This window comes from Saccopteryx leptura, chromosome 11, assembly GCF_036850995.1.
Source record: "Saccopteryx leptura isolate mSacLep1 chromosome 11, mSacLep1_pri_phased_curated, whole genome shotgun sequence".
Taxonomy (NCBI): Eukaryota; Metazoa; Chordata; class Mammalia; order Chiroptera; family Emballonuridae; genus Saccopteryx; species Saccopteryx leptura.
The window spans coordinates 57,435,994-57,724,351 of NC_089513.1; the positions used below are offsets into that span (position 1 = coordinate 57,435,994).

The window sequence follows — 288,358 nt, forward strand, 5'->3', positions numbered from 1 at the left end:
GCAGCCCCTCCCCCGCCCCCATCAAGGCACATACGTATGAGAAAGCAATCAATGAACAACTGAGGAGACTAAGGAGCTGCAACAAAAAACTGATGCTTCTCATCTCTCTCCCTTTCTGTCTGTCTGTCTCTATCTGTTCCTCTCTCTGTCTCTGTCACACACACACACACACACACACACACACACACACACACACACACACACAAGTTGACCAAATATCCGGGTGCTATGGTATAGCTAAGTTGACACATAAAATTAAACATCACAAGTTTTATTGTCAGGTAAGAACTCTAGAGCATAAAGAATAATACAGTTGGCCCTGGCCGGGTAGCTCTTTTGGTTAGAGCAGCATACTGATACACCAAGGTTGTGGGTTTGATCCCCCATCAGGGCACATACAAGAATCAACCAAGGAATGCATTAATAAGTGGAACAATAAATCCATGTTTCTCTCTCTCTTTCACTCTAAAATTGATAAATAAATATAAAAAATTTTAAAAAGAATAATGTGTTTCGAAGACATGATCTCATATGTTCCACAAATATCTGTTACTTTTAGTCTCTGGGAGAGAGTCTTTGGCCCTGTGCAGGATCCCTAAACGTCCAGGATATGGTCCTGCATGCCTGGAAGCTTGCAGTCAATAGGGAGAAATAGGTTCTATATGAATGATGCCATCCAGCACTGACTCTCTCCTCTTCATAGCTAACTCCCAATTCTCTACATCTAGCTTTGATATTTTATTTTCCACTTCTCATTTCTGCATATTATCATTGTCAGCACCTCAAATTAAAAACCCAGTACAGCTAATCATACCATGCAATTAAATTGCTCACTGCATAGTTACAGTGTCCGGGCCCAAATCCTGGCTGCGGTCCAGAAATACAAACCTTTACAGAGACCTCTATGCCTCAGTTTCAAGAACAATAGCACCTTCCTCTAAGCAGGAGGACAGTGACATAATTGATAAAAGATACTTGCCAGGATGTAACCTGGTATCTAGCTAGCAATTAATAGTCCTTCTTCTCCCTTCCAGATTACATGTTGAAGAAAGGAGAGTATCACCAGTTATTGAGACCTCAACCTCCCAGGTTCCTTTCTTCCTGTCCTTATCCTCTATGTGAAAATAGTATATTCAGCAATGAGCAAAGGAATTTCAGATGAGTTATTCCCCAATTCCACCAGAACTTAAAGCTAAGCTTGGTGAGAGGATAAATGTGCTCCTGGAGAGTAAAACAGGAATTAAACAAATATTGCGCCAGAGAAAGATGTGTGAAGGCACCCCGTGACACAATGGTTGTGAGGACATTAACACACATTTCTAAAGAAAGACTGTGACTCAAAAATGGTCAAACCGGTTACAGTTGGGCCAGCTTGAGCAGCCCCATTTTTACCTTGCTCACAGCAGCACAGGGCTTCAGGTTTTATAAGATTTTGCTAACTTAAAAATAGAAAAAATTATTTTTTGATATTTTAACCTGTATTTTTACTTATTTGTGAAACTGATACCTTCTTCATGCATTGGTTTCCTACTTGTGAAATGCCTCATTGTGTCTGTTCGTTTTATAAAAAAAGACTTTATTTTCTAGAGCCATTGTAGATTCACAGCTAAATTGAGTCACCAAGATACAGAGATTTCCCGTATACTCCAGCCCCCACACATGCACAGCTTCTCCCATGATAAAATGTACACCAGAGTGTACATTTGTTACAGTTGATACCCTACAGTAACATCATAATCACCTGAAGTCCATAGTTTACATTAGGGTTTAGTCTTTATATTGTGCAATCTATGGGTTTGGATAAATGTATAGTGACAGGTATACATCATTATAATATTACACAAAATATTTTCACTGCCCTAAAAATCTTCTGTGGTTCACCTATTTATCCTTTCTTCCTAACCCCTAACCTTTTGAAACCAATGATCTTTTTATAGTCTCCATAGTTTTGCCTTTTCTAGAATGTCATATAGTTGGAATCATACAGTATGCGTCTTTTCAGATCGGCTTCTTCTATTTGGTAATGTGCATTTAAAGTTCCTCCTCATCTTTCATGGCTTAATACCTCATTTCTCTTGCCTGACATGTAGTGGTGCAGAGGATAGAGTGTCGTCGACCTGGAACCCTGAGGTCCCAGGTTCGAAACCCAGAGGTCTCCAGCTTGAGTGTGGAATCACTGGCTTGAATGCAGTATCATTGACATGATTCCAAAATCACTGGCCTGAGCTGAAAGGTTCCTGGCTTGAGTAAAGGTCACTGGCTTGGGTTGAGCACTCCTCCACACCACCCCCTGTCAAGGCACATACGATAAGCAATCAGTGAACAACTAGAGTGAAGCAACTACAAGTTGATGCTTCTCCTTCCTTCTTCTCTCTCTCTCTCACTCTCTCTGTCTTTCTCAAAATCAATTAAAAAATAACTTTTTTTTTTTTACAGGGACAGAGAGAGAGAGTCAGAGAGAGGGATAGATAGACACAGACGGGAACAAAGAGAGATGAGAAGCATCAATCAGCAGTTTCTCATTGTGACACCTTAGTTGTTCATTGATTGCTTTCTCATATGTGCCTTGACCGCGGGCCTTCAGCAGATGGAGTAACCCCTTGCTGGAGCCAGCGACCTTGGGTCCAAGCTGATGATCTTTTTGCTCAAACCAGATGAGCCTGCGCTCAAGTTGGCGACCTTGGGGTCTCGAACCTGGGTCTTCAGCATACCAGTCCGACGCTCTATCCACTGTGCCACTGCCTGGTCAGGCCATAACTCATTTCTTGTTAGCACAAAATAATGTTTCATTGTCTGGAATGTACTAAAGCTTATTTATGTATTTTCTCAGTGAAGGACATCTTGGTTGCTTCCAAGTTTTGGCTATTATTATTTTTTAATATACCAATTATAGTTGACACTCAACATTATTTTAAGTTCGGCGATTATAAATAAAGCTGATAGAAATATCCATGTGCAGGTTATGTGTAAACACAAATTTTCAGCTCTTTTGGGTAAAAACTAGAAGCTTGATTTTGGACTGTATGGTAAGAGTACTTTCAGTTTTATAAGAAACTCTCAAATTGTCATCTAAAGTGACTGTACAATTTTATATTCTCACCAGCAATGAATTAGAATTCTGTTGTTTTATATCTTCATCAGCATTCGGCGTTGTCAGCATTCCAGATTTGGGCCATTCTGGTAAGTATGAGTAGTACTATACAATCCAGCAATCATGCTGCTTGGTATTTTTCCTTCTTCTTCACTATTGTGTTGGCTATTCTGTGTCTTTTGCCTCTACATATGAACATACATATAAAGTTAGTTTGTCAATATCCAAAAAAAAATAGCTTGTGGGATTTTTATTGGAATTGTGTTGAATCTATAGCTCAAGTTAGAAAGAACTAATATCTTGACATATGGAGTCTTTCTATTCATAAACATAAAATATTCCTTTATTTACTTAGTTTTTGATTTTGGTCATTAGAGTTTTGTAGCCTTCCTCATATAGATCTTACTTATTTTGATAGATTTACACCTAAATATTACACTTTTTTGGAGTACTAACATAAGTAATATAGCGTTTTTAATTTCAAATTTCACTTGTTCATTGCTGATAGATAGGAAAGTGATTTACCTTATATACTTCAACCTTGCTATTATCGCTCATTATTTTCAGGTTTTATTTTTGTCAATTCTTTAAGATTTTCTACATAGACAATCATAAGTGTACCACCAAAGACAGTTTTATTCTTTCTTCTTAATCTATATACCTTTTTATTTCCTTTTCTTGTTTTATCGCAGGGGTAGTCAACCTTTTCATACCTACCGCCCACTTTTGTATCTCTGTTAGTAGTAAAATTTTCTAACCACCCACCGATTCCACAGTAATGATGATTTATAAAGTAGGGAAGTAACTTTACTTTATAAAATTTATAAAGCAGAGTTACAGCAAGTTAAAGCATATAATAATAATTACCAAGTAGTTTATGTTGGATTTTTGCTGTTTGACAGAATAAATCTTTATAAAACAACTTATTATAGTTAAATCTATCTTTTTATTTATACTCTTGTTGCTCCGCTACCACCCACCATGAAAGCTGAAACACCCACTAGTGGGCGGTAGGGACCAGGTTGACTACCACTGGTCTAAGAAATGAAAATGGATTGGATTAACTTAGGTCTGCATCACTACAAATTTTATTTCCTAATTAGACTGACTTGGTTACATGTTGTTTATGGCTTATGGGAAGGGGGTCTCCCATTCATTTTCATTTTGTGTGAGATAGTAACATATATCCTAATATATATATTCTTTTAACTCAATCTTTCCAGTTAAACCAAGGATTGGAAAAACTGTAGAGGCTGATAGGCAGGAATGTCCATGAAGGAGCTCATTAGATAAGGATGCTGGCATGGTGCCAATATTGAGACTCTAGAAAATTATCATCTGACACCAATCCTTTGTGAGAGCCCAACAGATGCTTCCCTTGTTTTCAGAGAGGGCGATCTGCTTGTTCTCCAACACCTCTGAATATTCTCATTCGGGTGGTGATGGAGAAAACGGGAAGGTAGGTCTTACCCTCCCCTGCTCCTATTAGTCTGTCCTGAGTGCTGACAACTCACCCACTTTTCTGGCTACTGCTCCTAAGCTTCTAAAAGATGTCAATGTCCTTTCCACATGAAGATGAAGACAACCCAAGTGGCCAATGGAGGACAGAGGTTTACAAAGGGATTTGTAGCCACTGACTTCCCACACCCTCTACCACATTGCTCCATTCACTGCTGCCTGGGGACCATCTACTCCCCACAGGTGAAGGCTTTTTTTGTTCTCAGGCCTTCCTAGTGACAAGAGAAAAATTCTGAGATGCTCTAAATTAAATTATAGCAGCCTGGAGAGGGAAAGATAGAATAACCTGGTAATAGCTGGGGGTCGCTAACAAGACTACTCACATTCCTGAGTGTGTGTGGGAACTCTGACCTCCATGTGCAGGTGGCTATACCCCAGATTATCTAAAGGAGAGAACAGCAAGTGCCACGGAACTCGGGAGCCTGCAGTTCTTGTTTACACAGAACCTTTCCAGGGTGTTGCTCACAACCAGTGCACAGGAGCCAACCCTTCCTCCTTAGGGACTCTGTGTGGATCCCAGGATTAGTCCCACTTCATGTTTTCCTGCCCCTTCATCTACAGCCAGTGTAAATTCCTTTAAAACAACTTACATCTGTCTTCCCTCCATTTGATGTACTTACGAGAAAAGCCCATCAACCCCAGAACAACGGACATGTTGCCTTCTCCTTCTGGTGATGCTGCTGGAGGTTTAGACTTCACACTCAGGACCTGGTCTTTTTTTCTTGCTAGAAATGGCCCAATAATCCCTTTCTTTTAAAAAGATTTTCAGCCGTAGCCGTGAAGTTTCTTGTTTCACACCAGCAACTCAGAATCTGCCAGGCCACTTTCTCCTTCTTCATGTCTGGGGTGAACTGTGGGATCCTCTGACCTCTGCTTTCCTAAGTCCCTCAGATACCTCTCTGAACCCGGCATGTCCCAAGTCCAGCTCCTCAAAGGAGTGTTTAAAAGGTCTGAGTTACAAATAAGAGATGGCAGCATATGCTAGTTTGAAAGAGTATGAAATTTAGGGATGAGAGGAAGGGAAAAAAGAAGTTGTTTAGAAAATGAGAAATATTAAAAGACCATTTAACTAATATTGCCATTAAACTGATATTTAGCTAAATTTCCATAGAAAAGATGTAATTATTACAAACAAAGCTTATAAACATGTTAATGTTTTCTTAATTGGATCTTGAGCCGACCAGATGACTCATCACTGGTCTTCAGAGATCAGCTTGCAGTCTGTGTCATATTATTTCCACAGAAACTTATTTACTACACATTTCTCTATAAATCTACAAACCATGCATATTTAACACCCGACATACATCATTGAACACCATTAAATGTAACTTTGTGAAGACACCACCATTTGCTTAATCATTCCCCAAATGTTAAACAATTTCATTTGTTTTTCTCCTATAATGTTGCCATTAATGCATACACAGGCAGGCTTTACAATTGTTTACTTTTTAATGTTTATTTCTATGTTATTGTCCACAGAAGGATTTACTGGATCAAAAAACAGGATAAGTTTTATGGGGTGGTTTTTCCAAACACTTTGCAGTCACTTGGTAGACTTATTATTTTCTTTTAAAGACATTCCCTTTCAGAACCTTCTTTTTCAGAAGTCCCATCCTATGAAGGGGATAGCCCTTGAATCCTGGGGCCGTATCATGAAGATGATTCTGTGGCCTCCCAGACATAGACGCCCACAATATTGTAGGCTTGTTTAATTTATTCATTTTAGAGAGGAGAGGGAGAGACAGAGAGAGAGAGAGAAAGGAGAGACAGAGAGAGAGAAGGGGGGGGAGGAGCTGGAAGCATCAACTTCCATATGTGCCTTGACCAGGCAAGCCAGGGTTTCAAACCGGCGACCTCAGCATTTCCAGGTCAATGCTTTATCCACTGCACCACCACAGGTCAGACCTAGGCTTGTTTAAATAGCATATGAAGCCAATGATTTTTCCAGAAAAAAGTCCTAGGTAGCCTGAAAAAGATTCATTTCTAGTCACTTTTCTTGTTTTACTTTTTTTTGGTCATTTGAAAAGCCCTGGTGATACAGATGATCTTTGCTTAATCTAGGAGTACCTCACATATAGACAAGTATATGTGTGTATCTGTTTAGACTCTAACTTCTTGTAAAAGGAATTACTGCTAATTTATTTATGTTCAGTAAATGCTAAGAAAAGTGTGAACAGAGTATAGGCAAACTCAGGGATACTTTCCTAAGGAGATGAGATTTGAGGTCTTTAAAAAATGATGGGGGCCCTGGCCGGTTGGCTCAGCGGTAGAGCATTGGCCTGGCGTGCGGGGGACCCGGGTTCGATTCCTGGCCAGGGCACACAGGAGAAGCGCCCATTTGCTTCTCCACCCCCACCCCCTCCTTCCTCTCTGTCTCTCTCTTCCCCTCCCGCAGCCGAGGCTCCATTGGAGCAAAGATGGCCCGGGCGCTGGGGATGGCTCCTTGGCCTCTGCCCCAGGCGCTAGAGTGGCTCTGGTCGCGGCAGAGCGACGCCCCGGAGGGGCAGAGCATCGCCCCCTGGTTGGCAGAGCGTCGCCCCTGGTGGGTGTGCCGGGTGAATCCCGGTTGGGCGCATGCAAGAGTCTGTCTGTCTCTCCCCGTTTCCAGCTTCAGAAAAGTACAAAAAAAAAAAAAAAAGATGGGGTTTCACAAGATGGGCAGAAAAGATATACTGAAAAGGTTGGATTTCTTCTTTTATGGTACCAGTGAATACTTTCAAGCAGCAGAAAAGCAGAAGTCTTTAGTATAATGACCTTTTACTTTGCAAAGGCCTCACAAGAAAGACTTGTATGTTCAATTATTTTGATACATTCTGTTATGTACCACTGAATTTTTATCCCTGCGTAAGTTATTTTGGAACTTCTTCATATTTTCAGAAACTTCCAGAGATACCAGGATAGGCCCTTATTAATTATATAGCATAATAATAGCATTAATAGAGAACATTATGCCCTTACAAAGTGGAGTGCTACCCAAGACCTGTCACTTCCAAATGTCTCATAGCAGTCCTCATCCCTGCCTCCTAGTGAGGGCCAATGTGTTACTGCGGGTGGATCATGCAGAGCAGGGTTTTTTTTTTTGTTTTGTTTTTAAAGAGGAGAGTGAAACAGAGAGGGAAGAGAGAAGAGAGAGGAGAGAGAGAGAAGGGGGGAGGAGCAGGAAGCATCAACTCCCATATGTGCCTTGACCAGGCAAGCCCAGGGTTTTGAACTGGAGACCTCAGCATTTCCAGGTCGACGCTTTATCCACTGCGCCACCACAGGTCAGGCAGAGCAGGTTTTACATGAGGTACGTTTTCAAGTCCCCAAGGGTGATCTGGCTGAGGAGGGAGTATGAACTCACGAAGGTGGTCTGGTTGACAGACTAGGATTGCCCTTGGTAGAGCAGAGCACTCAGCCTGATCAGAATGAGACACAAATGAGGTAATTTTTTAATAGGGTTGAGAGTAGGGAGAAGGACAAACAGACTAGGGTGCTTTTCTGGGGTAGGGGGGAAGCCTGAATAAGAGACTATTTTGGGAAATCCTAGAAATCATACAAGCATCCCAGATACCTAGACTAATGTTGAAGAGAGTAAAATGAGAAGAATCTGGAAGAAGAGTAAAGGAATGGAAAAGAAATTTTGTCAGCTCATTTTAGTCTGGGGATGGTCCTGTCCTCAGCAACATATTGCAATTCTATGAATTCTCACTTACTCCATAGCGTGTAGATAATGGAAAAGTGTATCTTTTCTGCCCATCTGGTTTGACCAGCTTTTGGGAAGTGAGAAGAAAGGCCAAAGGGAAGCACTTCTATATAGAGAGTCAAGTCATACTGCAGTCATACATGACCTCCATGCTAGAGAAGGCTGTTGAAGGCCTTGGTCAAGGAGTTGCCTTACCAGGATGTTTCCACAACTGTGTAGCCCTTGTCTCCGCAGCAAATCCGAGGACAGTGAGGTATTGTTACCAGGGCTTGGGAGTTCTGGGTAGGCCTCTCTGCCCACATAGACTGCCCTTACTTTGAACACTAAATCAAGGACAGATACTGATCCATTATCTCCATGTTGAATAGGTCCTGTGTCTTGTCCATGGCTACTCTTTGAACAATTTAGTCCAGATTTGTGCAAGTGAGCCTGAACTTATAAGGGGAGGCCCCTGCTGCGCTGGAGAATTTAATTGCCAATTGTCTGTTTTGTGGCCTTATTTCACTCCAGCTTTTAGGATTTTTTTTCCTCTCTGGAGGCCTGGATTCAGAAGTCCTCTTGTATGGGGCTCCTTGGGTGCTCCTCAACTGCAATCTGGCTTCCATGGGAACAAAGCCAGAGAATCAAGGTGGGCAAGGTGGGTGGTCTGCTGGGGGAATGGAAATGCTCTTGATCAAAACTGACAAGTCAGAAGAGATGCCTGAGAGTTTGGGATAGGGCATGAAGTTTGTTTTTTATTTTTTTTTAACATATTGTTTCCAATCGGAAATGCCAGTGAATTGCTAGATATGTCCAAAGGGCTGATATTTCTACAGCAGCAACAAATAAAGTTGTCTGAGTGGATGAGGTACACTGATTGGGCCATGTATGGAGAAGAAAAGAGGGTAGTTCCCACAAAGCTTCTTTGACTTTCTCCAGCCGGAATCTATTTCCAGGTTAAGGAAGAACGAACAAGGTCTGCCCAGAGCCACATATTTCCAGCTAGCATTCTGAGGGCTGGGTGTGTGTCTATCCAGGCAAATTATGGCATTTTTCTATACCGAGCAAGGCAGTTTCCTCCCTAGAACGCGTGTTTCCTTTCCAGACACTGCCACGCCTGTTTTGGAGTGAGGAATAGAACATTGCTTCTACAACCATTTTCAACTACGCATAGAAAACTGAACTCAGGGCTGAGGGCAAAGAGCTACATGGGGGTAAACTGAGCCCTAGTATTAGGAGCTGCAGAAGGTGGGCTGCAAAGTGAACCCCTCCTAATCTTCACAATTATCTCTTGCTTGGCTTCATTTCTGTCGGGAACCTATAAATTCATTTAACGATGGGACGGAAACACAGACTCCCAAGTGCTCCCATATAAGTGGCCTCGGCTGACAGCACCCACTTTTCAGATGAGTGGAATAGTCAGTGACGCCGCCAGTCGTGAGGTCAGGTCTGCCCACGGCAGGCCCTGCCCTCCTTCCACCCCCGGGCTTCACAGCGGGTCCGGGCTGGAGAGGCAGCTCTCAGAGCGCCGTAGTACCGGGTCTAAGTTGCTGAGCTAGTCTGACCGAGAAGCACTACCAGCACCGCCGCGGGCCGCGGGGGCGGCTTTGGCGCCGTCCGGGGGCGTTCCTGGGAGCGGGGGGCCGGAGGTCAGACCCCAAGCCCCGGGAGGAGCCGGCCGGCGGCCACGTGACCGACCGCGGCAGGGCTGGAGGCCCAGAAATAGCAGCGGTGGCGGTTCCGCCAGCGGGCGCCGCGAGGGAAAGGCGGAGACTGAAGGACGCTGGCTCGGACCGGGCCCCGGAGGATGCTGAGCCCCTGCTCGGACCGGCCCCGAGCACATGATGGCTATACGGGAGCTCAAAGTGTGTCTTCTCGGGGTGAGTCCTGCGCCACCATCCGCCGGGGACACTCTTCTTCCGCGCGCACCCCCACGGTCCCTGAACCCCTCTCGTCCCCTGCGCCCGTCAGTCCGTGCGCCCCCTTTTGTCCCCGGGAGCCCCTGGTTCCACTTGGTCCGTGCGTCCTCCTGTTCTCTCGCGTTCATCGACCCCCGCCCCACTCGTCCCTGCGCCTCCCGGGCTCCCCTAGTCCATGCGCCCCTGTAGTCTCCGCGCCCCTGGGTCCCCGCACGCCCTTGTCCCCAACCTCCTGCCCCTGCGCCCCCTTGTCCCTGTGCCCCTGGGTCCTCCCCTTTGCCCCAAGCTTGCCGCCCCCCGCGTCTCAGCCCTTCTTGGTACGGGGCGAGCCTGCTCCGGAGCTTTCCGACTCGTCCCACCCCCGGCCGGGCCGTTTCCCGTGATCCGCTTGGGCCTCGCCGCGATGTGGGCAGGGGCCTGGCCAGGGCCGGATCCGAGAGCCAGGACCCTCCGCTGGAACTAGAGGAGCGGCGGCGGTCCTGGTCACGGCCGTGGCCCCGCCGACCGTGGAGGGCTTTCTCCTCCGCCTTTGATAATTTCCTTCCGGCGGAAACTTTAAGTTACACGGCCAAGGCTTAGAGTCCTCTTTTACCTCCCGGGGTAATTGCTTTATTCACTTAAAAAAGAAAAAAAAGAGGCGAGGCCAGCTAAGGGTGGGAAAGCACCAAGGGTGCACCGGGTTGCGTGGTGAAGAAGGAAAGTACTGTTAGCGTCGAACCTAGAAAACTTTTGTTCTCAGGATAAAAGCAGGATGAGAAAGTCCTCCTCTATCACCAGTTCCCCTTCCAAATTGGGTCTTTCTGAGCTCTAAGAAACGTGAAAGAAGCCAGAAATAAAGACAAAAACAAACACCCAAGCAGTGGTTTCTGGCAGACCTGTTGGATGACAGGGCAGCCCTTTGAAAACTGCCCTAGGGAGTTCAGGGAATGTTAAGAGTCATTTCTTTTTAGGGGGACCAACATCAAATTCCAGAATTACTTCTTTTGAAAGACGTGGTTTTAAGCCGTGTTTTTAGCAGCCTTGGCATCGATACTTAGTTATACTACCCTTGGCAAATCTGGTCCCAAGAAAACCATTTCCTAAAAACAGCAGTGGTGAGGATAGACCCGTTCTTACTTGTCTCAAACGCTAACTGGTCTGTCAAGATGGATGTACAGGAAGTGTGTAAAGAGGAAATGATTCTAGGCTAGGGTTGAATTGTAGCAGATCAACAGAGTGCCCAGGCTCCATCCATCAAGGACACTCTTCTGGAACCTTTGACAAGACAGGGTTTTTGACTGTCTCCCATCACTGTCCTTTGCCAGAACTGTCATTTCCACTGGACTGTCCTGTTCTCCTAGAATTCCAGGGCATCTGGCAAACTCCTTGTGACTCTTGCACAAACTTCCCAGTGTTCCTGCCCCCCGGCCACCTCGTCCACAGTTGGGCTCTTAATAGGATGCTGCTCTGGCTCTTCCTCTGTTGACCTTTATCAGTGTTGTTCTGGTGGGTTTCACAAACTGACAAGCTCTGCAATGTAGTTCAGACATCAATTCCAGGAATCCCAGGTTTTCCTTGTGAGGAGTCATTTCAGATTCTTAGAAGAACTTCCAAGACTTAGAAGGAATGTTGTGTCCCAAGGAATCAAGAGACAACTTTTATGTGTGTTGTGTGTGTCAGAATTGGCCTTGGGAATAAATGAAGTAGGAAATATTTTGTCTTCCCTGCAACGCCTCCATGTTTTCTCCCTTGTCATCTATATACTTAGGTGGCACAGGCCCCCTCACATGAATTGTTTTCAACTTCACTGTTTGATAAGTCTCTATATCCTTCTACAAGGAAACAGATCAGGTGGGAAGAGCCCCTGCACAGGAGGCAGCAAACCTGGGTTCTCATTCTTTCCCATTCGCTAGCTGTGCAGTTTTGGGCAGATATCTCAGTCATTTCATCTATAAAATGGGTATAATAACATCTTTCCTTTTAAGGCAGATGACTGTATCAGTTGATCTTAGATATATGGTACCATTTTCTGCTAACCTACAATTCCAGGGTGACAATTAGCAAGCCTGGGAGATGAGAAAGCTGGAGGAAAACCCCTTTACTTCTTTTTCTCTTATCTCTGAGAATGAAGCGCACTCTTAGTGGCTTTCTGGACACAGTGCCTCACCTCTGTTTGCTAATTCTTTGCAGTGACTCTGTTGGTTTAGGACAGTGGTTCTCAAAGTGTGCGAAGATTTCCAAATGTGCCCTATGGTATTCCAGAGAAATATGTGCCTGTTGGGGACCAAAAAACCAACAGGGTTTTTGGAGTTTAGATTTTTGGGGGACAGAGGTGTGGGGAATTGGCTGTAAGCTGACAGTCTGCCAAACCCCCCACCTCACTTGCCTGATTAGGTTGCAAAAGGCTGTTAAGCTGTGGTGCTGGATTGTTCACACTACCCCCCATGTTCCCCGGGAAGACTGCAGGCAAATTTCTTCTATCCTTTGTTTGGTGTAAAGTTAAGATGATATGTATGGTGGGGGTTTGGGATTGATGATGAAATATAAGGAATTGTCTTTTGAAGCCTTTTAGATTTCTATAAAAGAAGAATATGTGGCAATATTTTAAAAAGCTTTGAACATTTTAACTACAATTTTCAACATCCTATTTATGTGAATTAGGATTTTCTACCCTCAACACAATTAAGAGTAAAAAGAGAGTAATTCTTCAATGTATTGATGAGGAAATGAGAATTTGCCTTTCAAATACATGCCCAAACATCGAAGAAATCACTAGGACACATCAGGCTCATGTTTCTCATAAACACAAGAATGAAAAAACTTAACACATTCGTGCCAGGACCTGCTGAATTTACTAAATCTTACTAAGAATGTATGTATATATATTAAAAGATAACTTTTTGCTGTTTTTTAATTTTTTAATTTTTTTTTTTTGTATTTTTCTGAAGCTGGAAACAGGGAGAGACAGTCAGACAGACTCCTGCATGCGCCCGACTGGGATCCACCCGGCACGCCCACCAGGGCGACGCTCTGCCCACCAGGGGGCGATGCTCTGCCCCTCCAGGGCGTTGCTCTGTTGCGACCAGAGCCACTCTAGTGCCTGGGGCAGAGGCCAAGGAGCCATCCCCAGTGCCCGGACCATCTTTGCTCCAATGGAGCCTCGGCTGCAGGAGGGGAAGAGAGAGACAGAGAGGAAGGAGAGGGGGAGGGGTGGAGAAGCGATGGGCGCTTCTCCTGTGTGCCCTGGCCGGGAATCGAACCCAGGACTTCTGCATGCCAGGACGATGCTCTACCACTGAGCCAACCGGCCAGGGCCTGTTTTTAAATTTTTTAACCCCTCTTTTTTACGAATTCTAAAAAGCATAACTCAAAAAATGTTTTTATGTAACATAAAAATGTTTTTCAATGTCAGAATAAATTGAATTTTGTTGTATGTATTTTGTTTAATTACCATAAAAGCACGCTTGCACTTTATATATTTTTTAACATTTGACTTAACTATTATAACATATTTCTCGGAAATTTGTATATAGTGCATCTACAATTACTTGTAGGGTTTTAAATGCGCTCCGACTTCAAAAAATTTGAGAACCACTGGTCTAGGAGTTTGAGCTTAGAAAAGGAGACAGCGCCAAAGTAGAGCAGGAAGGTATTCTGGGAAAACAGAGGCTTTGAAGTGCCAATCATATCACATCACCGGCATGGCCTTATAACATTTTTTTAAGAATGGCTCCAGAATCTCATCTTATTTAGGTCAGAAGATACCTTACCTGAAAAGTCTATGACCTTATTATCTATACCGAGTAATAATTGTTATTTCCCTCGATTTCACTGGTCCTCTCCTGGGCAAGATGTGTGACAGGCTGTATTTTCAACTGCTCACCCAAATAAGGTGATTTTTGGGTGAGAGAGCATTTGGGTGAGGTCCAAGCCATTGTAACTGCGTTGGGTTTGTTCTCTTGATTTGAGGGAGAACTCTGTGGGTCACTGGCTAGACTTTTGAAAGCCCAAAAGTTCTTTCAAACATTTGACAGGAATCCTGAGCTCCTTTGCTCTTTGCGTCAGGAGGTCTGTGAAGTCTTGCATGAGGCTAGCGCCAAGCTTCCTGTTTTTCAGCCACTGACACACTTCCCTGGCGTCTCAGTATGACCAAGACCCTAGCAACCATACCCTCTGCTGGGATCACTTTCTCTGGGCCCCTTTGAGAAGGTGATGGAAAATGTGAGCCTCCTCACTGGACTCTTGCTGTCTCACTGGAGAGGCTGAGGGGCTTTTTGTGCCTGATCTTTGGCCCCGATTGCTTAGTGATTACTTGGGGATGTGCTTCCCAAGGATGTTTTAGGCATCGGCAGGACAGACTCCTATCCCTCTTAGCTGTAGTCTTCTGCTTCCACAGTGGTGTTGTTGGGGGCTTCGGAGGTTCCTGATAGAGGGTCATTTGCAGCAGGTGGAAGAGAGAAGAGAGTGAGCCAGATGGCATGTCTTCTGTACCTGTACCTGTGCCTGGCAGAGCCCTGGCGGTAGAGTATGTCTGGTCTTACTTCTTTTGGTGTGTGCTCTCAGACAAAATTAACAGTAGTCTATGGAACATTCTCTGAATGCTTTGTGTTGTTGGAAAAACCAAAGATTCAAACACCCTGGGTTTCTTTAGGCTCACTGTTATAAATTCTTGACTCTCATTTTTCTTAAGGGTGTACTTCCTTGCGTTTACCCCAAAGTCCTTGTCAGTGGCCTTTCTTGGGATAGGTTGGGCCATCCATGTTTGGCTGGTCCTTGCTGAACATCTAGGACCCCATGAGTCTTGTTGCCAATAGAGTGCCAGTGGTCCTGCTCTGTAATCTCGACTAGTAGTGTGAAATATGTAGCCTGAAAACAGCTGCCTTAAAGACAGCGAATTATGTTTAAAAAAAAAACTAACAGGAAGAATATTGAGGTAGCAACTCTTTCAATCCCAAATGTGGGAAGCTTCCCAGCATGCATTTTAGCACACGTTAGCCTGTGTCAAAAAGCAAGAGGAGAGCGAAGAGACAGGAGGAGGAGAGGATCTTCTTTTATTATTTCCTCTGGGTGTGTATGTGCGTGTACTTAAAACTGCTTCTGAGTGGAATCCCAAAGAGATTTATATGTGGACTTTGGTTGTCTTGATAACATTTTAGAGATTTCTGCCACTTCCTTAACAGCTGAGTGGCCTGGTTAAAAGGCAGCTGAAGACATTCTTGTGTCTGATGAGGAGCTTGGTGCTGCCTCTTTTTGGTCTTGTCGGAATCTGTATGATGGTCCATGACTGGGAAGTCAAATACCTGGGATGTGGTGTGCCATCTGGGCAGTGCGAGCTTTAGATACACGTGTACAGGGCCTTCACATGTAAGGGCCGTGCGGTTCTCGAGGGCACGAGGACTCGAGTGGAGCAGATGTCTGCTCACAGTAGGCAGATCAGTCAGGGCTGTGGAACCTCAAATGTACTGCTTTGAGCAATAACGAATTCTTCCTTACGGTAAGTGTTTGATAAGGTTACACAAAGTTGTTAGGGTCATTGTGGAAGGAATGAATGTATAGTGTGGGGAGGACTGGGCTAGACAACTACCACATTTGCTTTCCAAGTCTGAGGTTCTATTAATATACACGTTTGTGTTTTTTTTCTTTCCAAGAAACTAACATTTCTCTTGGGGTGAGAGGGTGTGCAGAGGCCCTGGCAATATAAAGTTTTGGGTTTTTTTAACCACACCCGATTCCTCTATTAGATTGAATCCCTTGTAGATAGTGTGGTTCACATTGGCAGTGTGGATAAAGAATAAGTGTAAATGATCTAAGCCCCACGCCACTGTCCCGTCCCAGGATGGTGGCCATCAGGAAGCAGGCGGCTACAGAAGATGTCAATGTTACTTTTGAAAATCAATAAGAGATAAACAGGCCTGACCTGTGATGGCACAGGGATAAAGTGTCGACCTGGAAATGCTGAGGTCGCTGGTTCGAAACCCTGGGCTTGCCTGGTCAAGGCACATATGGGAGTTGATGCTTCCAGCTCCTCCCCCTGTCTCTCTCTCCTCTCTCTCCCCCTCTCTCCTCTCTAAAATGAATAAATAAATTAAAAAAAGAGAGATAAACAGATCTGCACAGAATACACGTACAATAGAATCACAGAGCAGAAGGAAGAAATAGGTGTAATAAAGAAACAACACCAAAATTTAGATGCTTGTGAGGAAATCATGCTTGTAGATGATGACTACTTAATGATACCTTATCAAATTGGTGGTGTTTTCATTAACCATTCTCTATTTTTCTTTTTTTCTTTTCCAAGTGAGAGGAAGGAAGATTGAGAGACAGACACCTGCATGTGCCCCAACTGAGATCCACCCAGCAACCCTATCTGGGGCTGGTACTCTGCCCATCTGGGGCCATGCTTGCAACTGAACTATTTTTAGTGCCTGAGGCAGAGGCTCCACTAAGCTGTCCTCAGTTCTTGAGGCCAATGTGCTCAAACCAGTCAAGCCATGGCTGCGGGAAGGGAAGAGAGAGAGAGATAGAGAAGGGGAAGCAGGTGGTCACTTCTCCTGTGTGCCCTGACTGGGAATCAAACTTGGGGTATCCACAAACCAGGATGATGCTCTAGCACTGAGCTAACCAGCCAGGGCCTCATTAGCCATTCTCAAGAGGAAAAACAAGAAATGTTAGAAGAAGCAAAAAATTTGCAAGGAGAAATTGACATCTTAGAATCCATAGTGGAATCAATTTGGCAAGTGTTAGCAAATTTGAAAATTCAGTTACATATAAAATTTGAGAGCAACATAAATCTTAAAGCTGTTGAAAGTTAAACATTTTATTACACTTTTTTTTTTAAGTGAGAGGAGAGATAGTGAGACAGATTCCCACGTGTGCTTCAACTGGGATCCACTTGGCAACCGTGTCTGGGGCCAGTGCTTGTATCAGTTGAGCTATCTTCAGTGCCTTGGGTTGATGCACCAACCAGTCAAGCCACTGGCGGCAGGAAGAGAAGAGAGAGAAGGGGGAGAGGGAAGGGATAGAAGCAGATGGTTGCTTCTCAAGTGTGCTCTGACCGGGAATTGAACCTGGGATGTCCATATACTGGGCCGACACTCTATCCACTGAACCAGCCAGACAGGGCCTTTATTATACTTTTAAAAATTTGTTTAATAAACTCAACTATTGTTAAATAATAATTTTCTTTCAAAGATATGGAAAGCAAAATTTTCTTTAAAAAAATTCATTTATATGCCTTGGCCAGTTGGCTCAGCAGTACAGCTTGCCTCTGTCTCACATCTTGCTTATTTATTTTACATTTTTAAAAGACAGTATTTACATATTTTGCATAACAGGTATATCAAGTATAGGTTTTTTGGTGTGTTTTTTTTACAGAGACAGAGAGTGAGTCAGAGAGAGGGGTAGACAGGGACAGACAGACAGGAACGGAGAGAGATGAGAAGCATCAATCATTAGTTTTTCATTGCGCATTGCAACACCTTAGTTGTTCATTGATTGCTTTCTCATATGTGCCTTGACCGTGGGCCTTCAGCAGACCGAGTAACCCCTTGCTCAAGCCAGCAACCTTGGGTTCAAGCTGGTGGGCTTTTTCTCGAACCAGATGAGCCCGCACTCAAGCTGGCGACCTCAGGGTCTCGAACCTGGGTCCTTTGCATCCCAGTCCGACGCTCTATCCACTGCGCCACCACCTGGTCAGGCTAGTATAGGGTTTTATTTCATGTCATTAAAATTACTTAAGCAAAAAATAAAAAAAGGCTATAATGAGATGTCTTCCCAGCCCTCCCGGCATGTAGTAATGCTGAGCCAGGCTGATGGAATGCACCAGGGTCCCTTTGTTCTCTTTTGTTCAAGACCAGTCAATGCAGCTCTCCCTCCGATTTCGGAGCGCAGAGCATCTTTGCGGTGTGTGTGAGAATCATTTGTGGAGCATTTTCCAAGTCCTGTGGTCCCTTCCCTGTTCCTTTGTCCATAGTTCTCAGGTCTGTGGCCCTGGTTCAGCGTCACTGTTTCAGGGAGTGGGTGCTATTCCTTAGGTCTGCTTCAAGGCAGCAGCCACTGGAAATTAAAAAACTGGATTATTTTGGCCCTGGCCGGTTGGCTCAGTGGTAGAGCGTTGGCCTGGCGTGCAGAAGTCCCGGGTTCGATTCCCGGCCAGGGCACACAGGAGAAGCGCCCATCTGCTTCTCCACCCCCCCCCCTCCTTCCTCTCTGTCTCTCTCTTCCCCTCCCGCAACGAGGCTCCATTGGAGCAAAGATGGCCCGGGCACTGGGGATGGCTCCTTGGCCTCTGCCCCAGGTGCTAGAGTGGCCCTGGTTGCAACAGAGCGACGCCCCGGAGGGGCAGAGTATCGCCCCCTGGTGGGCAGAGCGTCGCCCCCTGGTGGGCGTGCCGGGCGGATCCCGGTCGGGCGCATGCAGGAGTCCGTCTGACTGTCTCTCCCCGTTTCCAACTTCAGAAAAATACCAAAAAAACCCCAACAACAACAACAAAAAAAACTGGGTTATTTTAAGGCTCTAGGACACAAAAAGATTTTGAGTCCATGCATTAGGAAAGATCTTCAAATTTAATTGTCCAACAGGTTAAGCTAATGGTGCTTGCTAGTGTGCAGCTGTTACACTTCCATTTGTCTTAGTTTTTATAATTTATAATATGTGTTTGAAAATGGAATAGGCATTCATTCACTCAGCCATTCACTATGTATTGAGTGCTTCTTTCATGCGGGAGCTGTGGGTGGTTGAAGTAAAAGCAGGACAGCTGCAATGCCCCCTCTTCAAAGAGTGCTCTACTTCTCCCAGGATGTGGACACACTAGCAATGAGCTAAACTACGTGGCCTGTGTTCTTGTGACAACACTGACTACAGAGCCATGCACAATAGAAGCAACAGAGTATGAGGATGATAACCATTGACCATCTTCCATCTTATTAGACATGAGGACAAGTGAGGGACAGAAAGTTTAAATCAAGGTCTGTTTTGAGTACTTGCTATGGATAAAGTGTTTTGCCAGCTCCGCTGGAGACTGTACTAGGGAGGGTGGGATTCTGGTCCCGCTGGTGATAGAGAAGCTCCTGGTCGGGCAGGAAGGACAGGCACGAGCACAGGAACTCGTATCCGTGGCATTTGTGCTGTGTGGGGTGCTGGCGGGGCAGTAGGAGATGGGAGAGTTTAAATGAAATACAGTGGGTGCTGGGAAGGAGCAATCGGGAGGTTTCTTGGAGTGGGAAGGATCTGGACGTGCCTCAAAGGAGGGAAGAAGGGTGTGGACCGCGGGCACGGAGAGCAGGTGGGGCTCCGGACCTCAGGTATTTTCTGGAGGGCTGATGTGGTTGGAGAGTGTGGGGAGGCCAGAGCACAGCCCTCCACTCCCCGACAAACCGCTCTCTCGTTGATCCCAGTATGTTATTTTCAACTTCCTTTTCCCCCTGTTTTATTTTGAAAAACTTCAGACTTACAAAACTGTTGAAAGAGCAGCACAGTGAACGGCTAGGCCTCCCACCTAACTAGTCATTAGGGATAACATTTTGATAATTTTGCTTTCTTTACTCTATCTAAATAATACTAATCTTAACCATCTGAAAGAAAATTGTACACAATATAACATCTCACTCATAAATACTTCGGTATGTATCTTTTAGGAAAAAGGACATTTCCCTGCACAACTGCATAGCATGATCACAGTGTGTCCGTAAAGTCATGGTGCACTTTTGACCAGTCACAGGAAAGCAACAAAAGACGATAGAAATGTGAAATCTGCACCAAATAAAAGGAAAACCCTCCTAGTTTCATACCTATTCAGTGCAGTTCGATGTGTGCTCACGCACAGATTTTTTTAGGACTCCTTAGGTAGCTATCCCGTATAGCCTCTACAGACTCATCACTGACTGATGGCCTACCAGAACGGGGTTTCTCCACCAAACTGCTGGTTTCCTTCAATTGCTTATCCCACCGAGTAATGTTATTTCTATGTGGTGGAGCTTTGTTATAAATGCGCCGATATTCATGTTGCACTTTGGTCATGGATTCGAATTTAGTGAGCCACAGAACACACTGAACTTTCCTCTGTACCGTCCACATCTCAACTGGCATGGCTGTGGGCTGCTTCGCTGTATACACGGTGTTACGTCATCATCTGCGCATGCGCACATGTTGCCACATCATCCTACAGAAACTGGGAGGGTTTTCCTTTTATTTGGTGCAGAATTCACATTTCTATCGTATTTTGTTGCTTTCCTGTGACTGGTCAAAAGGGCACCATGACTTTATGGACACACTGTAATATGGAACATGGAGTCCATACTCAGATTTCTCAGTTGTCCCCAAATGTCCTTAACAAGTGTTTAAAATATCCAGATTCCAGACAGAGATCATGTATTACCTTGGCTTGTCATGTCTCTCATCTAAAACAATTTCTCTCCTTTTTTCTCACCATGACATTGGTCTTTTTTGCAAAATTGTTGTTTTGTAGAAAGTCCCAACATCTTAGTCTGATTGCTTCCTTGTCGCTTCTTCAGGTTAAGCGTTTTGGGGAAAAGACAACATAAGTGATTTGAATGGTCTTATATTTTATGTGCTCATGATTAATATTACGATATTCTTTTCCATTTACTTCTGTGGCACTCATTGAGAAAATAGTTCTTCTCTCCTACAAGTGCCAGGCAGTGGTGTGTCTGAACAAAACAGACAAAGGGATTTGATGTTGTAGAACTTACATTTTATCAGGAAGCTAGGAAAAATAAATTATATAGCCTGTTAGACGGTCTAAATAAAAAAATGACATGGTAGAGCTGAGTGACGGTACAGGACCTTTGGGAAGGGGAGAGCAGGTTGGTTGGGTGGTGGGTGGTCAAGTGTGTTCAGTGTCTGTCAGGGACCAGATGAGAGCATCACAGTAGTGGGATTCAGCTGGTTCATACCAGACTGGCAGAACGGATACCTAATTTTTTGTTGAGTTCGGTGAACCAGCTGTTAAAAGGGCACTTGTAATCAGGGTTCTCTCTAAGGTGGTCACCTGGGCAGCTGTCCAATGTGGAAAGCACAAATTTACATTTCTTTTTTTTTGTGACAGAGACAGAGAGACAGAGAGAGGGACAGATAGGGACAGACAGACAGGAAGAGAGAGAGATAAGAAGCATCAATTCTTCGTTATAGCACCTTAGTTGTTCATTGATTGCTTTCTTATATGTGCCTTGACCAGGGGGCTACAACAGACTGAGTGACCTCTTACTCAAGCCAGCAACCTTGGGCTCAAGCTGGTGAGTCTTGCTCAAACCAGATGAGCCAGCATTCAAGCCGGCGACCTCGGGGTTTCAAATCTGGAGCCTCTGTGTCCCAGTCTGACACTCTATCCATTGTACCACCGCAGAGAACTGGTTGTTAAATTATTTGAATCAGGCCTGACCTGTGGTGGCGCAGTGGATAAAACGTCGACCTGGAAATACTGAGGTCGCCGGTTCGAAACCCTGGGCTTGCCTGGTCAAGGCACATATGGAAGTTGATGCTTCCAGCTCCTCCCCCCTTCTCTTTCTCTCTGTCTCTCTCTCTCCCTCTCTCTGTCCTCTCTAAAAATGAATAAATAAATAAATAATTTAAAAAAATTATTTAAAAAAAATATTATTTGAATCCCATCGCTGAGGCATTGTCTCTCATTGCCCTGGGGGTTGACTCTGATTCTGCTTCTTCAGTTCCATAGCATGGTCCCTGAGCTGTGAGAGTCACGTCTGTTCTAAGGAGCCAGAGTTGTCTTTCTTGTTGCCTAACTTTGCCCGAAGAAATTAGGAAAAGGAAACTCACTGAATGAGTTTCTCACTGTGGAATCTTCTGCTTTGATAAGTCTTTTTCTTATATATTTTCTTCCTCAGACCTGCTTTGATTTCATTGGAGGTCATGAAGTTGGCTTCTGCTTGCTCAAAATTTAATCCAGAAGGTAGCCTAGGCTTCTGTCGGCTCCCCTAGATGCTCCTAGAAGACTTGGGGTTGTAAGAAGACTGAATGGGCCCTGCAGGAGAGCAAGCAGGACCTAGGGGAAATAATTTTGCTTTCATTTTCTCTTCTTGAACAAGATACCGGAGAGCTGGATCCCTTTGTATTAACAGTATTTGTTTATCGAGAAGAAAAATATTTCTGAATTCTCCAATATTACTTCCTTTCTATTCTTATGGAATCACTGTTCTAAAGGGGGGTCTGTAAATCAATTGTGTGGTCTTTAAAAAGTTCCTCCATCAAAGACTCCTCTGGAAGGAGGGAGAAGGAGGAGAGCTAGAGACAGAGAGGGAGAGAGAAGGGGAAAGAGAGAGAGAAGAGAGGAGAGGAGAAGAGAAGAGAAGGGGGCAAACAGAACAGAAGGAAAGAATGGGAAGGCAGAGAGAAGGAAGACACACACAGACACACACAGGGCATCACATAAAACTTGCCCTTTGCTGGAGCGGGGAAAGAGCAGACTGTCCTGTATTTTGTTGTTGTTGTTGTTTTTCCTGGTTCGACTATTAGCCAGGGCATGTACATTTATGGCAAGCTTAATAGTAATTAAGAAAGATTTTTTAAAAAAAGAACATCTCATAGTACTATACTTCATATTTCATAGACGTGTTTCATTTTAGGAGCTATAATATTTTCTAAACATTTTCATAACCAACTTCTAGAAAGCATTTTTTTCATAAAGTAATTCATGTTAGTCTTAATTCAATTTTTTTTTTTTTTGTGACAGAGAGAGAGAAAGACAGAGAGAGGGACAGATAGGGACAGACAGGGACAGATAGACAGGAAGGGAGAGAGCTGAGAAGCATCAGTTCTTCGTTGCGGCTCCTTAATTGTTCATTGATTGCTTTTTCATATGTGCCTTGACCAGGGAGCTACAGCAGACTGAGTTACCCCTTGCTCAAGCCAGCAACCTGGAGTTCAAGCTGGTGAGCTGTGCTCAAATCAGATGAACCCGCGCTCAAGCTGGAGACCTTGGGGTTTCGAACCTGGGTCGTCTACATCCCAGTCCTACACTCTATCCACTGCGCCACCGCCTGGTCGGACTTAATACAATTTTGAATCTAATTATGATGTAGGGGAAGTGATTATTAGTAAACTGATAAATGTTGATTTTTGTTTGAGATTACAAAGATGAGGGGTACAGGGTGATGCCTTTAACATCCCTTCTTTATGATTACATGAGATTGCACCAGCTTGCTGGTGTCTTGTTTTCCCTGGTTGGTTTGAAATCCTGCAGGCGCGAAGAAACATCCCGCTGGCCTCCTTTTCCCCGTGGCTCCCCTGCGCGTACTCTTCTTCCTTCCCTGTATTTTTTTTTAAAAGATTTTATTTATTCATTTTAGAGAGGAGAGGGGAGGGAGGGGGGAGGAGCAGGAAGCATCAACTCCCATATGTGCCCTGACCAGGCAAGCCCAGGGTTTCGGGCTGGAGAACTCAGCGTTCCAGGTCGACGCTTTATCCACTGCGCCACCACAGGCTAGGCTCCTTCCCTGTATTTTGTTTTACACTCAGACGACTCCTTTTTTTGTCTCGTGGTCAACATCAAGCTCACCATCCTGTGCGTTTCCTGTGATAGGTCTTTGTAATTTTCTGCCCCGACAGGATCCTTTTCTCCCACCATAACTTGTTTTCTTATTCTCTCTACTTCTCATCGGTGAATTATCAGCCTGTCCTCCTGTTAGAGAGGCATCCAGGGCTTAATTCTAAGAGGAAAACGTTTCTGACTCTGCCGCTTGCTCCCCTCATTGAGCAGGGACCGTGCAATGCTCTGTCCGAGGACTGTTCCTGCTGCTGCCATCTATCTGGCCAGCTTACCCTTTGGAGAGCAACAAAGGCATTCTCCGTTCTAAAAACAACAAAATGAGTCTATGTAAAGTAGATGAAGTTTTAACTCATGGGTCTGCTGCGAGGGATGACTAGAGATATGTGGCTCCCAAGTGCCGAGGCTCCCAGATCAATTCTGTAGAGGGGTGTGGCCTCTGTCCTGGACTGTGCCTGCTCTGCTGGGCATGAGTGGGGAAGGGAGAGTAACAGCGCCTCACAACGGTGGGATGCTGCATGACAGTGGCCAGTGTTCCCAAGATAAGGGCTGATGGAATTTGGAAGTGGCTAGGGAGGGCTTGCAAGAACCTCCTGAGAATGCCTAATGTTAGTTTGGTTGCAGAAGAGGGGGACTGTTTGGGAGGGAACAGGAGTGGCTCTATTTAAATTATGCACAAATGAACAGGAAAGGTTCTGAAAAGACTCAAATGTCAACGTGATTATTCAAGCGGCACAGGGGTTGATTTGTGTTTATAAATAACTTACTCTTTCTCTTTTGCTTTTCAGTGTTGGTTTATTTAGTGTGCATGCATTACTGGGATAATTAATATAAACCCATAAACAATTCCTGGAGGGCCCAAGGAGTTAGTTGTTTGATGGGTAGAGCTGTTTGGTTGTCAGTGGAAATAATTGATCATGAACGTGTAACATAAACTTGGATCAGACTGTAAAAGGACCTTGAAATGTGAAAGTTTATACCCTCTGGTGGTGAATTGACAGGTGTCCTCAGTGGGACATAGGTTTTGAGTGGCTTATCGGGTAGTGCTGTGTTTTTACTTCAGCAGGTCAGTACTTGGGCTCTATTCCACTGTGAGATGGCGCTGCCTCTGTTTGGGGCATGGTCTGTGACCTCTTCCTTGGTGGAGACTAAGGCTTTCTCACTGTTCCCTAATCTAGTATTTTTCAAAATAGGGTCTAGGAAAGTTATGGGTCTGCCTATCGATACAGTAAGGTCTGAAGGGTTTTTGTGATTGTTCATTTCAGTGCTGTTCTTTTTTTTATTATTGACTTTTGAGAAAGTGAGAAAAACAGGAAGGGAGAGAGAGAGAGGAAAGATATGAGAAGTATCAACTCATAGTTTCTTTACTTTAGTAGTTCATTGATTGCATCTCATACATGTCTTGACTAGGCGGCTCAAGCCAAACCAGTGACCCCTTACTCAAGCCCCTTTGGGCTCAAGCCAATGACCTTGGATCGTGTCAATGATCCCGTGCTCAAGCCAGCAATCCTGCACTCAAGCTGACAAGCCCACGCTCAAGATGGCAACCTTGAACTGGGGACCTCAGCATTCCAGGTTGAGGCTCTATGTACTGTACCACCACTAGTCAGGCCAATGCTGTTCTTTAAAAAAAAAACCAACAACCTGTATTTTCCGGGTGAACATCTTATAAAAAAACTGTGCCCCTGACCTGTGGTGGCACAGTGGATAAAGCGTCAACCTGGAAACACTGAGGTTGCCGGTTTAAAACCCTGGGCTTGCCTGGTCAAGGCACATATGGGAGTTGATGCTTTCTGCTCCTCCCCTCTTCTCTCTCTCTCTCTCTCTCTCTCTCTCTCCTCTCTCTCTTTCCCCTCTCTATAATGAATAAAAAAAAATCTTTAAAAAAAACAACAAAAAAAAACTGTGCCATAACTTTAATGCCCATTAAAACTGACTCATGAGAAAGCAACTGAGGCAGAGTTGGTATAGGAATAATGCTTTGGGACCATGTTAACACCAGGTGATTCCATAGCTCCTGCCACAGATCCCAGGCACCTTGAGGGTAGGGCATACAGCAGGTGACAGAACAGATCCCTAACCCCTGGCCTCATGGAACTGACATTCTCGTAGAGGCAACAGACATAAATACCTAGTATGACAGATGGTGACAAGGGCTATGCAAAAGGAAAGCAGAAAGGGGCCTAGGAGTGTTGGTTGGGAGGTTGTGGCTTTAAGTAGAGGCTTCAGAAAGGCCTCACTGAGAAAGCCTTTGAGCAAAGACAAAGAGACAATATTTCTGTTCAGGCCCTCTTAACAGAGGAGACTCCAAGACTGGGGTGGGAGGAGCTTGCCTGGTGAATTTGAGGACCTACAGACAGGTCCGTATGGCTGGAGCAGAGTGACCACTGGGAAGAGAACGGGAGATTTGAGGGCCTGATTGTGTGGGGTCTTGTGATCCATTGTGAAAACTGAGACATATGGGAATCCAGTGTAGAAGCCATCGAAGGTTTTCATGAAGAGCAGTCTGACTTAACCGTTGTGAGGTTCTCTGTAGCAGCCATGTGAAGGGCGGACCGTGATCACAGGAGGACGCATACAGGGGAAGTCAGGTCATGGTGACTTTGGAGTCAGCAGCTTGGGTCGCGAGTGGGGTTCCACTTTGGCTGTTGAAAGTGGAACTAAAAACTTGACCCATAGATTGTGAATGGTGCACAAGGGGATGAAAGCATCATGTCACATGGTGACAATGTGCTGACCTCAGCATCCAGTACAGCCCTGAGCTGTTTCACTTTAGCAGAGCAACATTGTCCATCATATTAGACTAATGCTAATTTGAATGTGAAGGGATTTATGGTTTAATTTGTATTTAATGAATACATTTATTTTAATTTTGTTGTTTTATAATAACATAAACAGTTCATGTAATTTGTATTATTTACATATTTACATAGTAATTGAAGTCTACATTGGGGTCCATGGATTGCTTTTCCCCTGTAACAACCTGTAGAGTCTTCAAAAGGTTTGAGAAACACTGCTGTAACCACGCCGCTTGGCCACGGCCGGTGGAGGCTTTCATTCCCTAATGGAGTGTCAGTGTTGGCCGGACTCTGAGAATGGAAGGCTGAGTCTGCTTCTTGGTCCCTGGGCACCACCAGGTGGAACTGAGCTATGCCCAGTGTTGACCTGGGATGCTCTTCCTAGAGCTACAGGCCCCAACTCTGCAGTCTTGCTGTTTTTTCCTGGTGCAACACAACTAATGGACAACCTTGAAAATCTTAGTTATTATTCCCATAGTTGTACATAGATTCTGTTGAAACTCCTATGTGACGAAGTAAAGCAAATTATGCATTTAATTTTTAAAAATGCTCTTCTAGTGAAGACATTATTTATAGAAGCATGTGAGTTGTGAAGACAGTCATTTCAAGATCTCCCAACACAATTCAATTTAAAGGGAACTATGAATAAATATGGTATATCAAAAATTTTTTAAAGAAAGACCTTTATTTAAAAAGATGAGTTGTATTATTTATAGACCTCCACCTCATAGATTAATCTTAGTAAGATAACCTGGTATATTATACAACAAAAATATAAATATTTAAAAATATTATTACAATTATAATTGATATAATTTACTGATTTGAATATATTGCTGCTATCAACATGAATTGTATTATTACACATTTCACTTCCAGCAGCCCTATGCTTTTAATTCATTCATTGTAACTATTGTGTCACAACCAAATAGGCACATCTTTGTTTTTGCTTATGAGTGGAGTGTGAGGGAATTGTGTCTTCTTCTTATGTTTTTTGACATCCTCCTTATTAAAAAAATATCCATGGGTGAAAGAAAAATAGTAATTAAAAACACACAAGCACTATAATAATTTGTAATTGCCCCTACCCTAATCACAGTGACATTAGTAGTAGTTGAGAAGGATTGCTGTATGTACAGTCCTGGAATTGAAGCAAAAACTTACTGTGTTCTTTTCCAATCAAGAAAACATTTCCGAATGCCTATGCTTAAGAAGGATGTTGCTATGTAGGTGAGCTTGAAATCATTCTAGTTTATGAGTATCACTGTAGTTGGTAACGGTTAACTTGTACTGGCTGTAATTCATGTGCCAGACAATATACTGAGTCTTTTAGTTGTCCTTTGCTGTGTAACAAACCACTGCAGACTTAGTGGTTTAAGATAAGAATTTATTATTCTTTTTTTTTCTTTATCAAGAGAGACCAAGACAGAAAGAGGGACAAATAAGGACAGACAGACATGAAAGGAGAGAGATGAGAAGCATCAACTTATAGTTGTGGCACCTTAGTTGTTCATTGATTCCTTTGTCATATGTGCCTTGACTGGAGGTGGGGGTGGGGCTCCAGTTGAGCCAGTGCCTCCTTGCTCAAGCCAGCAACCTTTTGGACTCAGGTCAGTGACCATGGTGTCATGTCTATGATCCCACACTCAAGCCAGTCATCCTGCGCTCAAGCTGGAGACCTTGGGGTTTCATATCTGGGTTCTCAGTGTCCCAGGCAGACACTCTATCCACTGCACCACTGCCTGGTCAGGCTTATTATTATTTTTCACAGTGCTGTGGGTTGGCTGAGCTCAGATAGCCAATTTTTGCTTGGGCTTTTGTTGGGCAAGTAAGATATATTATGCTCACTTTGGTAAAGATGGAGCTGCCCACATGGATGTCCATCGCGTAGGTCTGTAATGGCAGATCTTTTTATAAAAACCGCCAACTTTTGCAGTGCTGGTCAACCTGGTCCCTCCCGCCCACTAGTGGGCATTCCAGCTTTTATGGTGGGCCAATCGTAGTGCCATTTGGTTGCTCTGCTACCTCTCTTTCAGTACTTTAAATATTGTGATCCAGCCCTGGCCGGTTGGCTCAGCGGTAGAGCGTCGGCCTAGCGTGCGGAGGACCCGGGTTCGATTCCCGGCCAGGGCACACAGGAGAAGCGCCCATTTGCTTCTCCACCCCTCCGCCGCGCTTTCCTCTCTGTCTCTCTCTTCCCCTCCTGCAGCCAAGGCTCCATTGGAGCAAACATGGCCCGGGCGCTGGGGATGGCTCTGTGGCCTCTGCCCCAGGCGCTAGAGTGGCTCTGGTCGCAACATGGCGACACCCAGGATGGGCAGAGCATCGCCCCCTGGTGGGCAGAGCGTCGCCCCATGGTGGGCGTGCCGGGTGGATCCCGGTCGGGCGCATGCGGGAGTCTGTCTGACTGTCTCTCCCTGTTTCCAGCTTCAGAAAAAAAAAAAAAATGGAAAGAAAAAAAAAAAATATTGTGATCCACTCTTTTCTGGTTTGTAGAGTTTCTGCTGAGAAATCTGATGATTACCTAGTTGGCCTTTCTTTATATGTTGGATTCTTCTTTTCCCTGGCTGCCTTAAGGATTTTTTCTTTGTCATTGGTTTGTGATAAGTTCATTACGATATGCCTTGGAGTAGGTCTGTTTGGGTTAAGGTAACTCGGTATTCTATTTGCTTCTTGGATTTGAGGCTCTAATTCTTTTTTTTTTTTTTTAATGTGCCTTGACCACGGGCCTTCAGCAGACCAAGTAACCCCTTGCTTGAGCCAGTGACGTTGGGCTCAAGCTGGTGAGCTTTTTGCTCAAACCAGATGAGCCCTCACTCAAGCTGGTGACCTCGGGGTCTCGAACCTGGGTCTTCCACATTCCAGTCCAACACTCTATCCATTGCGCCACCGCCTGGTCAGGCGAAGCTCTAATTCTTTCCACAGCCTTGGGAAATTCTCATCAATTATTTGTTTGAATATGTTCTCAATTCCTTTTTCTCTTTCTTCTCCTTCTGACATACTTATTATTCTTATGTTGCTCTTTCTGATGGAGTCAGAGAATTCCTGTGGGCTTTCTCATATTTTTTTAATTCATGAGTCTCTCTTCTTTTTGTAGTATCTCTGGTTATCTGTCTTCTATGTCATTAATTCTCTCCTCTATCTGGCCTGCTCTATTAGCTAAGCTTGTTACTTCATTTTTCAGTTCATGTATTGAGTTTTTCATCTCTGTTTGGTTCCTTTTTAGAGTTTCAATTTCCTTTGTGAAGTATTCTTTTTGTTCATTGAATTGTTTTTTGAGCTGTTCAAATTGCCTTTCTGAGATTTCTTGTATTTCCCTGAGTATTTTTAGGACTTCAATTTTTAATTCTCTGTCATTTAACTATAAGGTTTCTAAGTTATTGAAATTTTTTTCTAGAGATTTTTCATCATCTATCTGAGCTACATCTCTGTCTTTTGTATCCATGATATTTGATTTCTTTTTCCTTAATGGCATTTGAGAGTGAAATTGTTAATAACACTAATAAGAGATAATTAAAAAAATAAAAAGTAAAAAAGATACAGTGAAAAAATGAAAATTCTATAATGATAAGTGGAACAAAAACTAAAGAGAACAAGAAGCAGGAACTGAAGAAAAATGACAAAAGAGATAAAAAAATGAAGTAAAAAAACACACAAAATGCCACAAGGAAAAATATGAATTGAAAATATAATAATTTGATGATAAATGATGATGCAATGAGAGAAAAATAAAAAGGAAAAAAGAAAGTGAGCTTGACCAGGTGGTGGCACAGTGGATAGAGTGTCGGACTGGGATGCAGAGGACCCAGATTCAAGACCCCGAGGTTGCCAGTGGGCTCATCTGGTTTGAGCAAAGGCCCACCAGCTTGAACCCAAGGTCACTGACTCCAGCAAGGGGTTACTCAGTCTGCTGAAGGCCCACGGTCAAGGCACATATGAGAAAGCAATCAATGAACAACTAAGGTGTTGCAACGTGCAATGAAAAACTAATGATTTATGCTTCTCATCTCTCTCTGTTCCTGTCTGTCTGTCCCTGTCTGTCCCTCTCTCCCTGACTCACTCTCTGTCTGTAAAAATAAAATAAAATAAAATAAATAAATACATTTAAAAAAAAAGAAAAAAAAGAAAGTGAAGGTTTCTGAATTAAACCCTCATAAAAAAAGAATGAAAAATGTAACAACTATGGATAGTGAAATTCAAAAGGAAAAGGAAAGAATAAAAAGGAAAGAAGATAAAATGACCAAAATGGAAAAAAAAGTTATAAAAATGTAATTTTTTCCTGGTTTTGAGAGGTAGCTTGTTCCTTTTTTTCAACAGGTAGTACTGTACTACAGGTTTTGCTTCTATGGGACTCTTGGGCAGAGGTTTGCTGGTGTGTCGCTGTGGCAATGATGTAGGCTGGGCCTCAGTCTTGTTGGTAGGCAGGGCTTGTTAGGCTCTGACAATAGGAGTGTCAGTTTTCCATGTGCCTCTTTCCATGTCTTTCCCGCCTGAGCTAGCAGCCCGGGGACTTAGCAGTGAGGTTTGCCCCAGCCCCTGTTTGTAGAGCAAGAGGCTCTAAGAGCAACCAGGTCTTATCTCTAGTACCGCTGAAAGCACAGTTCTGGGTAAGGTTGTGCCAACCGGAGCTGCCAGCAAGAGCAGGCAGGTCTGGGAGTGCCGAGGGTCTAATCTCCACAGGCTTCTCCCTCGTGCACTGTTTGGTAGCCCGCAGCAAGTCATGTGCGCGCTTAGCCCCCACGACTCCAGCAGTGCACACAGAGGCCAGCACCTGCCCACTCAGGTACACAGCACCTGTGATCTCAGTCAGAGCTGGAAATGCACAAAGACTCAGGCAACAGTCCACACAGGTGCCTGTCGCTGATAATCTTGGGCCCATGTGTGCGTGCACGTGCCCATGCCAGTGGTGCCAAGTGGAGCCACTCACACACTACTGGTAACCGCAGAGCCAGGAATGCACAAAGCTGCTGGTGCCAGCACTGGCTCACACGGACACCCAGCACCAGTAACCTTAGGTGGAGCCTGCTGCCCATGCGCACCCCGCATCCAGATCTCAGGCAGAGCTAGTGTGTTCTTTCTTCTGCTTGAACATCTACCCTAACCCAGCTCCTTCTCTCTGCCTCTGACCCTCCGCTTTGTTCAGCTCCAAACAAAAGCATTCCTTCCTCAGATCAGTGAGGAAAGCGAAATACCCGGTTCTCTGTCTTATTTCCTTCAGAGTGGATTATATATTTAGCCAACTTTTCGCCCAATCATACCTTTGTCTGGTGTGTGTATATTTTAGGTGCTCCTGAGATTTTTTCTCTGTGTTTAGTTGTTGATTTTGTTGAAATTTCAAGGGAAGAGATTGGGAACACCCCTAACGGTGCCATTTCTCTTACCTCATTTATTTTAAAAGTCACATAATACTCTCACAACAATATATCATGACTTACTTAATTGGTGGCCTAATTATAAAAGTTTAGATGATTTCTAGTTTTGGCGATTACAAACAATTCTGCAATAAAATGCCCTGTGCATGTGAAGATTATCTGTAGGATAATTTCTAGAAGTAAAATGTTGGGTCAGAGATATGTGAAATTTTTTTTTTAAAAAGATAATGAAAAATTAACCTGCAATATTCTATTAGTTTACATCCCCTTTCAGCGTTTGAGGTTATACTTTTTTATACCTTTACAAACTGAATATTGTCAAACATTTATCTTCACTAAGATTATAGGTTAAAAATGATAAACTGGTATGATTTGCTTATCTTTAATTATGAGTGACTAAGCATCTTTGCATATATTTATTGACTAAATATATTTTTTTGTTACATACCTATTTACATTATGTTTTTATAATTGGGTTGCTTTTCCTTACTGATTTGTGAGGACTGTATATTAAGAAACCAAACCATTTCTCATTTGTGTTTCATATATTTTCCCTCTTTGTTTTTTCTGTTATGTTTTGTTTATTGTAGTTTTAAAATCTTACCAATATTTAAAAATTCTTATTTAGTCAAACATATCTTTTCTTTTTCTAGGTGATTTTAGTGTTTTGTGTTTTGCTTTGAAAGTACTTCCACATTCTAATATTTAAAAAATTTGCCTGTATTTTTATTTTCCTCCAGTACTTTCACAAAGTCTTTTCAAAAAAAATTTTAAATTATTTGATCATGTGGAACTTATTTTGGCATAAAGAGCAGGAAGGAATTCCATTTTTCTTTTTTTTTTTTTTTTAACTCCAAATGCCTTGGTAGTTGTTTTAATGCCATCTGTTGATTCTTTATTATTTACAGATCTGATATGCTATTTTTGTCATAAATGAAATCTGTTAAAAGTTTCATTGATTGCTGAATCAATCAGCAGCAGGCAGAAATAGAAATCGCATAAAGGAATTGGCTTGCTGAGCTAAACAGTATAGGTGTCTTGAATGCCAGGGGCTGCAAGTCAGAGCTAGTTAACTGGTTTGCTCATTCAACAATATTTATTGAGCCACTGTTAACATGCAAGAGTTTTGCTAGATGCTGAGCATATAGTGAGTTTTGATCTGCTATGACAATGCTCGTCTTATTCAGAATAATAATCTGGAACATTGTCTATATTAAATTAATTCAGTCATTACTGGAAGACACTTTAATGAGTAAAAAATCCAAGGGTCGCTAAAGGGAAAGAAGGGTGTTGTGAACTGAGCTGGGTGGTGCCTTGGTCTGAAGTGTGATGGCTTATGACGGCTTATGTGTTTGGATCTGCGCTAGAAAAACAAGCAAGTGGAGTGATTAGTTAGTTTCCACCATCTGTAGCACTTGGGTATTTTCCATGCTGTAAAGCGTTATTTGCCTGACCTGTGGTGGCGCAGTGGATAAAATGTCAACCTGGAACACTGAAGTCGCCAGTTCAAAACCCTAGCTTCCCTGGTCAAGAAACATATGGGAGTTAATGCTTCCTGCTCCTCTTCCCCTCCTCTCTCTCTCTTTCTCCTCTCTAAAATGAATAAGTAAAATCTTTTTTTTAGAAAAAAAGCTTTATATTTTTCCACTTCAGTATGTGTGGGATCACTTCCATTGTAGTTAGTCCAGCAATTGCTATGTCAGTAGGAATTGTGAGTCTGAAAGTTAGGAATAAATCGAGTTTAGCATGTAACCCAGTCCATTTAAAGCGATTCTAGAGCATACGTTCATCTTCCCAAATAAGGAGCAGTGCTGGAGTCACTCTTCACACAGGTGAAGCTTTCTACTGCATATTGTATATGACTGACCACAGGACATTTGTTCCGGTGGGTGAAACGATGGCCTGCACTGCAGTGCTTGGTCTGTCACTGCTATTGACAGTCAGACTGGGGCCTGGTCACTTCCAGGAAGATGGTGCTTCCTGTGCCAGAGCTGTCCCGTTCTTCAGTATCAGTAGTGTTTTTAGAGGCAAGATTCTCCTCCTCCTTTCTGATTAATTGCTCAGCTTAGAATCCTGACTTCTCCTCTCTGTCTGGTGCCCAACCCCAACCCCAAGTGCCATCCTGTTTTCCTGGGTCTTTATTACCTCCAGGCGTTGGCCCAGGGTGGGTGTGGATAGAGCTCCTGGGACCAGGGGCTGCTGCCTGTCTCCCAGCTCTCTGTCTCTGTTCCCTGAGCCATTGGTCAGATCCTTGTGCCCGTAGTCCCAATTCCTAGACCTTCTGCAGCTGGCCTCCCCAGCATTCTTAGATCCTGGCCTATGGTCACTCATAGCCTGAGAGAGCCTCATGCCATACCCTTCTGGAGTCCTCTAGATAAATTAGGGCCCTGGAGTTTGAGGTGGCAGCTATTAAAAAGAAGAGCCTAGAGAAGAATATTTTTTGAGGTGTGGGAGGGGAGCTTAGTGAAGTGAAATTATTATTTTAAAAATATAGGCATTATTAAAAAATAAAGTTTTGTTTCTTATACTTTTGTTGACAAAATATAAGTGAATTTTGCTGCTATGGGTCTCATTCTCCTTAATTGAAAGGAGAAAAATGTCTAAAAATGTGGAGGGGAAGCAGTGAGCTCTATCTTATGGGAGAGGATTGCTATTTAGTGATGGACCTGTGAGACTAAAGCTGAAGGAAGGAAGAAAGGAAGGGAGGGAGGGAAGGAGGGAGGGAGGGAGGGAAGGAGGGAGGGAGGAAGGAAGGAAGGAAGGAAGGAAGGAAGGAAGGAAGGAAGGAAGGAAGGAAGGAAGGAAGGGGAAGGGGAAGGGGAAGGAAAGGAGGGAGGGAGGGAGGGAGGAAGGAAGGAAGGAAGGAAGGATAAGAAGGATAAGAAGGATAAGAGAGGGTGAAGAACTCGGGTCTCTCCAGCCAAACGCAGAGAGTAAATAATATCCCTGGCTGGGAAGCTCTATTGGTTAAACATCATCCCAATAACGCCAAGGTCGAGGATTTGATCCTCTGTCAGGGCACATACAAGAATCAGTTAATCCATGGGTGGAGCAATGAAATGATGTTTCTTTTTCTCTAAGATCAGTAAGTTTAAAAAAAGAGTAAAAGAGAAAGTACAGTGGTCCCTCATCTATTGTGGGGGGTAGGTTCCAGGACCTCCCATGATATGGTGAAAATCCGTCAAGTAGCGACCTTATATTGATTTTATTATTTATATATATTGTAGGCTTTATAGACCTTCCTCCCACTCTTATAAACTTTTCCCACAGTTATTACCTTTCCCACACTCTTATAAACACTTCCTATGCCGTTTCCATACGTGCGGGTCTTTGTCTACTCATCTGCTGTATGCTACATATTTTATTTCGATTTAGTATTATTTTATTTTCCTTTTTTTTTCCTGAAGCTGGAAACGGGGAGAGACAGTCAGACAGACTCCCGCATGCGCCCGACCAGGATCCACCCTGCACGCCCACCAGGGGCGATGCTCTGCCCCTCTGGGGCGTCGCTCTGTGGCGACCAGAGCCACTCTAGCGCCTGGGGCAGAGGCCAAGGAGCCATCCCCAGCGCCCGGGCCATCTTTGCTCCAATGGAGCCTTGGCTGCGGGAGGGGAAGAGAGAGACAGAGAAGAAGGGGGGGGGGTGGAGAAGCAAATGGGCTCTTCTCCTATGTGCTCTGGCCGGGAATCGAACCCGGGCCCCCCCACACGCCAGGCCGACGCTCTACCGCTGAGCCAACTGGCCAGGGCCCGATTTAGTATTATTTTAATATGTCTTATGTCTTTTTTTTTTTTTAACATAGGAGCTCTCTATTTTTTTTTTTTAATTTTTATTTATTTTTTATTTATTCAATTTTTTAGAGAGGAGAGGGAGAGAGAGAGAGAGAGAGAGAGAGAGAGAGGAGAGACAGAGAGAGAGAAGGGGGAGGAGCTGGAAGCATCAACTCCCATATGTGCCTTGACCAGGCAAGCCCAGGGTTTCAAACCGGCGACCTCAACATTTCCAGGTCGACGCTTTATCCACTGGGCCACCACAGGTCAGGCTATTTTAATATGTCTTAATTACTATTTTAAAATATTTTTTTGTTTTCAATTTTTAGGCTAGAAAGTGCTTATTTTACTGCAAAAATAATTAAAATAATAAATATATAAAAATACCTATATATTGCAAAATCCCGTGATACAGCAAAAAAAAATCTGTGATACAAAATTAGATACATACAATTTTAAAATCCGCAATACATGAGACCGTGAAAAGTGAACTGCGGTATGGCGAGGGACGACTGTAAATAATAGTATCTATCAAACTCTGTCCATGTTGGACTCTGGGCAGACTGTCTCTCTCTATTAGCTTACCCAATCCAATGAGGTACACTGCTCTTAACATCATCACTGTCCAGTGGGAAGGGAAGCCTTGAGAAGTCAAAACTTGCTCAGGACCCTGCAGCTGCATCAGTGGCAGAACCAGTGTCTTTACCTCCAGGCCCATGGATTCCGCTGACTTTGTGTTCGACCACCACGGCAACTGCCTCCTGCACAGGGACAGGATGAGGAGGTGTGTCTAACCAGGGAGTGTGGTCAGAGCTTGGTACTTCCATTGTGAGCAAGCTCAGTGTAAGCCTTGAAGATAACAGTGTCCAGGGTCACTCTGCTCTCAGGTTCGGTTACTGGAAGCTGGCCTGTATCCCTGAGCCACCAGTTTTACTTGGGGCATTGTGCCCACTCCTGAGGCTGCTCTGTTCTGCAGGATGGAGCCCATCTGGACAAGGGCGACTTCAGTGGTGACGTTTCAAGACCAGCTGAAGGAATTTAGAGGATAATTTTGGAATTGTTTGTCACAGGAGATGTTTAAACAGCTGGGTTTACAAGCTGTCAGGGCGCACGGTGCTCACGGCCTATTTTCTGAAGCCCAGGATAGCATTTTGCATTGGCAGGTTTAGATTAGTGGTGGAGAGAGATTAAGGGCCATGTTTCTGTGCTGAGAGACATTTGCCAGGCACCATCTAGGAGCCGCAGAGGAGGAAGCAGCTCTGGCCCTCAACTGCCTTTTCAGCTTGAACTAGAAGTCATTGCTGTCTTTCCCATGTTAACTGCTTTGAGAAGTTAGGCCAAATGAAATGAAGTGTTGAAATTTTGAAGCATTCTTTTTTGGAGGGTACACTTAAACTGCGTGCATGTGTTCAGAGAGTTGTGAGTTGACATCGAAGTGTTTGAAATTGGAACGACAGACCGGGAAGGATATGACCTACATGTACTCTTACAGCAGTTCCACAGCTCAGGCCTGTCAGAGTTCTAAGTTTCGGGTTGAGGTCTTCTCCTTCAACTTTAGTTGCCTGTTATTCATTGAGATGGTGACTTTATTTTTTGCTATGAACCTCTCTTCTGTAAAGTGGCAGAGAAATGATCATAGTGAGCTTGTATGTGTCTTACTTAGCTCTAAAGTAGAATCTGACAGCCGTTCAGTTTCACCAATCACGCATGTGAATTCACGCTGGTCAATGGTGAATTTTTACATATATGAAATTTGTCATTGCTCTCAGAATGGTCAGAGCTTATTTTAGTTGGAAGGTTAATATTTTTATTGCCTATAATCCTAAAAAATTCTGCGATGGGAGATTCCCTTAGCTTAGTTTCCAGATGAAATGCAGAGAATCTTTTCTCAGAGAACCTGACACATGTCCAAGGAAGGAGCAGCTTTTCCTGGGAACTAAACTGAGTTTTGTCTTCAGTTGGGTGCAATACCAGGTCTGAGTTGAACAAACCACACAATTATTATTATTATTTAAAATTTTTTCCATTGATTTGAGAGAGAGAGAGAGAGCATGCGCGAGAGAGAAGCATCAACTCGTTTCACTTAGTTGTTCCATTTAGTTATGCACTCATTGATTGCTTCTTGTATGTGCCTTGACTGGGGGTTGAACCCGAGACCTCTGGTGCACCAGGTTGATGCTGTATCCACTGAGCCACCTGGCCAGGGCCCAAACCATAAAATTAGATGAAAAAAATTTCTAGATATTTGTCTCTTATTTTAGGAAATTCCTTTTAGCATTAATTTAGGATAGAAACAGATCTTGGCTTCTGAAGAAGCTAAAAAGGCCTAATACTTCTTTGGCAGCTTGGTTCCAGGCACAGGATCCACATGGTCAGAGGCACACACCATGGACTTTGTCTAGGAGCTGGGCCCTGAGTAGCTGGGATGCCCCTGGCCCACATTGTGTGGGACATGCCTGTGGCAAGCAGGCATGGGTGAGCAGTGCCAAGCAGACTTACAGCATCTTAGTGTGATTTTGGCTATGGTCACTTGCCGGGGTCCTGCCCTGGGGTGGATCCAGGGGTCCCACAGGAAGAGACGGTGTAGGCGAGAAACGAGTGAGAGAGCCGAATTCTTTAGCATTCACTGCCAGGCATCTCTGCCAATGGCTAGTATAGCTTTATTTATTTTTATACACTAAGTTATAATCACATGGTATGCAGAATACATTGAAGTTATAATTACATGGTATGCGGAATATATTGATTAACAGTTATTTTTGCTTTAATATGAGTAAATATTCCAGGAAAGGGTTAGTACATTTCTTTAAGCTATGAATCAGGTGGTAAGTCATTAAGTACAGTTATGCAATAACTTGAGCAGCAGCAACAACAATATTGGCACAAGCTTCTGAAAAGACTCTATTGATTCTATCTTACTAGGCAGCCCATTGTCTAGTAAAAATTATATTTGTCTACTATTTTCATCTACTAGTCAAGTTCTAACTATTTTTCCCAGAACGCCCCACTACCTGAAGGCTAGGTATGTGAGAGGCTATGGGAGAGGAACGGAAAGTTTTTCTAGTCTTCTATAATGTGAAAAGGCTAGGGGGGTAAAGCAGTAGAATGGGTAAAGGCTGAAAGGTGCTTTTGTGTTTAGTTTCTGTTTCCTACCTATTCATAAGTCACAATCTCTATTTTCCTAATGTGATTTTTAAGAGAGAGTTTTCCTATAGATTTAGCCCCTTTTGAGGGATATCATAGTCAGCCTCCTAGGTCTATAGGTCTGGCAAAGGTGTTTATAGGCTTTTCTGGGCCTGACCTGTGGTGGCGCAGTGGATAAAGCATTGACCTGGAAATGCTGAGGTTGCCGGTTCGAAACCCTGGGCTTGCCTGGTCAAGGCACATATGGGAGTTGATGCTTCCAGCTCCTCCCCCCTTCTCTCTCTCTGTCTCTCTCTCTTCTCTCTCTCTCTCTCTCTCTCTCTCTCTCTCTCTCCCCCTCTCTCTCTCCTCTCTAAAATAAAAAAATAAATAAATAAAATATAGGCTTTTCTGTGGAATTCACACCCTCTATTTCATTTCCAGAGAAATTACTGCAAATCTTCAGGGAAAGTACGGTGCTATTATCCCTGTGCCATAAATGATAGCACACACACCCCAGAGAAAAGGGGGAAAAGAAAAACCGATTGAATCCAAGAAGTTAAAAGGGGGAAGTATCGCTCCGTCTCTTCTTCTTTGCTGTGACTGTGTCAATCAGCAGCTGTTGTCCTTTCTTGCTGTGACTATGTCAACTATCAGCTGTTGATCAGCTTCCAACAGTCACTGTTTAGATTGCCAGCTCAGCTCCACAGATTTTCTGAAAATCTTGTGAGTTACCCAGAGTTAAGGTTGTACCCACCCCACATTTGTGTTCTTCAGGCACGGAGAGTGAAATGAATCACACTCCCCCGTTCATGCCACATTGTCACCCCAGGTCCACAGACATCCTCTCTCTTAGTTTTTAGCTTTGATGAATTCAGCTTTATCTCTTTACTCCACTCCTGGCCACTACTCAGCTCTGACCATTCTGTTGTGTCCATTGTGTGTCTTTTTTGTTACCCTGCTAATATCTTCTGAATAAGTTCCTTTCAGCTTAAATGTATCGCTTTAACCCCAGCTTGAACTTCAGGGTATTATGGTGAGGCTGTGGGGCCAGGTGAGCAGTGTGGCAGTGGGTTTGCCTACTTGGGTAGGCAGACTGCGTGAGTGGAGCAATAAGTCATATTAAGTGAAGGTCATGAGCACAGGAAAGGAGAGGCGGAGGGCAGAGAAAGGACCACAGATAAGATGTACAAAAGAGACCTAGAAAAGTCCCTGTGGGGGAGGAAGCATTTGTGAAGAACCTGACCTGGTTCTTGGCCTGGTTCCTTGGCCTGGTCTTGGCTCCAGTTGACTCTGTGGACTTAGCCAGTCCATGGAGATTTAAGGGACCACCAAGGTGAAGATGTTCAGGGCTCAGGGCCAGAGCCATGTGGCCCTCTGCAAACCTGGCTTCAGTGTGACCAATGCAGAAAAGACGGTGGGCACAGCCATGGAATAACAGGCCTTAAGTCACAATTGCTGAACTGCCTGCCTTGGTTTTGGCAGCGGACAGCTCCCGGGGGTGGCAACTGCTTTGCACTGCTTGGTTATAGGATCAGGTCTCTGTGTCCGTAAGCTGCACGCAGGGAAGGACGCTCTGTGATCGAAGGTTCCTCTCCCTCAGCATCGTGTTTCAGACGTGTTGTGGGGTTTTTTTTTTCTCCCAAAATTTATATCCTTTTTTTCTAAAAGAGGTATTTTCATGGTCTTTACTATGCTTGATATAGAAATAAATATCTTTGCTATTATTAAAAACATTTTACTTTGATTCAAATATCTAGATTTTAAATGAAGAGCTGATGTTCTAGAAATACGCTATCCACTGTTGTTATCGATCTTTCACATGGGTTCTTTCTCCCTGTAAGAACCATACAGGACCAGAGCTGGCCCAGGGCCCCCTTGTAGGTGACAGTGGTGACGTGATGCTGGAGCTGTGAGGGGGAGCCTTCTGTTACTGAAGAGTGGGTGTTCCTGCCCTTTCAGTTCCCTCTTGTTCAGGTGTTGTTCATTTATAAATTCCTTGATGACTCAGTATATCAACAGAATGGCATTTATCCTGGTAATTATTGTTGTAAATATTTGCTGGTTGTGTTAATATATCAGGCATCCAAAGTTAATTTAGTAAATGTTTTTTTTGTGTGTGTGTGTGTGTTTTTTAAATTTTATTTATTCATTTTTAGAGAGGAGAGAGAGAGAGAGGGAGAGAGAGAGACAGAGAGGGAAAGAGAGGAGAGAGAGACAGAGAGAGAGAAGGGGGGAGGAGCAGGAAGCATCAACGCCCATATGTGCCTTGACCAGGCAAGCCCAGGGTTTCGAACCGGCGACCTCAGCATTTCCAGGTCGATGCTTTATCCACTGCGCCACCACAGGTCAGGCTAGTAAATGTTTTTTAATAGTTAGATTATCCAAAGTCAAGAGGAGTCTTAAGAGGGTTGTGCTTTCAGTTTCTAAAAAGCCTTCAGACTATGGTGGTAATACATTTGCTTTGAAAATTGTGTATAATTTTGTAAGAATACACTAATTTATTTAGAAAACACAGTACTCCTTTATGGTGAATTTCCAAATTTTCCCCTAATACTAAAAAAGTTTTGGTGGCAGTGTTTTGAGATATTTTTAGATGACAAGGGCAAGGACTTATTATTTTTGTTCTTAAATCTATGTTATTTCTACTTTACTCTTTCAAATATCTATTATAATTTATTAGTTATTTGCACTTGTAACTGATTTGTATACCAATTGTAAAGAATGGATCAATAGCCTGACCAGGTGGTGGTGAAGTGGATAGAACATCAGCTAGAACACTGAGGACCCAGGTTCAGAACCCTGAGGTTGCTGTTTGAGCACGGGTTCAGCAGCTTGAGCTCGTAAATCATAGACATGACCCCATAGTTGCTGGCTTAAAGCCTAATGTTGCTGGCTTGAGTAAGGGGTCACTGGTTCATCTGTAGTTTCCTGGTCAAGTCAAGCATGAGAAAGCAATCAGTGAACAACTAAAGTGATGAAAATACGAGTTGATGCTTCTCATCTCTTTCCCTTCTTGTCTGTCTGTCCCTCTCTCTCTTTTTCTTCCTCTCTCACTAAAAAGAAAAGAAAAGAAAAGAGTGAATCAATAGATTTATGTGTCTGGCAGAGGACCGGTTGATAATTTCAGAATAGTGTGCCAAGGTGACACTCTCAGTTTTATGATTTTTCATAGATAATGGATTCTGCTCCTGCAACATGGTCAAGCCTATAAAAATTCCAATCAAATGCTGTAAAAAGCACAGTTCCATATGTCAATTTAATTTTGTAGCAATCTTTTTGTCAACATAGTTGGTGATTTAATCTCTTTTGATTTAAATTTAGCTCTAGTCATGCCTCTGTAATAGGTGATCTCTCTCTCTCTCTCTCTCTCTCTCTCTCTCTCTCCCTCACACACACACACACACACAGTTGCCTTATATAACATACAATATAATATATAGTCTATAATATATAAATGTATAGCTATATAATATCAAAATATATTTATTTATATTGTAGTAGAGGCTGCATGGAGGTAGAGTACTGCATTTGGGATTCAATATATAGAGGATGATGCTGGTTTCTCTTTGTGAAAAGTGTTTCCATTACACTGATTGTTATTGGGTAAATGAATAATGCTGTTGATTATGTGCTAATACTAATGAGCAGGCATTTATTTCCTACTGCAGCTCTTTACTGGAAATTTTGTGGCCAAAGAATTGCTTGTGCTTATTATTCTGGTCATGGATAGCAGCAGATAGATAGCAGCTAATCAATCTTGGGTTGATAATAGGTTATTGGGAAGGTAGAAAATGGCAGGCTAGAACAAATTGACCTACAGTTGTTATATAATCTCAGGTAATGATGGTAGGTCACATCCAGAGGGGCTGAAATACTACATTGCGTAAGAGACTCAAGCCAAGGTCTCTAAATAGGCCAAAGAGTTCCAACAGATACCCCACTCCCTTCTGCTTTTTTAAAAAGCTCCTGTTTCTGAATGGTCATAAGAAGTGTTTTGTCTGCCTTAACGCTAACCAACAAGACAGGATTACCAACAACTTGGCCTGGCAGGCAGCCATCCTGCCAGCATTTAAATGGTGCTCGCTACCGTGGCAACCACACTGGCCACATGTGTGAAACTAGATGCAGCTGCTAAAGGACAGTGCAACCTGACAGGACAGTGAGTACAGCCTCAGTTCAAGCCTCAGTTCAAGCGAGGTGATGCCGGGCCACGGCCAATGGCAGACTGACCACCTGCCCAATAGCTAAATATGGGTGGGTGACATTTTCCAAATAAGACCATTGGGAAAAATATGGGTTTAAAGAAATGGATTGTGATATCTCATATAGAGTCATACTATACAAATAAATCTTGTAAAGTGGGATTTAGAATTTGTAAGAATTCAGACACAGGGCCCAGGAGGAATGCACATTATGTACTCCTTCTGAAGTGGTGTACTAGGCAAGTAAGTAGGCTACAAGGATAATTCTGAATCTAGTTAGAGAGGAACATAGCTTTTGGAGTTTCTTAGATGCTGCATTCATTAGGATGCATGCTTAACTACTGAAACAAGAAATCCCAAAGAATAGTGACTCTAAAAAGATAGAACTAATTTCTTTCTCTTTTATTAGTCTTGGTTGTTGGTTCAGGGCTGGTTTGGGGTCTTATGAGGTCAACATACTACCTATGCATCTCTCCTGTTTGCCAGAACTGAGTCCCATGGCCACCTGTACCAGCTAAATTTAGGGTTCTTTTCTAATGGATGAAGGGGAGACTGGATATCGTAGACCTGCAATAGCTTCTTCCATAAACATCTTTTATGTTCCACAAAGTCACTGCCAGGCCAGCAATGCCTTGACAGTAGCTTTGAATTGACTTCTCTTAGACTCTGGACTCTGAGAGAAGCAAGCTTTTGGGTCATAGAAGAGCATGATGATTCTAATTAGACCAATCAAATGACTGAATCCTGACTGTCACTTGTATTCATGTGTCCTTAAGTTGGGTTGCTGAGCCTGAGACTCAGATCCTTCACTTGTAAAATGTTGATACCAATATCAATGTCACAGAGTTATTGCTATAGTTAAATAGCACACGTAACATGAGAACATCCAGGATCATGCCTGTAGTGTGACAAGTTCTCAATAGAGGTTAGTTTGTTTTTCCTTTCTAAGAAGAACTGTAGAAGTCATCTACTTCCCTAACACTTCTAGAAAAACAAGTTGATTTTCTGAGCAACTTGGCTTAATTTGCATTATTGCACCAGGAACATACCACTTTACAGTAAAACTATTTTTACTTCTTCAAATGCAAATTTTAAAATTCTGTTGATGGGCTGATGTTCACCCAGGCAGAGGTGACTCACTGTGATCACACATCTTCTGGCTCCATCATACCAACACTAGAATGAAGGGGGTAAACAAAAGTGAGGTTTTCTTGGGAACCGACACATGCAACATGCAGGCTGCCTTACAGGGGGCTGTAGTGGCAGCATGCGGCCTCAGGGAGGCTTTGAGGGGGTGGACAGGAGCACAGCCTTCCATGCGGTGCAGAGATGGGCCTCCTGGCCTGTACTGTGAGATGCTGGACTTGGCCATGCCCCTGGCAGGCACTGCCTCTTTTTAATTTTATTTTCTTAACCTTTTAAAAAATGTCGCCCTGGCCGGTTGGCTCAGTGGTAGAGCGTTAGCCTGGCGTGCGGAAGTCCCGGGTTCGATTCCCAGCCAGGGCACACAGGAGAGGCGCCCATCTGCTTCTCCACCCCTCCCCCTCTCCTTCCTCTCTGTCTCTCTCTTCCCCTCCCGCAGTGAGGCTCCATTGGAGCAGAGATGGCCCAGGCGCTGGGGATGGCTCCTTGGCCTCTGCCTCAGGCGCTGGAGTGGCTCTGGTCGCAACAGAGTGATGCCCCGGAGGGGCAGAGCATCGCCCCCTGGTGGGCAGAGCGTTGCCCCATGGTGGGCGTGCCGGGTGGATCCCGGTCGGGCGCATGCGGGAGTCTGTCTGACTGTCTCTCCCAGTTTCCAGCTTCAGAAAAATACAAAAAAATAAAAATAAAAAATAAAAAAAAATAAAAAAAAAATGTAATTAAGTTACTAAGTTAAAGAGGTATCTGACAATTTAGAAAAAATTTCAACAAACATATAGTATGAACCAGGGCATTATTATTTATTTGTTTGTAGATTTCTCTCAGTGGTTTTATTTTTTTTAAAATTTTTTATTGTATTTATTGGGGTGACATTAGTTAATAAAATTATACAGGTTTCAGTTAGACAACGAACAAAATAAACTAACAAACAAAATAGGAACAGACTCAGATGCAGAGGACAGACTGATGGCTGTCAGAAGGGATGGGGGTTCGGGCACTGGGTGAAGGAGATGAAGGATTAAGCAAAGGAAAAAAGCCTGATAGACACAGACAACAGGGTGGGAATGACAGGAGAGAAGGGGTGGGAGAAGGTAGGAGAGGGCAGAGCGGGGCGAGACGGTGACGGAGGGAGACTTGACTTGGGATGGCGAACACACGATGCAAAGTACAGATGATGGGTTGTGGAGCTGGCAGCTACTGCTCTGAGGTCGGTGTCTACTGCTGGGGACTTGTGTGGCTGACGTTGGGCAGGTGGTCAGTGGCACCGCTGGGTTGTGGCAAATGGAGTCCTCAGTGAAGCAGCTCCAGACCTGGGTGCCAGCACTGTGTCAAAGGGGAAAGACAAGGTCTGAAGAGGTGGTGTGTAAGGCTAGTGGCTGTCGCTGCGGGCAAGCTCATGCAGGTTCTTATTGGATTCAGGCAGACAGTAAAGGAACAGTGGAGCCAAAATGTGGTGGGCTGTTCTGTCCATTAAAGTCTCGTAATGGCACACAAGCAAACAGGGAAGACCACTTCCTTTTCTCCCTACGGAGTCACAGGCCTCCACAAGCAAAACATTATACCCTAGCAAAACAGGCCAGGCCAGAAATCTCAACCCCTCAGCACATTCTCTCTCTCTGAGCTCTCCAGCCAAAATGGACTGGCGGGGGGACCCCTCTACCTGCAAACAATGGCCTCTCCCAAGCAGAAAGGCAATCCACAATTTGCAATCTGCCGCCCTGAGGGCAAGCACCTGCAGCCTTTCACAGACTATACAGACAGCGCTGCCCCAATGCCAGCAAGCCAACCTAAAAACAAACAAACACTTGTTTACCCAGCATGGGGTGTAAGGCCAGTAGTTGCAGGTGCCACCATCACTGCCATGCAGGGGCAGGTTCCCATTAGATTCAGGCAGACCGTAAAGAAACAGTGGAGCCAAAAACTTGTGGGCCATTCCTTTATTCTAGCCTCACACCGGCTGGCGAGTAAACACACACAGGGCTCCAAAACCCACGCACACATTCTCCCGTTCCACAACTAGGAGAATCTTCTCTGGTTTTTCCTAGAATCAAAGGCCCCCACCAGTCTCAGTCACCTCTGGTTCCCCATCTGCACGCCTTCTCCCTTCTCTCTGCACAAACTGGCTTCTCCTTCAGCACCCTGCCATCTTGGCTTCTGTAAAGCCAGTAGCCACAGCCACCATCACAGCCGCTTGGCCCATGCAGGTTCGCATAGGCTTCGGACCGACGGTAATGAAACAATGGAACCAAGGACTGGTGGGCCATTAGCTTTAATCTTAGCTTGTACCTGGTGGGCAAGAAATACACACAGTGGGAAAACACTCCCCTAGCCACTGACTTATCCGAGTTTCCTAGAATCAAAGTTTTCTAGCTCACCAGCCTTATGCACCTCTGTTCCCCATCTCCTTCTTTCTGCACAAACTCTGCACAAACTGGCTTCTACTTCAGCACTCTGCCATCTTGGCTGTCTTGCCTCTCCTCCGTGTGGCCTTATTGTGCTCTCCTTTCTCTGCTGTCCTTTAATGCTAATCTCAGGAACCAAGAAAGCAAGCTCCCGGTCTGCCCCCATTTTATAGTATAGAAATCAAAACCTTTAATCCAGTATACAAACAAGGAAGTCTCTAATGCAAAGTCACTTATCTGAGGCATAATGGGATTCCTCATGAGAGTGCACCACCCCACATCATGCAATCAGTCAAGGGTGTGGGGAAAAGCTTAGTCTTAAAACTAAGCCTTAGGCTATAACAACCCGGCCTACTTACAGCCTGTCCCCCACACCCAATACAAACTATAAGCGACCAAACATATATATCATATTTAAAAACTTATTTGACCAACAGCTTCCCCCTTCTCCTTCCCTGCCATCTTGGCTTCTTCTTCTCAGCACACTTCCTTCTCTCTGCACAAACTCTGCAGAAACATGGCTTCCTTCTCTTTCCCCTTCTGCTTCTTAACTTTTTGGTGTGAAAACCCCTCCTTCAGCATACATTAGCATAATAATAGCCCTTCCCAAGCAGGAAGGTAATCACAGAGCACATACCTGGGCAGCGCCATTTTTAACAATAAAAGTGAACAAACTCCAATAACACAAATTTTACAAACTCATTTGCCCAACGTACGGTCAGAGTTGATGAAGCTCTACTGGGAACAGCTTCCAGCACAGAGTCACCTCCCTAGGGCAGGTCACCTGGGAAGTCACATTTCTTCCTTCTATGACTACTACTGTGCACACATGTGTGTGTCAGCACCCTCTCCCCAGCAGAGGCAGATTAAGCACGCCCGGTGTGCCTGCCATTAAATCCACCTCTGCTCCTCAGCCTGGGCTCACACACATGCACACAGGCACCTGGCCAGAGTGCTTTGCTGGCTTTCGAAGGCTGTTAGAAGGAGTAGAGGCCACTGTCTCCTGCCTGGGTTTTCTGCAGCATTCAGACGTGCTTTATTTACCTTACATCAGTGTCACTGCACTTTAGTGGTCCCTCCAGCTGCTCCAGCCTCAGAAAGCTAAGGGGGCCTGCTAGCTGTCTCAGGCGTGGCTACTTTATACGTGAATCCTGAGATTGCCATTTGGGGGGGGGAGTTGCATGTGGAAATTCTCACCTCAGTTTCCACAAAGGCTCCTTTGTCTTTTATGAACTGAACCTCACTCTCATTCAGTGTGCACAGATTTCCTGATGATACAGGGGCCCCGGGGGCAGGCAGGGAAAGTGAATCAGTGGCTCCTCAGAATGGCTTCCAGGCCTATGGAGGGCAGGGGCACAGGCTCGCTGCTTTCTCTCCTGTTCAGAGTGGTCCCCAGACCTCACCAACAGCCTGTGGATAAGTCAGAGTTGAGCTCACTGCTGACCACCTGGCGGAGCCAAAGTATTGGCAACATCTGGGTAAGGGGAGGCAGGCAAGGTCTGATTATTGAGAATTACAAGTTTGGTTCAAGGCGGGCTTTCAGTGCAGGAACTTGTTTGGGATTGGGTAAGGTTCATGACAACCAGTGTAGGATTGGTGGAAACAGAAAGATGAGATTTTAGCATTTCAAAGAATCCTAGGGCATAAACTGTCTGTTGATGCTTCCCACTGAAGAGCTGATGGGCCTCTCTGGGAAGTTCCTGTCATGAACAATCATCCCATTTGTCTGGGCAGGAAGTGTAAAGAAATGCTAATGTGACAGAGGAACAGCCATGTCCTGTTAATAGCAGGAAGGGAGTGTGGGGCCAAGCCTTTGCTTTGCAAGTGTATATGCTTAAGGACTTAATTCAGGGTTTCCTTCACAGCTTTTTGTTTTTCTAATAAAAGATATGTTTTTATTGATAAAACATGCTTGGAGAAGTTGAGGTTGATTGCTAAGGGGTGAGAGGATCCCAGTAGAATATGCATCAACTTTCCAGGTGTGTCTGTTCAGGGCTGTGGTCTCTACTGATTGGTTGGCACTGGCAGGGGGTCATTAGTCATTGCAGCTGGTCCTGCTATCAGTCATGGTGTAGCTTGTCTGGTTTGGCTGCTTTTCTGGGCCTGGAGCTCAAGTGCAACTGAGGCCTAGATGCTATCCCTAGGGGTTGATGCGGAAGAGAGTGATTGTGCAAGGGTGTATGTTGTAAAGTACCCGTACCTCACTTCCGCGGGTTTATGTAGAGACACCAAGTCCAGATGAATTTTGAAGGGTTTTATTAAAAGGAGGAGATTTGTTAAATATGCCAGCCACATATGACTAACACGGGGCATTGCAGACCCAAATAGTGCACGCCTAATACATCTCAGAGGCTGGTTATATACCCCTGATCACACACAGGTTGGGGAGAGCATGACATCATGGCACAATTAATAACAAGCCTATAACATTTGTCTAAGGGATTCACAAAAACATTAAGACTTTCAAAGTAACACAATCAAGGACATTTACAAATCTTTTAGTGTCTATCTCCCATCCTCTGCCTGGAGGTATGTTACTCTCAGGATTCCAGGAATGGAGAAAGAACCAACATCAATGTCGGGTGGTATGTAAATTCTGTCTCTTATTGTAAGAGAAAAGAAGTTCCTCAGACAACCTTTATTCTATAGTTAAATGACCCATTGTCCTTGTAAGTTAGGAAGCTTCCACATTCTTCTCCCTCCCCTCCCCAAGGAAAGGACAGGACAGAAAGCCTGACCTTTCCTCCTAACATATCAATATTAATTTTGCAACTTTTTGGTACCTTACCACAAGGGCTCTCATGGAGTCGCAGGAGGCTGCTCTGGCCACTCTTCAGCCCATTGTTTCTCTTTCAAGGGGGTCTACCATATAACTAATGACATGCCAGGGAGGAAAGGTCAGGGAGGGTCCGAACCACATGACCGGAGATGAGAAAGGTCAGGATGTCTAAACTGTGGGACCAGAAATATGCAAGGGGAAGAAAGGTTACCTTGGGGACCAGGTCCTTCTCTTCCCAATATTCCCCATTGCCAGGCACCTGGGGCTTTCTGCCCTGGTGGCCTTCTGTACCTGGTCCATTCTTGCTCTGCTCATGTCTGTCTAATGGCCTACCACAGACCTACGTTTGATGGAAATATTTGTTTTGCTTGAAAGAATTTATTTTCTTTGAATTTTGTGATTTTTTTTTTTTTTTTTAAAGTTCCGTGTGGTGGCTTTTCCTGTACAGGCATTGCTGGCATATGAGAAGAATGATTACCAGATATACAAATTTCTTTCATATGCTCAAAAACTGTAAAACAATGTTTGTGACCAAAAATAAACAGGATAGGTGTAATATCTGAATTATACTATATATCTCAATTTACTTGAAAATGAAGTGTTACCTTAAGCCAAATAATAAAACCTGAATGTTTATATAATGTCTTATCTGAAAAGTATTGCAAGTTATTTTTTCTAGATTTCTAGAAGGGCTGGTTCACAGGAGGGCTGGCTGGTTAGGAAGGCAGTGCCCAAGCCAGTCCTTTTCTGAGCCCCCAGATAGCTGCCAAGTTGGACCCTGGGTGGGTTTGGGAAAACGCCTGGGTGCTCCCTCCCTGCTCCTGGGCTCCAGGAAGCCTGTCTTCCTAGCCTTCATGCAAAACCGGTCCTGTTAGTCATCCCTGATGTAAAGCCAGTAGCCAGGGCCACTATCACAGCAGCCTGGCCCATGCAGGTTCGCATTGGATTCAGACAGTCGGTAAAGAAACAACGGAGCCAAAAACTGGTGGGCCATCATCTTTAATCCTAGCTTGCACCCGGCGGGCAAGTAAAAACACACACTGGGCTCCAAAACCCACTCACATTCAGTGCTCACAAAGCTACTGACTTATCCGAGTTTCCTAGAATCAAAGGTTTCTAGCTCACCAGGCTTTATTCACCTCTGTTCCCCCTCTCCTTCCTTCTCCCTGCACAAACTCTGCACAAACTGGCTTCTCACTCAACACTCCGCCATCTTGGCTGCTTTTCCTGGCCTCTTCCACGTGGCCTCTCTCTGCTCTCTGCTCTGCTCTCTCCTCTAATGCTCAGGAACCGAGAGAGCAAGCTCCCATTCTGCCCCCATTTTATAGTGTAGGAATCAAAACCTTTAATCCAATATACAAAATAGGGAAGTCTCTAATACAAAGTCACTTATCAGAGACATGATGAGATTGCACCACCCCACATCAAAAAGGGTGGGAAAGGCTTAGTCCTAAAACCAAGCCCCAGGCTACAAGGATCCTGCCTGCCCACAGCCCACCCCCAACACACATTAACATCACCTGGGTAACAGCTTCCACGTGCGCAGCGCCATCTTTAACAAAGTGAGCATAATACATTTTATCTGCCCAACACCTGACATGTCTGCCTTTGGGAAGCAGTGACCAGTGCCAGCATATACCACCTTGCAACTCAGATTGGTTTATTGGTCCTGTGTCCGGTGCCTGTGGGCCCCTTTCTTTTAGGCCTCTGTCTCATTTTGCAGAAAGCTCTGGATGTTAGTTAGACCACAGTTCTACCACTGCAGGTGCTTCCTCCTCCTTCCCCCAGCTGCACTACAGGGGTGGGGCCTTGTGAAGGCAGTAGCCATGGCCACCATCACAGCCGCCAGGCCCATGCAGGTTCGCATTAGATTCGGACAGATGGTAATGAAACAATGGAGCCACGAACTGGTGGGCCATCATCTTTAATCCTAGCTTGCACCCGGTGGGCAAATAAAAACACACACTGGGCTCCAAAACCCACTCATTCAGTGCTCACAAAGCTACTGACTTATCCAAGTTTCCTAGAATCAAAGGTTTCTAGCTCACCAGACTTATTCACCTCTGTTCCCCATCTCCTTCCTTCTCCCTGCACAAACTCTGCACAAACTGGCTTTTCCTTCAGCACTCTGCTATCTTGGCTGCTTCTCCTGGACTCCTCCACATGGCCTTTCTCTGCTCTCCTCTAATGCTAATCTCAGGAATCCAGAGAGAGCAAGCTCCTGGTCTGCCCCACTTTATAGTGCAGAAATCAAAACCTTTAATCCAATATACAAAATAGGGAAGTCTCTAATACAAAGTCACTTATCTGAGGCATGATGGGATTGTACCACCCCAGATCAAAAAGGGTGGGAAAGGCTTAGTCCTAAAACCAAGCCCCAGGCTACAAGGATCCTGCCTGCTCACAGCCCGCCCCCAACACACATTAATATCACCTGGGCGACGGGCTTCCACGTGCGCAGTGCCATCTTTAACAAAGCGTGCATAATATATATATATATATATATATATATATATATATATATATATATACACACACACACACACACACATATATATATATACATATATATATATATTTTTTTTTTAGAGAGGAGAGAGAGAGGGAGAGAGAGAGACAGTGAGAGGAGAGAGAGACAGGGGGGAGGAGCTGGAAGCATCAACTCCCATATGTGCCTTGACCAGGCAAGCCCAGGGTTTCGAACCGGCGACCTCAGCATTTCCAGGTCGACGCTTTATCCACTGCGCCACCACAGGTCAGGCCATAATATATTTTATCTGCCCAACAGGCCTGACGGGGTTAGCGGGCAGGGTCTGCCTAGGGCCAACCAATAATGTGTGGATTCTTGACTTTGTACAGGAAAAATTTCACAACACGAGTCTAGGTGATCCTGAGAGTGAGTTTATTAAAGCTGGGGACAGTGAAACAAGGAAGGGACTAGAGTAGAAGCAGCAGCAGGAGGGAGCCTAGGCGAGGCTACCTTGGCTCTCTACAAACCTTAAGGAAAGAAATGAGCAGAGAAAAGGGAGCCTTGGAGACAGGTTCAGGGGGTTAGTCCAGGACAAGCTGCCGTTGCCCACTGCTCCCCAGGACACAAGTCTCATGAGAGGAACCTTAGAGTTTAGGTGATGCACCCCTGTGGGTGGAGGAGGGAGAGAAGGAAGGGAAGGCACAAGGTGCTCCCTGGTTGCAGAGTGGGTCCTTTGTTTTGAGGGTTTTTAAAGACTGGGAGTTTAGGGGAGGATTTCAATAGAATATTCATCCACTTTTCCAGGCGTGCCCTGGTCTCTACTGATTGGCCAGCCCCAGGGCAGGGGGCCATCAGCCACCCACCGTAATCGTAGCCTCTCTGGGGGAGTGTTGTTGTCCACCTGGGCCAGGAGCCTAAACACAGTTGAGGCCTAGATACCTTCTCTGAGGTGGTGACACTTCGCGTCTGGCCACAGATTGCTTGGCCAGTTTTCATTCAGCCACCTGTCTCAGCTTCCCAATTCTTTCTCTGTGCCAAGGAATTTTCCTAGCTCCTTACTGTCCTGTCTCAGTGGTACCTGGAAGCCCATTCATCTCCTCCCATTTTAGTCCTCAGTTTTATTTAGTGGTGGAGTTACCACTGCTAATTCCTTTTCTCATCCACACCTTTAGCTTTTTAAAAAATTTCTATGTCGTGTTGTGAGGAAATTTGGGATAAATGGAAAAGATTACTGGTTGTATCCAATAAGAAACTATGCCTCATGTACAGAATATCCTTCCAAGGTACTGGTTCTAGTCTTTTCACGTCTGTTTACATCTCTTAATTGTAGATAACTGGTAGCAATGCGACATAGTTACTGTCTATAGATATGGAGAAAAAAATCTATCTTTGGTTAGAACGCCTGGAGAAAAATTCTGAGACCTTCTCTAAATTAAATTAGAGTGGATCTGAGAGACTGACAGCTGTTAACAGCTGGGGTTGCTCACAGCCAGTGCACAGGAGTCAGCCCTTCCTCCTTAGGGACTCCGCGCAGATCCCAGAACCAGTCCCACTCCACCTTTTCCTGCCCCTCCATCTACAGCCAGTGTAAATTCTTCCAGCACAACTTACATCTGTCTTCCCTCTACTTGATGTGCAAGAAAAGCATGTCAACCCCAGGACAGCGGATATGTTGCCTTCTTCCTCTGGTGCTGCTGCTGGTGGTTTAAGACTTCACATCCAGGACCTGGGTTGTTTTTTTTCTTGATAGCGATGGCCCAATAATCCCTTTCTTTTAAAGACTTTCAGCCATGGAAGTTAAATTTGTTTTTAAGACAGTGATTTTTTTATTTTTAAAGATTTAATTTATTGATTTTAGAAAGTGGAGAGAAAGAGAGAGAGAAAGAGAAGGGGAGGAGAGGAATGGGAAGCATCAACACATAGTGGTTGCTTTTCATATGTGCCTTGATCGGGCAAGCCCAGGGTTTTGAACTGGTGACCTCAGCGTTCCAGGTCATGCTTTATCCACTACACCACCACAGGTCAGGCAGAAGCTGACTATTTTAACACTCCTGTTATAGTAATATAAGGTTATAGTAATTAAATATATAGAGAAATAGAAAAGATATATAGAAATAAGTTAGGATATAATACTATTAAAAGCCATTAAGGCAAGTGAATAAAGATGTGCCCTCTGGGTGGGAACTAATCTAGTGTGTACAGATATGATAGGCAGACTGCCTTTCGCACAGGGCCCAGTTAGTGTGTGAGTGAAGTTATATGTAGATAAAAAGTGGTTTTAATGTGATAATCCTGTAGATTAACACCTGTTAGAAGGCATATTCCAGAAAAGGTACTAAAGCTGAGGGGGCCCCCCTGCTGTGGTAGTCGCCCAGACTCCAACGTCGACCGGCGACTGTCTCCACACCGCTCTGATCAAGGACAGCTGAGGGCAGCATGCCGAGGGGGCCCCCTTAAGCTGTACCTAGGCACGCCAAAAGGATTTGTGAATAACAAACTGCATGTGTGATTCTTGCAACTAACGTGTGTTGGTCGTGTCTTTCCTCTGGTGGCAATTTGTCTCGTTACCAATAAGTAGAATTCCTTGTAGCTACCTCAAGATTAGTCTCGAAGAGGCCGCCAGTCCTGCTGTTAAGCAGGGGTGTCCCACTGCACAAGAAAGTTGTGTCGGGGATACCTGATTGATGTAGAGCTTGGGCTCTAATGGGACAACTCCCCACCTTTGCTTTGTCTACTGGTGGCGCAGTAGACAAAGCATTGACCCATAACACTGAGGTCACTGGTTCGAAACCCCCAAGGTCGCGGACTCTTAAGTGTAGGTTGTTCAGTGGCGGGGAAGGTGGGGGGGGGGGAGTGTCTCTGGCTTGAGCAGCGCAATTGTCCAGATGATTCTAAAGTTCGCCAGCTTGAACCCAAAGGTTGCTGGTATGAAAGTCCAAGGTCACTGGCTTGAGCACGTGGACACTGGCATGGCCCCGGTCAAGGCACATACCAAAACAGTCCTAAGAGGAAATAAATAAAAAATCTGAATAGACCTATAACAAATAAAGAGATTGAGTTAGTTATAAAAACTTTCTTTTTTTTGTATTTTTCTGAAGCTGGAAACGGGGAGGCAGTCAGACAGACTCCCGCATGCGCCCAACTGGGATCCACCCGGCACGCCCACCAGGGGGCAATGCTCTGCCCATCTGGGGTGTCGCTCTGGTCATGACCAGAGCCACTCTAGTGCCTGGGGCAGAGGCCAAGGAGCCATCCCCAGTGCCCGGGCCATCCTCCGCTCCAATGGAGCCTCAGCCGCGGTAGGGGAAGAGAGAGACAGAGAGGAAGGAGAGGGGAGGGGTGGAGAAGCAGATGGGCACCTCTCCTGTGTGCCCTGGCCGGAAATCGAACCCGGGACTTCCGCACGCCAGGCCGACGCTCTACCACTGAGCCAACCGGCCAGGGCCTATAAAAACTTTCTAATAAAGAAAAGTTCAGGATCCTGGCCCTGGCTGGTTGACTCAAAGATAGAGCGTTGGTCTGGGGTGTGGATGTCTCGTGTTTGATTCTTGATCAGGGCACACAGGAAGAGCAATCATCTGCTTCTCCACTCCCTCCCCTCTTCGTTCTCTCTCTCTTTCTTTTTCTCTCCTGCAGCCATGACTTGCCCTGTTTTGTTGAGATATAATCAATATACATCATTGTATAAGTTTAATATGTATAGCATAATGGTTTCACTTATATATTTTATGAAATGAATACTGTGATAAGTTTAGTTGGCATTCATTATCTCATAAAGGTACAATATAAGGAGAAAGCAAAAAAAAAAATTTTTTTTTCTTGCAATGAGAATTCTTAAGATTCACTCTGTTAACAACTTTCCTATGTATCATATAGTAGTGTTAATGGTGATCATGTCCTACATTATATCCCTAGTAATTATTTGTCTTATAACTGGAAGTTTGTACCTTTTGACCTTCTTCCAGTTCTCCCCCCATGCCCTGCCTCAGTAACTAAAATCTGATTTCTTTTGCTATGACTTTTGTTTTTTCAGATTCTACATATAAATGAGATTATACTGTATTTATCTTCATCTGCTTGACTTACCTTACTTAACATAATGCCATCGAAGACTGTCCATGTTGTCATAAATAGCAGGATATCTTCATTTTTTATGATCAAATAATATTCTATCATATGTGTATATATATGTATGTATGTCTATATATATATACATATGTATTTATATATGTATTTGTGTCTATACATATACATATAGACACACATACATACACACAACTTATTTATCCATTAATGGCCACTTTGTTTGTATTCATCTTTTGCCAGTTGTATATCATGCTGACATGAACTGGACCAGATGGCTTTACTGGTAAAATCTACCATTAAACATTTAAAGAAGAATAACATAAATCTTTATCAAATTTTTCTAAAATATATATGAGGAGGAAACAATTCCTAGCTTATTTTATTAATCTATCATTAATACCAAATAAGACAAAGACACCACAAGAGAAAAAACCAAAAACTAAGATGCCTTATGATATTGATTTAAAAATCCTAAACAAAATAGTAGCAAACTGAATTCAGCAGCATGTTAAAAGGATTATTCTTGAAAAAGAACAAAATTGGAGGACCCACACTTCTGATTTTAAAACTTGCTACAAAGCTATAGTAATAAAAAATGTGGTAATAGCATAAGAATAGTCATACAGATCAATAGGATAGAATTGAGATTCCAGAAATAAACCCATTCATCTTTGACCAATTGATTCTTGAACAGAATGCCATAAAAAAAAGTCTCTTCAACAAATGGTGTTGGGATATGTGGGTATCCACATGTTTAAATTGAACCCTTACTTCTTACCATATACAAAAAAATTAACTCAAAATTGCCTGACCAGGTGGTGGCGCAGTGGATAGAGTGCTGGCCTGGGATGCAGAGCACCCAAGTCTGAAACTCTAAGGTTGTCGGCTTGAACATGGGCTCATCCAGCTTGAGCACAGGTTCACCAGCTTGAGCGGGGGTGGATTCCTGGCTTGAGCGTGGGATCATAGACATAACCCCATGGTTGCTGGCTTGAGCCCAGAGGTCACTGGCTTGAAGTCCAAGGTTGCTGGTTTGAGCCCAAGGTCTCTGGCTTGAGCAATGGGTCACTGGCTCAGTTGTAGTTCCCTGGTCATGGCACATATGAGAAAGCAATCAATGAACAACTAAGATGCCACAATGAGCAATTGATGGTTCTATCTCTCTCCCTTCCTGTCTGTCTGTCCCTATCTGTCCATCTCTTTGTGTCTCTCTCTGTCTCTGTCTCTCTTGGTAAAACAAACAAAACAAAAAAACCCCCATAAAAAAAACCCCTTAAAATGGATCAGTGACCTAAATATAAAAGCTAAATCTGTTAAACTCCTAATGGAAAACAGGGTTTTCCATTCTTGATCTTAGATATGGCAATGGTTCTTAGATATTACAACAAAAGGATGAGCAACAAAAGAAAAAATTGTATAAATTGGACTTCATCAAATATGGGTATCAAAGGAGAAGGACATTACAAAAGTAAAAGGACAGCTTACAGAATGGGAGGAAATACAATATTTGCAATCAAATGTCTGGTAACTCGACACCAAAAAGACAGATAACCCAATTAAAAAATTGGCAAAGGATTTGAGTAAACAGTTCTCCAAAGCGAATATACAAATGGCCAAAAGCACTGAAAAACGCTTTAACTATTAGTCATTAGGGAAATACAAATTTAATCCACAACAACATACTACTTCATATCTTCTAGGCAGGTTGTAATAAAGAGGAAAAAGGAAAGTAGTGAGTGTTGGTAAGGATATAGAGAAATTGGAATCCTCACGTAGGGCTAGGAAAAGTGTAAAGTCCTGGAGCCCCTGTGGAAAACAGAAGTTTGGCCGTTCCTCAAAAAGCAAAGATAGAAGTACCATACTAGTGTAGGCAATTAGCTAGTTATTAAGGGAGAAAAAGGTAGTCGGAATAAGGAGTCAAAATATTAAAGTTTAATAAAACTAGGGGGTCTGCTTCAGTAAGAAGCTTCCACATCCCATTTAGCTTAATTTGTGAGCAGGCTAAAGTGTTCATGGGCACATCTGCACATTTCAGGAATCCTTTGTGTCCTCAGAATCCATTGTTCCCTCAGCCCTCCTGACTCAGGTTTGGGAGGAGTTTTCCCAAGGCGCTGCCCATCTGGTGGTGGTGCAAGCAAGGGGGAGATTTTTCCATTTTAGGATATGCAACATGGAAATCATAATTGGACTGGGACATGTACCACTGGGATGTCCGGGAACAAGATTGTTAAGGAGAGGGTCCAACTCAGGCCTGGCAAGAATCAGCATATGGAGGGTAATCTGGAGTCTTGGGGCAGTGCTACTAGGGCCTGCCCGCCTTTCTTGTCACTGAGGGTGTAGTAACTTCCCCTAATAAAGCTTGAACTTCTCTATGTATGTGCCATTGAAATTCTTTTCTCTCGACACCACAAACAAATCCCTTTTCACTGACCACAATATGACCCAGTAGTTTCACTCGTGGGTATATCCTCAAACAATTGAAAATGAGGTACTCAAACAAATATTGTTCATGCATGTTCCCAGTAGTACTATTCACAGTGGTCAAAAGGGGGAAATAACCTAAATGTCCATCAGTGAATGAACTGATAAATTGTGGCATATTCACACAATGAAATGTTATTCAGCTTTAAGAAGGAATGAAGTACAGATGTATGCTACAGTGTGGATGAACTTGAAGACATGATGCTGAATGAAAGAAGCCAGTCACAACAGGTCACATATCATATGATTCTGTTGATGTGATATATCCAGAATAGGTAATAGAGAAAAAGTAAATTTGTGATTGCCAGAGGCTATGGGGAAGGGAAAATGGGAAATAATTGCTTAGTGAGTTGAGTTATATTGAGACGAAGAAAATGTTTTTGGAACGAGAGAGGTGGTGATTGCACAACATTGTGAATATACTAAGTACCATTGAGTTCATTCAAAATGTTTAATTTTTTGTTATGCAAACTGTATCTCAACAAAAACAAATGAGTACGGACAATTCACATTTCATATAGTTTAAATGTGAGTAATTAGTTTCCAGGAGGATAATGGTTTAGATTAGCAGTGTTAATATTTTCCCACCCAAAACACAGGACAGAACACCTTTGGTCAATGACATCCACAGGAAGCACTCAGGAGTTCCCAGGATTGTGTGCAATTTCCAGTGAGTTTCCTGTAATGCCACCTCATTGGCTTTGTTATGCTGACTGATTAAAACAAATGATGAGAGAGGCAAGTATTTAGATGATGATTTAGGTGATGGTCATTTTAAATTTTGATCATATGTAAGTGGAGGTACAAGAATGTAGGGAGAGAATGTTATTAGTATGTTACATTTATATAGAGAAGCTTAAAGAAGAATACAAAGTTTGTACTCTCATCTGTCCACCGAGATCACATCTGTTCATATTTAAAAATAAATATAAGAAATATTTTGTGTAGGATCACAAAATTCAAATGATATGGAAAGGTACAGAATGACAAGTGAAAGCTTCTCTACCTAAGGCACTCATGATTAATATGTTCTTGTGGTTGTTGTTTTTTTAAAAGAAATGTTTCATGCTTGTGCTTGTGTGCTCACACACAGACTTTATTTTAAACTAAAGGAGTCATTACAGATTTGCACATAGCTTTGTCAATCAATATATTTTTGAGCTCTTTCCATATATTTCAGCACCTATAGATACTTTATTTTTTTTCAATGACTGCATAGTTATCATGATGATAACTGGCATTTATTGAATATTTTCAGTGTGGCAGCACTATTCTAAAATCTGTGGCCATATAATCTCACTTAATCTTCACAACATTTCTACATTTTACAGATGGGGGAAGCGAAGCACAGAGACCAGTAAGAAATTTACCAACTTCCTTGTGTTTGATCCCGAACCCACCTTCTGACCACCACGGTGTTGTGCTCCTGGAAGCAGTTAGTCTGTGGGAGAACGGGGGGGGGGGCAGGTGTCCCCAAACTACGGCCCATGGGCCGCATGCGGCCCCCTGAGGCCATTTATCCAGCCCCCCACCGCACTTCCGGAAGGGGCACCTCTTTCATTGGTGGTCAGTGAGAGGAGCACTGTATGTGGTGGCCCTCCAACGGTCTGAGGGACAGTGAACTGGCCCCTTGTGTAAAAAGTTTGGGGACCCCTGTTACAGTGTCCATTCAATCTACTCCTTGACTGGCTTTCAGTTTTCATTTTGTTAATGTCTCTAAAATGTGTGTGTTGTGCCTGTCATATTCTAGGCCGTGACCTCTTCAAGGGTCTGTTTTCTGGAGTTCTTTTATATTGTTCTCCCCCAAATAAAAGAGATAGGGAGTAACTAAGAAAAGAAAACAATTGTGGTTAAGGTTTTTAGAATTCTTCCCAAGTATGGCTATCAGATATTGATCTGTTTATCTGGAAAACAGAGTGTCTATAATTTTTATAGCTTGGTGTGTGTATACAAAAAGAAATCATTAGAGACTATTATTCTCTGTAGGGAAGGCAAATCCCAAATCCTGGTTGTTCCTTTGAGATGTCACATGGAAAAGACACACAGAGACTCTCTAGGTCTTCTCTGTCCCCCTTCCTCCCACAGTGACTGGGTCCCAGAAAAAAAGGCTAAGCCAGAGAATCTCTTGATCCTTGAGCTAGTGGGCCCTTTGCTGTTTCTTTCTTTTTTTTTTCTTCACAGTAGGTCATTGCTTCCCCACAAAATGAGCTCCAGATTGAAATGTAGCTGGTCACCCAGGTAACAATCCAGTGTGGTATGAACAGGTCAGAGGGTAGGGGGGTTGGGAGACTTTGTGAACCTGTGACATCTTATCAAAGGCGGGCGGGGGAGATGTTTTGAAGATGTGTGTGAGAACAGTTATATACCCGAGATGTATGTTTTGGCTTTTGTGGAGAAGGAATGAAGTGCCAGCCAGCTTTGTTGCTGCTGTTTTGAGGGAGCATAAACAACTAGCTATTTTGGAGTCAAGATTAAACGTCATAGCAAACGCAAGCTCTATGTTTTTTCCTTCAGTCAGCAGAACGTCAGGATGCTGCTGCCGTCTGTGTGTTCTGGCTGACTGTGTTCCTGGCCGCCACAAACACAGTTTGTCATTAGATCCACTTAACAGAAAAAGATTCTGTTTTGTGGTGAGAATGCAAGTTTGGCCTGCTGGGACTCTGGGAATGCGTTCTTAAATATACTAGTTGTTTTTTGGGAAAGGGGCAGGCACGCAAAATGGGACTGTAGGCACATTTTACCAGCATGCTTTTATAATAAATACTTGCACCAGAGACTTGGGAAAGTATTTCGTGCCAGTTTGGGGAAACCGCCAGATTTATGGATGGGAAACCAAAGTTTGTAATCAGCAGCTAAGGCTGTGTGGTCAGATCGCAGCAGAACGGAAGTCTGTGCTCTGAGTTCAGAGCAGGTCTGCAATCTCTTCCTCGACCCCTGAAGCTGTCCAAACCCCTAAGTGAAGAAACATACTTCCTTTGGTTCATCTGACCAAATTATTACTTGTAAACCTTTGGGTTGGTTGGCCAATCTAACTGCAATCTTCCTGCCTGCTTGAGACAGAATTTGGTGGGGGTGTGGGGGTGGGGGCTGCCTATCCGGGCTCCCGGGAGTCAAAACCTGAACAGACCGAGGTTCCAAACCGGAATGACGTTTCACTGCTGGAGCAAGTAGTCATCTTTCCTAGCATATTTATTTTATTTTATTTTATTTTTTATAAAATATAGTCAATCAGTTGTATTTTCGTAAAGCTAGAAAACAGAAATGACCAGTCTCTGACAAACCAGAGGACACACATAGCTTTCTGTGACTTAGATCTGTGGCCCGCGACGCCACGAGGTGTGAGCGAGCAGCAAGTGCTCCTGGTGCTGTGGCCAGAGGCAGAAACCAACTTGAGCTAACGAGTGCCTGTGAAGTGTGTGATGGTGTGATGGTGAAGGGAAGAAGCCCAGTGGAAAGGGGCGTGGCGATGGGTAGTTTCACCTGGGCTCATCTATAAAATCCTTCGGGATGTCTCCTCCCAGGGGTCAAGCTGCAGATGGGGCAGCCTGCTGCTGTGCTAATAGTGGACATGCCCTGAGGCGCAATTAAGAAACAAACAAACAAAAATACAGAATGTCCCATGGAGTCCAATGGCAGGAATGTAGCCAGGCCTCGGGAAGATGGGGGTGTGCTGGGCCCACTAGCAGTCCTAAAGTGCTGTCTTTGGGCTGCAGAACTTCATTCTCTGCATGGCTGCTCCCCTGGTGGGGGCTACAGGATGGTTGCCTCCAGTCTCGCTGCACCTGTCACGGTTCTAGCTTCAGGGAGCATCATCTCTGTGTGTTCCCCAGCTCCTGCGTGGAAGGACACCATGAGAGTCCTTTCCCCCAGTGCTTGTGTGTGGTTCCTGTAAGTCCTCCTGTGACACCTGTGCGGCTCTTGGAGAACAGAGATGTAAAATCTGGAGGAAGGGAGGGCAGTTGTAGCTTCCACTAGCTTCAATGTCCAGAAATTTCTTTACTTTTTCTGTATATGTTTTATTTATATATCATATAGTATCTTAGTACAGTCATGCATGAGTACCACTTGTGAGTAAATGTACACATGTTAGAGGCGGCAGGCGAACTTCTGCATCCAGAGATGTGTAATTTAAGCAGTTTGGAGAGCATTACTTTATGGAATGTTTACCCACAATACCTCTGGGAATGTTCAGTGATTCATACAAGGGATGAGTCCAATCGTGAGAAACAAACTATACATTTTCTGTCCTGATCCTAAATAAACTTCTTAAAGAGATTTAGATCCGTAGATCTTGAAGTATCCACAAGCAGAACTCCACAGTGTCAGTATATAAAGTTCAAAGACACACTTACATCATTAGGAGGAAAGTGGCCGGCACTGTGGGATTGTTATCTCATTGTCTATGCTTATTTGCGTAAAATTATTTTTAGTACTAAAGTCAACAAAAATTGTTTCTTTATAAGTTACTGATTGCCTCTTATATTATGGACAGTGTTCCGAAATCTGCGGATCCAACCATAGCTTCATACCAATTGTACTTGAAATAGTCCCATTAAAACATTTTGAAAAATGATCATCATCCGTACTGTAACATCATCAAGAAGCTACTGCAGTGTCAACCTTTTAAGTTGAAGATTGAGAGCCTCACCCTTTCCTTGATGACATGCCCCAGCTAGACACTTCCACATGATTTATCACAATTTTATCAATAATTATCACATTATTTATCATTATACAATTAAAAGTCTCCAAACACTCATACTATTCAGCCCCTGAGCCTTCTTTGGCCAAATCACTAAAGCATACAGCCCCCTGAGAAACAAAATGAACGAAAATCTATTCGCCTCTTTCATTACCCCTACAATAATAGGACTACCTGTTGTTGTTTTAATTATTATTGAGATTTCTTAGCTCTGGACGCTCTCCTCCCTAGTGTTTGAAGGGCCCTCCTGATCCCACATGCAGAGATTCTAGGTTTTGTTGACCTTGAAGGACTCAAGATGCAGAGTGAAGATCCTTTAGTGATGGGGAGAGGAAGTGTTAGGAGCTGGAGGCCTGGAATGGCCCGACCTCATTTCTCTGAGCAATGTGACTGTGAATTGTCCTGGGCTTCAGTTTCTCCCTCTACAAATAGGAATAATGTCTCAGAGTTACTGTGATTATCAAATGCAATCTTGAACAAGAGTGTGCTGTAGAAACCATAAAGTCTTTAGAATGTAGGCTAAAGTAAAGAAAGTCCGTTGTTCTAGTTTTGCATGAAATTTTGACAAAGGGCATGTTCTAGCTCATCATGCAAAAGGGAATCGTGAGGTGCTGAGGAAATCAGCTCTTGGGCCTAGCAGTCTCATCCTAGGTGGGAGAGAGATTGTCCCTGGGTGTGTTGTGTGGCTGTTCTGTTCATCTTTGTGTCATGAAGATGCATTCAAGAACCAAAGTCTACTACTCTGGGCTTTCCAGATTTTGAGGTCTAGCTCTTTATCCTGTTCCTGTGTGTGCGTTTTATGCACTTACAGGAGAAGAAATATCCCTATTGAATCTCCAACACCTAACACAACGCCTGGGACGTGTCAGGCCCACAGGATGTGTTTAGTGAGTGGAAGAGAAATGCATCATCATACCCCATTTGTACTGCACCATCATACCTGTTTGTATTCACCGTCATCACCATTATGAATCACATGACTGGCATCATTAATAGCTCTTTGATGATCGTCATTTGAAACAACACTCAGAAGCTCCCATTTTGCCTTGATGTCTTTTAATGATGGCCTTCTCCTTAATTTTCCCTTCATCACCATTTTTGTTACAAATTCAGCCTAACCGAGCACGTGCATTTATTTATTTATTTTCAGGCCAGATTTGCTTCAATGCCCTTGAGCTTAACTTCTGTCAGTCGGAATTGCTTATTTTCTGGCAAGGTTTCAGGTCAGTTTTATATGCCGAAGGGGTGGCAGGTATTTTTTTTAGACCAGAGTTGTACCTTAGCATTAATGACAGGAGGTTGGCTCTGCAACTCAGTGTCTAGCACAGCAGTGAAGAACACCCCTACGGTCCCTCGCTTCCCTCTCTGAGCTGCAGGTGGTCTGCCTGGGCTGTAGGTGAGGACACCGTCAGGAATCAGAGACTTCTGAATAAGGCAGACTCCCACAGCTTTACTGCTAATGTCAGCTGCGCACTGGTTTAGGAGATTTGTCCGCGTCCACGTCTGCATCCATAGTCCCAGCAGGCGCACTTTCTCTCCTTTGGATGATGAGAGAATGAGGGTGTCTAATCTGTGACTCTGGAGGGCTGGGCTGTGGGCGACTGGGAGCTTCTCTGATCTCTGCCTAGAGCCTGCCATGTGGGGTAGTATCTTCAGCTGGTGGTGATATAAGGCAGCTTTCCTAGTCAGATATCTTAAACTAAGTAAAATATTTTAGCCTTTATTTCCAAAGAGCATAGATAGAAAAGGAGGGTGGTAGTAATTTTCCTTGAGTTGGAAGTTGATTGATCACTTGTATTTTCATTTTGTAAAGTCTCTTCAATACTTGCAGAGGGCTGGATGACCATAGGAACTCCAAGCCGTGAGAAAGTCAGGCCAGCATGGTAGATATGGGATGGTTTCTCTCCCATTCTGTGGCCTAGTCCCCCTTCCTCTGATACCCCTCCGTTTCTTGCAAGTCCCTTTCCTGATACTAATGTGCTGCCAAGTCTAGGCCTTGAAATAGTTGACTTTTGTAAATATAAGATGATTTCTAATATATATTGGGTCAAAAACTTATTACTTAACTGAAACAGTGACAGAGTAAAGAAGGTAGATAAGTTGTGAACAGGCTGTAATATCCCCAGTGTATGGCCAGGGGCTGCTGCTGTGGTGGCTATTCACATGCAGGTTCTCATTGAATTCAGAGAGATGGTAAAGAAACTGTGGAGCCAAAAACTGGTGGGTCATTCCTTTATTAAAGTCTCGCACCGGATGACGAGCAACCAGGCAGGGAAAACACTTCTTTTTTATTAAGAGCTCCCAAAGCGCTGATGCACTTTCTGGTTCTACAACCAGGAGAATCTTCTCTGGTTCCTCCTAGAATCAAAGGCCCCCAACAAGCCTCAGTAGGGCTCCCAAAGCCCTTCAGCTCTGGTTCCCCATCTGCACACCTTCTCTCTCTCTGCAAAACTGGCTTCTTCTTCAGCACTCTGCATTCTCTCTGCTCTCCCTGCAAAAATACCTGGGCCCACAAAGACCCCTCCTCCAGCAAACATTAACAAAGCAATGGCCCCTCCCAAAGCAGGAATGCAATCCGCAATTTGTAATCAACTGCCCTGCTCTGAGAGCAAGCACACAAGTGACTTCCCAGCACCATTTTTTAATAATAAAAGTGAGCAAACTCAAAAAATACGAATTTTACAAACTCATTTGCCCAACACGGACTTTTTGGTACCTTTTTGCAAATGATGGTAAATATGGAATTATAACACTGAGAATAGATATAAAATCGAGAAGCTAAAGAAGAGTTTAAATTATCGTATTTTTTGCTCCATAAGACACACCTGACTATAAGACACACCTAAGGTTTTAAAGAGGAAAATAAGAAAAAAAAATATTATGAACCAAATGGTGTGTTAAAATATTTAATACCATATTTTCGTTCCATAAGATGCACGGGCATTTCCCCTTCCACTTTTGGGGGTAAAAAAGTGCGTCTTATGGAGTGAAAAATATGGTAATGGATATGACATCTGTCACTGTAAGGTGGTCAGCAGTGGGGGAAGGTCACGTGAGGAACCCAGACCTGGGGACTTTGGCTGGAATCGCCCACATCCATGCGCACCAAAAGAAACTTCCCAAGAGTCCCTTGGAAAAGAGCCAGTGAGATTTTATCACATCATATTAGCTCGACCACCCTAGAGACCCTTTAAATTTCCCCCACGCGGGTCACCCCATGCGACTTCCCTGGCCTCTGTCCCCGGGACCAGGGAACATCGTCTGGCGGGAGGCGCTCTGTACTAAATAAAGCTTTTATTATTCCACACTTCGTGGCTATGCCCCTTCCTTCTTCCTCGGTGGCGGGGGAAAAATACCTTACAATCACCACTTCTTAAAATTAAGGAAGTAAAGAGCATTCCATTAATTTTTTCGCGTCAAGAGTCAATGACAATTATCCTGCATCAAACTGTCTGTTATACAATTAATACTAGCTTTGAGAAGAAGAGCAGCATAGTTTTGAAGTGGTGATAGCTCTCTAAACAACCAAAGGAGAGGCTGGTATCCCATTTATCTCAGCTACTAATGCCCCCAAAACATCTTTCCCCTTAACATTAAAGTAGAAGGAAAGAATACTTTCTACCATATCAAACAGAATAGGTAACTAACTACAAAGTCACAACACTTAAGAAACATTCTCTAACTGGTCTGGTGCTCTTCCGCATCTGCCGCCTTAAGGAGAAAGGGGTTCATTTTGTCTGAAACCAAATACTTAGGACCAATAAATAGTAAAGGTGTCAGCTTTTGTCATGGTCCTTATTACTATTTTGCCCATTCCTGTTCCTATGAAAGGTTTGTACTATTGGTAATATTACTGGAATCCAAACCGTAAGACCATTTGTTCCCTCAAGCTCTTACTCTCCTGGGGCACTCTGCTTGTATTAAAGGCTTGAGAGTCTGGTTCCCACTGGCTAAAATCCCCAGTTTGAAATTAGAGTAAGTTTCCTATGGAAACAATGATGTACATGGGTATCGGGTTCTTCCTTGTAAAGTTCAGCATAAGTTTGGAAAGCAATCATTATTTATTTACGTCATTATTTCAATGGAAAATGCATATCTGAATTTCAAATGATGAGCCAACAAATGCACTTTTGGGACACAGCCATTAGCCATCCAGTTGATGTGTTAATGATTACTTATTCAATGATCTCAGTCACCATACCTTAACTTCCTATCTTTTATAAAGTTTAAGTCTGATGTGTAAGTATTTGGATGGCAGGAATCAGGGCTTTATCTTTTTATCTCTTGGCATTGCATATTGCTCACTGCACAGACACTGAATTAATGAATGAATGTGTGGACGGATGTATATTTTCGTTTGACTAGCAAACAATGTTGGGCATAGGGAAAGGGAAGTCAGAATCTTGTTTATGCTTTTACTGGTTTATAGGACTGCAGGCAATTCACATACTCTATAAGACCACAGTTTTCTTAACTGTGAACATGCCATCTGTCTCCTTTACAAGGGTTGCGGTGAGGACTGAGGGAACAAGTGTGTCTCTGTTTCATCTCGGCCGTCTAATCTTCTCTTTCTTGTGCTCTCATGTTCCTCTCTTCTGCTTAGTTCTTTATGTTCTCCTAGGACAATGATTCTCAACCTTTCTAATGCCGTGACCCTGCAATACAGTTCCTCATGTTGCGGTGACCCCAAACCAAAAAATAATTTTGGTGGCTACTTCATAACTGTAATTTTGCTACAGTTATGATTCGGAATGTAAATACCTGATATGCATTATGTATTTTCCGATGGCTTTAGGCGACCCCGCTGGGGTCGCGACCCACAGGTCTTCTGGTCACTTTTGCACCATATTCTTTGTATGTGGACCTTGGATTATTTTTTATATACAGCTTGAGGATTGTGGAATTTCTAAGCTATGTTCACTGATGTCCATGGGCCATTAATTAAATATGTAAATTTATTAATACTACTTAAATACTTAAAATTAGGTCTATAAGCTGTTTTTCGCCCCATGAAGTAGAGAAAACGAAATCTAACGACCCTCAGACATGGGGAAGAACCCATGTTTTTCAGTGAGACAATTCAGTTTTGTTTTTGTCAAATGTGTAGTTAGTTCCCCCTTGAAAATGAATTTAAGACATTTGTTATAATATGCCCCATTGACAGGTTTCAAAATTGCCATGACAAGAGGAACTGCAGAAGTTCCTGGCAGTGGTAAGGAACTTTTTATTTATATTGTGTTCTTGCAAGTAATTTTGTGGAATGGTTTCTTAAATATAAGAAGATGCCTCTAGTTGGATTTTCTTGCATTGTTAGCTCACTATTTCCCAGAACATAGTGTGAAGGCTGAGATTTACTCTGCTTGGACAGAGATTCACCACCACCAGAGGAAATCTGATAAAAATGTGTGGTAATAAAACAAAAATATTAGGGACTTTCATTTAATGATATTTTTGCGTTTATGGCACTTGTTTTTGTTTTAGTTTTAGTTTTGTTTTGTTTTGACAGTGGTTCCTGTGACATAAATATTGAACCCTTTACAGTGCTAAGGAATCTAGTAAAAAGTGTAGGAGATGCATACGAATGATTTTATACCAGCAAGACATTATTTAGGGCTCGGAGACCAACAAGGCCCATTATGTCTATCATTTCAGTATACTCTTAAACAGGCTCCAGGAACCAAGTGCTTCAGTCCTCCTGTGGGAAGGGAGTTGTGGACACAGAATCAGAGTGAGGTATCAGAAATCTCCCGGGGGAGTCATAGGAGCTGTGGCAGTGATGTGATGTGCAGTGTCTGACCTTGAGTCCTCAGTTCGGTCAGCTTAGTTTCCTCAGAAGCAGTGGCCTTTGACTTGTGTAAAGAGTGTGTGTGATTGAGGTTTTCCATAGTTGCTTTGTTATAATTCCAGTGCAGAGAAGTGGAAGGGGGCTGTGTGTCCTTTCCCACCTTGGCCAAAGCTTTAAGAAAGGATTGGTGGATTCGTATGGAATTTGTACTGCACTTCTGTGGGATTTCTTTGAAGCCTCTAAATGCAGACTGCATGTTCCCAGATTGATTCCAGAGCCTACAGAGGCATATTCCTTTGTGTTGACTGCTGTTCTGGGTGGACCTGGGTTTGGGGCTGTGGAAAGGGCTGGTGGTGGTTCCATTGAGGAGCACTGATGTGACTGAACAGAGAGAGTTCGTCCACCAGCACTAGCAGAGACAAACACTAATCACTCAGAATGGCAGTGGAGAGAGATTGGCTGTTTTCTTATGAATGGCATCACCCAGAAGAACAGGAAGCCAATGCTCAGAAACTCAAACTCCTTGATGGTGTGTTGGTTATAGATGACATAGGGAAAAATCATAAGACACTGTACGTTAGGTGGGCAGTGGTTTTTAGCTGCTGGTCCGCCAGAAATTTCATGCCTGTCCGCCAGAGTCTTTCGGGGACTGGCATGAAATTTCTGGTGGACCAGCACCGATCTGTGGACTGGTGGTGGTTGGAAAACACTGGGTTAGAGGGTTTTAGGTTGTGCCAGGAGCTGATTGGTTGGAGGTGAGGTAAAGGTAATGAATTATTTCTTCAGGTCTTGAGGATAGCTCTGAAGTCTGTTCCGGTGTCCGTTTGTCTAGTTTCATGGGAAAGTAGCCAGGAGGGGTCAATCCCTTAGGGCTCAGGAACTGAAACACAACCTTGGTCTAGATCTTGTCTTTAGCCTGCTAAAGGTCCAGACCTTGTGATCATTAGTCAGGTCTGTACTACTGTCTTCTGCTGCCTTGGGGGGTGGTGGGTATCCTGGGGGAAGGCTAGGTATGGGGCAGCTGTGTTAGGCTTGCTCGTGGGGTTATCAGCTGCAAACACTTTGCCTGATTGATATGTGAGTGCATGGCTGCGACACATGTGTATAGCCTATATAAGGCTATGGGTGCTTGCGCTTGACAGTGATCACAGATTGTGGATGCACACATTGTCTGCCCACCACTGTGAGGGGTCATGCTTGCTGTTTGTCTGTCTGAGATGCAGTTTCCCCTGCCTGTGTGCTTGTCTGCCATTGTGAGACTCTATTAAATGGAATGGCCCAACGCTTTTCAGCTCTGCAGTTTTTCTGCCGTTTGCTCGAATTCAATGTGGACCTGCTTGGCCTTGGCCACCGGCATTACACTAGGTCTGAGGGATGTTTATATACAGAGAGGGATATGACTTATAGAGCTAAGATTTAAAGTTAATTTTAATCAAAGTCCTAAGGACCCTATGTTTCACTGCCTGGGTGGCTGGGACCTGCCTCCCGACCCAGGGGTGGTGATGAAGCCCTTGTTGTGAGGAGACAGAAACTCTTTCTTTTCCCTCATCACCTCCTCTCTCCAGCAGCAGTGTACGTTTCCTCCAGGTGTTTCCTCCATCTTCCCCAAAGTGGAAGATGTGCGTGGTCCAGGTGTGCGTGGCCCTTCCCTGATTACCAGATGCTCCTCTCTGGGTCCCCCTCAGCTTGTCTCCACACAGGCTGTTGTGTAGGGGGGGCGGGCGCCCCCAGTGCCACGGATGAGACATTTACTCCCCTGGGACTCTGGGGTGTACTTGGCTTCTCTCACATTTGGAGTCAGAAGGTCAAATTATTTGCCATTCTATGACCTGCCTCTTTCTCTCTGTCTTGTTTTTCTCCCTCCAGAAGTCTGGCTGGCTTTGCAGTCCTCCTAAATTCCCAACTAACTCCTTATCGTGTAAGACACTTGAAACTTTTTGCAGTCTGCAAAGCATAAAGTTTAAACAAATAAATGAGTAACTGAATGAAACAAATAAATGGAAAACTGCTCGCTCCATGGGTCCTCTCTGCTGCCTGGACCAGATGCTGGCTTTGTCATTTCCATGACTCACATTACGAGCAAGTTGTCTTCTGCCTCTTTCCCAGTTTGATAGCCATGAAATGAAAGCATAAAAGATTACCATTTATGCCATAATTTATAGTTTTTTAGGATATTCAAATTTTTATAAATAATACTTCAATGAATTCTTTTGTGCTTAATTTTTTCCTTCTCTTAATTACAAATAAATTCTTGCATCTGTCTGTCTTGTTATGGTTTGTAGTTTCCTTTTCCTAAGAAGCACGTTGATTTCTAATGGTATGAATGACGTCTATTCCTTACTGGTTTCCCTCCAACCCTTACCTCCTATGAAGATGTGCACAACAGCTGTGAGCAGCACCTAGTCAGGTCGGAGTGGAGGAGTCGGCAGGAGGGTGTTGACTGTTGGGAACAGTCAGCGATGGGAGGGGACAGCCATTTGATCTGAGAACCCACCCAGATCTAGTTGTAGTGATTCTCTGCAGAGCTGGATTGAGAAGATTTTGAGGCCTGTTTCAGGTTCAATAAAATAATGTGTCCTGAATTGATTAGTGATATCATCCATCATAGAAGAAAAGGTAGCAGTGATATATCTCCCTAGGATTTACTATTTTTTAAAAATTTAACCCTTCGAGTAGTACGAATGTTCATGTACGTCTTCCTGCCTCCTGGCCAAAGTATGATCGATTTATTTTAAAAATGTGTAAGGCAACATTAAAAAAAAAGCAAATGTATGTTCTTGTTTCCATAAATTGGTTACACTGGGGAACAGAATTTTTGTTGCATCCACAAAAACACTTGTTCTTACCTAATTCGAGTGTGCTGATCATCTCAAATCTGACATTAGTTTTTCTCTGTAAGCTACAGTTTTTTTGCAATTCAAGATTTTAGGTTTTTATCTTATTGTAAAATTTCAACATTTAGCTTAACATAATGAAGTAGAATGTCTTCTTGGGCATCATCTTTGTGAAACTATAATAATTTATATAATGCAGTAAATACATTAATACACTAAAAGATATGATTGCATCAGAATTTGTCTACAATTTCAAAATAGAACATATTAAAATACTTATTTTAATCATAAAATTTGCGCAAAATATTTAAATTCTATCCAGGCAAAAATTTGCGTTTGCAGCTCTTGCATTTGTGTACTTGTTGAGGACAATCTTGTTTGATGCTTCAGCAGTAGTCTGCTCATCACTAACAGCTCCAAGATTTTCGGGAAACTTACCAAGGTGACTGTTCAGGAAGTGAATCTTAACGCTCATGTTCCATCCATTGTCGCGGAAAGCCAACAGCATCCTTGGAACCAGAAGTTCATAGTTTTCTGCTTTTTTGTTGCCAAGAAAGTTCTTTGTAACTGCCACAAAAGACTGCCATGCTGCTTTCTCCTCCTTATTCATCTTCCTGGCAAATTCTTCGTCACATATGAGGGTCCAAATTTGAGGTCCATTGAATACACCTGCTTTTATCTTCTCAAAAAACAAGGCAGGAAAAGCAGAAATAATATGTTGAAAGCATTCACTTTCTCTATTCAAAGCCTGAACAAACTGCTTCATTAAGCCAAGTTTGATGTGAAGTGGGAGAAAAATAATCCTGTCTTGATTAAATAAAGGTTCATTCACAATATTTTGCATCCCTACTTCCAGAGCTTCATGTTTCGGCCACTCCTTCAGTGTCCAGTGTTTCTCTTGAGCTCAGCTGTCCCACAAACCCAGAAAGCAAGGATACTTCGTGAAACCTCTCTGTTGTCCTAGCAGGAAATTTACCACTTTAAGATAGACACAAATTATCCAGTTATGCTCCTTATACTTCAGAAAGTCGAGGACAATTTTTATGTCATTATAATCTTCTCATAGATGAGTTGAATAACCAATTGGAACCACTGCATAAACATTACCGTTGTGTAGGAGAACACATTTCAGACTCTGTTTAGAGCTGTCAAGAAATAGTCACCATTCTGTTGGACTGTATGTGGTGAAACCTAGCTGGCTGAGAAGGCTACTGATATCATGACAGTAAACAAAGTGTTTGTCTTCGGAAAAATCCACAAAAATTTGTTCACGCTTCCTGAAATGGGATACTTTAGCTGACTGGTGAAGTACATTCTTTTCTTGAAGCCTGGAGGCTAATAACTCAGCTGCTTTCTTTGATAGGTCCAAATATCTTACTAAGTCATTCAATTTTGGTTGGCAGAACTGCTGAGGGGTTAATGACTGCTTGGCATTAAAAGAAGACCCTTCAGATTCTACAACCATTTCCTCATACATCTTATCAAAATACACTTGATCATCATGTTCACTTTCTTCGTCCTTGGAAGAAATAAAACCATTGAAAACTGGAACTGGGAGTGTCTCAGAGTGTGGGATAGGTCGTATTGCTGAAGGAATATTAGGATATGCAATCGTATGCCATTTTTTCTTGCCGATGCCCTTTGTATGGATCAGACAGAAATAACAGTCACTGCTGTGGTCCTTAGGTTCACACCAAACCATGGAAATACTAAAAGACATTCCTTTGCATTTTCCTTTTGTCCAGTCATGAAGCATTTCCTCACAAGTATGACACACAATATGAGGAGCCCAATTCTTGTCTTGATCACCAAGGGGAACTTGAAAGTAGGCAATATATGCACGTGTTACAAATGATGAAATATTGTGCCTTTGACGTTGAAGTATGTAACAGCCACATATATAACAGAAGGTGTCAGGACTATTCTTACATTTACGCCTACTCAAAGAAGCCATGATTCAATCTTAAAACAAAATAAGAGGGTGTTTTTATCAGATAATAATTTTTTACATTTAAAAACAGCTATAATTATGTAAAAGTGATGTTTGTAAAACATTAATTGCCTTGTGGTTATGTTCAATCCAAGAGTTGTTGCCCTTTAACTCCAATTTAAAAACCAATGCATGCCATTAACTGTAACAAAAAGAAATTAAAATTGCATAAAAACTAGAGCATGCACCAAAAATGGATTTCAGATTTGGAATCAGCGATGAAGAAATATATAGAAACAGTTCTAAAACCTCATGTAACAGAAAATGAAAAAAAAATTTGTTCCCCAGTGTTATCAAATATACACGATGTTAAGTTAATAAAACTGTAACTGGAACTAATTTTATTATATTTTATTTTTTTGTGACAAGAGACAGAGACAGATAGGGACAGACAGGAAGGGAGAGAGATGAGAAGCATCAATTCTTGGTTGCAGCACCTAGTTGTTCATTGATTGCTTTCTCATATGTGCCTTGCCCGGGGGGCTACAGCAGACCGAGTGACCCCTTGCTCAAGCTGGTGATCCTTGCTCAAACCAGATGGGCCCTCGCTCAAGTTAGCGACCTCAGGGTTTGGAACCTGGGTCCTCCGTGTCCTAGTCCGACACTTTATCCACTGCGCCACCGCTTTGTCAGGCTAATTTTATTTTTTGAAAAAAACAACAACACAAAACCTCACTCCCGGGGTTCAGCGAGCATGAAAAAAACTCACTACTAAAGTATTCTTTATCTTGAGAGGTGGGAACCCCTCCCAGAAGCCTGTTGCAGTAGTCCAGAAGTGAATCAGGTAATGCTTAGAGTTTTACGTGGAAGCAGCCAAAAGCAGAGCAAGTGGTGTTCTCAGAGAATTGTGTTAATAGCACTAAATAATAATGTCTATGGAAGAAATACTTTGAGAGATCCACTTCCCAGGAATTAGATGGGACCAATTGCCAGTCCTCAGTATGTATCTGACATCAACCTTACAGAGGAGAATACAATGAAATACTGGTTATCCTTGAGGGCGAATTTTACTGAACTTTATTCCTGGTTTGTGGACTCAGAATTGGTTCATTCTGCTGCCTTCCCACTAGTTGATAGTGTGCCCTCTGCAGTACAGGGAAAATCCCAGCAGCTATAGAACACATGATGCTAGCAGTAATAAAAGTATTTCTTGTGAGTCCTAGTAAATGGGTGTTTTATTTTGAAGAAACTTGCATTTAGCAAGACGTGATTTAACTTGGTCAGGACCATAAGAGGTTTTCACTAGGACTCAGAAAATGTAGTTCTGACACTACCGGACAGCTGTGTGACCTTGAGGAAGTCACACAGCTTCCTCTTTTGCAAAACTAAAAGGTTGGACAAGATGGCCTATGGTATTCTTGTGGAATGGAAAAATACATGCATAGACGAGTTTCCTTCCATTGCTGTAAGTCCACTACAAATTAAGTGGCCTTTAAAGAATGGGGTGCTGCCACGATCCTCCCTTGTCCTTTCTCTCCCTTCATTCCTTTATTCACCCACTAGGCTTTCTTCTATTTTCTTGCCTTAAGCCTCCATCTATTCCTGTGTGACAGTCCTGACTCACTGGTGTTTTCCTCCTGTGTATGTGTCACTGTCTGAATGAGGTTCCTTCAAGCAAAGGAAATCACAAAGCCGATTGTGACATGTGAAAATTGTCGTGTCCCGGCTCAGGCTGTCCTCAGCAATCCTTGAGCTGGGCCTTCCTCTTGTGGCCAGCAGGGGAACAGCAGCTGTCCTGGGAGAAGGAGCCTCTGGAGGTCATTTCTCGAGCCGTCACAAAGCCACTGGCCAGAGATTATTTGAGGCCGTCCTTTGTTAGATTATTTTCTTGTCTGAAACAAACTAAAACTTTACCTATCCTGTTGTCCTGTTTCCCACCCCCCCTATCAAATGTATAAGTGAGCAAGAGAGAAATGTTGGAAGTTAAATTATAAATAAGGGAAAGAACAGTGAATGTATTTGGCTGAAGAATTAATTGATAAATCCAGATCTAAGCTGGCTTTTTGCTTTAACCATTCAGAAAAGTGGTGTTTCAGCTTAAGTTATCTGTAGAAGATAATGAGTAGAGATGAATAAGATAGTTTTTGAAATTTTTTTTATCTTCATGAGCACTTTAAGGGTCACCTTTGCAGGACTCAGGAGTCCTGAGCTACTTTGGAGATTTGGAGCCAATTGTTTTGAGCAGAGCTGCTGGATAGACTCTAGTACGTGCTTCCTAAAGCGGAGTTCTGACTATAAGGGCCACTTGTATATCAGTGGCCCAGTCACAGGGAGTTAAGTGCCATGTTGCTTACAGGGGGAAGGGCCTCTTGGGCTGGGGATGAACTAGCAGGCATCCCCAAACAACGGCCTGAGTGCGGCCCCCTGAGGCCATTTATCTGGCCCCCTCCGCACTTCCGGAAGGGGCACCTCTTTCATTGGTGGTCAGTGAGAGGAGCACTGTATGTGGCGGCCCTCCAACGGTCTGAGGGACAGTGAACTAGCCCCCTGTGTAAAAAGTTTGGGACCCCTGAACTAGAGGCACTTCAGAGGGGCGTTTTCTCAGCTTGCAAGTTGGGCGAATCTGGTGTAAGCTGAAAGGACACCAAGAAAGGTCAAAAAGAAACAAAGCTGGGGAGATAAGGATTTGTCTCCTGAGCTCTGGGAAGTAGATTGGCCATAGGCAGGGCATCTCTGCCCACCACCGTGTGCAGGCGCCGACCTCTGTCAGGCACCTTTCCTGGCTGTGGAACTCTCTGGACTCTGCACATCGATCTGCACACTGAAGATAAACGGCTCTTGGTGCTGTTGCTTTATTGTGGCTCAGGACCCGTGAAGCCACTCTCACTGGGAGGTGAGACCGGGAAGTGGGGAGGGGCCATGTTATCTCCCATTGGTCAGGGCCTGCCTGCTGTTGGCATGTGGAAGGTAGCACTTGATGATTGCTTGCTGGGCCAGTGAAGAAGAGATGAATAGAAGAGCCCTGAGAAAGCGAATTCCTGGGCTGTAATTGAGAGGTCTGGAGGGGGAACAAGGCAGACCCTTGCTTTCACCTGCCTTCCCATTGTGGGAATGGCTTCAGCGGCTGCTCAGAGGCCAGAGATTCATCACTTAGCATTTCCAGTGGGATAATAAATGTGAAAGCTGTCTATGGCGGGGGTGTGGGGTGATACCCCCATGAGCGATGGTGACAGAACAATAAATATTAATGTGGTCAGTGTTGGGGAGAGGCCCCGACCCTGCCTGATTGGCAGGTTGTAGAAAACAGTTCACTTGATAGAAAAGAGTGCGTTTTCCCTGTCTTCAGGGGAACGGCAGCCCAGTTCTTCAGCTGCTCTGGGATGTGTGGACCAGCGGAAGACCAGGATCTGCTCACTGCGAGAGGGTTTTAAAATGAACCGAGACGAGAAGAACTGAGTTGCGGTTTGGGGGACTCATGAGCCGGAATCCATGCTGAGGTCGCAGCCCAGAAATAGCAGTAGCATTGATTCGGAATCCGAGGAGCTGCAGTTTTGATTCTGTCATCTCCTCTGTGAACTCTGCACATCGATCTCGCGCAGTGCAGATAGATAAACAGCGTCTGGGGCAGCTGTTCCGTTGCGGCCCAGAACCCACGCAGGCTGCGCTCACCGGCCCGGAGACCTTCTGGAAAATGATTTTCTGATGAGTATCGCCAGCCAACGTCTCTCTTCCCCCCAGGTTTTCTGGAATTGTCCCCTAAACACAGGAGCAAGGAGTAAAAAGAATTCAGGTCTCATTTCCATATTTCAGTGTCCACAGAAAAACACATTTCTCTGAGTTTCAACATTTTGATATTTTGACTTTTAAAGTTATATCTTTACGTTAAGAAAGCTAGCTGTGTGGCTGTTTTTCCCTTTTGGGCTAAGTATGTCTCATCTCCCTTTCACAGAAATTTCACACTGTCTCCATGACCCTGTCAGGGAAGCGCGCTCTGGCGAGGGTGTCTGTGTTGGTCACCAGCACGCATCTTCGGGCCTTGCCCCCCTTCTCAGAAGGGTAGTTATTTTTTGGCAACTGCTTTGTTCACTGTCTGGGACAATCTCCCAATTTTATTTTGTAACTCTTCCATTGAAATGTCCATTTCTACCATTATATTTTTAACTTGTGAGAGTAACGTCATTCTTACTCTCTGAATGAGCATTCTGCTCTTTTGTTGCGGGTATAAATGTTTGGTATTTCTTAGCTGACATTTTCGTTTTACAAGATTAAAGTGTGTACCAAAAGCTCTCTTTGTACCAGGGTTTGTTGACTGCTATACACGTGGCCTTCAGTTGGGAGACTCCAAGCATCAGGATCTTTGGAAAATTTTCCTCACCTCTCCTCTCTGGGATTGCACAGGGCAGGGAGTAGCACTTGGAACCACCTAGAGCTGTATCTGAAGTCCACAAGCCCAACCCCCGCCTGGTGCAGGTTTCCTGGAGAGCCAACCTTCCATCTTTTTGGGTGTTAAGTCTTTGCACAAAATCATTTCTCTTTTTACCAAAACAATGTGGTACTTTGCCATACTTCTCTAGACTGCTTTGAAAATTTCCAAATTTCTGGAAATACATGTATTGTGGACCTGCCAATTATAGTTTAATTATTGTATATATGTAAGACATGTTTCTTTTTTCTTTTCTTTTCTAATGAGAGAGAGACAGAGAGAGGGACAGATAGGGACAGACAGACAGGAAGGGAGAGACATGAGAAGCATCAGTTCTTCATTGTGGCACCTTAATTGCCTATTGATTGCTTTTTCATATGTGTCTTGATGAGGAGAGGGGTGCGGTAGAGGTGGCTGCAGCCGAGCCAGTGACTTCTTGCTCAAGCCAGTGACTTTGGGCTCAAGACAGAGACCTTGGGCTTCAAGCGAGTGACCTTTGGGCTCAAGCCATTGACTGTGGGGTCATGTCTATGATCCCACACTCAAGCCAGCAACTCGGCGCTCAAGCTGGTGAGCCTCCGCTCAAGCCATATAAGCCTGTGCTCAAGCTGGCGACCTTGGGGTTTCAAACCTGGGTCCTCTCTGTGCCAGGCTGACACTGTATCCACTGCGCCACTGCCTGGTCAGGCACAGGTTTCTTATTTTTATCCTACTTATTTTCTTTCTATGAAAGCAATACAATTTCATTGTAGAAAGCACTGGTAAGAATAGAAGAAAAAGGCCCTGGCCGGTTGGCTCAGCGGTAGAGCGTCGGCCTGGCATGCGGGGGACCCGGGTTCGATTCCTGGCCAGGGCACATAGGAGAAGCGCCCATTTGCTTCTCCACCCCCACCCCCTCCTTCCTCTCTGTCTCTCTCTTCCCCTCCCGCAGCCAAGGCTCCATTGGAGCAAATATGGCCCGGGTGCTGGGGATGGCTCCTTGGCCTCTGCCCCAGGCGCTAGAGTGGCTCTGGTCGCGGCAGAGTGACCCCCCGGAGGGGCAGAGCATCACCCCCTGGTGGGCAGAGCTTCGCCCCTGGTGGGCGTGCCGGGTGGATCCCGGTCGGGCGCATGCGGGAGTCTGTCTGACTGTCTCTCCCCGTTTCTAGCTTCAGAAAAATACAAAAAAAAAAAAAAAAAAGAATAGAAGAAAATATTCCTCCCCCCAACCAGAAACGACCTCTCCTGCCCTCTGGTTCTATGTTTATCCTAGGTCATAATTGGCACCTTTGGTCTTCATGGTTGTGTCCTTATTCTTTTCCAGGACACCGGCGTTGGGAAATCAAGCATTGTGTGTCGATTTGTCCAGGATCACTTTGACCACAACATCAGCCCAACCATTGGGTAAGTTTCTGTGTGTTCTTCTCGTTCACATTTCTTGCCTTCAGAGCACTCAGAGAGGTCACTTTGTGCCTGAGTCTCCCAGTGATTTCATCTCAGCTGGTGAGAATCAATCCCAGTGGTAAGGAGTTTGACAGTAGTTCAGTCACTTCTAAGTTGTATTTCTGGGCTTACTGTCCTTGTCAATGATTTTTTTTCCTAGCCAACTATTATGCTGCAGCTTAAGTCATTTCTTTGATCTCACAGAGCATTATTTTGAAAATCACGCCAGCTTTCTTTCTAGATGGTAGATGAGGCACAGGACAAATCCCCAAAGGCTCTTCTGTCACTTGCCTGCCAGTAAACCTGGACATGCTGTCCACTCACATGACAGAGCTGTCTGCACAGTCTGTGGGAGAGAGTGGCTTTTCTTTTCTGAGTTAATCGAACGTCAGCATTTCTGTTGGAGAACCTGGGGACAGAGGGGTGGATGTTCACACCCTGACCTTGGAATGTAGGCACATTTTCCTATTCCATATTCCCCTCTCCTATGGATTCTTTTGCCAGATGTGCTTTTGCTGTATGTTTTATAGGTGTTTGATTTTTTTCACTCTCTCAGAGCTTGGCCTCCCTTATTTTTCTCAGTGAAGATAGCATGATTCCTTGGAGAGAGCCAGGTTTCATTTTTTCTCAGAAGGGAAACAATGCATATATATATTTGGGGAATTCTGTATGATTGATGACAGGGATGATTGTCTCTATTAGTTGTAAGTGGAGAAAATTCATGGCAGGCTATAAGCATGTGCTCACGAGCAGTTGGTTGATAGGCCAGTGGTTGGAGCAGTGGAGGTGAGAAAAATCAACACATTTTATAGTTAAAAAGTGCCTTAAAGAAACATGTTACAAAAATACATGTCAAGAACTGAAGGGTCTGCAGGCTAATAAATTAACTGTCCCAGCGGCATGGATGCTGACAGAAGACATAGTACTCCTGGGTCAGAGACAAAAGAAATAACAATAGCTAGAGTATTATTTTGCATTGGTTCCCTAAGTCCAGTTTCCCATAGACAATGTAAATAGGATTGAGTGACACGCCACATGCAGGAACTTCTGTTATAGGAGAGGGACCCTGACTTAGAAAACCTAAATCTTTTATAATGGGCAATAAGCATGCCTGTGCTTTGCTCCAAAGGGAGAATTTATTTCTCCCTTGGAAGGGTATTTGCTACACAGACACTCTTGAAAACAGTCTGGAAAAAAGACAGTACCTCTGCTCGCAAGAGACCCATGAAGAATTGTCTCCTAACACAGTCACTTCTGTAGATTGGACAAAGTTTTCTAGAGGAAATTGTTTTTCCTCTTCTCTGTGATGTGCTTTTTTTCCTCCTTAATTTGCCACTTTATGTTTCCTGTTAATAAAAGTAAGACCTGTAAGAACAATAAACTCTGAAGTGTTTTTAGAAGAGAGACTTTTACTGTCTACTTTTTTTTTCTTGAGAGAGAGAGACAGACAGACAGACAGACAGACAGACAGGAAGGAAGGGAGAGAGATGAGAAGCATCAACTTGTAGTTGCATCACATTAGTTGTTCATTTATTGCTTCTCATATGTGCCTGGACTGGGGGGTCAGGCTGAGCCAGTACCCTCTTCCTCAAGTCGGTGACCTTGGGCTCAAGCCAGTGATGATGCTGTTCCTGTGCTGCAGCTGGGTGACCCGATCTGAGGGTCTCAAACCTGGGTCCTCATTGTCTGGTCGACACTCTATCCACTGCATCACCACCAGTCAGGCCACTGTCTGCTTTTTAAACTTAAAAAAAATTTTTTTAAATAACAAATCTGAATTCCTTTTGTAATGATTTCTTTTAATATAAAAAGACAATGTATGCTCCTACTGCAAATATGATAAATACATAAGTGTTAATCATGACTGTTATGTGTAGATAGAAACATTATTATGCCTACACAGTAGGTATATCGTTTTAGTCACAATCTCTTGGTCAAAGCAAGTCATGATGCCAGCCCAGATTCAAGAAAGGGGAAGTAAACTTCACTTCATGGTGGGAGAGGCAGCATGAGAAGGCCTCCCTCCACCTCTGCCAGTGGATTATTGGTAGCCATTTTGGAGCTACCAATTGGTAGCCAATCAGACACCGTTGACAACATTGTCTAGCAGATGCATTGTAGTTGTTTTGGATTTTTAAAAAATTATGCATTATATGGGAACTCTCTGTGCTTTCTGATCAATTTTTCTGTAAACCTAACACTTCTCTGAAAAAGTCTAGTAACTAAAAACTTACATATCTTTAAATTATAATGCTTATTATGAAAAGTTTAGCTCATACAAAGGAGGTTTTTAGTATCTCTTCAGTTCCATATTCTTCAATTTAGAGTCCAAAGCGCATATTTAACATATTTCTTTTAAGTGTTTGCTATGTATATGCAGGTATACAAATACATAATATCTAAAAACAAAAACAGTATCTATCACACATTTAACTTAATATGTTACAGTGTACAGTATTCATCAATCTAGGTCTTCCTTATTCTGTCTCATGAATTATAGATTTCTTGGAAGATGGCATAAAGAATACTTTAAGTGCTGTCTGTGCATCTTCTAGACAGAGTCAAGATTCAAGTCTAATTTTTCTGATTATAAAAGTTAATGTTCATTCTAAAAACTAAAAAACACATAATTTATAAAACTAGAAGCCATAATTAAATAGTTTTATATCCTGTTTTCTACTTAATATATTATGGATGTGTTTCTCTAATATTACATAATTTTTAAAGGCATGATGAAAATATTTATTCTGATTATAAAAGTATTACATACTCATCATGAAAACTGAAAATGAATAAAATTGTGAGGAAAACTATAAAAATTACCTTTGATCTACCTCCCAGACTAACTACTGTATACATTTGGTATATTTTATTCTAGTGTTTTTTCTATGCATACATTAAATGTTTTTTTCACTCAACATTATGTTGTGAATACTATGCGATTAAATGTTCCTTAAAAACAATGATTGTTTTGATGGCTATATTTCCCACTTTAAGGCATTTAAGTTGTTTAAAATATTTAAAAATATTTTAAATAATCTTATGATGTATATCCTTGGGCATAAATACTAGCATGTACCTCTTTTTATTTCATTGGATTAAATTTGTAGCAATAAAGTAATTTAGTCAAAGAATAAGAACATTTGAAATTATTGATAAATATTGCCAAATTGTTTTTCACCAAGTTTGCCCTTATTTTTCTATATACTCACCAGCTTTAGGTATGATTTAGAAAATTTTTGTATATATGATTTTGAACCTTTTTTTCCCCCCTGTAAACTTGAAACTTAAATATTTCTCACATCTTAAAATTTCTTCATAAACCCAGTTTTAAACATTTGTAGCATTGAATTATGTGCCATTGTGCTTTCCGTCTGTGTCATTCCTCACTTTTTTCTGGAGTCAGATTTAAGCTCAGCCCCACCATTCTTATCTGTTGTCTTTTCCTGATATGATCGTTTATTTTCCCAACTTTAAAATTGCTCAAAATTTCTCCTCTCTTCTGAGATTTTGAGAAAATGTTTCCAAACCACAGTTTTAGAAAAACGAAGCTAGCAGGATTGAGCAGATTTCTCATGAGACGGCCAAAGTGGGCTTCTTTAGAAAGGGTCAGGTGCTTATCCCTCAGCGGGGAGGTTTGGTGGGTTGCAGTCTGGCTTAGGGATGTGTTTTGTTTAGCCTGCTTTAAGTAATTTAAGCCAACAGTGAAGAACTGGGAGATTTTTGCATAATAAACTTGCATTTCTGGCCTCTCTTACCAAGTCAGTAGGCTTGGAGCACATGCTCACATGGCAGTAGCCAGGTGGACCTGAGCCATAGGCGCTCCCTGTGGGGGCGAGCTCTCTGCTCCTGTCATCCTGCTATTATTATTGCTACTATTATTTTTATCGGTATTATTTTTATGCCTAACCCACTTTGTTTATTTACACGTCCTGCCTGGTCCCATTGACACTTCTTGTCCCTGGAGCAGGAGCAGGTTACTTTTTCTGAGTAACCCTGTTTGCCCCAAAGGACAGAGCAGCTCTAGCTAGGCGATTTTTTTAATCTTATTTTTATTAATTTTAATGCAGTGACATTGATAAATCAAGGTACATATGTTCCGAGAAAACATCTCCAGATTATTTTGACCTTTGATTATGCTGCATACCCCTCACTCGAAGTCCAATCGTCCTCCGTCACCTTCTTTGTGCCCCTACCCTCCCCCCACTCCCTCCCTCTCCTTGCTCGCCCCTTCCCCACCCCTCCACCCCACTCCCTGTTACCATCACATTCTTGTCCATGTCTCTGAGTCTCATTTTTATGTCCCATCTATGCATTGGTTCATATAGTTCTTAGGTTTTTTCTGATTTACTTATTTCACTCCATATAATGTTATCAAGGTCCATTTACAATAACATGGATGGACCTTGATAGCTAGGCGATTTTTTAGGTGAGCAGCAAACTTGTGACTCAAACCAGCTTGAGTCCGCTTCTAAAGTCCATTCTTTTTCTTCCCAGTGAGATCACATTCTCATTAGGAAACGGCCATCGGCTGTAAAATGTCCTTGTGTTAGCATTGAAAGTGTTAATTCTTATCATCTCCTGTGACTCACCCTGAAAAATCTTGGCTCTGCTATTCAGGCAGATTGTGTCAACATCTTGAGTGTGTGTGTGTGTGTGTGTGTGTGTGTGTGTGTGTGTGTCTCCCCTTCTATTTTAACTTTTACAAGGAAATTGGGTTACTTCTCTGCCAGAATTTGCTTCCCACAGATACTGAAGTCAGTTCAGCATTGCCAATGCTCTCCCCCCAGTCTGGAAGGAGATCTGTAGAGTAGGGAAGAACCTGATTGAAAGATAGCAAAGAGGCTGAAAACAATCTGCACAACCAAAAGATTAATGATCAATCTTCATTCTTTCTTGCAAGAAGTCAGGAACAGAGGAGGGTATGTGTGTGTGCGTATACATATATGTGTGTATTTGTAGCTATGTATATATGTATGTTTGATATGCAGTTCCTGTTATTGAGCCAGTTCCTCGTGGGCTTACTGTGTATCAAGGGGAGAATTCACAGGTGTCATTTCCTCATTTGATCCTACAATAGCCCTCTAGGTCATGTAGAGTAGATCTTGCTCCTGTTTTCACGGATGAAGAAACTGAGGGACTTCTAAATGCTTATTCCACTCAGACTGGCAGTGAGGGCCTCTGCATTCTTTTCTGACTTTGCCTTTAGATTCTTTGACCAGGGTCAGTGCAGCGTTTTGGGTCTCAGAAGCTCCCACAGCCCCCTGTCTATAAAGTGAAGGGGTTGGCCTGGATATTTGATGTTTTCTTCTGCTCTTAAAAGTTTATGATTTCAATATTTTAAAGACATGAACTTAGATTTCTAAATCTGAGAACTTTTAAAGGGTAGGATTGATGTATCATTTGTCCTGTTGCCCAGAACATACTGAGGAATGCATGAAAATCTACCACAGATCAGAGTAAAAACAAAAACAAAATAAACACAAAAACAAAATACTGATATATCTCCCTACATAGAAGCTTAAAAGGCATTTATGGAAAAATTTTCATAAACAAAGTTAAAGGACAAAGATTAAACTGCAAAAATATATTTTTTATAGTGCATCGTTACAAAGGTTAGTATAAAATACCAAAAACAAGAAGATGAGTACCCCAAATGAAAAGCCTTTTGCTTGCTTTTTATGACATTGACTTATTTGAAACATTCAGACCAGTGACCTTATAGAATGTCCACATTCTAGATTTGCCCAATTGTTTCCTCATGGTTAGATTCAGATCAAACATTGTCTGGCCAGAACCCTGCATAGGAGATGTACGTACTTCTTATTCCGTCACATCAGGAGGCTTCTCATGTCTGGTTGTCCTACCATTGAGGATGCTTGCTGTTTTTTAATGAATGGGAAGCTTTATCTTTTTAAAAATTATTATTATTTTTTTTAGTGAAAGAGAGAGAGAGAGAGCAAGGAAGGGAGAGAGATGAGAAGCATCAACTTATATTGGCGACACTTGAGTTGTTCGCTTCTTATCTGTATCTTGACTGGGAGGCTCCAACTGAGCCAGTGACCTCTTGCCCAAGCCATCTACCTTGGCCTCAAACCAGCGACCATGGGATCATGTCTATGATCCCACGCTCAAGCTGGTGACCCTGCACTTAAGCTGGTGAGCCTGTGCATAAGCCCAGTGAGCCCATGCTCAAGCCTGTGACATCAGGGTTTTGAACCTGGGACCTCAGCATCCCAGGTGGATGCTCTGTCTACTATGCCACCATTGGTCAGGCAGGAAGCTTGATCTTACACAAAAAAAGTCAAGGGTATTAAATATTTTTTTATTTTTTTATTTTTATACAGGGACAGAGATAGAGTTGGAGAGAGTGATAGACAGGGACAGACAGGAATGGAGAGAGATGAGAAGCATCAATCATCAGTTTTTTATTTTGACACCTTAGTTGTTCATTGATTTTTTTCTCATATGTGCCTTGACTGCAGGCCTTCAGCAGACTGAGTCCCTTGCTCGAGCCAGCAACCTTGGGTCCAAGCTGGTGAGCTATTTTTGCTCAAGCCAGATGAGCCTATGCTCAAGCTGGCAACCTCGGGGTCTTGAACCTGGGTCCTCCGCATCCCAGTCCGACACTCTATCCACTGCGTCACTGCCTGGTCGGGCTAAATATTCCTTGTATTAGATTTTTACGTCTTTCATGAGCACAAAGATAAAGCCTATTAAGAAGAAATACACAAAAAGAAAATATATAAAGTGTTTCATTATCTATTAAGAATTTCAAATTCTACCCCTTTGGTTGAGAGAGCATAACTATTTATTAATCTATCAATGTTTATCCGTGCATTTCTGCAAGTAGGATGGGAATTAGATAGTATTCTTTTTGTTGCTGCTAGTGTTGGATTCATAGCCTAGGTAAAGATGTAAGGAAATTTTCTAGTTGTGGCATTGCAAGTCCCAAATGGGAAGATGCCCAAATACCAGCTTTTCTTTCCACTCTTAATTGTTATAATAATAAGTTTTTTAAATCTACAATTTTACTTTCTTTCCTGATGTTGGGTATATTATCTTAGAACAACTGAAGATAAAAAGTTTTTGGAGACAGTATTTTGAATGCATTCTTTGCCTTTTGCCCCTCCTAAACCTCCAGTTGGACTAACAACAGAAAATGCAGAATATTTTCTGTTAGGTGACAGAACTCTTAACAGCTGTTTTTTCCTCTGAGTGGCCTTCCAAGGACAAAGACGATGCTGGGAGCTTTTGGAGTCCTGCTGAGGCATAACATATTTTTTTTTTTTGTATTTTTCTGAAGCTGGAAACGGGGAGAGACAGTCAGACAGACTCCCGCATGCGCCCGACCGGGATCCACCTGGCACGTCCACCAGGGGCAACGCTCTGCCCACCAGGGGGCGATGCTCTGCCCCTCCGGGGCGTCGCTCTGCCGCGACCAGAGCCACTCTAGTGCCTGGGGCAGAGGCCAAGGAGCCATCCCCAGCGCCTGGGCCATCTTTGCTCCAATGGAGCCTTGGCTGCGAGAGGGGAAGAGAGAGACAGAGAGGAAGGAGGGGGGGGGTGGAGAAGCAAATGGGCGCTTCTCCTATGTGCCCTGGCTGGGAATCGAACCCGGGTCCCCCGCACGCCAGGCCGACGCTCTACCGCTGAGCCAACCGGCCAGGGCCAAGGCATAACATTTTAACTTGTTTGAAACAAAAGTCTTTATGAAGGTCGTAGAAGAAGATGATTGGTAATGTGGAGATGTTGGTTTTGTTTTTCAGGGCATCTTTTATGACCAAAACTGTGCCTTGTGGAAATGAGCTTCATAAGTTCCTCATCTGGGATACTGCTGGTCAGGAGCGGGTAAGGCTCTGTTGTTCTGGCTCTCTCTGGAGCAAACTGAGATCACTTTCTGAAGGTTTCTTTGTATTTGGCAAGACTCTAGCGGTTGTAAGTGACAGAAACGCAGCTGAAATGATGAAAGGAAAATGTACTTTTTAGCTATGAGAAAAATGTGAGGGGGGTGCCCATTTTAAGGCAGGGCTGAGTTTAAGTCCTCCAAATGTATTGTCAAAGGCACCCAACTCTATTTCTTTTCTTTGCTTGCTTACCTCTAGATTGGCTTCATTAGGCAGACCTTCTCCTTCTCTTCTCCAAGGGTGGCAAGGATAGCCTCAAAAGCAATTCGAGGCCTACATTCTGCCACCTTGGCAAGCTAATGAAGGAAAGCATTTCTTTCTCTTGAGTTGCACCCTATGTCTTGGCACCTGAGGATTCTCTTTGGTCACTTGGGTCACATGCTCACTCACTCTTGAACTTGATGCCGTACAGAGTTTGTGGGATTTGGCACTCCTATTGGTAGTGCCAGGTGTAGCCCTTACTGCTCCACCTGCATCCCTTCGGCTGGAAGTCAGGTAGTTTCCCAAAGAAAGTCTGAGTTTTCTTACTGGAAAATGGAGAAGTGGACCCTGGGTTAACAGAAACAGTATAAGACTTCTCTCTTATTCTTAATTCTTTTTATTTGCTGAAAATATTTATGGAGAAGATTATTTAAGAAGCTTGTGTCTTTAGATTTTTTTTTTTAATTTTTTAAGTGAGAGGAGGGGAGATAGACATATTCCCACATGTGCCCCAACTGGGATCTACCTGGCAACCCTTGTCTGGGGCTGATACTTGAATCAACCAAGCTATTTTTAGCTCCTGAGGCTGCCCTTCAGACCAACTGAGGTATTCACAGTGCCCAGGGACCTGCTCAGACCATTGAGCCACTGGCTGTAGGAGAGAAGGAGGGAGAGAAGGGAGACAGGAAGGGTGTTGCAAACCAGTATGTTTCAAGTGTGAAACAATTGAGTTAGGTTTACTCGCTTGTGTTTTGCATTGGCGCAGGGCAAGGCCATGTGTGTATAGTCTGTGGAAGGCTGTGTGTTCTTGCCCTCAGGGTGGCAGAATACATGAAGCACAGGGATAACCAATACCTTGTCTTAACTGAGAGCTCTCAGGCTGATTAAAACTTCCATTGTGCAAGTAATTATGGAGTAAGATAGGTTGAACTTTCCCTTGTCTGATCCAAGTACAAAGGTCACCTTCTCTACCTACCCCATTAAAATATCAATACTTCCTCCTTTTCCCTCCCTCTCTAGCTCTTACCACCTTCGAAAGCACTAGTTAATTCACTTATTCCGTTTATTCCTGCACTCCCCCTTGAGGGAAGAGAATCCAAGGTATAGGATAACCCATCATTTTCATCACCAGCTCCTAACAAATCAAGTGCGTGTTTATGTCATTTTCATTTTATATGAAAACTAACTTTTCAGTGTTTGTAGACTAAAACATTTCAAAATTTTTCTTTTTTTTACATAATCAGGACAAATATTTTGGCCTGCAAATTGCTAACCTCATTAGAATGTCTTCTATTTGGCTGCTAAATTAAGAGGACAGACAGTGTACATGAAGTCACTGCCTGAAGCACCCTGAGTGCTTTTTAGAAGCTAGATTTGTGGAGAGAGTGTGAGTAATATTTGCATGGCCTTCGTGGTTATCTGATCCCTAACCCTCGAAAGCCTGTTAGCTGTCCCAGCCTGCCCTTTCCTTGTGTCCTGGGGACAGTCCTGCATCTCTCCAGTGATGGCAGTTTTTCAATCGTTTTTGGCAGCTTATTGCTGGATTTAATTGTGCTTGTAATGACATTGCCTAATGTTTGAGCTAAAAATAAATTCCCTGCTGTTGCTGCTCCTATTGCTGTTTGTTCTGTCTCATTAATTGTTGGAATCCAGTGTGTTTTATTATCCCTCCTTACCCTTGTAGAAATATGTTACTGTTCTTAGTTTTCATAATTTAAACAAATAAGATCTCTTGATCCCTTTGGGTTTATGATTTGACACTATAAAGACATAATCTGTGTCCTCCAAGGAGGCTAATGCTTAGTCCGGTGCTTTGCGGGTGTTAATTAGTCAATATTTGTTTATTTGTGGACTGACAGACCCAGGTTCTGCCTAATGTACATAGCATTCCAGTTAATGCCCTACTTACTGCCCAGTACTAATTCTATAGTATATTAGTGACACAATTCATACCCTTGAAAAGTTATTTTTCCTCCTCAGCACTGAAAATGGAAAAGGTTTCCCCTCCTCTTCCCTTTCTTTGTATAAGAGAGCATTCATTATTTTTTTTGGGGGGGGGAGAGCTTGTAGTTGCATCACTTTAGTTGTTCATTGGTTGCTTCTCATATGTGCCTTGACAGAAGACAGAGGGCTCCGGCTGAACCAATGACCCCTTGCTCAAACCAGTGACCATGGGATCATTTTGATGATCACACACTCAAGCTGGTAACCCTGCGCTCAAACCAGATGAACCTGCACTGAAGCCAGTGACCTTGGGGTTTCGAACTTGGGATCTCAGCATCTCAGGTTGATGCTTTATCCACTGTGCCTCCACAGGTCAGGCAAGAGAGCGTTCATTCTTGATTTGCTGTCTTACTTTTCATTCAACCATATATGATGGGCATCTTTTGACTCTTTCGATGGCAAATGATAATCCATAAAGTGCCTTTGTAAAAATATGTTTGAAAAAATGTAATCATTTTTAGTCTGACCTGTGGTGACATAGTGGATAGAACGCTGATGTGGAATGCTGAGGCTGCTGGTTTGAAACCCTGGGCTTCCCCAGTCAAGGCACATATGACAAACAGCTAATGAATAGCTAGAGTGAAGCAACTACTTGTCTCTCCACTCTTCTCTCTGTAAAGCCAATAAATAAAATCTTTTAAAAAAAAATTCAATCCTTTTCAATTGTTGAATCCAATTTGTTAAAAGCTAAACATTTTCAAGGTTTGTGCAGTTAGTTTCTTGCTACTGAGAAGGGTGTCGAGAAGAGAGTGTGGACTTCTGCAGGTTTTCATCCTGCCCTCTTCAGATGGCGTGTTGTGCTGGATTCAGTTTCTCACCCAGGGTTGGGTCAGAAGGATGTCAGGCACCGCTGCTCAGACAGGTCCCCATGTGAGAGAAAGGAATTGATCTGCCCAGCTCTGTCCTCCCGTCTTCCAAGCAGCAGGATTTGTGTGGGGATATGAGAGAGACTTTTGTCCTAACGTGTCAACACATTATTGTTTCCCATTGAGTTTCCTTTTGACTTCCTTCTTTGTTTTTCTGCTAAATTGGAATTGAGGATATCGTTATTGTAATTAAAAATTTCTCATCACTATAGGAAATACAACCTTCATTTTCTTCCAAATCATTGTTTCTGCTTTAAAACACAATCATAATCCATAGCATAATGCAATTGAAAATGCCATTATCTTGGAAGACTTTCAGGCTTCATTCTCTAGGTTTAATCTATTTCAGCAGTGGTTCTCAAACTTTTTGAAGTTGGGGCACATTTAAAATCCTACAAATAATTGTAGGCGCACTATATACAAATTTCTGAGAAATATGTTATAGTAATTAAGTCAAATATTAAAGAAAAAAATATAAAGTCCAAACGTGCTTTTATGGCAATTAAACAAAATAAATACAACAAAATTCAATTTATTCTGGCATTAAAAAACATTTTTATGTTACATTTTTTGAGTTATGCTTTTTAGAATACATAAAAAAGAGGGGTTAAAAAAATTAAAAAATGACAAAAAAGTTATCTTTTAATATATATAGATACATTCTTAATAAGATTTAGTAAATTCGGCAGGTCCCAGTGCGAATGTGTTAAGTTTTTTCATTCTTGTGTTTATGAGATACATAATAAGCCTGATGTGTCCTAGCAATTTCTTCAATGTTTGGGCATATATTTGAAAGGCAAACTCACATTTCCTCGTCAATACATTGAAGAATTCCTCTCTTTTTACTCTTAATTGTGTTGAGGGTAGAAAATCCTAATTCACATAAATAGGATGTTGAAAATTGTAGTAAAATGTTCAAAGCTTTTTTAGATATTGCCACATATTCTGCTTTTATAGAAATCTAAAAGGCTTTAAGAGACAAGTCCTTATGTTTAATCATCAATCCAAAACCCCCACCATACATATCATCTTAACTTTACACCAAACAAAGGATAGAAGAAACTTGCCTCCAGTCTATCCGGGGAACATGGGGGGTAGTGTAAACAATCCAGCACCACAGCTTAACAGCCTTTTGCAACCTAATCAGGCAAGTGAGGTGGGGGATTCTCAGCTTACAACCAATTCCCCACACTTCTGTCCCCTCAAAATGTAAACTCCAAAAACTCTGTTGGTTTTTTGGTCCCCAACAGGCACATATTTCTCTGGAATACCATAGGGCACACCTGGAAATGCGCCCTGGTGCACACTTTGAGAACCACTTGATTCTATTATTAACATAAAAACTCTTCCCTATTCTACAAATACATCTGAAGTTGAATTAATAGACTTCTGAAATCAAACTTATTATTTTATGCTTTTTAAAGATGAAATTGGAGAACATATATGCAGACTCAAAAATATTCCCCCCAAGCCTGACCAGGGAGTGGCACAGTGAATAGAGTGTCAGACTGGGACGCATAGGAATCAGGTTTAAAACCCAGTGGTCGCTGGCTTGTGTGCGGGCTCACCAGCTTGAGCGGTGGTCACTGGCTTGAGCGTGGGATCATAGACATGACATCATGGTCTCTGGCTTGAGCCCAAAGGTTGCTGGCTTGAAGCCCAAGGTTGCTGGTTTGAACCCAAGGTTGCTGGTTTGAGCAAGGGGTCACTCACTCTGCTGTAGCCCCCCGGTCAAGGCACATATGAGAAAGCAATCAATGAACAACTAAGGAGATAAAGGAACTGCAATGAAGAATTGATGCTTCCCATCTCTCTCTCTTCCTATCTGTCTCTATCTGTCCCTCTCTCTGTCTCTGTCACACAAAAAATTAGCCACTCGCCTGACCAGGCGGTGGCGCAGTGGATAGAGCGTCGGACTGGGATGCAGAGGACCCAGGTTCGAGACCCCAAGGTCGCCAGCTTGAGTGTGGGCTCATCTGATTTGAGGAAAAGCCCACCAGCTTGAACCCAAGGTTACTGGCTCCAGCAAGGGGTTACTCGATCTGCTGAAGGCCTGCAGTCAAGGCACATATGAGAAAGCAATCAATGAACAACTAAGATGTTGCAACGTGCAATGAAAAACTAATAATTGATGCTTCTCATCTCTCTCCGTTCCTGTCTGTCTGTCCCTGTCTATCCCTCTCTCTGACTCACTCTCTGTCTCTGTAAAAAATAAATAAATAAATAAAAATTAAAAAAAATTAGCCACTCAAGTCCTTCAGTCCTAAACTAATTTCAGTCTCTAGATTTGCCTAATCTGAATATTTCATATAAATAGAATTATAATCTGTGTTTTTTTGTGAATAGCTTCTTTCACAAAATATAATGTTATCAGGGCCACTTATATTGTAACATGGGTCAGTGTTTTCTTTTTATGACTGATTAATATTCCATTCAGCAGTGGGATTCAAATAATTTAACAACCGGTTCTCTGCCCTAATGACCTTTTTAAGTACAAAAAAAGATATACCAAGCCAATACAGTAAGGTCGCAGGATACAAAATTAACATACAGAAGTCAATAGCCTTTCTATATGCCAACAATGAAACAACTGAGAAGGAACTCAAAAGAACAATCCCCTTCACGATTGCAACAAAAAAAATAAAATACTTAGGAATAAACATAACAAAGAATGTAAAGGACTTATATAATGAAAACTATAAACCATTGTTAAGGGAAATCGAAAAAGATATAATGAGATGGAAGAATATACCTTGTTCTTGGCTAGGAAGAATAAATATAATCAAGATGGCTATATTACCCAAAGCAATATACAAATTTAATGCAATTCCCATCAAACTTCCAATGACATTTTTTAAAGAAATAGAGCAAAAAATCATCAGATTTATATGGAACTATAAAAAACCCCGAATAGCCAAAGCAATCCTAAAGAAAAAGAATGAAGCTGGGGGCATTTCAATACCTGACTTCAAACTCTATTATAGGGCCACGACAATCAAAACAGCATGGTATTGGCAGAAAGATAGACACTCAGACCAATGGAACAGAATAGAAAGTCCAGAAATAAAACCACATATATATAGTCAAATAATTTTTGATAAAGGGGCCAACAACACACAATGGAGAAAAGAAAGCCTCTTCAATAAATGGTGCTGGGAAAACTGCAAAGCCACATGCAAAAGAATGAAACTGGACTACAGTCTCTCCCCCTGTACAAAAATTAACTCAAAATGGATCAAAGATCTAAACATAAGACCTGAAACAATTAAGTACATAGAAGAAGACATAGGTACTCAACTCAGGGACCTGGGTTTTAAAGAGCATTTTATGAATTTGACTCCAATGGCAAGAGAAGTGAAGGCAAAAATTAATGAATGGGACTACATCAGACTAAGAAGTTTTTGCTCAGCAAGAGAAACTGATAACAAAATAAACAGAAAGCCAACTAAATGGGAAATGATTTTTTCAAACGACAGCTCAGATAAGGGCCTAATATCCAAAATATACAAAGAACTCATAAAACTCAACAACAAACAAACAAACAAACCAATAAAAAAATGGGAAGAGGATATGAATAGACACTTCTCCCAGGAAGAAATACAAATGGCCAACAGATATATGAAAAGATGCTCATCTTCTTTAGCTATTAGAGAAATGCAAATCAAAACGGCAATGAGATACCACCTCACACCTGTTCGATTAGCTGTTTGTTATTAGCAAGTCAGGTAACAGCAAATGTTGGAGAGGCTGTGGAGAAAAAGGAACCCTCATCCACTGTTGGTGGGAATGTAAAGTAGTACAACCATTATGGAAGAAAGTATGGTGGTTCCTCAAAAAACTGAAAATAGAACTACCTTATGACCCAGCAATCCCTCTACTGGGTATATATCCCAAAAACTCAGAAACATTGATACGTAAAGACACATGCAGCCCCATGTTTATTGCAGCATTGTTCACAGTGGCCAGGACATGGAAACAACCAAAAAGCCCGTCAATAGATGACTGGATAAAGAAGATGTGGCACATATACACTATGGAATACTACTCAGCCATAAGAAATGATGACATCGGAACATTTACAGCAAAATGGTGGGATCTTGATAACATGATACGAAGTGAAATAAGTAAATCAGAAAAAAACAGGAACTGTATTATTCCATACGTAGGTGGGACATAATAGTGAAACTAAGAGACATTTATAAGAGTGTGGTGGTTACAGGGGGGGAGGGGGGAATGGGAGAGGGATAGGGGGTGGGGAGGGGCACAAAGAAAACAAGATAGAAGGTGACAGAGGACAATCTGACTTTGGGTGGTGGGTATGCAACATAATTGAACGACAAGATAACCTGGACTTGTTATCTTTGAATATATGTATCCTGATTTATTGATGTCACCCCATTAAAAAAATAAAATTATATAAAAAAAAAAAAAAAAAGATATACCAAAAGGTAGTTTATTATTTCATGCTTTTAATACTTAAATAAGAACAATAAAAGAGAGGTATACAAAACTAGATTTTGTTATAAGAAAGAGTTTTAAAATATTAATGAAAAATATTAAATAATATCTGACAAAAAAACAATAAAGCTATTATTTAAAATATTTTCATATTGCTTTTTTTTGTGACAGAGACAGAGAGAGGGACAGACAGGGACAGACAGAAAGAGAGAGAGATGAGAAGCATCAATTCTTCGCTGCATCACCTTAGTTGCTCATTGATTGCTTTCTCATATGTGCCTTGAACAGGGGGCTACAGCACAGCAAGTGACCCCTTGCTCAAGTCAGCAACCTTGGGCTCAAGCTGATAAGCTTGATAAACATTGCTAAAACCAGATGAGCCTGCGCTCAAGCTTGTGACCTTGGATTTCGAACCTGGGTCCTCTGCATCCCAGTTCCACGCTCTATCCACTGCGCCACTGCTGGTCATGCCATATTGCTTCTTGATTGGTGTCCTCACTTGCAATTTTTTTCACCTGTGGATGGAATGAACATTACTATGGGCGCTTAGAATACGCTGTTTGCGCAGATGAACATTAAAAAAGAGTAAGGAATGTAAATTTGTAATTTCTACTTTGGGTGGCTGCCCAGGTGCTCACCTTAGAGAGAACCCTGATTACAAGTGCTATTTAACAACTGGTTCGCTGAACTCAAGAAAAAATTAGGTATCAGTTCTGCTGAACTGGTGTGAACCGGCTGAACCCCACCATTGATTCCATTGTATGAATGTGTCACATTTTGTTTATCTACTTGCCAGTTAATGAATGTTTGGGTTGTTTTCACTTTTTGGCTGTTGTGAATGATGCTGTTTTATGAACATTCATGTACAAGTTTCTGTACAGATGTATGTTTTAAAAAAAAATCTCTTGGTTACATATCTAGGGATGAAATTGGTGGGTAGTACTAAGTTAAGCATTTGAGAACCTGCCGAAGTGTTTTTCAAAGTGGCAGTCACAGTTTATATTTCTACTGGCAATGTTTGAGGTTCCCGTTTCTCCACATTCTTGTCAACACTTGTCTTTCCCTAACTCAAGAGTACAAAGATTTATTCTTATATGGTCTATATGAATTTTATAGTTTTAGCTCTATGATCCATTTGTTAATTTTTGTTTATGTTATAAAGAAGGGATTCAACTTCATTCTTTGTATGTTAATATTATAGAAAATCAATCATTCCAGTACAATCTGTTGAAGACTATTCTTTGCTCAGTTGATTGTCTTTGTACCTTTGTTGAAAATGAACTGGCCACGAATGTGAGGGTTTAATTCTGGAATCTCAGTTCTATTTCTTTGATCTAAAATTTTGTCTTTATGCCAGTACCACATTGACCTGATTACTGTAACTTTTTAGTAACTTTTGAAATTGAGAAGTGAATCCTCTTTGTTTTTCTTTTTCAAGATGGTTTTGACTATTCTGGGTCCCTTGTGTTTGCACATGAATTTTAGGATCAGCTTGTAAATTTTTACCAAAAAAAAAAAAAAAAAAAATCCAGCTAAGATTTTGATAGGGATTATATTGAATCTGTAAATGAATGAGGTTATTTACACCATATTTAAATTATAAGCAATGAACAAATTCTCTTTGGAGATTATGCGTGGATTGGAAATGCAGGTTTGATCTCAAAGTGATACCTAAAGAAGAATTCTGAATAAAGTATTAAAATTTTTAAATGTTTAAATGTGTTCCTTGTAGTAAACTTATATCAAATCACAAACAAATTAATATTTTCAAAGTTATCACTTAAAATTTACCAAACCATTATTAGACTTAACTAAATTATGTTTTTTAAAAGAAGAAATCTGCCTGACCTGTGGTGGCGCAGTGGATAAAGCCTCGACCTAGAATGCTGAGGTCGCCGGTTCGAAACCCTGGGCTTGCCTGGTCAAGGCACATATGGGAGTTGAAGCTTCCTGCTCCTCCCCCCTTCCCCCCTTCTCTCTCTCTCTCTCCCCCCCCCCTCTAAAATGAATAAATAAATAAAAATAATTTAAAAAAAAAAGAAGAAATCTATCTTCACAATAGTGTAATTTGAAACTGGTTTAGCTTTTTTCAACAATATTATCTAATTTAGGACCAGACTTAATACATACTGCTAAAGATAATATGATAATATTCTGAAACTCATTGATTCAAAGTTTACCTTTATTTATTTACTAAGGGCACACAAACGTTTTGTTTTTTTTTATTCAGTTGTGCGCATCTTCTCATCTCTCTGATTCTCTTGCCTTCCTTTTCCACTTGTAAAAACCTTGAGTTGATGTTGGGCCACCTGTACAATCCAGGATAATCTCCCCATCTCAAGATTAGTCGGGCCCTGACCTGACTGGATGGCTCAGTTGGTTAGAATATCGTCCTGAAGAACAGAGGTTACAGGTATGTGCCTGGTCAGGGCACATACAGGAACAGATGGATGTTCCTCTCTCTCTCACTCTCCAATTCTCTCTTACTAAAACCAAGAAATAAAAATTTAAGGAATACCTAAAAAAAAAAAAAAGAAAAAAGAAAAAAAGATCAATCGGTTAGCAAACTTAGCTCCATCTGCAACCTTAATTCCCCTCTGCTCTATACCGTAATATATTCCTAGGTCCCAGGGATTAGGATGTGGACATCTTTGGAGGCTATCATTCTACTTTCCAACTTTTGTCTCCCCATGGTTGACAGCAGTACCTGTCATGTATCAAGTGTTCAATAGATACTTGTCAAATAAGACTGGGGAACAAAATTTTTGTTGTATCCACAAAAACACTTGTTCTTACCTAATTCGAGTGTGCTGATCTCAAATCTGACATTAGTTTTTCTCTGTAAGCTACAAGTTTTCTTTGCAATTCAATATTTTAGGTTTTCATCTTATTGTAAAATTTTCAACATTTAGTTTAACATAATGAAGTAGAATGTCTTCTTGGGCATCATCATCTTTGTGAAAATATAATAATTTATATAATACAGTAAATACACTAATACACTAAAAGATGATTGCATCAGAATTTGTCTACAATTTCAAAATAGAACATATTAAAACACTTATTTTAATCATAAAATTTCTGCAAAATTTATTTAAATTCTATTCAGGCAAAAATTTCCGTTTGCAGCTCTTGTGTTTATGTACTTGTTGAGGACAATCTCATTTGATGCTCCAGTAGTAGTCTGCTCATCACTAACAGCTCCAAGATTTTCAGGAAACTTCTCAAGGTGACTGTCCAGGAAGTGAATCTTAACGCTCATGTTCCATCCAATGTCGCAGAAAGCCAACAGCATCCTTTGAACCAGAAGTTCATAGTTTTCTGCTTTTTTGTTGCCAAGGAAGTTCTTTGTAACTGCCACAAAAGACTGCCATGCTGCTTTCTCCTCCTTATTCATCTTCCTGGCAAATTCTTCATCACATATGAGGGTTCAAATTTGAAGTCCATCGAATACACCTGCTTTTATTTTTTTTTTGTATTTTTCTTTTTTAAAATTTTATTTATTTATTTATTTATTTATTTATTTTACAGAGACAGAGAGTGAGTCAGAGAGAGGGATAGACAGGGACATAAAGACAGGAACAGAGAGAGATGAGAAGCATCAATCATTAGTTTTTCGTTGCGCATTGTAACACCTTAGTTGTTCATTGATTGCTTTCTCATATGTGCCTTGACCACGGGCCTTCAGCAGACCGAGTAACCCCTTGTTGGACCCAGCGACCTTGGGTTCAAGCTGGTGAGCTTTTGCTCAAACCAGATGAGCCTGCGCTCAAGCTGGCGACCTCGGGGTCTCAAACCTGGGTCCTCTGCATCCCAATCTGACTCTCTATCCACTGCGCCACCGCCTGGTCAGGCTGTATTTTTTTTAAGTTGGAAACGGGGAGGCAGTCAGACAGACTCCCGCATGCGCAGTACTGGGATCCACCCGGCATGCCCACCAGGGGGCGATGCTCTGCCCATCTGGGGCATTGCTCTGTTGCAACCAGAGCCACTCTAGCACCTGAGGCAGAGGCCACAGAGCCATCCTCAGCGCCCGGGCAAACTTTGCTCCAATGGAGCCTTGGCTGCGGGAGGGGAAGAGAGACAGAGAGGAAGGAGAGGGGGAGTGGTGGAGAAACAGATGGGCACTTCTCCTGTGTGTCCTGGCTGGGAATCGAACCCGGGACTCCCGCACGCCAGGCTGACGCTCTACCACTGAGCTAACCGGCCAGGGCCCGAATACACCTGCTTTTATCTTCTTAAAAGACAAGGCAGGAAAAGCAGAAATAATATGTTGAAAGCATTCACTTTCTCTATTCAAAGCCTGAACAAACTGCTTCATTAAGGCAAGTTTGATGTGAAGTGGGGGAAAAATGATCCTGTCTTGATTACTACGGGTTCATTCACAATATTTTGCATCCCAACTTCCAGAGCTTCACATTTCAGCCACTCCTGTGTCCAGTGTTTCTCTTGAGCTTGGCTGTCCCACAAACACAGAAAGCAAGGGTACTTCATGAAACCTCTCTGTTGTCCTAGCAGGAAATTTACCATTTTAAGATCCACACAAATGATCTAGTTATGCTCCTCATACTTCAGAAAGTTGAGGACAATTTTTATGTCATTATAATCTTCTCACAGATGAGTTGAATAACCAATTGGAACCGCTGAAAATAGGCAATATATGCACGTGTCACAAATGATGAAATATTGCACCTTTGACGTTGAAGTGTGTAACAGCCACATATATAACAGAAGGTGTCAGGACTATTCTTACATTTACGCCTACTCGAAGAAGCCATGATTCAATCTCCAAACAAAATAAGAGTGTGTTTTTATCAGATAATAATTTTTTACATTTAGAAACAACTATAATTATGTAAAAGTGATGTTTGTAAAACATTAATTGCCTTGTGGTTATGTTCAATCCAAGAGTCATTGCCCTTTAACTCCAATTTAAACACCAATGCATGCCATTAACTGTAACAAAAAGAAATTAAAATTGCATAAAAACTAGAGCATGCACCAAAAAACGGATTTCAGATTTGGAATCAGCAATGAAGAAATATGTAGAAACAGTTCTAAAACCTTATGCAACAGACCAGGCGGTGGCGCAGTGGATAGAGCGTCCGTCTAGGATGCGGAGGATCCAGATTCAAGACCCCGAGGTTGCCAGCTTGAGCACCGGCTCATCTGGTTTGAGCAAAAGGTTTGGACTCAAAGATCGCTGGCTCAAGCAAAGGGTCACTTGGTCTGCTGTAGCCCCACGTTCAAGACACATATGAGAAAGCAATCAATGAACAATTAAGGTGTCGAAACAAAAAACTGATTGATGCGTCTCATCTCAATGTGTTCCTGTTCCTGTCTGTCCCTGTCTATCTCTCTCTCTGACTCTCTCTCTGTCTGTCTCTGTAAAATAAAAAATAAAAAACCCCTCCTGCAACAGAAAATGAAAAAAAATATTGTTCCCCAGTGAAATAAAATTAGCCTATGCTGTATCTGTATTTCATCAATTTAAGTAATGTTTCATTTCAAAGGAGCAACTGAGAGGTGGACAAAGCATGGATTTTGTAGTCAGAATTCCTTCCTGTGTCCAGGGTCTAGTTCTATCATTTAAGAGCTGTGTGTCTGTGGGCAATGTACATAAGCTTTCTGAGTCTATTTCCTTATCTGTAAAATGAGAACACCCCGCCTTTTATCTGCCTTCACAGGTTATTATCACGTGTTCAGTCGTTAACTACTGGGGTCCCTGTTGTGGCCTAGATAGGGGGTCAGGGAAGGGTTCTAGGAGGAGGTGGCAGTTGAGAAAGATGTGAATAAATTCCCAGCTAGGAGAAAGTATGTGGGAAGGCTTTGGAGTTAGTTCCATGTAGGAGGCCAGGGACTGGAGGTGAGCAGGGGAGGGACTGAGTACCTGGGTGCCTGGGGCTCTGGACACCGGGGTCCAGAGTTTGGATTTTGTGCTTAGCAAGTTCAGGGACTGGAGGTGAGCAGGGCGGGGCTGAGTACCTGAGTGCCTGGGGCTCTGGACACCTGGGTCCAGAGTTTGGATTTTGTGCTTAGCAAGTTCAGGGACTGGAGGTGAGCAGGGCGGGGCTGAGTACCTGGGTGCCTGGGGCTCTGGACACCGGGGCCCAGAGTTTGGATTTTGTGCTTAGCAAGTTCAGGGACTGGAGGTAAGCAGGGCGGGGCTGAGTACCTGAGTGCCTGGGGCTTTGGACACGGGGCCCAGAGTTTGGATTTTGTGCTTAGCAAGTTCAGGGACTGGAGGTGAGCAGGGCGGGGCTGAGTACCTGGGTGCCTGGGGCTTTGGACACCGGGTCCGGAGTTTGGATTTTGTGCTTAGCAAGTTAGAGGATTTTGAACAGGAAAGACACAGTCTGACTTATAGTTAAAGAAAAAAATTACTCTACCCTACAGTTAACACAGTATGATATTAACCCCTTGAGTAGTACGAATGTTCATGTACTTCCTCATGCCTCCTGACCGTCCAGAGTATGATCAATTTATTTTAAAAAATGTGTAAGACGACATTAAAAAAGGCAAATGTATGTTCTTCTTGTTTCCATAAATTGGTTATCAAACAAACATGATTTTAAGTTAATAAAACTGTAACTGGAACTAAGTTCATTTTTTTGAAAAAAAAAAGGAACAAACCTCACTCCCAGGGGTCAGCAAGCATGAAAAAACCTCACTTCTCAAAGGGTTAAGTGTTTGCTACAGGAGACTGCAGGACTGGGTGGGAAGTGAGGAACCATGAACACGCCAGGGGCCGTGTGTTAGGGTGACCTTGAGGCTAGGGGATGCTCTCTTCTTGTGTATATGTTTGAAAATTTCCACAATAAAATGTTAAGAATAGATTTGATGGTTTATGTAAATAAATATCGTAAGTTAGCAGCAGTTAAAAAACCAGGATCCCTCTGGTGGCTGTGTGACCAGCATGGAGGCCACTGCAGTATCTAACTGCTCTGATGGAAACTTCTGGACAAGCAGTTAAGGAAAAATGGCCTGGGCTCAGGAAAGGAGGGAGGAGTGGCTGGGCCCTGCCGTGTGGTGGCTTGCAGACCCTGGGTCTGACCTGTTTGGGCAAGGTCCCCAGTGATGTCGACCTGTTACCCCTTTCTGCAGGGAGCCTTATCGAAGGTGGATATTTATGGGAAACAGGAGGGCTAAGGAATGGAGAGACTAAACCAAGCTGAGCAGAATAGAGAGAGGCACAGACGCAGCCGACCTTTATGGCATTTCCTCTAAATGCGCAATGGCTGTGGGAGGGGGTGGGCCACAGTGCTGCACTTTGAGAAAATTCCATTTGCTTGTCAAGAGAGGAATTAGAGCTGAGGTTCCCTACAGCTGGGTTTTCAGGGGTAGGAAAAATGAATTTCTATAGCATTTCAGAATCTTGACTCTGTCTTATATTTTATTCTAGGCATCAGGCTGTGCCTTGTCTTTTTAAAAAACACTAATGCATGCCCTCCCCTGAAACACCTTCTTTATGAAAGAATGTTTGGATTTGAGTCGAATCGTTTTCTCCTACAGAAATTTTGCACAGTGCCTTGTTCGTCTAGAGTCACACATATCAGGTCACCTTGAAGCCCCACTACGTCCTGTACTTAAATGCTGAGGAAGCTCTTTGACATTAATTGGCATATTAAAAGAAAAAAGTTCTTGTTGCAAGAGTAATATAATATGTCCTGTTAAAATTAAAAAAAAAAACAAAACAGAAATATTTAAACACATGGTGGTCTGCCCATTATGGCATTATTGAGAAATAACCACTGTTAATAGTTTGGTATACTGTAGTCTTCCAGCCCCTTTCTGTTCAACTTTGCATACTATTGGGTGTTAGGACATTTGAGTTGGCATATGAAACAGACCCTCTGCTTCTCTGTGGAGAGAGAGAGGATCTGTGTAGAAGTCAGGGACCTTCTTCTGAATGATACAGAGAGAACATTCAGTAATGTTCTCTCTTGCCAGCTGAGAATGTTGGGAATGTCAGGAATTTTTCTTTACCACTTCCCTCTTTGTTTGAATCCTAATGGATCTTCAGATATATTTTGACTTCTGCTCTTGATGGTCCATGGCACCCCAGTGGTCTGTGGGAAGGTGACAATTTCTGATGGCGCACTGACTCCCAGGCTGCTTTGAAGTCACTCACCAGGGACAGAGCATTCTCTGAAAATCATAATACAGAGCCAATCCCTGCAAGTTCCTGGACCCGATTCCGGAGACTTCTGGCCTAGACAATTCTCATCTGGTCAGGCCAAGCCCAGCTGGAGCCTGTCCTTGTTTGGAAACTTCGTGTATTTTCCACCACCGCTCATTCTTGACATGCCGAGTTTCGCTGCTGTGGAATTTATAAGATGCCACAAACCTGCATTTAAGGAATTTTGTCTGAAGCAGACTGGGTGGTCTGAGATTTCTTGGAATAATACTTTGCACTGTGTGCTGAGTGTGCGCGCGCACACGGTAGCGTGGGACAGGACGAAGGGGGGTTTGCGTTGTAGAGAAGGCTACTCTGAGGAAGCGAGAGCATGGCGGAGGACGGCAGCTCCAGAGCCTGTCCTACCTTGGCCATGAGTGTTGTTACAGAGCTGGGTGAACCTTAGCTATCTCCACCGACCCATCCTCCCCACTGCCTCCATTTTACAGAATATGAGGAACAGTGTAGAGCTAGGCCCAGGGCCCCAGATTCAGCTTGTTTTCTCCAACTGAAAGGAGGGGAGATAGACAGACTCCTGCATGCACCCCAACCAGGATCCTCAGCCAACGGTCGGACCAACCGTGCTATCCTCAGTGCCCAGGGTGATGATTGAACCAATTGAGCCACTGGCTGAGGGTGGAGAAGAGGGAGAAAAGGGGAAAAGAGAGGGGGAGAGAAGCAGTTGCTCGATTCTCGTGTATGCCCTGACTGGGGATCGAACCTGAGACGTCCTTACATCGGGCTGATGCTCTATCCACTGAGCCACCGGCCAGGGTTCAGATTTAGCTTTGAGTCTAGATCTCCATACTGCACCCTGATGGTTGGTCCTAAGCTTGCTGGTTCCCTAGATGTTTATATATACTACTTATAAAAGAAGTTAAGAATCCTGATTTTAAACCAAAACAAATGTGTTTTCTTTTGTTTTTGTTTTTGTTTGTTTGTTTGTTTTTACTATAGGTAATTTTCAGAGTCATTAAGGTACTAATAACACTTTGTAACCTCAGAGAAGCACTGTTATATGTAGTGTTTCTCCACTTATTTGGCTAAGAAAGCTTTTTTCCAAAAGCACCTCAAGGACACAGGGTTCAGAAGACCTTTGAAAAATACCAAACTAAACCGTCTGGCCTCATGTGCCATTTTGTATTCTTCAGAAACTTGAGTTTAACTGCTGCCCAGTAGTCCACTATATCGCTAAGCCAGATTTATGTTTTCAGTTCCCAATGATTAGACATTAAGGTTGGCTCCAGTTTTCAGAATTACTGATCATTCTAGAATGAATTCTGGTTACTTTGTGATCATCTCTGATTATTCCCTTCAGAAACAGAATAGTTGAATCAAAGCATATGACCATTTTCAGTACTCTCAAACTACATTGTCCAGTAGCTTCTGGAAGTGGGGACAGGGTTGTAAGCTTCCATCTGTCAAAACTGAGGAGTCCAAGAAGCTGGAATGCCATTCTGTTCTCTCTTATCCTGCCAACAGTCAGCCATTAAAAAACAAGCATTCACACATACAAAGAGCATAAATGGTCATTTCTTTGGAGGGGACAAATTGACTTTTCACCAGTCCCTGCCCTTCTTCAAAAATTTAAATATTATTTAAGAGTTTCAAAACACTTTAGTATGGTATTACAAATATTCTGTTGGATAGTTAGGTAAGAAAGGATATTGAATTGTTATCTGTTTTGCTAATTTGTCAAATAACATTTCAAGGTAAGATTTAAAAAAAAAAAATGTATCAACTTCCCATGATTGTGAACTTTGTTTCTAGAAGAAATTTTTTATGGGAGTGCTTGGTCAGTCTTCTGACCTCATGGAAATTGAATTATGTCATGTTGAATATTGAGGCTAGTTGTGGTGCTTCTGTTTTATATTTATATAGGGAAAGGATGCACATTGTAGGCTGGAAGTGATTTATCCTTTTGTCCTTCACAAATATTAACCTTTGGTCAATGAATTATTGGGTTTTAGAACTGAGATGTGAACTTTTAACTCATTAAAACTCCCAAGTCCCCAGCAATAAAGTCATTTAAGTGGTTTCACCAAAAGATTTATTTCAAAATGATTCCATTTGGAGGAAGGAAAGAACAAGTAATGCATTATATACAAAGATCTATTCAATAATTCATGAGACCTGTACACCAGGGACCATTTTAGATTCAGTTCATGGTGTTATAGATGAAAATGAACTCTGTCTTAGAAGTTTATTCTTCTTTGTGCTTGAGTCCACAAGTACCTTGATTTTAAAAAAAAATTTATTTAGACAATTTTAACGGGGTGACATTGATTAATTAGATTACATAGATTCAGAGAAAACATCTCCAGATCATTTTGATGTTTGATTATGTTGTATATCCATCACCCAAAGTCAAATTGTCTTCCGTCACCTTCTATTTGGTTTTCTTTATGCCCCTCCCCTCCCCCACACCCTCCCTCTCCTCTCTTCCCCTCCCCCTGGTAACCACCACACTCTTGTCCATGTCCATGAGTCTCAATTTTGTGTCCCACCTATGTATGGGATCATACAGTTTTTAGTTTTTTCTGATTTACTTATTTCACTCAGTATAATGTTATCAAGATCCACCCATGTTGTTGTAAATGATCCTATGTCATCATTTCTTATGGCTGAGTAGTATTCTATAGTATATATGTACCACATCTTCTTTATTCAATCATCTACTGAAGGGCTTTTTGGTTGTTTCCATGTCTTGGCCACTGTGAACAATGCTGCAATGAACATGGGGCTGCATGTGTCCTTACATACCAATGTTTTTGAGTTTTGGGGGTATATACCCAGTAGAGGGACTGCTGGGTCATATGGTAATTCTATTCTTAATTTTTTGAGGAAACACCATACTTTCTTCCATAATGGTTGTACTACTTTACATTCCCACCAACAGTGATTGAGGGTTCCTTTTTCTCCACAGCCTCTCCAACACTTGTTATTACCTGTCTTGTTGATAATAGCTAATCTAACAGGTGTGAGGTGGTATCTTATTGTAGTTTTGATCCGCATTTCTCTAATAGCTAGTATAAATGAGCATCTTTTCATATATCTGTTGGCAATTTGTGTTTCTTCCTGGGAGAAGTGTCTGTTCATGTCCTCTTCCCATTTTTTATTGGATTGTTTGCTTGTTTGTTGTTGAGTTTTGTGCATTCTTTGTATATTTTGGATATTAGGCCCTAATCTGTGGTGTTGTTTGAAAATATCATCTTCCATTTAGTTGGCTGTTTTGTTGTCAGTTTCTTTTGCTGAGCAAAAGCTTCTTGGTCTGATGTAGTCCCATTCATTTATCTTTGCCTTCATTTCCCTTGCCTTTAGAGTCAAATTCATAAAATGCTGTTTATAGCCGAGGTCCATGAGTTTAGTACCTATGTTTTCTTCTATGTAACTTATTGTTTTAGGTCTTATATTGATATTTAGGTCATTTAGAATTAATTTTGGTACAAGGGGGCAAACTGTAGTCGAGGTTCATTCTTTTGCATGTGGCTTTCCAGTTTTCCCAGCACCATTTATTGAAGAGGCTTTCTTTTCTCCATTGTGTGTTTTTGGCGCCTTTATCAAAGGTGATTTGACCGTATATATGTGGTTTTATTTGTGGGCTCCTATTCTGTTCCATTGGTCTGAGCGTCTATTTTTCTGCCAATACCATGCTGTTTTGATTATCATGCTCTATAATATAATTTGAAGTCAGTTATCGTAATGCCCTAGCTTCATTCTTTTTTCTTAGGATTACTTTGGCTATTCAGGGTTTTTAATAGTTTCATATAAACCTGGTTATTTTTTGTTCCATTTCTTTTAAAAATGACATTGGAATTTTGATGAGAATTGCATTAAATTTGTATATCGCTTTGGGTAATGTGGTCATTCTGACTATATTTATTCTTCCTATCCAAGAACAAGGAATATTTTTCCATTTCATTGTATCTTTTTCAATTTCCCTTAACAATGCTTTGTAGTTTTCATTATATAGGTCCTTTACATTGTTTGTTATGTTTATTCCTAGGTATTTTTGTTGTTTTTGTTGTAACCGTAAAAGGGATTATTTTTTTGAGTTTGTTTTTTGATGTTTCATTGTTGGCATATAAGAAGGCAATAGACTTCTGTATATTAATTTTGTATCCTGCGACCTTACTGTATTGGTTTATTGTTTTTAATAGTCTTTCTGTGGAGTCTTTGGGGTTTTTGGTGTACAGGATCATATCATCAGCAAAAAGTGAAACCTTTACTTCTTCTTTCCTAATATGAATGCCTTTTATTTCTTTCTCTTGTCTGATTGCTCTGGCTAGAACTTCCAGCACTACGTTGAATAAGAGTGGAGATGGTGGGCAGGCTTGTCTTATTTCTGATTTTAGAGGAAAAGTTTTCAGTTTGATGTCATTTAATATGATGTTAGCTGATGGTTTGTCATAAATGGCCTTTATTATGTTGAGATATTTTCCTTCTATACCCATTTTGTTGAGAGTCTTAAACATAAAATTGTGTTGTATTTTATCGAATGCCTTTTCTGCGTCTATTGATAAGATCATATGGTTTTTGTTCTTTGTTTTGTTGATATGGTGTATTAACTGTTTTACGTATGTTGAACCATCCTTTTGATTCAGGAGGAATCTTACCTGATCATGATGAATTATCTTTTTAATGTGTTGTTGTGTTCGATTTGCTAGTGTTTTATTTAGGATTTTAGCATCTGTATTCATTAGTGATATTGGTCTGTAGTTTTCTTTTTTTGTGTTGTCCTTTCCAGGTTTTGGTATGAGGGTTACGTTGGCCTCATAAAATATGTTTGGAAGTATTGCTTCTTCTTCAATTTTTTGAAAGACTTTGAGTAGAATAGGAACCAAGTCTACTTTGAATGTTTTGTAGAATTTACTAGGGTAGCCATCTGGCCCTGGACTTTTATTTTTTGGGAGGTTTTAGATAGCTGTTTCTATTTTCTCCCTGCTTATGGGTCTGTTTAGGTTATCTACTGCTTCATGACTCAGTCTAGGAAGATCGTATTGTTCTAGGAATTTATCCATTTCTTCTAGCTTGTTAAATTTGCTGGCATACAGTTTTTCATAGTATTCTACAATAATTCTTTGTATATATATGATATCTGTGGTAATTTCTCCTCTTTCATTTTGAATTTTGTTTATATGAGCCCTTTCTCTTTTTTCCTTGGTGAGTCTTGCCAAGGGTTTGTCAATTTTGTACATCTTTTCCAAGAACCAGCTCCTTGTTTTATTGATTTTTTTCTATAGTTTTTTTGTTCTATATTTCATTTATTTCTGCTCTGATTTTTATTATTTCCTTTATCTGCTGGTTTTGGGTTGCATTTGTTTTTCTTTTTCTAGTTCCTTAAGATGTGATGTTGAGGTGTTTACTTGGGCTCTTTCTTGCTTGTTCATATAGGCCTGTAGTGATATGAACTTCCCTCTTATTATTGCTTTTGCTGCATCCCAGAGATTCTGATATATGTCGTATTGTCATTTTCGTTTGTCTGTATGTACTTTTGATCTCTGCTTTTATTTCTTCTTTGACCCACTTATTTTTTAGAAGTATGCTGTTTAATTTCCACATTTTTGTGGGTTTGTTTACTTCTTTTTTGCAGCTGAATTCTAGCTTCAAAGCTTTATGGTCAGAGAATATGCTTAGTATAATTTCAGTCTTTCTGAATTAGTTGATGTTAGTTTTGTGGCCCAACATATGGTCCATTCTTGAGAATGTTCCATGTACACTGGAGAAAAATGTATACTCTGGCGTTTTGGGGTGAAATATTCTTTAGATGCCTATCATATCCAATTCTTTTAGTGTTTTGTTTAAGGTACATATTTCTTCATTGATTCATTGATTTTCTGTTTGGTGAACGATCTAGAGCCATCAGTGGTATATTGAGGTCTCCAAGTATGATTGTATTTTTGTCAGTTTTTATTTTTAGATCAATTAGTAGATGTCTTATATACTTTGGTGCTCCTTGGATTAGTGCATATATATTAAGAAGTGTTATGTCTTCTTGATTCAATGTCCCCTTTATCATTATGAAATGACCATCTTTGTCTCTGATTACCTTTGCTATCTTGTAGTCAGCATTGTTAGATATGAGTATGCCTACGCCTGCTTTTCTTTGGATGTTATTTGCTTGGAGAATCGTTTTCCAACCTTTCACTTTGAATTTGTTTGTATCCTTGTCCCTTAGATGTGTTTCTTGAAGGCAGCATACAGTTGGATTTTCTTTTTTGATTCACTCTGCTACTCTGTGTCTTTTTATTAGTGAGTTCAATCCATTTACATTTAGTGTAATTATTGACTTGAGAGTTTCCTATTGCCATTTTATATATTGCTTTTTGATAGCTCTGTATCTTGTTTGGTTCTTCTTTTTTGTTTTTCTGTCATTTGTGTTTGTTTGGTTGTATTCCATACTTTTTTCCTCTGTTTCTTCTTTTTTTTTAAGCCATGTGTTTCTGTAGTGGTTTTTTCCGGGGCAGTTACCATTGAGTAATATAAAAAGGATATATATCATATTCATTGTAGTACATTATCTCATGAGTGATTCTGCACTCAAACCTCCTTTGCTACTGTTAATCTTTGTACTTTCCCCTTTTGTTTTTGTTGTCACAGATTAATCTTGTTTTTATTGTGATCTTGATGGAGCTTTAACTTGCAATTTTGTTTTGTTTTGTTCTTTGTATCTGGTCGGATAACCCTGTTTAGTGTTTCCTGAAGTGGGGTTTTCTGGTGATAAATTTCCTCATCTTCTCTGTATCTGTGAATGTTTTTATTTCTCCTTCGTATTTGAAAGATAGCTTTGGTGAATATAATATTCTTGGCTAGAAGTTCCTCTCTTTCAGTACTTTAAAGATTAGGGTCCACTTTCTTCTGGCTTGTAGAGTTTCTGCTGAGAAATCTGATGATAACCTAATGGGCCTTCCTTTATAGGTTATATTCTTTTTTTTCCTGGCTGCCTTGAAGATTTTTTCTTTGTCACTGGTTTGTGATAATTTCATTATGATGTGTCTTGGAGTATGTCTATTTGGGTTAAGGTAACTCAGTGTTCTGTTTGCTTCTTGAATTCAGGGCTCTAATTCAGGGGTAGTCAACCTTTTTATACCTACCACACACTTTTGTATCTCTGTTAGTAGTAAAGTTTTCTAACCGCCCACCGGTTCCACGGTAATGGTGATTTATAAAGTAGGGAAGTAACTTTACTTTATAAAATTTATAAAGCAGAGTTACAGCAAGTTAAATCATATAATAATAATTACTTACCAAGTACTTTATGTAGGATTTTTGCTAAGTTTGGCAGAATAAAGCTTTATAAACAGCTTACTATAGTTAAATCTATCTTTTTATTTATACTTTGGTTGCTCTGCTACTGCCCATCATGAAAGGTGGAACGCCCACTAGTGGGCGGTAGGGGCCAGGTTGACTACCACTGCTCTAATTCTTTCCACAGGCATGGGAAGTTCTCCTCTATTATTATTATTTAATTAATTAATTTATTTATTTTGCTTCTTATCACTTTATTTATTTATTTATTTATTTATTTTTATAAATAAATTTTTATTAATTTTAATGGGGTGACATGAATAAATCAGGGTACATATATTCAAAGAAAACATGTCCAGGTTATCTTGTTATTTAATTATGTTGCATACCCATCACCCAAAGTCAGATTGTCTTCTGTCACCTTCTATCTAGTTTTCTTTGTGCCCTTCCCCCTCCCCCTATTTTTTTGAATATATTCTCCATTCCATTTTCTCTCTCTTTTCCTTCTGATATACCTACCCATTATTCTTATGTTGCTCTTTCTAGTGGAGTCAGACAATTCCTGTAGGGCTTTCTCATTTTATTTTTAAATTTGTGAGTCTCTCTCCTCTTCTCTCTGTAGTGTCTCCAGTTGACTTTCTTCTATGTCAGTGGTCCCCAATCCGGGGGCCATTTGGTACCGGTCCGCAGAGAAAGAATAAATAACTTACATTATTTTTGTTTTATTTATATTTAAGTCTGAATGATGTTTTATTTTTAAAAAATGACCAAATTCCCTCTGTTACATCCGTCTAAGACTCACTCTTGATGCTTGTCTCAGTCACATGATACATTTATCCGTCCCACCCTAAAGGCCAGTCTGTGAAAATATTTTCTGACATTAAACCGATCCGTGGCCCAGAAAAGGTTGGGGACCACTGTTCTATGTCACTAATTCTCTCCTCTATCTGGCCTATTCTATTAGCTAAGCTTGTTACCTCATTTTTCAGTTCATGTATTGAGTTTTTCATCTCTGTTTGGTTCCTTTTTATAGTTTAATTTCCTTGGTCCTGTATTCTTTTTGTTCATTGAATTGTTTTTTGAGCTCTCTAAATTGCCTTTCTGTGCTTTCTTGTATTTCCCTGAGTATTTTTAGAACTTCAATTTTTAATTCTCTGTCATTTAACTCCAAGGTTTCCAAGCAATTGAAATTTTTTTCTAGAGATTTTTCATCATCTATATGAGCTACATCTCTGTCTTTTGTATCCATGATTTTTTATTTCTTTTTCCTTAATGGCATTTGAGAGTGGTATTGTTAATAACACTAATAAAAGATGATTAAAAAATAAAAATTGAAATAAATACAGTGAAGAAATGAAAATTCTGTTATGATAAGTAGAATAAAAACTACATAGAATGGGAGCTAGAGCTGGGGGAGAATAACAAAGACAAAAAAATGAAGTAAAAAACACACCAAATGCCAAAAGAAAAGATGAATTCAGAATAAAATAATTTGTTGATAAATGACAATCGAATGAGAGAAAAAGAGAAAGAGAAAAATAAAGAGAAAATAAGAAAAAAAAGTTAAGGTGTTGGAAGTGTAACCCTCATACAAAAAACAAGAATGAAAAATATAACACCTATGGATAATGAAGTTCAAAAGGAAAAAGAAAGAATAAGATGGAAAGAAGATAAAATGACCAAAGTGGAAAAAAAAGAAAAAAAGTTATAAAAAAATATAATTTTTTTCTAGTTTTGTGAGGTAGCTTCTTCTCTTTTTTCTCTTTTCTTTTCGGCAGGTGGCGCTGTACTACAGGTTTCACCGCAGTGGCGCTCTTCAGCAGAGATTTGCTGTTGTGTCATTATGGCAATGATGTAGGCTGGGCCTCAGTCCCGTTGGTGGGGGAGCTTTTTAGGGTTTGCAGGCACCAACAATGGGAGACTCAGTTAGTTTTCCAGGTGCCTCTCCCATGTCTCTCCCTCCTGAGCTAGTAGCCTGGGGACTTAGCTGTGAAGTTGCCCTAGCCACTTCTTGCAGAACAAGAGGCTCTAAGAACTTCCAAGTCCTTCCTCCAGCAGAGCTCAAAGCACAGTTCTGGGTAAGGCTGCCAACCAGAGCTGCCAGTGAAAGCAGGCAGGGCAGGGAGCCAATTGCTGATCAAGCGCCTTTCTAAAGGCGCTCTGGGCATGCCTCAGCGCTCCGCAGGTCTAATCTCCACAGGCTTTTCTCCCTTGTGCCCTGTTTGGAATCCCGCAGCCCAGCCTCCACGGCCTCCGCAGTGCACTCGCAGGTCTGCTCTGCAGGAATGTGCTTTGTAAGCTGTATCGGTTCCTGGAGGCTCTCCGCCTGACAGGTCCAGCCAGGCCTAGGGATCCCAGCCCTTGTGCACTTCCCGTGCTGTTGGTCGGGAAGCCGGGAACATACAGAAACACTGGCTGCAGCCCATGCAGAAGTCCATTGCTGACAATCTGGGGCCCCTCCTCCATGAATGCACGTGCCCACACCAGAGACACCAGGTGGAGCCACTCGCACACTGCCCGCGATTGCGGACAGGGAGCACACAAAGCCCAAAACCACTCCAGCGCCGGCCTCCGCGGGCAACCTGCTCCGGCCACCTCCATCAGAGTCTGCTACCCGCACTAGCCCGGATTCCGTGATCTCAGGCCGAGCCAGTGTGCTGTCTCTGGTTGATCATCCGCCCTAGCCCAGCTTCTTTCTGCCCCAAGTCCCCTGTTTCTCTTGGTTCCGGCCAAAAGCTGCCCTTCCTCAGATCAGTGAGGAAAGCGGAATACTCCGTTCTCTGTCTTATTTTCTTCAGAGTGGATTATATTTAAGCCACCTTTTCACCCAGTCATACCTTTGTCTGGTGTATGTATATTTCAGATGTTCCTAAGATTTTTTTCTCTGTCTCTAGTTGTTGAATTTTATGCAATTTCAAGGGGAGATATCGGGAGCACCCCTCATGGTGCCGTTTCTCTTGTACCTTGATTTTTGAGAAATAAATTTTGTGCTGACGCTCCTATTTGGTGGACCATTCTTATATGAAAGCTACTTTGAAAAAATGGACAATTTTATACAATTGAGCTAAAAAGACACTTAATAAGCATTCTCTACCCTTAGCAAAGCAGGAATGTTTCAAAAATACATTGCTTTTCTTGCCATTTAGACAGAAATTTTTATTTTGTTTTCTATATGTGGAGTGTACTGCTAAAGGGTAGATTAAAGTAGTTTTATTGATGTCTAATATTATAACAAACAGTGTTGTGTCGTCAGTAACTGTGGAGAAGCACACATGATAAATGGCTTGCTGTCCTCTGGTCAGTCCTGGTAAGTGGCCAAGGCCCTTCAGCTGGCAGCTCCTGGGTCCCTCTTGAACTCCATCCAGTCTGCAAACCACAAAGGCACCAGGGCAATTTCTTTTTAAGGTGGCGACTTGCATGCTGGCACGAAGTTGGGCAAGAGTGCCCTGCTTCCTTCCACTCGGTGACAGCCACACTCATGTTCTTCAGTGCAGTGAAAGGACCACCTTGGGAACTGGTGTGCTTCACATTTCCAAACAGGATCATTGCCCTTTGACAAGTACTTACTCCATGATAAGCATTGGGTGGGAAATAAAAAGGAATGAGTGATGGTTCTGTTGTTTGCTGGAAAAGCTTCAGGATCCACCCTTCCTTTCTTCCCTCTCGGTACCCTCCCTTACTCCCCAGTAAAAATGGTTGCTTTTTTAAAACTTAAAAACCATTGTGGCCTTGACCAGTTGGCTCAACGGTAGAGCGTTGGCCTGGTATGTGGAAGTCTCAGGGTTGATTCCCGGCCAGGGCACACAGAAGCGTCTATCTGCTTCTCCACCCCTTCCCCCTGTCCTTCCTCTCTGTCTTTCTCTCTCTTTTCCTCCTGCAGCCAAGGCTCCATGGGAGCAAAGTAGGCTCGGGCACTGAGGATGGCTCCATGGCCTCCGCTCAGGCCCTAGAATGGCTCCGGTTGCAGTAGAGAAATGCCCCAGATGGGGTGATCATCACCCCCTGGTGGGCGTGCTGGGTGGATCCCGGTCAGGTGCATGCGGGAGTCTGTCTATCCACCGCCCCTCACTTCTCACTTTGGAAAAATAAATAAATAAATAAATAAATAAATAAAACCATTGTAAAAATTTTGTGCTATTCAGATTCTTATAAGAAAAATATAAAAACCACTAGAAATCTCACTGTTAACATTTTGAGAAACATTATTATACCTATACACAGATACACACCCAGACACATTTTAACCTAAATTATATTATATTACATATACTGCTTTGAGTCTAATTTTTCATTTAACAGTATGTCAGAGATACCTTTTCTTATGAATAAAAATCCTTATCATAATTTTAATTGTTAGGAATATTCTCGTATATACAATACATACCATTAATGAATTTGCTATGATTAACCTTTAAGTTGATTTCAAATATGCTTCCACGTGCAACAGAGATGAGTATTTTTATGTTGTAACGATCTGATATATGTTCACATAGGTGGAATGGCTGCTTCAAACGGTATACACATTTAAGCTTTTGATACATATGACTGACAATGATTTTGAAAGACCTTTCTCTTTTAAAAATAAAAATTATGCCTGACCTGTGGTGGCACAGTGGATAAAGCACCAACCTGGAACACTGAGGTCACCAGTTCAAAACCCTGTGCTTGCCCAGTCAAGGCACACGGGACAAGCAACCAATGAAAAGCTAGAATGAAGCAACTACTTTTTATCTACCACACCCCTTGTAAAATCAATAAATTAAATCTTAAAATAGAATAAAAATTATATGTATTTCAGGTATACAGCATGATTTGATGTACATAAATGTAGTGAAATAATTACTACAGTCAGTGTAATCAGCATATCTTCTGCACTTTTTTTTAAATGATGAAAGCACTGGAAATCTACTTTCTTGGCTAATTTCCAGATTTAACACACTGTTTCTAACCACAGTCATCATGCAATACATCTCTAGAACTTATTCATCATCTCACATAACTGCAACTTTGTCCCTTTTGACCAACGTCTTCCATTGTCCCATCCCCTCAAGCTCCTTGTAACCACTCTTGTACTCTCTGCCATATTTGACTTTTTTAGATTCCATGTATAAGTATGATCATGCGGTTTTTCTCTTTCTGTGTCTGGCTTATTATACTTAGCATGATGTTCTCCGGGTTCATCCGTGTTGTTGCACACGGCAGGCACTCCTTCTTTTAAGAGGCTGGATAATATTTCATTGTGTGTGTGTGTGTGTGTGTGTGTGTGTGTGTGTGTATAATTTTTATATATAAATAATATATTATTTATTTATAAATTTATATATATTATATATAAAATATTTTATATATAAATTATTTTTATATATAAATAATATTTATATTATTTTTTTATCCATTAATTTGTTGATAAAAGCTCAGGTTGTTTTCATATCTTGTCTATGGTGAATAATACTACAATGAATGAAGGAGCACAGATAACTCTTTGAGATACTGATTTCATTTCTTTTGGGTATATACCCAGAAGGGAAATTGCTGGATCATATGATAGTTCTATTTTTAGTTTCTTGAGGTATCTCCATACTGTTTTCCATAATGACTGTACCAATCTGCATCCCCAACAGCAGTGTACAAGGTTTTCTTTTCTCTACATCCTCAGTAATACTTATTCTTTTTTCTTTTTTATAACAGCCATCCTAATAGATATGAGGTGATAACCTCATTGTGGGTTTTTTGTTTCTTTGTTTTTTGTATTTTTCCGAAATGAGAAGTGGGAGGCGGCAGACAGAGAGACTCCTGCATGCGCCTGACCGGGATCCACCTGGCATGCCCACCAGGGGGCGATGTTCGGCCCATCTGGGGTGTTGCCCCACTGCAACTGGAGCCATTCTAGGGCCTGAGGCGGAGGCCATGGAGCCATCCTCAGTGCCTGGGCCAACTTTGCTCCCATGGAGCCTTGGCTGTGGGAGGGGAAGAGAGAGATAGAGAGAAAGGAGAGGGGGAAGGGTGGAGAAGCTGATGGGCGCTTCTCCTGTGTGCCCTGGCAGGGAATCGAACCTGGGACTTACACACACTGGGCCGATGCTCTACGGCTTAGCCAACCGGTCAGGGCCTAACCTCATTGTGGTTTTGATTTGCATTTCCCCTATATTCAATGATGTCGAGCATCTTTTTATAAGAAGGTCTTAAAAATACATTTCTGTGTTGTTTATGAAAGTACCTCCCTTTCCAAATCCACACTTTTGGGATGTGATAAATCTTTCAAATATTTAATAAATGGCTCATTGTTGCTTTTATTTTATAGTAATTGAACATGTTTTAATGTATTGATTGGCAGTTTATATCTCTTTCTATGTGATTTATTTATGTATACACATATATAACTTTATTTGTTTGTATATATATCCTTTGTCCATTTTTCTGTTGACCTGAATTATCTTTTTCTTATTGAATTTCAAAACCCTTCCACAATATATTCTTCAAATATATTTGAAGATATTCAAATATATTCAAAGATACTTTTAAAAAAGTATGCATAAAACCTGGATGTATCCTCAGAATAAATATCCTGCTTAGTGATAACTGGTTCTAGTGACCACTGTGACTTGCGTTGTTCACATTCTGGAATGCAGCTGACTGCTCTTGCTGTTTGTCATGCGGTGAAGGGACACAGCCCTTTAGACCTGAGGGCAGTGGCTGAGGTGCCCGTGCTGCCTGCTCCTCATTAATGGCTCAGTGAGGGTTTTATTGTAGGATCTGTGCCTGTCTCCTCTTTTCCTCCCCTGGGCAAACATCTTTTTCTTACTGTGGTCTAATTCTAATTCTAATGAGATTGCCCTTGGTCAGTCATATTAAATAAGTGATGAGCAGTAGAGAAAAGACAATTCATAGGATATTAACATTTAAAATAGGATTTATTTTTTGGCCTTTGCCCAAGACTGAGTTTCGTGGCGTATAAACCATAAGCATATGTGTAGTTGAGGAGAAAAAAAATTATATCTAATAGGAGCCCTGGGAAAATTCCAGGGGGAATTCAGGAGTCGTATAAGGATAATGTAGTATGACGTTTTATATTTAATTTGGGATTGCATAAAGTGTGTTCACTCGGCCTAAAACTATTCATTATTCCTAAACAGTTTCACTCATTGGCTCCCATGTACTATCGCGGATCCGCTGCAGCTGTCATAGTGTATGATATTACCAAACAGGTAAGAACCTCCCCTTCCGAATTTATATGCCATTTATGGTGATTCTCTCACTTACAAAGACCAAGGCAGATTTCGCTGCTTGAATATTGTCAGTAGCCTAGAATGAGATTTCATAATGTTGTGGTTGGGAATAATGAACACTATATTAGTATATTGAGTTTATTTCACCTAGATGTGAGGAAGCATTTCAGGTTTACCTGCTAAATTAAATAAACAACAATGAACATGCATTTTTTTAAAATTTACTGTTTGTAGAGACAAGGTCATGCTTGTTAGTGCTGTTCCCTAGAATGTCAGCTTTTTAGGAAAAAGAAAATTATTTTTTAAGTTCTATATGCTCTGTAATTATGAAATAGTTACCTTCTGTTAATGTTTCAATCACATTGCATAAAATGCCAAAGAAATGGTTAGGTATGTGTAGTGTGTTTGTGTGTATATGATATAAATATAGTGATAATGTTGAGCATCTAGGCTATCCACCTATAACTGCCGTGGTTTACTGATATTTTTTCCTACTCCTGGAGTCCGGACTCAGTGCGCAGGACTGCTGGTTTAATGACTCTTTGCAGTTCCCATCCATGACTTTCTGACCACTGTACCTACATGTGGTATCTACCTTGGCTTGTCTCCTGGAGGATGGTTGTGATAAAGGAGGTAAAGGACAGAAGGGAGAACAGACCCTACAGTGTGTGTGTGTGTGTGTGTGTGTGTGTGTGTTTTACCTTTTTCTTCCTGAGGGAAGCCTGAACATTGTCTTAGTCCTATGACTTAGACCTTTTTCATATGAAGTCAAAGCTATAATTTTTAAAATTGTTATTGTTACTTTTATTTTTAATGGAGCTATTATTTTTAAGTTAAACTTATTGGGGTGACATTGGTTAATAAAATTATATAGTTTCCAATGGACAGTCCTACGACATATCATGTATATATGGCATTGTGTGTTTACCACTCAGAGTCGCAGCTTTTCTGCCACCCCATGTTGACCTCCTTTATTTATTTATTTATTTATTTTTGTATTTTTCTGAAGCTGGAAACGGGGAGAGACAGTCAGACAGACTCCCGCATGTGCCCGACCGGGATCCACCCGGCACGCCCACCAGGGGTGACACTCTGCCCACCAGGGGGCGATGCTCTGCCCCTCCGGGGCATCGCTCTGCCACAACCAGAGCCACTCTAGCGCCTGGGGCAGAGGCCAAGGAGCCATCCCCAGCGCCCGGGCCATCTTTGCTCCAATGGAGCCTTGGCTGCAGGAGGGGAAGAGAGAGACAGAGAGGAAGGGGGGGGGTGGAGAAGCAAATGGGCGCTTCTCCTATGTGCCCTGGCTGGGAATCGAACCCGGGTCCCCCGCACACCAGGCCAATGCTCTACCGCTGAGCCATCTGGCCAGGGCATGTTGACCTCCTTTATCCTTGACTCTCCCTTGTGTCCCTTCCTCTGGTGACCACCACACTGTTGTCCATGTCTATAAGTTATTTTTGGTTTGTTTTTCTTGTTTGTTTTCAGTTTTATTTTTTATTTGTGTTTTTCTGAAGAAACTTATTTTTATTAAGTTTATTGGGGTGACATTGGTTAATAAGGCTATATAGGCTTCAAGTGTACATTTCTTCCTTTTCTTTCTTTTTTTTTTTTACAGGCCCAGAGAGAGAGTCAGAGAGAGGGATAGATAGGAACAGGCAGACAGGAACAGAGAGAGATGAGAAGCATCAATCATCAGTTTTTTGTTGCGACACCTTAGTTGTTCATTGATCGCTTTCTCATATGTGCCTTGACCGCGGGCCTTCAGCAGACTGAGTAACCCCCTGCTCAAGCCAACGACCTTGAGTCCAAGCTGGTGAGCTTTATGCTCTGGCCAGATGAGCCCGTGCTCAAGCTGGTGACCTAGGAGTCTCAAACCTGGGTCCTCTGCATCCCAATCTGACGTTCCATCCACTGCGCCACCGCCTGGTCAGGCTCAAGTGTACATTTCTATGATACATGATCTGTGTAAGGCTATAGTTTAAATTAATGTTATTTACAGGAGAGAATTACTAATATTTCTTAACTTAATCATGGCTCAATTTTAGAAAAGGGAGTCTATTTAAGTATAATTTAGCTAATATTAAGATTTGTGACAGGATAAGGGTAGTTAGTATGGTCTACTTTGTGAACCCCCTGAAAATATTTTTCTCCATCAAATTGTGTTGGGTTTGTGTTTCTACTTGCTTGAAATATATAGGATTATGCATGAAATACACAGGGTTATATGCACAGTGTTGTGTTATAAACATATAACTCTGTTATGTTGATGGGTTTTTCTAATGCTTGATTTATATACTTTGGGTTTAGGACTCATTCCATACCTTGAAGAAATGGGTGAAGGAACTGAAAGAACATGGTCCAGAAAACATTGTGATGGCCATCGCTGGGAACAAATGTGACCTCTCAGATATCAGGTGAGATGCATTTAAATTTTTTTTTTTATGGCTTTGGCTGGTTTTCTCAGTGGATAGAACACTGGCCAGGCGTGTAGACATCCTGGGATTGATCCCTGGTCAGAGCACACATGAGAAGCAACCATCTGCTTCTCTTCCTCTCCCTCTCCCCCTTCCCTCCCTCTTCCCCTCTCTTGGCCAGTGGCTCAGGTTGGTCCGACTGTTGGCCTCAGATGATGAGGATAGCTCAGTTGGTCTGATCATCAGCCCCAGATGGGTTGTTGGGTGGATTCCAGTCGGAGCACATGTGGGAGTCTATCTCACTGTCTCCGCTTGTCTCACTTAAAAAATATTGTGCACGCGCACGCACGTGTGTGTGTGTGTGTGTGTGTGTGTGTGTGTGTGTGTGTGAGAGACTAGTAGCCTCTATCTCGGAATGTCTTCGTGTAAAAGGCTGTCATGCCTGTGTTTTTCCTTGTAATAGTTTAATCAGTGGTCATTCACTTGTGGTGGTCAAGATGGCATTTATTTCACCAGAGTGGAATGAAAGGGAAATAGTAGGGAAATATAAATTTGATGGACCGCACAGTAAGGACTATTAAATCGAATCTATACACAGCACAGTTACATCCCTGACTCTAAGTGTCTTTGGGCTACATGGCTTTATTATTTCTATCATTACATTTTCTGTCATTATTGTCATTTTCACTACTATCACCATTTTAGAAATACATACTTTCATATGGTAAGGAGAGTTAGATTCCTAACATGTTCCACACATCCCTGTTTGCTTTATTTCTAGACTTAAGGATGTAGTGAAGTCTATGTACTCTTACTGTCCTAAGATCCGAATGTGATGATGTGTCATATATGAACAGTTTGGCTTGTTCCAGAAACACTGGATTGTTGAATTCCTTTACCAGGAGAGATGTTTGTAGAGGTGCAGCCTGCATGGGCTAGAGATTTGATAACTCTCTCCAACCCAATAAGCTACCTATTTTTGCCTGATAGAAATGTTATAAAAGAAAAGAGACGATTTGTGTTGTTTCCATTACCTGGCTAATTTAATTCTCAGCAGTTCCGGTAGTTGATTTTCATAAAGACAACAACATCACGCTTCAGGTTTTTGCTAATCCAAATATGATTAAACCAAAGTTAAATAACAATGAAAACGGATCTTGCAAAAGTCTTAACATAACCTTTGACAAATCGCTCTGTTTCTTTGGGATTTCAAAAGCTTTATATCACATTGCATCAGATTTGTTTGTAATAACAGCTGTCAACACCACTTAATCATTTGTTTTTCTGAGGGCTGGACAAATCTTTAAACTCCCCAGACTTAGCTCAGATCCCTACCTTCTTTACTGCAATCCTGAAACAATTGACTTGTCTAGTATTCCCAGCAGAATTGCTTTAGCTTTTGTCATTAGAAGGAGGTGGCCTGGGTGGATAGAGATTGCCTTTGCTGAGAGAAGGCGCTGTCTGTCATCTGACACCATGGCACTGCAGTAAAAGGTATGACTTTAAGTGAACTAAGCCTTGTGAATTGTGGGAGAGCTGACGGACTAGAATCTGAGCAGAAAATGATTTAAGCTTGAGTGGAATTATTAGTTCTCTTGGTTACATGGACCTGAAACCCAATTGAAATTAATTTTAGGATAAAAAGGAATATTTTGGAAGGTACTGGTATCCACATGGTAAAAAAAACAGCCTTTAGCTTTGGTATAACGTAGTGACATGTATTCCATTTTAGTCTTGACACTCTTGTTTTAGTCTAAATTGCCATGGAAGGGTTTCCAACATCACAACAATGCATTTGTGGCCAAGGAAGGGGATTTGGGTAGTACAAAATTGTGTTCCCACCATAACCATGAGAATGGGAGGGCGGCTAGTTTAGAAGAGGGGCAATTCCTGGTAAAGTACAGCCTGGACAGACAAAACATTCTGGCTTGGTTGCTGGCACCTAAAGCTCTAGTTCAGTGGTTCTCAACCTTTCTAATGCCGTGACCCTGCAATACAGTTCCTCATGTTGTGGTGACCCCAAACCAAAAAATAATTTTGGTGGCTACTTCATAACTGTAATTTTGCTACAGTTATGATTCGGAATGTAAATACCTGATATGCATTATGTATTTTCCGATGGCTTTAGGCAACCCCGCTGGGGTCACGACCCACAGGTTGAGAACCGCTGCTCTAGTTCTCTGGGTGAAATTTACCCTTTATGCATTGGTATAGGGTTTTCCTCAGCACATTTTCTGCTTCGTGCTACCCAATTCCTATATATATATATATATATTGTTTTCATAATGTATAACCCATCCTCCTCACCTCTAACAACAAATTCACTCATAGTCCCTCCATCCCCAATGGGAGACAATTCAAGACCACATTCATCTACTACATCCAGTGGTGACACCATGGGACCCCAGTCACACAAGTTCTCGGGATGATAGCCTTTCTCCTCTAGTTTGGTCGCAGTGAGGTCTGAATGTGGCTTCTCAAGATCCTGCAGTTGCAGTTTCAAGTGTGGAATACTTACAGCGTTTGCTGCCCTCTCAGTTGTGTTAGGTGCTGCTGTCTGTTACTGAATCAGACAGGAAGAATCGGTGCCCTTTGCAATGCTCCTTCAAGCCTCTGATTAAGTCAATGAAAAAATTAGTGTGATGCTAGTAAATTAAAAAATTTTAAACATTTTTAATATATAATTTAAAATTTTAATATATTTTATTGAGATAATTTATAAGCCATAAAATGCACCTGTTTTAAGTATATAGATCAATAAATATTAGCATATTTAGAGTTGTAAAGTCATCATCACATCTAATTTTAGAACATCTCCATCACCCTACAAGGAAACATTCATTTATAGTTACTCCCAACCTCATATCATTTTCTTTGTACCTGATTTATCTCATGCTGTTTTTTACAGTAACATGCTATCCAAGCTTGTTCCTAGGAACAATAGACTGTACCATACAGTCTAGGTGTACAGTAGTCTAACCCATCTAGGTTTGTGTAAGTGTTCTCTATGACAGTGGTCCCCAACCTTTTTTGGGCCACGGACCGGTTTAATGTCAGAAAATATTTTCACTGACCGTCCTTTAGGGTGGGATGGATAAATGTATCACGTGACCGAGACAAGCGTCAAGAGTGAGTGTTAGACGGATGTAACAGAGGGAATCTGGCCATTTTTTAAAAATAAAACATCGTTCAGACTTGAATATAAATAAAACGGAAATAATGTAAGTTATTTATTCTTTCTCTGCGGACCGGTACCAAATGGCCCACAGACCAGTACCGGTCCATGGCCTGGGGACTGGGGACCACTGCTCTATGATGTTCACACAATAACAGAATCGCCTAATGACACATTTCTCTTGCTGTTATGAGGTACATGACTGTAGAAGGCCCTCAACCTTTGACATGCACTGTCTCTGTGCCTCTGTCTCTGTTTCTGTCTCTCTCTTAAGGGGGGCTAGGAAATATAAAAATAAGTGTTGAGAACTTACTGGCCTTAAGTTCACATGGAACATTCTCCAGGATAGACCAAATTACTAAGCCATATAATTAACCTCAATAAATTTAAACTAATTAGAGCCATACAAAATAATGTTTTCAGATTAAATTGGAATTATACTAGAAACTATCAACAAATACATGAGGATAGGGAAAAACTGAATCACTCACAAATTGCTGGTGTGAATGCAAAATGGCGCCGCCATCTTGGAAAGTAGTGCAGCAATTTATTTAAAAACTAAATATGCAATTACCATATGGCCCAGCAGTTGCCCCACAGAAATGAAAACTTAGGTTTCCACAAAACCTGCACCTGAATATTTGCAGAAACTTTATTTGTAATTGCCCCAAACTGGAATCAGCCCAAATGTCCTTCAAAAGGTGAATGGCTAAACAAATTGTGGTGTATCCATTCTATGGAATATTACTCACCAATAAAGAGAAACCAACTAGTCATGCACGTGACTTGGGCAGACCTCCAAGAGAATCACAGAGGTGAATAAAGCTAACCCCACAGGTTTCATAGTGTGTGATTCTGTTTATATAACACTTTGAAATGGAAACATTTTAGAAATAGAGGACAAACTAGCAGTTGCCAGGGGTGATGGTGAGGGGAGAGGGAGAAAAGTGGGCATGGATATAAAAGGGCAACATGAGGGATCATTGTCATGTTGGAACTGTTCAGCATCTTCTCTGTGGTGGTGGATATGCAAACCTCCATGTGATAAAATGGCGTAGGACTTGCCTGACTTGTGGTGGTGCAGTGGATAAAACATCGACCTGGAACACTGAGGTCGCCAGCTCAAAACCCTGGGCTTGCCTGGTCAAGGCACATATGGGAGTTGATGCTTCCTGCTCCTCCCCCCCTTCTCTCTCTCTCTCTCTCTCTCTCTCTCTCTCTCTCTCTCACACACACACACACACACACACACACACACACACACACACACTCTCCTCTCTTAAATGAAGGAATGAATAAATACATAAATAAATAAATAAAATTAAAATAAATGGTGTAGGACTTCATAAACACACACACGAGTACCAGTAAAAGTGAGGAGATCTAGGTAACAGAGAGTAATCAATGACAATATCCTTTCTGTGACGTTATACTATACATTTGCAAAATGTTTCCATTTGGGGAAACTGGGCAATGTATACAAGGAATCTCTTGGTATTATTTCTTATAACTAAATGTGAATCCACAATTACCTCAATAAAAATTTCAATGAACAAAAAGCTGACTGAGATAAAAATAATAACTAAATATTTAAAAAGTGGTATATATGTACAAATATATATATATATATACCTGCAAAATATATGCATGTTCTAGATATATTAATATGACTAGAGTTTTGAAAACACCCTGGGCCATATAATGAATTTATCCCCAGAACATCCAATATATAAAAGAAAAATTGAATATTGAAAACTCCCATTTAGGTAAGTGGGGAAGGGGAAGCCTGATGGGTCATTCCTTGCCCAGAGTATAAACTTCCTCCCACTAGATAAGAAGAGTTTGGTAAATGATCGAACCTGTGACCCTAATGGGCATCTGCTTGTTGACCCTTTCCCATGGCGGTAGAATCACATTCTTGGTCTGTCGATTTGGCTGCTCCAGATTCTGCCTGCTGACATGATATTTTTCTGGGGACCTTGGCCAGATCTCTTTAGACCTTGACTTTCTTTTACTCCAATTCTAAAACACTTTGCTCTCCTGTAATTGTCAGACACTATATTTTATATTTCATTGGGGGGTTGGAGAGGGACAGTATCTAGATTTGGTTGTGTAAGTAAGTGAGTGTGTGTGTGTGTGTGTGTGTGTGTGTGTGTGTGTGTCTGGAACCAGTCTCACTGAACAGCCTTGTGTAAACTTGTAAATCCTTAAGGGGAGCTTTGTTTGCCTGGAGTAATTTGAGAGGGTACTGGAATTTACATGGAATTAACTCCCTGAACTGGACTCAGCTCACTTGAGGCATTTGTGTGCAGGAGTGCTGGCAGAGGAGATGCCCGATCATCGGGTAGTCATGATATTCCAGAAGATGGTAGAAAGGTCCGACCATACCATCCAGAATGAAAGGTGTTCAGAGGCATCTGGTCCGGTGAATCCAGCACATCTGGTTTGGATTTTTTTTAGGTCTCTGATCTTTGTGGAAGATTTTCCTGGGTATCTTGAAGAATTCTAGACAAATTCTTGTGCCCACATTATTGTCACATTGTAGTAAAGTGTAGTCTCTCGAATCTGAGGTGAGGTAGCAAGCTGCAGTTGGCACTGCTATAGGTGAGAAGGCAGTTCTGAGCTTACGCACAGTAGGTGTTTGGTGGATGTCACTTCCCTACTTTTCCACGGCTCCTCTCCCTCGCCAAGAAAGCCGCCTTGGAGAGAAGCTCTGTAACAGCTGCTGAGGAGGAAGGTGTGCAGCTCCTGGTGGGGTCTGGGAATGGGCTACCCCCTCCTCCCTACCACCTGCTTATGCTAAAGTAGGAATTGCAAAACTGTGGACATCTTAGGGACTACAGGGCTGAAAGGAAATCAGGGAACCTTGACTGAAGTAATTGTGCACGACCTGGGGTGACAGCTGACCTGGGGTGAAGCTCTCAGGCCATGAAGAGCATGGGCAATTTGGAGCAGAGAGAGTAAAAGGTGGGATTTGCCTAACTCAGATTGGGAGGCAAAGCTGACAGGAGTCTGTGGCGAATCACCAAACTTCTGAACAAGTAATACAGTAATGCATGCCACGGGGCTAGCGCCAGCAGCTCTAAGGAGTGCGGATTTGGCCTGGGCTCTCAATAGAAAAGAAGCGTTCCTCAGAGCAAGTCTGAGAGCCCGCAAGAAACTGCCCAGCCTTGTCTTGGACCTGGTGGGAGAGTTGGGGCAAAAAAAATCTTGAAAAGAAAGAAATGAAATATGTCACCTTGCTTTAATAGTTTTAGAAGTTCCATGAGCATAAAAATTATGTAGAACACTTGTTAATTCAGACCCCAGGATCCAGCTCTGGAGGTTCTGATTTAATAAGCAAGGATAGCTTGGGGACATAAGCATTTTAAAAAGCGATTTCCACAGGCCATACTTGGAAAAGCATTGCCTGAAATGAAAGGAATTTATGGGAGAGAAAAAGGAGGAAGTCCCTGGACCTGGCTAGGGATCTGTGGAGATCTCTGACTTCCGGCCACACCTCCTGGGCTTCCCCCTCACCCTGCAAGAACTCTTGGAGAAGGGAAAGGGTAGCTTATTAGGATCCAGAGGCAGTAATTTGATCTCCCCAAATTTAGAAACTTCTCCAGACCCGTTTGATCATTCCACATTGGCCTTCCTCCAGTGGAATCTAACTTGACCTGCTCTTCAAGTTCAAGGGTCTCTTTTTGGTGTTTCCTTGGAATTGTAGTCTTACTGGCATCTTTAGGGCTGTGAGTGAATCATAAGGGGGGGGGGTGGGGATCATGTAGAAGTGTTGATGGGAGAAAAGCTCTCAGGCCTGATTAATTTTATCTTGCAAATGGTAGCAGTGGGAAGTTGCCTAACAAAAGCCATAGTGGAAATTAGGGGTTTAGGAGTAAGGGAAGTTTCTCTCAGAGGTGGTAGGTAATGACCCGGGGGCAGCTCTTCTGTCACTGGCCCCCTCTGCCCAGGCTTCCTCTCATCCCCCATACATAGAACCTAGGAGGCCGTCAGGGACTCCAAGTCCTCTCCTCTTCTGAGGAATGAACTCTTGTCTCTAAGATCTTATGTCAGCACTTCTGCTAGCTCAGAAAAAGACTGAGAGAGATTGGTGGGGCTACTGCTGGTGAGTTGAGGATTTTTCCTGGAGTAGAGAGTAGTGTATCCAAGGAAGGAGCACCCGAGGGAAGGGTTGAAACCAGGGCGGCGCCGAGGGAAGGACATTGGTCCTGTTAGTCTTCAGTGATTTGATTAGCAGTAATTTTTGGTAGTTCTTTTGTGTGCAGAAGAAAGTGTTATGAGAAAGACACAAAAGGAGAAGTATGGCCCTGGCCGGTCGGCCTGGCGTGCGGGAGTCCTGGGTTCGATTCCCGGCCAGGCCACACAGGAGAAGCGCCCATCTGCTTCTCCACCCCTCCCCCTCTCCTTCCTCTCTGTCTCTCTCTTCCACTCCTGCAGCGAGGCTCCATTGGAGCAAGGATGGCCCGGGTGCTGGGGATGGCTCCTTGGCCTCTGCCCCAGGCGTTAGAGTGGCTCTGGTTGCGATGCCCCGGAGGGGCAGAGCATCGCCCCCTGGTGGGCAGAGTGTCGCCCCCTGGTGGGCAGAGCTTCGCCCCTGGTGGGCGTGCCAGGTGGATCCCAGTCGGGCGCATGCGGGAGTCTGTCTGACTGTCTCTCCCCGTTTCCAGCTTCAGAGAAAAAAAAAAAAAAAAGGAGAAGTATTTCCTTTTAAGCTATTTGCTTCTGTTTGGGGAGCCAAGAGCAGTACCATGGATGGAAAGTATCTAATAAGCAATAGTATTTAATAAGACTGTATTTAATAGAGTTTCCGAAGTCATGGAGCAGGAAGGACAAAGGAATTCCGGGAGTGGAAAGTTTGTAGTTATCGGGTGTGATTTGGAAAGGCTTGTTCTCAATGAAATGTGTCCCAAGCTAGACTGTTAAGGATGAGTCTTATAGGAGGTAATTCCAGAAAGGGGAGATAATGGACAATGGAATGGAAGTGGGAGAGAGTTTGACATGTTTATGGGTGAGGGGATATCAAGAGTATCTACCTGATATCTTGCCCTGGGGAATAGAGAAAAAGATAGGTAGATAGCAAGAAGATAGTTTATGAATGGATTAATAGCATGCGCAGTGCTTTGGGCTTGGTGTGTGGGGCCAGGAGGGTGAACGCCAGATGCCCTTGCCTCCTGCTTCCCCATCTCATACCCGTGGCACCATTGCCCATCAGTCATGGCACTGTCTTTTCCTGAGTCTGTTATGGTCTATGGCTCCCTTTTCCCCTCATTGATGTGAGGGGGTGATGAGGAAGAGAGAGGGAGAGAGAGAAACATCAACTCGTTGTTCCAATTACACTTAGTTCCATTTAGTTGAGCACTCATTGTTTGCTGATTATGTACGTGCCCTGACCGGGCATTGAACCTGTGACCTCGGCACACTGGGAAGACACTCTATCCACTGAGCTACCCAGTCAGGACCCTGAGGTTTCTTCTTAACACCATGAATGCTCCACTAATTAAAGAGATGAAACCTATTTGCCAACCTTCAGGTCGTTTGTGAGAGCATTCTGTGCTCTTGAGCAAGTAAGGACTCATGCAATTTCCTGTGTAATCTCAAGCTAGAAACTGGAGTGGGAGCTGGACTTTGCAGCCTGGGTCTCCCTTCTGCAGCTTCCTGAAATGCACACCAGCCAAGGGAGAAATCACAACACAGATATATTTTCAAATTTTGGATAAAATTGAGGTCTTTCACAGATTAAAAATAAAGTTGGCAATAAATATTTTTACAAAGAATGCATGGATTGCTTTTATTTCTAACATGTGACTCCAAAACTAATTCCAGTCTTAGTAGTGGGCCAGAGTGGCTATAGGAAGATCTGTAAAATTATACACACCAGATAAGAAAACTTGAGGCCTGACCTGTGGTGGCGCAGTGGATAAAGCGTCGACCTGGAAATGCTGAGGTTGCCGGTTCGAAACCCTGGGCTTGCCTGGTCAAGGCACATATGGGAGTTGATGATTCCTGCTCCTCCCCCCTTCTCTCTCTCTCTTCTTTCTAAAATGAATAAAAAATAAAAATTAAAAAACAAAACAACAAAAAAAAACAACAAAAAAGAAAACTTGAAATGCTGGATAATAAATCCAACTTATTCTAAATACTAAAAACTGAAAGCACAAAAGCCAACGAACACCAAAAGCTACGGAAAGTTCTTGAAATATCATGGCCAGTATTAAAATGCACACAGACTTTTCTTTACGTACGATGAGGAGGCAGTAGGGGCTGTGCTGTTAAAACGTGTTTGTGCTCCGAGATGCACCACGCCTCCCCGAGTCTCTGCCTTCCAAGGCCGTGCAGGCGGCTGAGCCTACCTCTGCTCACTGTTGTCCAGCAGGAGACCAGGAACTAAAGACCGAGATCCCCGGAGAGCCACGCAAGGGCAGCTGAATCTCTCTTCTTCAGTTATGAAGTGTTTTCAATGAAGAACCGGCAAAACATTTATGTATATTTTAAAGAATACTGTGAATTTTAAAGAATAAATGAATAGCTGTGTAACTGAGGGAGCTTCTGTCCCCAGTTGTGTCCTTATCATGTCTTCTCTACCCAGGAGTAGCTACTACTCTGACTTTTGTGATTATCATTTCATTTTCTTCCTTCCTCCCTTCCTCCTTCCCTCCTTCCCTCCCTCCCTCCCTCCCTCTCCTCTCCTCTCCTCTCCTCTCTCTTTCTTTCTTTCTTTCTTTCTTTCTTTCTTTCTTTCTTTCTTTCTTTCTTTCTTTCTTTCTTTCTTTCTTTCTTTTTTTCTTTCTTCTTCTTTTCTTTCTTTTTAGCGAGAGAGACAGAGAGACAGAGAGAAGGACAGAAGAAAGGGAGAGAGATAAGGATCAATTCTCGTTGCGGCACCTTAGTTGTTCATTGATTGCCTTCTCATATGTGCCTTGACCAAGGGGCTTCAGCTGAGCCAGTGACCCCTTGCTCAAGCCAGCAACCATAGAGTGATGTCTATGATATCACGTTCAAGCCAGCGACCCTGCGCTCAAGGTGGTGAGCCCGTGTTTAAGCTGGTGACCTCAGAGTTTTGAACCTGGGTCCTCTGTGTCTCAGGCCAATGCTCTGTGCACTGTGCCACCGCCTGCCTGGTCAGGCTGTTTTCTTTTTTCTTTAACACCCAGATCTGTATTTCCAAATGGCTGATTTAGGTTTGCCTGTTTTTGAACTTCATATAAGTGGAATAACCCTGTATGTATTATATGATGATTTGTTGCTTGCACTCAAAATACTTGGAGCCTGCTCTCTGGTGGCGCAGTGGATAAAGTGTTGACCTGGAACACTGAGGTCACCGATTCTGAACCCTGGGCCTACCTGGTCAAGGCACATATGAGTTGATGCTTCCTGTTCCTCTCCACCTTCTCTCTCTCTCTCTCTCTCTCTCTCCTCTCTAAAATGAATAAATAAAATCTGAAAAAAAAAGTGTAGAAAAAAAAACCACCTGTGAAATTTATCCCAATGACTGTTAGCTGTTTTTTGTACATTTTCATGGCTGTATATTGTTCTGTTGTAAGAGTTCATCTGTCCACCTTACTGTTGATAGATATTTGAGTTATTTCTGGTTTGGTGCTATTATGAACATTGTTTCGTGGACAGTCTTATATGTCTCATAGTGCCATGTGTAAGCATTTCTCTAGATTCCAGTGTATATGAGTTTAATTGCTGAGTCACAGAGTATGCATATGCTCAGTTTTACTTGGTAATGCTAGTGTTTTCCGAAGTGGATACCATGATTCATGAGACTTCCTATTTCACCAAGTCTTAGTTCTGTAAGATGTTAGGTTGTGGAATGATATCTGATAGTAATTTCAGTTTGCATTTTCCCAGTTGCCAGTAAAATTGGCATCATTTTATATATTTATTGGCCAGTCAAGCAAGTCTTTGCCACTTTTTCTATTGAGTTATTTACTATAATCTTGTTTATTCATATGATTAAAAATATATGTATATATATATATATATAAAGATGCTATTTCTTTGTCATATGCATGTGTTGAAATATCTTCTTCAAATTTATGTCTCATCTTTTAACCTTCTTTATGTTGTCTTTTCTTCATCAGAAATCTTTAATTCTATGTTGTAGAGTATATTAATTTTTTCCTTTTTATTTTTTGGGGGAGAAGGAGGAGGAATGATGAATCTTATTTAAAGCATTTTTCTACACACCCCCAACATAATGAAGATATTTCCTTATTTTGATGATTTTTAAAAAACTTTACAATTTTGTTTTCTCATCTGTCTTTAAATCACTTGGAATTGATTTTTATATATACAGCATGATTTTTCCTTTATAGATATTCAGTGGTCTCTGCATTGTTGGCTGTGAAGTCCCTTCTTTCCCCGCTGATGTGCAGTATCATCCCTGTCATATATCATGTGTCCCATGTACACAGGCCTGTTTCTAGGGCCCTCTGTTCTCTTCTGTTCTGATGGCTTACTAATCCTTCCTGATACCAGTACTACACCAATTTAATTATTATAGCTTTATCGTAAATTTTAACAAATGTCCTGGACTTATTCAGATGATTGACATCTAGAATCTCTAGAACAACCAATATTTTTTGGCCCCAGAGATATTTCATGAGAGTGTGTGGTGTGGATGTAAGTGTGTGTGCTGTGACCCAGAGGAGATTATGGGAATGTTCAGGCCCATAGCTACATGCGGTGAAGGTGTGTGTGTTGGGAATGGGGTTATTTTTATGGTTTATTTCTAAAAATAGTTAAATAAACTTATTTTAAAACAGTTTTATATTTACAGAAAGGTTGCAAAGATAGTACAGAGAGGTCCCATATATTCCACATTTAGTTTCTCCTATTGTTAACATCTTACATTATTATTGTCACAATTAAGGGACTTTATTGATACTTTAGTATTAACTGAAATCCATACTTTACTCAGATTTCCTTAGTTTTGCCCTAATCTCCTTTTGTTGCTATTGCTGTTGTTCTAGGATCTCATCTAGAATATTGTATTGTATTTAATTGTCATGTCTCTTTAGGCTCCTGTGGGCTCTGATGGTTTCTCAGACTTTCTTTAATTTTGATGACTTTGACAGGTTTTTTTTGTTTTGTTTTGTTTTGTTTTTGTGACAGAGACAGAGACAGATAGGGACAGACAGACAGGAAGGGAAAGAGATGAGAAGCATCAATTCTTTGTTGGCGACACCTTAATTGTTAATTGATTGTTTTCTCATATGTGCCTTGACCCAGAGGCTACAGCAGACCGAGTGACCCCTTGCTCGAGCCAGCAACCTTGGGCTCAAGCTGGTGAGCTTTGCTCAAATCAGATGAGCCCGCACTCAAGCTGGCGACCTTGGGGTTTCGAACCTGAGTCCTCCGCATCCCAGTCTGACGCTCTATCCACTGCGCCGCTGGTCAGGCGACTTTGGGCAGTTGTAAGGAGTACTAGTCAGATACTTCGGAGACTTTCTCTCAAGTAAGGTTTGTCATGTGTGTCTCATGATTAGACTCAGGTTATGTATTTTTGGGAGAAAAGTGCTATTTTATGACTTCATCATATCATATATAAACATTTCAGGGGTTCATGTTGTCACTGGTTGAGGCAGTGGTGTCAGGTTTCTCCACTGCAAAGTTACCTCTCACTCCCTTTCCTTACTGTACGTCTTGGAAGGAAGTCTCTGGCATGGCCCCTGCTCAAAGGTGGGAACAATATACCCCATCTCCTTGAGGGAGGATATCCAAGTAAATTATTTAAAATTCTGCAGGTGAAATTTGTCTCTTCTCCTCTTTATTCAGTCTTTTATTTATATAAGTATGGACTTGTGTATATTTATTTTATGCTTTGGTTTTTATTGCAATACTGTGTTTATTTAAATTGTTACTCAAATTGTTGCAACTTTGGCCCTGAGAACTCTTTCTTTTGTCTCTTGTGTGCTTTAACCTATGCCTATCACTTTGTATCAATATTTTGAGTACTTCTGTACTTTTTGGTATAGGCTATTCCAGGCTCACCTTGTATAATTTGGGATGCAGCCCTAGAATCAGCCATGTCTCCAAACAGCCCTAGTTCCTTTCATTAGAGAATAGTATTTCGAAACTAAGATGTGGCTGCGTATACTTGTTGCTACAGGGGTGTCATTGGGTATAGGCCCTTTCAATGAACAGAGGAAGAAAATATATATATGTATGCTAACTTGAGTGCACACACATATCTGTAATTATTTCCTTATGTATCCATCTGTATCTAGATTAAGATCAACATAAATTTATGTTTATTAACTATATTAACTATATGTATACAGTGTTCACTTAGGCAGCTAACTGAAAACAAGTTAATCATCACTGCTGTCTTTGCCAGCCTGCATGGAATGCCTACTATGTTCCAGATACTATTATAAGTATGTTAACCTTCACAGTCCAATGAGAGAGTTACAGTCATTCTCCCATCTTATCAATGAGGAAACTGAAGCACAGAGATTGAGGAGCTTGTCCCAGGTCCTGCAGCTAAGAGGGTGTAGGCGGCCAGCTTTAAACCTAGGTAATATGTTACTGAGCTGATGTTCTTGACCTTCATCTCTATTGTATCTCTTAAGACATGTGAACAGGGTCCATGGGAGAATAATTTCTGAACTACCAGGAGAAATGACAGCTGATTCAATTCCACTCAGAGGATTTAGAGCTAATGATTCTTTCCAGTGGTTGTCTCTGGTCTCTTCCAGTCTAGTCTAGATTTCTATCTGGGGGAAGGTTATCAAGAGGCCTGGTTCCCCTAGAGAACCTATGTTTTCTGTTTAGTTCTCATTTGATTTAAATTCTGACACTCTCTATGGGAAGCAGTCCATTTAAGCCTGTGGTAAGAACTTGGCACTGCTTGTTAGAACGTGACACCAGGAATTTGGCCTCAGGTGAATTGCAGTTATGGACACACATTAATAAGCAAGGCCCCATGGACACACATTAATAAGCAAGGCCCCATGGGAACAGAAATTCTTCCGAGTACACATATCAGGTACTTCAACTGATTATTGTAAAATGTTATTGTCCAAGTGATATTAATTATGAAGCTGGTAATTATTGTTTCTTTTTTTTAAGTCTTTATTATTTATTTATTTATTTATTTATTTATTTATTTATTACAGAGACAGAGAGTGAGTCAGAGTGAGGGATAGGCAGGGACAGACAGACAGGAACGGAGAGAGATGAGAAGCATCAATCATTAGTTTTTCATTGCGCTTGCAACACCTTAGTTGTTCATTGATTGCTTTCTCATATGTGCCTTGACCGCGGACCTTCAGCAGACCGAGTAACCCCTTGTTGGACCCAGCGACCTTGGGTTCAAGCTGGTAGACTTTTGCTCAAACCAGATGAGCCCACGCTCAAGCTGGCGACCTCGGGGTCTCGAACCTGGGTCCTCTGCATCCCAGTCCGACGCTCTATCCACTGCACCACCGCCTGGTCAGGCTATTGTTTCTTTTTTTTTAAAAGAAACAGTTCATTTGTTTTAGTGTTACCTCACAGGTAAACCAATCCAAGTATCTAAAAGAACTAGGATTTTAAAGAGATTATGCAGCCCTTGTCGGTGGCTCAGTGGATAGAGTGTTGGCCCACCGTATGGACGTCCCAGGTTCAATTCCTGGTCAAGGCACACAGGAGAAGTGACCATCTGCTTCTCCTGCCACCCCTTCTCGCCCTCTTCCCTTCCTGCAGCCAGTGGCTTGATTGGTTTGAGTGTAGCCAATTAGGAGAGGATAGCTCCATTGGAAAGCGACAGCCAGGTGGGGTTGCTGGGTGGATCCCCAGTCGAGGTGCATGCGGGAGTCTGCCTTACTATCTCTCCTCTTCTCACCAAAAAAAAAAAAAAAAAAAGAGCGAGAGAGATTTTGCTGCTTTAGTTATTGCTAAAATGATTGCCTCATCTTTGTGTTACACAAATATCTTAGATATTTAGACAAAATATGAACTAAGGGGAGCGCAACAAGGCCTGGTTGTTCATTTCTGTGGCTGTCTGCAGGAGCAGGGAGACTGGGACTGCTTTGTGGCCCGCCACAGCCCTGTACGCAACCTGCCGCCTTCATCTGTGGGGCTTTGATGGGATGTTGTGAACGGTTTCCATTGCTTTTGGCTAGAATACCTTAAACATGTGGGATGGTTTTGACACAAAATAATTCCACCAGACATTGAACAGCTGTCTCTGCTCACTGTTGGCTTGCTACTCATGGCTTACTTAGTTGGTTGTTTAAGCTTGACCTTGGAAACGGGCTGTGGCTGGAGCAGTGAGTAAAAATACAGGGCAAACATTTAAAAATGAAATGTTAACTGTTGTATTCCAGGAGTTTGGGAGAATATAAAATGCTTTGTTACTGCTGTTGTGGTGTTTTTTTTTTTTTTTAGAAATAGAACATACACAGCCAGAACCCACGTAGACCACCGCAGGTTTTGTTTGGGAAGAGTTTGTGAGACCACTGTTCTTTTATTTTGTCACTTGTAAAATCGTGCTTGAGAAATGTACGGTCCTGCATTGCTTAATGACGGGGATACAGTCTGAGAAATGCAATTTCGTTAGACAATTTCATTCTTGTGTGAACATCTCACCTACACAAACTGAGCTGGTCTAGCCTGCTGCTTACCTAGACTACACGGCACTGGACTGCAAGCCAGCACAACTTAGTACTGTACTGAATACCGTAGGCAGTCGTAACACAATGTTAAGTGGTTGTCTATCTAAACATAGAAAATGTACAATAAAAATATGGTATAAAAGATATGGAATTATACGCCTGGATGGGTCACTTCCCACGAAGGGAGCCTGCAGGAGTGGTGAGTCAGGGAGTGAGCGGCGAGTGACAGTGAAAGCCGGGACATTACTGGGCACTACTGAGACATTATAAACACTCACACTTAGGCTACACTAAATATAGAAAAACATTTTCTTCAATAATACATTAACCTTAGTTTACTGTAACATTTTTACTTTATAAACTTAAATCTTACTCTTTTGTAGTAACAGCTTCAAACACACCACTTGGTACAGCTTTTTTTCCCCCTATTTTTGACACTATTTATTGATTTTTTTATTTTGTAAACTTTTTGTTGTTGTTAAAAACCAAAACACACACACATTAGGCCTACACAGGGTCAGGATCATCGATGTCACTGTCCTCCACCTCCACATCTGGTCCCACTGGGAGGTCTTCAGGGCAGTAACGTGCATGGAGCTGTCAGCTCCTATGGTAACGATCCTTCTGGAGGACCTGCCTGAGAAAGTGTCACCATTTTCAGAAATATCTCCGTGGTGGTTTGCTTAGCTTGTTTCTTCTTTCCATTGTAAATTTGCTTGTAGGCAGACAGTGTATCATGAACATTCCTCTCTTATTAATGAAAAACCCTTTGGTGTTGAGGGGGCAGTCTATGTTTTCAAACTTTTAAGAAGCTTATTGAGGTTGGCAAAAGCTTCTGTTAAACCCTTACTGTGAATTTTCTTGGGAGGTTTTTTTCTTTTTCTTCTCCTGCAGTTTCCTTTTCTCTTGCCTCTCCAGCTGTGTGTTCCTGTTGCAGTTCCAGGAACCCTTCATCAGGCTCTCAGGGGCCCTCTGGGAGCCCTTCAGTGCCTCCTCACCCACACCCAGGGGAGAGTGCGTGCCATCTCCACCACCGCCTGGTTGAGTTCTGCACCCTTTGCACTACAATGCTGCAGTAGCTACAACATCCCTAGGTGACAGGAGTATTTCAGCTCCAGTATAATCTTCTGGGACTACCATTGTATATGCAGTCCGACGTTGGCTTAAACATCATTACATAGTGCATAGCTGTATATTCCATTATGTCTTGGATATTGTCACCCTAATACATATTTCTAAACTCTGGACTTCATAGTCAGATTATGAATAGACTGCAAAAATGTTGAACTCAGACTACCACCTAAAAGAATTATTCTCAAGCTATGAATAGAATGCATAAGAGGCTGTTGGGAAGTTGTTAAAATGCATACTTCTGGGGCTTGCCCAATAGGCATTCAGGTTCAGTAGGGCTGGGCAGAGGGACCTTCATTCCTAACAAGCCCCAAATAATCACTGGAATAGTTGCTGGGAGAACACATCTGAGAATGATATCCTGAGAGATTCGTGGGACGTCCTTTGAAGATGTTTAAATAAGGCTTAGTTGGGATTGTTATGTGACAGAGCAGAATCTTGGATATTTGTCCTCATTTTGTTTGTTTTTAGCATCAAAATGTGTTTGTTTTTTTTAACTTATGTGTTTAATTTTCTGGGAAAGAGAAGATTTTGTGTAACTTCTCGAAGATACCTGATAACTTCCTAGATGTGGTTGTCCTGTAGTTAACCATGACCTTTTTGGAATCACATGGTTATTCTACCAGCATTTTATGAGCATTTCTTTCTGTCCACATTAACACTGCAGATGTTAAATGTTTTCATCTTGGCTAATCTGACACATGAAAAATGTGATCCTCATGTTCATGTGAATTTCTTTAATTGCAGGCAGGATTAGGAAAATGAAGATTATCTACTGAATAACTATTCTTCACCTATATACGAATAAATACGTAAAAAATCAATTATGTAGATGTTAAAATCCTCTTTATAATAGCAATACAGATTTAAATACTTAATAATCAACATTTTTGCTATGTGTGTAACTTTAAATTTTAAAGTATTTTAAATTTAAGGAATGAATTTAGCAATAAATGAGCAAGATCTCTACAGATGAAGCTTTACAACTCTCTGCTAGGACATAAAGACTTAAGTAAATGAAAGTGTGCTCACTCCTTGGATGGGAAAGCCCAGCTTTGAAAGCATGTCAGTTTGCTCTAAACTCAATTGTGGATTCACCGAGATTCCAGTCAAATTATCCAAATAACATTTTAAAGGGGGTTTTACAAAATGAGTCCTAAAATTCATCTAGAAAAATAAAACAAGCAAAAATAGTATTGAAGGGACTAATCCCAGCAAATATATTTTAATGATTTAGTAATAAAGCAATAGAGCATTGTCAGAACGAGAGAGACAATCAATGAACAAAGCAGGTAATCAAGAAAACAGTGAAATACATAGGAAGATTTAGTATATTATAAAGATGATATTTAAAATAAGTTTATAGAAAGGATAATTCAATAAATTATTTAGGAGTAATTAGCTGGTCACAGGAAAAAAACAGATTCAAAATGAACAAGGATTTAAATGTAAAATAACAAATTCATAAAAGTTAGAGAAAGAAGGTGAATTTTAAAAATAATCTTGGTCCCTGGCTGGATAGCTTAGTTGGTTAGAACATTGTCCCCATATGTAGAGGTGGCCAGTTCAATCCTCAGTCCGGGCACTTATAGGAACAGATTGATGTTTCTGTCTTTCTGCCTGTCTCTCCTGTCCTCTCCCTCTAAAATCAATGAGTAAAAGTAAAAAAAAAAAAAAGGAAACCAAAAAACTTGGAATTGCAATGAACTGTTTAATCATGATACAAAACTCAGAAGTCAGAGAGGATAATAATGATCAATAAGTCTGACTTATAAAAACTTTTGTGAGGTAAAAATGCCACAAACCAGATTAAATACAAATGATAAGCTGAAGGAAATACAGAATATATATTACAAAGGGCTAGGTTCTTTTATATGCAAAGAGCATTGTCAAATAAATAAAAAAATCAAACAACCCATACCAAAGTGGCAGAGAACATGCACAGGAATATCACGGAACAAGAGATATTGAAAGCTTATGAAAAATTACTCACCATCTTTGAACAAAAAGTTGCTTAAAATTAATGTTAGGTTTTTCTCATAGAGAAAGGACTTTAAAAAATGATGCAATTTTACTTTTGGCATGATTAATGGGAAGAAATGTATTTGACAAGTTGGCTGAAAGAGCCTGTAGTCCCTCATTCTTCTACAGAATAGTAATGACTAGACTGGAGCCATCCTGGGCCGTGAAATGAAGGGTTTGTGTCAGGTAACTCACAAAAGGCCTTCCCACTCTGAAGTGGGCGGTGCCTGTTTACTTGTTTCCCTGGCTTACACCATTTCCTCAATCGTTTTAATGTCTGTAAGAACACGGTGCTTTGCCATCCTCTTGCTGATACAGCTTTGTAAAGATTTATTAAGGAGACACTGATATAGCACCTAGTATGTGCCAGGTATTGTTTTGAACACTTTATAATACCAACTAGCAGGTAAAATTGTTCTAAAGCTTTCACCCCAACTGGTGGAGTGAGGAGCATCAGACTGGAGGGAAGCAAACATTAAGGGGCTGTCTGTTGAAGGAGAAAATAATTGTACTTCTCTGAGCAGCACGCATGAGCTGCTCTTCTCATATCAGCTACATCCTAGGCCAGAGGTCCCCAAACTTTTTACACAAGGGGCCAGTTCACTGTCCCTCAGACCGCTGGAGGGCCGGACTATAAAAAAAAACTATGAGCAAATCCCTATGCACACTGCACATATCTTATTTTAAAGTAAAAAAAACAAAACGGGAACAAATACAATATTTAAAATAAAGAACAAGTAAATTTAAATCAACAAACTGACCAGTATTTCAAGGGGAACTATGGGCCTGCTTTTGGCTAAAGAGATGGTCAATGTCCGGTTCCATATTTGTCACTGCTAGCCGTAACAAGTGATATGATGCGCTTCCGGAGCCCCGATGCGTGCATCCCGCGTCACCGGAAGTAGTACTGTACGTGAGTGACGCTGGGCTTTGTGGCGCTGCCACATACAGTACTCCTCTCACTGACCACCAATGAAAGAGGTGCCTCTTCCAGAAGTGCGGCAGGGGCCGGTTAAATGGCCTCAGGGGGCCGCATGCAGCCCAAGGGCCGTAGTTTGGGGACCCCTGTCCTAGGCCATCTATGAAAGGTTCTGAACTAAAACCCATGGCCAGAACATACCTTCAGCACAGGTGGCCTCAGTGGAAGTCATCTGTCTCCACTGACTTTCAGATGGAACCCATGGGAACCTTCCTAGTGAACCCCTAGGAGAGGTATAGCATCATTCTACTGTCGACTGCTAATTTGATTCCTCTCCCTTATGGGTGGGGCTTCAAGAATGCCTCTAAGTGTACTGTTCCCCTGTCTCCCTTCCATCAGTGGAGGAGGATCATGGAGAAATAAATAGCCCTGGAATTAGAGTGGGTCAGCTGCCCTGTTGCTAGGCTCCACCCACAAACACCAAAACAAGGACCCTTATTGGGCAGCACAGCCTGTTGAAAAGTCTGGGGGGCCCAGAGGAACATTGTTTCCTAACCTCCCTACCATTCCAGAGCCTGGGTCTAGCAGCACACTCCCTCTTTTGTGTTGCTTGCAGCCCAAGACCTCCCTCCTGGCCCATTTGGAAGAGTAAGTGAGCCTCTGCCTTCAGGACTTTTTCACAGCCCAGGAAGGCTCCAGTCTAATCATTACTATTCTGTAGAAGAATGAGGGAGCACAGGCTTAACACTCCCCATGTTTTCCCATAAGCCTGCATGGCACCTCTTCTGCCTGAATCCTCCTCTCTGCTGAAGGCAGCTGGACTATTTTGTCATTCAATCATTTCAACAAATATCCACTGATTGCCTCCTAGGTGCCAGGCGCTGTTACGATCCCCGCACACTAAAACAAAAACCACGATCCTTATCTTGTAGCAGGAAATCCACAGCCTATTTCTGAGTCACACAACCTCACAAGGATGATAGGAGGCACTCGGGAGAGTGAGTGAGCAACTGACGGGTTTCCAGGTTCCCAGCTGCCAGTGCAGAAGTCAAGTCTCCTGTCCCTGGGGCATTCTGCGAGGGGACGAAGACGCCAGGGTCGGTGGGTGAGCTGGTCGCTTTCCTGGGGCTGCTGCCTGGTCACCACTGGCTGGCACAGTGCAATGCTGCACCAGGACAGTGCCTCCCACATCGCAGATAGTCCTTACAGACTCTCTGTGTTTGTCGTCTGACTGTCCCCCTTGGCCGCACTTGCTTCTCCACAGGTTCTTATTGAAAGAAGGGGCCCCCGCAGCAGCTGGGCGCTCATCAGCAACAGCAGATGTGGGATGATGACATCCTGGCCGGACTCACTTCCTTCTTATATCAAACAGCTTCTTGTTTTTGTTATAAACAAGTGGATTAAAAGAACTTCACTTCAGTCATAAACCAGTAGATGTGAAATCGTATTAACCCAATACACAATAAAGGCGAGGGCAGAAATCCTTGTGCCAGAGGAAGGGGCCTGAGCTCGGCAAGGCAGGGTCGGTGGAGGGAGGCTGCCAGCGAGGGAAGACTTCATCTTAGCGTGACGGGGGCAGGGGGAGGAGCACTTAGGTGCCGCTGTGATGTCTGGTTTATGGAAAGATTGGCTGATCTGTGGGTGAAAGGCAGTTATCAGGCTGTGACAAATTATAGTTGTGACACTCACTTGCTGTTTAAGTAGCAATGACCAGCTAGCTCAGCAGGGGATAATGTCTAGATACAGAAGGAAAGGGTAGTGTCTCAGCCCTCTGAGCCTGTTACCACAGGCGGTGCACAGGTGCGTCCATGGAGTGCTCTCTGGCACGGGGTCCACCATGGGGGGCAGCTGCCCTTCCTGGATCCTGATCAGTATTGCTTCATTCCCCGTCATGCAGCTCTTGATTCTGACCCTGAGTCTGGTCTCCTTCTCTGGTCCCTGAAATCAGTGTCTCCTTGGGGGCCTTAGCCAGCCCCATGGTCTCCAGCTTTCCCACTTCTGCCCTTTGTGTTTCCAGTTGGCTCCAGAGGGAATCCAGCCCCGGCCCTGAACCCACCCTCCATCCTGACCACGTGGCTCCCCCTGTAGCTAGCCGGTTCCTGCTGCTCTGAGGGTGGGTAGGACTTCAGATAGTCAACAAGGGAACTCTGGGTAATGCTGACATTTATGGGTCAAAGAATATGATAGGCTCCTAAAAGAGGGTGAAGGAACAGTAGTGGGAGGGAGGAGCATAGAGGGTAGTGGGGGGGGGGGTGGAGGGGGAAATCCAAGTCTACACTTCCTGACTAGTTCGCAGTAACTATTCTGGGTGATTTCTAGGAGTCCTGATGTTCTGTACATAGATTAGTCTAGAATGTCTAAAAATAGTTTTTCCATCAAAATCAACTGTATGTTTATATCTTGTCAAGTTTCAGTTGACCGGTTTCAATGCCTAGCACGGTGTCCAGCATATTGCAGACACTTGAATGTTGCTGAAAAGTGAAAGTCATCGGATGCCATGGTCCCCTGTAGTCATAGTTACGGAAGGCCACAGTGTACCTGGCAGCTCACGAGTCTGCGCAGTGCGCCTCTCCTGAGATGCAGCGGAGGAGTCCCCACCAGGTTGCCATGTTACGACTGTGAGAGGCCCCAAAGACGTTCATTCTCACCCGTCTAAGGGTCGTCTTTCAGAGTGTAGTTGCACAGTTTGTTCCAACAACAGTTTTCTGATACCAGCTGAGTGTCCAGCAATCCGATTATATTCTGACACTAACTACCCTAAATTATCACAGACCTCACAACTTAAGGACTCAGCCCCACAAGACTGCTACCCCACTTCAGATGCCAGATGCAAGTCTGGCAGTCCTCAAGTTACCCTCACTTTTCTGCCCAACAGACAACAAATTTCAAGATTCTGGTATGACTAGATTGTGATTACGGTTTTTCTTTTTTTTTTTTCTGAAGCTGGAAACGGGGAGAGACAGTCAGACAGACTCCCGCATGCGCCCGACCGGGATCCACCCGGCATGCCCACCAGGGGCGACGCTCTGCCCACCAGGGGGCGATGCTCTGCCCCTCCAGGGCGTCGCTCTGCCGCGACCAGAGCCACTCTAGCGCCTGGGGCAGAGGCCAAGGAGCCATCCCCAGCGCCCGGGCCATCTTTGCTCCAATGGAGCCTTGGCTGCGGGAGGGGAAGAGAGAGACAGAGAGGAAGGAGGGGGGGGGTGGAGAAGCAAATGGGCGCCTCTCCTATGTGCCCTGGCCGGGAATCGAACCCGGGTCCCCCGCACACCAGGCCAACGCTCTACCGCTGAGCCAACCGGCCAGGGCCTGATTACGGTTTTTCTATAAAGGATACAACCCCTCTAGGTGGAGGAGAATCCTAGGGCAAGGGGTGTGGTCAGCGACGCAGAGTTTCTATGCCCTCTGTGGGCATGCTGCTCTTGCAGCTCCTTCATCAAGCCTGTGTTTAAGAGTGTTGAGGCTTCATTACTTAGTCCTGCCTGATTGATTAAATGTCCAGCTCCTCTCCCCTCCCCCGTAGGTTGGGAATTGGGGCTGAAAGTTCCAACCCTCCAATCCTGTGGCTGTTTCCCCAAGTGACCAGCCCCCAACCTGAAGCTATCTGGGGAACCCTCCCTATCAGAAACTCAAGTGTGGTCTAATGGGGCTCTTGATGAATAACGGGAGACACACCTGTAACTCGGGAAACCCCACGAGTTTCAGGAGCTCCGTGCCAAGAACCAGGGACCAAGACCACATATATACTTCTGTTATACCACGGTAGTGGAAATGCATTTTGACAGATGTAAAGCCAGTAGCCAGGGCCACCATCATAGCTGCCCAGCCCATGCAGGTTTGCATTGGATTCGGACAGTCAGTAAAGAAACAACGGAGCCAAAAACTGGTGGGCCATCATCTTTAATCCTAGCTTGCACCCGGCAGGCAAGTAAAAACACACACTGGGCTCCAAAACCCACTCATTCAGCTCTCACAAAGCTACTGACTTATCCGAGTTTCCTAGAATCAAAGGTTTCTAGCTCACCAGACTTATTCACCTCTGTTCCCCATCTCCTTCCTTCTCCCTGCACAAACTCTGCACAAACTGTCTTCTCACTCAGCACTCCACCATCTTGGCTGCTTCTCCAGGCCTCCTCCACGTGGCCTTGCTCTGCTCTCTGCTCTCTAATGCTAATCTCAGGAACCCAGAGAGCAAGTTCCCGGTCTGCCCTACTTTATAGTGCAGAAATCAAAACCTTTAATCCAATATACAAAATAGGGAAGTCTCTGATACAAAGTCACTTATCTGAGGCATGATGGGATTGTACCACCCCACATCAAAAAGGGTGGGAAAGGCTTAGTCCTAAAACCAAGCCCCAGGCTACAAGGATCCTGCCTGCCCACAGCCTGCCCCCAACACACATTAATATCACCTGGGCGACGGGCCTCCACGTGGGCAGCGCCATCTTTAACAAAGTGAGCATAATATATTTTATCTACCCAACAACAGACTACATGGGTGGTCCTTCTAATCTCAGTTCATATTAGAAGGACTATCACTGGCCCTCCAGTCTCAGAGGAAGAACCTGTTCTTCAGGACGGGGTATGTCCCTCCCTGCCTCCACTCCCAACTTCAGTTTGTTACAGTGAGAGATATTTTATTTATTGATTTTTTATTCAGTGAGGGGAGAGGAGGCAGAGAGAGAGACTCCCGCATGCGCCCCAACCAGGACCCACCCAGCCAGCCCACTAGTGAGTGATATTCCGTTGCTCAGCAACCAAGCTCTTCTCAGTGCCTGCGGCAAGGCCATGGAGCCATCCAGTGAGAGGGTATTTTTTTTATTTTATTTTTTCTGAAGCTGGAAACAGGGAGGCAGACAGACTCCCGCATGCGCCCGACCGGGATCCACCCGGCATGCCCACCAGGGGGCGATGCTCTGCCCATCCGGGGCTTCGCTCTGTTGTGACCAGAGCCACTCTAGCGCCTGAGGCAGAGGCCATAGAGCCATCCCCAGCGCCCGGGCCATCTTTGCTCCAATGGAGCCTTGGCTGCGGGAGAGGAAGAGAGAGACAGAGAGGAAGGAGAGGGGGAGGGGCGGAGAGGCAGATGGGTGCTTCTCCTGTGTGCCCTGGCCGGGAATCGAACCCGGGACTCCTGCATGCCAGGCCGACGCTCTACCACTGAGCCAACCAGCCAGGGCCGAGAGGGTATTTTAAACCTACGTATTCTTTGTCTACAAGATTGAAAGAATGGTTGCTGGAGTGTGGACGGCAGCTGGGTGGCTAGTTTGTCAAGACGAGATGGGAGAAAGTAGGCAAGAGCCAGAGGCCTTTGGGTTCAACTCTGCCTCCAACCCAATTTGCTCTGTCATCTTGGGCAAGTTGTTAATCTAACAAAGACCCATTTCTAAATGTGGGAGAAGCCTGAGGACGCACTTTTCTTAACTCTCCATTTCCAGGTCCAGCATTGTAGACTGAGATAATCAGCCCACGTGGTTAACCGTTATCCTCAGCATGGATTGTGTTGCAAATGACTGTTTTCACCTTAATCAGGGCAGAACGTCTTCTGCTCCTCTTTGTGCCACGGTGGGACTGCTGGGAGGGGAGCCGAGGAAATGTGGAGCTGGGTGTGTCACCTTCTCACACCTAGGCGGCTCTGAAGCTTCCCTGTTCGCCAGTTGTGCCCCCACCCCCAGATAGCGATGAGCAGCCACCACATGCTTTATCTGTCCCACATATGGGCAGAGATGAGCCTCACCCTTCTATGTGTCATTTGACAAAGACTGCTAGGAAGAAATTTTTTAAAATGGGGTAACATGCTAAATTCAACATTAAAAACATTTTCTGGTGTGTTTCAAGTGTAAAATTTATCACCACTAAAAAAAAATTAAGGTTTTTAAAATACCCGGTAGAGGCCTGGGGCTTGTCTGTTAGAACAACGCAGAGGCGGATTCAGCAGCTTGATCCTTTCCGGGCGTGGTTCGTGAGGATTATGGAGGACGGGTTCCAGCTGGCACGGCTGGGGACGCCTCTTTCTGCTGTGCCCTCCTGGACAGCGTCTTTATTTCACATGGTAGGCGCTAGTTGGGCCCTTTTCCAGCCAAGTACCTAAAAAGTTCTCCCCTCATATGATTTGGGGTAGTAAAGAATTTAAATGCCAAGGTAGAATTTTCCCAGGAGTTTTATAAAGGAGTTGTGACCATTCGTGAGGAATCTGGAGGGAGTGGAGGAAAGAGGAGGAGCTAGGAAAGCAGAGGAAATGTCTTCACTCCCTTGCCCAGGCCTGATTTTCAGTCCTTCTGCCTTCCCTGCAGCCCTACCAGCCCAGCATGTGCTCTCTCTCGTCTACGCTTTAGAGCAGAGGTCCCCAAACTTTTTACACAGGGGGCCAGTTCACTGTCCCTCAGACCGTTGGAGGGCCACCACATACAGTGCTCCTCTCACTGACCACCAATGAAAGAGGTGCCCCTTCCGGAAGTGCGGTGGGGGCCGGATAAATGGCCTCAAGGGGCCACATGCGGCCCGTGGGGCCGTAGTTTGGGGACGCCTGCTTTAGAGGAACATCCAAATTCTTTTCCTCACTGCCTTCCTCTAGTCCATTTTGTGCACTGTGTTTTCTTCGAATGTGAAGCTTTCTAGTGGACCCTGTCATTGTTCTTCATTGGCTACTGGGTGCTTTCCTGCCCATCTGCCCAGATTCCTACCGGACTCTCAGATGCCCTGTCATTCACTTGTAAATCCACCATTGCGCCCAAGGCGCCCAGAGTGGTGTTGGCTGAGAACTGACTTTTAATCCTCCCATTTTGATTCATGGTGTGAGAATTGACACACCCATGAGGGCACTCTTCACCTGGGCCTTGTTAGGCTTTTGTACCTCCGTTCTCATCTGGATTTCCCTGCCCTGCATGGCCACACCTCAGGTGACCTCCTCCGGTTCATTTTCTTCCATTCCCCTGGTCAAAATGTATCACTTTCTATCCCCCTACTGCTTATCTAGGTGTTCCAGATGTTAGAATGTTGTGGCTTAGAGTGACTGTGGATGAGTTTGCCTTTGCTCTCAGACGTAGATTCCAGAAGCCAAGGACTAGTGTTTTCTCTAGGACCTACAAGAGGGACTGGCATGTACTAGCTGCTCAATGAGTATTTGTTGAATAAATGAATAAGCTTTTGGAACTGTGACTTTTTTTCCTTCTTTTTTATTTTTATTTTTTTAAATGTATTGAATTTATTGGGGTGACAGTTAATAAAATGATATAGGTTTCAGGTGTACAGTGCTATGATACATCTTCTGTAAATTGTACTGTGTGTTTACCACCCCAGGTCAAGTCTCCTTCCATCACCATGTAACCCCCTTTACCGTCTTCTATCTCCCCTATCCCCCTTTCCTGCTTGTACTCTCCATACTGTTGTCTGTGTCTATGAGGGATTCTTTTTTTTTTTACAGAGACAGAGAGAGAGTCAGAGAGAGGGACAGACAGGGACAGACAGACAGGAACGGAGAGATGAGAAGCATCAATCATCAGTTTTTCGTTGCGACACCTTAGTTGTTCATTGATTGCTTTCTCATATGTGCTTTGACTGCGGGCCTTCAGCAGACCGAGTGACCCCTTGCTCAAGCCAGTAACCTTGGGTCCAAGCTGGTGAGCCTTGCTCAAACCAGATGAGCCCACGCTCAAGCTGGCGACCTCGGGGTCTCGAACCTGGGTCCTCCGCATCCCAGTCTGATGCTCTATACACTGCGCCACCACCTGGTCAGGCTGTGAGGGTTCTTTTTGTAATCCCTTCAGGATTTTGTAATCTTTGACTTCTTATTTTTATTTTTTGCAAGAGAAAGAGAGACAGACAGACAGAAAATGAGAGAAATGAGAAGCATCAACTTATAGTTACAGCAGTTTAGTTGCTCACTGATTGCTTCTCATACATGTCTTAATGGGGAAGGGTGCTCCAGCCAAGCCAGTGACCCCTTGTGCAAGCCAGTGACCTTGGGCTCAAACCAGTGACCTTTGGCATGAAGCCAGTGACCATGGGATCATGTTAATGCTTCTACACTCAAGCAGGTGACCCCACGCTCAAGCTGGTGAGCCTGTGCTCAGGCCAGTGAGCCCATGCTCAAGCCAGCGACCTCAAGGTTTCAAACCTAGGTCCTCGGCATTCTAGTTCGACGTTCTATCCACTGTGCCACTGCCTGGTCAGGCTAATCTTTGACTTTTTCATCTATGGACCCACCATACTATCTTTACTGTAGATTAACAAATTTTTTTAGATTGTTCATTAAAATAGAGTCTTTGTCCTAAAACCTTTCCAAGAACATCCATTAAAGGTCAAAGTCCAGATATGCCATACTACATTGTAACTATAATAGCTTAACATGTTCATTTCCAAACTTTCAAATCATACCATATATTTTCTCTGATTTGTGAAAAATGATGTAATAGAGCCTTATAGAAGCCTGAGTGCACACACACATTTAAAAATATATATATCGAGTCATTATTATAGGGGGAAAATATTTGAAATCAATCCTAGCTTGGAAAGCTGGAATGCACACATAATGATTTTTCCTACAGGTCTGGAATTCTTTACTTCTGTGGGATTGGGGCAATATTTTATATATGCACGTCTTGTCTCCATGGATGCCAGAGACCAGGTTTTAAACTTGGCTTATGTATAGTAGGTTTTTTATACTTGCTGGGCAGTGGAGTTGATATTCTCCAGGAAGATAAAGGAGCTGTTTCCATATGAGCTTTTTTCTTTGTCCTGTCGGGGTCATATATATTTTACAAATGAGCCCTTATCTCTCTCTGGGTTTGACCTCTTTTTCAGGGAAGTTCCCTTGAAGGATGCGAAGGAATATGCCGAATCCATAGGTGCCATCGTGGTTGAAACAAGTGCAAAAAATGCTATTAATATTGAAGAGCTCTTTCAAGGAATCAGTAAGTACCTGAAATTGTGTTTTCAGCTTAGCTTACGTTTTTTTAATGCCTCTGAGTGTCAAAGGATGAAATCCTTGAACTCTGGCATAGAGCTTTTCCTCTGTGTGAATTTGTCTGATGATGTGGATATAAAACCTACAAGCATGCACTTGTCAATACTGACCTACATTGTGCTCCCAGTTCTAAGTTTCTATAATTTTTTGAATTCTGTGTTTTATGAATCAAAATGAAGTAACTTTGTTGCAAAATGAAATTTATTTGAATTTAAAAATTATGTATTCTATATAGCACTTTCTGTGTGGGGATAGAAAAATAAATTTTCCTCCTGTCAAGATAAGTTCTTCTGGTTTGACTAATCAAGTTGAGACAGATTAACAAGATAAGATTACCACGTTTATTATGTATGTACATATGGGGGCTTCATAAGAATACAGGATCCAGGACAGAACTGGCAAATGAGGCTTTTTCGCCATCTTGACCTAAGAAGGGGGGTGGGGTTGTGCTTTGGGAATTCAAAGAGGAGGAAGGCAATCCACGTGGAGATGGAAAAACAAGTGTTTGATGGGCCATCTTTTTTTTTTTTTTTTTTTTGTAAGATTTTATTTATTCATTTTAGAGAGGAGAGAGAGAGAGACAGAAGGGGGAGGAGCAGGAAGCATCAACTCCCATATGTGCCCTGACCAGGCAAGCCCAGGGTCTCGAACTGAAGACCTCAGTATTCCAGGTCGATGCTTTATCCACTGCGCCTAACAATGGGGCACAGAGAAGACTTTGACCCGAGGGACCTTGCTAGGTTCCTCCCTGTCTGTCACACCACTGCCTTCCTCAGCTAGAGTTCTCTGTTATGATAGCTCCTTTTCTGGAGCAGTTTCTCTATCTAAATTCTTTAAGCAATTAGGGGGAAGATCCAAGGTTTTTCCTCAGTCTTCCTTTTCTTAAAGATAACCAGCTTAAAATAAGCGATATCTCAAAAAGCACGTTTTGGGGTGGCAAACTCTGCGTTCCCTCATTGAGGGGAGGACAGATAAGACAGACAGTGGGAGGCATAGAAAACCGACCTTATCCACAAATGGAATGACTCACAGGGGTCCCCAAACTACAGCCTGCGGGCCACATGCAGCCTCCTGGGGCCATTTATCTGGTCCCCGCCGCACCTCTTTCATTGGTGGTCAGTGAGAGGAGCACATTGACCATCTCATTAGCCAAAAGCAGGCCCATAGTTCCCATTAAAATACTGGTCAGTTTGTTGATTTAAATTTACTTGTTCTTTATTTTAAATATTGTATTTGTTACCGTTTTGTTTTTGTTTTTTTTTTTACTTTAAAATAAGATATGTGCAGTGTGCGTAGGGATTTGTTCATAGTTTTTTTTTTATAGTCCGGCCCTTCAACAGTCTGAGGGATAGTGAACTGGCCCCCTTTGTAAAAAGTTTGGGGACCCCTGCTCTAGGCAAATGAAACAAGAGAACCTTTTAGTACTTTCTTTTGCTTGATGATCACCAACAATAACAGCGTCTCCATCCCGCATGACCTGAAATTGAGAATTGGTTGGAAAGCCGACTTGTAAACATTTGCCTCATTTCTCATCAGCTAATTAACAGGAAGCTATCCGCTCTCTTCATCTCTGCTTCTGGGTAATGTTATGCTTCCCTTTCTTTACTCTGGTTTCCCACGAGTAACTTTCACTTAAGAGCTGTTTTCCCAGCTGATGGGCCAGATTCCACCTTCACAACTCCTCTGGTGATGCTGTTCTGTTCTGGGTCGCCTCAGAGACCTACCTGCTGGCAGCGAGCTTGGGCAAGCATGTCCTGAGTGAGATCCCTTTGGAGCATAATTGGGGACTTTGCAAGAGATGCAAAGGTTTAATGAGGTGCTGGGACTCAAAGTCCCGGGTCACCTTAGGAAAAGTTGAATTCCTGAACAGTTGGCAGTTGTTCTCACATATCTTGGGTTCGCACAGTTCCAGAAGGGAATTCCAGAAGGGAAACTGATAGTTTGATCTCTCTGAGGTCATTGTTGGCGATGCTCTCAAAGTCAGAGGGGCCGTCACTTCCCAGAACAGATTTGATTTCCTTTTAACTGGCTTTGGTTTATTACTTCAGATTCTGAGATCCCACAGCAGGGAATATTTTGTTTGTTTCTTTTGGCTTGATGGAGAATTCACTGGCGATGAGGAACCCCTAACTAGGTGACTTGCACAATGCAGAAATAAATACATGAAAGAATGCAGCGCCTGCTCCTCTTGTCCACTGGGTCTGCATCACCTTCCCTTCCCGTCTCCTCTGGAAGGATTCATTCTCTTGCTGTTGCTTCACTCTCAACAGAATCATGTCCTCCAAGATGATGGACCTGGGCAGTGGAGCATTTTATGTTGGAAGCCCCATATTGCCAGACTTCTTCTGCTCCTTCCCAGAAATGGGCTGTGGGTGCAGTGCTCTGCGGTGAAGAAACTGCTCAGCTGTCCTTCGTAGTTGTGAGACTCTGGGTGACATCTGAGAGGGTCTGGTTAGATCTCATTCCATTAGCCTCGTATTTCCTGGGGTCAAAGTGGCATTTGGCTTTTCTGGTAGCTTAGGCGAACTGTGCAGCTATTAAATATTTTGTTCTTATTAATGCTTTTAATTAAGCTAGATAGCTCCTGATGACCATGACATTCACACCTCTCCCTTGTGCAGCTCCTTGTATTTTCTAGAGCTTTCTCCTCGCTTTAGTCTCCAGAAGGCAGACAGGGCAGACGGCGGCGCTCAGCGACGGTAGCGCAGCACTCTGTACACCTGAAATTCACTTTGAGATTTCTCCATGAGCTAGGAGACTTTTGAGGTCTGTGTAAGTCATTATAAAATACCAGATGGAATAAGGGTCTAAAGAAGAAAAGGAACCTAAGCAGAAAGAAGTGATATCTTAATTTGAATGATGTTTCCTTTTATGGTTCGGCCAGTATAAATACCTTCATGTCTATGAGATCTATGGCTCAGAGGGATGGGGACTTTTTGACCAAGGAATTCCTAAGAACCTACTGGTCCATTCACTTAAGAAAAAACAAGTGTTTTACTTAAAGCATTGGGGAATTATGAATAGTTAATTCCTATGAAAGCTGTAGGATACTGTATCACCTTGTCTTCCATGTTTCATTATACTTTGGTTGAAGTGCCTTTGCACAGACATCTGTAAACACACAGCCTGCGCAAGCCCTCTCTTCGTCTCCACGGTGCCGGTGCCAGTGCCGGCGCCTGCCAGCTTCTCTCTGCCTCAGGCGCATTTCTTCTCAATCAGGCGTTGCAGCCTAATTGCAGGTTAATTTAAAACAGTACCAAGTACACCTAAATATATTGTTTCTTTTCCTCTTCCCTGTTTCTACTTGTATTACATGTGATTCTCCCTGAGCTCAAAATAGAACGAGATGTTGCTGAAACCTACAGTCCCCAAAGCAATGTGCCAGAGACAGACGTACCTGGGACAGAAGACACAACAAAAAAAAACAAGAATGAGCAGTGGGAATAAAAGCCCTTTAAAAAAGCTTAATTAATTCATATTTACTTGAGTAAAGAGACAAATGTTTCTCTTTTATATTCCTAAAGTGTTCATAAACCAGAAATGAATCAACTGTGCTTTCTGAACATGCGTTAGTATATTTTCTAATTGGAAATTGTTTACCAAAGTATATATTATCTATCTTCAAAGACTGACCTACCCCGGGAAGGATTTGGGTACTTCCCTTGTTTGGGTGGTCTGTGCACAGTCCTCATATAACGTAGTGTCCAGGGATTGGCATTCCTCCAGGCACCCTTTTCTAAGTCACATTTTTGGACCTACTTTACCCCCCCACCACCACCCCCACCACCCCACCCCCCGCCTGGAGCTAATTCTCTTCCATGTATTTGCATTCAGCGCTGTTTATTGATTTTTTTCCTTGGGTTTCTATACGTTTTAAGATGAAAGATTTTCTCTCTGAGTTAAAATATAAGAAGAATCCTTAACCTAGAAATTATTGTACATTCGTGTCTTTAAAGTGGCGTAGGAAAACACAAAGAATATTTTGCTGCTGTTTACTAATTACAGTGTTAAAAATCAGAAGCAAAAATCCTGATGGTCTTCCTTATCCTGATGCTCCCTCTGCCTAACCCTGTAGTCGTCACTTGAAAGGCAGGGTACAGAACGCTGACACCAGCCTGTGCTTCTTGGCAGACTCTGCCTGTATTCCCTTTTTCCTACGTTTGCTCTCTGGGCTTGGGCTATGTGATGCTCCGCCCCCTCTCAACCCCCCCCCCCCAGCCCCCACCCCCGCCTTCCCTGTAAACTTTAACTCCTTCACGGACCATTTCATGTCTTTTCCCTTCATGAGTTCTTACCAGTGGTTCCTGCCTTTAATTTTAGGGTACTTTTGGTCTGCTGAATCATTTTGACATTGGAAAATGTTCTCTCTTTAAATTATTTTCTAAGTATTTCAGGTATACATCAATTTTTTTCTGGTGAAACTGTAAGTTCTCTGGGAGTACATCTTATTCCGTCATAGTCCTTATAAAGCTGAGACTAGTAAATAGGATAGTGCCAAATTTGGACCTTCAGCTTCACCTGATGATGTTCCAGGGATATTCTTTTAGTGGGTTCACTAGATTAAGTGAAATGTAGTCCCAGGCCTTAGTATCTCTTCATTCATTGTTCAACAAATATATCCTGTGTTTTGGGGGTCAGGTTCCATTGCTAGACACTGGGGACATCATGGCAAACAAAACAAACTAGCAGATGGGTGGGGAGACAGGCTGTGGGCACGGGGTCAAACAGGTGTATAATTACACATTGTAATAAATGCTGTGAAGCAGAGAACAGGGGCTGTGGGGACAGTGACAGCTGTGGACTTCAGATGGAGTGGGGAAATGATTTTTCAGCTGGACCTGAAAACCGAGAAGAGGACAGTAGGGCAAGGAGCTCCGAAGGGCTGGCAGGCTGAGTGTGTAACCGTGAGCTGGGTCCCTGAGGCAGGAAGTGGTGCGGTGCACTGAGGGATGAGAAGGAAGCTGGCAGGCTGCAGGGTGGAGGCTCCAGCACCATGTTGGGCGAGGAGCTTAGGGACTGAGCAGGTCCTCTCACAGCCTTGAAATGAGAAGGAGGGGGTGTTATTCTGAGTGCTACTGGAAGCCCTCCTCAAGTGTTGTTGTTTTTTTTTTCTGTATTTTTCTGAAGCCGGAAACGGGAGAGACAGTCAGACAGACTCCCGCATGCGCCTGACCGGGATCCACCCGGCACGCCCACCAGGGGGCGATGCTCTGCCCCTCCGGGGCGGTGGCTCTGTTGCGACCAGAGCCACTCCAGCGCCTGAGGCAGAGGCCAAGGAGCCATCCCCAGCACCCGGGCCATCTTTGCTCCAATGGAGCTTCATGTGAGGGAGGGGAAGAGAGAGACAGAGAGGAAGGAGAGGGGAAGGGGTGGAGAAGCAGATGGGCGCTTCTCCTGTGTGCCCTGGCCAGGAATCGAACCCGGGACTTCTGCACGCCAGGCCGACGCTCTACCACTGAGCCAACCGGCCAGGGCCCTCCTCAAGTGTTTTAAGCATGAATAATACCCAGTTTATACTGACAGAAAGTTCCCCTTGGAGAGTGTATCGGGAGGAGGAAAGCTTGGAAAAGGCTCACCCTGCTGTTAGGGTCTGTTGTAGTCATTTGAGCAAAGGGGTGGCCGGGAGAAGAGTAGAAAGAAGTGGACACAAATTTCAGAGCGTTTGGAAACAGAATAAGTAACGCTGGGCATGAGGTTGGAAGTTGGGAGCAGCGAGGAAGGGAGTGATAGTGAGGTGCACTCCCAGGGTTCACTTTCTCGGAATGGGGATGATGGCGCAGGAAAAACAGGTTCTCTTGGGGCTGGACTGGTCGGGCGGCTGGCAGACTGAATTCTGCAGTTCTTCACACACAAGTTTTGGTTTTCGGATTTTAATTATTCAACTCAAGTACCTTTCAAAAAACTCTCCCTGGGGGGCTCAGTAGAAAAATATCTGGTGGAGGTGGGACCTCGGCCAGAAAGCTGTGCCTCGCTCCTGGAATTTAATGCTGGCTGTAGAGAAGAGAGTGCCAGACCTTCTCCTAAAAATCACACCTGGAGACACTGTAGATATTAAACGAGGTTTGTTGTTTCTCATTGTGAGTTTGAGAACAAGGTGATAAATACTTGTTTATTAAAAGGAGTATAATTAAAGGTATCAGCATATGGATTTGGAAAAATTAGACTAGGATGTTAATATGAAGGAGGGGAGTGCAGACTCATGGGCAGTAATCATGTCTCATTTTATAATCACTTATTGCACAGCGTATTAGCTATTTTAAGTCCACCGGATTTTTGAAATTCCCTGAATAGTTACTTCTGTTCTGCAGCAGATTAAAGAAATTTTAAAACAAAACAAACATTTGTTCATTTTATAATAATACAGCAAACTGTCAAATGAAGGTAAGTTTAACCATTATGATGTAAGGAAATGACAAAGCCTGTTCACTTCCTTACCACCAAAAATGTTAATTTAGCAAATGCAATAATAGGAGATGTCTGGGAAATACGTAATTTCAGAATATAGGCAAATTGGATATCAAAAGCCCTAAACAAGCACATCTTTTATCCCACTGACTTTAAAGAAGAAATTGATAAGGTGTGCCGAATGTAGTAATAACAATTGTTAACATACAGCAAAGTCTTATTCTGGGCTGTTGTTGATTAAAAATATATATCAACTCATTATTGTACCATTTATCCTATGAAATAGGCACTGCCATCATCCCTAGCTTACACATAAGGAAACGGGGTGGGTGGGGGCCCGGGGAGGTTTGTAACTGGCTCTAGGTGGCACAAGCTAGTAGGTGAGAGAGCCGCATTGGAAGCTGGCCAGTTGGGCCCAGGAGCCCACGCTCTCAGCTTCTCGTCCGTATCACTTCTCACTGCAGACGGTGGTTTAAACGGTGACATTATTCATCATGGTGAAAAGCAGGAAATGACTTCATTGTCTAAAAATTGGGAAATAGTTTTTTAAAAATCCTGGTACACTAATATAATCTAGTGATTAAAATGGTGAAGTAAATCTGTTTTTACTGACATAAAAAAGATAAATTGTTGAATGTGAAACAAAAGTTACAGAGAGGTTTGTATTATATCCTGATTTTATAAAGTGTGAACCATATCATATGTAAAATAAATGATATATTCTTCTGGGTATAGATTGGAAAGATAGATGCACGTTAAAATGTTAACAATGGTTGTTTCATGGTGATGAGATCATAGGAAACTATTAAAAAAGACTCTGTTTTGGAAAATTTTAAACACATACACCAGTAAACTGAGTAATATAGTGAACCATTATATATTTATAACTAAGCTGGTTTTACCTCACAGCCCCCCCATGTCCTGCCTGAATTATTTTCAAGGGAATCTCAGACGTTTCATCTGTAAATATTTTCAGTATGTAACCTTTTGTGCATAAGAATTACACCTATTAAATTATATATCACATTAATAATCATATATGCTATTTTCATATTAATATCATCAAATGATGTGTTCAGATTTTAACAATCTCATAATTGTCATCAATGGCTTCTTTGTTTGAATTTTACATTGAAATCCACTTGTTTGAATCAGGATGCAAATAAGTTCCACACACAGTGATTAGTTAATATGTCTTTTAAGACTCTATTAAGTAATAGGTTCCTTCTCCACCTTTCTCTCTTTATTTCCTTTATACAATTTCTTTTTTTTTTTTTTTTTTTTTGTATTTTTCTGAAGCTAGAAACGGGGAGAGACAGTCTGACAGACTCCCGCATGCGCCCGACCGGGATCCACCCGGCACGCCTACCAAGGGGCAACGCTGTGCCCACCAGGGGGCGATGCTCTGCCCCTCTGGGGCGTCACTCTGTTGCGACCAGAGCCACTCTAGCGCCTGGGACAGAGGCCAAGGAGCCATCCCCAGCACCCGGGCCATCTTTGCTCCAATGGAGCCTCGCTGCGGGAGGGGAAGAGAGAGACAGAGAGGAAGGAGGGGGGGTGGAGAAGCAGATGGGCGCTTCTCCTGTGTGCCCTGGCCGGGAATCAAACCCGGGACTTCTGCACGCCAGGCCGATGCTCTATCACTGAGCCAACCGGCCAGGGCCCTTTATACAATTTCTTTATGCAAGAAATGAGATCGCCGACTGATGGTGGTGCAGTGGAGAGAGTGTCAACCTGGGACACTGAGGTCCCTGGTTCGAAACCACGATGTCACCAGCTTGAGCGTGAGCTCCTCCGGGTTGAGTGCAGGCTTACCATCTTAAGCACGGGATCATCAACATGATCCCAAGGTTGCTGGCCTGAGCCCAAGGTCACTGGCTTGAGCAAGAGGTCACTGACTCGGCTTGAGCTCTCCCATCAAGGCAGCATGAGAAACAATCAATGAGTAACCAAAGTGCCACAACTATATGAGTTGATGCTTCTCATCTCTCCCTTCCTGTCTCTGTCAAAAAAAGAAAAAGAAAAGAAAAAGAAAAAAAATTAGATCAATTCTCCTACTGCATTTAACATACGGATTTTGCTGAGTTCCTTTTTATTGCTGAATGGTATTCCATTACATGTGCGAACCATAATTTGTTAATCCATTCACCATGTCTTTGAGTTGTTTTTTAATTTTTGGCAAGTATAAGTAAGACTGCTGAGAGCCCTCATGCACAAGTCTAGTGTGGGTAAATACTTATGAATGGAATGGCATGCTTATCTGATAGGTAATGTTTAACTTTTTAAGAGACTGCCAAACTATTTTCCAAAGTGGTTTTAGCATTTTACATTCCCACCCCTAATGTCTGAGAGCTCCAGTTGTTCCACATCCTTGACAACACTTGGTATGGCTAGTTGATAAAGTTGTAATCATTCTTTTTTTTTTTCTTTTTTGTATTTTTCTGAAGTTGGAAACGGGGAGGCAGTCAGACAGACTCCCGCATGCGCCCGACCGGGATCCACCCGGCACGTCCACCAGGGGGCGATGCTCTGCCCATCTGGGGCATAACTCTGCTGTAATCAGAGCCACTCTAGCTCCTGAGGTAGAGGCCATAGAGCCATCCCCAGGGCCTGGGCCAACTTTGCTCCAATGGAGCCTCGGCTGCAGGAGGCGAAGAGAGAGACAGAGAGGAAGGAGAGGGGGAGGGGTGATAGTAATATAGTGTTATTTGCTTGTGGTTTTAATGTATATCTTCCTAATGACTAGTAATCTTCAGTGTCTTTTTATTTGCTTATTTGCAATCCTGTGTCTTCTTTGGCCAGGTGTCTTGTTCAAATTTAGACTGCTTTGTATTGAGTTGTTTTCTTATTGTTCAGTTCTAAAATTATTTGTGTGTTTTAGATACATGTTCTTTATTAGGTATTTTATTTCAAATGTTTGTTTCCAGGCTGTGGCTTATATTTTCATTTTCTTCATTTCATTAAAATGTCTTTGGAGGAGCAGAAATTTTTAATTTTGATGAAGTCTAGTTAGATTTTCCCTTTGTGGCTTGTGTTTTTTGTGTCTTAAAATTTTTAAATATTAAATTTAAAAATGAAAGGATTATAGCCTGGCCTGTGGTGACACAGTGGGTGAAGACCTGGAGCTCTGGGGTCGCTGGTTTGAAACTCTAGGCTTGCCTGGTCAAGGCACATGTGACAAGTAATCAATGAACAACTAAAGTGAAGCAACTATGAGTTGAAACTTTTCATTTCCATCCCCCCTTCTATAAAATCACTAAATAAAATCTTTTTAAAAATATGAAAGGGATATAGCCATAAGATGGACTATTATTTGGTGATAAAAATAAAAATGAGATCTCAGGGCACAGAAAGACATGGAAGAACTTTAAATGTATATTACTAAGTGAAAAAAGACATCCCAAAATCAGACATGCTGTGTGATTCCTTCTATGTGACATTCTGGGACAGGCAGAACTATGTAGACAGTAGGTCAGTGGCTTGGAAGGAGGAAAGGATGAATAGGTGGAGCACAGAGGGTTCTCAGGGCAGTGACACCATTCTGTGTGATATTGCCACAGTGGACACATGTCATATACATTTATTACAATCCATAGAATGTACAACACTAAGAGTGAACCCTAAAAGTAAACTATGGGCTTTTATTCATAATAATGATCAATAATGAGTCATCAATTCTAATAAATCTTTATTATATGCGGCTTAAGTGTCTGTTTGTCGCCGATAGCTTATTGGTTGCTTGCGTAACTGTACTAGCCAATGGGGTGAAGTTGCCACGGCTGAATGCAGATTGAGTGGGTCAGGGGGAAGGTGAACATTTGTTTGCATTGGCAATCATCTGTTTTACATAAAAACTACGTCTTAACGTAATTTCTTTTAAGAATGCCTCCTAGAAAATACAGCACTGAAGAGGAGAGAAAAGGAGCTAAAGCTGCACAAAAACGGCTTTCTCGACAAAAAGAAACCACTGAGCAGAGAAAGACAAGGCTTGCTTCAGTCGCAGAGCAAATGCCTCTTTCTCGCAGCCTGGAAACATCAGTGAAATTAGTGAAAGGGCAATATTGTGTCCTAAAAATTCTGATGTAGACAAACTAAATGATGATGTCTTAAATATCATAGAAGGGAACGACACGACATATTTAAGTGTTGATTCCGTTGTAGCTGATAATAAAGCGAGTGCCAACAACTTTCCAACGGAATTTTTAAATAGTCTGTCGCCTTCTGGCATGCCACCTCACAAATTGAGGTTAAAGATTGGAGCAATTATTATGCTGTTAAGAAATCTTAACACCAGAAGGGGTCTTTGCAATGGTACAAGACTAGAGGTTCTCCAATTGAAAAATAATGTCATAATAGCTAAGTCTTTGACTGGCTCCTCTAAAGGTGAAATACATGTCATTCCAAGAATTGATTTGGCTCCATCTCAAACAGGGTTGCCGTTTCAATTGAGACGTAGACAATTTCCTGTAAAACTTGCCTTTGCTATGACCATCAATAAGTCTCAGGGCCAAACGCTTAAGCGTGTTGGCATTTTTTTACCTGAGCCTGTTTTGGACATGGTCAACTTTATGTTGCCCGTTCAAGAGTTCGTGAAAGAACGGACGTAAAATTAAAAATAATTGATGGTCCTCTGCAAGGCGAGCTTAAAAATGATGGAAAGATCTACACAAGAAATGTTGTGTACAAAGAGATCTTTGACATGTGAATTAACATTTTATTATTTAAATCACCTTTATTTATTGAGCTAGCGGTGGCTCTTAAGAAATGTACCGCCAGTGGTTATCTTCATTGCACTCTACTTTAAGCAATTAAGCAAGTAGAAGAGGAAACCCCGTGGGGCACTAAGCAAAGGGGCGTCCTCACCGCCTGCCCTGGGTAATTCAGTTTGAATTAGCAGACACCTTTGCACAAATCATTTTAATTACAATTTATAATATCTAGAACAGCGGTCATTTCGTATGACTGCCAGGCTTTCTAGTATATCATACTGATGCAGGATGTTAAATTAGGGAAATTGGGATGATGAGGAGGAGTATGTAGGAACTCTATACTTTATGTGCAACTTTTTGTTTGTAACTAAAACTGCTTCCCCCTAAATAGGCTATTTATTTGAGGGAAAAAAAACAGTAGGGAGAAGATGTCTTTGAAGGGTAAAGAAATCTAATGATTTTAGACTAGCAGCCTATGGCATCCTTCCCCTTATTTCCCTCTCTGTTGTACAGCACCTTCCTTCAGCTTCTGAGACTTTTAGCTTTGTTTTTTTCTGTTTAATGCCTATCTTTCTCTTCCCACATCCAATCAGTTGTCACATCTGCCAGGTGTATTGCTGCAGTTCTCTTTCCATCTTTGTTTTCTACTCTCCTCAGCTGCACCCAAATAAGAACTCTCATTGTCCCTGACCTGGACCTTTCGCAAGCCTTCTGACCAAATTCCCTTCCTGTCTCCTAAGCCATCTAGTCATCTAGTCTCCAAGGTCATCTAGTCATTCCAATACTGTCCTCTTTCCTGCAGCAAGAGGACAGTTACAGAGAGTGACCTCGAGTGTCATGCATGTCTCCCCCACCCCCATGCTGTACTCTTAGGGCAGGTGAGCCCTGCCTTGTTCTGGGGAGACCCCACTCTCTAAATGGAGAAGCTTGAGGATCGCTGTACAGAGTCAACTCTGCCAAGTCCTAATAAACTTGGTCAGTTTACTGATCTGATTAATTCAGAAAATCAGGATCAAGAAATGGAAGTTGCACAGCAGCTACCAGCACCTCTAAAACGCAACAGAAGATAGTTAAGCCAAGTAAATAGGGGACGTGGGAGGAAAGGAGAGAAGAAACGGGCAGGAAGGACGTTAAGCTGGTGCAGGAAATGGCCGGTCTGCCAGGCGGGGAGAGAGGACAGCTGCAGCTAAGCACGCTGTTTGACTTTCATCGTGCATGAAGCATTACAGCCTGGAGTCCAGAGTCCATGATAAAATTTATAGGCTTGCACTTTGTTTTTTTACATACCGCGTTCCTGAGCAATCATTTATAAAACCTGCTTTTTCTCTAGGCTGTCAACTTTTAGGAAAACCGAACTTCAAAAAAGAGCCTTTTAACTTTTTCCCAAACAGAATCTTACACAATCCAAACCTTATTAAAATAAACACCCTAGCTGAGGATTTATAGTCAAGGATGACTTGTTATGGAGATTGTGTACTCAGGGAACATTGTGTAAGAGTAGAAAAATGCAGACGAAGCTCTCACCCTTTTCAGATGTTTGTATATATAATTTGTATATACCTTTTTGTCCTTTTCTATGCCCCGTGTAATTAATACTAATTCAACAGGGTTTCTAAGGTGATCACCTTGGTACAAAATGCTACAGCCATTTTCTAGAACTATTCTTTTGTCTAAATACATTTAAGCCTTTCAGTAAGTTCCAAATAACTCAGACCACAAGATCCTGAACTCCTGTATTTTCATGGTGCCGTTTGCTTCCTTTTCTTTTCAAGGTGCTTGCCTCATTGTTATGACATGGCTTTCCTCTCTCTGCCTTAAAGTGCAAGCACTTTCTTTCTTGTCGCTGTTTGAAGTTGGAAAGTATGGGAAGCTTTCCAGGTTGAATGTTCTGTAGAGGAGCAGGTGGGCCCCAATCCTAGTTACTGAACCCCGAGTGTCAACCATGGTGAGCCACTAGGCAGGGGTTTCTCACCATACAGACCGTACTTGAGCTGTGCCCAGAGCCACGACTCTGTTCATGGTCATCAGTTCTTTCCATATTAGTAATAGCCATGTATCTGTATTGAGTAGTAGTTGTCAAGTTACTTTCTCATATTCCTTCCATGTGAGGAAAGAAAGTCTTGGAGATACTAAATAACATGACTGCGTTCACTTAAGTGGAACACTGACTCAGATTTCAAAACTCTTTCTACCAGATGAGCAAAATGAAGTCTGAGATAACGGTAGTAATTCTATTTTTTTTTCCTTTTTGTATTTTTCTGAAGCTGGAAACGGGGAGAGACAGACAGACTCCCGCATGCGCCCGACCGGGATCCACCCGGGACGCCCACCAGGGGCGACGCTCTGCCCACCAGGGGGCGATGCTCTGCCCCTCTGGGGCGTCGCTCTGCCACGACCAGAGCCACTCTAGCACCTGGGGCAGAAGCCAAGGAGCCATCCCCAGCGCCCGGGGCCATCTTTGCTCCAATGGAGCCCTGAGCAAATGGGTGCTTCTCCTATGTGCCCTGGCCGGGAATCGAACCCTGGTCCCCTGCACGCCAGGCCGACGCTCTACCGCTGAGCCAACCGGCCAGGGCCAGTAATTCTATTTTTGAGAACTATTTTGTTCTAAAAAGTGCGAGTTTGAATATTCTGAAGATAAACAGAACTGCAGCCTCTGAGAAGTTAGGTTCAAGAGGCTGATTCAAAACAATGCTAAACGTTTTAAATGGATAAGAGGGAAGTCTCCATGAGGTGTAACTTAATCTTGCATCCCAAACATTGTCTACTGAGGAGAGGGGTAAGAGACAGAAAAGAGGGAGGAAGGAGGGGAGAGCAAGGGAGTGTACTGACAGGCTTCCCTAACATACCCATTTATTTTGTATGCTCCTTGTTTTCAGATTTTTATTCCACTTTTGTGGCTTTATTGAATATCTTATATATAAACTTTTTCTCTACTTGGCGTATTCTTCATAGGACAAAACACACACGAGACATAAAGAATAAGCCGTGTATAGTAGGACTAAAAGCTTCGTGCTGTTTTCTTTTTTCTTTTTTATTTTTCTGAAGTTGGAAACAGGAGGCAGTCAGACAGACTCCCGCATGCACCCGATCAGGATCCACCCGGCATGCCCACCAGGGGGCGATGCTCTGCCCATCTGGGGCGTTGCTCTGTTGCAACCAGAGCCATTCTAGTGCCCGAGGCAGAGGCCATGGAGCCATCCTCAGCGCCCGGGCCAACTTTGCTCCAATGGAGCCTCAGCTGTGGGAGGGGAAGAGAGAGACAGAGAGGAAGGAGAGGGGGAGGGGTGGAGAAGCAGATGGGCGCTTCTCCTGTGTGCCCTAGCCGGGAATCGAACTGGGGACTCTTGCACGCCAGGCCGACGCTCTACCACTGAGCCAACTGGCCAGGGCTGTTTTCTTAACTTTAGAGTTAACAGCATAAGACTAGCATAAGGTTGATGCTAGTATAGATACTGATTTTGATTTGCCAAAAATAGTGATCAGTAAACAATACTTTTCTTAGTTAACTAGGGCAGTAGCTTACACCAGTCAGAATTCTAATGTCCCAAAATATTTCAGATGCAAAGAGTAAAAGTCCTTATTGCAGAACCTAACACACTCAGGAGGCTCCTGAAGTGTTATTGATTTAAATAACTTAAATAATAGCCCTGGCCAGTTGGCTCAGCGGTAGAGCGTCGGCCTAGCGTGCGGAGGACCTGGGTTCGATTCCCGGCCAGGGCACACAGGAGAAGCGCCCATTTGCTTCTCCACCCCTCCGCCGCGCTTTCCTCTCTGTCTCTCTCTTCCCCTCCCGCAGCCAAGGCTCCATTGGAGCAAAGATGGCCCGGGCCCTGGGGATGGCTCTGTGGCCTCTGCCTCAGGCGCTAGAGTGGCTCTGGTCGCAACATGGCGACGCCCAGGATGGGCAGATTATCGCCCCCTGGTGGGCAGAGCGTAGCCCCTGGTGGGCGTGCCGGGTGGATCCCGGTCGGGCGCATGCGGGAGTCTGTCTGACTGTCTCTCCCCGTTTCCAGCTTCAGAAAAATGAAAAAAAAAATAAATAAATAAAAATAAAAAATAAAAATAAATAATACTATATCTTGAGACTATCATCCCTCCAAAACACTTCTTTTTCAAGGACTAAGTAACACTTGACTGGCAAGACTGGACCTAATAAATCAGAGTTTTGGCAGTCATTGAGTACCTTCTCCTCTATTTATCACTTAGGATTGACAAAGTAGAAGAAGCATTTTTCTTTTACTTCCTTTGAATTATGACTAATAAAAGAACACAACGTTTCCAGAAGAGGGAAACACATACCTAGCATTCTCATTTGCTTCTGGATTAAGAGGGAACTATTTTGAGAATGGCCTGCACAAGCTTTATATAGCTTTGTTGGCAACACAAAGTGGCAGGTGTGGTGGCTGCAGAAATTATTACAACCCTGCCATCTGCTCCATAACCAGGTAAAGAACCATTCATTTTGAATTTTGGATAATTGCCAATGAGCTTAATTTTTATATTTGAGCTTTGGTGATTGACCATATCACACAATCTATACAACACATTAATACCTTTGCCGTGAACGATTTCTGCCTCTTGTGGAAATGTGCCTATACCGTGGCATTTTCTACTCTCTTCATGGTTTTTAGGTAACATCCAGATGCATTAAAAGACTTTGTCTTTAGAACTAATTCCCCTTCTGTTTCTTTCTTTCTCTCTTTCTTTTTTATTAAGTGAGAGGTGGGGAGGCAGACAGTCTCCCGCATGCACCACGACTGGGATTCACCCGGCAAGCCCACTAGGGGGCGATGCTCCGTTACTCAGCAACCAAGCTCTTCTTAGTGCCTGAGGCAGAAGCCATGAAGCCATCCTCAGTGCCCTAGGCCAACTTTGCTTGAACCATTTGAGTCATGGCTGTAGGATGGGGAGAGAGAAAAGAGGAAGGAGGGAGCAGGGTGGGAGAAGCAGATAGTTGCTTCTCTTGTGTGCCCTGACTGGGAATAGAACCCAGGACTTCCACATGCTAGACTGACACTCTACCACTGAGCCAATTGGCCAAGGCCTTCCCTTTCATATCTAATTTCTGGTTACTTAGTACTAATATGTTAATTAGCTGATAGAAAAATCTTTATTATAGAGCTAGCTTTCATGCCTTTTTCATGGGAGAGAGAAAAGTAGAATAGAGAGCTAATGCGGTAGAACAGGAAAAGCACGGGCTTGGGAGTTCGTCAGAAAAATCAAGATGTAGGTTACAAAGAACCACGGATGGCACTAATTATTGATGTGACCTTCACCACATAGTCTGAGTTTTCTGAGGCATAGTCAGTGGTGATGATAATAGACATTCCACCAACTTCACAGGGCTAAGCGAGGATGGTGCCTCTGAAAATCATTGAAAACTTTTCTTAACAAATATTTGTGATTACCAGATTCTGTTGCCTTTTTTAAAGAGCTTTTTTGAGGTAAAAACTCACATATCTGATTGTAGTTAACAATCCTGTATAATAAATTTCAGAGTTGCTAACAAACTAGATCTTAATTATTCCCACAAAAGAAAAAATAATAATAATCATGCGATAGCATAGAGGCATTAGCTAATGCTATGGTGATAATCACACTGCGATATTTAAATTATCAAATCGACACCTTAAAGTTATACAATGTTATATGTCAATTATATCTCAATCACAATACATTTTTTAAAAACTTCCATACCATACATTTCACCCATTTAAAGTGTACAGTCAATGGTTTTCAGTATAGTCACAGATATACAATCATCAGCAGTCAATTTTAGAATATCTTTATTATCTAAAAACAAAACCTCCACATCCTTTAATTACCAGCTCCCTATCACCCTCCATTAATTTAAAATTTTTTACTTTGTGTTTATTTACACAGACTGTAGGATAATTTTAAAAATTAAATTAAGTAAAAGTAAGATTACTTGTGGCTGACATTAAAATACTGTTTCCTAAGAGTGTCTCTTAGGGCTTTTTAGTTAATGTTCTAAATGCATTGGCAGGAGGAAGGGATAGCTAGCTGAGTGTTAATAAATGACATTATGAGGAGATTACAATTCCCACCCAGTCCAGCTCTATTTTAAGAAGCAGAAAAGACAAGTGCTCATTGTTTTATTGACGTCCTGGTGCCCGTGGGGCGGCTTATTCCACTGGGACAGGTCTTGGGAAGGCTGGGAGGAACCGGGGGCTGATGTTTGTGCCAAGAAGATGGACGGGAACTGTCCCCTGTACCCAAAAGCAAGGCATTCCAAATCCAAGGAAATCCATAATTATCAGGAAGCTGGTTTTCCTTTTCCTGAACTTTCTAAACATGAGTTTGACTTCATTCAGCAGACAACGGAGTAAACCAGAGGAAGGGGACAGACTTACACCTGAGGCCCTCGTCCTTTCCATACGACACAAACGTCAAGCAGAGCTGTTGAGGCACAGTCACAATCTTTCTGTGGTGTCAGCTGGGACAAAGGAACTCACCCTTGGCCTCCTTTTTCTTCCAGGTCGCCAGATCCCTCCCTTGGACCCCCATGAATATGGAAACAATGGAGCAATCAAACTTGGGACACAGAGCGCGGCAGCCAGCCGGAGGTGCTGCTAACCGGGGCTCTTGGCCCAGTGCACTTGAAGAAGCCAGAGCCACCTTCCCGTGTACAGCCGAAGGACCCCCGTTATTGGTGCCCTGGCGCCTCACTTAGAGAGAAGTGAGCATGCTGGCTTGGCCTCCGGGAAGATCTGCAGGGAATGGGGTGGGAAATGTTCCTGGAAAAGGATCTGAGAAAACTCTGGAACAATCCACCCCCTAGCCTTTCGTGCATGAAATGCACATGGGAGAGAATGGATGTTAGATAATAAGTATCGCTATGATTTTGTGAAAACCTTAAGATATTCTTAATTTGTACAAAAATCAAAGTGGCTTATTATGTGTGTGAGATTCTGAAAGTGGTTATTTCACTCTAATTCCCTGTGTTCTCTAGCCAAATTCCAATAACTTCTTCAGTGCCATTGCTTTTGTTACCTAAGCAGCCTTCACTGAAAGGTTAACCTAGTTTTATTTAATTCAACTTTCAGTGAAGTATAATTGGATCATCGCTCACACTGTAGACTTGAGCTGTTATAAAAGTGGAGAAAGATGTATTAGAAACTGTTGTCTGCATCTCTTTTACTTGAACATTTTTATTATATTGTTTTGGTCATGTATAAACAAACAAATCAAATCTGACTAAAATATTGAATGTGATTTGGGGATTGGGAGACTGGTTTGAGAGAGTCTTTACAGTACTTACTGTATAAGCAGTGACAGAGGTGACAGGTGAAGGTTACTTCAGAGACCATGGGGCATGTATCACCTCCAGGCAATAAACGCCCTCTCTCTTAGAGAGTTTTAACACATGAGTATTATTTTACTAACAGAATATGGCATAGTGTCATATCTGGGGTGTGTGTGTGTGGGGGGGGTAACTGGAAGATGTTTGATTCTATAGCGTAGGGCAAACGTCTAATAACAGCAGTTAATAACAGGTTACAGGAAAGCCAGCCACGGGTAGTGCCAGCACCTTAAGATTCTAGACCCCAATTACAACATTGGAGAAAGCATTTTAGAAGATGCCAAGCTTGGGGAGGTAGGTATTAGGGCTTAAGATGGATCCAACTCTGGAATGCCAATGAACTGAGAATAAGCTTTGATAAAAAGCCTCCTCTTCAGGTTCCCTGTGTGCTCAATTAGTTCAAGATGTCTGAGTCCAAAGGCAGTGAAGGGAGAAAAGGCATGAATAAGAAGAAAAGTTATTTCCATTCTAAATTCAAATTCTATTACCATTCTAACTTTTATTAAAACCTGGGATCAAAAAGCAGTTGGTTTCCTATTAGGGCTTATACTAGGGAGGTGATTATTAAAGGTTATTCAGATCAGGGTCTTTTGTGGGAGCTAAGAAACTGGGAAGCAATGGCTCCAGAAATAGCTAATCATGCAGCATAGTCACCAGCAAACATTTATTGAAAACTATAATGTAAAAGCCAGAAGAGAGGTAGGTCATGAGCTGATTAAAGACTTTGGACTTTGAGTAACTCAGTGTGAGCTGCTGCTTCAGTCCTGTCACATCTGTGTCCTCTGTGCTCTGACGCATAGAGACACCAAGTACTGTCATCAACAAAAAGGAAGAGTCTATGAGAGATCTTGGCCACATTGATGCTTCTTTATGTGGATGGTAATCAAGAAAACTAGTGGAAATCACAGATTAAGGTTTTTTGTTTTACTTTTTTAACTCAAGAATATGCTGCCAATTTGATGTTCTTCACCCAGCTTGCAAGAGTAGTTTGTCAGTCTTAGAATGTAAAGGCTGGAAACACTTATTTTTGGTTTAAAAGTGCCTCTTAGCTCCCCAGGACAGGAACCTCAAAGAAAGTTAGCAAGATGACTCGACCGGGCCTCCGCAGGGGTTTTAGGGTTTTCTCTACATTGTCAGCATTACTGGTTACCATGATTCGGCTCGCAGGCCAGGCAATCATCCTGCTTTTTCCAAAGTTAAAAAATTTGAAATGACCTATTTCCTGGTTACACACAGGCTTATTGTGGAACCTTCCCTCATTCAGCTGTCCCTGACAACCTGGGTTTATCTTTGGATAGCCTGTCAGACTGCCTTGCTAAGGTGGTTCCATCCCAGTGGAGTTAAGCAGCTTCGATCTTCACTTAAAGCAACGCTATAGTGGTTGCATTTTGCGTGAAATGGCCCTTCTTACCCTCCTATAGCAAGTTGGTTACCCAAGAATGAGGCCGTATTTTATTTCAGAAGCACATGAGTATATGAAACCACTGTTTTACCTTTCTGTACTGCCTTAACTATTCAAGCCGGTCAGATGACAATATATATAATCACTACTTAGAGCAATCGGTGAAGAAAGTAGTGCCACTTGAGCACAGAGCCTTTGCATAAACGTGGAGTCCTCTATGAAGGTAGACACTCGAGCCTTGTCTTGGCTTTCTTATCTCCTTTTATTTTGCCTTGATATTACTTTCTGGCTGTTATAATAATGGAACTATAACTAATACTATGTAAAGGCCTGCAAATTCCTATTGCTCCAAAATGACAAGTAGCTTCATGTGATGTAACATCCTTCACATCATTTTCCAGAATTTGCTCCTTTTCCTGTTTTTTCCCCCCCCTTCATGTGTGGTACAATGTGTGTATGTGTAAATATGATTTCATATTTGTTACGCCAACATATAATCCATTTCATTGGCTCATGGCTGTGTGTTATATAATGTAGGAGCGGGTTCTCATTGGGATTATTTTCCAATGGAAAGCCCTAAGATGATAGCAGAGTTATGCAAACATTTTATGTAGGTTCATAAATGACTTGCCATTTCATGGTTGAAAATGGTACACTAGGGTGCTGAATATGACGTTACCTTGTAGATTATAGAAGGTTGAAGACTTAAAACTAACCTTTAGCCAACCAAAGGGCTGTGCCCCAGTGAGAACTGAATTCATTTTCTGAGGGAGGTTTGGATGAATAAAATACTTCCTCTGTGATTAAGAATATGGCGTGTGATAGCTGCACAGAGCTCCTTTTAGGGGACTCCATGTCTCATTGCTCTGCAATGTCCGTAGGGAGTTGAATAATGAGCTAGCTTATAAATGAAAGGGCGCTGAGCTATATTCAAGCCTGTTAGATGTCTAGTTTATTCTTTTAACCATCATTGTTGAAATCAGACCCAGTGATCTAATGTTAATGCTCTGTTGTGTAAACTGCTCCTTTTTTCTCATGTTTTTATAAAAGGCTTCTGTCTGGGCTGGACCCAGTTCTCACATAGAGAAGATGCCACTGTAGACTGTTAAGACCTTTCCACCTTGTATTCATTCTATAGTAAAGCATTGCTCTCAGCATCGCCCAATTATTTCTGTTATTTTTGGTTTAACAACACTGATTTATACTAATAAATATTTTAAGTTTTAATAAGTTTGCTTTTTTTATTAAAATGTTTAATAGAATAATTTTTTAAAAATTAGAGCCACTTCAGAATAATGAATGGTGATTTCCCAGAGGAACTGTGTATCTGTATACATGAAGACGATGTTCACTGGCACTGTGCAATAGCAAATGTCTACCCCTAAAGAAGTAAAAAAAAATAAAATGTGGCACAGCTACATGATAAAAATGATAAGGTAATTAAAACTAATGCAAGATTTATCATGCATCAACATGTATCTCAAAACAATGTGGAGTGCAGGGCTACCACTGCCATTCATAGTGGTGTGTGTGAATGGAGCTCTCAGGAGCTGAGCCATATACCTGCTGAGCAAAAGAGCCATGGCTGATTGAATAAAGGAAGTTGAAGCACACAATTGAACTTCTGGTCAAGATGGCGGTGTGGGTAAATATGGTACTCACATCCTCTTACAATCACATCAGAATTAGAAATAAACTGCAGAACAACCGTCATTAAGAATAGTCTGAAATCTAGTAAAACAGAAGTCCTACAACTAAGGAGTTAGAAAAGAGGCCATATAAAGATGGTAAGAGGGGCAGAGATACAAACGGGCTGGTCCCACATCCATGTGTGGTGGATAAAAATTGGGAGGGATATCTCAGCTGCAGAGGTCTCTCTTGAGCAGTGAAGGGTCCTAGCCCCACACCAGTTCCCCAGCCCAAGGCTCCAGTACCAGGAAGAGATGCCTCTGTAACTCCCAGTTGTAAAAACCAGCAGGAATTGAGGCTGAGGGACACACAGGCCTGTTTGAGTCCCAGGAAGTTCCTCTTAAAGGGCCCATGAATGGACTTACTCAGATTCACTCCCTCTGCACTCCAGCACTGAGAGAAGCAGCTTTAAAGGTACCAGAATATATGAGGAGGAACTGAATTGTCCAGCATTAGAATAAGAGCTGAAGGGGTGGATACAGCTTTCTCCTAGACAGAGATCATTGTTCCTTTGATGAGCCTTTCCCCTACAGAGCCAGCAGGTGAGCACTATACCTGAGTTTCTAACAACCTGGCTAACAGTGTTTGTGCCACCCTGGTGATTCTCTGAGGCTCTGCCCCACCCAACTTTTGGACCCCCCCAAGGTGTTTCCAGTGGCTTGTTCATACAAACTGCCCATCTTTGCTCATGCTTCAGATTTTCCTAAAATTTCTCAAACAAGAAGCATCTGGCCTCAGTGTGCCCTGTACCACTTGCTAAGTGGCCCCAGGCCTGGCACTAGCACCAGCCATGGTTCATAGCTTGACTTCTCCTGGACACCTCTAAGCCCAGCATAAGTAACAGCTACCTTTAGATTGCTCTGTAGCTTGTTCTAGATGGCCACAGGACAAGACACAGGCTGCAGCTAAGCTTGCACCTCCTGGGAGATCCCAAAACCAGAGTACCTGGTGGACATCTTCAGATCATTTTGAAGCACCACCATTCAACGGCCTCCATAAGTGACATGCTCAAAGGATGAACTCAGCAGGCACCAGAGTCCTGTTGAAGTAAGTACTACTCTGTGGGTGGGCCCCTACACAACTGATCTCCATGGTGGTAAGTGGTCACAGTCAAGCTTGCAGCTGATAGGCCTCAGGGTAAATCCCTACTATTGATATACCAACAGCAATCAAGGCTCAACTACAACAGGAGGTTGTACATAGCTCACATAGGGTATGCACCTGGAGAGCCCAGCTTGGCTGATCAGTGAAGCCGTGCCACTGAACCCTACAGGAAACCTACTACGTAAAGCCACTCTACAAAGCCTGAGAGACATGGCAACTCTACCTATTATATTGAAACAAACACAAGGAAGGAACCAAAATGAGACAAAGAAACATGATCCAAATGAAAGAAAAAAGAATGAAACAAAATGGTGTTGAGCAAACTATCAAATTCAGCATTCAAAACACTGGTTTCAAGATTATTTAATGAACTTAGGGGTAGAGAAGATGAACTTAGAACTTCAACAAGAAGCAGGAAACATAAAATGGAGATAGAAAAACATAAAAAAGAGCAAGTCCAAAATACATTAATGAAAGTGAAGAATATATTACAGGGAATCAACAGTAGAGTGAATGAAGCTGAGAATCAAATCAATGATTTAGAATATAAGGAAGCAAAAACCAACCAAACAAAAAGAAAAAAGAATCAAAAGAAATGAGGATAGTGGGAGGAGCCACAGGGACAACTTGAGGCATACCAACATTTGCATAATGGGTGTACCAGAAGGAGAAGAGAGAGAGCAAGAAATTCAAAACCTATTTCACCTTACTTGGTGAAAGAAATAGACATACAACTCAAGGAAGCACTGAGAGTCCCAAATAAGATGAACCCAAAAAAACCCACACCAACATACTTCATAACTAAAATGCAAAAAGTTAAAGACAGATTTTTTTCCTTTTTATTAAATTTATGGGGGTGACCTTGATTAACAAAGTTATACAGGTTTCAGGTGCAAATTCTATAACATACCATCTGTATACTGTATTGTGTTCACCACCCCAAGTTAAGTGTTTGTCCAAAAAGAGAATCTTAAAACTAGCAAGAGAAAAGCAGTTAGTTATCTTCAAGAGAGCTCCCATAAGACTGTCAGCTGATTTCTCAACAGAAACTTTGCAGGTGAGAAGGGAGTGGCAAGTAATATTCAAAGTGATGAAAAACAAGAATCTACAACCAAGATTACCCAGCAAAGCTATCATTTAGAATTGAAGGACATATAAAGAGCTTCCCGGACAAACAACAACAACAACAACAACTAGAGTCCATCACCATCAAACCAGTATTACATGAAATGTAAAAGGGGTCTCCTTTAAGAAGAAGGAAAAAAAATAAAGATAAAAAATATGAACAATAAATGGCAATAGAGTTTAAATAGATTTCCAAGATGGTGATTGAGTAGGCAGATGTTCCAACTGCCATCTCCCAGGACCAAATTGGATTACAACTTAATTTAAGAAAAATCATCTTGAAAAACCAACTTTGGACTAAATGAAGAGGAGTCTGTAACCAAGGATCACCGAAGAAGCCACACCGAGACTGGTAGGAAGGGCAGAGATTTGGAAAGGGTGGTACAGCTCCCAGGAGTGAGCGGTGGCTGAGGATCTGAAGGGACTCTCACTACAGGGAGGGTTGATCTGAGAGGTGTGGGTCCCAAGCCCCAGGCCTGAAGCCCTAGCCTAGAGCCCCAGAGCCTAGAAGAGGCACCCACAAAACATTTGGAGGTGAAGAGAGCTGAGTTGCTGTCTGTGAGAGAGACAGCTCTCTGAGAAGCAGGCTCTATCTTAAAGGGCCCACACAGAAAACTTCATTCAGAGCCACTTACCCAGGACTCCAGTGGAGGGAGAGCTGAGAGGACTAGAGTTGCAAGAGGAGAGTGTAAAGTTGGAGGCTCAGGGAGAGACACTGTGGGGGAAGAGCACAGGAACCCCTGTGCTGAGTCATTCTCCAATACTGTAGACGCTATTTTTCTTAGGTTGAGCAGTCTCCTCTGAGTGGCATCAGCCTAGGGAAAGGCAAATGCTCACCTTCGGGGGGTCTATCCTGCCCCAATTATGGCAATGGGTCATTCTTAGAAGCCAGGAAGCAGAGGGCATGTCAGTGATTCAGTTTTTTGGTTTTGAGGCCAGAGCTTTCCCCACGCTCTCCAAGTCTAAGACTGGTCATTCTGACTCATGGGAAACTCAATGGAAACTATCCAGTGTGTGGGTAGACGATACTTCTGGGTCTCAGAGGCCACACCATACTGAGGTCTGGGAAAAAAGTCTGGACAGACTGACACCTGCGGCCGAAGGTTGGAGCCACACCCACCACCCTTCCTAATCCCTGAATTTCCATAAGCTCTACACTCTAGCAGAGGTATTTTCAGTGGCTGAGCCCAACAAGCAGCCAGCAGACAGAAGCTGGAGAAGGTGGGCCTCAAGAAACCTTGGCCTTTTAAGCGGAACTTCTTCCAGGTCCAGAGTAGGTAAAAGCCAGTCTAGGTGTGCAGCTGGTATTTCCATGTGCACCTTGTGCAGAGGCAGCTACAAACTGAATTATTTATAGCTCCAAGAAGGTTGCTGAGGGCCCGTCACAAGCAGTGTCTCCCATTGGTTGGCGCCGGGTTCCTGCCTGGGAAGTCCAGGGCTGGCACAGCCAGTCACCAGGTATGGAAAGCATCAGTTCAGGACCTAACAACTCTTGCTAAAGTGGTATACTAAGGAAGGGCTCCTCGCACCTGGCCCAGCTGAGGAGAGTTCCACTCTGTGATCAACACCGGCACAGTAGGTCATGTACATTGTATAGGCTGAAGCTTCACAGTCAGCCAGGCTGGGTGCTGGATATCCTGCCCTTCTGGGCTAGATTCCACAGGGGGAAGGGAGAAAGGCTTGGAGCATGGACATTTAACATGTAGGTCCCTGTGACACTATTGTTACATCTGGTTGAGGGGCTTAGCCATCTTCTAAGGAAGCACACTCAGCCCCAGGAGAGGACTCTCTCAAGAAACAGTTGAGGCCAGAAGGGATTGGCAAGAAACATTCAAAGTGATGCAGAATAAGAACCTACAATCAAGATTTCTTTATCCAGCAGGGCTATCATTTAAAATTGAAGGAGAAATAAAAAGCTTCATAGGCAAAAAAAACCCAAAAAACAAAATAAAAAACAAAAAACAACCTCAAGGAATTAAATACAACCACACTAGCAATGCAAGGAATGTTAAGGGGCCTGCTGTAAAAAGAGAAAAGAAAAAAAAATTCTAGAAAGAGAAATTATAGATTTAAAGAATAAAATGGCAAGAAATAAGTACATATCATTAACAACCTTAAACGTAAACATATTAAATGCTCCAATCAAAAGACATAGGATAGCTGCATCATAAGAAAATAGGACCTGTACATATGTCTGTCACAAGAGACCCACCTCAGAACTAAAGATACATATAGACTGAAAATAAAGGGATGGAAAAAGGTATTTCACGAAAATGGAAATGAAGAAAAAACTGAGGTAGCAATAATTATATCTGACAAAATAGACTTTAAAACAAAGGCTATAGTAAGGGATAAAGAAGGTCACTACATAATGATAAAGGGAGCAATTCAACAGGAAGATATAACCATTGTAAATATGTATGCACCTAATATAGGAGCACCTAAATATATAAAGCAGATTTTGATTGACACAAAGGGCAAGATCAACAGCAATACTACAATAGTATGGGATTTTAATGCCCCACTAACATCAATGGATAGATCCTCCAGTCTGAAAAATAACAATGAAACAGCAGCCTTATATGACACACTAGATCAACTGGATTTAATAGATATCTTCAGAACCTTTCACCCCAAAGCAGCAGGAAATACATTCTTTTCAAGTGCTCATGGTACATTCTCTAAGATAGACCACATGTTAGGACACAAAACGAGTCTCAATAAATTTAAGAAGATTGAAATTATATTAGACATCTACTCTGATCACAATGGCATGAAAGTAGAAATCATCTACAATAGAAAAACTGAAAAACATTCAAACACTTGAGCTAAATAGCATGTTATTAAATAATGAATGGGTAAACAATGAGATCAAGAAAGAAATAAAATTTCCTTGAAACAAATGAAAATGAACATATAACAACTCAAAATTTATGGGATACAGCAAAAGCAGTCCTGAGAGCTAGTTCATAGTACTACAAGGCATACCTTAAGAAGCAAGGAAACACTCAAATAAACAACTTAATTCTGCATCTAAAAGAACTAGAAAAAGAACAACAAATAAAGCCCAGGGCAAGTAGAAGGGAGGAATTGATAACAATCAAAGTAGAAATAAATGACATAGAGGCTTAAAAACAGTAGAGAAGATCAATGAAACCAAGAGCTGAATCTTTGAAAAGGTAGAGAAGATTGATGAACCTTTAACCAGACTCACCAAAAAAAGAAAGAGGACTCAAATAAATAAAATTAGCAATGAAAGTGGAGAAGTAACAACTGACACTGCAGAAATACAAAGGATTGTAAGAAAATACTATGAAGATCTGTATACCAAAAAGACAACTAAGTGAAATGGATTAATTCCTAAAAACATACCATCTTCCAAAACACAATCTGGAAGAATCAGTAGACCTAAACAAGGGGTAGTCAACCTTTTTATACCTACCACCCATTTTTGTATCTCTGTTAGTATTAAAATTTTCTAACTGTCCACCAGTTCCACAGTAATAGTGATTTATAAAGTAGGGAAGTAACTTTATAAAATTTATAAAGCAGAATTACAGCCAGTTAAAGCATATAATAATAATTATTTACCAAGTACTTTATGTCGGATTTTCGCTGTTTGGCAGAGTAAATCTTTATAAAACAACTTACTATAGTTAAATCTATCTTTTTATTTAAACTTTGGGTGCTCCTACTGCCCCCACTAGTGGGCAGTAGGGACCAGGTTGACTACCACTGACCTAAATAGACCAATTACAACAAATAAAATTGAAACAGTTATCAAAAAACTCCCAGCAAACAAAAGTCCTGGACCTGATGCCTTCACAGGTGAATTTTACTAAATATTCAAAGAAGAAATAACACCGATCCTTCTCAAGCTATTTCAAAAAAATTCAAGAAAAGGGAAGACTTCCAAGCTCCTTTTATGAAGCAAGCATAATCCTCATTCCAAAACCAAGTAAAGACACTACAAAGAAAAAAAACCCATAGTTCAATAACCCTAATGAACTTAGACGCTAAAATTCTCAACAAAATATTCGCAATCCGCCTGACCTGTGGCGGCGCAGTGGATAAAGCGTTGACCTGGAAATGCTGAGGTCGCCGGTTCGAAACCCTGGGCTTGCCTGGTCAAGGCACATATGGGAGTTGATGCTTCCAGCTCCTCCCCCCTTCTCTCTCTCTGTCTCTCCCTCTCCTCTGTAAAATGAATAAATAAATTAAATTTTAAAAAATATTCGCAATCCAAATCCAGCATACATGAAAAAGATCATACATCATGATCAAGAGGGATTTATTCTGGGGAGGCAGGCTGGTACAATATTTGCAAATCAATCAAAGTGATTCATCATATAAACAAAAGGAAAGATAAAAATCACATGGTACTGATAATAGATGCAGAAAAAGCATTTGATAAAATCCAGTACCCATTTATGATCAAAACTCTCAGCAAAGTGGGAATACAGGGAACATACCTCAACATGATAAAGGCCATCTATGACAAATCCACGACAAACATCATAATCAATGGGCAAAAATTAAAAGCAATCCCCGTAAGATCAGGAGTGAGGCAGGGATGCCCCCTTTCACCACACTTATTCAACACAGTTCTAGAAGTCCTAGCCACAGCAATCAGACAATTAGAAGAAATAAAAGGCATCCAAATTGGAAAAAAAGAAGTAAAACTATCATTATTTGCTGATGACATGATACTGTACATAGAAAACTCTAAAGTCTCAGTCAAAAAACTACTAGACCTGATAAATGAATTTGGCAAGGTGGCAGGTTATAAAATTAATATTCAGAAATCAGTGACATTTTTATACACCAACAATAAACTGTTCAAAAGAGAAATTAAAGAAACAGTCTTCTTCACTATTGGAACAAAGAAAACAAAGTACCTAGGAGTAAATTTAACCAAGGAGGTAAAAGACTTGTACTCAGAAATTATAAAACATTAATAAAAGAAATCAAGGAATGTAGAGACAAGTGTAAGCAGATACCGTGCTCATGGTTAGGAAGAATAAACATCATTAAAATGTCTATATTACCCAAAGCAATCTATAAATTCAATGCAATTCCTATTAAAATACCAATGGCATACTTTAAAGATATAGAAGAAATATTCCAAAAATTTATATGACCAAAAAAGAACATGAATAGGCTCAGCAATCTTGAAAATGAAGAATAAAGTGGGAGGTATCACACTTCCTGATACCAAGTTATACTACAAGGTCATTGTACTCAAAACAGCTTGGTACTGGCATAAGAACAGGCAAATAGATCAATGGAACAGAACAGGGAACCCAGAAATAAACCCACACCTTTATGGTCAATTGATATTCACAAAGGAGGTAAGAGCATACAATGGAGTAAAGACAGTCTCTTTAATAAATGGTGTTGGGAAAATTGGACAGGTACATGCAAAAAAATGAAATTAGACCACCAACTTACACCATTCACAAAAATAAACTCAAAATGGATAAAAAACTTAAATGTAAGTTGTGAAACCATAAACATCTTGGAAGAAAACATAGGCAATAAACTCTGATATCTCTCGTAGCAATATTTTTGCTGATTTATATCCATGGGCAAGTGAAATAAAGGACAAGATGAACAAATGGGACTTTATCAAACTAAAAATCTTTTGCAGAGCAAAAGACACCATGAACAAAATAAAAGACAACCCACACAATGGGAGAACATATTTGTCAATATGTCTGATAAGGGGCTAATAACCAAAATTTATAAAGAACTTGTAAAACTCAACACCAGGGAAGTAAACAATCCAATTAAAAATGGGCAAAAGAGCCCTGGCCGGTTGGCTCAGCGGTAGAGCGTCGGCCTAGCGTGCGGAGGACCCGGGTTCGATTCCCGGCCAGGGCACACAGGAGAAGTGCCCATTTGCTTCTCCACCCCTCCGCCGCACTTTCCTCTCTGTCTCTCTCTTCCCCTCCCGCAGCCAAGGCTCCATTGGAGCAAAGATGGCCCGGGCGCTGGGGATGGCTCTGTGGCCTCTGCCTCAGGCACTAGAGTGGCTCTGGTCGCAACATGGCTACGCCCAGGATGGGCAGAGCATCGCCCCCTGGTGGGCAGAGCGTCGCCCCTGGTGGGCGTGCTGGGTGGATCCCGGTCGGGCGCATGCGGGAGTCTGTCTGACTGTCTCTCCCTGTTTCCAGCTTCAGAAAAATGGAAAAAAAAAATTGAAAAAAAAAAATGGGCAAAAGAACTGAATAGACACTTTTCAAAGAAAACATACAGATGGCCAATAGAGATATGAAAAAATGTTCAACATCACTAATCATCAGAGAAATGCAAATTAAAGCCACAGTGAGATACCACCTCACTCCTGTCAGAATGGCGCTCATTAACAAAACTACACACAATATAAGTATTTGCAAGGGTGTAGAGAAAAGGGAATCCTCCTGCACTGCTGGTGGAATGCAGCCTTGTGCAGCTACTGTGGAGAACTGTATGGGTTTTCCTAAAAATATTAAAAAGGAACTGCATTTTGACCCAACTATCCCACTTCTAGGAATGTATCCTAAGAATACCAAATCACTGATTCAAAAGAAGAAATGCACCCCCATGTTTATTGCAGCATTGTTCACAATAGCCAAGATCTGGAAACAGCTCAAGTGTCTGTCAGTGGACGAGTAGATTAAAAAGTAGTGGTACATATACACAATGGAATACTATATGGCCATGAAAAAGAAGGAATTTTACCTTTTGTGACAGCATGAATGGATCTGGAGATTATTGTGCTAAGTGAAATAAGCCAGGCAGAGAAAGAAAAATATCATATGATCTCACTTATATGTGGAATCTAATGAACATGGTGAACAGAGGAATGAAATAGAGGCAGAGATGGGGTCACCGGGACCAGAGGGACAGCTGTCAGAGGGAAGAGGGATGAGAGGATGGGATCAGAGAAGGTGAAGGGATTAGGGAAATTATATATACATAACACAGAGATACAGATAACAGGACAGCAAATCCTAGAGGGAAAGGGGAGAGAATTAGGGGGAGGGGGGGCAAAGGGGTTGTAGTGGGGAACATGGTGGTGTAGGGTATGGGAATTCTATTGAGTGGGACGCTTGAATTCATGTCAACACAATAAATTAAAATTAATAAAAATTTAAAAAATAATAAAGCCACAGTTTTGGGGGGAAAATGGCAATAAATACATATCTATTAGTTGAAATCCAAAAAAAAAAAAAAGAAACCCCCAAAACAAGGAGATGTGAAACAGAATCAGAACATTCTAACGGTTGCCGTATTGGATGGGGATTGGAGGGTGCGTGAAAAAGGTGAAGAAATTAAAAAGTACAAATTATCCTTGATCAGATAGCTCAGTTGGTTAAAGTGTCATCCCAAAGCGTAGAGGTTGCTGGTTCGATCCCTGGTCAGGGCACATACAGGAACAGATCGATGTTCCTGTCTCTCTTTCTCTCCCTGCCTCTCTCACTGAAATCAATGAATAACAATAAAAAGAATTTAAAAAATAACACAGGAATTGGTTGTCACAGAATATTCATGAGGATATAAAATACAGCATAGGGATTATAGCCAATACTATTTTAATAACTAGATATGGTGTCAGATGAGTGTGAGATTTATCAGGATGATCATTTAGTAAGTTATGTAAATATCTAATCATTTGGGTGTACACCTGAAAGTAATATAAAAATGTATGTCAACTGTAACTGAAAAATAAGCCTGACCTGTGGTGGCACAGTGGATAAAGTATTGAACTGGAATGCTGAGGTCGACGGTGTAAAACTCTGGGCTTGCCTGGTCAAAGCACATACAGGAAGCAACTATTAGTTAATGCTTCCTGCTCCTTCTCCATACCTTTCTCTCTCTCTCTCTCTCTCTCTCTCTCTCTCTCTCTCTCCTCCCTCTCTAAAATCAATAAATAAAATTTTTTTAAAAAGAAAGAAAAACAGAGAAATGATTTAAATATCAAAAAGGTACAAAAGCATATAAACTTACACATACGTTGTTTATATTGTGTGCATAAAAATGAAGAAAGAATTAGAAGAAAAAACATCAGCTTCATGATAGTGCTTACCTCTGGGGTGGGAGGGAAGTAAAGAGGATCAGGGAGAAGGACACAGTGCATTTAACTATCAGTAACTTTTATTTATTTCGTAATATAAAAATGTGAAGCCAAGGCCCTGGCCGGTTGGCTCAGTGGTAGAGCGTCGGCCTGGCGTGCAGGGGTTCGATTCCCGGCCAGGGCACACAGGAGAAGCACCCATCTGCTTCTCCACCCCTCCCCCTCTCCTTCCTCTCTGTCTCTCTCTTCCCCTCCTGCAGCCAGGGCTCCATTGGAGCAAAGATGGCCCGGGCGCTGGGGATGGCTCCATGGCCTCTGCCTCAGGCGCTAGAGTGGCTTTGGTAGCAACAGAGCGACGCCCTGATGGGCAGAGCATCGCCCCCTGGTGGCGTGCCGGGTGGATCCCGGTCGGGCGCATGCGGGAGTCTGTCTGTCTGCCTCCCCGTTTCCAGCTTCAGAAAAATACAAAAATAAATAAATTAATTAATTAATTAATTAATTAAAAATGTGAAGCCAATAGGATAAAATAAAGCTTTTGGCAATTTCAAAGTATGGGTTTTATTAGTATAAATATTTGGCTTTTTTTTTTTCAGAGAGAGGATAGAAACAAACAATGAAGAATTAGGCTGACTTCTTAAATATGCTAGAAAGTTTTCACAAATGTCACTGCCAACTTAATGTACTCAGTACATTTTATGAGGTTTACTGATCCCCATCCCTTCATCTTGGCTACCCAGACCTGCCCCCTAACACAGCCATCCTTTTTCATAGACACTTGTGATTCTTCCGCTTGCTTTCTATGAAGAGCTTCATTTGGTGCTTGGATGCACATGGCTGAACAGGTGTCATGAAGGAGGAAAGCAGTGCCTTATTTTCTTAGCATTTGAATCATTATCCAAGACACATGCTGGGAAATTGCTTTCCATATCTGATCAAACAGGAATAAACCCTCAAACCCACATCACCAAGAGACTCTGTATTCTGGTTTTGTAAAACAACAACAACAACAACAAGCCTTTCTTTTTCCTTTGCTAAGGAGGGATACTATGTGTGGCAATTTGGGGAAGACTTTCTTTTCAGGTGAGGATGGTCCCGAGAGCAAGGCTTGCTGGTTAGGAGAGTAGGGAGACATCCTAAACCCGTGAGCATCTGTCTCCAAGAAGGTCTTCTCTAATGTTTTGAGATACTGCAGCAATGTGTAGTTCAATATGCTTCTGGTACAGATATGAATCTATCTTCTCCCTCCTTTCCAGTGTTTATTAAAGCCAGACAGATGATACCACACATTAGCAATTATACTGAAAATGGACACTCTCATATGTGTTGGTGAGAGTATAAATCAGTACAAGCTTTCTAGAAAGTCACCTCATGACTAGGAAGCTGGCTTGCATAGGTTTAATTAATTAGTGAGATGCACAGACCAAGGTGTTTATCCCAGTATCATTTATAGTGATGAAAATTTGGAATAATCAAATATCTTATGCTATGAAATTAGTTAAATAAATTATAGTATATCCTAAAATAGAATACTGCGATCATTAAAAATTACAGTATTAGAAATAAGTGTTACCAGACTCAAAACTCAAAGGTACAAAAATGTAACTTTTCTATTAATATTTTCTGTAACAATTTAATTTCTACCTGGAGCTCCCATTCTGTCGAACACAGAAAGCTGAATTTATCTAGTTTTACCCAAACTGGGGCACTTCAAAGAGTGAACATCAAGCTGGGACAACAGGAGTAAATTGGATAGTCCCAGGCAAACTGGGACAGATGGTCATTCTGGTTTGGCATCCTACCCAACTAACAAGGTGGGAGGTGGAATGCGGGAGTGGGGCAGAAAATTCAGGAGTTCCTGGTTAAGTACCTTATCAGAGCTCTCTTCATAAAGTCATCCATCCATCTCTTCATCTATCTCTCCACCCATCCAGTATTTGTGGAGGGTTACTATGAGTCGGTGCTGAGCTAGCCTTCCATGCTCCATCCGTTGTGTGTAATTTTTAAGTTTACAGATGAAATAAAGCTAAGGAAACAGACAAGAGAAACAAGAATGGCAGGAAGGAGAAGGATGTTTCTTTTCTTTTCTTTTTTTTTTTCTTTTTTCTTTTTTTGAAGCTGGAAACAGGGAGAGACAGACAGACTCCCGCATGCGCCCGACCGGGATCCACCCGGCACGCCCACCAGGGGGCGATGCTCTGCCCCTCCGGGGTGTCGCTCTGCCGCGACCAGAGCCACTCTAGCGCCTGGGGCAGAGGCCAAGGAGCCATCCCCAGCGCCCGGGCCATCTTTGCTCCAATGGAGCCTCGCTGCGGGAGGGGAAGAGAGAGACAGAGAGGAAGGAGGGGGGTGGTGGAGAAGCAAATGGGCGCTTCTCCTATGTGCCCTGGCTGGGAATCGAACCCGGGTCCCCCGCACGCCAGGCCGACGGTCTATCGCTGAGCCAACCGGCCAGGGCCAGAAGGATGTTTCTTCAAGAGCAGAAAGGGCAGCCTGTCTGGGAGAGGCACTGTTACCACAGGGTAGGAATGGGGGCTTGGGAATCAGCTCATTCCTTATTCATCATAAGAGTCTGAGCAAGTTCTTTCATTTCTCTGAGCCTCAATTTCCTTCCGTAACATAGGGATAGTGCTCACATTACAGGGTTGAAGTGGAGATTAAAGTCAGCCTGACCGGTGGTGGTGCAGTAGATAGAGCATCATCAGCCTGGGATGCTGAAGCCCCAGATTTGAAAGGCGAGGTCACCAGTTTGAGTGCAAGTTCACCACCTTGAACACGGAGTCACTGGCTTGAGAGTGGGATCATCTACATGATCCCATGGTTGCTGGCTTGAAGCCAAAGGTTACTGGCTTGAAGCCCGAGGTCCCTGGCTTGAACAAGGGGTCACTGGCTCAGCTGGAGCCCCCAGGTCAAAGCACATATGAGTAGCAATCAATGAACAACTAAAATGCTACAACTAAGAGTTGATGCTTCTGATCTCTTTCCCTTCCTGTCTCTCTTTCTCTTTCCCTCTGTAAAAAGAAAAAAAAAATTAAGTGAAGTCATTGTGTTAAGGCACTAGCAGAGAGCCTAGTGGCTATGATTATGCCATAGGCTTAAACCTTTGCCCTAGACTTGGGAAGAGTTCTTTTTTTCCTGTCCTTCTATTGCCACTTTCTTATTTTTGTTTCTTTGCTTGGAAAGCAAAGTAATGTAGAGATTAAGATAAAGAAATATAGCATCAGAACACTTGAGTTAGATCCCAACCTCTGTAATTTGCTGGCAGTGGAATATTGGCCGATAAATCTCATATAATTCAGAAAAATAACTCATATGCACACGTACTACAATTCTGCAATCAAAAAAGCTTTATAAGTGGAGAGATTTTTTTCTAAATTTCATACAAAGTAATTTGGCAGTAAAACCAGATCTGAACTCATGCGATGGTATTTATAGACATTACAGTGTGTCCATAAAGTCATGGTGCACTTTTGACCGGTCACAGGAAAGCAACAAAAGACAACAGAAATGTGAAATCTGCACCAAATAAAAGGAAAACTCTCCCAGTTTCATACCTATTCAGTGCAGTTCAATGTGGGCTCACGCACAGATTTTTTAGGGTTCCTTAGGTAGCTATCCTGTATAGCCTCTACAGACTCATCACTGACTGATGGCCTACCAGAACGGGGTTTCTCCACCAAACTGCCGGTTTCCTTCAACTGCTTATCCCACTGAGTAATGTTATTCCTATGTGGTGACACTTTGTTATAAACACGCCGATATTCATGTTGCACTTTGGTCACGGATTCGAATTTAGCGAGCCACAGAACACACTGAACTTTCCTCTGTACTGTCCACATCTTGACTGGCATGGCTGTGGGCTGCTCCGCTGTATACATGGTGTTACATCATCATCCGCGCATGTGCACATGCTGCCACATCATCCTACAGAAACTGGGAGGGTTTTCCTTTTATTTGGTGCAGATTTCACATTTCTATCATCTTTTGTTGCTTTCCTGTGACCGGTCAAAAGTGCACCATGACTTTACAGACACACTGTATTTATCGTATTAGGGGTGACTCCGCTGGATGTTTTGTAATAAATGCCCTATATTACTTTAATGAAATCCAAGCAAATTTCTGAATTCTGAACATTTCTGCCCCCCAAGTTGTCACAGTAGGTATTGTGGGCACGGAGTATCTGCCTTGCACATATGTCTGTAGGATTACATGAGAATAGGCACGTGAAGAGGGCCTTCCATGTGGGGAGCTTGAGGCAACCATAGGGGGCGCTGTTTACATGGACTTCAAAACTTGCTGTGCCTCCTGAGCAGGCTGCAGAGCTTTCACTCTACTGAAAGCTCTTATTCTCTGTGACAGAGCAAATGCTCAAATTCAGTACAGTAATAGCTAACATGAATACAGTGACTACCTATGTGCCAGGTACTGTCCGACGTGTTTTACATAATATTACCTCTTTTTTACTTTCATGCCCCCTCCCTTGTATAAGGCAGATACTATTATCTTCTTTCTATAGATGAGAAAACAGAGGCATAAGAGATTAAGTAAATTGCCCAAGACCATGGACTAGTAAGAAAGACCAAGTTAAAATGTTAGCTACAATTATTTTCTTCCTTTTAATTAAAAAAAATTAGAAAATGTATTGAGGTGCAATTGACATATTAGTTTCAGGCGTACAACATAATAATTAGATGTTTGTACATATTGCAAAATGATCATCACAATAAATTTAACATCTATCACCTCACACAGTTACAAAGTTTTATTTTCTTTAGATGAGAACTTTTAAAATTTACTTAAGTTTTAAATATACAATACAGGATTATTAACCATAGTCATCATGCTGTGCATTAGATTCCCAGGACTTGATCGCTGTGTGTATCTTTGGACCCCCTTCATCCATTCTCTCCCCCTACCCAACCCCTGACCACCTCTGGCAACAACCTCCAAACTGTTCTGGCTTTTTCTTATTTATTTACTTTATATCATTTTTTATTTTTCCATTACAGTTGACGTACAATATTATGTTAGTTTCATGTGTGCAGCCTAGTGATTAGACATTATATAACTAAGTGATCATCCTGTTAAGTTTTGTACCCATCTGATACTATACATAATTAATAGAATATTATTGACATCCTCATGTCTAGTCTGTAACAACCAATTTGTACTTCTTAATCCTTTTCACCCCCATGCCCCTCCCATCTGCCAACTATCAAAATGTTTTCTGTGTCTGAGTTTCCTTCTGTTCTGCTTGTTCATTTATTTTTATTTTTATTTTTTTTAGGTTTCAATTGTTGATAGATTTGTATTTATTGCCATTTCATTGTTTATATTTTCTTGTCTGGGAAGCTCTTTATATTATGTCTTTGTGTGTGTGTGTGTGTGTGTGTGACAGATAGGGACAGACAGACAGGAAGGGAGAGAAATGAGAAGAATCAATTCTTCGTTGCAGCTTCTTAGTTGTTCAGTGATTACTTTCTCATATATGCCTTGACTGGGGGGTTCCAGCAGACCAAGCGACCCCTTGCTCAAGCCAGCGACCTTGGGCTCAAGCTGATGAGCCTTGCTCAAACCAGATGAGCCTGTGCTCAAGCCTGTGACCTCGGGGCTTTGAACCTGGCTCTTCTGCGTGCCAATCTGATGCTCTATTTACTGCACCACTGCCTAGTCAGGCTCTTTATACTGTATGTCTTTTGATTCTATAAGATAGCTATGCTGGGTAGAATAATCTTGGTTATAGGTCCTTGCTTTTCATCTCCTTGAATATTACTTGCCACTCCCTTCTGGCCTTGCAAAGTTTCTGTTGAGAAATCAGCTGACAGTCTTATGGGAGCTCCCTTGTAGGTATCTAACTGCTTTTCTCTTGCTATTGTAAAGATTCTCTGCCTTTAAGCTTTTGCATTTTAATTATGATGTGTTTTGATGTGTGTCTTTTTGGGTTCCTCTTGTTTGGGACTTTCTGTGCTTCCTGGCCTTGTATGTCTATTTCTTTCATCAAGTTAGGGAAGTGTTATGTCATTATTTTTTCAAATAGGTTTTTAATTCCTTGCTGTCTCTCTTCTGTTCCTGGCACCTGCGTGATGCAAATGTTGGTATGCCTGAAGTTTTTCCAGAGGCTCCTTGAACTATTTTCACTTTTTTTTTCTGTAGTGATTGGGTGTTTTTTTTTTGCTTTCCTATATTCCACATTGCTGATTTGATTCTCAGTTTAATTTAACTTCAGTTAGTGTATCTTTCATTTTTGACTCTTTTAAAATATTTTTATGTCCTTTTTTATGCTTATTATATTTTTGTTGAAGTTCTCACTAATTTCTTGAGCATCCTATCAACAGTGTTTTAAACTCTGTATCTGATAGATTGCTTGCCTCCATTTTGTTTAGTTCTTTTTCCAGAGATTTTTCCTATTCTTTCCTTTAAGACAGTTTTCTTTGGGAAAAAAAGACATTTTTCTTTGTCTTCTCATTCCCTGCTGCTGCTTCCCTATGTTTCTCTGTGTTAAGTAAAGCTGCTATGTCTCCCAGAGTTGGTGGAGTGGTCATATGTAGTAGGTGTCTTGTAGGGCCCAGTCACCGGAGCTTGGTGTTATAGATGTGCCCTGTGTGGGATGTGTGTACTGTCCTGTTGTAGTTGGACCTTGATTGCTGTTGGCATTACTGGGAAGGATTTATTCCCAGGCTGACGATTTTGAGGACTGGCTGCAACTATAGTGGAGGAGCTGCTGTGCAGGCGTTGACCCTAGGGAGCAAGGCTTCCTTAAGTGAGGCTTTGTTGCTTGCCAATTTCGCTCCTTCACTGTGTCACTTGTGGAGGTGGTAGGGTTGTAATCTGGTGTGTTGGAAGCTGGTTACCAGGTACACTCACTCTGGGACCTCCTGGGAGGTGCAAGGTCAGCCACACTGCCTGTGTTCTTCCTGAAGCCACTCAACAGGAGCTTCAGAGTGATGTGCAAATAGCTACTACTTGTGCTTGGCTTGGAGGTGTCCAGGAGAGGCCATGTTGTGAACCAAGGCTGGATCTTGCTAGTGCCAGGCTTGGGGCCAAGTAGCAGGGTATACAGAAGCCATATGTTGCTTGTTTGAGAGATTTTAGGAAAGCTCGAAGCATGAGCCAAGATAAGCCACTTGTACAAAAAGCCATTGAAAACGGTTTGGGTGGCCCCATAAATTGGGTGGGGTGGGGGTCTCAGGGAATCACCTGGGCAAGGCAAACAGCGTGAGCCAGGTGGATGGAAACTCAGATATGGCACTCACCTACTGGCTCTGTGTGTGAGGGTGGTCTCAGGAAAAGAACAGTGACCTCTGCTAGCACTTTTGTCTGGCCAGAAAGTGGTCCACCAATCCAGTTTCTTCACATATGTTCATCTTTCAAGCTGCTGCTCCAGTGCTGGAATTCAAAGGGAGTGAGTCTGTGTAAGTCCCTGCACCGGTCTTGTGAAAGGAACTTGCTGTGGACTCCTGCAGCCCTCTGTTCCACTCAGCCACAATCCCTGCTGGTTTTTACAGCCAGAGTTACAGAGATTTCTCTTCCTGGCTCCAGAACACTGGGCTGGGGGGGGGGGGGGATGGTGTGGGGCTGAGACCTCTCACTCCTCAGGGGGACACCTTCACAGCTGAGATATCCCTCCCAATTTAAATTTTATTTCTTTATTAATTTATTGACTTCAGTGAGAGAGAAAGGAAGACAGAGAGACAGAACCTCGATCTGTTCCTGTATGAACCCTGACCGGGAATTGAACCGACAACCTCTGTGCTTCAGGAGGATGGGGATGCTCTAACAAACTGAGCTACCAGGCCAGGGCACCTTCCTAATTTTGAACTACCACAAGTGGGCATGGGGCCAGCTCATTCTGCATCTCTGCCCTTTCTACCAGTTCCGATGTGGTTCTTCTTTAAATCCTTAGTTACAGGATTTTCATTCATTTAGATTTTAGGCAGTTCTGAATAATGACTGTTCCGTAGTTTACTTATCATTTTGATTTGGTTGTGGGAGGATGTGAATGCCGTGTGTACCCAAACTGCCATCTTGGCTAGGAGTTGGTTTTTTTCAATCAGTCTATTTTGGAGCTCTTTTCATTCGTATCAGCACATACAGATGTACTTTATTCATTACACATAATCATCATGATGATAATTAGCATTTATCAAACATTTGCAATATACCAGCACTGTCTTAAGTGCTTCCATTTTCTCCTTTCTTTACTCTCATTATAAGTATTGTAAATAGGAAAGAATGAAAAAAAGGAAATTTTCATTCATTGAATTCTTCCTGTGAGCTACCTACTTTTAAATTTTGTCTCATTTTATCCACAAAACAATCTGAGAACGATACACAATTGTTCTCATTTGTATAGAAGAAGCATGGAGAGCTTAACCAACTTTCTCAATTTTATACGGTTTGTAAAAGGGGCAACTCCATTTATGCCAAGGCCCATGTTATAATTTTTTAAGAAAGTCTGGGCAGTTAAGGGTTTTAAGCAGCTCAGAGTGAAAGAGTTAAATCACTGCATTAACTACACTTGCTGGTTTCACTGAAGTATTAAGGTCTACCAGAAAGTTCTGTCCGTTTTTGGAATAAAACAAATTACAAATTCTTCTGACTTAATTCATGTGGCACCCATCTTGAATATTTCCACACCAATCCTATCTTCTGAATATGGTCCGAAATGGTTTGCTGAGCTGAATTAAGCCTTTCTGCAATCTCCGATGTTGTCAGAAAAGGATCTTGCTCCAACATGGTCTTAACAACATCGTCATTGAGCAAAGATGGTCGCCCAGAACGTGGCTTATCAGAAAGGTCGAAATCACCTGTTTTGAATTTTTTGAACCATCTTCTGCTATGTCTTATCAGGAACTGTACCTTCACCAAACACTTTCAATAAATTTCTACATGCTTCTGTAGCATTTCTTCCTTGTTGAAATTTGTATACAATACAGTGGTGTAAATGAACTTTATCAGTAGCCATGGGTACACTATCACTTCACACATAAGACTAACGTGAATCAACTTTGTTTTAGTTAATTTGCTACATCAGTATGTATACATTAAGTGATAAAAATAGAGAGGCTCACATGCGCCAAATAAACATGTGCTTACGTGTCGAAACTTGTTGTGATAGAAACGGACAGAACTTTCCGGTAGACCTTATATTATCTTATCCTAAACTGCTGAAGTGACTCTCCTGGATCTCACTGCTCAGATATCCCGGTTTATCTTTTCCATCACTCTGACCTCAATATTCACACCATTGCTCAGCCTTGACTGAGGTTCTTAACTGGCTTTTTGAAATGACTTCTGCCTCAGGGTCTGACAATTCTGACTTTGTAGGGCCTGAGGGCATGAATTTCCTCTGAGAGCCCAGTGCCAAAAGCAGCATCCCCAAGTGGGCCTGCGTGACTGAGAACAGCCAGCTTCTTCTTCTTTCCTTCACCTTGGGTATTCTCTGGATTTGTACCTATTTTCTCCTATTCGGATCCTTTGGAAAAGGATCCCAACACATTTCTAAAGCATGTGTCGAGCTATTATTTCCTTCCATCTTAAAATTTCCCTTGCACTGTTTTCCGCTTCTCATCAACTTACATACATGCATAAATCTTCTCTGGTTTTGGTCCATTAAACCCATCTCCCTTTCTCCATCAAGTTACCTTCTTTCTTCCTTCACAAGCATGAAATTTTCAATAGAGAATCTTTCTTCTACTTCTTTGATCTCCTTCTATCCACTTCTCACTGGAATGTGGCCTCTATCCCTCGCTGTGCTCTTTCTGAAATTACCAGTGACTTACCGATTGCCCCCACTGCTGACCTCTCTCGATTCTTGCTCTCCCGATTTTCCTATGAGCATTTGAGGCTGTTGACCTCTCCCTCCTGACACCCCCGTCCTGTTTATTGGCCATGGTTACCTCACCTTTTTTTTTTTTTACTGTGCCTTTAGATTTGTTATCTGCTTAAATATAGGTACTCCTTGCAAATTCATGCTCAATCTACTCTACCCCTTTCCCTATGATTTCATCTAATTTTTTTATTTCATTTATTGGCTCTAGCTTTCGAATTTTGGTCTGACCTAACTTCTTTCCAGATATCATACTGTGTTCCCAGCTGCCTGTGGGGTGTGCGGTGGGCACCCTGCTTCAGGTACTAATGCTCCTTCCGGGCACACAGACCATACTCACCTTGTTACCTGAGCCCTTCATGCGCTGCATTCTGTCTGGCTCAGGCTTCACCTTTGAGAGTCAGTTTCAGCTCTTCCCAAACAGTTATCAAATTATGTAAATTCTATTTCTAGAATTTCTTGAACTTCCTAACCCTCTTTCCACTGTCCTAGTTTAGACTTTCAGCATAGTCTCCCTCAACTAGTATAGTACTTTACAGGTCTCTTTGGTAGCTGTGTTTGGCCCTCAAATCAATCATTGAGTAGGCTAACAATGAATTTGCTAACATACAGATCACATCATGTTATTTCCTTAAAACTTTCTCTGACAACTTATTGCAGATTAAATATATTCTAATTCTGTAACCAGTGGTATATCTCTCTCATCTGAGCCCAAACGCTGCCTCTGCCCATTACTGGCTGTGGCTGCTGCTCCTGACCCCTTCACCTCATGGTTGCTCTTTCTCCACTAGGAAAGACATCACCTTTTGCTCCTCTCCCTGGCAGTGCACTTAGCTTCTGAAAGCTGAGAAGCACTCTTTGGCACTTTCTCAGATCCCCCTGGAAGAATAGCAGTTCCCTCTTCTAATCACTGTAGAGTTTGGAGTAGCAGGTTAACCTATAAATTAAAGTTAAATTGTGTTTATCAACAATAGTATATTTTTTGCACTAAACATAATGAGTCTAAAATTGTCATTTAAAAATGTTTATTGTATTGATTTTAGAGAGAGGAAGGTAGAAAAGGGAGAGAGACAAGAACATCAATTTGCTGTTGTATGTGCCCTGACCAGGGATTGAATTGGAAACCTCTGTGCTTTGGGACAATGCTCTAACCATCTGAGGCATCTAGCTAGAGTAAATTGTCATTTTTATTCTTTACTGTGAGCATTTTAGCAGATGATCAGAAAGTTAAATAGGTGTTAATGTGGAGAGTCAGGAACAAATAGAAAATCACATGGCATTTCAGTCTTACCATGCAAGTTTTTCTTGAGTTTTGGTGTGTTGAATGCCAAACTAAAGACTGAAGATACCAACACAATGACCCTTACTTTCAAGAAACCTGCACTTGACCCTGGCCAGGCGGTTCAGTTGGTTAGAATATCTTCCCAATACACCAAGATTTGATCCCCAGTCAGTACACATACAAGAATCAACCAATGAATGCATAAATAAATAGAACAACAAATCAACGTTTCTCTCTCTCTTCCTCTTTCTCTGAAATCAGTAAATTTTAAAAAGAGACCTGACTAGTGGTGGTGCAATGCATAGAACATCGACATGGGATGCTGAGGTCCCAAGTTTGAAACCCCAAGGTCTCTGGCTTGAGCACAGGCTCACCAGCTTGAGTGCTGAATCCTCAGCTTGAAAGTGGGATCATCATGATCCCATAGTCGCTGGCTTGTGCATGGGGTCACTGGCTCACTTGGAATCCCCCCTTCCCCCTGAGCAAGGCACATATGAGAAACAATCAATGAACAACTAAAGCTCTGCCAATTACAAGTTGATGCTTCTCATCTCTCCCCTTCCTCTTTCTCTCTGAAGAAGAACTAGAAGAAGGAGGAGGAGAAGGAGGAAGATGAGGAGGAGGAGGAGTTGAAGAAGAAGGGGAGGAGGAGGAAGAAGAAGGGGAAAAAAAGAGAGAAACTTGTAATTGGACTGGGAGGAAAGATTTATGCCATGTGATATTTCACTAAATGTGTGGTGCTAACAGGAGGAGCCAGGTGAGTATGTGACATTTCACTCTTTTTTGGTTTAAACACTTGTTTTTCAATATTCTCATTTTGTACTTGTATGGATGGTTTGGGAAAATCTTACAGAATCATTTTTTTTTATCTTTTTCTTAATTTTTTTAGGGGTCAAGGTGGAAATAGTGATATGTCAGATGCTAATAAAGATAATTTTAGCAAAAACTATATTTTAAATTAAGGGTTTTAATGCAAACCTTCTTCAACTGGTTTAAATTGTACCTGCTATAATTTATTCATGTCTTTATCCATCTATATATTAAATATCCCCTGAATGCCACACTCACTTATAGTAAAAATGATCTTAGGCCCTTTTCAGGAAGTTCAGTGTCGTGACTCTGAACATCAAAGTTACAATTAATGCATCAAGAGATGTTCAATGAGATGTGATACTCTGGACTCTGCTGTGGGTGACATTTGTTCTGGAGGCTGGTATACTCAGTGGTCCGCTAACTCGCCTGTCTGGCTTCCTTTGGAAGGTAAACACTGGGATATTCCAAGAACAATGCACAGAGAGCCATGTCCCTGCATTAGGAGGGATCATGTACCTTTAAAAAGTTTTGTAGCAGTCTATTACTATTAAAATATCAACAAACTTACAACGAACCTAAATCATACCAAAGCAGCTCCAAACAGAATTTTCCAGTAAATATTTACACAGGAGTGCTTTAAATATTATACTAGAAGTCTTTCCAACCACAAAAATGTTGGGTGTTAAATATTAGGACAAAGGAACTGAACAAAGTCAAAATCCACCTTCCCTTGAGCAAAACACAGATACCATTGTGTTCACAAATCTCATGAGAAATGCATGGGATAATGAACTCAGAGAGCCAGGTACAAAGGCACAAGATCTGTACCTTAGATAAAATACTGATTAATCATGACAAGTCATTTGGAGGTAGAAAAGAAAAATATCCATTTAACATTAAAAAAATAATGTTCTTTTTATTATAAATGTCTATTCTTTTTTATTTTTAATTTTCTTCCTTTTTTCTGCCCAACCCCCATCTTCTCCCTTCTGGTAACCATCAGTTTGCTCTCTGTATCTATGAGTTTGTTTCTGTTTTGTTTTGTTTTTTAGATTCCATGTGTGCATGAAATCATATGGTATTTGTCTTTCTCTAACTTATTTCACTTAACATAATATCCTCTAGGTCCATCCATGTTGTCTCAAGTGGCAAGATTGCATTCTCTTTTATGTCTGAGTAATATTCCATCAAATACATATATATATATATATATATCTCACATCTTCTTTATTTATTCATTTATTGATGGACACCTATGGTTTTTTCAGATCTTGGCTATTGTAGATAATTTTGTAGTGAATACAAGAGTGTATATATCTTTTCTAATTATTTTCATTTAAAAAAATAAATAACCCAAAATGGAAATGCTGGGTTATATGGTATGTCTATTTTTAATTTATTGAGGCATTTCCATACTGTTTTCCATAGCAGTCTTAAAATTTGGAAAATCCAGAAAAAAATAGATGGAATAGTAAGCAATTGACCAGTCCATCTTACATTCAAAACAACTAAAATGTTTTAGGAGTTTTTCTGGTGTTTGTTATTATGACACTAAGAAACTAGGTAAAAAATAATCCTCTAATAAATATTTAAATGGATCTACAGCTTTATTTATTTATTTTGTGTGAGCCCACAACAACATCTTTTGGATTTAGGGGATGTTCTAAAGGAAAGTAGGATGTGGTGAGTGAACCAAGTAAAATCCACAAGAAACTGAATCCAAGCTTTTGCAATGACTTATATAATTAATTGTTTTTAATCACTTCAGCAAATAAATACAGAAACAGCAGTCATATCAATAAGAAAAAATAGAATGAGAATATGAAGTGTAAAAAACCTTACACTGAGAGTAATCACTAGTGAAATGAAGGCTTTTACTGAAGATAGGTATTCTTATTTTCCAGGGGCAAACACACAACCATGTTATGTTGATCTGATTACAAAAAAATTCTTAATGAAGAGTGATTATCTGTGACAAATGCTTCTCTGATCAGTTAACAAATATATGATTTGAACCACATAGAACTGTAGTTGAACCTTCCAGTTAAATTCCTTCAGAGATGCCTGTTCTCAAGGAGCTGACATGTCCCTGCAACATGAGTCACCTGCACAAGGGATGTCCTCCCTTCTGCCCCCCATAGCCCTTGTGCAGCTGCTTGTTGTCCCACATCAATATGTGCAATAACTCTCAGTGATATCCTCTTTTATATGTACCATCTTACAAATAGAGAACATTTTAAAGATTAATGCAATGAAGCCATGTACGTCTGTTCACCATCCAAAATTAACAAAGTTAACATTTTATTTCTATATATGTGTAATAAAGATACAGACATATTTAATGAAACAAAAGGAAATTGAATATAGTAGAGAAAGGTGATGTTCTTCTTGATCTATATGGGGGTTAAAATGGCAGCATATGAGACTTGGAAGGACACAGTTCAACCCACAACTGCTTGCCCGTTGCAACATCAGAGTGAAGTAGTTCTAATAGTGACCATGGTGGTTTGCAAAATTTTAATTGTCACTCTCTAGGCCTTTACAGAAAAAGTTTGCTGACTCCTGCTGTAGGCAAACATGTTTTCATATGGAAAATACTCAAAATATATTTTCTTTTAGTGAGAGACAGGGACAGACAGGAAGGGAGAAAGATGAGAAGCATCAACTCATAGTTGTGGCATCTTAGTTGTTCACTGATTGTTTTCTCATATGTGCCTTGACTGGGGGGGGGGGGGGTGGCTCCACCCGAGCCAGCAACCCCTTGCTCAAGCCAGCACCTTGGGCTTAAGCCAGAGACCATGGGGTCATGTCTATGATCTCCTGCTCATGCCTGCGACTCTGGGGCCTCAGACCTAGGTCCTCAGCATCCCAGGCTGATGCTCCATCCACTGTGCCACTGCCTGGTTAGTCTCAAAATATATTCTTAAGTGAAAAGATTACAAAATACAGTTGAGCCTTAAATAATACAGGGGCTGGTGGCATGAACCCTTGCACAGTCCAAAATCTGCATATAACTTTTACCTATCCCCAAATTTAACTACTAATAACCTACTGTTAACTGGAAGCCATATTGATAACATAAATGGCCTATTAATACATATTTTTATTTTATATATATTATTTACTGTATTCTTACAATAAAGTGAGTTAAAGAAAAGGTTATTAAAGTCAGAAGGAAGAGAAAATATGTTTACGTATAATATTTATTGAAAAAAAATCTATGTATAAGTAGACCTATGCCATTCAAACCTGTGTTGTTCAAGGGTCTTTTCCTTTAGCAAAATTATCCCTCTTGAAAATGTCAACATGTGAATAGAAAGAAAATTAAGATTACATTTTACAATATTAATAGTGGTGATATCTGAAGCTTGGCACTGTGAGTAATTTTTATTTTCTTTTTATTTGTCTATGTTTTCTGTTTTTCCTATTATAAATATGTATTATTTTTGTAATTATAAAACCAAAAAATTAGACCATTGTGTCATCATTGAATGTAGTAGAGATGAATTTCCACTGTTTATTCCAATTTCAAGTGTGTCCTCTCTACTGCAGAGACTGGAACACGACAAGCCACACTTCCTTGACTCCTCTGCAGCTGAGTTTCTGGATGCAAATTAAATTCTGATAGACGAACCTGCATGATAAGGAGACCATTATCTTGCAGCTTTGTCCCTTTATGTAGGGATCCAGTGGGAGGGACTAATCAGAGGCACTGAAACAGTACTCCAGCATTTGTCTCTAGCTCTGAGCTGAGAGGGAGTTGTGGGTTGGCTGATTCACCCCTGGGCTGATGCGATAGCAGAAATTTCTTGAAGTCAACTGTCTTAGCAGTGACTTTATGATTCCCCATTTTCCTAAGATCATGGAGGGCACAGCCCCATGGGGAGGCCAATTCTGTGACTAGGAATCAGTCCTGGACACCTGGCCGAAGGCAGTCTTCCCAGGTATTTTATACTTACTTAAATCTTTCTAAACCTAAAATTGCTAATGTTTGTTCTCTGACAGGACCCTGACTGACATAAGGGTTCATGAGCAATTTGGGGACAAGTTTGTGCTGCAAGATAAAAAAACATTTTATGACAAGGTGAATGAAAATTATTCAGAGGCATCAATATTTCAAGTTACTTAGAATTTATCTGAATTGCAGAATGAAGAGTAGAAACAATTGGAACGACTTTGCTAAGCCTGAAACACAGCTCAGCTATCCAAATATAAATGTAACTGGTTTACAATTCCTTACTTGTTCACTTATTACTAAGATGTACAGATATAATTGACTTAAAATTTTTTCTTCAATGGTCTACTTTAACCCTGAACCTTATCCCAAAGAAATTTAAAGAGGATGGCGAGGGGCAGGGACATGGAATTAAATCTGCTTACTTGTGGTATTTCAGCCTAAAGAACACTTCTTTTCTGGTAGCAGTTCAGTCTTCCAGATTCCTCCTTTTCTCTATAACATATGGGTGCACAATGCTATATGGACTAGTTATGACCAGGTCCTCTGTCTTTGCCGGTCTGGTCCCTAGAATGAGAATTACTGAAGACCCCTGACCCCATCTAGGAGATGAAACATTGTGATGTTACCAACTGGTCAAGCTTGTATTGCTAATCCTTGCCATTGGTTACAAATCACTGACACTCTGGCTTCTTTGTTCTTCCCTGAAGCTTCTACCGGTTCCCTGGCCTTCTCAGAACCCTCACAGCCCCAACTCTGGAGCGTGCAGGACTGTCATATCCCTGCATGTGCGCAGCAGGCTGTGAGGCTCGGAGCCTGTCCCAGTCCCAACAATTTGGTCACACCCTCTGCCACAGGTCCACACTGCTGTGTTAATGCGGAATCTACGTGGATGTGGGTCCGTCATGGCCTTTTAGTTGAAGAATGAGACAAATACTCCTCTGCTTTCAGCTTTACTCAGAATACATCTAATTTGCCTCCATGCTAAAGTTTCAATCTGGAGAGGGGAGGCCATACATGTATATCTTTCCTCTTGGTTCCCCATTTACCAGGTGTAAAGGGTGAAGTTTTCATTTCTTTCTCTCAGGGAGGAAGTGTCACAGTCTTGTCCCATCTAAAGAACTCAACCAGGGTGTCTGACAGTCAAGCAGGACTTTGCAGAGGAGAGTAACATGTTTAAGAGGAGACACTAGACCGTTACAGTGGATGAGTCATAAAGGGAGAGCTGGAGCTGGAGAATCTTAGAGGTAGATTGTAAGGAAGTTGGTTTCAAATTACCCATCCTGGACAGGTTATTTGGCAAACAGTATCGCACAGTGCTTGTATTCAGAGTGAGGATTTGGCCTCTGCCCCGCATGCTAGCTTTGTGACCTTGTGTGAGTCGTACAACTTCTCTAAGGCACAAGTTTCTCATTTGTAAAGTGAGGGATCATAATGGTGCTTACCTCAGTGGTTTGTTGGGTTATAGAAAATAATGCCTGTGAATGTGTATCAGGCACTAGGCACAGCCTCAGGCACAGTGTGACTGACCATTGTAATCAAGGCTGTCATGAAATTCTCAAATACTGTTGTGAGTGCAGAGAGGGAAAACCATCTGTAAGTACTGCCTGAATAGAAGTTGTTACTCATTTAGATGATGTTACATTGGACAGCTTGGAAAAAGTTGGAGGGCACAGCTTTACCTTCATTGTGAGTCTTATGAAGTAGGAACGGATAGAGACAAAAAATTGGAAATGGAAAGTGATAAAACCGGAGCCCCAGAAGAACCAAAAATGAGGCCAGACAAACAAGCAGAAGCACATGAGAGTGATCCTAATGGTAAGAGAGAAAGAAGAGTGTTGCCTTCAGGGATGTATGTGCTTAAGGATTGAGCAGTAGTGTAAGACTAAGCTGAGAAAATTGTAGTTTTAAAGAACCTACATAAATGATACATGTACAGTATTTGCATGGTGCTTGCTCTTCTGTTGAATGTGATTACTCAAATTAATACATCATTCATAAGACTACATTTGTGAGCTTTAAGAATGACACAGGTCTTCCTTAGGGTAATAGGATCAGAATTTTGTTTTTCTTCTTTTGCATTTTATTTTATTTTATTTGCTTTTTGTCCAGAGAGTCCACTATTACAAGTTCTGTCCAGCCATGTGACTCTGCTGGTCCCAGAGTTCTTGGATCCAGCACTCACTCAGGAGAAGGCCTTTGCCCATGACGTCAGCAACACACAACACAGGGCAGCAGAGGAGTCCAAAGTTCCACAGCCCGAGGACACGTTCATTCCTGAGCAGGGAGGTGACATCTCCAGTTCTTCAGCAAAAACCATGCAGCCCAAGGAAGGTGACACCCCCAATTTCTCAAGAAAAACCATCCTTCCCAAGCAAAGTGACACACCCAGTTCCCCAGGAAAAACCATCTTGCCTAAAGAGGACAGCACCTTCAATTCCTCAAAAACCCCCATTCTTCCCAAAGAGGGTAACACTGCTAATTCCTCAGAAAAACCCATCCAGCCCAAGCATGGTGACATCTACAATTCCTCAGAAAAAGCCATCCCACTCAAGCAGGGTGACATCTCCAATTCCTCAGAGAAAACCATCCCACTCAAGCAGAGTGACATCCCCAATTCCTCAGAAAAAACCATCCCATTCAAGCAGGGTGACATCCCCAATTCCTCAGAAAAAGCCATCCCACCAGAGCAGGGTGACACCCCCAATTCCTCAGAAAAAACCATCCCACTCAAGCAGAGTGACACCCCCAATTCCTCAGAAAAAACTATCCCACCAGAGCAGGGTGACACCCCCAATTCATCAGAAAAAACCATCCCACTCAAGCAGAGTGACACCCCCAATTCCTCAGAAAAAGCCATCCCACTCAAGCAGAGTGACACCCCCAATTCCTCAGAAAAAGCCATCCCACCAGAGCAGGGTGACATCCCCAATTCCTCAGAAAAAAACATCCCACTCAAGCAGAGTGACATCCCCAATTCCTCAGAAAAAACCATCCCACTCAAGCAGAGTGGCATCCCCAATTCCTCAGAAAAAACCATCCCATTCAAGCAGGGTGACACCCCCAATTCCTCAGAAAAAACCATCCCACCAGAGCAGAGTGTCATCCCCAATTCCTCAGAAAAAGCCATCCCACCAGAGCAGGGTGACACCCCCAATTCCTCAGAGAAAACCATCCCACTCAAGCAGAGTGACACCACCAAATCCTCAGAAAAAACCATCCCACTCAAGCAGAGTCACACCTCCAATTCCTCAGAAAAAGCCATCCCACTCAAGCAGAGTGACACCCCCAAATCCTCAGAAAAAACCATCCCACCAGAGCAGGGTGACACCCCCAATTCCTCAGAAAAAGCCATCCCACCAGAGCAGGGTGACACCCCCAATTCCTCAGAAAAAACCATCCCACTCAAGCAGGGTGACACCCCCAATTCCTCAGAAAAAAACATCCTGTGCAAGCAAGACAACACCCCAAAACTTTCAGCAAAAACCATCTTGCCCCAAGAGAGTGATATCGACAAATCTCCAGGAGAAACCATCCAGCCCAAGGAGAGTCACGCCTCCAAGTCCTCAGAGGAAAATATTTCACTCAAGCAAAGTGACACTCGCAAATCCCCAGAAGAAACTGTCCAGCTCAACGAGGCTAACAATCCCAGGTCCTCAGAAAAAGCCATCCAGCTCAAGAACAGTGACACACCCAAGTCCTCAGAAGAAAACATTTCACTCAAGCAAGGTGACGCTCCCAAATCCCCAGAGGAAATCATCCATCCAAAGGACAATGACACCCCCAAGTCCTCAGAAAAAGACACCCAGCTCAAGGAGGGCGAAAACCTCAAGTCTTCAGAAGAAACCATTCAGACTGTAGAAGGTGACATCTCCGCAGAAGAAACAGTGAAGCTCTTGGAGGTCAACATGGTAAAAGTGGCCCTTAACAAAGAGGATTTCGAGTTGGCACTCAAAGAGGCCAGGGAGAGGCTGGTGGTTGTGGACTTCTCAGCCGCGTGGTGTGCACCTTGCAGGGCCATCAAGCCCCTTTTCTGTTCCCTGTCTGTGGAGCATGAAGATGTAGTGTTCTTGGAAGTGGATGTTGATAAGTGTGAGGAGCTGGTGATAGAACACGGGATCATGGGCATCCCAACCTTTCAGTTTTATAAAAACAAAGAAAAGGTGGGTGAATTTTGTGGTGCCCTCAATGAAAAACTCAAAACAAGCATTGCAGAATTAAAGTAGTGCATTCTGAAAGCATTTCAAAGAGTCAGTTGTTTGTAGCTTGTGAGTTTTTATTTACAAAAGAGGTAGAACAAAAGTGTACGTCCAAATGACAGCGATTTATAAATATGAAGTCTACCCATTTCAAAAAGTAGTCAAAGTACTAAAGCATATTGAAACCATAGAAAAGTATGATATTAGAATTTCCCTTTGGTGGCAATTGGAAGTCCAGTTGTCCTCTATTTTTCAATCTTGATTTTCCTTTTTGATCACCCTTGAAAATCTATCTCATTTCGTGTTAGCGGAGACATTGGAAATTTAAACAATTCTGTAGAAGTACATGATTTAAAGATGAGTGGGAATGTCTCATGTTCACATATCTTTGGGGTTTCTAAGATATTTTTGTAGTTAAAAATCTGAAAGATTCACATATCACATCTAACCTTCTGGTGTGGGAGCTCTGGAAGCCTCAGGAAGTTCTGTGGACCTGCTGACCCTGACTCACTGGTGGCAGAGCTGAGACCAAGGCTGTGCTTCCACATTTCAAGTTCTGGCCTCTCTTTTAGTAATCAGTGCTTACAAATCTGAGACAGAGCTCAAAACTCTGGTTTCTACATCCAAAAGCTTTATTATTCAGGTTTTAGTTAGTGTGATACTTGGGGTCATTGTGACATCAACTCCCTGGTGGCAAAGTTCCTGTTTTATCCCCCTGGTAACTGGGTTTCTGATTCCTGTTCCCAGATGTCCCAGAGCCCACAGGCTCAGGTCTGGGCCATAGGCAGTGGCTTGGTCTGCCATCTTATTCACGGTGGATACATTTCAAAACCTCTAGTTGATGCCTAAAACTGCAGACACCTAACACCAAACCCTGTGTATACAGTTTTTTTTTTCCATACATATATACCTTTTCACACAAAGGCTTTTCTTTGTCATATCTAATTGTCAGCAACACTACTCTTGTACTTTGGGGCCATTATCAAGTAAAGTAAGAGTTACTTGAACACAAGCACTGTGATACTATGATAGTCAATGTAATAACCAAGCCGTTACTCAGTGACTAAGGGGTAGGAGTACAGACAGCCGGACAAAGGGTGATTCACGTCCCGAGTGGGACAGAGGGGGTGGTATGAGATTTCATCATGCTACTTAGCACAATTAAAACTTAATTAATCATGAAGGTTTTACAATTTAAAGTTTACGTATAAAATATATAAAATATTTCATTAATATTTTTCAGACCATGGTTTACGGGGTTGGGAGGAGGGTGTCACCTTGCTGCAGATAAGGGAGGAATACCAGAGTTCTTTTTGTGTGTGTCTTTTTTCTAATATGCATACAAATAACTGCATATATTCAGTGTATATACGACTTGATGATTTTGGAAATATGCTCATACCCATGATATCATTACCAAAATCAAGGTAATTAACATGCCCATCCCTTTAAGAAGTTTCCTTAAAGTGCTCCTTTTCCTTTATTGTTTGCTAAGAGCCCTTAACACAAGATCTAACCTCTTACCAAGCGTTTAAGGGTACGCTACTGTACTGTTAGCTATAGACACTGGTGTACTGCAGTTCTCTAGAGCCTATTCATCTTGTATAACTGTAACTTTACACCCATGAAACAGCAACTCTTTTTAAATTTTTATTAATTTTAATTTATTGTGTTAACATAGATTCAAGTGTCCCATTCAATATAATTCTCTCACCTCACCCCCTCATTCCCCATTACTCCCCCTTTGCCCTCCTCCCCCTAACTCCCTCCCCCCTTTCTCTGGGATTTACTGTCTTGTGATCTGTATCTATGGGTTATGTATATATAATTTCACTAATCCCTTCACCTTCTCTGATCCCATCCTCTCATCCCCCTTCCCTCTGACTGCTGATCCTCTAGTCCCTGGGACCTTGCCTCTGCCTCTATTCTGTTCCTCAGTTCACTTTGTTCATTAGATTCCACATATAAGTGAGATCATATAATATTTATCTTTCTCTGCCTGGCTTATTTCACTTAGCATAATAATCTCCAGGTTCATCCATGCTGTCGCAAAAGGTAAGATTTCCATCTTTTTCACAACCACATAGTATTCCATTGTGTATCTGTACCACTGCTTTTTAATCCACTTGTCCACTGATGGACACTTGGGCTGTTTCCAGATCTTGGCTATTGTAAACAATACTAGAATAAACATTGGGTGCATATCTTCTTCTGAATCAGTGATTTGATATTCTTAGGCTATATTCCTAAAAGTGGGATAGTTGGGTCAAAAGGCAGTTCCATTTTTAATTTTTTGAAAAAACATCACACTGTTTTCCACAGGGGCTGCACAAGTCTGCATTCCCACCAGCAGTGCAGGAGGGTTCCCTTTTCTCCACACCCTTGCAAGCAGTTACTGTGTGTTGATTTGTTAATGAGCGCCATTCTCATAGGTATGAGGTGATATCTCATTGTGGCTTTAATTTGCATTTCTCTGATAATTGATGATATTGAATATCTTTTCATACGTCTATTGGCCATCTCTATATCCTCTTTGGAGAAGTGTCTATTCAGTTCTTTTGCTCATTTTTTAACTGGACTGTTTACCTTCCTGGTGTTGAGTTTTACAAGTTCTTTATGAATCTTGGTTATTAACCTCTTATCAGATGTATTGATGAATATGTTCTCCCATTGTGTGGGTTGTCTTTTTATTTTGTTCATGGTGTCTTTTACTGTGTAAAAGTATTTTAGTTTGATATAGTCCCATTTGTTCATCCTGTCCTTTATTTCACTTGCTCATGGAGATAAATTGGCAAAAATATTGTTATGAGAGACATTAGAGTTTGCTGCCTATGTTTTCTTCCAAGATATTTATGGTTTCATGACTTACATTTAAGTCTTTTTATTTTTGAGTTTATTTTTGTGAATGGTGTAAGTTGGTGATCTAGTTTCATTTTTTTGCATGTATCTGTCCAATTTTCCCAACACCATTTATTAAAGAGGCTGTCTCTACTTCACTATATGCTCTTACCTCCTTTGTCAAATATCAATTGACCATAAAGGTGTGGGTTTATTTCTGGGTTCCCTGTTCTGTTCCATTGATCTGTATGCCTGTTCTTATGACAGTACCAAGCTGTTTTTATTACTATGGCCTTGTAGTATAATTTGATATCAGGAAGTGTGATACCTCCCACTTTATTCTTCATTTTCAAGATTGCTGAGGCTATTAGTGTTCTTTTTTGGTTCCATATAAAGTTTTGAAATATTTGTTTTATATCTTTTAAGTATGCCATTGGTAATTTAATAAGGATTGCATTGAAGGATTCCATGATGGCAGTGGAGTAGGCAGACGTTCTTACCGCCACTTCCCAGGACCAAATTTGATTACAACTTAATTTAAGAACAATCATCTTGAAAACCCAACTTTGGACTAAACAAAGAGGAGTCCATAATCAAGGATCACAGAAGAAGCCACACCAAGACTGATAGGAAGGGCGGAGTTGCGGAAAGGGCTGCCCCACTCCCAGGAGCAAGCAGGGCAAAGGGTCCAGAGGACTTTCACTGTGGGGACAGTGGCCATGAGAAGTATGGGTCCTAAACCCCAGGCCTAAAGCCCCAGTCTAGATCCCAGAGCCTAGAATAGGCAACCAGACAGCATTCAGTGGTGAAAAGAGCAGGGTTTCTGTCTGCGAGAAAGAGACTGAGCTCTCTGAGATGCAGGTTGCATACTAAAGGGCTCATGCAGAAAATCTCGTTCACAGCCACTTACCCGGGACTCTGGTGGCTGGAGAGCTGAGAGGACTGAAGTTGCGTGAGGAGAGTATAAATTTGGAGGCACAGGAAGAGACATGGTGACCGGAACCCCTGTGCTGAGTCATTCTCCAATACTAAAGTGGCCATCTTTCTTAGAAGGAGCATCCCCTTTGTGAAGCACCAACTTGGAGAAAAGCAACTGCCCCACCCTCAGGAGTTTCTCCTGCTCCAGTCAGGGTGAAGAGTCGTTCTGAGAGGCAGGGGGTTGTTAATGATGCAGATTTCAGGTGTTGAGGCCGGAGCTGCACCTCCCCGCCACACTGCTGAGTAGGGCTGCCAGACCACACCTCTAGATCTCAGAAGCCACACCCACTGAACTTCTGTGGCCACACCCTACTGAGGTCTGTAAAATAAATTTGGCTAGAATGACACCTGGGGCCAAGGGGTGGAGCCACACCCACCACCCTTCCTAATCCCTGAACTATTGTGCAGATCCCAACAAGCAGCCAGTATACAGAGGCTGCAGAAAGCGGAACTCGGGAACTTGGACTTTTTTTTTTTTCAGAGACAGAGAAAGAGTCAGAGAGAGGGATAGACAGGGACAGACAGACAGGAACGGAGAGATGAGAAGCATCAATCATTAGTTTTTCGTTGCGCATTGCAACTCCTTAGTTGTTTATCGATTCCTTTCTCATATGTGCCTTGACCGTGGGCCTTCAGCAGACCGAGTAACCCCCTGCTTGAGCCAGTGACCTTGGGTCCAAGCTGGTGAGCTTTGCTCAAACCAGATGAGCCCATGCTCAAGCTGGCGACCTCGGGGTCTCGAACCTGGGTCCTCTGCATCCCAGTCCGATGCTCTATCCACTGTGCCACTGCCTGGTAAGGCAGAACTTGGACTTCTAAGGGAAATATTCCCCAGGCCAAGTGTGGATAAAAGCCAGCCTAGGTGTGCAGCTGGTATTCCAACTGCACCTGGGCCCAGCAGAGGCAGCCACAAACACTTGTGGCTCCAAGAAGATTGATGAGGGCCAGTCATAAGCAGTGTCTCCCACTGGTATGCACCAGGTTTCTTCCAGGAAGGCCCAGGGATGGCACATCCAGCAACCAGATCAGTTCAGGACCTAACAACCCTTGTTAGAGTGGTATCTTAATGAAGGGCTCCTCACATCTGGCCCAAATAAGGTGAGTTCTGCTCTCTATGATCAGCACCGACATAGTGACTCATGTGCATGGATAGAAGGGTGCTTCAAACTCAGCTGGCCTGGGGGCTGGATATCCTACCCTGCTAGGCTAGACTCCAAAGTGGGAAGGGAGAGAGAATGGAGCATGGACATTCAAAGTGTGGATCCCTGCGAGCCTATTGTTGGATCTAATCAAGAAGCTTAGCCACTTTCTGGGGGCACAGTCAGCCCCAGAAGACTCTCTCAGTCTTCCTCCTTGAGACTAAGGTCTCATCAGCTGTAAGAACTTCTGAAGAAGGGACTGTCAGCCCCACTCAATCTGAACCTGCTGCTCACCTTGTTGGGGAGAAATAAAATTAGAATATCCAGCAGAAGCTGAGGGATTAGGCTCTGGAGTAGGGGCCACAATCCCTGTACTGAGCTACTGCCCAAGAGACCCCTGAAGTAGGGGGTCCCACTTACATTGTATTCCCAACCTCAGATGCCCTAACCCCAACAAGTTTGTAACCGGTAGAGGGGTTGGTTAGGTGATGCCAGTCAGGCCTACACTACAGTCTTTCAACGGAAGACTCTGGAAAGACCAGGCAGCTGCATAGGAAGTGGAGCAGCTGAAAAGTGGAGACAAATCTTACGGAGCTTGGGGCTTTTTACAGAGCTGCTGTCATCTCTAAGCAAGAGAAACTGATCCTTATACACAGGATGGCCCCTCCAAAACTACTGAGGCACAGAAAACACAGACACAAACAGCAAAAAGAGCAGTAGCTGCAGACAGGTAGCCCACAGCGGCTTACAAACAACTGCTGATGCCAACCGAAGATCTAGAACTGGTACAACTGGTAGCTGAAGGCAGACAACACCAACCCTCAACTCAGCTAGCTACACAAGCAGGACACCCAAAGGAAGAGCCTGTACACAGACAAAATGGGCAGACAAAGAAATACAATCCAAATGAATCAAAAAAAGTAATCACCAGAAAAAGAACTGAATGAGATGGAAGTAACCAAACTACCAGATACAGAGTTTAAAACAGTGATTTTTTTAGGATACTCAAGGATTTTAGAACAACAATGGGCAGGCATAATGAGTACCTAAATAAAAAGATAGCAAGCATCAGAAAGGACATTGAAATCATAAAAAAGAACCAGTCAGAAATGACAGATACAATATCAGAAATGAAAACTGCACTAGAAGGAATTAACAGCAGGCTGGATGAAGGACAGGATTGAATCAGTGATTTAGAGGACAAGAAAACAAAAGCAGAGAAGCAGAGCAGCAAAAAGAAAGGAGGATAAAAAAGTCTGAGGAAACTCTAAGCAGTTTTGTGACAACATGAAGAGAAACAACATCCGCATCATAGGGGTGGCTGAAGGAGAAGAGAACGAACAAGGAATAGAGAACCTGTTTAAAGATATCATAGTTGAAAATTTCCCTAAATTGATGAAGGAAAAAAATCACACAAGTTAAAGAAGCACAGAGAGTCCCATTAAAGAGTAATCCAAGGAGGCCTACACCAAGAAACATCATAATTTAAATACCAAGATTAAGAGACAAAGAAAGAATACTAAAAGCTGCAAGAGAAAAGCAGTTAATTACCTACAGAGGAGCCCTCATAAAGATGATATCTGACTTCTTAACAGAAACACGTGAGGCCAGAAGGGATTGGCAAGAAGTATTCAAAGTGATGCAAAACAGGAACCTATAACCATGACTTTTTTATCCAACAAGGCTATCGTTTAAAATTGAAGGAGAAAAAGAAACTTCCCAGACAAAAACAAAACTCAAGGAATTCATTATAACTAAACCAGTACTGCAAGAAATGTTAAGAAGCCTGCTGTAAATAGAGCAAAGGAAAAAATAAAACAAAAAAAACAAAAAAACAAAAAAAAAAAAAAAGGAAGAAAAAAGTCCAGAAAAAGAGCATTGTAGATTTAAAGAATAATTTAGCAATGAACAACTACATATCAAGAATAACCTTAAATGTAAATGGATTAAATGCTCCAATCAAAAGACATATGGTAGCTGAATGGATAAGAAAACAGGACCTATACATATGCTGTCTACAAGAGACTCACCTCACAACAAAAGATACACATAGACTGAGAGTGAAGGGATGGAAAAAAGTATTTAACTCAAATGAAAAGATAAAAAAAGCTGGAGTAGCAATACTTATATCTGACAATATAGACTTTAAAATAAAGGCTATAGTAAGGGATGAAGAAGGTCACTACATAATGATAAAAGAAGCAATCCAACAGGAACATATATATAATCATTATAAATATCTATGCACCTAATATAGGAGCACCTAAATATATAAAGCAGATTTTGATGGACATAAAGGGCAAGATCAACAGCAATACTATAATAGTAGAAGATTTTAATATCCCACTAACATCAATGGATAGATCCTCTAGACAGAAAATAAACAAACAAACAAAAAAACCCAGCAGTCTTAAATGACACACCAGATCAACTAAATTTAAAAGATATCTTCAGAACCTTTCACCCCAAAGCAGGAGTATATACATTCTTTTCACGTGCTCATGGTACATTCTCTAGGATAAACCACATATTAGGACACAAAACAAGTCTCAATAAATTTAAGAAGATTGAAAGCATATCAAGCATCTTCTCTGATCACAGTGACATGAAACTAGAAATTAACTACAATAGAAAAATTGAAAAACATTCAAACACTTGGAGGCTAAATAGCATGTTATTAAATAACGAATGGGTTAATAGTGAGATCAAGGAAGATATCAAAATTTTCCTTGATACAAATAAAAATGAACATACAACAACTCAAAATTTATGGGACACAGCAAAAGCAGTCCTGAGAGAGAAGGTAATGGCATTACAGGCATACTTTACAAAGCAAGAAAAAGTCAAAATAAACAACTTAAACTTGCATCTAAAAGAACTAGAAGAAGAAAAACAAATAAAGCTCAGAAGTAGTAGAAGGGAGGAAATAATGAAGATCAGAGTGGAAATAAATGACATAGAGGCTAAAAAAACAATACAGAAGATCAATGAAACCAAGAGCTAGTTCTTTGAAAAGATAAAGAAAATTGGTGAACCTTTAACCAGACTCACCAAGAAAAAGAGAGAGAGGACTCAAATAAATAAAATTAGAAATGAAAATGGTGAAGTAACAACTGACACCACAAAAATACAAAGGATTGTAATAAAATACTATGAAGATCTGTATGCCAAAAATATGACACCTAGGTGAAATGAATAAAATCCTAGAAACATACAATCTTCGAAAACTCAATCTGGAAGAATCAGAAAACCTAAACACACCGATTACAACGAATGAAATTGAAACAGTTGTCAAAAAACTTCCAACAGCCCTGGCCGGTTGGCTCAGTGGTAGAGCATCAGCCTGGTGTGCAGAAGTCCTGGGTTCGATTCCCGGCCAGGACACACAGGAGAAGCGCCCATCTGTTTCTCTACCCCTCTCCCTCTCCTTCTTCTCTGTCTCTCTCTTCCCCTCCCTCAGCTGAGGCTCCATTGGAGCAAAGATGGCCCAGGCGCTGGGGATGGCTCCTTGGCCTCTGCTCCAGGCGCTAGAGTGGCTCTGGTTGCAACAGAGCGACGCCACGGAGGGGCAGAGCATCGCCCCCTGGTGGGCAGAGCGTCGCCCCCTGGTGGGCATGCCGGGTGGATCCCGGTCGGGCACATGCAGGAGTCAGTCTGTCTGACTGGCTCTCCCCGTTTACAGCTTCAGAAAAAAAAAAAAACCAAAAAACTCCCAACAAACAAAAGTCCTGGATCAGATGGCTATACAGGTGAATTTTACCGAATATTCAAAGAAGATTCAACACTTATCTTTCTCAAGCTATTTCAAAAAATTCAAGAGTATGGAAGACTTCCAAGCCCCTTTTATGAGGCAAATATTATTCTTATTCCAAAACCACCAGGTAAAGACATGATAAAGAAAGAAAACTATAGGCCAATATCCCCGAAGAACTTAAATGCTAAAATTCTCAACAAAATATTTAAATCAAATCCAGCAATACATGAAAAAAAATCATACATCATGATCAAGTAGGATTTGTTCTGGGGAGGCAAGACTCTCACAATATTTGCAAATCAATCAATGTGATTCATCACATAAACAAAAGGAAGGATAAAACTCACACGATAATATCAATAGATGCAGAAAAAGCATTTGATAAAATCCAGCCACCATTTATGGTCAAAACTCTCAGCAAAGTGGGAATACAGGGAACATACCTCAACATAACAAAGGCCATCTATGACAAACACACAGCAAACATTAGCCTCAATGGGCAAAAAATTAAAGCAATCCCCGTAAGATCAGGAACAAGGCAGGGGTGCCCCCTTTCATCACTCTTATTCAATATAGTTCTGGAAGTCCTAGCCACAGCAATCTGACAAGAAGAAGAAATAAAAGGCATCCAAATTGGAAAAAAAGAATTAAAACTATCATTATTTGCTGATGACATGATACTGTACATAGAAAACTCTAAAGTCTCAGTCAAAAAACTACTAGACCTGATAAATGAATTTGGCAAGGTGGAAGGATATAAAATTAATATTCAGAAATCAGTGGCATTTTTATAAACTGACAATAAACTCTGTGAAAGAGAAATTAAGGAAACAATTTCCTTCACTATTGGAACAAAGAAAAAAAGTACCTAGGAGTATATTTAATTAAGGAGGTAAAAGACTTGTAATCAGAGAATTATAAAACATTCATAAAAGAAATCAAGGAAGATACAAACAAGTGGAAGCATATACCGTGTTCATGGATAGGAAGACTAAACATCATTAAAATGTCTATATTACACAGAGCAATCTATAAATTCAATGCAATTTCTATTAAAATACCAAAGGCATAATTCAAACATATACAACAAATATTCCAAAAATTTATATGGAACCAAAAAAAAGACACAAATAGCCTCAGCAATCTTGAAAATGAAGAATAAAGTGGGGGGCATCACATTTTCTGATATCAAGGTATACTACAAGGCCATAGTAATAAAAACAGCTTGGTACTGGCATAAAAATAGGAATAAAGATCAATGGAACAGAACAGAGAACCTAGAAATAATCCCATACTTTCATGGTCAATTGATATTTGACAAAGGAGGTAAGAGCATATAATGGAGTAAAGAAAGTCTCTTTCATAAATGATGTTGAGAAAATTCGACAGGTACATGCAAAAAAATGAAACTAGACCACCAATTTACACCATTCACAAAAATAAACTCAAAATAGAAAAATGACTTAAATGTAATTCATAAAACCATAAGCATCTTAGAAGAAAACATAGGCAGTAAGCTCTCGGACATCTCTCACAGCTATATTTTTGCTGATTTATCTCCATGAGCAAGTGAAATAAAGGACAGGATGAACAAATGGAACTGTATCAAACTAAAAAGCTCCTGTACAGCAAAAGACACCATTACAAAATAAAAAGACAACCCACACAATGGGAGGACATATTCGTCAATACGCCTGATAAGGGGTTAATAACCAAAATTTATAAAGAACTTGTAAAACTAAACACCAGGAAGGTAAGCAATCAAATTAAAAAATGGGCAAAAGAACTGAATAGACACTTCTCCAAAGAGGATATACAATTGCCAATAGACATATGAAAAACAGTTTTATGTCACTAATCATTAGAGAAATGCAAATTAAAACTACAATGAGATACCACCTCACACCTATCAGAATGGCACTCATTAACAAAACAACACACAATAAGTGTGGCAAGGGTGTGGAGAAAAGGGAACCCTCCTACACTGCTGGTGGGAATGCAGACTTGTGCAACCACTGTGGAGATGTGTATGGGGTTTCCTCAAAAAATTAAAAATGGAACTGCCTTTTGACCCAGCTATCCCACTTTTAGGAATTTATCCTAAGAATACCAAATCCCTGATTCAAAAGAAGATATGCATTTCCATGTTTATTGCTGCATTGTTTACAGTAGCTAAGATCTGGGAACAGCACAAGTGTCTCTCAGTGCATGAGTGGATTAAAAAGTAGTGGTACATATACACAATGGACTACTACGTGACCAAGAAAAAGAAGGAAATCTTACCTTTTGTGACAGCATGGATGGACATAAAGTCTATTATGCTAAGTGAAAAAAAAGAAAGAAAAATATCATATGATCTCAATTATATGCAGAATTTAATTAACAAAGTGAAGTGAGGAATGGAATGGAGGCAGACACAGGTTCACAGGGACCAGAGGGACAGTGGTCAGAGGGAAAGGGTATGAGGGGATGAGAGAAGGTAAAGGAATTAGTGAAATTATATATACATAACACAGAGATATAGATAGCAGAACAGCAAATTTTAGAGGGAAGGTGGGAAGGCTTTGGGGCAAGGGGGGTAAGGGGGGTATAAAGGGAGACAGGGGTGGGGAGTGAGGGAGTTATATTCGATGGGACACTTGAATCCGTGTTAGCACAATAAATTAAAATCAATAAAAACTAAAAAATATTGCACTGAATTTATAGATTGCTTTGGGTAAAATAGACATTTTAATTTTGTTTACTCTTCTTTTCCATGAACACAATATATGCTTCCACTTGTTTGTATCTTCCTCAATTTTTTTTCAATGTCTTATAATTTTCTGAGTACAAGTCATTTACCTCCTTGGTCAAATGTACTTTATTTTCTTTGTTGCAATAGTGAAGGAAATTGTTTCCTTAATTTCCCTTTCAGACAGTTTATTGTCAGTGTATAAAAATGCCACTGATTTCTGAATATTAATTTTATATCCTTTCACCTTGCCAAATTTATTTATCAGATCTAGTAGTTTTTTGACTGAGACTTAAGGTGTTTCTATGTACAGTATCATGTCATCAGCAAATAATGATAGTTTTACTTCTTCTTTTCCAATTTGATACCTTTTATTTCTTCTTCTTGTCTGATTTCTGTGGTTAGGACTTCCAGCACTATGTTAAATAAGAGTGGAGAAAGGGGGCACCCCTGCCTTGTTCCTGATCTTACGGGGATTGCTTTAAATTTTTGCCCATTGAGTCTAATGTTTGCTGTGTGTTTGTCATAGATGGCCTTTGTTATGTTAAGGTATGTTCCCTATATTCCCACTTTGCTGAGAGTTTTGATCATAAATGGATGCTGGATTTTATCAAATGCTTTTTCTGCATCTATTGATAATATCATGTGATTTTTATCCTTCCTTTTGTTTATGTGATGAACTACATTGATTGATTTGCAAATATTGTACCAGCCTGCCTCCTCAGAATAAATTCCACTTGATCATGATATATGACTTTTTTAATGTATTGCTTTATCTGGTTTGCTAAGATTTTGTTGAGAATTTTAGGATCTATGTTCATCAGGGATATTGGTTTTCTTTCTTTGTAGTGTCTTTACCTGGTGGTTTTGGAATGAGGATATTTGCCTCATAAAAGGAGCTTGGAAGTCTTCCCTCCTCTTGAATTTTTTGAAATAGCTTGAGAAGGATAGGTGTTGAATCTTCTTTGAATACTTGGTAAAATTCGCCTGTGAAGCCACCTGATCCAGGACTTTTGTTTGTTGGGAGTTTTTTGACAACTGTTTTAATTTCATTTGTTGTAATTGGTGTGTTTAGGTTTTCTGATTCTTCCAGATTGACTTTTGGAAGATTGTATGTTTCTAGGAATGTATCCATTTCACCTAGGTTGTACAATTTTTTTTGGCATATAGATATTTATAGTATTTTATTACAATTCTTTGTATTTCTGTGGTGTCAGTTGTTACTTCACCATTTTCATTTCTAATTTTATTTATTTGAGTCCTCTCTCTCTTTTTCTTGATGGGTCTGGTTAAAGGTTCATCAATCTTCTTTACCTTTTCAAAGAACCAGTTTTTGGTTTCATTGATCTTTTGTACTGTGTTTTTAGCCTCTATGTCATTTATTTGTGCTCTGATCTTTACTATTACCTTACTTCTACTTCCTCTGGGCTTTATTTGTTGTTCTTTTTCTAGTTCTTTTAGATGCAGGGTTATGTTGTCTATCTGAGCTTTTTCTTGTTTCTTAAGGTATGCCTGTAGTGCTATGAACTTTCCTCTCAGGACTGCTTTTGCTGTGTCCCATACATTTTTGAGTTGTTGTATGTTCATTTTTCTTTGTTTCAAGGAAAATTTTTATTTCTTCCTTGATCTCATTGTTAACCCATTTGTTATTTAATAGCATGCTATTTAGTCTCCAAGTGTTTGAATGTTTTTCAGATTTTCTATTGTAGTTGTTTCTAGTTTTTTGCCATTGTAATTAGAGATGATGCTTGATATGATTTCAATTTTTAAAATTTATTGAGACTTGTTTTGTGTCCTAACATGTGGTCTATCCTAGAGAATTTACCATGAGCACTTAAAAGAATGTATAATCTGCTGGTTTGGGGTGAAAGTTTCTGAAGATATTTTTTACATCCAGTTGATCTAGTGTGTCATTTAAGATTGCTGGGGTTTTTTTGTTAATTTTCTGTCTGTAGGATCTATCCATTGATGTTAGTGGGATATTAAAATCTCTTACTATTATAGTATTGCTGTTGGTCTCGCCCTTTACATCCATCAAAATCTACTTTATATATTTAGGTGCTCCTATATTAGGCACATAAATATTTATAATAGTTATATCCTCCTATTGGATTGCTCCTTTTATCATTATGTATTGATCTTCTATATCTCTTACTATAACCTTTGTTTTAAAGTCTGTTTTTTCAGATATAAGTATTGCTACCCTGCTTTTTTTAAATTTCCACTTGCATAAAATCCTTTATTCCTTCTCTTCGATTTCAGTTTATGTGTATCTTTTGTTCTGAGGTGGGTCTCTTTTAGAAAGCATATGTATGGGTCCTGTGTACTTTCTTTGTTGTTGTTGTATTTTTCTGAAGTTAGAAGTTGGGAGGCAAAGAGACTCCAGTATGCGCCAGACTGTGATCCACCCGGCATGCCCACCAGGGGGTGATGCTCTGCCCATCTGGGTCATTGCTCCATTGCAACCGGAGCCATTCCAGCCTCTGAGATGGAGGCCATGGCATCATTCTCAGTGCCCAGGCCAACTTTGTTTAAGTGGAGGCTTAGCTGTGGGAGGGGAAGAGAGAGATGGAGAGAAAGGAGAATGGTGGAGAAGCAGATGTGCGCTTCTCTTGTGTGCCCTGGCCAGGAATCGAACCTGGGACTTCCACACGCCAGGCTGATGCTCTACTTCTGAGCCAACCAGCCAGGGCTGGGTTCTGTTTTCTTATTCATGCAGCTACCATATGTCTTTTGATTGGAGCATTTAACAAAGGTTATGTTAATATGTAGCTGTTTATTGCCATTTTCATCTTTAAATCTACAATCCTCTTTTTCTAGATTTTTTTTTCCCTTTGCTCTTTTTACAGCAAGCCCCTTAACATTTCTTGCAGTACTGGTTTGGTTGTAATGAATTCCTTGATTTTTGTGTGTGTGTGTGTGTGTGTGTTTGTTTTTTTTTTTTTTTGTCTGGGAAGCCTTTTATTTCTCCTTCAATTTTAAACAATAGCCTTGTTGGATAAAGAACTCTTGGTTGTAGGTTCTTGTTTTGCATCACTTTGAATATTTCTTGCCAATCCCTTCTGGCCTCACATGTTTCTGTTGAGAAGTCAGATGTCATCTTTATGGGGGCTCCTCTGTAGGTAATTAACTGCTTTTCTCTTGCAGGTTTTAGTATTCTTTCTTTGTCTCTTAACTTTGGCACTTTAATTATGATGTTTCATGGTGTAGGCCTCCTTAGGTTCCTCTTTAATGGGACTCTCTGTGTTTCTTGAACTTGTGTGACTTTTTCTTTCATTAATACAGGAAAGTATTCAGCTGTGATTTCTTCAAACTGGTTTTGTATCCCTTGTTCATTCTTTTCTACTTTAGGGACCTCTATGATACAAATGTTGTTTCTCTTCATGTTGTCACAGAGGTCTCTTAGTGTTTCCTCGGCCTCTCTGAGCCTCTTTTCTTTTTTTGTGCTTGGCTTCTATGATTTTGTTTATATTGTCCTCTAAATCGCTGATTTGATCCTCTGCTTCATCCAGTTTGCTGTTGATTCCTTCTAGTGCAGTCTTCATTTCTAAAATTGTATTTGTCACTTCTGACTAGTTCTTTTTTATGATTTCAATGTCCTTTTTGAAGCTTGTTGTCTCTTCATTTAGGTGCTCATTATATCATTATATCCATCCATTGTTGCTCTAAGATCCTTGAGCATCCTAAAAATCATTAGTTTAAATTCTGCATCTGGTTGTTTGGTTACTTCCATTCTATATAGTTCTTTTTCTGAGGATTTCTCTTGTTGATTCATTAGGGTCTCATTTGTCTGTCTGCTCATTTTGTCTGTGTATTATGTAGTTCTGTCTGATTTTGAAATTTCTGTAGTGTCTTTATGAGGAAGATGGGCTTGGTGGTACTGACCTCCCAGGCCAACTGTATTTCTTGTTCTAGGAATCTTTCTTGAGGGTACTATTTTACTTCTTGTTGTATGTGAGTATTGAATGCATTTAGTCCTTTTGTGGTATGGTTATCCCTTCAGGTTTGCTGGCTCTAAGGGTCAACCTTGATCATGTGTATTACACATTGTGTGATGTCTGTCCTGTTGGGCATATTTATTCTCCAGTGTCTGGTACCTGCTAGACTTTCCCTTAAGGTGTGCTGCTTGTATAGCTAGCTGAGTCTAGGGTTGGTGCTGTCTCCCACCCACTACCAGTATTGTTGTCTTTAGATCTTCTTGGGTTGGCGTCAGCTATTGTTTGTAACCTGCTGTGGGCTACCAGTCTACAGCTACTGTACTTTTTGCTGTTTTTGCCTGTGTTTCTGTGCCTCAGTAGTGAGGAAAGGGCCAACCTGTGCATAAGGATCAGCTTCCTCCTGCTTAGAGATGACAGCAGCTCTGTACAAGCCCCAAGCTCTGTAAGATTTGTCTCAACTCTTTAGCTGCTTTTCTTCCTCTTGCAGCTGCCTGGTTTCCCCACAGAGTCTTCTGTGGAAAGACTGTAGTGTGGGCTCAGATCGGTCTCACACATCCAACCCCTCTACAGGTTTCATGCTTGGTGGGTTAGGGCAGCTGAGTTTGTAAATACAACATTATTGGGTCTCACTACTTCAAGAGTGTCTTGGTCAGGATTTCAGAACTGGGAATGTGGCCCCTACTCCAGAGCTTAATCCCTCAGCCACTGCTGGATACTCAAATTTTATTTCTCCCCAATAAGGTGAGCTGCAGATTCATACTGCGTGTGGCCAATGGTTCCCTCTGCAGAAGATCTTTCAGGTGGTGAGACCCTGGTCTCAGGGAAGAAGACTGAGAGAGTCCTCTCCTGGGGCTGACTGTGCCCTCCCGCCCACTTGTGGGCATTCCAGCATTCACGGTGGGCCAATTGCGGCGTCATTTGATTGCTTCGCTACTGCCCACCATGAAAGTTGAAATGTCCATTAGTGGGAGAGAGGAATCAGGTTGACCAGCACTGCAAAAGTGGGTGGTTTTTATAAAAATGTTCACCCTCACAAGCCTAAGTGATTGTAAGTGTCATGGGGAATGTGACATACAATATTTGGTTTTTGATGGTAAGTGACAGAAACCCAACTCAAACATGTTCCAGTAAAAATGCAGAGTGTATTGCATCTTTTTTGGCTGTTATTTATTTATTTATTTTAAGATTTTATTTATTCATTTTAGAGAAAAGAGAGAGGGATAAGGAGGGGAGGAGTAGGAAGCATCAATGCCTTGACATATGCTTTGACCAGGCAAGCACAGGGTTTCAAACCAGCGACCTCAGTGTTCCAGGTCTACACTTTATCCACTGTGCCACCACAGGTCTGTATTGAATCTTAAAACTGGACATTCTAACGGGACAAACTGCAGATGTGGGGGTTCAACCAATATCATCAGGACACTGGTATTTTCCATCTCTCAACATCGTTGCCCATCTTGATTTTATCACTGATTGCTTCCATGGCTGCTGATCACAGATAAAAAGTGAGTCTGTTTCCTTATAATCTCATCAAAAGTCCCTGGAAAGACTCTAATTGACTGGGTCACACACCAATTCTTGAAACTCTATTTTTGGGGGATATAGAGTACTCTGAGTGGTCAGGCCTAGGTCACTGCACCCCTGGAGCAGGGTCAGTGCCCTCTAATAGTATAACCTAACTGGGCCTTCATGGGGAGTGGGAGGAAGAAGAACTGCTATGTAAACGAGCATATTCACTGCAGGGGGGGTCACATCTGGCACCACTGCATCAGATCAAGGGTTACACTAAGAACTGTCAGAATCACCCTTATCCCCGCTTAGCAATTTCCATGAAAAACCCCCATTCATAAGAAGAGTCTGTGCACTTATCAAATTCCTTTTAAACACATCTCATTTCATTTTAATCCTATCTAATTTCCTTAAGTCTGCAACTAAATGGCTTTAAAACTAAATAGTAGGCCCTGGCCGGTTGGCTCGTTGGTAGAGCGTCAGCCTGGCGTGCAGAAGTCCCGGGTTCGATTCCCGGCCAGGGCACACAGGAGAGGCGCCCATCTGCTTCTCCACCCCTCCCCCTCTCCTTCCTTTCTGTCTCTCTCTTCCCCTCCCGCAGCCAAGGCTCCATTGGAGCAAAAAATGGCCCAGGCGCTGGGGATGGCTCCTTGGCCTCTGCCCCAGGCGCTAGAGTGGCTCTGGTCGTGACAGAGCGACGCCCCGGAGGGGCAGAGCATCGCCCCCTGGTGGGCATGCGGGAGTCTATAGACTGTACCACTTCATAGTACAGCTTCAGAAAAATACAAAAAAGGAAAAAAATAAAAATAAAAAATAAAAATAAATAGTACTCTGCTTTATTCAAGGGACCAATTTTCTTATGACAACACCTAAGTTTCACTAAAGATAACATGAAATATGAATAAAAAATATTGAACATGTATGAAGTAAATGCTAAGTAAGGTGCAAAGGATATGAACAGGGTAAGGCAGTTTTGGTGTTTGAGCTTCTCAATGATGCTTCTGAAACTTATTTTTCTCTAAGTATGAGCCAGTTGATTTAATAGCAGAGATCTATGATACATAGAATATTTCTTGGGTGCCCACCACTTTGGTCTTTTGCAGGCAGAAATGTTTATTTCAAGCAAGTTATATTCAGAAAATATTGGAAAGTTATGGTATATTGTTGCCTAGAGAATTATGTGATTTTTAACAGCTTTTTAAGTTTCTCAGATTTTATAAAGAAACTATGAAATGGTACAGTCTATAGAGATAAAGTTAACTAAAAAAAACAAAATAAACCAAAAAGGTACATGAAGAGGTTAGGTTGCAAATTTTGAAATAATAATGGCATGTTAATCAGGAAATTTTTTTAACAACCACAGTGAAAATATTTGCCCAGTACAATTACAAATATTGGCATCAAGATAGTGTGGGGTCAGAGAAAGCCCAAGGCTGTAGCTTTAAGGCTTAGGAAAATCAAGATTTTCAAATTCCATAATAAAAAAAAAAAAAGACAATTTATTTGAATATAAAAAAGCCTATAATAGAGAATGGTGAACATGAAGAAGATAAGGTTGAAAGAGAGAGCAATGACTGAAATAAAAAAAGTGAATAGTGAAAACAAAAAGAAATTTAATTATACTATATATTACATGCTACATATTACATATATGTCATATAGATTAAAAGTGTATTACTTCTATGCGCTCAAGTTGAGAATCATTTTCTTTTAGGTTTAGATCACTATTTCAAATAAGAATGAGATCTGGCATGGAGAAAAACAGAGAAGAACAGAGTTGTTCTTGCACAGAACATACCTGCAAGCCTTCCTGCGTTTTCACTAAAAGCCTCTGAAAACTCTCTGGCCTCTGGAGAGCCATCTTACTGGTAGGGCTTGAGGATGATGGAAAGAACTGCTTCCCTCTCCGGTGGCCCAGGAAGGTCACAAAGCCTTGGTGTTTGAAAGGCAAAGCTAAATGCAAGTCTAATGACTTATAGATCAATATTTGGCGCTGACATTAGAAAGATCCAGGGGGAAGTCACTAGTTAGCTAATGATTTTTAGTTTAAGAATAACAGATGAAGCTAATCATTTCCCAGAGAAAGCTTTATAAAGATTTTCTTTAAATTACAGTAGTTAACAATGGCTAGACTGTAGTGTGTTGTCATGCTATCAGAAACAGCCAAGTAACTGGAACAATATCTTAATGAAACAATTCAACATCAATGGATCTTGACGATCCACTATGGTCATATTCCTAATAAGTCTAATATTTTCCTGTAAGCTTGAAATCACTCATATGTTAAAGATGCTTGCTTTTAAATTCTCTGTTTTAGCATCTGAGATTTAAAAACAGTATTTATAAACCCAAAGTATGACCCTGACAGGTTAGCTCAGTGGATAGAGTGGATTGAACCCGGCGTGCAGATGACCTGGGTTCAATTCCCAGTCAGGACACACATAAGAAGCAACCATCTGCCTCTCTTCCCCCTCCTTCTCCTCTTACTCTCTTTTTTCCCCTCTCGCAGCTTCAAGTGTTAGCTTCAGGCGCTGAGGATAGTGAGGATAGCTCAGTTGATTTGAGCATTGGCCCCACACAGGGATTGCCGGGTAGATTCTGGTAGGGACGCATGTGGGAGTCTGTCTATCTCCTCTCTTCTCACTTTAAAATAAATAAATAAATCCCAATTATAACCCAACTTCATTTTGGATTGCTATTTTCGTATATGTCTATGTCGGATATAAAAATGCTGAAATAAAGTTGGTTCTTCAGGCCGCAGCTATGGAATTGATTCTTCCCTCATGTGCTTAAAAAAACCATGATTTACGATGTGTGGTTCATACAGTACACATTTTATTATTGGGATTCAGGTTAAGGGCAGAAAGAGAGGTGTGTGTGTCAGGAATGAGCTCTATGCAGAGCCGATAGATAAACTGCTTGAACACAGTGAATATTCAGAGTCTATAGGCTGTCCTCTAGAAAAACTGTCTAGAGGTACATGTGAAATTGAAAACTTCTGTTTTTGATTAAAATTAATAAATTAGTTTCTAATTCTTAGGATTCTTCTATACTTTATTGACTTGCTTAAATACCAGATCTTGATAACCTTAGTTAATCTTCTTGGATAGAGAACAGATGCCTTTTCAACAATTCAAACTTGTCCAATTGTCCCCTGTCCAGGAGGAGTAAAAGTCCAGCTGGCTGGCAGGGGCATAGGGAGTTTCTGAAAGTCAAGGGCTGAGAGTAGATGTCTCTCTCATCTCAGGTAGCAGAGTAGCCAACAGAACTGAAAATGAAGCACTGAGGATAAGACCCAAGAAATCAGGATGGAGCTGCAGAAGTGGCCAAACCATAGGGGTGAGCGCTGGGTATAAAAGTCAGAATCTGGTTACTAGACATGGAGACAAAATGGGTTCAGGTGAGATGATGTAAGGAAATTGTTACCTGGAACAACCATGGGTGAAGGGGGCAAAAATATGACGCAGAATTGGGTCACCCTGACTTCAAGGACCATTGTCAGAATGAATAAGATCTTATCATTTGAGTACCACCCCTGCTGTTTCTTTTTTAAGTAGATAATTGGACTATTCCAGAAATCTAAAATCATATTGCTTATGGAATTTTTAGCAACTGGATAGCTGTAACTAGATGATGCTTACTAATCTCACTGTAAATTAGTTAATAGGATAGGTGGCTAAAAAAGTCCACCTGAAATACAGGATATTTAATTCCATAATGAGGTTTGTTATCTTTTGATAAAAAAACAAAACAAAAATCACTAATGTACAGAGAAAGAAATTGATCATTTGAGTCTGAGTCTGACTTTTGTGTCCTTTGCACTTCAATTTTTGACAATTTTCAACCCTATTATTAAAGAAAGATAGATAAATTTGCATAGTAATCATTGGCAAATTTACACATAATTTAGGTAGAATATTATTTCCATAGTGCCTCAGTCATTTTTATAAGAGAATTAGAGACAAATAATTCTCACTTAACATAAAAAAATCTGTTGACTTAAATATTTTTTTATTTTTATTTTTTTTACAGAGACAGAGTGAAAGTCAGAGAGAGAGACAGATAGGGACAGTCAGACAGGAACACAGACAGATGAGAAGCATCAATCATCAGTTTTTTGTTGTAGCACTTTAGTTGTTCATTGATTGCCCTCTCATATGTGTCCTGACCATGGGACTACAGCAGACTGAGTGACCCCCTGCTCAAGCCAGAAACCTTGGGTCCAAGCTGGTGAGCTCCGCTCAAACCAGATGAGCCCACGCTCAAGCTGGTGACCTCGGGGTCCCGAACCTGGGTCCTCTGCATCCCAGTCCGATGCTCTATCCACTGCGCCACTGCCTGGTCAGGCAAAAAATCTGTTGATTTAAAAAAATATTTTTATTATTCATTTTAGAGAGTGACGAGAGAGAGAGAGAGAGAGAGAGAGAAAGAGAGAGAAAGAGAGAGAAAGAGAGAGAGAGGAGAGGAGAGGAGAGGAGAGGAGAGGAGAGGAGAGGAGAGGAGAGGAGAGGAGAGGAGAGGAGCAGGAAGCATCAACTCTCATATGTGCCTTGACCAGGTTTCAAACCTGTGATCTCAGTGTTCTAGGTCGATGCTTTATCCACTGCACCAGACATCTTTTTTTTTTAATTTTTATTTATTTATTTCAGAGATAGAGCAAGAGTCAGAGAGAGGGATAGATAGGGACAGACAGACAGGAACAGAGAGAGATGAGAAGCATCAATCATCAGTTTTTCGTTGCAATACCTTAGTTGTTCATTGATTACTTTCTCATGTGTGCCTTGACCGTGGGCCTTCAGCAGACGGAGTAACCCCTTGCTTGAGTCAGCGACCTTGGGTCCAAGCTGGTGAGCTTTTTGCTCACACCAGATGAGCCTGCGCTCAAGCTGGTGACCTCGGGGTCTCGAACCTGGGTCTTCCGCATCCCAGTCCAGCACTCTATCCACTGTGCCACTGCCTGGTCAGGCATTTTTTTTTTAATTTTTAAAAAAATCTATTTTAGAGAGTAGAGAGAGAGAGAGAGAGAGACAGAGACAGAGACAGAGGGAGAGAGAGAAGGGGGGGAAGAGTGGAAAGCATACACTCCCATAAAAATCTCTGGATTTTTAAATTTTTACTTATTTATTTACTTTAATTTTTTAAAAATTAATTTTAATTTATTGTGTTAACATGGATTCAAGTGTCCCACTCAATATAACACCCTCATCCCCCCACCCCCATATGTCCCCCATTATACCTCCTTTGCCCCCGTCCCCCTAACTCCCTCCCCCCTTCCCTCTGGGAATTGCTGTCCTGTTATCTGTATCTATGTGTTACGCATATATCATTTCACTAATCCCTTTTCCCTCTGACAGCTGTCCCTCTGGTCCCCACGACCCCACCTCTGCCTCTGTAAAAATCTGTGGATTTAAAAAAATATATTGTCAGCTAGTGGTAGTTACCTAGGCACTTCTTTATATTATATTCCCTATATTGGGTTATTTGCCAGAGATAATTTTAACAAGATCTTAAACTGCTGTTAAGATCATTAGTGCCAACTATACTGGGCTGAAGGACGGCTCCAGAGATATCAGGTCCTAACCCAGAAACTGCTAAAAGTTACCTTATTTGGGAACAGGGTCTTCACAAATATGCTTAAATTTAGGCTCTTGAAATTAAGAGATACATAGTCCCTCACCATATCATGGTTCACTTTTTGCGGTCTCACTGTATTGCAGATTTTATCATTGTATATATCTAATTTTGTATTGTGGATTTTTCACTATATCGTGGGATGTTGCAGTATATACTGCATTTCTCCATGTATAAGATGCACCATTTTCAGAAAAATTTTGGATCTAAATCTGGGTGCATCTTATACGGTGGTTGTAGATTTTTTTTACTTGCATTTCACGCTTGTTTTTGCACTGATTGTTGAAGACAGTGATTTGTCATCAGACACAGATGAGGCCAAGCTAATGGATGGGAGTTTTGACAGTGATGAGGAGCTGTGTGAATTTTATGATGAATAAAACTTGAGTTCAGTAACTTTATATAATACTTTTTTTTTTTTTCAAATTTTGGGCCCCAAAATTAAGGTGCGTCTTATACATGGGTGCTTCTTATACATGGGGAAATATGGTAGGTATTTTGATATATTTATTATTTTAATTATTTTTGCAGTAAAATAAGCATAGGAAGTGTTTGTAAGAGTATGGGAAAGGTTAATAACAGTGTGAGAAAGGTTTATAAGAGTGTGAAGAGGGTTTATAAAGCCTTAAAATATATATAAATAATAAAATAAATATAAAATTGCTACTTCGTGGATTTTTGCCTATTGCAGGGGGTTCTGAAACCCAGCCCCCCTGATAGATCAGGGACCACTATAATCTTGGATGATCTGGGTGAAACTTAAATACTATCACAGGTGTCCATATCTAAGAGACTCAACACACGCTACGCAGAGGAGAAGATGATGTGAAGACAGAGGCAGAGGTTAGAGTGATGTGGCCACAAGCCAAGGACTACCAGCAGACATCAGAAGATGAAAGAAGCAAAAACAGATTCTCCTCTAGAGCCTCCAGAGGGAGCATAGCGCTGCTCACACCTTGATTTTGGACTTCTGGTCTCCAGAGCTGTAGAAAAAGAAATACCTGTTGTTTTGAGCAATAGCTTATAATAATTTGTTACAGCAGCCACAGAAAACTGATTAAATCATGACTAAAATATTTTTGCAAAAGGTGTGTAAATATAGAATACCAATGGCAGGTCAGTGTTAGGATATACTTAAAGGTAATGTGTTCCAGAATAAGAAATAAGAATTTTTAGTATGATGTTTTCTTTAACGGTCTAAGAAGTTTATATTCTGCCCAATTAAGAGAATATTATTTACACAAATATTTTAATTATTTGTATTTATCATAAGATCTGGTAGTATAGAAAATTGGTTATTTTCAAACAATCTGAAAAGCAATGCATGCAAAAACCAGTGGTATACTTTATTGTATTTCTGTTTTTTTAGCTCCTACACCAGTGTTCTGAACAAAGAGGCAAATATCATCTAACACAAGGAAAATGGCTTATGAATACTAACAAATTCATTGGAGGGGAAGCAAAAAGCTTGAGGAAAATAAGAGACTACAAAATGGCTTTTGAACAGAGGACATTTCTAAGGGTTAAAGTGAGAGATTATCTATCTAGAATTTCACCCTGAATGGGAGAAAGAATAAGTATAGGATGCAGAAACAGAAAAGCAGTAAGCCAAGGGGAGTTGTTCCAATAAAAATCATGTTCCCTTGCTCAGTTCCTAGAGCTAAACCAATTCTCATATTAAGAACCCAGTGACTGAAGAGATGGCTAAATCCCCAGAGGGAAGGATGCAATAACACCAGGGCAAGTAAAGACTGTGTGATTCTTTCAAGACAACCTTAAAGTAAACCTCTAGCCATTTGTTTGGATCATTATACACTGGGGAAAAGGGAATATGTAGCCAGAGGTCCCCAAACTTTTTACACAGGGGGCCAGTTCACTGTCCCTCAGATCGTTGGAGGGCCGCCACATACAGTGCTCCTCTCACTGACCACCAATGAAAGAGGTGCCCCTTCCGGAAGTGTGTGTGGGGGGTGGATAAATGGCCTAAGGGGGCCGCATGTGGCCCGCAGGCCGTAATTTGGGGATGCCTGATGTAGACTTTTTCAGGATTGTTGCACACAGTCTTGGATGAGGTTGATATCTGGAGATCTGAAATGTTACATTGTGCATGTTCCTCTTCCTGTCCCAAATTTAGAGTCCTGATTAAAGCCTGGATTACAGTTGACCCCCATATGGCCACTTAGTGGTCGTTTCTTAAACCCTGAGTGTACAATTGGCAGTTAGAGTAACACTCTCTTTGGGTCCTTGGCTTGTGGGTGAGAGCTATCATAGTAGAGAAGGTGAGGTACCAGCCTCTAAGCTGTCCCTACTTCCCAGGTCAAAATAGTAAATGAAAGCAATATTGCATGATAGTGATTAGTGCCTTTATTAAAAAGCATGAAAAGATACAGGGTGGTGGTCCCTCCTATCATGTCTCCTTTTAACTAGCCAGTCTGGCACCTGCAGAAACCAGATGGTAGAATACCACAAAGCTTAACCAAGCTGTAGCCCCACTGCAGCTGCTGAACAGAGCAGCATGGTTGCTAAAGCAGATTAATAAGGCTTGATTATACTGATGTGTGGCCACTGACTTGGCAAATGTGTTCTTTTCTATACTGAACAGAAACAATTTGTATTCATGTTGTAGGGACAACAATATTCATTTACTCTTTTGTTCCACGACATTGTGAACTTTTCCATCTCCTGTTACATTATAACATGAAGAAATTGGGACTGTCTGGACATCCTGTGGTATGTCATGGTGATCCATTACATTGATGACACCATACGATCAAGCAGGATAGCAAAATGGGCTAGAGTACTGGAGGCCTTGAAAGGATGGTGGATATTCAGAAACTTACCATTGCAGGAAAGTGTTTAAGAGGTCCAATGATCAGAGGTGTCTGAGATATCTTTCCAGATTCTTGCTCTTACATCCCCCACCACAAGAAGGAAGCACAATGTTGGGTCGGTCTCTTTGGTTTCTGGGTGTAACACATTCCACACTGGGAATACCGCTCCGACTCAGATGACACGAAAGGAAGGTTGCCAACTTTGAGTGGGGCTTTGAGACTTGCTATGTGGCCCATAAAATCCAGTGGAGTCCATGGCTAGAGGTGTCTGTGGTGGGGAAAGATACAGTAGCACCTTGTTGATGTTGATGACTATATTGTCTACAGGAGAGAATTCAATGCCTTTTGAAAAGCAGACCCTGGTGTGTTATTGAGGCACCAAGTGACTATGTATTTGTGGCTGCTCCTTATGAACTGCCATGAGAATTTCAGTCAGACCTACCAAGTCATAAAGTCAGACCCCACAGCAGTTTACTGAGAGATGGAAACGGCGCATTTGGGGTTGAGCTCAAACAGGAAAAGAGAGCACAAGTAACCCACGTAAATGAGCAGGTAAACCAAACTCCACGTCACCCAGTGCCTCTCATCCAGCTCATATCCTTGGCCATGTAAAGGTTGGACACCTATGTATTTTATCATGATATCACCAAACCTTCATTTGACTCATGGGCTTAACCCAGGGGTCCCCAAACTTTTTACACAGGGGGCCAGTTCACTGTCCCTCAGACCGTTGGAGGCCGAACTATAAAAAAAAAACTATGAACAAATCCCTATGCACACTGCACATATCTTATTTTAAAGTAAAAAACAAAACGAGAACAAATACAATATTTAAAATAAAGAACAAGTAAATTTGAATCAACAAACTGACCAGTATTTCAGTGGGAACTATGCTCCTCTCACTGACCACCAATGAAAGAGGTGCCCCTTCTGGAAGTGTGGCGGGGGCGGATAAATGGCCTCAGGGGGCCGCATGCAGCCCGCGGGCCGTAGTTTGGGGACCCCTGGCTTAAACCATTGGTTTAGGACCACGGGTATTTACTTCTCTCTGTAATAAAAAAGTAATCCCAAAATGGATTCATATTTTTAGATTTTAATGCAATTATTAAGGACTTACTTAATATGCTGATGAAATACAATTCAGACTTATGTGACAGTACTACAATCAAGTTCTATAGGACGTCTAAAGAGAATTCCTTTGGAAATAACTATTTGTTAGGTTGTGCCATTGAGTCTCCAGTGATAACAGTTCAATTTTTTGATTTATTATTTTCTTCAGAGAAATTCATAATCCTACTATCCCAAGTCATATAATCTTTAAAAAAGAGTCATAATTGTATATTCATGTCTGAGAAATAATTAAATAAATAACAATAATGGTAAAATTTATTGAGCACTTACAAGTGCCAAGTATTGTGCTCAGATATTTACAAGCATTATCTCATTTAATTTTTACAACAATCTTGTGAGGTAAATAGTTTTATTATCTTGCCTGACCTGTGGTGGTGCAGTGGATATAATGTCAATGTGGAATGCCAAATCGCTGGTTCAAAACCCTGGGCTTTCCCAGTCAGGGCATGTACAAAAAGCAACTATGAGTTGATCCTTCCTGCTGCTCCCCACCTACCTCCCCACCTTTTTCTCTCTCCAGTCTCTAAAATCAATAAATAAAATCTTTAAAAATATAGTTTTACTATCTTTATATATGTGATAGAGCCAGGAAGTAAAGCCAGATTTGAATGAGCCTAGGCTCTGCTCCCAAGCTATTTCTTTAAAAATATTTTTAAAATTGATTTTAAAGAGGGGGATGGAGCGAGAAGTATCAACTCATAGTTGCTTCACTCTAGTTATCCATTACTTGCTTGTCGTATGTGCCTTGACCAGGTAAGCCCAGGGTTTTGAACTGGCCACCTCAACATTAGAGGTTGATGCCCTATCCACTGTGCCACCACAGGCCAGCCCCAAGCTATTTCTTAAAACAGCCAGGATAGCCTGACCAGGTGGTGGCAGAGCCTCAGCCTTGGACGCTGAGGACCCAGGCCAGAAGCCCTGAGGTCATTGGCTTGAAAGCAGGCTTGCCAGCTTGAGCGCAGGGTCACTGGTTTGAGTGTGGGATCATAGACATGATCTCGTGGTCGCTGGCTTGAGCCCAAATGTTGCTGGTTTGAACAAGGGGGTCACTGACTCAGCTGGAGCCCTTCCCCCCATCAAGCACATATGAGAAGCCATCAATGAACAACTATGAGTTGATGCTTCTCATCTCTCTCCCTTCCTGTCTGTCTGTTCCTCTCTCCGTCTCTTGCATGCATGTGCATGTGCAAATAAATAAATAAATAAATGCCAGAATAAATGAGGTAAGAATTACTATTGAGATGGAAGGAGGCAGCAAGGGTACTGTTACAGAATAAAATTAACCATTTTATTGTGGTAAAATATACCTAACATGAAATATACCAGTATAAGTGTGAATGTAGCATTCAGTACATTCACAATGTTGTGCAGCCATCATCATCATCTATCCACAGAACTGTTTTTATTTTGCCAAACTGAAACTCTGCGCCCATTAAACACTAACTCCTCATTCCCTTTCTCCCCATCCCCTCGTAACCACCATTCTACTCTCTGTCTCTACGAGTTTGACTATCTAGATTCTTCATATAAGAGGAATCCTACAGTTTTTGTTTTCTTGTTTCTGGCTTATTTTCCTTAGCATAATGTCTTCAAGATTCATTCGTATTGTAGCCTGTGCTAGAATTTCCTTTTTAAGGCTGAATAACATTCTATTGTATTGATATATGTATCTACTATATTTTGCTTTTCATACATCTGTCAGTAGACACCTGTGTTGTGTCCAGCTTTTGGCTATTGTGAATAATATTGTTATGAACATCAAATGTTTTTGTTCTTAATCAAACCAAACCAAACCAAGCCAAACCAAACCAAACCAAACCAAACCAAAATACAGAAACAAAAACCCTCCAGGAAAACAAATCCTAGAGAGGAAAGTGTGTGTGTGTACATACCTGGACATTAAAAAAAAAAAAAATTATTTATTTATTTATCTATTTATTTATTTATTTCAAGTGAGAGGAGGGGAAGATGGAGAGACAGACTCCTGCATGCACCCCAACCAGGATCCACCTGGCAACCCCCATCTAGGGCTGATGCTTAAATCAACTGAGCTATCCTCAGGGCCCAGAGCTAACACTTGAACTAATCAAGCCACTGATTGCAAGAGGGGAAGAGAGAGAGAAGGGGGAGTGGAAGGGAAAGAGAAGCAGATGGTTGCTTCTCATGTGTGCCCTGACCGGCATCGAACCTGAGACGTCACCATGCCAGGCCGATACTCTATCCACTTAGCCAATAGGCCAGGGCCGAAAATGCCATGATTTTGAATTGGTCAGATATCTACAGATCATTTCCCAACTTCCTCAAAGCCAATCACTCCTGTTTCTGTTCTTCTATAATTATTTTCAGTTGCTTATTTTAAAGCATACCATATATTGGATTGTTTGTTTAAATCCATTTAGACCATCAAGTTCTTCAGTACTGAAACTAGATATTAGACTTTCTTGTGTCTGCCCTAGCCTATACCATAGCACTCGGCCCAAAACAGGTCATCATCCAACAACTGGAAGAAATAAATACAAAAACCCCCCATCCTCATTTTCAGAAAACCCTAGAAAATTATCTTCTATTTATGAAGTATCTCATTAATAGACTGAAATGTCTATAACTTTACATATATGTGGCTTATATTTCAAAGGTGATTCAAATCTTGTAATATAATTTTTAAAAGCTTACTATTTGCCAAACACTATGCTAAGCATTTTATTCACACTATATCATTTAGTACTCACATGCAATATTAAATATAGGTTGTATTGTTGTAATTCATAGATAAGGCCATAGAATTTAGGTGCACAAAGGACAAAAAGTGATGGAGCCTGTAGTTCAGCCTGTCTGATGTCCAAGCCTGTGCTCTTCACCCACATCTGGTCTAGGTTTTCTTAGGGCTCTACAAAGAAGCCTGTGTGTTCAGGGACTGTCAAAAGTCAGTGAAGGTGTCAAGTATGGATTTAGAGTTCATAGACATCTTTAGATTTCTTCTTGTTTAGTTTCTTTTCAGAATGATTGTATCTGTGGGAGAAAACATTATTAGCTACAGAGACTCTGGTTGCTTATAAGTGCTCTAATCTTTGCAATCTAGAGAAGGAAAATGGAATGAGTAAGAAGAAAAGATGGATTCAATGAAAATGTACAATTTTGGAGGCAAAACTATTGATCTAAACAATTTAGGATACTTATATATGGCCTTCCTCTGCTCCTGGTGTGGGGTGAGATCAACACTTGGTAAGAATGGGACAGATGGATCCACTCACACATTCCTGATAGAAGTGTGAACTATAACAACCCTTTGAATAAATAGTATGCATTACATCTTGAAATAGAAAATATCTTTGATCCAGTTGTTCCACCACTGGGAATCTCCTTGTGGAAATAAAAACATCTTATGATAAGGATAAGATAAGGATGTTTATTGCAGTGCTAACAGTTGTGATAAAAGCCTAGATCTATTTACGTATTCATCAATAAGGAACAAATGGTACCATAGAAAGATAATCTATTCTATGGATTCAGCTATTAAAAGATTGAGTTAGATCTATGCCAACTGCCTTGGTCAGATATCCATAATATACTGTTAGGTGTGTTAAGCCTAATCTGGAGGGACCCGAAACATTGAAGACACGAACAAAGTCCGTCGATTACACACCAAAGCTTTATTGTCTAGCTTGGCCAAGCAGCGGCTACTCCAACAGTGGTCTGAGGGAGCGCGCGCCAGCCCTTTGTTCTACTTGGTTTTTATAGTTTTGTAAGTGGGAAGTACAGAAGCAAAAATTGTAATTAGGAGCCCTTTACCACTATTGGTTATAGTCACATGTCCTTTAACATGATAGGACCATGTTCAATTTGCAAGCCATACATCCTTTTGGAGAAAACAAAATTTACAAGTCAACACAATGGCAGAAAGATATCTTTTTACATATTAAAAGGCATTCCTATATTATCTAGTGTTCATCTGATATCTCTCTGTCCAGAGTCACATGTGTTAACTACACACATTTACATAGGAGAGGTAGTTTCTGTGGGGACAAATGTCTGCAAATGGCTCATAGTTATAAGAAAAGGTTTATTTTGGCTTTTCTCTCCCTGCACATGGCTAGCCATTCACCCCTTTCCCCACAGGTGTGGTGGAATGTCTGGGGATCCATGTTTTCCTCCCCTTTGCATTTACAATACAATGCCAAGGGCCATCCTGGTTATGCCAATCACACAGTACAGAGACTATTCTCACAATTTCTCTGCACACCTTAACCCAAATTTATAAAATGTTCTCCAAGCCTCTTAAAATATTAATATTAATTCTGTAGTTTTTGGTACCTTACAACACCTGCGGGTGAAGTGGCTCAGTGGCTCCTCAGGTGAGTAAAGAAATTACATATAATATGTCAGAATTCTTGGGGAAAAAAACCCCACCAAAACAAACTAGCTATATTTTTATAAGTATGGATAAAGTTAGGGAGTGATATGCAAACCCAGGTAGTTAACACTGGTTATCCTCAGTGGAGAGGAAACTGGGAAGTATAGGAGGAACTTGATTCATTTGCTTTTGGATTGTGTCATTTGTTACAATAAGCACATATTGCTTTTACAGTATAAAAGATTAATTGAGAAATCATTCTCGTCTGATCTCGGAAGCTAAGCAGGGTCGGGCCTGGTTAGTACTTGGATGGGAGAAATCATATATTATTCAAAGTATTTTTCATATACAAAGATGATTAATGTATAGTTTTAACTGTGTTAAGTGGTCATATAACCTAAAATCCCCAGAAGTCTTTTTCTAACTCTTCTTCTTCCAGACTTGATTTTACCTGGTGAAGCTTCTGTATGCCTTTTCTTGCCATCTATATTTTTCATAGAAGTCTGACGAATATGTTCAATAAGCTCCACCAATATCACCACACTTTTAAAGCAACACATCCCTGTGATATGTGCTGACCTTGTATATATTTCAGTTGGTTATCACTCTCCAGCATATCTATCTGTTTTAGAAAGAGCTCTTTCTGTGGAATGATTGTTACAATTATGTTTTGCCTCAGCATCCTGTTACTCCAGTGGTTCTCAAAGTGTGCGCCAGGGCACACTGGTGCACCCTAGAAGATTTCCAGGAGCGCCTTATGGTATTCCAGAGAAATATGTGCCTGTTGGGGACCAAAAATCCAACAGGGTTTTTGGAGTTTAGATTTTGGGGGGACAGAGGTGTGGAGAATAGGCTGTAAGCTGACAGTCTGCCCAACCCCCCACCTCACTTGCCTGATTAGGTTGCAAAAGGCTATTAAGCTGTGGTGCTGGATTGTTTACACTACCCTCCATGTTCCCCAGAAAGACTGGAGGCAAGTTTCTTCTATCTTTTGTTTGGTGTAAAGTTAAGATGATATGTATGGTGGGGGTTTCTGAACTCAACACAATTAAGAGTAAAAAGCGAGGAATTCTTTAATGTATTAATGAGGAAATGAGAGTTTGCCTTTCAAATATATGCCCAAACATTGAGGAAAGCGCTAGGACACATCAGGCTCATGTTTCTCACAAACACAAGAATAAAAAACTTAACACATTCGGGCTGGGACCTGCCGAATTTACTAAATCTTACTAAGAATGTATCTATATATATTAAAAGATAACTTTTTTGTTGTTTCTTTATTTTTTTAACCCCTCTTTTTTACGAATTCTAAAAAGCATAACTCAAAAAATGTAACATAAAAATGTTTTTTTAGTGTCAGAATAAATTGAATTTTGTTGTATTTATTTTAATTACCATAAAAGCACGCTTGGACTTTATTTTTTTTCTTTAATATCTGACCTAATTATTATAACATATTTCTCAGAAATTTGTATATAGTGCGCCTACAATTATTTGTAGAATTTTAAATGTGCCCAACTTCAAAAAGTCTGAGAACCACTGCGTTACTCTGTCAGGTGAAAGGTTTCCAATCCTCACCTTATAGTACAATTTAGCAGATTTCTACACCGTTGACCTTCTTCTTGATCCACTCCTGGCTTTCTTGGCAGCTGACTCTCCGTAGCACTCTAATAACTGAAGCGGGAAGCAACACAATAAAGGAAAGAGGGTACTTAGAAAATCTGGGGGAGAGGTAGAAGAGCAGGCTCTGGATGAGGCTCTCCAGGATTGACTCCCAGGGCAAAACTGAACTGGACCACCAGGGCAGCAACCGCCTTTGAGGCCACTCTTTTCACTTCTGAGACAAGGAACAGGAAGCCAGACTCAAGAAGAAGCTACTGCTTCTGCTGACTCTGTAACAACTAACTGCCTCTTAATGTCCAGCAAGGTAGCACATGAGTGCTGGAATGCTGATCAGAAAGCCTCAAGTCTCTGTGCTCTTGCCTTAGCAGAAAAACAGCCAGAAGGCACAGAAAACTGGCTTCCTCTGTCTCCCTTATAACTTTCTAATATCACATGAGTGTAACTCACTGGTTGAACTTATTTCAAGAACAGAATCCTAGCTGCAAAGGAGCATTCACATTTGCCTCTCCTGCTCGAATGTAAGCTTGTAAGGGCTGAAAGCATGTCTATTGGCTCACCAGTATTTCACCTACCATTGTGCCGGGCACATAGCAATAACTTAACATTAATGTTAATAAGGTAACAGTTCTGGAACCAGGCCTTATTCTAAGCTCTTTGTGTGTATCAACTCATTTAATTCTCATAACAAACCTCACATGTAGGAATTATTCTCCCCAGTTGACAAATGCAGAATGGGCAGAGAGTGGTGAAATAAGTTGCAAAGACCATATAGTGGAGAACAGGCTTTGAACCCATCAGTTCAGGACCAAAGACTCAATATTTATTGAAAGTATGCCCATTTAAATGTTTACTGAATTAAACTATGTGGATAATTGATCATAATATACTCATAATTATAGAAAACCTCAATAAAGTTTAACATATTTAACTATGGAGAAGAACACGGTATACTTTGTTAACATTTGTACTGGAAATTGTCTTTTTTTTTTTTTATCCTCCCCAAACCCATAAGAGATAATCTGTCTAAAAGTGAATATTGCTTCAAGTAAGTTGAAGTAATATTCAAGGCCTTCATATCTCTAAGACTATAGAAAACTTGGGAGCTAGAAAAATATGCTTGAGTTTATATTTTTTGCTTAGGAGACCTCAATATTCTGCATTAATCAGTGTAAAAAAAAAAAGCAGTGAACATTAGGCTCCCTGTTTCTCTATTCCTAGCTTAACTGTTAGAAAATAGAGAAGTCAATTCCATTATAAATCCTTGCCTTAATCACTCCTGGCGGTCATTTTATTGTGGTTTTGGAAAGAGCAAAAATTGACAGGATGAAAAATTGGGTAGTTTTCATTTCCATATTTTCCAAATTCACCTGTTTTCATTTCCATATTTAACAATAAAGGTAACGTTTACTGTTATAAGGTTGTTCTGAGTAGCCTGTGATAATGTTTATAAAGTTCTTTGAACTGTTAGAGGAAAGTACCCAAGCACAAAGCACTGAAATAGTGTGCTATTTAACGAGGGGTAGATAATTCAGGAGGGCTCTGAGTCATTATTTCTTAATGCAACGGTCTTAAATAAAATAGAATTATTCTAAAGACAATTAATGTATTCTTAAACTGCCACATATTTAAATTCATATAGATATGAAGACTATACCTATATGCTTTTAGAAGCAATATTGAAAAGAGAAAAACAGTTGATTCCAAAGGTGATTATTTAAATAAGCAGAGGTTTACTTAATGATATACAGAGTAGGAAACTGGAATACATCCAATTTCGGCTTCCGATTGAACTCGGGATGGATGGGCAGCCAGCCATTGTCCCATGAGTGACTGGGAACTTCCTCAGCATGCTATTTCTGCTAAAATTGGCTGTTGCAGACTGGAGATTCCCTTAAGCTTCTGGTAAAAGAAGTATCCATCTAGCTGTGAAGGAACCAGTTCAGTGAAGTCTAACTTCCCCATGGATGAGAGTTCTTAGGCAAGCAAAAATAATAACAATAAAAGAAAAAGAAAAAAAAAAGAAAAAAACCTGATGCATTTGTATCCGTTTTAGGGTTGTCAGTTTACAACTGAACATATGTGGGGCACCATCTGTGACATGAATGTCAATTTCAACATTTAAATAAAATATTCATTTTATTGGTTTTAGAGAGAGGAAGGGAGGGAGCAAGAAAGAGATGGGAAGATCAATCTGTCCCTGTATGTGTCCTGATTAGGAATCGAACCAGCAACCTCTGAGCTCCCAGGGGATGCTCTAACCAACCATGGTATCCAGTCAGGGAAGTCAACCTCAACATTTAGAAAATACTAAGCTCCCTTTTAATAAACATACAATTTTTTGTATTTCTTTTTAATGACAATTGTAATTTCAAAATAAACTTTGTGACTAAAAAAAAATCGAAGCAATGTAAATTTGGAATATGTTTTTCAAATTATTTAAGCACTCCTAACCTCTGAGGTTTTTCATGGCTGAAGATACATTAATTACTCTTGTGTAGCACAGTCCTCTGTAAATGCTAAGTTAGCTATTCTGGAGAACTATTTCCAGACGGGCTCTGAATCCTGGGCTGTACCTGAAAACTCGGACTTCGCACCTCCTCCTAGACCACTGTCCCATTTGTCTCGTTTATAGTATATTCCAATAAACTGGCCTGCTGTTTCATGTCCGCAGCACGAATATGTCCTTTGTTTCGTGGTGCCTGTAGGGATTTAAATTCAGGTAGTACTACAAAGGTTTCTTTACAGCACACTTATTTACTTCATTTAATGTTTCTGTCCCCATTACCTCAGCAATCGGTTAAAGGTTTGTCAGCAACTTCGCTGCCGGGCTTTTCTCACTTGGCTCCGTGTACTACATGCTACCCTAAATAATGCCGATGGAATTCACTTCCAATTTGTGAACGTGACAACTGCTTTGGTTTGGGTCTATCATTAACCCAAACTGAGAATAGACTATGGCAACTGAACGCTGGGGATTTTGACTTTTATTTCTAGCTTGATACGTGTGCCTTCTCAGATCTCCGCAACGACGCGTTTGTTTCCTACACGAGGTGCGTTTTCTCATCTGCTTTTGCATCACTGGAGAGAATTCGGGAAGCAGTGGAAGTTAGATTGGAATACGACAATTTATTTACCTCTAGCAACAGAGAAACGGACAAAATTAGAGAGCAAACCGACAAACCCCGGTATGTCTTCCACAGAGCATATATATATATGTGTGTGTGTGTGTGTATATATATATATATATATATATATATATATATATATATATATATATATATATATTTTAAACTGGGGGATCTCGGGTCAGTCTCCAAAAGTTTTTTTATTTTTTCTTTTAAGCGCAAACCCTGCGCTTAAAAGAAAACGCGGTGAAAGCCAAAACGACTATCAGCGCGCCACACCCCACTCGCCTCAAACAGACGTCTCTTTCCCGCCCGCAAGAAAACACTACTACAATTCCCAGCAAGCATCGCGCAGAGCCGCGAACGGACCGGGCCCTGGGCGGGGGCTCTGCCCCCCGGATGGAGCATGCTGGGAGTTGTTGTGAATGAGTCTGGCTACTCTTTCCTTTTTTTAGGCATTCCTACTTGGAAGATGGCGACGCATTGCCCTAGCAGGTTCTTCAGTTTCGTAATAGGAGCTAAAAGCTGACGGACGATTGCGCCCTCTCGCCCTGCGCTGCGCACCGAGGATCTTAGCTCCGCCTCCTGTCCACACCCGTTCCCTTGACAGCTGGGCTGAACTCCGCCCGGCGGAGAGGCCGGGAGCGCGCAAGCGCACTAGCCCGCGCCGCGTAGAGCGGAACTCGAGGACGGGACGAGCGCTAGGGGCTACTGGCCGCCGGGGCGCGCACGTAGGCACGCAGAAATCGTCACGTGGGGCGTCGAGGATCGCAGTGCGCGTGGCCGGGTGGCTGGTGTGGGGTTGAGTCAGTTGTGAGACCCCGAGCTGCTGACCCAGCGGGCGGCCCACCCACCCCGCGACAGAGCTGCAGGTGACAGGGTGCGGGAGCCGTGAACTGGTCCTGTCACAGAGCTCGGCCGAACCGTCGCCACCGCCGCCGTCCCCCGTCCCCACAGCCAGCAGATCGCCACCGCGGGCGCGCCCCCGCTCTGCGCTGTCTCCGATGGCGTCCGCCCCTGGGGCCATGGCGAAGCACGAGCAGATCCTGGTCCTCGACCCTCCCACAGACCTCAAATTCAAAGGTAGGCCGGAAGGCGGCCGCTCTGGACTCGGGTCGGGCGGGCGGCGGGCTTGATCTGGGCTGGGTGACGGGTGTGGAGGGACTGCCCGGGGTCGGTCCAGAGTGCGCGGCCCCTCCCCCACGCTCCAGCACTTCCCTTCTCCGGCGGGGTCTCGCTCCGGCCCTCGGGAGGCCTGCCCGGGCGCCCAGGCCCTCTCCCTGGCCCGCCCGCTTGCGCCTCGGTACGCGCGTCGGCCCGCGGCCCGGGAGAGGCGGAGAGGCCCTGCCCTGCCGCCGCCATCTTGCAGTCCCGCGGGGGCGCTTCTTGGTGCTGCCCGCGCTGCCGCCCGCGCCCGGCACTTGTCCTTGGCCCCCGAGGGCCCACGGGCGTTGTCCGCGAGGGTGTGGGTGGGTGGTGACCTTAGAGCGTGCACTCCGGGCTGCGGCGGACGGGGACGCGGGTGGGGGCGGGGGCTCCGGGGCTGGCGCAAGTGCGTCCGTCGCCCGCGCGGGTTGTCAGGCGGTGGGAGGCGAGGCCGGCGGCGGCGCGGCGGCCGCTGGGCGCGGGTCCGAGAGGGAACCCCCTCCTGGGCTCCCGTTCCCTCCGACCGCCTCTGAGGCGGGGCGGGTGGAGCCCCTCCTCGGTCCTCGCCGAGGGTGTTACTACCGAACCTTTTCGTCCCTTTTTATTAGCAAGTGTCAGGTACATGGAGCGCTGGGGAGGCAGGGAAGCCCGTGAAGTCTTCCCCGGTTGTTTTGGCGGAGACCCAAGCGCGTGCGGGCAGGAAAGCTCTGCGTCGGTTTGAGAATTGATAGTAGTAGGTTAATAGTAGACGTCTTCTCGGTCCAATGATAAGACATTTCAGCCTCTCTTCCATGTAGGGCAGACCCGGTGTTCGTCTGGTCTTGTTTAGCCCTTCAATTTAGCTCTTTTGCTGCGGAATCTTCAGTGCTTGTGACTTTTGCCCTTACGTTTGTGCTTTCCCAGCCTTCGAGAAGGTTGATAAGGTGTCACTCGACTCTGGAGCACCGTTGATTTATTTTGCAGCATTGCCTGTGATAAACGATCTGATTTGGTGACCTTTGAGGAATCCAAGAGGCCATTTGACCCATTTGCTTTTTAATATGTAGAGTTCTTTCTGTAAGAGATTTAAATTGAACAGATTTCTTTTTAGGAGTACTGAAAGTGTGTGAAGATCCCCAAATAGAAAGCAGATTCCTTGCTATCTTAAGTTTAGTCTAAAGTGAATCCCCATTTGGATGATTTAGTGTCGTGTTTTGCAGTTTCGGCAGCTATGATGAGAACAATTTTTGTGAAGTGTATAGCCATTCCAGTGCTTAAAAATATTATTTTTTATTGTACAAGATTGAGCCCCAAAGAAAAACGAATTGTTTTACATAGAAAATGTTTTAAATAGTTTTAGGAATTTAAAAATATTGTAATTCATGTAAGAGTAATGTATAATTCCGTTATTTTGTAAGCTTTTTCGTGCATTTACAAATTCCTTTGAATGGAAATGTATGTGAGCTGCTTGTTAGGTAAGGATTTGGTTTTAAGAGGGATATCTTCTTAGGGGCACTGAGTGCATTTTATTGTATCAAGTTGATCTGTGTGGCATGATTTTACATAATTTTACCTGAAAGGAAAAAAATCATTGAATAATCATTAAATTTTTTCCATAATTTATTTTGATCTGACTTTTTTTTGTGACGGACACATAGGGACAGACAGACAGGAAGGGGGAGAGATGAGAAGCATCAATTCTTCATTGTGGCACCTTAGTTGTTGGTTGCTTTCTCATATGTGCCTTGTGGGGGGGGGGGCTAGAGCAGACAGAGTGACCCCCTTGCTCAGGCCAGCGACCTGCTAGGGGACTTTGAGGTTTCGAACCTGGGTCCTCTGCATTCCAGTCCGACGCTGTATCCACTGCGCCACCGCCTGGTCAGGCTCGATTTTACTTTTTGATAGACTGAGTTAACAGAAAATTTCCTCTACTATATAACCATGTGTGTATTGCTGTTAGGGACTTAGAAGCCTTTAAAACTAGTTTTAGGCCAGGACATTTTCCCAGTTTGAAGCTTTCTCCCTAGAGAAGTTATAAAGTTGCCATAGGAAGAGACTAATAATAGCAGAGAAGCAAGTTAAACTACCAAAACCCCTACACAGTGACTTACCATATATTTCACTTAGTTTAGACATTGAAGAATTACTAACTGTTATACAATGTGTCCGTAAAGTCATGGTGCACTTTTGACTGGTCCCAGGAAAGCAATAAAATAGGATAGAAATGTGAAATTTGCACCAAATAAAAGGAAAACTCTCCCAGTTTCATACCTATTCAGTGCAGTTCGATGTGGGCTCACGCACAGTTTTTTTTTTGTGTATTTTTCTGAAGTTGGAAACGGGAGGCAGTCAGACAGACTCTCACATGCGCCCAACCAGGATCCACCCGGCATGCCCACCAGGGGGCAATGCTCTGCCCATCTGGGGCGTTGCAACCAGAGCCATTCTAGCTCCTGAGGCCAAGGCCATAGAGCCATCCTCAGCGCCTGGGCCAACTTTGCTCCAATGGAGCCTCGGCTGCGGGAGGGGAAGAGAGAGACAGAGAGGAAGGAGAGGGGGAGGGGGTGGAGAAGCAGATGGGCACTTCTCCTGTGTGCCCTGGCCAGGAATCGAACCCGGGACTCCTGCACGCCAGGTTGACACTCTATCACTGAGCCAACCGGCCAGGTCTTCGTGCACAGATTTTTTAGGGCTCCTTAGGTAGCTATCCCGTATAGCCTCTACAGACTCGTCACTGACTGATGGCTTACCAGAATGGGGGTTTCTCCACCAAACTGCCGTTTTCCTTCAACTGCTTATCCCACCAAGTAATGTTATTCCTATGTGGTGGTGCTTCGTTATAAACGCGCCAGTATTCACGTTGCACTTTGGTCATGGATTCGAATTTAGCGAGCCACAGAACACACTGAACTTTCCTCTGTACAGTCCACATCTCGACTGGCATGGCCTTGGGCTGTTCCGCTGTATATACGGTGTTACGTTATCATCTGCGCATGCGGGTGTGCTGCCACATCATCCTACAGAAACTGGGAGGGTTTTCCTTTTATTTGATGCCGATTTCACATTTCTATCATCTTTTGTTGCTTTCCTGTGACCGGTCAAAAGTGCACCATGACTTTACAGACACACTGAAGAACAAACAGATTGTTCTAGTGTTATGGATAAAACTAATTTACAAGGCCCATTTAAAAAGGCTGGACATCAATGACTGCCTTTTAAAATTAACTTAAAATAAGTATTTCATTGAAATTTTTAGGAACATATTCAGTTGGATCATTTATTTAGTGAACATTTACTGAAAGCTTTGTGCTAAATCTATATTTATGAGAGTTTAAACAATGAGTAATTCATTCAACAGGTATCACCTTATATTTTGGGATTCAGTGCGAAGCAAGGTGGAGAAAAGATTGTTTGTTGTTTAATGGAGAAAGCATACAGTTAAACAACAGTAAAGTGCATTAAGTTGTAGCTTTGCCTCTGAAGAACTTCGAGGCTATTGAGGGAGAAAGAAGACATATAGTTAGAGGCAAGACAAGTGTGAGGAAAGGCTCTTCCTTTTGGTCCCTCCCCCATTCCTTTAGGAAGCTTTCTAGGAAGAAGCTTGTTTTCATTTGGATGCGAGGTGGGAGGGTTGGGCAAGGGAGTGATGGTTTGCTCTGGGGATGTGAGAGAAATGTGTGGTTTATACTTAGAGGCCCAATGGTTTGCTGTGTGCTTTTGTTTGAAGGTGTAATGGGGAAGATTGGAAAAGTGGAAGGGTAGGATGAATTAGGAGATGACATTTGGTGTCATTTGATTCTTTTCTCATTGTTACTCTTTCAGTAAAAGGTAGTTTGCCTTGTTGGAATTCTGTTTGTATTCTAATGCAAGTTCAACACAAAGTGAGGACATTCATTTTGAATCACCAATCTCCTTATGCTTAGTTTGATGATATAAAAAGTCATTTAACTCTGACTTGCTCTAAATTGCCTATAATTTTAAATTTAAGTCTTTGTCTGTTAAGGATAGTTTTTCAGAATGTCATTTTCTAGTAGGCATATTGGAATTATTTTGACTATATTTCACTGATACGGTTTCTCCAAGAGTCACTCATTTAATCATTCTGAGATTGAGTAGTGAATTTTTTCTGTTATATGTGTAACATAATCATCATGATATCAATTATCAGCACTTAGCACAATTGCGGAGAAGCAAATACCAGTTTAATACATTTTCTGCATACCTCAATATTATTCAAAACATTTATTGTTCTATGTGGCTGTTAATATATGAAACTGCTTTTATAATGATGTAATGAATTCTAAAGTAACAGTTTTGTTACATTAGTAAAAAAAAATGTAGATATTTTCAGATTCTGTTGTTTAAACGCTGGTAGTAATTTGTCCTAGAATCCGGAAATTTATTACACATGAGATACTATTTTTTTTCCTTGAAAATTTTACTATTGTAAATTTTTTTTTGTATTATATAATGTTTTAATTTTTCCTACCTATTTGTAGTCTTGGAGAAAAGTTCGAAGGAAAATGTTTCAAAATGCTAAAATATGTTCTTTCTCTTAATCATCAGAGAAAGAGAAAAATAGACCAAACTCATTGTTTTGAAGGTGGTCCATAATAATAACAGATCAGGAAAAAAAATTAAGCTCTGTAAAGCAGCAAGGGACCTATGATATGTCAACCATAGCATCTTTGAATAGCTGCACATTACTAAGAGGAAGCACAAGTGAAGATATAGAATACTACTACTCATGGTTATCTGGCACATTTATAGGTATTTCAGATGAGCCTCACAGATTTCACAGTGGCTACAACCCCTGGGGTGATTGCTGGGGGAGGGTGAGGTATAGATGTCATATTACACAGTTCTTTTTTTTTTTTTTTTTCATTTTTCTGAAGCTGGAAACAGGGAGAGACAGTCAGACAGACTCCCGCATGCGCCCGACCGGGATCCACCCGGCACGCCCACCATGGGGCTACGCTCTGCCCACCAGGGGGCGATGCTCTGCCCATCCTGGGCGTCGCCATGTTGCGACCAGAGCCACTCTAGCGCCTGAGGCAGAGGCCACAGAGCCATCCCCAGCGCCCGGGCCATCTTTGCTCCAATGGAGCCTTGGCTGCGGGAGGGGAAGAGAGAGACAGAGAGGAAAGCGCGGCGGAGGGGTGGAGAAGCAAATGGGCGCTTCTCCTGTGTGCCCTGGCCGGGAATCAAACCCGGGTCCTCCGCACGCTAGGCCGACGCTCTACCGCTGAGCCAACCGGCCAGGGCCCAGTTCTTTAAAAGCTTTCAAATAGCTTTAGATTACCCACTGGATAAAAGCCTGATTTTTTTTTTAAAGTATGCCATACAAGCCTTTCCATGATGTGCTGTATCCTCTTCTAATGTGTTTATTTGCACTCTTCCATATTTTCGTCCCTGAGAAAGAAAACTTGTCTCATATCCAAACTTGTTTGTTTGCTGTTTTTTTTTTTTTTTTCAGGTTAAAGTAAAAACCCTTACGATTTATATTTAAACTGTCTTCCATCAGATATTTTCCTACTCATGTTTTTAACCACTGGCTTCTTCCTTTAAACGTATACATATATGTAAGTCTTGTATTTCACAAGCAAACTAAAAAAAGGGTTACTTCCTTAACCCCTAACTCTTTCTGTCCTGGTACACGTTCCTTTCTGACTTCTATTTTCTTTTCAGTCAGACTTCTTGGAAAAATAGTCCATATGCACTGTCTCTCCAGCTCACCTTCTGTCCATCTTGTGGTCTCTGTCTTGACTACTTACTGATTGCTAACTGCACTGATCACTTCCAGTGTTTATCTTGTTTGTCTCTCTTTGGCACTGGACATTGTTGACAGTTCTTTTTAAAAATTCACTTCTTTAGACTTCTATGATATAGTTTTCTTTTAATTTTCTTCTTTGCTCCTTTCTTTGTCTCATTTGTGGTCTTCGTTTTCTTAAATGCTAATGTTTCTAAGATTCTGATTTGGTGTCAGTTTTATCTCTGAACTTTTCTTGTTCAGTCTCATTGTTTTGAGGGTTTCTCTTTCTCTTTATTCCTCTCTCCTGTGTACATGTTACACACTGTAATCTGTATTTTAACTCAGACTTATAGTCAGTTTTAGAATACATACTAATTACTTGCTGACTATGGATTTGAGTGTTATTCAGACATCTCAAACTCATTCATATACCAAACTGGTTTTTACTACCCAAACCTACTCTTTTTCCCATGTTTTTTATTTTTTAGTGGCATCATGAGTACTCATACCAGAAATACTCTGCATTTCTAATATTAAAATTTATGTTTTATACCCCAGAGATAACTCTTGAACCTGTCTTTTTTAATGTGTCTCTGTTTTTAAATTTACTTGATATAATTCATTCAATTATACAATAGAGGTGTGAGTTTTTGCTATATGTAATACATAACGAATAAATGTTAGAACTACAGTTTAGAGTAAAATAAGATCTTTTTTCATGAGGCAGTACTAATGGGAGAGAGAGACACTATGTAATCAGAAGAAGAAAATGTAGCTATGAAGAGGTATGTAGTGCTATGAGACTATAAAATGGACTTTGATCTGATCAGGGAAGGCTCTCACAATTGGACTAGGATTCCCTAAGAAAGAGTAGAAGTTATTTGGGTGAGGAAGAAAGGAAAATGTGGTAGAAAGATCCTATGGCAGAAGGGAACACGCAACACTTACATGTTATTTAACATAAAATTTAACATGTTAAATAACATGTTATTTACAAGGCTGATTCAGTTTGACAGGAGTGGAAACAGCCAAGATGAGTGTGGTGTTGGTTTAGTAGGTTAACTAAGGAGTCCTGTTTTTATCCTAACCCCCCGAGGGAATTTAAGTGAGGGGAATGGTAGATGTAGAGGGAATGGCGTGATATCACATTTGTATTTGAACACGTGTGTGTATGTGTGTGTATGTATGTGTATGTAATTCTGGTAGCAATATGAAGTTTATTAGAGGAGAGATGGAGGTGAATTAGGCATTGCTATAGCCCATACAAGAGGTGATGATGGACTGAGAATGGTGTTGGAGGTGATGGAAAGTTAAAGAGGTACAAACCAATGTGACCTGGCGGTCTGTTAGATATGTGCACTGAGAGTAGAGGTAACTTGGATATCTCTTGAGATTTCTGTTTTACTGAGATTTCTGAGATAACTGGAGGAATGGTGATGTTATGCACTGAGCCAAGAAACGTGGTATGTCTGGATGAGGACCAAATGCGTTTTGGGGGGTATGCAGGAGAGTGATAGGAAGAAGAACATGATCTCATTAGATACGTTAGATATGTTTAAGTCCTTTCAAGATACTAAATAAGAGGTGATTAGTAGGCATTTGATTATGGGAATGTGTTACTCAGGGAGAGTTCTGGGTTTTGGATTATTTCTTTAGTTCAAGGGATTATTTTTAATCTTTTCTCTGGTATTTACCAGATTGGTCTCTGTTATAGTAGTGTCCCTCTCTCTTCAGTCTGTCTTCCACACTGCTATTATTAGAACTACCCTTTGAGAAATGAAAACCTGGTATTGTTGTTCCCTTGGTTAAAGAACTTGTAATATTTCCCCATTATTTGCTTGATATTTTAAGTCCAAAATCCATTCTCTACCTTTTCATTTCTCTTCTGTCCATGGCTTTGGTTATATGAAACCATTTTCCCCAAATGCTTTAAGCTGTTGGAAGACTTTTCACATGCTCTGTTCAGAATATCATTCGCCCTCATGTCTGTCAGGCTGTCTTCAGTTTAAGAATCACTTCCTCTTGTTAAGTCTTTGATTCTCTCAGTCTGAGTTGGTCAGTGTCTTCTTTATGCCACTATTGAAGCTTGTGCTTACCTGTAATGACACCACATTACCTAGTTTTTATGCTTACATGTTTTTCTCTCCCAAACTGTACTGTGAACTACTTGAGGATATACTCATTTATTTTGTTTGTTTGTTTGTTTGTTTTTTTCTTTACAGAGACAGAGAGAGAGAGTCAGAGGGATAGACAGGGACAGACAGACAGGAACAGAGAGATGAGAAGCATCAATCATTAGTTTTTCATTGTGGGTTGCAACACCTTAGTTGTTCATTGATTGCTTTCTCATATGTGCCTTGACTGTGGGCCTTCAGCAGACCGAGTAACCCCTTGCTTGAGCCAGTGACCTTGGGCTCAAACTGGTGAGCTTTAGCTCAAACCAGATGAGCCCGCGCTCAAGCTGACGAGCTTTGGGTCTCGTACCTGGGTCTTCTGCATCCCAGTCCGACGCTCTATCCACTGCGCCTTCGCCTGGTCAGGCTCATTTATTATTTTTTTATTATTATTATTATTTGTATTTTTCTGAAGTTGGAAATGGGGAGGCAGTCAGACTGACTCCCGCATGTGCCCGACCGGGATCCACCCGGCATGCTTACCAGGGGCGATGCTCTGCCCATCTGGGGCGTTGCTCTGTTGCAACCAGAGCCATTCTAGTGCTTGAGGCAGAGGCCATGGTGCCACCCCCAGCGCCCGGGCCAACTTTGCTCCAATGGAGCCTTGGCTGCGGGAGGAGAAGAGAGAGACAGAAAGGAAGGAGAGGGGAGGGGTGGAGAAGCAGATGGGCACTTCTCCTGTGTGCCCTGGCCGGGAATCGAACCTGGGACTCCTGCACGCCAGGCTGACGCTCTACCACTGAGCCAACCTGCCAGGGCCTACTCAATTTATTTTTAAATCCATGGTAACAAGACCTGGCATGGGATACTTGCCCAATAAACATCGATTGTATTAATAAGACTCAGATGATTTCGCCTGTGATTCCCATGTTTTAGTCTTGGATGTCCTGTCTGTCCCTCCCCCCCCCCCCCCGCCCCTTTTTTTTCCAAGTGGGAAAGACAGGATGGGAGAGAAGGTGAGAAGCATCAATTTGTAGTTGATTTCACTTTAGTTGTACATTGAGCTTCCTGTATGTGCCTTGACTAGGGACATGCCAGTGTCCCCTTGCTCAAGCCAGTGACCTTGGTTGTTTCATGTCAGCGACCTTTGGGTTCAAGTTGGTGAGCTCTGGGGTTGTGTGAACAAACCCTCACTCCAGCTAGCAGCCTGTGCTGACAAAGCCACACTCTGGGTTTTATGACCTTGGGATTTTGAACCAGCGACCTCAACATTCTGGGGCCAAGCTTTATCCACTGCGCCAGCACGGGTCAGGTAGTCTTGGATGTCTTTTAGTAGGGTTTTTCATCTGCCTTTTTAGGTAGTTGTGTTTTCAAAATTTTGTAGTTCCAGAAAAGGGATGAGTAGTAGGGCATTTTGTTAAGTGCGTACTAGATAAATTGTTCATTCTTTCTGTGTCACCTTTTTCACATTTTTAAAGTAGAGGCGGGACTCGGTAGTTTCTGGAGTGTTCTATCCCTAAAAGTTTGTGAATATATGAGTACAAAAAGAGATTATTTTTCTATGAAGTGGAAAAGTGTCATAAAGAATTGGGAAAACCTTGATTAAGTTCTTTAAAGTTTGGTATTTTGTTTTTGTTAGTGTTAATAATTTTGTTGTTGGTTTACTATACCTACTAAATTGCCTTTCAAAATTTTCTTTTCTTTTTTTAGGTTAGGGAGGGGAGATAAAGATACCTAATCCTGCATGCCCAGACTGGGTTTCACTCAGCAACTCCTGTCTGGGCTCATGCTTGCAACAGAGCTATTTTTAATGCCTGAGGCGGAGGCTCCACAGAGCCATCCTCAGTGCTCAAATTATTTGAAGCATTGGTACCAAAAGGAGAGAGGGAGGGAGGGGGAGGGGGAGAGGGAGAGGGGAAAGGGGAAAGGAGGGAAGGGGAAGGGGAAGGGGACAGAGTTGCCTTTTCCTGTGTGCCCTGACTGGGAATTGAACCCAGGACTTCCACATGCCAGGTCAACACTCTACCACTGAGCCATCCAGCCAGGGCTCACAATTTTCTTTAAGCAATACCTTCCTTAACCATGCACAGATGATCTGAGAAGAGAGTTAGCCTGTTAGAAAGCAACCTTTTATTTTTTCTTGTTGCTTTTCTATCCTATCTTGACTGACCATTCAGTGAAGTTTGCCTTTTGGAGGGGATAGCAGTTAATCTAGGATGGATCTTGCTTTCCTTCAACCATAAAAAGTTGTTTTCAAAGAAAATTAAATGTCCTCTGGTTTATTATGGTGTACAAACAACAAAATGTAGTATTTTTTTGTGTAACTACTAAAGAAAAATCCTCGTAAATATTAGATGTAAGGGGGGGGGGCTTTTATTTGCAAATGCTTGTTTACTGGGTTTATTATAACTAAAATGTGACTCAAATTGATAAAAAGTTGAAAACTTCTTATGAAAACTGTCAAACATTCATAAAAAGATTCTAATGAACCTCTACACACTTTAATTTAATAAATTCATATACCTAAGTTTAATGTCAGCATTTTACAATATTTGCTCTTTTTTTGTTGCAGTATTTTTTAAAAAAAGTCTGGGTATCCTAACATTTCAAGCCTAAATACTTGAGCTTGCATTTCTAATAAAAAAAGGGACATTAAAAAATATAATCATGATACTATTATCACTTAATAAAACAAAAATAATTCTTTAATGTCATCTAATATTTAATCTATTGAAAATTTCCCATGTATTCCTGTTGTTTTGCTGGCTTGTTCAGTCTGTGCATTGTATTCAGGTCTTCTTAATCTTAAGTAGTGGCTCCCCAGCCTCTTTTTTTTTTTTAAGAATTTTTTATTTTTATCATGCCTTTTACTTGGTGAAAAGGCTAGGTTGTTGTCCAGGAGAATGTCCCATATTACTAATATGTATTCCTTTTAAATTTGGATTTGATTTTAGGACTTGATTACATTCAGGTTGCAACATATTTGGGTAAAAATACTTCATATATAGAATTGTGTCACATCGGGTATGGTCGTCTCACTTTAATAATGTTGACTGGTGGTGATAGCCTTATCTCTGCATTAAAAAGTTGCATAAATATGAGTCCATTTATGGTAATAAATACAAGAAAAAAGTTGGAAAGAAAATAAGGTTAGCAAGCATTAGCTCTGCTTTATGATTTGTGTGTGTTTTGTCTTTATATTTTTACTTTTCTGTATTTTCCAAGATTTTTACAATGAACATTCAGTACTTTTTATAATGAGAGAAAAAATTTACTTTGCTATTAGACTTGATGCTTTTAGTCTCATTTGTTCTTCCTGTATTAGTCTATTTTTCATTAATAACTTACTCTACCCTTTCACAGTCTGAAGTCCCTTTTTTAAAAATAATAATGGAAGATATATAAAGGTAAATGGTAAACAAGTCTAATGTTCACAACCATGTAGTTACAGTTTACAAATCAAGACCTATAAAGACAAGTAGAAAAACCATGTTTATCTGAAAGTAAATCTACTTTATAACTGCTGTTACAGTTCACAGATTCTAACTGTACATAATGTGTTAAGTTTTATTGAGCCCTTATTGTTGGCTTCTTGTGAGAAGTATGGTAGATTTGTTTAAGAGTATTTCCCTGAGAATGGACACTGCCCATAGATTATTAAAGAGACAGGTAGTTCTAAGACACAGACAAATTTATAGGACCCTCCTTTTCCTAGACAGTGCTGATTGTATAAGTAAGTGGTGGGCAACTAACCTAAGGCTAGCCAGTAGATACGCTGATAACTGACTAGTCAAAATCCCCTTTATACACAACTACAGTTATATGATGATTGGCTTTTAGACTTTTAAGGTAACATAGGCTTCGAGACAGTTTGGGCAATGTGTAGGCAGAAACAAACCAGTTGAGAGAGAAGAGGGAGAGAAAAGCAGGCAAGAGATCTTGTGGTCTCAGGAATCAGTTTCTCTTGAATGCAGTCTCTTCCAGTGAGGCCAGCTATACATTTTCTTTGTCATTGAGATTGTGATATCTTTGTAATCTCTTAATTATGATTTTATTCTTTATAATATAATTCCTTGCATAAACAAGATTGGACTTCATGATTTGTAAAGATATGTTCAGTTTCATAATTGTGGCACATAATTCACTTTATAAAAATAAACTAGACCAGTGTGTTAAATTTTTTATAGAAGAAACATCCACAAAGATACCATTTTTGATGACTTATGTGTCATTATTATACCCTAGTTTGCTTAGCTGTTTTTCTCTTGCATTTGGGGTGTACTCTATAACTAGAGTTATGAATATTTGGTACTGTTTAAAAAATTTAGATTTAAATGGTAGTTATGTGTATTATAGCTTTTTAAGGCCATGATTTGATTCATTACCATTTTTAAAACTAGAGATGTAACTTTAAAAAGAATCATTACTATGAGAGGGCTTTAAAATATGAGTTTACAGTGTAATAAGAATATGGGTCTGCATTTTCACAGCCTTTTATTTTGTAGCTATAGGTGTTCATATATATTCCTCTATGTGTATATTTATATTTACATATATACTATATATATTGTTATTTCAATATTTGGGTATTTTGACATGAATTGCAGTGACTGCCATACTTTGAAGGTATAGAGTACCCTGACATCATACAGTGTTTTTTATTTAGTTTATTTTCTCTATGACAATATTCTACATACTCTTTTTTTTTGTGTGTGTGGCAGAGACAGAGACAGAGAGAGGGACAGATAGGAACAGACAGACAGGAAGGGAGAGAGATGAGAAGCATCAGTTCTTCGTTGTGGCACCTTAGTTGTTCATTGATTGCTTTCTCATTGTGCCTTGACTGGGGGGCTACAGCAGACTGAATGACCCCTTGCTCAAGCTTGTGAGCCTTTTCAAACCAGATGAGCCTGTGCTCAAGCTGGCGACCTTGGGGCCTTGAACCTGGGTCCTCCGTGTTCCAGCCCTACACTCTATCCACTGCACCAGTACCTGGTCAGACTTGATGTACTCTCATAACTTGTAGGGGAAGATGAATTGTTTGGTCTTGCTTTTGAGTTCTATGCCCACTACTAAAATCTATTGAACAACATTCTCAGAATATACATTTTTCCATACCTTTTCAGTTTCCTTTACCAATAAAAGCTTTTATGAACAAATTAAGTTAGTATGTGTACATGTGTAAAAGTCCCTTATTATAAAATCAATAGTTAATGTTTGCCTATTACTGTTAACATTGGTTATATTTTTTTGTTTGTTTTCTTCGTGTAATTCTGCACAATTTGTATCCTGTAATTTGTAAGTTAACCCTTTGAGTAGTTTTTTTCATGCTCCCTGACCCCCGAGAGTGAGTTTTCAAAAAATGAAATTAGTTCCAGTTTTATTAACTTAAAATCATGTTTGTTTGATAACCTATTTGTGGAAACAAGAAGAACATAAATTTGCCTGTTTTTAGTGTTGCCTTACACACGTGTGATTCTACTCTGGATGGTCAGGAGGCACAAAGACATACAAGAACGTTTGTACTACTCAAAGGGTTAATGTTACTGTGATCATTTTTTCGTGTTAAAAATATTGTGCTTCTAACGAGCTTTAGGTATGTAAAGAGTGCTAAAATGTTTATTTCAAATTCTCCCAAAATATCCATTTCTCTTTTAATCTCTCCATCTTATCTATCTATATTTTAAAACATAATCTAAAATATAAGATTTCAATATATTTGAAAAAATGCAGAAAAGGTAAATACAATAAATAAATTAAGGCAAGTTCAGTTTTAAATTTTGTGTTAAATGTTTTAGGACTTTCTTGGATGTAAAAATATAAAATATTTTCTTAGTGTTTGATACTCGTTTTAGGAAATGTACATTATTGACCTTTGGGATCATGGGAAATACTATTTAAAAGTATTTTTTATATATTACTGATTTGATTGCAATTTCATGCTTTAATGTTGCAGAAATCTACCTGGAATACTTACAAATTAGGAAATAAATATGGCTAAAATATTTGCATAAAAATATACCCAGAATTTATGAGAGTTCAGACTCTGGAGTCAGACCTGGCTTGACTTCCCACTTTCACTGCTTTGTAGTTGGATGTCCTTGGACAAATGTTTTAGCTTTTCTGAATCTGAGTATGACTCATCTGTAAAATGAGGGTAATACATAATAAAAGTATCTCCCTCATGGGCTTGTTATGAGGGAGTTAAATGTCATAATTCATGTAGTTACTGATACATGGTTAATCCCAATGAAGGCTACCTATTATCAAAACTTCTGTTGTTATCACTATTTGTACCATTATTACTTCTGCCATGCTACTATTACTGTGGAAAGTCTTAGTAAATATTCTGTGTACTTCATATGCATGATTATTTTAAGTTAATGTAACATGACACTATTCAGCAACATAGCCCTTATGCAACTGGAAGACTTTTTAATCAGTGATACAACTGTTGATTTACTAAAACTTGTGGAAACGTTGAAGTAGTCATCATCTGCATTGCTGCAGCTACATTATTTATGTGTTTATACTGAGCATGTGGCCTTCCTCATAAAGATTTTTACCTATTCTGTTTCAGTTAAGGTAGGATGGTGGAATAATCATACAATATTGGAATAAATGAATTATGAAGACCTAGAATCATAGCATTTGGGAGAAAACGTGAATACTTCTTATATGTCTATTTCTTTTTCCTTTTTTTTTTTTTTTTAAAGAGAGAGAGAGACAGAAAGGGAAAGAGAGGGAAGGAGGGAGTGTGAAGAGCATCAACTTGCAGTTGCTTCACTTTAGTTGTGCATTAATTGTTTCTCGTATGTACCTTAACTGGGGATCCGGCAGGTGACCTTGGGCTCAAGTTGAGCCATTGACCTCCTTGCTCAAGCCAGTGACCTTTAGGCTCAATCTGGTGATTTTGGGATTGTGTCAAATGATCCTACACTCAAGCAGCAAGCCTGCGTGCGCTCTGAGGAGCCAGAGCCCAAGTTAGAGACCTCGTGTTTCAAACCAGCAACCTCAGCATTCTGGGTCAATGCTCTATCCACTGTGCCACCACAGGTCAGGCACTTCTGATATTTTTTGTTTTTGTTGTATATGGGTCAAAAATAATTCATGTGACTTCAACCACACTTCTTGTGTATATTCACCCAACAAATGTGTTAGTAGCTACTATGACTTGAGGCCTGTGTTAATTACTCCAGTTCATTCAAAGATGAATTGAGTATTTCTTCACAAGGGGCTTATAGTTTATTTTGGTGAGGTAACACATGTACATAAATAATAAAGTGAGAAGTGCCATGAGAGAGGTATACATTTTATGCCATGTGAATTGTACAATCTGCCATGCTTCTTTTCAAAGATTCGTGCTTTGGTGCGTTGCACTTTCCGGTATTAATTATACATAGGTCACTGATTAAATCTGTTCCTCATAGCTAAGAACCAGACTTGTTGAGAACTGAAGGATATGAAAATTTAGCCAGCTAGGATTTTATGGATGTTGGTAGAAGACATGAGACTCCTGCATTTAGAGGCAAAGGATGTTATAATTCATGGCATTGCAAGCAGCATGGACTCTATATTTGAGTTGGATCCTTTGCTGTTAAGTTCCATGGTAGTAGCACAAAGGGTTTCAGTTTAGGTGGATGCTACCCATATACAAATATTGATTGACTTATGACCTGTGCAACTTATGACTATTTGACTTGATGACCACAGTCGCTAGCTACGACTGCTCCGCGTCTGGTAGCACAAGTGTTGCCCAGCTGGGCGTAGGACAGTGTGGACCAGCTTCCGGCAGCACTACCACCTCCGCGTGCACCATTTCAACTGTTATCCCAGACTTGGTACAGCAATTTGTGTTTTGTGTCTTGGATATTTTTCATCAAACCCCTCCCAAGATGTCTACCAAGAGGAAATTGTCTTTGCAAATATTAAACCAGTTGTACTGGTAATGCAGTGTTTTACATAAACCTGACGAATGTAAAAATAAGAAACAAAATGGTATAGAGATGTACAAATGGCATAAAATGAACAAAGAAAATTATGATATATAACAATAATGAAAGAATTACAAAATATGATTTAAAGATTTTTATAACATCATTTCACAGTACTGTACATATAGCCTACTCAACTTACGACCAAATTGTGTTACGACCTGTCTGTTGGAACCAGTCGTGATCGTAAGTCAAGCACTAGCTGGAGTGGGTTTTCATCATAGCTGAGAAACCTTGAGTTGAGGGAACCTGAGTCTTTCATAATGCGCTGCATAGAAACCTATTTGCCCCTTTTTCCAGAGGAAGCTTATCTTTATTATACTGGACAGTATACAAACCTACCCTCTCCTTAGGAGGAAGACGTTGTCTTCCAAGACTATTCACTATTGAATACGTTCTCAAAAAGATACTCTGGATAAAAGCTCTTAGTGCCTACACTTGAAATACATGCATATATGCTAGAGACCCATTAAGAATTGTCTCTCAACCAGCCTCTGAGTAGCTACCCTATGTGTATGTCATCAAGTTCATAACTTAAATGTTCAGGTGCATTGCCTGTTTATTATTATTATTTTTAAGTGAGAGGAGGGGAAATAGAATTCAGCATGCTTCCCAACCGGGATCCACCTGGCAACCACCATCCATCTAGGGTTGATTTTCGAAGCAACTGAGCTATCCTCAGCGCCTGAGGCAGACACTGGGACCAACTGAGCTATCTTTGGGGCCTGGGGCCAATGCACAAACCAATTGAGTCATTGGCTGAGATAGGGGAAGAGAGAGAGAGAAAGGGGAGAGGGAGGGGAAGAGAAGCAGATGGTCACTTCTCATGTGTGCTTTGACCCGGGATCAAACCTGGGGTGTCCATGTGCTGGGCGGATACTCTATCCACCTAGCCAAAAACTTCCATTTCAGAAGCCTTTTCTGTTTCTGAAATGCTGCATGCTATATACCACTTTCTATCCTGAATTAAAATTTGATTCTCTTCACGGTAAGCAAATACTGAATTCAAATTGATACGCCTTTTGAGGTTTTTAGGAGTGAATGTACTGATATCTTTATCTTACTTTAGAATGCATCAAAATAATATGGATAGGTCCCTGGTTGGGTTAGTTTGTTAGAGCATTCTGATACGCCAAGGTTAAGGGTTTGATTTCTGGTCAGGGCACGTTCAGGAAATAACCAGTGAATGCATAAATTAGGTTAACAACAAATAAAAGGTTCTCTCTTTACTCGAAACCCTTTCCTCTCTAAAATCAGTTTAAAAAATATAATGGATAGAGGCAACAGACTGAAATGGATATATAATCTCAAAGTAATTAGACCAAAATATTAATTTTAGAATTTAGGTAGATGGGTATGTTGTTCACTATACAGCTGTTTCAATTTCTGTATATGAACTTTTTCAAAATATCTGGAGGGAAAGCCAACTACTTTCTTCTTTCTTTCAAGTCAATTTTCTTTGCAACTAAACTCAGCTTGGCATTTCAAGAAAAAACTTTAATGGCAATTCACATCAAAATATGGATGGGTGATAACCACTTAAAAAATGGGGTTTCTTTTAAGATTGGGAGGTTTGGACAGTAAAGGTCATTGCTCTGAATGCTAGAATTTTAGATATACAGTCTGAATATAAAGGGCATTTTATGCCAGAAATCCATTTTTAGGTGAAGGAGGGAGGCTAGTCCTACTTAAAACATCCTTTCTGGGTGAGCTACCTTAACCTTTCTTTTTAAAGTTTCAGGTTCCAAGTTTTTTAACATATGTCCAAACCTTTTTTTACAGAGGGGATATTTGTTATGTTACATTTCTGTCTTGTTAGAATTTGGTGCTGGGAATAGGATTTTGGCTTATTGACAGTGACAGTTGTAGTGGAGTTAGGACAGGGTACTTAGTGACAGGAAATGTTATGGTCCTTTAAGAGGGAGACTAAAGGAGGACAACCCATGTAATTAAAAGGTAGAGTTATTTTGATTGTAGTTCTTTTTCCCAGTAAAACAGTGCAAATAGAGGCAACTTGAATTACATGGAATTTTCTTGTTTTCATATTAAGAGTAAAATTTCATCTCTAACGTGGGGAGTATGTTTCAGATGGTACTTGTGATTGGTGACTAGTATACTATCAGGTAATCTTAAAATGGGTAATTGTTTCTAAATGTTAAACTAAGCATTTATATTGGACAAATGATAGGATTATCTTCATTTATAGGAATTGAGTTAGAAATCCTCAAATCATGATTATTTTCTATATAAATTGCTTCACATCTTCACTTTCATCAAAGCTTCATCTCAGTAAAACTGGGGGAAAAATTCCCGCTTTCACTTTTTTGTAAATTTTAAAAAATTTTTATTTTTTAACGTTATGTCAGGACTGGCTTTTTTAGAAAAAGGAACTTATTGTTCTATGTAAAGGAAAAATATGTACCGTTTAAAAAATTATCAAAAGTAAATGCTCCTGTAGTCACTGCTCAAGGCAAGAAATAGAACTCGGCCAGGATTCCAGAACATTCCTTGTACACTCTTCCAGTTACTATCTCCTTCTTTCCCTGTTAACTGCTATCCTGGCTTTCGTAACCATTGTCTTTCTTAATGGTTTAACCACCTATGCATTGCAGAGGATAAGTATTCAATTAGTCAAGCAAGAGATTATTAATATAATACAGCATTTTAAGCACTGTTTGACACAATAGTCAACTTAATATTTTATAATTTGTTGTCCTCTTTACTATTCCTAAATGAAATTTCTATATAAAATTACATGGTAACATACATAATTAAAATTTAAATATAATTTCGTAACTATAACATAAGTAAAGAAAGTAAATTTGTAATGCAATACTTATTTTATTGTGTAAATGATTGCGCATATATATATACTAGAAGATATAATGAAGTAGCCAGATGCTTATAACAAACAAGTTTGCATTTAAGAAAAGTAATGTAAGAGTTATATCTGAATGAAGGTTTTCTGTAACATTTTGTAATAAGGGCAGGATAAGATTTATGCATATAGGTAGAATCATGTGATTGTGTCATCTGCAGATGGCTGCTGAATTATACAGATATGTTGTAGTGATGATTCAAGTATGAGTGACATTACTGTTGATAGATAATTTTTATAATGATAAACTCATCTTTTAAAGTTTTGGAGGAAATAGAACATTTTTTTCCCGTTTTACACAGTCGATGATTTTTTGAAAAAGGTTTTTAATCAGTATGAAGTTTTAGAGGAAGTGTATTGAAAATTTGGTGGGATAGGGGCATAGTAGTTCATTGTATGGATCCGCATGGAATGGCAGAATGTCTTCACATCTTGTTCTTTTCCCCCTAAGTACCACCCAGTTACAAGCAAAAATACCTGACAGGGTCAGTATCACCCTGAAATTTAGGATTATTTCATATGCAAGTAAATCATACTGCTCACAAAAATTAGGGGATATTTCAAAATGAATATGAAGCAATTAAAAAAAAGCATTTGGTTTTTTTTTTCATTTGTTTTTTTTAATTAAACATGAACATCAGAAAAGCAAACAAGTAGAAGTAAGTTGTTTGATTATGCAAATGAGATGCAAAACCAACTTTTATTTCATTGGTGCATGCAAATGCATTGTATACAAAGGGCTGAAAGTACTGGAGTATCTGCATGTCCCCTGATCCCCTAATGTTTGTGAGCAGTGTATATAATTTTTCTATTTCTCTGTGTTTAAGGGTCTGTAAAGATAGACCTTTTTTAAAAAAAAGATTTTATTTATTGATATTATGGGGGAGAGAGGAGAGTGAGAAGTATCAACACATAGTTGCTTTACTTTAGTTATTCATATGTGCCTGGACCAGGCAAGCCCAGAGTTTCTAACCGGTGACTCCAGGTCAACACTCCATTCACTGCACCACCACAGGTCAGGCTGTAAAGGTAGATTTTATTAGGTCTTTTTAACCTGTAGGTTTCAGGGTTCCAAGTCTCCTTCCCATCCCTACCTAATCTCCCTATCTCACCCTTACCCCTTCAATTTTTTTTCCCCCTTCAAATTTTGTAAAATTGTGAATATTTGCCTATGTATGTTCATTTGGGATACTGTATAGCTTTCATCAGATTCTCAAAGGGTTCTGTGACCCCTAAGAGTGGACTAGATAATATCTTTCTTCCCATGACCTCGTACAGCTATTAAATCTAGTTGTTATGCTGAATAGGCATCAGTACTTGCTGATTTTCCATTTTAACCAGGAAAATGGCTTAGACTCTGCACTGTCTGCTGGGAGCAATCCTTACTGATATTCTTGATTAGAGTGACACAATGGAGCAGAAAATCTCAAATTCATTTGTTAAGTGGGTTTATTATAGATAATTTTATATTTCACTGATGAGGCTAACATATTCAATGAAGAATTTTGTTTAAATTGGTGATTTTTTTTTGACATATTATCTTCATCTTTAGGTAGTTTACATTTTTATGTTTAGAAGGACCACAGTCTTACTGAAGATTTATAAGCCCTGCTAGGCAATATAAAATTTAAATACTTTTCCAGAATTCATGTTGATGAAAATTGACATGTTTATTTTCTAAATTACTTTTAATAATCAGTTATTTTACCTTATTTTGGATAATTTTTTTTAATTGGGGAGAATTAGAAAAATTGAATTTAAAATTTAAAACCTCTTACATAATTATGTTAGGAAAATAAGAGATTGTTCAAACTTAAAATTTTGCAAAATGTTTCTTCTGTCATGTTAAAGTCCTAATTGAAATAGTCTATAAACATTTGTACATTCTCAATTTTCTGTAGTATAATTTCTGGACTTGGAGAATGTTGAGAAATGGAATCTATGTCTTTGAGACTCCTAGTTTTATCAGTAGTTTAAAATGTGTTGATAGTCAACCATTTGTGGCAAAATGGGCAGATTGGAGTTTTCTCCTTTATTCTCACATGTATGGTAGAGTTGTTAATCAGCTGCTCATCAAAATGCAAATCATTGAGATTAAAGAAGCAGCAAAGGGTGTAAAATAATATACAAATTGAATGATTAATTTGACCATATAACTAATTCAATTGAAAGATTGCACTTCATATGTGTGTGTGTGTATCATACCTGTTCATTTATTTTTACATTAATTTTTTTCTTTTCTGTAACTGGTTCTTTGCCTATATGCATTTTCTGCTAATATTCTCTCTGTCTTCAATCTCTCATTCCAGTTCCAAATCTTTGTTAGAAAATAATTTATAACTCAGAAACTTTAAATATAGGATAAAATAATTGCTCCTGCTAGGACTTGAATAAAGTGCCTTTTAAACGTCTTGCATTTGAAATGTACCTCTTTTCCTGTCATTGCACTAGGCAGATCTGCTTGTTTTACAGTTTTAAATGACTGGTTATTCTTATTTATTTAAATAAAAGAAAGCCTTTATAATAGTTGTCATTGATTTCTGTGTTCTGGCTTTTTTAAAAATTACAGTTTAAGACTTGTTTTAAAAACTATTTAAAATTGCATTTGAAGATGGGATTATCGCTTCTCATTGGCACTTTTTTTTTTTTTTTTTTTTTACAGAGGCAGAGATAGACAGGGACAGACAGGAACGGAGAGAGATGAGAAGCATCAATCATCAGTTTCTCGTTGCGCGTTGCGACTTCTTAGTTGTTCATTGATTGCTTTCTCACATGTGCCTTGACCGTGGGCCTTCAGCAGACCGAGTAACCCCCTGCTGGAGCCAGCGACCTTGGGTCCAAGCTGGTGAGCTCTTTGCTCAAGCCAGATGAGCCCGCACTCAAGCTGGCGACCTCCGGGTCTCGAACCTGGGTCCTTCCGCATCCCAGTCCGATGCTCTATCCACTGCGCCACCACCTGGTCAGGCTCATTGGCACATATTTTTAAGTTTATCCTGTCTCTAAATTAACAGGTATTTATTGTCTAATCTGTAAAAAAAAAATTTTTTTTTTTTTGCTTGCGAGAGAGAGATAGAGACAGGCAGACAGACAGACAGGAAGGGAGAGATGGGGTCGTGTCTATGAGCCTGGCCTCAAGCCGTAATAGCCCGCAATCAAACCGGGCGACCTCCTGGTTTTGAACCTGGGTTCTCGGTGTCCCAGGCTGATGCTTGATCTACTCTGCCACCTCCTGGTCAGGCTCTGCAATCTATCTTGAGGCTTTTTAATCAAGAGCAAAAATGACTGTAATCTTTTTTTCCATCTCTTTTAAAATATTGTTTAGTATTTATTTAATACAGGCAGATCTGGATCACCTGTTTGGATTCTTTGTTTTGTAATTTTGTGTTGCTTGGGTGTGGAACCAAAGCTTAAAAACTTTGTATCTAGAATATTTGATACAGTGGTCTTAATAAATACTTAACAAACATGGGAGTGAATGAGTTAAACCTAATTGAGATGAATGAAGCAAGAGCATTGTTGTCATTGGACGGATGTACTGTCTTCAGATAGAGATTTTTGCAGCTGGCTCAGTAAAGTGAGTTTGAAGATTGGCACTGGTTTGCAGACCATTGGAAAATCCTGATCTTTTCAGTAATGTACTAGCCAACTATAAGAATATAATTGTGGACTTTTCATAAATTGAAACTTTCAAAATACTTTTATTTGATAGAAATAAGACATGCTCATATAGAAATTTTGTGAAATATGGTAAAGAATAAGGAAAATAAGTCTATCACTTGAGGAAAGGTACTGTTAGTCATTTAGTATGTTTATGTACACAGGCTTTAATATGTACTCTAAATAAAATTGAGGTTATATATACATTTAATTTTAAATTCTGCTATGTGTATGTGTGACAATCCGATTAAATTTTTCCTGTTTTTGGTTTTTGAACCCTACAGGCCCCTTCACAGATGTAGTCACTACAAATCTTAAATTGCGAAATCCATCGGATAGAAAAGTATGTTTCAAAGTGAAGACTACAGCACCTCGTCGGTACTGTGTGAGGCCCAACAGTGGAATTATTGACCCAGGGTCGACTGTGACTGTTTCAGGTAGCACATCATATCTAGAATTTGTGCAGTTTAGAATTTTGACAGTTTATGATTACCGTATTCCCTCATGTATAAGACCCACCCTTTCCCAAAAATTTGGGGTCTAAAAACTGGGGTCTAAAAACTAGTGGTAGTAGATTTTTTTTTTTTACTTGTATTTCTCACTTTTTCGTGCTGTTTTTGCTCTCATTGTTGAAGACAGTGATGAGTTGTATGAATTTTATGATGAATAAAACTTGAGTTTAATAACTTTATGTAATACATTTTTTTCAAATTTCGGGCCCCAAAATTAAGGTGTGTCTTGTACATGGGAGCATCTTATACATGGGGAAATACGGTATTTTAAATTTGGTTTTAATTAATAGGGTTTTATCTGGTGGGAAAGTCTTGAAGTTATTCTGGCTTAGCCTTTAATGATGTCCTGTTCTCTTGCTAATATATATGCAAACTGTTGCAGAAAATTTCTCACCCTATCCGTAATGCAGGGGTCTCAAACTCAACTCAGCATGTGGGCCACAGAGCAAGATCACAGCCGTTTGGCGGCCGCGCTAGGTCTACAAAAGGCAACTGTTACGCAACACTTTTCTCACTGCAGTTGAAAACAAAAAAAAATCAGTACAAAATTGTTCGGCACCGCGGGCTGCGAGTTTGAGACCCCTGCCGTAATGGGGATACTAAATGGGAATTTTATGTGTTCAACTTATAAGCAATTGTCAATTTAAAATTTTGTATTTTTAGTTTATATCTTTATTTCTACAGCTCACTACCATATTCTCTGCCCTTATTTTATCTTTGAAATATTATATCATTTTTGTGATTGAGCATTCTTACTCAGATCTCTAGCTACTGTTACATTTTACATGCAGCTATAGAAGTATTCCAAACATTGCTTAAAATATATAATGCCTCTTTTTGCCGATTATATCAAATTATATTGGGTATTTCTGCTTTTCACTGTAAATAATGCCCTGCACCTTGTTTTTCTTACTCCTTTTGTGTTTACTTATAGTCCAAGGAGTATACTTGATTCTTTCCACACATGAATGGCTCACTTTTGCTGTGAAATCTGTGCTGATGGCATAATTAATGCCTTTCTTTCCTCAGACTTCCCAAGACAGTACTTTCTCATAATATCATCTAATAAAGCTGAGAAATAGGAATCAAGTCTGAGAATGTATCTTATGTTACTTATGGGAGAACCTTTCAGGCCTCACAAGAGACTGTGTGCTCTTACTTTCTAGCAGTAGTTCTCAACTCTCACTGTGTGTCGTAACACGGAGCAGGTAACACACACGAACCCTTCCAGATCAGAGTCTGGGACATGGCCTAGACATGAGTACTTTAAAACAAAACAAAAGAAAACGTGTACCTTAAAACAAAACGATGCCTGGGTGTTCCTGATAAGTATTTCTGAGATATAATAATTCTATATCAGTTTTCTGTTTTTCAAGGCCACATTGGTTAAAAATAGCAAATTATATAAAGAGTGAGAGCCTAGAGCAAACCCATTTGAGAGTTATTTAGAAGCAGGACCTAACTACAAAGATAATAGAGGACAGACCATAGTCAGAATTCTTGATAACCCTAAATCCTCTGTTAGTAGCTCTAGTCAAAAACTTAGAACAAGGAGGCCCTAGAAAAGATGTTCTTAGTGAGTTTTGTATTAAGATGGCCTGGGAGGAATGCTTTCACAGTTGATTGCCCAAGTCTTCAGTTCCTGGGGAAAACTGGGTGGGAGACAAGAAGATAAAGCAATGTACTTGAATTCTGGAAGTTACTCTGTAAATCTTCAAGCCCTTGGCTAAATTGGGAGGAAATAGAATTATTTTTAATCATATGGTTAGAAATACCGTATTCCCCATGTATAAGATGTACCTTTTTTGGGAAAAATTTGGGGTCTGAAAACTGGGTGTATCTTATACAGTGGTTGTGGCATTTCAAATGCCACAGATGGAACTGAGGACAAAGCAATATATGAAGACAGTGATTTGTCATCAGACACAGATGAGGACAAGCTAATGGATGGGAGTTTTGACAGTGATGAGGAGTTGTATGAATTTAAGATGAATAAAACTTGAGTTCAATAACTTTATGTGATACTTTTTTTTTTCAAATTTTGGGCCCCAAAATTAAGGTGTGTCTTATACATGAAGCGTCTTATATATATACATGGGGAAATACAGTAGTTTTTGGTACAATTATATCCCTAGGAATTCATGAAACTATTCAGTGACTTATTTTTATGGGTCTAGATTGCCGAAGTTTTACTATCTTCATGTTTCTTAGAAATATGTGTACTTTTCAAAGCACTTTTTCCCACATAAGCCCTTGTATTAAGCACCTGACTTATTAAAAATTCCAGACATACTAATTATTATTTGCATACTATGCTCTCAGATCCCTCTCATCTCATTAGAACCTAGCTCTTCCAATTTTTGTGTAGTGCCTTTCCATATGGAGAGGCACTCAAACTACACCTCTTCCAGTAGCTTTCTCTGATTGACTCTCTGTACTTACATGCTATTCCCCCCGTTAGCACTTTGTATGTATTTTTTCAGATTGTTTTCCTCTTGTTTTTTATAACTTAGAATGTAACTGTCAAAGCCATAGTCATGTTTGAAGTTTTCTTTTTATCTAGTTCCTAGTGATTAGCTTGTGTGATTACTCTGTGAAGAGTATTAATGGGATTTTATTATGCTTTATTTGGATCCTGGGTGTTTATCCTGTGTATTTTCTGCTGCTATGTATTTGGCTTTTTTAAATATATTTTTATCCATGATGGAAGTTGATGGACTTTTCAGATATGTCTTAGAAATAAAATTTTCATATATAATTGATATTTCTCATGTTTGCTTAATTGCATTTATCTTTGTGAAAATGTTGACATGCATATATATCTTAGAAATCTAAGTATTAGCAGGGGGATAATTTTCACAATATTGCATAAGACTTTTATATAATTGCTGATTCATTCATTATTAGATTTATATTATATAATTTAGCATGATTTATAATTTAGCATTGTGGTCTCCTAAAAACCTCTTTTATAGGCTATTGACAATCAAATACTTAGAAAAAATTGGAATACAATTCTTTGTATGCTAGAAAAAATTCTAGGAATTATGAAACCATATGATTTCCTTGTATACAGGGGGTTGGCAAAAGTAGGTTTACAGTTCTGAGTCTAAAACACAGTTTATTTTTATATTACAACTGTAGACTTGCTTTTGCCCACCTCAGTACTTTGTTTTTTTTTGGAACCAAGTTTAAACAAATTGTTAAACTCCTCTTAAATGGGTATTTATTTAAAACCTATTTAAAAAAAATTACTTATGTTAGAATACTAATATATGGCAGTGAGTTTTTAAGTTACTTAGAATTTCTCCTTTAAATAACTCAGTTGTCTAATTTTAAGATATATTATTTCTACTAAAATGAAGCCTAATTTTATAACTAGCTTTAATAGAAAATATACTAGATATAGTCCAAGCTTGCAGCCATGAACATAATCTTTTTTTTCCTTTTTTTTTTTTTAAGTTCTGAAGCTGGAAACGGGGAGAGACAGTCAGACAGACTCCCGCATGCGCCCAACCGGGATCCACCCGGCACGCCCACCAGGGGCGATGCTCTGCCCACCAGGGGGCGATGCTCTGCCCCTCCAGGGCGTCGCTCTGCCGAGATCAGAGCCACTCTAGCGCCCGGGCCATCTTTGCTCCAATGGATGGAGCCTTGGCTGCGGGAGGGGAAGAGAGAGACAGAGAGGAAGGAAGGGGGGGGTGGAGAAGCAAATGGGCGCTTCTTCTATGTGCCCTGGCCGGAATCGAACCCGGGTCCCCCGCATGCCAGGCCGACGCTCTACCGCTGAGCCAACCGGCCAGGGCCCCATGAACATAATCTTGACAAACTTGAAAACTTGCCTAAACATAAGTTTAGAGGGGACAGTCATAGATAGATACTTATTTTTTTATTAGCCAGTTGTTTATTTTGTAGGTTAAAGACTTGGCAAATCAGAAAGGTGAAAAATTTAGAAATAATTGGAAAATGTAAAGTTTATTTTGAATCTTTAAAGTTAATAATCCAGTGGTTTGATATTTTGAACCCTTCCTAGTTTTTTAAAAATTTGCATACTAGTGAATCAGATAATAGGAATACAAAGCAAACAAATGCAGAAGATGCTATAATGTGTCCTTTTTTCTTATTTAGTAATGCTACAACCTTTTGACTATGATCCCAATGAAAAGAGTAAACACAAGTTTATGGTACAGACAATTTTTGCTCCACCAAACATTTCAGATATGGAAGCTGTGGTAAGTACAGAAATTGAACAGAATTTATTTTGGGAAATACTGTTCAAACTGTGGGTTTTGTTTATTTCTCAATTGAGAAGCCTAATTTTAAAAAATCCATAAATCTGTTTATTATAGAAAATCCTGACTGCAAGAATGAAAGAATTTTGAAATAGTATTTCTTAAAAACAATTTAGAAATGCTACTAAGAAGAAAATTCTATAATCTCTATAGAAATGTTAATGTGATTTTAACAGATGGTGATAGTAGCTTGTTTTAGGATTATATAGAAAGTTCTGGGGTATTGCCAGGTAACTATGGCAGGGTGATCAATACAGAGTGCAGTGAAGTGTTGCATCTTGGATGAGCCAAAGATGGCATTCTTGCTCCAAGCAGCTACACAAATCCTTTAGTTGTCCCCTTGAAATGAACCTGTTTGTCGTGATCACGTCTCTTTCCTGTCTCACATTTGGTTTTGTTTGTTTTTAGTGGAAAGAGGCAAAACCCGATGAATTAATGGATTCTAAATTGAGATGTGTTTTTGAAATGCCCAATGAAAATGATAAATTGGTAAGTAGGAAAATCTAAGAAAGTTGAAAGCTGTTTGTTAATAAGTTCTTAGTTATTTTTGTGGGGGGTGTGATAATGGCTGTTGCACTTTATAATGCTTAGTGCTTAGTTGAAGAAAATACTTGATATGCTCTTCATTTACTAACATTTGTTTGTCCAAGAAGAAAAATACTTTTAGATAGAAGCTGCATGATGAAGAAGAATCATTTAATTCTACAAAATTTTTGTCACTTAAACTTTTTGAAGTTTTTTTAGAATGAGACATTTGTGTATGTAGATATAATTAAATATCAGACATAAGCCACTGTTTGGCATTATATATTAGTAATCTGAGGATAAAAGGTTTAATTTACATAGATAAACAGTTTATTCCAAGTTTGGCTATTTCTGGGTATTTTGTTCAGCCTTGATTTTGATAAAAATTCACCTGATTTAATTCTTTTTTTTTATTAAAACTTGTTTATTGTAAGATAATCTAGAAGTATCTTGCTATCTTTACTCTGTTTTTATTTTATAGTAAATAACTTTTATGTTGCTTTTTGATTAGTTTGAGGTAAATATGATTTGGAGACAGAGTTAGATGTGTGTAGTTTAGAAAGTAGTCTTTGAATGTGTAGAATGAGTTGTGCTCACTTTCGGGTTATCCTCTGAAATGAAAATTTGAATCTTTCTGTGGTTGTAGGGGGAACTTGAAAGGCAAGCAGGATATTTTTGGAGGGTGACTTACCATATTCCCCATGTATAAGATGTACCTTTTTTCAAAAAATTTGGGGCCTAAAAACTGGGTGCGTTTTATACAGTGGTTGTCGAAGTGTGGCCTTTCAATGCCATAGATGGAACTGAGGATGAGGCAGTATATGAAGACAGTGATGCGTCATCAGATGCAGATGAGGACAAGCTAATGGATGGGAGTTTTGACAGTGATGAGGAGCTGTATGAATTTTATGATGAATAAAACTTGAGTTCAGTGTCTTTATGTAATACTTTTTTTTTTTCTTCAAATTTTGGACCCCCAAATTAAGGTGCGTCTTATACATGGGAGTGCCTTATACATTGGGAAATATGGTAATATATGAAATAAGAGGAAGAAATAGAATTGTTTGTCACAATTCGGTTATAATCTGACATGACTGTTGCCTTGATCTGGAAACTTTTTGCCCTGTTGAGAAGTACAAAGTTACACGGGCTCAATTATTGTGTTACTCTAAGGATAAGCTGAAATGAAAAACTCCCAGAATGGTAATTAGGTATTGACCAAATTATTTATAGTATTTTAGAATACCTTTTATTTTGAGATATTTATCCCAAACAAAAAGTGTAAAGGCCTATATTCTTACTGGAAAGTCTCAGCATGCTTATGCTTTACTTTGGAACTTAGTGTCTCTGCCTAGGCTGCCAGGAAGCCAAGCTTGCAAAGCTCTTATTATTAGAACCAAGAAAACATGACAGCACATTGTCTGGGTTGATTAATTTTATTTTATTTTTCCAGTTTTGAGATATAATTAACATACAACACTATATAAATGTAAGCATAATTACTTGTAAATATTGTGAAATGAGGGCCACAGTAAGCTTAGTTCCCATCTATTATCTTATACAAATACTAAAGGAAAAAGTGTTTTATTCGTTATGATGAGAACGCTTAGGATTTACAGTACTTCCTTAACAATTTTCAAATATACCAGATAGTATTGTGATAGTTATCATGTTGTACATGATATCCCTGATTCTTACTTATCTTATAATTGAAAGTTTGTATATCTTTTTACCACTGTCATCCCATTTCCTTGTCCCCATCTCCCACCTTTGGTAACCACAGAACTGATCTCTTTTTCTATGAGGTTATTTTTTATTAAAGAGTCCACATATAAGTGAGATGATATAGTATTTATTGGCTTTTCTCTGTCTTGACTTACTTCACTTAGCATAATGTGCTCAAAGTCCATCCATATTGTTGCTAATAGCAAGATTTATTTTTATGGCTGAATAGTATTCTGTCATTTTTTACCCATTTATCCTTCAACGACCACTTAGGTTATTTCCATGTCTTCACTATTATAGATAATGCTGTTATATAAACTTGGGGGTGCAAATATCTCTTTGATATAGTGTTTTTGTTTTCTTCAGATTCCAAAAAAGTAAAATTCAGTGGAGTAAGGTTTGACTTATTTTAAAAACACATTTGGATATTTTCTTAATATGTATGTCATTTTCTTACCACTCATTTAATAAATTTAGCTGTCTTTCATCTGGGGTTCTTTTATGCTCTGGATAGCACAGTTTGAGATTATAGTCTGAAAGTGGCTGGAAGCCAAGTGTTTGATATTGCTGGTCAAGAGTAGTTCTCACTGCTTTGGGAAACAAAACCAGCAGTTGATGGAAATGAGATGGCTATGATGGTTGAACCTAGCCATTTTACCTTATCATAGAGTGTAGTAGGTGTATCTACATATAGGTATAGCCTAAAGCAGGGGTCCCCAAACTACGGCCTGCGGGCCGCATGCGGCCCCTTGAGGCCATTTATCCGGCCCCGCCGCAATTCCAGAAGGGGCACCTCTTTCATTGGTGGTCAGTGAGAGGAGCACATTGACCATCTCATTAGCCAAAAGCAGGCCCATAGTTCCCATTGAAATACTGGTCAGTTTGTTGATTTAAATTTACTTGTTCTTTATTTTAAATATTGTATTTGTTCCCGTTTTTTTTTTTTTTTTTTACTTTAAAATAAGATATGTGCAGTGTGCATAGGGATTTGTTCATAGTTTTTTTTTATAGTCCGGCCCTCCAACGGTCTGAGGGACAGTGAACTGGCCCCCTGTGTAAACAGTTTGGGGACCCCTGGCCTATAGTAATCCAAGAAGCAGTTTTGGATCTGGTAAAAGGGCTAAACCAAATACTGACTATTCCCCAGAGTTCCACATCATGGAACATGAGCAGAAGTAGTTTGGCCCTGGAATATTTTTAGGCCAGGTGTTCTTAGTAACCTGAAATTTGTCCAGTAATTTCAAAGTACTCCAGGGAGTATCTGATTTTGAGCCTCGATGAACTAGCTGTAGAATGTGTTTGTACTAACTGAACTACTTAGCTGAAGATAATTTTTTTAACATTTTATTTTGAAAAACTTCAAACACTTGGAAACATAAACAGTACAATGAACCCCTGTGAGCCTGTGACCAACTTTAACAATGACCAGTTTATAGTTAATCTTTCATCTAAATCTTGCTACTTTCCGTCTCACATTGTTTTAAGATATGATATAACTACATCTATAACTTTCATTGTGTATCATTCAAATATAATGACTTTAAGAAAAGGGTAAAAAGTTTTATGATAATACTACCGTTAATCCTTTAAGCTTAATATATTATTAATATCAAACAATCCAGGCAGCATTCAAATTAATCTTACAACTGTTTGTAAAATTTGTTTTGGTTTGTCCACATACTACTATTGGCTGACATGTTTCTTAAATTTCTTAATCTGTAAATTTAATCTGTTTTTCCTCTTGCGTATTGGAAACTGTATTTGTCCTATGGACTTCTCCCAACAGACTAGACTTTGCTGATTGAATCCTTGTGGTGTCATTTAACTGTCTTTGTGTTTCCTATAATTGGATCTAAAGGTTTAAGATTTATATTTGCTTGTGGCAAAAGGCAAGACTGCTTCGTAAGTAGTGATATTTCTGTTAAGGAGGCTCTTAATGTCTTTTTTGTGTTTGTGAACTTAGCAGGCATTAGTGTGCAATGTGTAGGTGGCTGGTTCTCAGCCCTGGGTGATTTGCCCCCAGGGGCCATTTGTTAATATTTGGAGACATTTTGTTTGTCACAACTATGGGGGTGGAGTGCTGTAGGCATCCAGATGGGAGAGGCCACAGATGCTGCTAAATGTCCTAATGATGCATAGATGGCCCCCACACAAAGAATTATCAGGCCCAAAATGTCAAGAGTTGAAATTTAAAAAAATATGGTTTAGGTCAATTAATTCATTTAAGATTGCATAATGGTAGCATTCTTAATAGAGGACTTGGATAAAGAGAAACTTGTGCCCATCTAATATTTGGTTATTTGCTCAGTGGTAGAGTTTATAAAGGCAAGTGAAATGGCTAAGTCTTTCTCTACTTAAAACACTTTCAGAAAGTAAGTTGGTCATAAGTGTCCCTCTGATATGATGTACAGTTAGTCAACCTCCCTTCCTCTCTCTCTCTCCCTTCTCTTTTTCTGTATTGTTATAAACTCAGGGACTTAAACATTTGTGTTGCAGCTCCTTGCAGTTATTATTATTGCTCAAATTGTTAGTAGGAACCTCATCTCATCAAATGGACTCCTGAGTTCTTTTACCTTAGTAGTCTTTGGTAATTTTCTTGATGTCTACTATGACAAGATATTTTCAGACCTAGACCTAGACCCGGAATCAGCATTTCTTCAAGAAGCTCTGGCTCCTTTCAGTGGGAGATGGTATTTCAAGACTCTAATTTGGGCACTGGGATAAGACAATGATTTCTCAGAATTTCTGTTGAACCATTCTTTTGGCCAACATTAGAATGAAGGTCTGATTGTCATTTGAAGCTTCTTCAAATGGTAAAACTTTAATGACAAAATCATGTCAGCATCATACAGGATGTGTGTCCTTTTACTTCGTGTGGTAGTGATACATTTTATGGTTGGGATATATGTTCTTAAAGATCTTGGATAATTCAAACTGTCTAAAATTCATCACTGGCCCTGAAAAGAATGGGAAGGAACTCTGATAACCAGCTGTAGCGCTATTCAGATACATTAACTCATGTGGCTTGTTAGCTTTGCTATTGTGATTCTTGATGGATATTTTTAAGTATTTGGACTTTACATTTCAAGTTTTGCATATGAAACTTGTATTTCAGTATATTAGTATTTCACATTTACATAATTCAAATGTACAAAAAAATAAATCTATTCTGTGCACAGCCTAAGAGGTGGCTTTAATTGATTCATGTTCATGTTAAAAAGAAGGGCTGTAGCACAACTGTGTTTCTATAAGGCAGTCACTATTTCCTAAAGTGTATTGGGTTGGAAAAATGCTCCAAATACTATGTGTTCCGTGAATAGTCACGTTGCATATTTGCACATTGTAGGCCCTGAATGAGGACAAGACTGTTTAGCCCAGTATTTCTTTTATTTAATGCAATTTACTTTCGAGGAATATATAGTGTTCTGTAAAATCACTTTTGGAAACCACTGATTATTACTGCTTAAATTCATTCGTGTGCTGCTGCTACCTTGTAGACTGTACAAGAAATCTTAATTACTGAGAGATGTGTTTAAATTGGGTTCAACTTGGCATAAACCTAGTTCTGAGTTGTTCATTTTGTGACTTTGTCAGGTCATCAGTTTAATGTTGCAACTCATTTTTAGAAAATATGAAACCTTAACATTGCCAAATCTGGAGTTTATAATAGTATGAAATATATGATAAAGTTTTTCTTTGTTTATTATATTAAGAATGAAATTTTTTATATGTATACAAATACATATAAAACATCTTTTATAATTATTCATGTGGTAATTAGACTGTTAATAATTGTATATTACCATTTACAATTCAGTATTTATAGTTGAAGTTAATAAAACTGCTAAAAACGGAATATCTTTGACATACTGGTTTCTTTCGAGCATCCAGCTAGAAATTTAGTTAGAAATCATCTATCATTTAAAAAAAAATTTTTTTTTATTTAGACAGTTTTAATTACCGGGGTGACACTGTTTAATTAGGGTACATAGATTCAGAGAAAACATCTCCAGGTCATTTTGACATTTGATTATGTTGCATACTCATCACCCAAAGTCAAATTTCTTCCGTCACCTTCTGTTTGGTTTTCTTTGTGCCCTTCCCCTCCCCCTAACCCCTCCTTTTCTTCCCTTCCTATCCCCCCTCCCTTTCTTCCCTTCCCTTCCTCCTGGTAACCACCACACTCTTGTTTATGAGTATCATTTTTGTGTTCCACCTATGTATGGAATCATACAGTTCTTAGTTTTTTCTGATTTACTTATTTTACTCAGTATAATGTTATCAAGGTCCATCCATGTTGTAAATCAGTGGTAGTCCACCTGGTCCCTACCGTCCACTAGTGGGCATTCCAGCTTTCATGGTGGGCGGAAGCAGAGCAACCAAAGTATAAATAAAAAGATAGATTTAACTATAGTAAGTTGTTTTATAAAGATTTATTCTGCCAAACTTAGTGAAAATTCGACATAAAGTACTTGGTAAGTAATTATTATTATATGCTTTAACTTTCTGTAACTCTGCTTTATCAATTTTATAAAGTAAAGGTACTTCCCTACTTTATAAATCACCATTACTGTGGAACTGGTGGGCAGTTAGAAAATTTTACTACTAACAGAGATACAAAAGTGGGTGGTAGGTATAAAAAGGTTGACTATCCCTGTTGTAAATGATCCGATGTCATCATTTCTTATGGCTGAGTAGTATTCCATACTATATATGTACTACATCTTGATCCAATCAGCTATTGAAGGGCTTTTTGGTTGTTTCCATGTCTTGGCCACTGTGAACAAGAAATCATCTATCATTTATCTAGCATAGATGAAATTACAAAATTATTTACTATCCTTGCTGACTCATGGTGGCGCGGTGGATAGAACATTGATTCAGAATGCCAAGGTCCCCAGTTCGAAACCCCAAGGTCTCCGACTTGAGTGTAGGCTTGCCAGCTTGAGCACGGGGTCTCAGACTTGAGTGTGGCATCATTGGCATGATCCCAAGGTTGCTGTCTTGAAGCCCAGGGTCACTGGCCGAGCAAGGTGTCATTGGCTTAGCTTGAGCCCTCCACTAAGTCAAGGCACAGCACAGAAGCAATCAATGTTAACTAATGTGAAGCAACTGTGAGTTGTTGCTTCTCACTCTCCTCCCTCCCTCTCTTTCTTTCTGTCACTCTCTCCCTCTCAAAAAAAAAATCAATAAATTGAAAAAATATTTCTATATTCTTTCTGTGTGTTTTTCTTCAATTTAGCCTGAAACTTGTCAGTTAGGAAATTAGGGCATTATTGAATAATGTTTTGTCTAGATAAAGTTTATTAATTTACTACATATAAATTGATAAAGTGCTATTATTGATAAAAGCTGAATTCTGACTTACACAAATTGATTAAATGTGATAATCTCTTATAGCAGAAAAATGCATTTCTAAATGTGTAAGATTAACAAAAATGTTAAAAATAGGTATCTTAGTTTATAGTATGATTGCTGTGTAGTGAATTATTTGATCATTTGACCTTTGTTGTTTCTTCAGTTTATTTTGCTAATATGTTGTAAAAAAGTATGTGTTTTAAAGCGAAATTTATTTTATTTTTTGAAAACCTCAGGTTTAATATACAAAAATCTCAGGATGGCATATTTAGTGTTCAGAGCAGTGGAGCAGTCCATATCAGTTAGTGGTCTCTTACACATTTATTTTAAAGAGTTACCAGAATTTATGATCTTTAGTAGTCAACTTAGAAAAATTTAGTTAGCATCCAAAATAGATAGATAGTAGCTATCATAATTGTTGATACTTTCTTTTTTAAGTTGATATAGAGAGCAGGTCTTAGACTTGTGATGCTGTTTATGTTAAAGCACCCTAATGCTCTCTCTCAAACCCCTTACTGTAGACCCTTGCCCGCCTTCCTACACACTCCCCCTTCCAAGAAGTAGAGAGGCCTTTAAGTACAATATGTAAGTATACCTGTTTGAGGATTAGATAGATCTTTTTAGGAATGCTATTCTTGGGCATTTACATGTTCTAAAAACAGTGAGAAAAGGGTATGTTACTATTTTATTGATTTATTCAGTTCTTTTAGGAACTTGATTCCAGTTATATAAATAAAATGAAGTTTTATTATCAATCTTGTAGGACAAGAAAGATGCCAGCTATACTAGAAATATAGTGCTTTGAGTTCATGTTTTTATTTTTATAGTTTAAAGAAGTCATTTTTTGGTGATAAAACAATTCTTATTTACTTGAACCTACAGAATATGGGCTTCCTTTTGGGAAATAGCTATCTAATTTGGATCATAGGTAGAGTGGCTTAGGAATTCAGAGATCCTTTTGTTTTAGAATAAAAGGAGGTACTATTGCTAATTATTCCTGAATAACAGGGTATTGGCTAATACGGCTTTTAAGCTCAGTAAAATGTGTGGTCTTCCTAGTGTTCGGGAATAGCAGGTCTCGACTGGATATAATTATATTTCAGTAAATTAATGACCCGTAGAGTTTATTTTAGTTGTGTTTGGTGCTAATATTGAGAGCCATTTAGTATGGTCCTTGGTTGTTGATAACCAAAGCACTATTTTATATTTTACAAAGTGAGGTTTCTGAGTTATTAGCACTTTTTAGTTACTGTCAACTCTATTAAATCTATTGCCCAGTTAGCAGTTTTGGTTTTTCCAGAGTGAATGTGTTTTTAGTTAACTCATTATTTATTGTGTTTATTAACTATTCAATTCTTTGTGTCCAGTTAAATAAAAAAAAATTTTTGAGGCTTCATTTGACATACTCCAAAATTTTGAACTATTGAATTTCATTTATGCCCTACATATAACATCTGTTAATGACCTATCTTCTAGGAAAAAATAATGTTTTGTCCTGATGAAGGATGAAGGGCTGTCAAGAACAGAGCACTCAGGGGTCTTATGTATAGACTTTAAATGATATAAATATACATTATTTTCTATTGAGAAAAAGAACAGATTTAAGACAGTGCGTTATTAAGTAATTCAGAGGTCTTTTTTTTGTTTTTTAAGCGAGAGAAGGGGAGATAGACTTCTACATGTACCCCAACCAGGATCCACTCAGCAATCCCTGTCTGGGGCCCATGCTCAAATCAGCTGAGCAATTTTTAGTGCCTGAAGCTGATGCACTTGGACCAGTTGAACCCCTGACTGTGAGGGGGAAGAGAGAAAGAAGGGGGAGAGAGAGTGGGGAGAGAAACAGATGGTTGCTTCTCTTTTGTGCACTGACTAGGAATTGAACTTGGGACATCCATACTCTGGGCCGATCGATGCTCAATCCATTGTAGTATTTTTATCTGTAATAAAGTAATTTGAGAAGATAGGAGAACTTTGGAGATAATGGTATACTAGAATGTTATATGTATTTTTAAATTTACTTATTGGTCCTGAGAAGGGTGTGTGTGTGTATGTGTGTTTTGGGAGGGGTGTTGTTGAGTACAAGAGAGGTTTATAAATTACTATAGTTTTTTAAACCTTATGGGGAAAAAAATTCATTTAACTTAAAAATTGTTCAGATTGATTATTACCATAGGTAAGAAGATAGGAATGAAGTCCTTGCTGTTTAGATATTGACAAATATTGATTAGTAACAAAAATTCAGAACCACAAAGTTAGAAAGTATTCATTTTAAAATAACATGAAGCTAGTATAAATTTAGTAAGGTTTATATATTTAATTGTGAATATAATACAAATTGATCATAGCTAATTTTGTATGGGAAATAACATAAGTTCAGAAATTTTGTACTTTTTGCTTTAATATAGCTATTACTTATTACTGTTATTTCTTATGTATAATACTTTTTTATAGAATAAAATGTGAATGTTTTAGAGCCTAATGATTTCTCTGTTAGTCATTCCCAGTAGCATGCAGGAGAACTCAGTTTGGTGCGAATCTGAGAATATGTTTCCCATGCCACCTCAGGGTATAACTCCACCAGGGACTGCTCCGGCTGTCACTTCAATAAACAGCATCAACAACACAGTTGCAACTCCTGCCAGTTACAATATGAAGAATGACCCCAGGGGACTCAATGTGTTCAAACAGGAGAAGCAGAAGGTTTGTTTTAGGGAGTTAAAAGACATAGGAGTCTACTAGTGTTACTGGTTATGTTAATGTACACTGCTCATAAAAATTAGGGAATATTTTATAGCTTCATATTAATTTTGAAATATCCCCTAATTTTTGTGAGCAATATAGTTTCTTAACACTCATGTGGCAGTGAGAGTGTGTTATATGAAGAAATAGAATTGAAATATTCAACTGTGTTTAAAATTACAGCACTACAATTCACTTAAAAATCATACACACAGATTATTTTCTGTTCTAAAAAAATCAAATTCAACGATAAAATATCAATATTGAGCAGAACAAATGTACGTTTGAATATTACTATGAAATTGCTGTAATTTTTCTTGTCATTGAAATTTTGTGAGCATACTCTAAAAGGGGATTTAGGAGCGTATCTGAATAGACTAGCAGGAAAAGCAGTCAAGGTAGGAGCTGACAAACACTGCTTTCCAGGCAAGTATGTGTGTGTATGTATATATATGTAAAAGATAAGTGAAATTACTATTTTATGTTTTGTTATTAAATACAAATAACAGTAACCCCTCTTTCACTATCATTGTTAGTTATTTACAATACCCAGGTTAGGAGAATTTATGCTATAAGCCTTTAAAGATCTTAGGTCATACTAGACTGGTGCTGGCACAGTGGATAGAGTGTCAACCTGGGATGCTGAGAACCCTGGTTCAAAACTCAGAGGTTGCTGGCTTGAGCGCAGGCTCACTAGGTTGAATGCGGGGTTGCTGCCTTGAGTGTGGGATCATAGACATGAGTCTGTGGTCACTGGCTTGAGCCTAAAGCTCATTGACTGAAAGCCCAAGGCCACTGGTTTGAACCCAAGGTCGCTGGCTTGAGCAAGGGGTCACTGGCTTGGCTGGAGCCCCCTGGTTAAGGCACGTATTAGAAGCAATCAGTGAACAACTAAAGTGACACAACTACGAGTTGATGCTTCTCGTTTCTCTCCCTGTATGTCTGTCTGTCTCGCTAAAAACAAAAACAAAAAAAACAACAACCCCCCCCCCACAAAGATCTTCTGTCATATTTGAATTTGTCAAAGTCTCTGTGTGTGTGTGTGTGTGTGTGTGTGTGTGTGTTGGTTTTTAGGTGATGTAACAGTTGTTCAATGATTTCCCTTTATCATTGTTTGCTTTTTGGAAACTTCAGGAATTTCACTGTTTGGATAGGTTATTTATATGTTGATTTGGCCTTGCAGAGACTATGTATATTAAGGCTTAAAAAATCTGTTCCTTTATGTAAATACATGTTTGGTTATTTATGATCCTGTAGTAACAGTAAATTGGTTATTGAAGAGTGAAAATAAATCTTCAGTAACCTTATCATTTAAATACTATCTTTTCCAGGGTAAGGCCTTAATTATGCCCCTGAACAATTGCATTCCATAGCTCTGGGCTTTAGTCTTTATATATCTACATCCCTTACTCTTAATAGTCACACGAATATAATCTTGCCCTGGCCGATAGCTCTGTTTGTTAGAGCATCGACCCAGTATGCAAGGGTTGTGGGCTCAGTCCCAGTCAGGGTGCATATGTGAACAGATTGATGTTTCTATCTTTCTCCCTTTATCTCTCTCTAAAACCAACCAATAAATTAAAAACAAAAAAGGATGTAATCCCATGTTTACATTCTTTAGTTCCTTTGTCCTTTCCAAGACTTCATGGCAAAAATCTACTTTGCCTTATATTTGACCTTTCCCTAGTTCCAATCTCTAGCACTCTCTTTGTCTAATTATCCCCAATAGGAATTACTTGGAATATTGGAATGGAAATTTTGAAGGTTGTTTAAAAAGCATACAGACGTAAATTCAACTCACAGATGGAGAGGGATTACTGCAGATAGGCTAAATAAGAAACAGTGGGAACAGTACAAACATAGAGTAAATTTTTTAAATTGATACATGACTTTGACCTTTTAGTTTATTCTAAGTTACAGTGTTAAATATAATGTTAATGTAATGTTACTATTCACCAATTTCCTAAGAGTCAGAGCATGTTGTTGAATCCCTCTAGTTTGCTTTTTTCATGGTTCTCAGAACAACCAGTCTCCACTTTCTGGACCAGTTTGAAGCAACTCTCAAGGAACAAGCTGTTTTCCTAGAGCCAAACCTCACTAATGGAGCCCCTGTGAATGGAAGCATATACTTAAAGTCACAGCAGCCTTAGTGCTTCCCATCAGGCTCTTCAGATTGTTACTACATGAATGACTCAGCCGCCCCTCGCCCTTTGCTTTTAACCCTCAACTAAGTTAGGTTATATATTCTTATACTTTTAATATACATAAATAAATTAGATTTCTTTGCATTTTCTATGTATGTTGACTGGTTTGTAGGGGCCCTAAATAGTACATGATATAACTGTATTCCATGTAACTTGTTTTTTTTTTCTTTTTTTTTTTTTTGAAGCTGGAAACAGGGAGAGACAGTCAGACAGACTCCCGCATGCGCCCGACCGGGATCCACCCGGCACGCCCACCAGGGGCGACGCTCTGCCCACCAGGGGGCGATGCTCTGCCCATCCTGGGCGTCGCCATGTTGCAACCAGAGCCACTCTAGCGCTTGAGGCAGAGGCCACAGAGCCATCCCCAGCGCCCGGGCCATCTTTGCTCCAATGGAGCCTTGGCTGCAGGAGGGGAACAGAGAGACAGAGAGGAAAACGCGGCGGAGGGGTGGAGAAGCAAATGGGCGCTTCTCCTGTGTGCCCTGGCCGGGAATCGAACCTGGTTCCTCCACACGCTAGGCCGACGCTCTACCGCTGAGCCAACCGGCCAGGGCTCCATGTAACTTGTTTCACGACTTCCTAGGCTCATTTTTGAAATGTTTAATCTTCACAGTATCTCTTGCGTTCCTAGTCTTAAACTTATGCTCCTCAAATTGGTTATGACACATCTCTTCCTCTGGTTATAAAAGCAATATGACAACATTAAGGAAAATTTCAATTAAAAAAAAGCTAATTCTGTCATGATAAGATAGTCATTGACATATTACTTAAATCCCGAAGAGTCGGAAACTATCAATTCTAATGTCTTAACAAACATGAAATCTTTAATTGTGGTAAAGCACAGAATAGAATATTTAATGACATGTTATGTCATTTAAAATAATAAAAAGATACATATAATTGAATAAAGAAAGATTAAAATGTTACATGTACACAGATTTTACAGCTTCTGAAAAAGTATTGGAAGATAACTAGTTGTGTTGGGTGGATGAAGTAATGGGAGGTAATTTTCTCTCCTCTCTTAATTCTGAATTTTATGGAATTGCAAGAGTTTATTTAAAAATAAAAATCAGTGTGGCCTGTGATGGCACAGTGGATGGAATGTTGTCGACCTGGAATGCAGAAGTCACTGGTTTGAAACCCTGGGCTTGCCTTGTTAAGGCACACATGACAATGAACAACTAAAGTGAAGCAACTATGTATTGATACTTCTTGCTCCCCATCCCCCTCATCTCTCTCTAAAAGCAATAAATAAAATCATTTAAAAAAATTAGAATAATCCAGTTGTGAATAGTTTGATAATTCCTCATTTTAATTTTTTTCTCTTCACTTACTGGCCTCATGTATCTCTTTTTAATTTTTTAGTCAGCTTTTTGGTTTGCATATGATATATTCTGTTCCAATTCTTAACCAGTACCATAATACTACTCAGTTGCCATATTGTTGACTATTGCCTTCTCTTTTATAGAGGAAGGTGACATGTCACCCTCATTTTTAGAAGTTGGACTTGTTCCAGGTTCAGATTTGAACACACTTGAAATGTAATTACTGTTAAGGAAAAGAATAGGAAAATATTGTTGGAGAGCAAAATATATCAGCAAAATATATCTCTATTATTTTTAATAATAGAGATGGGATTGGTTGGGGAAAGGGAGGGACAGGGTGAAGAATGAGAGCTAGCAAGAGAAAAACTCAGAGAAGAAAACTGAAGTAGCCTTCTTAAAAACCTTCCACACCTGTGGGGAAGAAAAATGGGAAAAGCCAGGTCAAATACTATATACAGTGTGTCCGTAAAGTCATGGTACACTTTTGACCGGTCACAGGAAAGCAACAAAAGACGATAGAAATGTGAAATCTGCACCAAATAAAAGGAAAACCCTCCCAGTTTCTGTAGGATGATGTGGCAGCATGTGCGCATGCGCAGATGATGACGTAACACCGTGTATACAGCGGAGCAGCCCATGGCCATGCCAGTCGAGATGTGGACGGTACAGAGGAAAGTTCAGTGTGTTCTGTGGCTCACTAAATTCGAATCTGTGACTAAAGTGCAATATGAATATCGGCGCATTTATAACAAAGCGCCACCACATAGGAATAACATTACTCGGTGGGATAAGCAGTTGAAGGAAACCGGCAGTTTGGTGGAGAAACCCGGTTCTGGTAGGCCATCATCAGTCAGTGACGAGTCTGTAGAGGCTATACGGGATAGCTACCTAAGGAGCCCTAAAAAATCTGTACAAGAGCCCACATCGAACTGCACTGAATAGGTATGAAACTGGGAGAGTTTTCCTTTTATTTGGTATAGATTTCACATTTCTGTTGTCTTTTGTTGCTTTCCTGTGACCAGTCAAAAGTGCACCATGACTTTACAGACACACTGTAGTGTTGTACACTAGAACCTAATATATTTTTACATGGATTAGGCATAATGATCAAATCACCTCCCTTTTATTAGAAGTTACTAGTTATGCCCTTTGAACAATTTATTTACACTTAATATATACTTAAGAGTTGGGATGATGTGATTGATAGGTTTGTGATTTATAATTAAAATCTCATTAATGGGTACTATGGAGTGCCATAAAGTTGATTTGAAAATATTTTTGTTAGACGTTTATATCTGATCACTTTTTGACCTTTTGGCTGAGATCATGTGTGGAAGTTTATATCTGAATAAAGCTGTTTATATAAAAAATATATATATATAGAATTTTATATTTGTAGAATTTTTAAATTTGTAGAATTTTTCCGAAGTGAGAAGCAGAGGAAGGCAGGCAGGCAGACTCCCGCATGTGCCTGACCAGGATCCACCTGGGCATGCCAACAAGGGGGTGATACTTGGCCCATCTGGGGTGTTGCTCTGCTGCAACCAGAGCCATTCTAGCACCTGAGGCAGAGGCCATGGAGCCATCCTCAGCGCCCAGGTCAACTTTGCTCCAGTGGAGCCTTCGCTGCTGGAGGGGAAGAGAGAGGAAGGAGAGGGGGAGGGGTAGCAAAGTAGATGGGTGCTTCTCCTGTGTGCCCTGGCCGGGAATTGTACCGGGATTTTCACATGCTGGGTGGACGCTCTACCGCTGGGCCAACCGGCCAGGGCCGCAATTTATATATTTTTTAATCTAAAACTAAATTTTTAGCAAGTAAAATTTTAATGAAAAAGATGGCTTGTTGCACTGATATTAAGTTGTGTGTGATGGGGTAAATGATGTTAGGATTGAAGGGTACTGAGGCACTCTTTAGGTTCAGAAGTACTTAGAGAATGCCTTAGGTATTTATCTTCATGCTTTTGCCACTAGTTTCAAATGGGTAAGTGTTGGTAATAACTCAGATTTTAGGGCGCATAGTTTGCAAAGTGACTGCTGTGATTCCATATTGACTTTCATGAATTAAAACAAACAGTGATGTTAGTGATTTGAAAAATCATTTATGTTTGAGTTTAAGGTCATGGAATTACTCCCCTCCACTTTTTTTTCATTTCTTTTTGCCCCGATAGGTTTGTTTTCATTTTCTCTCCTTCAAGGTTTATATCTTTCAGGTTTTTTTCCCAATTAATAGAAGTTAGGTTTTCTTTCAAATGTTTTTCTTAGGTAGAATCTCCTAATTTTCTTGGAATGATTATGATGATAACCCCCCCTACCCCCCAGCACCTCATTTGAATTGCAGAATCGGAGCACTGAAAATGACCTTCGTATTTGGATTCTGGTTGTCAGTTATCAGCACTCTTCATTGAGTAACTACTGTTGGGCAGAGTGCTGGGTTAAGGGGTAAATACAAAGAGAAATGACTCTTGCTTTCCCAACCTTTGAAATATTGTAGGAAAGAACCTCAAAAATGCATTATTGTATATAAGTTATTTGGTAGAGGTAAGTGCAAAGGGTTATGGAAATAGAGGAGGGAGTGGGCTTATTTGTTTACTGACATTTACTGATTTAGGCCTTCTAAAATTGTTCACTGGTGACCGTAACATTGCTATAAAAAATATTGAAATTGAAAATTGACAAAACTTTTAAGCGTTTTTTTTTTTTTTGAAAAGTAGGACGTAGAGTTTAAATTTTTATTTGTCTAAAACTTGAAGGGGATTTAGTCAGTTAAACTTGCCACTGTCTTTGTTATACAGAATGATATGGAAGCTAGTAAAGCTGTTCCGCTGAATGCATCTAAACAGGATGGACCCGTGCCCAAACCACATAGCGTCTCCCTCAATGACACTGAGACAAGGAAGCTCATGGAAGAGTGTAAAAGACTTCAGGGAGAAATGATGAAGCTAGCAGAAGAAAATCGACACCTGAGAGTAAGTTGATTTTTAAAAATAACTTGGTTTAAGCGAAGATATAGGATATGTGAATATTATTTGGCTATTTTATCAGTTTTTAAATTCATCTTTAGTTAACTCTTTCTCCTTTTCTTCAATTTGGTTATGTCCCGTCCTTTGCTCCCCGCTCCCAGCCTCTTCACAGTTTTACCGTGGCTTCTCATTGCCCCTGAGTTCTTTTCCTAGGCATTGCTAACTTCCTCTCTTGTTTGTACCCTTGACATTCTGTGCCTTAGTCATATGAACTGCCTGCTGCCCAAAGAGTAGCCAGCCACTGGTCACCTGGGGCTGTTGAGCACTTGAAATGTGGTTTGTTTGAATTGAGATATGCTGAGTATTATAAAGTACACACTTACTTCTTAGACTTAGTACAAAACAAGGTAATACACACACACACACACACACATTTTGTATTGTTACATGCTGAAATAATATTTTGGTTATATTGGTTGAATATACTATATTACTAAAATGTATTTTTCCAGTTTCTATTTTTTTTAATAATCTAAAAAATATAAAATTACCTTGTGGCTTACACTTGAGGTTCATATTATGTTTGAATTGGACAGTGTTGGGCTACAGTTCCCTGAGGAATCAGTCCCCTCTGTTTTATCACCCTCTTTTGCTCTAGCCTGAGTTCTTCCCTCTGAGTAGAATGCCTTGAATTCTTAGCCTGACCCTCACAGCACATGCATACATGAACATTCATCTCTTGGTACTCTTGTTTCTTGTCATCTTTTCGGTATTACCTTTGTAGGATACTCTCCCTCTAAAATGAAAAGATAAATTGTTCAGGAATGCTCTCCTTTGTTTCCATCGTATCTCTTATTTGTTGGAGGTATTTCTCCTTCTAGTGGGCAGTAGTTTCCTGGTGGTCAAGGACTGTGTGGCATCATCTTTGCATTCATAGCACGTGCATCTTGTAGTCATTAGTATATTTATATGAATAAGTTAATGAGCTGGTGAATTGAGGACTAATTTGAATATGTATGGAGGTTATTAAAAATTAGCCTTTGACAAGTAATTATTTCAAGATCTGAATACCTTCAAATTTCTTTTTAAGGCTTTGAGCTTTTTGTATCAAAGAAGATGATATAAAAATGTATATAAGTAAATAAGCTAAATTATGAAACAATCTCCATTTGGTTATTCTGTCTAAGTGTACATAGGAGCTACATTCGGAATCAAAGGCACTATATCTTAATTGATCTGTGCTGAAATAATTTTTCTGGCTATCTCTTCATATTCCTTACTACCCCTCAGGATCCCCCTAACCCCAGCGCCTGCTTGGATAGTGGAAATTGTCTTCATTTCTTACACATCATACAGATTTGTTTACTTTTATTTTGTCTGCCATGACTTGCACAATTGTGTTCTTTGATGACAGCTGTGTTCCTTAGCATGCTCAGTATATTTGTTGGGAAAACCACTGTTTATCTCTTGGCAAGGAAGGGAGAATTAGAAATGGTAGGCCCAGTTAGGGCAGGGCTGTAAATTACGAAGAGTGAACGTGAGATAGGTGAGTGAGACTTAATTCCTGGTCTTAACTCTTTATAGGCTGATGCTCACTAGGAGGTGTTATTTGAAAAAGCATTCTACTCTTTAAAAGATAAAAAGACCACTTGCTTATAGAATGAATTTCAGGCTCTTTAACATTTCATACTTAAGGCCCATCATAATTTGTTGCCAGATTAACTTTCTTGAGCATGTCTGATCACTACCCCTTTTTATTTCTCTACCCCTGTGGTTCTTAATTAGTCCACACTGATTCTGAAAGTCCTACAGAGCTGTTTAAAAATGCACCTGGCCAGGCCTTCCCCAGACCTAGTGATTAGAATCACCAGGAGCACTTTTTTTTTTTTTTAATTCAGTGAGAGGGTCCTGGCCAGTTGGCTCTGTGGTAGAGCATCATCCTGGTGTGCAGGAGTCCCGGGTTCGATTCCTGGCCAGGGCACACAAGAGAAGTGCCCATCTGCTTCTCCACCCCTCCCCCTCTCCTTCCTCTCTCTCTCTCTCTCTCTCTCTCTCTCTTCCCCTCCCGCAGCCAAGGCTCCATTGGAGCAAAGTTGGCTCGGGCGCTGAGGATGGCTCTGTGGCCTCTGCCTCAGGCGCTAGAATGGCTCTGGTTGCAACTGAGCAATGCCCCAGATGGGCAGAGCATCGCCCCCTGGTGGGCATGCCATGTGGATCTTGGTCGGGCGCATGCGGGAGTCTGACTGCCTTCCCGTTTCCAACTTCAGAAAAATACAAAAAAAAAAAAAAAATTCAGTGAGAGGAGGGGAGGCAGAGGTCCAGACTGGGATCCACCCAGCAAGCACACTAGGAGGTGATGCTCTGCCCATGTGGGGTGTTGCTCCATTGCTTAGCAAATGAGTTCTTAGCACCTGAGGGAGAGGCCATGGAGCCATCTTTAGCACCTGGGGCCAACTTGCTCCAATCAAGCCATGGCTGCAGGGTGAGGGGGAGTGTGAGGAGGAGGAGTGGAAGGGTGGAGAAGCAGATGGGCACCTCTCCTGTGTGCCCTGACGAGGAATCAAACCCAGGACATCCACACACCAGGCCAACACTCTACCACTGAGCCATTTGGCCAGGGCCGCCAGGAGTATTTTTAAAAATTCTTGGTGGGTTTGAGAATCACTGCTCTTTCTCACAGGACTAATTGGCATAAGACCAGAAAGACCCAGAAACCCTCAGAAAATGTAATAATGCAAATAAAACAGTATGATGTCAGGTGGACTGTTTTACTTGATACACTGGAGGGATCAGTATGAGAAAATAAAACTTAGCTTACACTGAGGAAGTAAAAACTTGCCCTACCATTCATCTGGTTGGGATGATGAACACAGACAGGTAAAGCCAACTGCCTGGGTAACAGATACAGATACCAGTATTTTTTCCAGGGTCATGCTGCAGCTGATAAAGTGTGTATCAACCTTCTACTTTGAGTGACTACTGCTTTCTTACTGAGAACCATTGTCTAAAATCAGACTCAGAAAGTTTGCTGTGTGAAACCATCTTATCAGTAAGAACGAAGCAGCCCACTCTTGTCTGGAGCCTCAAAGCACTTTGGTGCAGAGAAGCAGTCTCCCTGTTCAGTCCAGGTGCAGAGCTTCAGGTGGGGTTTCTGTATACAGCATTCTACATCTGCTGTAATTTGTAGTTTCCAAAGAAACAGGATTCAGTGTCTGTCTTGCAGTTCAGATCCAATGCTGACCCTTTTACACACAGCCCTCATGCTTTACTTTGAACATATCAAAACACTACGTTATTTAAATGTCATCCTGAACTTCCTCCTTCTCCCAAATCCTATAAAATCCTGTCTCTTCCTCTGGTGAGATACCTACCTGTGCCTCTGCTCTGTGTGGGTACCCTGGTTGCAGTGAGTCAGTGAACCCCTCAGACTGCAGGTTTGTTTCTGGTAGTCTTTGGCTGATGGGACTGGGGCAGATGTAACCAATGTAAAAACATTATGGGTCCCCTTGGAAATAGTGTACGCACAGAACTCTTTAATTGTAGTGATTTTAATGAGATTTTTTCCTTTTGGAAATAGATCTGATAGAGCCGTATTGGATTTTTTTCAGTTTTTTTAGTCTTATTTCTCAGCTCCAGTTTTAAAAATCAGCAGTATTGAGGTATAATTTACATCTTGTAAATTTTTATTATGAATGTACAATTCAGCGATTTTTAGTAGATTTTATAGATTTGTATAGCCATTATTAGAATCAAGTTTTAGAATGTTTGCATTACCCTAGAAACTAGTTTTCTTATGCCAGTTAGCAGTTAAACTCTATTTCTACCCCCAGCCACATGTAAACTGATCTTTCTATTGATTTTTAGTTCAGTAATCTTATTATGTGCATATTTGTTTTTAAATCCTTTTTTGTGCATGTATTTTTTTCTAGGATGAAGGTTTAAGGCTCAGAAAGGTAGCACACTCGGATAAACCTGGATCAACCTCAGCTGCATCCTTCAGAGATAATGTCACCAGTCCTCTTCCTTCACTTCTTGTTGTAATTGCAGCCATTTTCATTGGATTCTTTCTAGGGAAATTCATCTTGTAGAGTGAAGCATGCAAAGTGCTATTTCTTTTATTTTCTCTTGACCAGAAAAAGATTTGTTTACCTACCATTTCATTGGTAGTATGGCCCACGGTGACCATTTTTTTGTGTGTGTACAGCGTCATACAGGCTTTGCCTTTAATGATCTCTTACGGTTAGAAAACACAATAAAAAACCAACTGTTCGGCTACTGGACAAATTGTATATTACCAGATCATCACTAGCACATGTCAGTTGCACATTCAGTCCTTTATGAAATTCATAAATAAAGAATTGTTCTTTCTTTGTGGTTTTAATAAGAGTTCAAGAATTGTTCAGAGTCTTGTAAATGTTATTTTAATAATCTCTTTAAATTTTATCTGTTGCTGTTACCTCTTGAAATATGATTTATTTAGATTGCTAATCCCACTCATTCAGGAAATGCCAAGAGGTATTCTGTGGGGAAATGGTGCCTCTTACAGTGTAAATTTTCTCCTTTACCTTTGCTAATATCATGGCAGAATTTTTCTTATCCCTTGTGAGGCAGTTGTTGACTGAGTTTTTCATCCTTACAATCCTGTCCCATGGTATTTAACATAAAAAAAAATAAAACTGTTAACAGATTCTTGCTCGATAGCTTGTTTGTGTCTGTCGTGTCATTAGACGGGGATACCAGGGAGTCCACTCTATGATAATTTGAAATTTATAATGCATAATTTTATCTCACATTGAAATCCTTTCAGATATTACAGTAGGTAAAAGTCCATTCTATTAAGGAAAGGAATTGATAAATTTCAATCTACTTTTGGTTATTTGGAAGAGTATAATCAGTTTGTCTTCAAGATAATATAAAATAAGAAAATACCATGAGAATAAAGTGCTGTAATTTTTGTCAGTTTATGTGTGTGCTGTGGCTCTATTGCGCTTACCCCATTTTAAACAGGTTCTTTTAGTATCTCTTAGTATCTCAAGAAAGACTCATTCTTTTTTGTTCTAGTCAAGTACTTTTTAATGAGCCCAATAATTCCTTTTATAATATTTCATAATAATAATTAAAAGTAGGTATTTTTTCCTGCCCAGTTGACACTCAAATTCCCATTATGGAAATCAGTGATAACTGAGCTAGTCTTGGGAATCTTCTGTGTGAAAATGACTTTATCATTTGCAAATCTGTTAACCATGTGAAACATATTTTCAGTATAAATATGCTTTATAACATTTGAATTTATGTATTTCATTTGTATTAACAGAAAATTTTGGAACCATAGAAAATTATTCAGTTTTTTTTAACTGAGTACAATCTAATATAAATGAATGTAGAGCCTGAAAGTAGGTGCTGGTTTTGTAAAAGATACATGTCTGTCTGAAAGAGACACTGGACTTTGGGACCTGAGGTGGTACAGGGAAGTTTATTAGGCCCAGGTCTGTGTATACGTTTTATAAATTAGTTAAATGTTTGAAGTATTTTGGTTGCCTTTTCATTTTAAGCACATTTTGATTTGTCAGATCACATGTATTGTGTCATTGGCTCTATGGTATCATCTATAAAACCTCTTAATGTGCAAAAGTTACTAAAAACAAACACAAATAACACATATCCATCACTAGCATGCTACTACAGGGAATGTTGCATTGTATGCTTTACAGTCATTGTAAAATTGTTTTCCCTTCCTGATAACTGGGAAAGCATGCTAGAGAAGAGTCTTGCATTTTTGTCCCATAAATGCGGAATCAGTTATTCCTTGGCTTAGCTCTGTATAATCTACATTATTGGTAATAAGTATCAAGCTTGATAGTTCATGGCTGTCATTTTTTAAAAATTGAAGTTCTCAAAATTTAACAAGATCCCGTTTTATGGGAATGTTCCTTAAAATTCATTTTCTTTAACCTTTTTTTTAAAGTTGAAGAATTTGATGCCTTTATGAGAGTAAAGATAACTTGCCCTGTGGTGTCTCATAGGTAGGTAGAGACAGAGCTAGACCTAGAAATTGGCTCTGTTGACTCTAGTTTGGTTTCTTTTCTGGTCATTTTGTAGGAAAAAGAAAATTATTAATTTGACATGACTGAAATAACCTAAGATGCTATTTAATAAGTGTATGTGAAATTTTCTACCATGAGCTTGTATTACAGGCTACTGTTGAATAGTCTCATGTATATGTTTGCTTTTCGTGTTTAAGCTAGCAATCCTCCCCAACCCCCCGTTGGTAATAAACACTATGAAATACAGTGTAGTTTTAGATAGGCATTCTACAAAATGCAGTCAGTATGCAATGGTTGGTTTTAAGATAGATTATAGTCGGGTAGTATCTGCAAAAAAAGGTCTACGTGGGCTTCTTAACTGCTTTCCATATCAGGAAATGTTCCAATTGTATAGGAGACTTAATTTCTATTTTTAATTGCTGTATTAAATGTGATCAGATTATTTTAATACAAATGGTTACTTTAAGAGTCCAGCTATATTGACTGATGACATAAATTGTCTTCATTCCTTCCACGCTTAGAAGTTTTTGTCTGCCTGCTTACTTGTGTATGTAAGCATGAGGGAAATACACTTGCTAATACTGAAATCACAATCGAGTAAGGCCTTAAGATCACATGTGACACTAAATGCACTACTTTCCTCCATTCTCTAACGAATGGATCTTAACGTTGCCCATTCTTGTATTTACAAAAGACAAATTTAAGTATTGTATTCTGAGTGTTACCTTTAAAAAATGACACTTGGAAAAAATATGTACCAAACTTAAAGATACTCTGGTCAAAGAAAAAAAGTTTTTTCCCCTTCAGACATCTTGCTCAGAACTCCTAAAATGGATATTATCTGCTGGGAATTACTTGGGTTGTAATCATTCAAAATATGTCAGTTCAAAACCAAATTTTGTCAATGAGATAAAAAAGAAGACTTCTTGTATAATCCCAGATTGTGGTCT

At 41.1% G+C, this 288,358-nt stretch overlaps 3 protein-coding genes and 1 pseudogene across 4 annotated transcripts; all 4 read left to right on the top strand.

The window, feature by feature from the left end:
• The first annotated feature begins 9,777 nt into the window (after positions 1-9,777).
• On the top strand, positions 9,778-169,891 carry RAB31 (RAB31, member RAS oncogene family). The gene is made up of 7 exons (XM_066352615.1): positions 9,778-10,156; positions 79,295-79,374; positions 87,183-87,264; positions 117,407-117,478; positions 119,807-119,913; positions 148,571-148,680; positions 166,350-169,891. Exons 1-7 carry the CDS (start codon positions 10,118-10,120, stop codon positions 166,445-166,447), a joined length of 588 nt encoding a protein of 195 aa, XP_066208712.1. The 5' UTR covers positions 9,778-10,117; the 3' UTR covers positions 166,448-169,891.
• LOC136383482 (prefoldin subunit 4-like) lies at positions 16,011-16,986 on the top strand (annotated as a pseudogene).
• Positions 169,892-194,152: 24,261 nt separating the features above from the next.
• Positions 194,153-200,655, top strand: TXNDC2 (thioredoxin domain containing 2). Its single transcript, XM_066352303.1, has 4 exons — positions 194,153-194,157; positions 196,480-196,558; positions 198,082-198,247; positions 198,542-200,655. Exons 1-4 carry the CDS (start codon positions 194,153-194,155, stop codon positions 200,653-200,655), a joined length of 2,364 nt encoding a protein of 787 aa, XP_066208400.1.
• A 36,255-nt stretch (positions 200,656-236,910) lies between these two features.
• VAPA (VAMP associated protein A) lies at positions 236,911-286,323 on the top strand. 2 transcript variants are annotated; one of them, XM_066352619.1, is made up of 7 exons: positions 236,911-237,290; positions 260,012-260,164; positions 264,368-264,471; positions 264,940-265,020; positions 274,705-274,839; positions 281,197-281,370; positions 285,294-286,323. In XM_066352619.1, exons 1-7 carry the CDS (start codon positions 237,212-237,214, stop codon positions 285,450-285,452), a joined length of 885 nt encoding a protein of 294 aa, XP_066208716.1. In that variant the 5' UTR covers positions 236,911-237,211; the 3' UTR covers positions 285,453-286,323. The 2 variants fall into 2 exon arrangements, with proteins under 2 accessions (XP_066208716.1, XP_066208717.1); XM_066352620.1 differs by lacking the exon at positions 274,705-274,839 and having other exon boundaries at positions 236,927-237,290.
• Positions 286,324-288,358: the final 2,035 nt, after the last annotated feature.

Excerpts from the sequence above, each read along its gene's own strand:
- RAB31 (XM_066352615.1), top strand. The coding sequence starts at position 10,118 with ATGATGGCTATACGGGAGCTCAAAGTGTGTCTTCTCGGG. Across the intron at positions 10,157-79,294 it reads TCAAAGTGTGTCTTCTCGGG|GACACCGGCGTTGGGAAATC; the intron begins GTGAGTCCTGCG and ends ATTCTTTTCCAG. Across the intron at positions 87,265-117,406 it reads ATACTGCTGGTCAGGAGCGG|TTTCACTCATTGGCTCCCAT; the intron begins GTAAGGCTCTGT and ends ATTCCTAAACAG.
- TXNDC2 (XM_066352303.1), top strand. Across the intron at positions 196,559-198,081 it reads AAAAAACATTTTATGACAAG|CTTGGAAAAAGTTGGAGGGC; the intron begins GTGAATGAAAAT and ends TACATTGGACAG. Across the intron at positions 198,248-198,541 it reads ACATGAGAGTGATCCTAATG|AGAGTCCACTATTACAAGTT; the intron begins GTAAGAGAGAAA and ends CTTTTTGTCCAG.
- VAPA (XM_066352619.1), top strand. The coding sequence starts at position 237,212 with ATGGCGTCCGCCCCTGGGGCCATGGCGAAGCACGAGCAGATCCTGGTC. Across the intron at positions 265,021-274,704 it reads CCAATGAAAATGATAAATTG|GGTATAACTCCACCAGGGAC; the intron begins GTAAGTAGGAAA and ends ATGCCACCTCAG. Across the intron at positions 274,840-281,196 it reads TCAAACAGGAGAAGCAGAAG|AATGATATGGAAGCTAGTAA; the intron begins GTTTGTTTTAGG and ends TTTGTTATACAG.